Source organism: Colias philodice, chromosome 16 (genome assembly GCF_061535455.1).
Source record: "Colias philodice isolate Cphi_HAF_F1 chromosome 16, ilColPhil1 Martin Lab GWU primary, whole genome shotgun sequence".
Lineage (NCBI taxonomy): Eukaryota > Metazoa > Arthropoda > Insecta > Lepidoptera > Pieridae > Colias > Colias philodice.
In genome coordinates, this window is record NC_143101.1 from 2,064,107 (window position 1) to 2,317,750 (window position 253,644).

Below are 253,644 nucleotides of genomic sequence, written 5' to 3' on the forward strand. Positions count from 1 at the left end.
TGCTGGGAAATGTTACCCAGGCATTTTTTTCTCTTTTTCATATAAATCGCATTTTACTTTTCCAAAAAGCTGGTACATCTCAGTAAAATGAGCATTCTTTCGATTTCTTTTGCTGCAAAGATTTCGTAGTGGGATTATGTTGTAGGCAATAAAAAGACAACAAAAGCAAAACAGAATATTGTTCATTGACAATTAAATAAAAATAATCATATTTTTACATTTAAGTTGTGCTTTAAATTCAGTGATTTAACTTTATTTACCATGGTTATTTCCGAGATACCAAATTAGGCTTATTTTTCCGAAATTAACCGAATAGAAATAATATTTATTAACTATCAAATTATGTGGTAATATAAAATGTGCTAACCCTAAGCTTCTTTTGATGCTGAGCAATGTTGTAAAATATAGATCGCTACATTATTAGGTAATTTTGCCCATCATTGTAACTTTTGTTTAAAACAACCTTCAGTGGTTAGTTATAATATTTCAAACGTTATTTAATGACATATTATGAGTAAAAGAAACCTGTGTTTTCGCCATCATGCACAAACTATCAATTTGAATTTTCACCATTTTTTTTCCCGCGAATTGACACATGATATTCAATGAGTTACAACAAGTTGCTGATTTAAATTAGCGACACACACAATAGGCAGTGTTGACAGACAAATTAACCAACTATTTTACACCAAATACTTTGAATATTGCCAAAGTATGAAGGTATTTTAACAATTTAAAAATTGACTTATGAATTGATCTTCGGGCAAAGATATCCTTGGTAAAAAAATCACAATAAGACACTATGCATTTTCGAAGTAATTATGATATTGATTAATTGTTTTTGATAATGTAGTTTTTTTTTGCGTTGGAAAATATTCAAGAATATGGTTATCATACTAACAAAAGATGTTTTCAACTCTTAGAGTATTTCATACATTTTACATTGTCTTAATAAAATATTGTAAATAACAAAAACTTATAGGTGATACGTAAACATAAATGTTCTACTTATGTATCTAATAAAAACTAAAATTATATTTTATAGATATATTATATGCATGTGAAAAAAGCAATTGATTGTACTTAGTTAGTATAACAATTCTTCAGTTCTTGATAGGTTTGGAGTTTGTACGATAACCGTACTTACTACATAGTCACTTTAATTATTTTAAGCAAGCAAGCAATGAAATGTTTCAAATTACAAAATAAATAACCAGTCGACCAGCTGTATTCCAACATTAGGTACATTAAGATAAAATGTATTTTACATAATGATAGTATGTACTTTATATACAATGCTTTCTTAATATTACAGGTTAACGTTGACTTTTTTTTAAATTACACATAGTATAAACTATAACGTATTAAGAAGAATTTAGAGAAGATATAAAGAAGAGAAAGAAGAATAGGCACAGTGGTGTAATTAAATAACACGAAACGAAAAGGGCGAGTTACATAAGAAGGTATAGCGAAAAAATAGAAGAGTTGCCTGATACTTTAATTCAATAAAGTTTCTCTCGAAGAAGAGAAGGCAGAGTAAAAGTAAGGAAGAAAGTTTTTATTTTTGCAATACGAATTACAATATTATAACTTTAATTTATTTTAAAATAACTGTTGACAACGTAACGTGTATGTTAATATATTTTTTTTTCATAAGTACATAATAATCGACAACCAACATTTGTTTTAAACTTTAGTTCCATTTAAAACGAGATGAAAGAATAAATTTATACGAATACATTTTTTTATACTAAATTATAAAATAAATCTTGATCTTGCTTGATTGAGGTGATTCAAAATACTGGAATTACTAAATAAACGCTATTCACATATATATCGAACTATTCCACCATACTTCAATATTGAATACAGTCAAGTATTTTTATGTAGGTAAATTAAAATTCATTAACTCCACTTGCTTGCAGGATCCGTGCGATCAACCCCACCGGGTGAGACCCTTTTGGGAAGCCCAGCGAGTGCGATCAGCAACCGGATAGAATTCATGTTCTTGTTTGGATGTCGTTTCAGAAAATATTATCATACAAATCAATCATATAAGCATAGCCTTCAGTGTTGTATTTGATGTCGTTAATATTAGGATTTTAGTTTCATGTTCGTTCGGTTATAATTTGCACTTCAGTTTAGTTCCAAAACTTTGTGACCTCACATACGACGGCAACTGGATCATAATGCCATTTTTTTTAATTACATATACCTATTATATTTACCGTGAACTTTCACTGTGATAGTCAATTTTCTTATGTTTTGATTACAATGGCTTTTATCAAGGATTTTGTCCACTTACGACGTTTCCTTTGGTGAACAGAAAATTTCTTTTGTCAGCTTCGAGACATTTTTGGAGTGAGAAAAAGTCATCATGTCACTCATGTTTGTTTGGCTATTGCGTCTGACCAATGTTTTCATTGCTTTCTATAATAGCAAAATGGCTATGACTGTTTATTATAATAGTAAAATGGCTATTTTAATTAGATAACGTATGTAATTCCAGTATTTGTTTCTTGTTTCGTTGATGCGGCAAATATATTCTTGATGTTCTATCATTATTATTTTTTCGTTTTTTTTTGTTATTTTTTTTTGTTCTTTTTAGTGTTTTTTTGTCTTTTTTGTATATTTCTTTTTTTCTGATATTTTTTTTTGTTTTTGTTCTTTTTTGTGTGTTTTTTTTTTGTATATTTCTTTTTTCTGATATTTTTTATGTATTTTTTTTGGTAGCTATTAAACAATTTGCCGTTTTAAATAGAATAATTAAAAATACATTTTAATTTATGCAAATTAAAGGCATACGAAATAATCTAAGAAGTAAAAATTCCACCCTTTATATTATTTACGTTAGTAACAAACGCTTGAATTTATTCGATGTGATGAATAACCATATTCTTGTTACAATATTTTTTACATAAAATACTCGTAAATGCATATGCATGCTTTGCGCAGGTGTGATTATTATAATATATAATCTGTAATCAAAGTTTCAATTTATGAGGATTCGGGTATAATTTACAATTTAAGTACTGAAAATGTTGTATATTATTATACCCAATCATAAGCTTTGCTTTGAATAGAAAAGAGGAGACAAGATGTACCTCTTATGTTTTATGGTGCTGAGTTTATATTTCGATACTTATAATAAAATAATGTTGATGATTGTTCCTTTATCTCCTCAAGAAGCATAGGGCTTCAGTATATAGTTCATTCAGTAGATAAATAATAAATTAATACTAATAAAATATTCATAGATAAATTAATATAGTGGTTGGGTACTGAAAATGTGATGATTGGCGTACAATGGGTCATCAGCTTTGCTTTGAAGAACACTTCAAGCAAAGAGAGACGAGATGTGCTACCAATGCTTTATGGCATCGAGTTTTATTTTGATAAATAATAATACTAATAAAATATTCATAGATAAATTAATAAAGTGATTGGGTACTGAAAATGTGATGATTGGCGTACAATGGGTCATCAGCTTTGCTTTGAAGAACACTTCAAGCAAAGAGAGACAAGATGTGCTACCAATGCTTTATGGTATCGAGTTTGTATTTTGATAAATAATAAATTAATACTAAAAAAATATTCATAGGTATATTAATATAGTGGTTGGGTACTGAAAATGTGATGATTGGCGTACAATGGGTCATCAGCTTTGCTTTGAAGAACACTTCAAGCAAAGAGAGACGAGATGTGCTACCAATGCTTTATGGCATCGAGTGTATTTTGATAAATAATAATACTAATAAAATATTCATAGATAAATTAATAAAGTGATTGGGTACTGAAAATGTGATGATTGGCATACAATGGGTCATCAGCTTTGCTTTGAAGAACACTTCAAGCAAAGAGAGACGAGATGTGCTACCAATGCTTTATGGCATCGAGTTTGTATTTTGAAAATAATAAATTAATACTAAAAAAAAATAAAAATATTCATAGATAAATTAATAAAGTGATTGGGTACTGAAAATGTGATGATTGGCGTACAATGGGTCATCAGCTTTGCTTTGAAGAACACTTCAAGCAAAGAGAGACGAGATGTGCTACCAATGCTTTATGGCATCGAGTTTGTATTTTGATAAATAATATTACGAGTAAAATATTCATAGATAAATTAATAAAGTGATTGGGTACTGAAAATGTGATGATTGGCGTACAATGGGTCATCAGCTTTGCTTTGAAGAACACTTCAAGCAAAGAGAGACGAGATGTGCTACCAATGCTTTATGGCATCGAGTTTGTATTTTGATAAATAATATTACGAGTAAAATATTCATAGATAAATTAATAAAGTGATTGGGTACTGAAAATGTGATGATTGGCGTACAATGGGTCATCAGCTTTGCTTTGAAGAACACTTCAAGCAAAGAGAGACAAGATGTGCTACCAATGCTTTATGGCATCGAGTTTGTATTTTGATAAATAATATTACGAATAAAATATTCATAGATAAATTAATAAAGTGATTGGGTACTGAAAATGTGATGATTGGCGTACAATGGGTCATCAGCTTTGCTTTGAAGAACACTTCAAGCAAAGAGAGACGAGATGTGCTACCAATGCTTTATGGCATCGAGATTGTATTTTGATAAATAATAATACGAATAAAATATTCATAGATAAATTAATAAAGCGATTGGGTACTGAAAATGTGATGATTGGCGTACAATGGGTCATCAGCTTTGCTTTGAAGAACACTTCAAGCAAAGAGAGACAAGATGTGCTACCAATGCTTTATGGTATCGAGTTTGTATTTTGATAAATAATAAATTAATACTAAAAAAAATATTCATAGGTAAATTAATATAGTGGTTGGGTACTGAAAATGTGATGATTGGCGTACAATGGGTCATCAGCTTTGCTTTGAAGAACACTTCAAGCAAAGAGAGACGAGATGTGCTACCAATGCTTTATGGCATCGAGTTTGTATTTTGATAAATAATATTACGAGTAAAATATTCATAGATAAATTAATAAAGTGATTGGGTACTGAAAATGTGAAGATTGGCGTACAATGGGTCATCAGCTTTGCTTTGAAGAACACTTCATGCAAATTTTTAAATTGTTAAAATACCTTCATACTTTGGCAACATTCAAAGTATTTGGTGTAAAATAGTTGGTTAATTTGTCTGTCAACACTGCCTATTGTGTGTGTCGCTAATTTAAATCAGCAACTTGTTGTAACTCATTGAATATCATGTGTCATTTCGCGGGAAAAAAAAAATGGTGAAAATTCAAGTTGATAGTTTGTGCATGATGGCGAAAACACAGGTTTCTTTTACTCATAATATGTCATTAAATAACGTTTGAAATATTATAACTACCACTGAAGGTTATTTTAAACAAAAGTTACAATGATGGGCAAAATTACCTAATAATGTAGCGATCTATATTTTACAACATTGCTCAGCATCAAAAGAAGCTTAGGGTTAGCACATTTTATATTACCACATAATTTGATAGTTAATAAATATTATTTCTATTCGGTTAATTTCGGAAAAATAAGCCTAATTTGGTATCTCGGAAATAACCATAAATAAAGTTAAATCACTGAATTTAAAGCACAACTTAAATGTAAAAGTATGATTATTTTTATTTAATAGTCAATGAACAATATTCTGTTTTGCTTTTTTTGTCTTTTTATTGCCTACAACATAATCCCACTACGAAATCTTTGCAGCAAAAGAAATCGAAAGAATGCTCATTTTACTGAGATGTACCAGCTTTTTGGAGAAGTAAAATGTGATTTATATGAAAAAGAAAAAAAAAATGCCTGGGTAACATTTCCCAGCATCTGAAGGTTCCCGACCTTTCATGATACTGCTTTGACTTTTAAAGTAAACGACATCTTTCGTTTTGTGAATATTTCTCGGTATATTAATAAAATAATATTAATAATCATATCCATTTAAATTTTGTTTACATGATAGTGATAACATTCACTCAACATTTATCAAATTTGATACTTAGAATAAATAACAATTATTTATAGGAACATAAAATTGTTTTTATTTTGTGTATCCGTGATCTGTCCATTTTTTTTCAAATACGCAAATATTTTGGTTAGGTTAGCACAATTATGACATATTATATGAGATGTAATATAAATATTAATACATACAACTTGAGAGAAACGCCCCGCATTATCAATCGTAATATTCTATTGTTTCGACACTGTCTACATCTAGTCACCGCCATCGCTGCAGGCGCGACGCAGCGCCAATGCAAAGCGACTTAGGGCACCGCACTCACCTCTGCGACAGAGTCGCTCCTGCGCCTTCCACGGCCGGCCGCCGGCTCCGGAACTCACGACCTACCGCCTTGCAGAGGACTCTCGACACGCATTTCCACCTGTCACCGAGCCGATAAGGTCCATTCAAATCCATTTAAATTCCTATGAACCAAGCAGCTGCTATGACTTTACATATCCATTATAACATTATTATATATAAGAAAAGTTCAGTCAATTTTATAAATTACTGTCACCGCCACTGACATATAAATACTCGACAATGCGCATACAACCTTAAAACCAATAACAAACTTATACATTCGCTCTCGCATTTTACTTTAATACAAATAATTTGTTACACAGTGTTTCAACTTTAACGTAGAATCAATTCGTTTTTTAATGTTAGCGTCGTGATGATAAGAGTTCATAAAAAAATACGCACAATGTAAACGTTGGCAACATGATTTGATTTTAATAATTGATTTCTGATATAGAACGGAGGTGAACAATTTCATTCCAGGAAGCCGAGTGTGTAATGCTTGCAAGTGTAACTCGTCAATCTACCAAGCAAAGTGAATAGTGTAATGCATGGTGGGAAATCCCTAAAGTAACTGTGGAATTACGACGTTATTTACGTAAGGTTTACCGTTAATTAATTTTTCCCTATGTACAAGAAGCATTAAATCGTTCCTATCCCGTACGCGACCTAATGCCACGTACAACTGTCCGTGACTAAATACGTCCGATCTTAAATCTATGCCGACCCTATTAATAGTTTGACCTTGACTCTTATGAATGGTCATTGCATAACACACCTGAAGGGGAAATTGCAATCGACACATTTCTATTGGACTATTATGATCAATGGGGGCTTTAAACATGATTCGCGGTATAAAAAACAATTCGGCTATTCCCGGTTTGCGAACTGTTATTAATCGAGGTGAAGTCGCTACGATTATAACTTTTGTACCATTAACTAAATGATCTGAAAAACTAAGGTTACGAATTATTATACAAATACATCCTACTTTTAAAGTGAGATCGTGTTCTGGTATACCTTTAGGGTGCATACTATTCAACACGTCTACGCCTAAATACAATTCGTCAGTGTCATCCGTAGCCGTTTTATCTACTGAATAGAAATGTAAAAGGTCGCCTGGCAAACGGTCTAATACAGTCCTATTTATTTCTCTAATATTTGAATTGTGAGTGGAAAGAATGGCCCTACCTATACAAACTTCTGGCTCGTTTTCTAAAAGGAAATCCGAAAAAACAAAATTAATTAACTCATTTAAATCAGTAGTAAATGATAAAAGTGAAAGGTCTATTAAATTTTGACAAGATCTACCGACCTTTACCGAATGTAAAGGCAAATTATTTGAACCTATTTGAAGCAAAAAATCGGAAAAAACACTGTCTTCACTACACCTCTGAGGTGTAGTTAGTGAAAACGTCTTTAAACTCTGCCATAAGGGCGATGATTTTACTGACGCATTAAATATATCTGAATGACACTTGGCGTTGGTAACTACGGGCGGAATCTGACGAAAATCTCCAGCAAAAATGATAACCTTTCCCCCAAAACTTTTATTAGACTTTGTCAAGTCTTGCAAAGACCTATCTAACAAATGAATGAGGTACTTGTGTACCATCGGCGCTTCGTCGTAAATAATTAAATCGGAGTGTAGAATGAGTTCAGCTCTCTGGGTTCCGTTTGTTACATACCAATAGCCTAAATCGTCAATAGCGCTTAACGGATACTTAAACATACTGTGCGCAGTCATACCGCCGTCATAGTTCTGCGCGGCAATACCTGAACTCGCTGTGCATAAAACTACACCGTTGAGTACGCCCCTCACGTACGCTGCTATCGTATTTAATAGCAACGTTTTACCAGTGCCTGCCGGACCGTCTATATAAATAGCACTTTCGTTACTATTGCGAAAACCGTGATCAGTGAGCAAATTTTGCACATATTCGAACACTTGCCGCTGGTCATGAGACAGCTTGGGCGTCCAAACATCCACAAATTCGCGTAACCCGTCTGCATCGTGTAGAGCCTTCTCACGACCTAGTTCGGTGGTGTCATCGTGCGCGTCAGGCAAACCTTGCTCTAACAAACACGAACCATGTTTTCGCAATAGACGGTCAATTTGAACCAAGGCCTGGGTGTACGCTCTATCCGGATCGTTATTTACGCGGTTAAGTATATCTTCAGCTAGCTCATTTTTAAATTTTTCCCACAGTGTCGCTACTGCTACCCCGTTAACAGCCAATAATACGAAAAAGTTACGCAGGCGTGGTCCGGTCAAAAAACATGAAGCTTCCTGCATAGCTATCTCGTATTCGGCTTCATCGTTGGCGATACCAACGGCTTTAGCGGCCTCCTGGAATGTGTTACAATTTGGACCACCCAAGTTATAAAGATCCCTGTAACTACGGCAGGGGTGTAAAGCTAATAGTAATCTTAAATAAAATTGTTCACCTCTGTTGGGCGCGACCCAAAATAAACGCGTCACTATTTCTCCCCTCTGTCTTTTTGTCAAAAATTTTCCGTTATTCATTTCGTAAATAATTGTATTTTTTGTTGAGGGGCGGCTGGAATGAACTATGTACCTCTCGTAAAAATCTAAATATGTTAACCTATCAAATTCTTCACCGAGGGGACGATTAAAATACGTGATGAGATCCGAATTTGAATTTTGAACAGCACGCGATTCATTTCCCGCCTTAAAAAAAATAGACTGATGATTTTCTAAATGAACATCTAACATCTTTACAGTGGGCTCACGTCCCGTAACGTCAAACTCAAAAACTCTCCAAGCAGCCTCACCAGAACCGATGTATCGTTTTGTGACGTACTGTTCTATTTCGTTATTTTTTAGTTCATCTGGAACAATAGCGACTCGAGCCTCGTCTGGACCTTTAGTCATATATTTGAAAAGATATTTAATTACAGTTCGAGTGGACACTGATTCTAAATTTAAATGACAATCGTATCTAAGGAGAAGGGCAGCGTTGTACGGTACTATCCACAAATCACTAATTTCTACATCCCTCCCTCTGTATTTAATGGTGGCTGTATTTTTACTGTTACGCTTTAAATTTATAAACCCTTTATCATTACAATATGTGACTTCTGTCTCTGGTTTTGGGAAATAGCTTGTACATTTTTTTTTTTCACTATCCCAACATTTTAAATCTGTCCTATGCGGCGGACCGCATGGACCATGTACCATGTAATCTAAAACAGCTTTTCTTAATTTTCCATCAACTTCTGAAGCGTCAGGAATATCTGCTCTAATAAATTTATCCACATCAGTACCGTGAACGGGGCCACCACCCTCGACTGCAAAACAGATATGAGCGTGTGGTAATCCCCGTTTTTGGAACTCTATTACATATAAAATATAAACAATTTTACCAAACCAAACCCCTGTGCGAAGATCCCTCAAAAGTTGTTGCAATTTAATATTAAAAACTCTAGCACAAATTGAAGGCGTATTATGATGACCTGTTATTGAATTTTGTATTTCAGGCCATTTAGGATTGCAAGTTAAAGTTAAAAGAAAAGAAGGCAATCCTAATCTGTTAACTACTGCCATAGCATCCATATACTTTTGCTTCATATATCTAGGCCCCCCCGTGTAACTACTTGGCAAATAGACTCTACCAGGCACAACCCCACCCTCTCCTCGAATAGTCTCATCTACACTGATCTGCTGTAAAACTGACTCTACTTCTCTTAATGGAGCGGAACGGAGAGCATTATCCGTGTTACCTTTTTGGATGTTATACAGGTAACGAAGTCTTTCTTCTAAAATCCTACATTGCATATCAACTAACCACTCTTCGGACAAACGATTAAAATCGTTGAAACGGGATTCGCTCAGAAGGAGACATCTAACATATTTGTTTTGGGTTAGTTTTGCTCCATTATTGTCCGTTTTGTTAGGAAACCATCCAGGGTTACCGTGCGGATACAATAATGGATATTGAAAAGTTTCATATAAGGGGTGCATTATATCTACTCTGCCCACCATACACTAAAGTGCAGTAACAGCAAAATCACGATTTCGAGTAAAACGCATTTAAAGTTAAGAATTGATTTTAAAAAATCAACAGAATGATAAGCAAAAAAATTTGAATGCAGAAAGGTTGTAAAGGCATAGGTTCACACGTTAAAGCAATAAAAAAAAATATATCTTAATAACTGAATTTATTATGGCCATTTATTCTTTTTGGTGCCTATTACTGCATAGCCTTTTTTGTAAAAAATACCATTTTAAACTTAGTAAAATGCAGCAAAAAGCCCTATTACTGCGTTTGGATCAGTTATTTTGTCAAGAAACCCAACTAACATGCAGTAAGGTCAAAAAAATACTGCATTTTAGTTAGTTTTTTAAGAAAAAAGTGTTCAATTTACTAGTGCAGTAAGAAAAATAGCTAGTTCACATTTTAAAGACCGTTTATTTCTTATTATTTAATCACAATAATTCAACTCACTTATGTAAAATTTACATATCAAAAATAAAAAAAAACATCTAATTAATAAAGGACTAAACTAACTGCACTTTAGCTAGGAATAATCATATCTGTGTCATTATGCTATCCAAACTAATCTGCAGTAATGCTGTATTTTACTGCGTGTTAGTCAGTTTATAATGATAAAAGAATGTTAAGTATTCACAACTAAAATGCGACAAGCTTTGATTTTACTGCATTTTAGTTGGGAGTTCGTGACAATAAATTGTATTTTCTTAATTTGCAGTAAAAATAGCTTGTATGGCGGTAAATTTTACTGCGTATTAATTTTTTTTTTTAATTTTTTTCCAGAAATATAAAACTATCTAAAGAACTGTAAAATTATATTGCTTACTGCATTTTAGTTATGAAACCTTAAAATTTAATCTGCAGTATAATTTATACTGTATTTTAGTTGGGAAATCACGCCAAATTGTTAATTTTTTTCGTTTGCAGTAAGTGAAAACTGTTAAATAAAAACCATTCTTATAGTCTTAGAAATAAGTAAGTTAATTCAATAGAAAGCTTAAGAAACCCGCTTTCAGAATCACTAATAAAACGAAAAATCACAAAAGGGCTGTTACTGCTCTTTAGTCTCTGGTGGGCAGTACTGTGTGAGGCTTTTTGTCACCAATTTTCCAGATTGCAATGGCGCGCGGTATGTAGCGCTCCTGCTCATTGCTTATAATGGCAGCAATCTCGTTACCCAACGGCATATCACCGAGAATGTTACCATGTGTGCGTCGTGTGGTGTGCTCAAAAATGAGGTGTGCGTGGTCGGATGGTTCTTGGCTCAGCCGCTTGAAGCACTCTATATAAGGGTTGTGATTATGCAAGAAATTTGTAATCGATCGAATGACAGTTAAATCTAAATTTAAATTTGAAGCGAGGCTCTCTCGCTCACTGTTATCATAGATGTAAAGTCCAGCCGGGTTAGTAGTTTCTGAGTACGCAAGATCGAAAACTCTGTGATAAACCCTACCTTGAATTTTTAAAAATGATACCCCCGTTGTCGGATGTTGAAATCCGTGTGTAACGCCTAAAGCACTAAAAGCAAATAAATTATTATAAGCCCTAGGTTTATGCAAGAAAGAAGGAAAGCTATAAAATGGTTCATTCAAAGGCGGGAAATTTTGAACGTTATAAGCGCCAGCCCCACAGCACCACTTGATACGATTCTTTTCCTCAAAGAACAATCTAGCATTACAGTGCCTACATAAAAACGCCTCCCTATCTAATAATGAAATATTCTTAAAAGTATACAATTTGACGACAGTTAAGCCGTCGCCACTCTTTGTACCTATTAAATTGTTTGAATTCCGTAATTCAACGTCTAGATTTCGATTAACTTGATTATACTTATCTACAGCTTGCCTATTAACCTCCGGATTACATTGACTATATTTTTGAACGGCTTGCCTATTAACTTCTGGATTACATTGACTATATTTTTGAACGGCTTGCCTATTAACTTCTGGATTACTTTGACTATACTTTTGAACGGCTTGCCTATTAACTTCTGGATTTCTTTGACTGAACTTTTGACTGGCCTGCCTATGAATCTCGGGATTGCTCTCGTTATATTTTTTAACTGCCTGCCTATGAACTTCGGGATGTTTTTCATTATACTTTGTGACCGCTTTTAAATGAGAATTTGCATCTATAGATCGCCTACCTGGTCGTCCCCTCTTACGTCCTACTTCTACTGAATTTACTGATGAACTATCTGAGTCTACGTTTATATTGTTTTGTTTGTTATTATATTTAGCCGGTCTACCGCGTTTTTTACCTACAATCCTAACGTCGGGTAATTTTGTTATGCAGACAACGGGTGTCAGTGTTGTTAATTTAGGGTCGCGAATATTTTGAATTAAAACTTTTGGTTTTAGGGAATTTAATTTAGGGTCATATTTTGGGGGTATACCTTTCTTAACTAAAACTATCGGTTTTAAATTAGACAATTTAGGGTCGTCTACAATAACTAATTGATCGTCTACATTAACTAATTGGTTGTCTACACTAACTAATTCATTAATAATATTTACACTATGAAAATGATTTAAAATAATTTTATGAATTTGATATTGACTACCAAACGCCGGATTCCAAAACAAAAACTTTGCAAGAGTATCTAAATTGTTGCACTGAAAGAGACGTGCGGCTCCTACCGAATGCGAGTTATGGACGTATTTATTATTCGCGTCTACTTTATGGCTATTAAAAATAAAATATGAATTATTTGACCTCCAAAAAGATATCGTATTATTAGCGCCGGTGAAAAGGTAGCTATGTGTGGAGTCGTTGTGTGCAGTGTGAAATATTTTATTTTTTAGGATTAATTTTAATTGTAAAGTGTAAGTGGCTATGTCGCTGTCACATGTGGGAAACAGTCCGTTGTCGATCCAACTATCGTTGTCTGCCATCGATTTAATTTTAGCCAAATAGGTCCCTACACGTATATCAGAAGGCAATTCTTCAGGATATAAATGAGGATGATTATGCGCAACCCCAAGTGGTCTTACTTGAATGTATAACATGTCACCAAAGTCCAAAATAGTGTCAATATTTTCCTGAGAAAATACGGCTCTATTTAGAATAGAAGAGTAAACAGCCGCGCATGTTGCCATCGCGACACATTGTGCGTTGTTACCCTTAAACCGGGGATCGGCTTGATGCGTTGACCCTTTAATAATAATTTGACCGATTAAAATAATAATAAAAACAGAATGAGATTTTATCAGGTCAGAAGTAACATAATATTTATATGATGCCGCACAATTTATTTATAATTTGTTAAGCAAATTGAAATGTTCCAAACAAAGAATAATGCGTTGTACCTTTGATTATAAAATACAAATCCGTATGAAATATGTTAAAGAAAGTATCCCTAGTGAAATCACTACTTCATTTCTAAAATTTCGTAACACAAAAATATTAAGTCGATTAGATATGGGTTGAGAATGAGATCCAAGATGAAAAAGGAGTCGAAACTACTCTAAAAAAAAATACTAAGTTCGCTACGAAATACGAATAGAAAATGTGGCATCATTCTACTTTACCCCGCAATCTATAAAAAAAATATTCGCGACGATCTACGTTTCAGTATAATATTATACTCGTATAATTAAACATATCTAGAATTATTTATCATGTTAATTTTAATCCTATCAAAACTTACTTACTTACGTAATATGATGGAATGTTATTATTTTATGGAAATAGTTTACATACTGTTATTGGCAATTATTAAATCATGTATAGGTATACATATAACTTATATATTTGTAATATCAAATCAAAATTAATCTCATTACCTATCATGTAAAATTCTAGACTCTAGTAGGTATATGATACAACATAGTCGTCCTTCCGTCTCCTATGTAATTCTAAAACCTAGTTTATAAATCTCGCTTTAATGTTGAAAGTAAGTACCTACCTACATCACTATCACTACATAGTATAAAACAAAGTCGCTTTCTCTGTCCCTATTTCCTTATGTCCCTTTGTATGCTTAAATCTTTGAAACTACGCAACGGATTTTGATGCGGTTTTTTTTAATAGGTAGATAAGAGTGATTCAAGAGAAAGGTTTATATGTATAATAACATCCATTAAATAGTGGAGAAGTACTGTTATTTTTGAGGTTTCTAATGTGATGTCGCAAATAATTTTTTCAAACGCATTTTTTCCGCTTACATTGCAAAACGCAGGCTACGAGTTTTATCAAAATAATATACTAAGTATTGTAAACATTGAAAAGGTCTATAGAAAAGTCCGTGATGGTTATATATAATATGTATATGTCTATCTCTTATGGATAACCCACAATAACTTTTTTTGTCATTTACTTTTTACGACAAATAATGGTTAATTTTCGAAGCGATTTTAACTAATACAGCATTAATCATTAACCAATTAAATACCTTGTTCATTTCATATAGATCTATATGGCCCTTTACACCGTATGATGTAAGTGAATATTTTCGAAAATAATACAGATTTAAAAATTGCGGGACATAGCGTTTGCGGCGGTACCGGCCGGCCGCCATTGCACCCGTGCGAAGCCGGGGTCACTGGTTTTCTAATATAATAGTGTAAATTAACTTCGCTACATAATGTGAAGAATGTGAATAATTAATTGTATGTATAATAATTTAATTAAACCGAAAATATCAATACTTTATCTATACCCACAGATAAGTTAAAAATAAATAAATATAAAATAAAATATATTATAATATACGTTCAATTACATACAAATTTTCATGTATGTATCCTTAAAACATACGTTAAAATACAGAACATTGATATACCTAACATGTGTTTGAATGATCAGAGACAATTTCATGATTTATAATAATTAATATTTTTACTAAGTATTTATGGATATTTACAATTTTGAATGAATTACCTAATATCTAATTTATTTTTATTTTTATAATAAAAATAAATATATCTATCACACAAAATGGCGACCGACGCCGCCCGCGGCGCGCGGCGCGCCCGCTCGTCGCGCGCGTTGCCGGTTTGCGATTCCCGCGCATTCAAATTAGGAAAAAAATATAATACCGACTTATTACCTACTACATTTATACTATTTTATGTTTAAGAAAATGACTTTATTCTGTAACCTATAAGGTACATAGACACACATGACAACAACGGTAATTACGTAGGTATTAAGATGTTAAACATTAGATACCAATTTTATAAATATAATACAATATAAAAAACTTTGAGTTATTATTAAAAGTAGGTATCAACTTATTCAGAACATTTCAATTTGCACAAAAAAAAGATAAAAGTGATTGATTACCTACCTAACAGAGCCTTATGAAAATATACGTAGGTATATTAATTGACTTTAAACCTAATAAATTGAATAAAGCTTACCGGTAGCGATGCACGCCATTGCCGTTGCGTTGCCGCCATTGTTGCTAGATGATGCTTGGAACATGTTGAGGCACGAAGTCACGTAGAATCTCGAAGTTACTGAAAACGATAAATGAATATTTAAAAAAACAAAGCATTAAATATCAGACATCACTTGTTTTTATTAAACCATTGAAAAAAAACAAAAGAATAAATCGTCATGAATTGAAATGAAGTCTTATTTTATATTTTATAATTACCCAAAGTAATAAATTTAATTGTTAGTAAGAAAAATGTATAAATATAACAATAAAACTCAAATCATTAATCACTCCAAGTACATAAGAGACCAATAATTAATAATAAAATGTAAATCGACTTACCCTGCGAACAGACGAAATGTTAATGGAAGAAAATTGGCGCGGGCGCGGGGCGTTTTATTCTTAATTTCCCACCGGAAGTTGCAAACATTACGAAAAAAGTGGGAATAGACAATTTCACAGTTTTTTTTTTTTTTCTTATCCTAATCAAAATATATTTTAATTAATAAGCGATATTTAAAATACGTAATCTAATCTAAAAAATATATTGATATAACGATAAAATAATTTAGAAACATAATATGTATTAAATTAATATCCAACTGTTAGTAAGGGGTTTAATTTATGTTTTATTATTTTCATATTTAATTATTTTTCGAAAATATGATATGTAGAATATAATAAATACAAATATATTTTTTTAATAATAATAACAACTAACTATGTAATGTTTAATTTATTTTTATTATTACACAATAATTATAGAAGACTGTGTCTATGAATACCTTGAATACGTAAAGCGTCTTATTCACGGTCCATCCCCGACGTACGTCGGCTCAAGGCCGCGGTGCTGGATGTATCCTACTGACGATCGTGCGCGCATCAAGCATGGCTAGGGTTGCCAACTTTTATTTGAAGAAATAGAGTATATCTGATTTTAAAGGAGGTAAATAAAGAGTAAATAAATATTTTTAAAAATATATTTTTTTGTACTTTTTGCAGTAACTAAGAAGTTTTCATTATTTTTAAATGTATTATATGAATCCAAACATTCCAAATCTAAATTTATATATTTCAAGAGCTCATTTTTAATTAATTTTTAATGAAGCTCGGTTTCTCTCTTCCTGCCACTTCACATTCATGACCGATAAGACTCTTTCAGTAAATGCTGAAGTGGCGGGCGGGGCGGGCTTGTTTTTTAAACAAACAAATTCGTCAAGATATTTATTTTAAATAAATTGCCATTTTTCTGCAGTGGACTTTTGCATAAAATCTGTGTTATTCAACAATTCGCCTTGGAGTTCTTTTAAAATAATAACTTCTGAATATAAACTGTCCATGTGTAACTTTTTAATATTGATTATCATTACTTTTGGATCAACCTATGTAGGTATGTTTAGTCTTCGTAAATTAAGTTTTCCTTCTATAATTTGTTCTAAATTATTAAATTCAATAATATTTTTTTAAAGATATTTTATTTAGTGAAGATATAGAGTTATCACTACTAAAATCAAACCATTTTTCTAAATAAATCAAACATTTGTCTTGGGGAATTGGGGATACAGACGATACAGTAAATAGTCGATTTTTTTGGTTTTGATAATGGGTTTGCATAATATTACATGACTGGCACTCACTTATAGTAAAAATTGTGTAAAATAGAGTATTTTAGCATTATAGATTATAGAGTATGCCTACATGATAGTACAATACTCTATTTTATCACAAAAAAATCATATCAATAGGCCACGTTTCCAAGTATTTACATTAATTTCTGTTGGCTGAACACTGATCTGCTGTACGTCCGCGCTATTCACTGTCCATCTGCACGACGTTCGCGGTGGTGGGGGTGCTCGCTGGATGAAAAGTTGGTCGTGCACTTCCAGCAAAATAATAATAATAATTATTGACGTACGTCAACACTATTCACTGTCGTTTTGCGTCGTGCATCGTGTATGACCTTGGCGGGACGTACGTCAAGATGGACCGTAAATAAGACGCTTAATATTGTTTTCAAAATTCAAATATAAAAGTCAAATTATGCTTTTTATAAACATAACTAAGAAATCAATATTTTCATAATTATTAAACACAACTAAAATATTTATGAAATTATTTTAAAGTAAACAAAAAACGTATCGTCATAATTAAATTGCAAGTTAATAAATTTTATTCAAGTTTATTCTGATTTGAGAAAAATATAATATCCAATGCTGCCAACATTATAATATATTTTTTAGTCATAATAGCAATGTTTTAATTTAAATGCACTTGGAAAAAAGTTATACGTGCTCGTAATTTTTTATTTCATTAAATCTGTTTTATTTTTACGTCATTATATTTCTTTTAAAGATTTAATGAATTAAAGTCTTTCAGTTGTTAATGCACTTTTTTACTATTGATACTAATGTCAAATTTTAAATGATCATTGAAACGTCAAATGAATAATTTTATGTCAACAAACAACTTTCCGAAAACAAATAAGAAAACGGCTTCTTGTGTATAATGTAATTCAAATTCTTGTGTATTATGTGTTATTTATGCATAGCAAAAATATGTTTTGCAATTTTATCACTCCAAAAGTAAGAAGATAAGAAGCTCATTATATTATTATATTTAATTCTAAAAAGTGTGGATACTATAACGTTTGATTCCAATAAGTAATAAAAATAAAACAACGATTCAATGAATTAAAACATACATTTTTGTGATCAAAGAAGACTACAATACCAAGTGTAAAACAAGTGAAATCTAATAAGATCAGAGGGTATGAAAATGAAGAAAAATAAAAGTTGAATTTACCAAACTTAAACGAACTTTTTATGACTTGCAGATGCTCACATATTTTTACATTTATTGAAGATTCCAGAAAGTTATTTGTATTATCAATATTGAATAAAACAGACTGATTGACCCATTGATGGTATTATGTAGATCATAATTATAGATGAAAAATAATAATAAAGTGTACTTATAAATTTCAATTTGAATAACCATGATATGTCTAAAAACTTTATAACTATTGTTACTGTACTTCTTATTATAATATAAAGGAAAAAAAACCTAATAAGTAGAAGCCGTCTGCATTTTAAACATCATTGTTTGCTTTCAAAAAAAAGAGCCGAGTCCAGCAAGGTGGCCGGTCCTCTTTATCAATTTAAATTCACCAAACATAATAAATTTCATGTATCTATCCAAAAAATGTCTTGCAAGAACAATGTAACTCGGGATCCCAAAAGTCTTGACAAAAATATGTAATAAAAGTTACTATGTTATTTAAATATCAATTAAAATATGATATATATATACCAAGCCATGTTAATAATTATGCCAATATGATATAATATGTACTAACTTTAATAAATATCACTGTTGTATATTATGTTTTCAGTGTAAATATATAATGACAAAACTTTTTCATGTGTTTCATTTTCTTATTAATCTAGTTTTATAAGTTAGTTAAATATTCATAAAGTAAAAACAAATGTTTTTTTTATTATTTATTATTATATATATTGCTATTCATATAATTTATCTTATTGCATTTCATATTAGATACCATTGCTTATAGCACATGTTAAAGTATTAATTGAAGTATGAAATTCTCATTGAATGTTTGATAATTTATAATTTTATATTTATTTAATATTATTCCAATTTGAAATCATATAAATATACCTAGATATATTATTCTTATTTGAAGTGAGTATATTTTATGCACACTTCATTTCATTCATTCATTGTTTATATTGATGAAATAAATTAATGAAATAAAAAACTGTTACTTAAGTATAATAAATAATTATAGGTAAATATTAGACATTAATGATATACCTACTTAGTCTACACTAATATTATAAAGAGGAAAACTTTGTTTGTTTGATTGTAATGGCTGATAAACTACTGGACCGATTTTAATAATTCTTTCACCATTCGAAAGCTACATTATCCACGAGTAATATAGGATAGGTTTTATCCCGGAAATTCCACGGGAACGGGAACTATGCGAGTTTTCCTTTGAAATCGCGGGCGGAAAGCTAGTATGTATATTATATATTTTTAGATCTTTTAATATTAATAGCCAAACAAATGAGTGAGAGAATTAAAAATTAGTTTTTCCTCATTGAGATAATATTACTACGTATGGAGGAGACACCACGAACAAAATCTGTGCGCCATTTTTTTGCTCTAACTAAGTTTTAAAAATTATTATGTAGTTAGGTACTTACCGATAAAAGTTATTCCTTTGCACTTTTCCGTATTATTTGTGCAATATCGTAACACACACGAAGGCATATATTTTGATGCGTTTCACTTTAAAACAAATAAAAAATGAGCGTGCAGTTACGCCATATGGCGTATGTTGAGCGGAACATAAGTGATGTATGCGGTGTCGTCTCCATATGTTTATCTCAATGTTTTTCCTATTATTTATTGTTGTCACGCTATTCCTTAAGCCTCCCCCGTAGAGCGCGACAGGGACAATTGCAGCTCGGGCCGAAAATAGGTACCAAGGAAAATAACGCAAATTCGAGTTCCGTAGTCCCCTGTTTTCTCCTCCAATACTGGACCGATTTAATTACATACTTTTTTCATAATTCATTATTTTTTCTATACATATATTTTTATACACGTATAATGTATATATTTCTTACCCATACTAATATTATAAATGCGAAAGTAACTCTGTCTGTCTGTCTGTTACTCAATCACGCCTGAACTACTGAACCAATTTGCATGAAATTTGGTATAGATATATTTTGATACCCGACAAAGGACATAGGATAGGTTTTATACCAGAAATCCTACGGGAACGGGTTTTTCTCTGAAAACGCGGGCGAAGCCGCGGGCGGAAAGCTACCTACTATTATATAAGTAGTAAGTATAAATATTTTATAAATATATATATATTTCACACTTATCATCACTATTTCATCATATTATCATAGTATTACAGTCATGTTGTCAAGGTTTTATATTGAATGGGTGACCATTTTTTATTTGATTTTTTCAGTTTCATATTTATACGGAAACCTTAGTGTTTTGAGTCCAACTCGCACTTGACGCATTTTTTTAATATACACCTACTTAACATAAAATAAAAAGTAAACAGTCCATTTGAACTGCACATTAAATATTTTTTACAGAGAGCAATTGCTTTATGATTAAATATGACCGAACTTACCGCAGCGGAGTTCTACCTATAATAATTTGATAATATCATTTTATTGAATTTTTATTTTACTTAACTATAATCGTTCAAAAAATGTGATATTCATTTGATAATACATTAATTTATTCTAATTAATGTTTTAGTTTGTTATTGTGAATGTTAATGTTTTAGGTTGTTTAGTAACCTACTTCAAAAAAGATGACAAAGTCAGCATGTTAAGTGCATAATAATTTTTCATTCACTTCATAATGCATTGGCCCTGTTTATTGTAGGTAATTTGCGAAAAACGATATCAAAGCTGCAAGCAGCCCGCGACAGAAAGCGGCAGTCATTTGAAAATTAATTATAATTCCCAGTCCATTTGTTGTTATCTGCCTACAGCGATTCCACAGTCAGTCGGAAATGCTTATAGATTCCCATTAAAGTTTTTTTTTGCTCCAATAGGCCGTCTTCCACCGAAGTTGCGTGGTGCGCGGGCAGCAAGCAGCCCGCGGCGCGTCCCAGGGCAGAAATCTTCAGTCATTTGAAAATGCATTAGAATTCCCTATCCATTTCTTATTATCTGCTAACAGCGATTCCACAGTCAATCGAAACTGCTTATATATTACTTATTCAAATATTTTCTACTTTGGGAGGCTATCGAACTTCGAGATTGCGTGGTGCGCAGGCAGCAAGCAGCCCGCGGCGCCGTCCTTTGCCGTTGCTATTCAATCACCCTTCCTACTATGGAAATTTCCATACAAAATTTTCGAAAAAAAAAATTTCGCTTTTTAACCAAAAAAATTATATGCCTGGAAGCGGACCAGGTTTTGAAGCATTTTTTACTTCGGCGACCCCGACCTACCTGCCACCGGTTCAGAGAGCCGTTGAATTTTGTGATGTAGGGAAAATGGAAACCGAGGGTCGGAGGGAAATTCTGAGTATACAGTTTTGTAAATCTGGCCAATTAGAGCACAGAAATCAATTTTCAGACCGATCGTAAAGTAACCGGCGCCACCATCTTGCTTTGAAAAATTGGCCATTTTTGAAAAAAAAATTGCGTCCAATTTGAAATTTCTCGATTGCCCTGGTAGCGCCCCATGTTTCTGATCATTTTTTAGTTCCACACCCCCCACCTTTCTGGCGCCGTTTCGGAGAGCCGTCGAATTTCGCGTTGTATGAAACTCGGAAACCAGCGGTGAAAACTCGATTATGAGTATGCCAACTTAATGTGCGGCTCGATTAAAGCCCTTGTGCCAAGTTTCAGCGTGATCGGACCAGCGATGGCCATTTTAGCATTTGTATGGCGGCGGCCATTTTTTCCGCCATTTTGAATTTTTTTCACTATCTGTGGTAATTGCTCGAGGTCTACTCCAAGTTTAGTTCGAGCACCCCAGATGCAGCTGCTACCGTTTGCGCGGGCCGTTGACCGTCTTCGCGAGATGAGGGAAAGTTTAAGATTTCGTATTTTTCTGGATATCCTGGGAGCTGGGCGAGTACAAAAATGGTGTGAGTGTGTTTCCGCGTTGCGCCACCTCGTCTAAATTTACGTTTTTATGTTTGCGCCAAAAATGGAAAAATTCCAAAATTGAGCGACCCACTATGGCTCCCTGGTAGCGTCCCAGGGTGGTGATCATTTTTAGTTCCGACACCCCCCACCCAACTCGCACCGTTTCCGCGGGCCGTTGGATTTTATGTTGTATGGAAGTCGGAAACGGGGGCCCGGAGCCACTCGAACGGGGCACCGATCGATTCGCCGGCTCGAACAGAGCACGTGTGCCAAATTTGAGACGTAAGGATTCATAAACGGCGATTTTGGAAAAGTACGGCGGCCATCTTGTTTTCGCGAAAATCCCCATTTTTCCACCACCCCTGGTAATCGCCACCAGTTCCGAGCATTTTTTGTTCAGACACCCCCCCTCCAGGAGGCACCGTTTTCGCGCACCTCCAGGGGTCCACTCGGTATTCGAAGATGATCGAGATCGCTATATTTTTCCTCTGGTCACTCGGCGCACCTCTACACGATCACGTTAAAATCCCCCCCACTTTCCACGTAGTTTCCGAGAAAAGCGATGTCAGTCAGTCAGTGAGTGAGTGAGTGGTAGTGTAGCTTTATATATATGTAATAATCATTTTCCGGATCAAGGACGGTACCACAACGTTTACGGAATTGACCTGTATTCCTCATGTGATAAAGTTCAATATAGTGTGGCAGTAATGGATGCACGTACGGTCAATAGGTATGGGGCTTACGACGCGCGGCGCCCGCGACGCAAATGAATAATATGTTTATGTTTAAATACTAGATGGCGCTGCCCTAACATCTTACGATTATTAGACAAGACTGATCTGTATTTTGAAGGTGATAAGGGTCCATTTTGTGTCACAAAGCAATCGAAACGAACAAGCGCTTCTCAGTTTCTTTGTTTGTTTAAGTAATTAAAAATGTTTTTTATTGCTAAACCTTTCATTGATGAAACTATTGGAAAGAGTTTTAAAAATTTGTATAACTATGTCACAGTACTAGTTTTGACTGGTTATAAGTTTTGCCTGCAACATATATACAAAAAGAAACTGTATAATTTCCTTTTTACAATTTTTCAAGATATTAATTTTATTGGCTGCAAATGACTGTTTTTATTCAGACAAACACACAATGCAATGAAGTAATAGACTTCATTTACGCTTAAAGTTTCATTCATTTATTATTATTTATAAAATATATAATAATGCATTTAATCGAAAGTTTTTGACATGTGAGAAAATACCATAATTATTTCCAATAACATGAAGTCTACAATTAGAAAGTTTAATATTTTTGTCCAAAAACATGTGTCGACGACTGTACCCCATTTTACGTTAGTATGTAGAAGTTTACATTAAAATTTAATGGTTTTCTAAGTCAAAAGTCAAGCAAAAATTGGACTGATATTGGGCACTATTTCAAGCACAATTTTTTGAGACGTAAATTATACCTATAGCTCGTTCGATATTCGCGCACTGAGGTGAGTATGCTGGGCGTAGAACCTACGCCCAGCATACTCACTGAACGAAGCCTGTAACTCCGAAGTTATTCGAGCACTGTTTTTTCTTTTTGGGCACCGTTTGGCACTATTTGGGAACTATTTTTTGAAGTATGAATTATGTTTGAAGCGTATACAGATTCTCCGGACGGAGGTGAGTATGCTGGGCGAAACCTTCGTCCAGCATACTCATCGAACTATGGCTATAACTTCGCAAGTACAAGAGCACTATTTTTTTCCTTTGGGCACTATTTAGCACTATTTCAGAACAGTTTTTTGACATTCATGAAATATCAGGATTCCATGGTGAGTATGCTGGACGAAGGGACACCTGCATATTGGTTAATTAGTACACAGATAATTAATAAATCATCTATCAAATTGCAAGCGACTTTAAATTAATAGAAAAATATATGCAAAACCTTTTAGAACGACACCTAAAAACGTGAGACTACTAAATTCAATCGAATTGATTACCGTCCCCTTCGAAGCTTATGATTCATTGCGTGGTGTTAATTTATTTTACTAATAAACTCGAAAACAACTTGTACCAATTAAGTTGTCAGAAATATGTAGGGTGTATTTGAGCCCGCATCTTTCTGACTAATCAGACAAGTAGAATTGATAGATATTACTTTATTTCGGTTTAATAGTGGTCAGAACTCAGAATTTTGTTGTGATATGTTATTTTACGAGTTCAGTCGTCATCGTTGATCGTGGTACGTAGATTATAAGCCTATGTGGTAATCTAGGCTTTAATACATCATTATTATTTATATTGTGTCATATTTCATCTAGATTAATTGAGCGGTTCTGGTGTGATTACATAACAAATATACAGCATGCATTCGTACAGTTTATCAACGAAAAAACAAGTCTTTTCTTTTTATCATATTTAAAGTACCTATTAGTAGCTGTGGTAGGTAGGTATATAAGGTTTTTGTTAATAAATTTGGATACAAATGCATTTTGGAAAATTATTTATCCAAATCATCATCATCATCATCATTACCAGCCTTTGTTCGTCCACTGCTGGACAAAGGCCTCTTCCAATGCACGCCACTGATCCCGGTCGACGGCCCTCTGCCGCCAATTGTGGCCAGCAACCCTGCGGACGTCGTCACTCCATCGTGTCTTATTCAAATAGAAATGTTGAATTTCCAAACATACTTCCCTCTATCGTAAATTGCAATATCGCTGTGATTAATTAATTTCAATACTTAAAGTATTAAGCAAGATTTGCAATGAAATACTTAAAATCACAATGAACTATATTCAATAGGTAGGTACTTGACGTAAAACATTATCAACAAGTGACATCCCGGTCAAAACAAAATAAATTATTTACAAATTAGTACAAACAATTTCTTTACAAATAACAGAGGCTATTAATAAGAATAACCAGGCATTAATTTAACACAAGAATTATATGCACATTGAACCAAAAACACGTAGTTAAAGGTTTTTATTTTGCATAAATATCATTACATTACCGAAGGAATACATCTTTCTTGTTCCCATTAAATTTATGCACTCTTAGATCCGATTTTATCTGCGAAATAAAAATAAGCAGGTGAGGGGAACGGAGTATAAAGCGTAATAAATTACCCTCCTACGTGTTAAGGAGGTTTCACATTGTATAATTGCAGTTTTTAAACCTAATAAGAAACGTGTCCCTCGATTCTTCACAATTAAAAAAAAACTTTAAAAAACACGTAACGGATGGTCTGAAAACGCTCTACGTGTCTCATCATAGACAATTAATTTAAAAGATGTTGTATTAAATCCATTTCCAATTCTTGCAAAAATTAAGATATACAATCTATAATAAACAACAGAAAAGTAAGTACAAAATACAAATACTTGGAGAGGAAATTTAACCCTTTTTGAAGATGACGCAGTCTGGATAGAAAATCGTGATCATATTGGCCTTCAATTACGTTTATGACTTCTTACAAACTATTAGTATTTATTTTTTCCGATATCTAAAAGTCAGTCAATTTATCATTATTAAACGCTTAACGCGGTTCTATTTTTATTTTGTATAATAAAAAATAGAATGAACCAATGTACAAGATACCTTATCCGCCATTACTGCAGACCCACCCCTGGCCTGTGTTATGTAAAATGCAATAGTATTAATAAAATAAACCTCGTGACTATGAACGCCTACTAAATTGTTTTATTTCACTAGTTCTTGCTCGTGTCTTTACTCGAACAGCTTTGATAAATGACGGTCTTTTGATTGTGTAGATTGTAGAATAAATGATTATTAATTGTTCAAAATTCAAGAGATTATTGTAAGCTCAGAGTACTGTTAGCCCAAAAGAACTAATATATACCAATCATTTATATGGTATGTATCATTTTTTAAGGTTTCTATAGAAAAAGAAATCCCAATTTCCTTTAACATTTACATTTATATAATTACATTTAAGATTTATATTTTTAACTAAATATACCTAGTTACCTGTTTATTTCGTAATAGTGTTTTTAATCCGTTAAAACATCTCCAACTTCGTACTTGATTTAAATCTTTCTAAATGTAGCAAAATTCAATAAAATCAAACACTAGAAAGTCTTATTTAGTATCTGTTATATTAAATCCTATGATATTATCCTATTTGGCGCCGGCGCCAGCTATCGCTGACAACAAAGTTTAATACTAATGTCGTTAAATTATTGTTATTAGAATAATTCAAAGTAAAGCCTGTAGTAAATGTCAAAATAAGTCATAATACCTTTAATCGCATAAAACTTTCTCGATATGCAATATCTGCTTTACATTATGTCTTGTATTCATGTTGTGTTGAGATTTACCCCCCTTTTTTTTGGTAACGGGGAGGAAATCTTCAAAAGATACTCCCTTTTGGGGGAAAAAGAGAGCATGTGGGATTCTTACCCACTAAAACCTCCTCGACGGCCAAACCCAAAGCATGATAGTGGGGACTCCGGGATCTCTCGCAGAACGCACCACAGCGAGATTTACCCCCTAGAGAAGAAACTTACCTACATAAATTATACAGTTTACAAGATACACTCACATAATGCACCTTTTATAAAACATTTCCAAACGATTTTTCCCCATCAAGTTATCAACCCGATCTTCTGGCATGAATACTTATATAGATATTCCACTTTATGTGAAACCATCGTGCATCTAATTTTCCCATCAATGTCTGTCTACAAAAAAAAATTCACATCTTCAACAAAATCCTGCTCCAATCTGTGAAGATAAATATCGTGAGGAAACCGACATATTGTAGAACTAAAGCTCGTCGACATATACGACTAAAAGTAAAAACCTGCACTGCGGATGTGTGGATCATTATGATCTCTTTTTGTAAAGGTATGTTTCCTTGCAGAGTGCAGTGAGAACAAAGAATTAATGATACTTACTTAAAACACGCCTCAAGTGTCTACCTTAAAGTGACTCAATTTTTTTTTTTGAATAATTCACAAGTGCACGACTCATAATGTTCATTCAAAACAATAATACAAATTTAGTTTTTCGTCAATAACTAGCTATTAAACGATGTTGTTGATATCCCTATTTTCAATACCAATCTCCGCATAGTAAAAAGCTAATAAAAAATAACACGATTAATTTTAATTAAATTTTACACAACTCACAACTTCAACCGAAGAAAGGTGTTGATGGTCGCGAATTTTCTATTTTTCTATTTCAACATTACTTTCCGGTTTAATTTTCTAGAATCAATGATAGTATTAATATCCATTTTAATCTCCATTAAATCTATATACCTATATAAAAATGAAACCCGTTTCCCTTGGTCACGGCATCACGCGTGAACGGGTGGACCGATTTCGATAATTCTTTTTTTATTATATCCTTTGAAGTACGAGGATGGTTGATGGTTCTTATGTAGAGAAAACGTAAATATGTACCACGATGATGTGCAGATTTAGTAGGTACCTATATTATGTGGATTACCAATAATGTAATTAATTAAATAAACAAATTTTTCGATCATAGAGCACAATCTAATGCTTCACATTATGAGTCGTGCAATAGATAGAGGTTCTCTTTTTATTTATTTCAATAGACAATGCAGGCTTGAACAGTAGCCATAAAATGCAATTAGCAAATACAATGCAGTAAATTAATGTACACATATCCATTCTTAAGGGCATGGTGAATTTCACACATGCACTTGCTAATGTAATCGAAGCTTCATATAATTAGTATTAATCACTTTAGTTGTTCTTTCTATGCTAATTGTTATTAGCGGTAGGAAGAATCAATGTTTGATTGTCTTTTTATGGTCCTTCTAATTTATGGTTCTGCATTTGGCACGCGTTGATGGTTACGGTATAAAGAGAAGATTTATTAACATTCAAGACACAATATAATGTAGGTATGTGTAACTGTTTATTAGTTAGGTAATTGTTAAAATTATTATCTAAGTAAACCAATAATAAAATAACGTTTTAAGACTCATGAAAATCATGTATCACTTTAGCACTGAATCGTATTTGCCACAAAAACTGCAAAATAAAAGTATAAATAAAAGCACTCCAGCTTTTTTTACTAACGAATTAAGTTACACGCACGTTCATATACAAACGCCGATTTTGCACAAAAACCCGAAAAATGCTTGTCCGATAATAATAATTAAGTTGTGATTATAATAATTATTATAACCACAGCTCCATATTTCCCACTAGGTGCAGTTTAAAACGTACCAATTTATTTAACACAATTGACACAAACTATCCATACAAAATACTTCCTGAAACACCTTTGTTGTTGCCACATAAATAACCGTTACATTTAAATAACAAACGTTTATTATAACAGTTACTTGATTGTAACAAATGTTATCGTTATTTATTTTCACTCCCGTTATTATTATAATGCAAAATAGGTATACGCCAATAAGGTTTATGAAATCATAGTTTCTTGTGAATCTAAGTATCCTTTCCCTAAAAAACGAAGCAAGGATTTTATATTATTTTATACATCATCCATGATCCATGTGAAATACGTTTGTTAGTACTGTTTTATACATTTTTATATTGCAAAATAAAATACACAATAATTCAACATTTTAGACCGTAGAATCTATAAAAATATAAGTGGTACAATAATAAAAGCAATAAGTATACGAGATTAATAGCGTCATTATATGTAAGTATTCGCAAGATATTTGTATTATCTTTTAAAATATTGTTTATTTAGTTATTGTGTGTGTTTAATGAATAAACTTTTGAATACACATTTTTAATACGCAATATTTTCTTCTCCGTATCACAGACTTATAATAATATACTACGTATACAATCCGTATCCAATTTTATGTTGGAACTAAAGCTATACAATAAACCATATAATTTTATTTCATTTCAGAGGTTTTTCTTTGTTTTTTTTTTCATGTAGGTATCATATGTTCATCAGTATTTTCTACATTTATCATTATTTTATTTGTGATTATTTATAATTTAACATCGGTGAATATTTTTAGACGTATCCGTCCTTACTCCTTAGCTTTTTATAAAATGTACAAGTCAATTTTCATTAGCAAGCTTGTTATTCAAAATTGCAAAAGATAAAAATCTTAATGACCAAGTGCTAAGGCATAAAAAGCACACGCAGACCAAGCTACGAGCAGAAAGTCAGAAACATAATAAATTCAATCAATACGTGTCAAAGTTTACCATTAATCACACAAGTGATAACTGCGTTAAAAACAACCGACTTCAAACTTGCACTTGCAACATTTACAAATACAGACAAAAATGCTTATAAAATAAAAACTACTGGGCCTATCCGAATAAAAGTTTTATGGGACCAATTCGATACCATCCCGCATCGAACAAAAAAAGAATCATGTAAATCGGTTCAGAAACCTCGGAGTAATCGGTGTACATACATAAAAAAAAAAAACATACCGGCCGAATTGATAACCTCCTCCTTTTTTTTTAAGTCGGTTAAAAATACGTACGACTTTCTACAAATTAGGACAAATTGTAAGCCATGTGGTACCCCACATAGCTTTGTGGTGGTGACCCCAATATCGCCAAAATGGTTGCTTTAATTACCCATTTTATTTACCCGCCTACCAGCCACTACTTGTAACTTTTTATAGAGATAATCATTATTTTATGATTGTTGTTTCTGTGGGTGGTATTTAGCATTAAATATTACCTTAATGAATGCAAATGTTTTTACTTTTCATTACTTTTGTGTAGTCTTAGTTGTTAGTAATCTTTATTGTTACATGATAAATTATATTCCATAACATTCAGAAATTTGCAAAATTATCATTGATATTGTATTGCCGGTGCTGCTATTCTGAAAACTCTCTTCTCCAAAACTGAGTACCTAATCTTATGTTTAAAATCTTTTACTCATTTAGTTATAGTCTATTTACAACATAAAAACCTGTGTTCAAGAGCAACACAATGTTGTTAAAACTTGGGTATTTTATTTTTAATTTATCTTTATTCCTGTTAAACATTGACTTTTTAACCATCGACAATTCACACATAAGGACAACGACCCAGGATCTCGACTTACCTCTATCTAAAGACGCTTGCAATGTTTGTGATAGCATTTTGAAGTCTAGAATGAAGGCTTTGAGGTAGGCTTCGTTGATGTCGACCTACGTTATAGTTTAGTGTAGGTGTAAGTATATGAACAATGAAAATAAAGTAGAGAAATTATGTATCTTGTTACCCTTTATTCGTGATTCGTCTGAATGTATTGTTTATTTTATATAACAGAAAATTTGCTTCGGAATCTGAAAATACAGTACATAGTATATACGTGTACCAAAAATTGCATTTTTTAACAGCACATGGTAAAAGTCTCGATAGTGCTTTGAAGGCTGCTATCATACTTCTAAGTAAATATAAATGATCAGAAAAACGATCGCGAATAACACTCTAGCTAGAGAACTTGAAAATTCACTCAGTAGGTATCTTATTAAAACGGAACACAATAAGCTTCGCTATATCAGTCACTTTCAATCTTACTTTTAAAACCTTAAACTAAGTCAATAATTAAGAAGGTACCTACTAACGTACAAAATTGCTGTTTCTACAGACAGTGTAAGCAACATTACTATTGCAATTTGCATTTAAAATCAGCATGAATTTAGCGTTACAGTTCAACCCCACTCTATTAGTTTCCTGAAATTTATTAACAACTGTCGCAGATAATATCGAAAATTGTTCCATAACTCATAACGTAGAATTTGCTAACGTTAGTAATATTTGCAACTATTTTGCTTTGAATTTCTGTCACTACTAATAAGATCATTATTTTATTAATGGTCAGTTTTTAATTGAAAAACGTAATAGAATATATGTTTTCAATGACTTTTATGTTTTACTTATTACAATGAATGAAATGACGAGCCTCTGCTATGTTCAGCTGTAGATCAATTTCCATATTATAAATGCATTTTAAATGAGTTATTAACGAAATTTTTTTATTGGAAGCAATTTAAGTTAAAAAGCACATTATAAAAGATATTTGGAAATAGGTGGTCTTAAACTGGACTCTACCAATTATTACCATGTAATCCGTAAGGTCTTCCACGGCGAAATATCTTTATTGTGATTTGTGAAGCTCTTTCTATGTAAGTACAACTTATTATCTTATTTTATTTCCTTTATTGTTATCTTAGCCATTCTATTCAAGAAGCACGGATACCTATCTTTCGTTTTAAAAAGTGCTTAGTAAATATCTCAAAAACTTATCTAAAGAAATGTGTTGCGTTCTAGGCGTGGGCGATATGTCGTGGGATTGCATACAATCGAGTTTTATCAGTTTTAGTGCAGTCAGGTTAAATAGTTTCACACCAACGTCTTTCTATGGCGATCAAAGCGCATTCTTGAAGTTCCTCTTTCCTTTTGGGCATAACAATTCTGTTTTATTAAACGAGTACCTAATAGTACATTTCTAACGTAATTGTAGGTATTAATGTTTTTTTTATAAATTAACAAGACATTGTCTGTTAATTGGTTAACTCCTCTTTGAGAAACAACATGCGGATTTAGAAACAGAGTCTGATTACCTAACTATTCCGGGGACGTTCTGAAACAAGGGTACGAATTACGAGCGAAGTCAGCACAAACAGCTAGTATAGGTAGGAATATTTCGATTGGTTTCATGTCATTTTCACTGTATAGGCATAAGATACTGAGATAATATAATATGATAGGTACGTTTAAAACGCCTCTGACGCCTCCTACAATTGCCAGATAGGTGTTTATTAAACAAACCTTATTTACATATATTTTCAATAAAATATCTTAAGATTATGAATGTATCGGACACTTAGTGTTATGCAATAGATATGTTAATAAGATGCACGCATCTATTTTGGTACTTCGTGTACAGTTTCGAATAAAACTCTTGCATCAATTTAGATTCGTGTTAAATGTATTGTTTTTTATTGTATGTTTAAATGACTTCATTTACTGTTTTCTCTATTTTATTTGTTGAAATTGAAAGTACAAATATCAAATTTAATTCATTCATACTGTGTTATATGTAAAAGTAGCTGCTACCTACGGCTTCACTCGCGGAAAAAATCAAGAGCAAAAATATTTTCATGGATCATAAGTAATAAGCACTTTGTAATGTATAACTACTAGTATAGTATTATATTATCTGTGGTATAACTGTAGGCATAACACACATATTCCTTACATAATTTCAATTAATATGCATACTGTCGTATATTCATAATCTCATTTAAATACAAATTAGAGATGCGACACACCTAATTTTAAAATCTAATCAAACCAATGAATAAATTAGTAATGACATGATTAATTACAAAATTAATTAAAGTAAAGATTTATTACTTTCATAATGAGTTCTGTACACGACTATACTACAAATATATTTCATTATTTTTAACATTAGTAAGTACCTAATTGAATGTTGATATCATGTACTATTGGGAAATTGTGAATGCAGCGTAAGTAAAAGTTATGATCGAATAAATTTTCAATATTACTGCGTGCATAATTTATTTACTGTCTTATTTCTAGTGCTATAAATAAAAATATATAATAATGTGTGATATAAGATTTATTTTATTTGTTTTTGTATAGTTTATATGATTTTTTGTGAATGGAGTATATGAATGAACTATTGAGACATTGTAAAACGTATTTCTATGTAGTTCAAACATGTCAAAGACATCTATTTCAGTTTAAATAGAAGTATTTGACCATTACAGCATTAATATTTATTCGTAATATAGGTATTTTGTAATTGAGTGAAATTATAGCACATATTGAAATAGCGCTGCACTTAAAATAACCTATCTTATAATTTCTACATATTTAACAGCAAACATACTTGCTTATAAGTAACTAATGCGATGTGTAGTACCTAATTAGTATAAAAGGGCAAATAAGACTTCACTACATAGTCACACTAATTATTAATTAATTTTCTATTCCATTTCGTGTATCTCTCTCTAATAAATGATCTACCGATCTAGAAAGCTACAAGGTATCAAAAGTTGTAAAGTGAAGGAACTCTGTAATAAAAAAATCAAACATCGTATAGGCTTTTAGAGGTAAACAAATTTTGTAGTAGTTATACAAAAGTCCAAGCAATTTAATAGGTAGTGAGCGGCGGCGTCAAACGAACAAGTTTTTTCTTTGAGTTTTCACCAATAATATAAAATATTGCCCTTTGTTTGAGTTCTGTGCTACGGTGCAACTATGAAAAATATCAAGAGTATACTATATCAAGAGTAGCGGCCATTTAATGTCTACATAAGTAGGTGTCGCATTGTATTCCTGCATTATTTTCCCTCTGGAAATGCTAAAATTCGAGAAAAAGAAATCGTAACATCACGAATTGAAATATATAAAGAACTTTTTAAAGGATTTTTTACCTGCCGCCTGTGCTGTGCAGCTGTGCATCCCAAGGAAAACTGGTCATACATATTTTGTTTTAACTCTATTTTACCTGTTATTTAACACTAGCTGCTCCGCGCTGTTTCACTCCCGTGACTCCACTTCTGTTGGTCGTAGCGTGATGGTATATATAGCCTATAACCTTCCTCGATAAATGGGCTATCAAACACCGAAAGAATTCTTCAAATCGGACCAGCTGTAGTTCCCGAGATTAAACAAACAAACTCTTCAGCTTTATAATATTAGTATAGATTCATCTACATAATCATACTTTTATTCATTAATTTACGCATTTAGAAAATGTATTAATCTGCATCGAAAGCACTTAAAATAATTATTTCTAAATTCTCAACTTTCCGTCAAAACATACTCTATGGTCAAAACGCACCCATTCAAGAAAACAAGACTCATGCAAAATAGACACCTTTAGCAAGTTGTATTTTACGTTATTTACACGATATTCTATTTCAAATGGGGTGTGTTAAGGTGTCACTCGGTATATAATAGAAACTACTTTCCTTAACTTAACTGTATTTTAACATGTAATGTGTTTACTTTTTATGAGTTGGTTAGTGCAAGTTTGCATTGTCAGGAATATCGTCAGCACCTGCAGTACATTATTTGGTATACATAATATTATGAGAAAAGTAACCCGAATATGTTGCCTGCATATACATATGTAGGTACATTTTATAAGAAACCTTTCATGCAAGAGTTACCTACTTACGTGATAATTAATTTTTTTTTTCATTATCGCAATCTACCAATTTTCAGATATTCAGCGATATTTTAAAAATTTTAACGTGATAATTAATCCATAGTCCATGCTAATATTATAAATGCGAAAGTAACTCTGTCTGTCTGTCTGTTACTCAATCACGACTTAATTACTGAATCAATTTGCATGAAATTTAGTATAGAGATATTTTGATACCCGAGAAATTTCTTTTGAAGAAAGAAAGATCTTTTGATGGCGACTTAAAAGTACTTACAAATTGTAATTTATTACAAAACAGTAATACAGTAAATTAGTTACAGTACTTGATAATTAACACATTAGTAGGTAACCCCAGCCGTGACGTAAAACTACTAAGTACCTAATTCAACACTTTAACTGCAACATCCACATAACAAAATCAGCAAACAAACACACGGAAGCGCAAACAGTTCATTATTCAACATAAGTTTTAAAACTGGTTATAATCTTAAATTGAGACAAACAATGTATGTTTGTCCACTTGAATACCCGATATGCGTTTACCCACCTCTTCATAGATGTGCATAATGGTCTCTAAATGTATTTAATCGTTGTTAAACAATATTATATAAACAAAAAACAAATATATGTCCCACTTATATTTTACATTGCTGTGTTAATGTTTTATTGTATGACAACTTCCGGGATACACCTTTTGAATTTTTGTCAATAATCGTAGGTACCTAATTAATATCTTCCTTCATAAATGATAAATATAGAAAAATGGCAATTATATAGGTTTGGATGCACTTTGGTGCTGGAAAAGTTCTTTTTGTCTAAGGCCTTCCCGATCCATAGAGACGAATTTTGCCACCAAGGGGGGAAAATATAATAATATATCCAAATATTTCACTTAGTTAGTACTTAGTAGTACCATGGACCAATATGGTAGTAGGTACCTACAAAATTAGTGCACTACTAGTTACTTACGATTTAGTAACGACAGCCGCACAAACTAGCATTTATGAATTATTTTTTTTTTGTGTAAAGATATTAAAATCACATTAACCCAAACACCGTGTTTTATTTACAACCAAACGCCACAATGATAAGCAAATCCATTGCTAAACTCCCATAAAACTCTTATCACATAAAATCGCTTAAACTTTCGTTAACCCTTATTACGACAGAGAAGGTGATAGTAAACTTATTAAAATTTTATTGTATAACCTAGTTTCCATGGTTTTTCTAATCCTCCAAAAAAAGAAAAAAAAAATCTACCCCCCACCCTTATGGAGAAAAGCGATGTCCGCCACACCGGACATTATCGAATCTTAGTAAAAATGACTTGTCCGTCCTAGCGGACTTAATCGAATACGTGAAAGAAGTTGCATAGTATAAAGTAAAAGAATATAATAGTAAAAGAGCCTTTATTTTTTATAAAAGTACAAAGAAACTGTGAAAAAAAGTAATCTAAAGATGAACGTACTACGGGAGGATCTTCAACTACTGCAGTATCTTCTATCTGGGCTCTATACAAAAAGGTACTCTGTTTCCATTTGTAAGAGAGGGAAAGCTTTTGAATTTGCTTGGGTCTCTTTTTTGTCACAACTGATGGTTCTCTGAGTCTTCTTTTTCTATGCACATGTGTTGGCAACGAGGGTAAAGACGATATAGAAGGTAAGTTTGCAAAATTGAGTTCCTGCGACTGGTTCGGGAAAACTTGCTCTATATTTGGACTCAAAGGCGTCGGGAAGTCGTATGTAAAGGTTAGGTAGATAAGAAGTATCTGACAAGTTGATAGGTACTGAGAATAGATGTAATGTTTTGGTAATACCGACAACTCAAATCTTTTACCTTTCATACCATATTTCGACAAGGTCCGCCGTGACGGACAAGCTGTAAGACACAATAAATACAGGTGTTTCGACGAAGTCCGGTGTGGCGGACAAGTGAAAAACTCGATAATTATTAAGAATAACGTAAGCAAAAGCTATGAAATCGTATTATTTGAACGTTAGTAGACTAAATTCACAAAAAACAAATAAAAAATCTACGCAACATAGGCAAAAAATAATATTTTTTAATAAATTACCTGAAAGACTTTCTTAGTGCGCAGTTTCGCCGACATTTTTTCGCCAACTGTCAAACTCTGGGTTATTACACGCAAAATTTATTTTTCTACTAAAATTTGATCGACCTCCCAATAGCTTAGTAGTTTTTTTGTTGCAAAAATAGAATTAGACGGGGCGGTGGATTTTTTTAAAGTACTTGTCCGGTGGTACGGACAAATTCGAAATAAGGGTTAATACTAATCTCGGGAGTTTATTATCTATGTATGCTATAAATTAACCAAAGAGGTTGGTTTACATCCAACGAGAGACACTGGCCACACACGGTGTTCGAATTAAAAATTATTTCACGAGAAATTCAGAAAACTTTATTTAAACAACAGTTGTTTTTATGCGCAATTTCAGTCGCGGAAAATCATGTATTTCTAAAGGTATGTAGCTCATTTATTATACGAATGTATATACCATTTTACTGCAAAGTTTCATCCAAATATGTCGTGTATTTTTTCGTGAAAGAGTAACAAACATATTACATACACCTTCATGCATTTATAATACTTATTGGTAGTTACGATAACAGCTAACTAACAATAACATTTGTAAAAGTAGATTAAAGCAACAGTTCACGATACTCTACCAGTACAACATGACTCTACAATCTACATTAATAACTAGGTACGTTTTTTTCATTCAAAGTTCAAGTAAAACTATTCAAGCGAAAAAACAAACCAATATAATAATATATAGCAGGTAATAAAGCAAGTGGGTAGGTACTATTTTAATATATATCTCGAACTACGGCACTAAGGAAACAAAACAATTGCCTTTGTTTCAAATAACTGAGTGTTAGATTGCCTATTATATTATGTAAAGTGCAAAAGATTTACTTTGTGTATTAGGTATGTGTGTTGTAAGGTAGAACGGTGTATTAGATGAACTAAAATCCAAATTCCTATCGCGTTTAAATATTGTGTGCTTCCTATTAAATAAGGGGCAATAATTGTAAAGATTGATCTTGAATTGTTTTTGTTAATTATTTTTGGTACCTACCTAGGAAACAATACGTGTGTGCAAAGTTTTTTTTTTTTAATATGTCTGAGTTTTTCTTTCCAAACAAAATAATCATTCAATTGATCAAGTTTTTAGATAGGTAGTTGATAGAGATTAGAGCTTACCTATATATATTTTGAATATAATAATATATGATATTTTTTTCGTGATAGTTTTTCACAGTTTATATTATAAGTGCAAAAAATAGAAGCAGAATAAAAGCAGAACCTAGTAAGTATGTTCCCAGTTCTCATTTTGCAAATGTTAGACTTAAATCTTGATTAATTCTATTTTTTACCCTTGTTTTTATGAATATATCACATCTCTAGTCACTACAAAATGCTGCTGAATTAATTTCATTCCTATTTCTGAAGTAAGGGTGATTGCGATTTGTGAATCCTTAAATTTGCAATACAATACTTACGGGCTCGACGCCTTTACAAAATAATATATAAGTATAGGTAGGTCTTGGCACAGACTAATAATAATATACTACGTATACAAGTCTTGGTGAGGCATATTATACAAGAAGCTTATATCTAATACACTGGAGATTGAACTATGACCATTAACTTGTAACAAGAAAATATGACCATATTTTCTTGTTACAATTTCTTCTTCTTGGGCATATATCTGAATTTTTAATTTTTTGTACATTTTATATTTTCATATACTAGGATTATTTTTAATCTGTTGGCCTGTATGTGCCTGTCAGTTGAATGTCATTTTGCCGTCAAAGTCAAGTTATCTAAGCTGTCAAGCTTCCAATTTTGTACTTTATTTGAAAACTTTGTTTACTCAATAATTTAAATAAATATTAATGTACGGTTTTACATACACATATTCCAAGTAATAAATTGAAATATTTTACACAATAAGAGCAATAAGCGCAAGATTTAACAATACTCCGTAGCAAAACATACCTAGTTTACAATTTTGTATAATATTACGTATCGGTGAATCATATACGAAAGGTTTCCCCTGTGAGTTAGTGTGGAATACTTCAATTACTCATTTAAATTGCGTCTGTTTTACATAATGAACGTTCATGCTGTGAAAATGTGGAGAAACTTGAAAGTATTGTGGTCGAAAACAAACCGGTGGCACATAGGTTAGATTTTTAATTTAATTAGTAATAATTACGTAATTTCTCTTATAAGATGAATGAATAAAAATCAATTTAAACTTCATAATTACATAAAAAAAAATTCATTCATGATGAAAACTAACAAAGCGTGAATTTTTTTAAATTAAAAAATTATCTATGTTTAAAAATAAAATAGTTATTTAGAAATTAGTGTAACTCTTAATTAAACAACTGCTATACAAAAAATCCAATGCCTACAACTTACAATTAAGTAATCATATGTTTCAGCTCTATTCATATTTGCGGTAGCAGAATTAAATCTGATACCAGGAGGGCAGGTTGGCTTCCAATGCAATGATCCAGCCCTTTCACACCCCTACACAGGGGACACAGTCAATTGGAAGTGGTTGATGGTCACTACAATATTTTTACCTTTGGCTGTGGTATGTATGAAAAAAAAATTATTACCTATGTAGGTGAAACCTATGTAGGTGAACTGTCAACTGTCAACACGCGCAATTGTGCTGTTGGAGATTTACATAATTATATGTGTTTAAACTTTGATATTTTATGTGTGAACATTATTATAAGTGACTCTTACCAGTGATAATCCTGTGACATTATTAGTAGTGCATAGTGTTCAGTGTTTATCCAGAAAAACTGTGATTAAAATCAAAATCGTGACATTCCGTTTTTTCAAAGTTTTTCCACTACCCTCATATTTTTCGATAATTATTTTATCCATAATGTCATAATGTCACTTGACGTTTGGAAAATTAATCATTAGTGTTGCCATATAATAAATTTAAATTTGCCATGAATGGAAAAAATAGTAGTAATTTTACTGGAGCTAAAAATCAAGCTCCTGGCCAACAAGATAAGAATTCAACTCAAAGTACAATATCACCTAAGAAACCAGTGCGTGGTAATATTACCAATAATAAGAAAACCCTAGCTCAACAAGTATTTCACCCATCTCTTTTTAATAGACAGAGATCTATTTCACTTACGGATTCGGTATCAAAAGAATGCGCAGGAACATCGTCTACCTTACTAAGTTCAGAGCTACATTCAAACACCGCAGAAATGCCTGGTCCAGAGTCTGAATCGCTTACCTCTGAAAAGCAGCCACCGGCTTGGCAACGCGTCCCTTGGAGCAAAAAACGAAAAGTTTCTGAGCTATCACCACCCGGACCTTCAACTCAAGTTGGAAATAGGTTTGCTAACCTACCCATCGATCTCACTGAAGATGAGAATAATGCGCCAATTCCAGTGAGCAAGCCTCCCCCCATAATTCTCTATGGCATTGAGGATCTTAATGAGCTCACAAAACTTATAAGTTCAACTGTAAGTCGATCTGAGTTTAACTACAGAATAGTAAACAAAAACATCATTAGAGTAATGATGAATACTATAGAAAGCTACAAGAAAGTTATTTCGGTTATACGAGAAAACGGTTTAATCGGCCATACATTCACACCTAAAGATTCCAAATGTTACCGTTTTATCATCAAAAATCTTCACCACAGCACACCGCACGAAGCTATTCGAGAAGCAGTTGAAGGTTCCAACAACAAAATTGTAGGTGAAATTATTAATGCTCGCTATGGCCCAGAGAAATTACCAACGTCTACTTTCTTTGTGTGTGTTGAACAAAGTATAAATAATCGCGAAATCAAGAATATTCAATATATCTACAACCAAAAAGTTAAGATAGAAGATCCACGTAAATCTAATTCCATTGTGCAATGCCAGAGATGCCAACAATATGGACACTCCAAAAATAATTGTATGCGTCCGTACAGATGCGTAAAATGTGGTGAAGGACACAAAACCTCAGAATGTATGAAGAAAGATAGATCAACACCGGCTAAGTGCGCTTTATGTTCTTGTAATCACCCGGCCAACTACAAAGGATGTGAGTATATAAAGAGATTTTAGCACGCCGTAATAAACCTCGGACTACAAGGACCAACCATAACAATATTACAGCTCCGCCCACTGCTAGCCTCAATAATGTGCCAACCCCAAACGAAATGCATCAGAGAACTTATGCCTCAGTTGTTTCTGGAGAAAGATATAATAGTAATCAAGAGCTAAGGCAGGACACCCAGGAACAAAACAACAAGTTAGAACATATCCTAATAAAACAAAGTGAAAAGCTAGATATTCTCATTCAACAAATAGGCTCCCTGGTGAGTCTTATCTCTACCCTCATTTCAAAAATTACAAAATGACTTCTCTTACTATAGCTGCCTGGAACATCAACGGCATTACTCCCAACACAAATGAACTAGAAATATTTCTTAAAGAAAACAGGATTGACGTCTGTCTTATCTCTGAGTCACATACAACAGAAAGAAGTCAAATATGCATACCTGGTTTTTGTGTTTATTTTACTTCTCATCCCGATGGCGTTGCACATGGTGGTTCTGCAGTTGTCGTAAAAAATAGTGTAAAACATTGTCTATTGGAACCTTTTCCTGCAAAACACCTGCAGGCTACAACTGTAAGAGTAGAAGACCGTCTCGGTGCTATTAATATCTCTGCTGTCTACTGTCCGCCTAAACATAGGATTAGTGATGATATGTTCACCTCGTATTTTCGCACTCTTGGTAAAAGGTTTATATCAGGAGGAGACTGGAACGCGAAACACACACATTGGGGCTCTCGGCTTACGTTAACCAGGGGACGCGAACTTAAAAAATCTGTGGACATTAATCATCTAACAACATTGTCAACAGGAGAACCCACGTACTGGCCCACGGACAATAACAAAATTCCGGATCTTCTCGACTTCTTCATCATAAAAAATATCTGTCCAAAATACACTCAAATCGAATCCAGTCTTGACGGATCTTCAGACCACACTCCAATTATATTAAGACTTAGTATAGGTATTATAAATCGCATTACAAATAACGACACGCTTTTCAATCATAAAACAAATTGTGTGAACTTCAGACAATACCTTGAAGAAAATATCACACTAAAACTTCAAATGAAGTCGGCAGATGAAGTAGATAATGCTTGTCTTTATATTACAAACCTCATTCAAGTGGCTGCATGGATAAGTACTCCTGAACTAAAACACAAAGCATATAATACTCCTACTCCTATTGAAATTCGTGAAAAAATTGCTGAGAAGAGACGACTTCGGAGAGTCTGGCAGACATCCAGAAATAGAACAGATAAAAGTCGCTTAAATCGTAAAAGAACCCCCACGAAAAGCTATCGTCTTCCTCACTATTCTCATAAATAGCTCTCTTAAAATATCGTACGTTCCTGCTCTTTGGAAAATATCGCAAATTGTAATGGTTCCCAAACCTGGCAAACCAGCTAATGAAACACAATCTTATCGTCCTATCAGCCTTACTCCGATCTTATCCAAGCTATGGGAAAGAGTAGTCCTGCATAGATTGAAAACAGAACTACAGCAAGTTCAGTTGATTCCAGATCATCAATATGGATTCCGAGACCAGCACTCCACGGTAGAACAGGTTCATCGCGTTTACCAAATTATTAGGGAATGTCTTGAAAATAAGGAATACTGCTCGGCCGCCTTCCTCGATGTCCAGCAAGCTTTTGATCGAGTGTGGCACAGGGGTCTACTTTGCAAGATCAAACTGTTTTTACCTCACTCCTATTACTTACTTATTGAATCTTACCTCAGCGAAAGGATGTTCCAGGTAAAGTTTCATGATGCCAGATCATCTCTCTTCGCTTGCTTAGCTGGTGTCCCTCAAGGATCTGTACTAGGCCCGGTCTTATACAATATTTTCACTAGCGACCTTCCCCAACACCCAGGGGTATCTATAGCAACATTTGCCGATGACGCCGCATTTCTAGTATGCAATCCAGATCGAGAGAAAGCTAGCTATATTCTTCAAAATCAGCTAAATAAAACCCAAGATTGGCTAGATAAGTGGCGCATAAGAGCAAGTGCGCCTAAATCACATCACATCACATTTGCACTTAGACATGGTCTCTGCCCGCCTGTCCATTTGGGCCAAGAAACTCTACCACAGTCTAATTGCGTGAAGTACCTCGGCTTCTACTTGGATCGTAGGCTCACCTGGAAAGATCATATAAAGAAGAAGAAGACAGAAGTTAACTTCCGCTTCAAAAACTTACTTTGGCTCTTGGGTAGACAATCCACACTTTCTCTAAGCAATAAACTTAGAGTGTACTGCGCAGTAATAAAACCTATTTGGACATATGGTATTCAACTCTGGGCCTCCGCTAGCGAATCCAACCTAATGTGCATGCAAAGGGTGCAAAACAAAATCCTAAGAGTGCTCACAGCAGCTCCATGGTTCACTCGCAACTCTGAAATTCATGAGTACTTAGAAATGCCTACAATTAAGGAGGAAGCTACAAAATACCTCAAGAAGCATAAGCAAAGACTTGTAATGCATCCTAATCCGCTCTCCCAGCAATTGCTGAAACTAAAGCCCAGGAAACGTCTGAAAAGAGCTAATGTTGATGTTGAGCTACGTTAGAAAGGGGAATTAGGGCACTGGTTCTGGTTCTCAAATCGCCAAATCATTCTGTCCAAATATCTGCTCATAGTCCGTTGACTGATCGCAGATGTCAATAATAAAAAAAAAAAAAAAAAAAAAAAAAAATGTAGGTGAAATTTTCTAGTAAGGTTTAAGTTATAAGATTATTTTAATAATTATGCACTAGCACAGAGAAGTCAAATTTCTTTCTTTCTTTCTTTCAAATTATCAATTTGTTTCTTGAATTTGTAATTTCTAAACTTTATTTTGTGAAAATATTGGTATTTTTAGAATATTTTAAAGATTATAGTATGGTAAACACTTTAAAAACATAATTAAAATCAGTTGTTAAGACAAATAACTTTAAATATTTTTATTTCTATGCCTCATGCAAATTTACTTCAATAAATAATAAATATTGTATTCTATCTTTCAGTTACTACTAGTTGAAAGAAAACAGTGTCCTGAAGACACAGCCAAACGCCAGGCTTTATTCTGGTACAGGGAATATTTATTTGGATTCCTGTTGAACCTCACAATAGTACAAACTTTGAAGCTAATAGTTGGATCTCCGAGACCTCACTTCTTTGATACTTGTGGACCTCAAGAAGCTACGACTTGTGTTGAGTAAGTTCTACTACTAATTAGCTGCTCCTCTAAAAATAATACTACATAGTTGTGAATTTCTTTTCAAAATTTAATCAAATATTTAATTTTATAATACAATTAGAAACCAACAAGCTTAAAATAATTAAAATAGGTTCAAATTTTCTTGAATAAATAAGTTATACAAAAAAAAATAAAATCTTAAATAATTAACTTAAAAATGATTACAAACAAAAATCAGACTACTTTGTCGTTTTTGTTATAAGTGGTGTAACAAATACAACTTTAATTTACATCCGGGCTATAATAGTCACGCATATACGTAATTATTGTTTAATGATGATAAAGATCTCGAAATTAATCCCTAGGAAACAAGAAGACAGTGATAAAATAGTTTAAAATAGTGATAGTGACAAAAAACTTGCAAGTCATTCAGTGTATCTGTTTGTAATATCAATGAGTCATCAAAGTTAATCTCATTATATGTAATTGAAAATTATGTTAAAAAATAAATTTGGTTTTTCACACACATTACATTGCACAGAATTATTAGACTATGTGCAAAATTTCAAAAGTATTCTGATTTGATTATACCACATCTAATTAAATTAGAGTGACCTCCAAACAAACTAAAAATTAATGAATTCTAGTCTTGAAAAGCCTTTTATGGACTAGCTGCGTTTCGCGGTTTCACCCGCGTGGTCGCTGGTGGGTCTGTATATAGCCTATAAGCCTTTGTGGATAAATGGGCTATCCAACACTGAAAGAATTTTTCAAGTAGGACCAGTAGTTCTTCAGATTAGCTTATTATTAGTATAGATAAAGCAAAGAATACATTTTATCATTTTTTATATAAAGTGAGGAGTCTAATTTCCACAACCACAAAGACCACAAGAAATACCTTCAATTATATATTTATCAAGTCACAAATCTTAGCTGACTTTGAAGAAAAAGTTATCAAATATGATACTAGCTAGAGCTGTGCCCCGCGATTTTAGCCGCATTGCTCCACTCCTATTGGTCTTAGCGTGAAAATATATCCTATAGCCTTCCTCGATAAATGGGACTAACAAGGAAATAATTTTTCAAATCAGACCAAGTAGTTCCTGAGACTAGCGCGTTCAGACAAACAAACTCTTCAGCTTATAATACAAGTATAGATAATAATAGACCACAACATGAAAAAGTTGCAGCAATTTATCTAGCCATTAATCTTTTAAGCTTAAGTAACATCAAGGAAAGAAAATGTAATCATTATTTATACAAATGTAAAAAAAATCCCTCTTTAATGTCAAAAAACCCAGGTGATTTAAGTAGGTCTTTCTTTAATAAAATGTGAGTCAAACAGGAAAATATATTGACGATTTATGTAGCATTGCTAGTCATTGACATGCAGGTAGAATATATGAGTATTACTTTTATGGCAAAGTAAATATACTCATATATATTCTAGCATGCACTTTATCTCCGTTTTAACATTTAAGATAATATATCTAGAGTCATTGTAGTTAACTGTTAAGTACCATTTAAACAATGGGTATTCCCTGTCATATTTTTTTTACTTCCCAGGTCAGATTACGTACCAAGCTACACATGTACCAAGGCCCATTGGTTGAAGCAGTCAAATAAAAGCTTCCCGTCTGGTCACACTTCGCTCGCGATCCACGCGGGAGTGTTTATCGCGGTTAGTTAGAATTGTGACGTCATTTATTTAATGAATGATTTTTTTTTCTAATATTTTTTTGTATGTAACATAAACTTTTATAGTATTGTAATTAAAATAAATGATAAGTTTTTAATAGAATAGGAAATGGGATACTTTAGGCGATATGGCAAAAACAAGCGAGTTCGAATCCCGCCTATTGATTGCTATTTTTCTGTTTTATATTTTTTATTATTTTTTGCATGGCTTTTTTGTGGTGGTACAATGCATACTGCATATTATAAAATAAAACATATCTAGTGAATGTTTTGCCATGTTCTTATTATGCTTTGACGTAGAAGTTATTTTGCTATAATTTTGTGATAATACATAACTACTAACTATACATAAAGATTGATTTTTTGATGATTTTTTTTTCCATTTTCCAGTATTACCTATACAAAAGGGGCCAATCCCTCCCCGGTCGCATGACACGCACGATACAGTGTGTAGTTATAGCAGCCGCTATAGTGTGCAGTGTGTCCCGAGTGTGGGACCGGCGGCACCACTGGTGGGACGTGCTCGCTGGTGCAGTACTAGCGGCACCAGTTCTGGTGTATACAGTAAGTAATGTTGATACAGGGTTTGTATAGCCGCCGCTATAGTGTGTAGTGTGTCCCGAGTGTAGCGGGTTGTGTCCCGGAATAGCTTTGCCTCCTTTTAAGTTAATAAATGATATGAAAAAATTGAATCTTTCATCAATCAAGTTATTAAAAATACAATTTTTTTGCGTAGTTTTAAAGATGCATGTATGGGGACAGACAGACAGCGAGCTGTGTTTTATACTGTGTTATGGTGTAGTTAATGACCGCCTCCTTGGTACAGTGGTTGACGCGTGAGCGTAGAACCGAGGGGTTCTGGGTTCGATTCCCGGTGGAGACGAAGAAAAAAAAATGTCTCGCTCTGGCAGGACACAGAAGGCTGATCACCTACTTGTCCCTAAAGAAAATCGATCAGTGAAACAGATGTATAATGCATCTGCCCCTTACCCCACTTGGGGACATGGGACTTCACTTTTTTTTATGGTGTAGTTAAAATAATTACTATAGTAAAAACACTCTGAAACTCATGAAATTAATGTCTCGTTGATAAGTGTACAAAGTTTGAATTAAATCTGTCCCTTTTAAGTGGGTTAAAATCGAGTTTAAACCCTCGTCTGTCGGAACACAGATCTGAGCCAAAAATTTTGTACCCGTTGTCTGTCGTGGCACAGATCTGTGCCAAATCATCTCCGGTTGGAAATTAGCTCATTGTAACGCAAATATAGTTCAAATCTGCATAAACGACTATTTAGTTGATAGCTTATGAATTACTGAATATTTAAAGTCCATCACTTAATAATTTGACCGATAAATATTCGAAATATAACAGTAATTATGTCATACTTTAGTCGAGTAACTTTTAAATTTTAAAGTTTTAAAAAATGTAAAATTTTGCGGAAAGTTGATAAACGGTAAGTATTTATTGTTCTTTTTATTATTATTCACTATATATCCTAATGTTTATGTGCCGAAATAATGAAAATTACCAATAATTATACCACAAATAATGGCTCCAAATATGTATCTACCATTTCACTGTACGTTGCTTAATTTTTGACCCCTGGTTAATCGTATTTTATTTTTAATATTTTATTTGTTTTTTACATCATTTTACAAGAAATTTTATGAAGATTTTTATAATATAATTCAAAATTTGATACTGTGTTCCATTTTAAAGATATTTCGTTTTCAATTCAGAACCGACAATAATTTCCCCATAAAATTCGCGTACAGGATGTTCGCATATTGTATGAAATTGAAAAATTTAATTGTTCGTCTTCATACATATGTTTTGTTTATATTGATGGGTATCGTTTTTGTGGTATTTATTGTCCTCAGGTTTAATACGATATAATCAACTATACAAATTATAGTCCGTAACCTCTATGGAATTCCTTTAATTTTAGTATATTATGGTTAAAAGTGTATATTATATGCTGGAAAAATAGTAAAAAAAACCTACATCGGGAACAATGGTTTTCACTATGACCTATATATAGGACAAAGTGACTATGTTACTATGTAATTTGTGTAGGACAAACTGGAAAAGAAATTTAACACATTAATTGTACAACATATTCTTACCTTAATACAAATGCAACATATTATTTTTTATTGGGGAACCATATGTTTCTGAAAAAATAAAAAACCGGCCAAGTGCGAGTCGGACTCGCGCACCGAGGGCTTCGTACAAACTTATTTTTTTAATTATGCTGTAGGTATCTTTTAATTCATATTTTAGAATTCTTTATCTGTGCTATAAGACGTTGCTATTGTTAGTTTTTATAACCTTGCAAATGTCGAAAATTACGAAAATTTGCAGCATAAACGGTTGTATCTTTTGATTGCGTTGGCATATATTATGTTTGATTCTGTTTTTATTTTGTTTTTCTGTCGTCTCACAATTTCAAAATGAACGACAACACGGGAGTTGTCATTTTTGAAACCCAGATAGTCCAAAGATGTTTTTACACATATTTTGGGGTTATTTCTTTAAAACTGGAAGAATGTTTTTTTATAGTTTTGAACCTCAATACGATTCGCGCTTCAAGGACTCCGAACAAACCTACTTTTTATTATGTTTTAACTTCTAGTGTTTTTAGTGAATTTTTCTTTATCTGTGCTGTAAAACCTTGCTTTTAACCAAGTCCACTTAACTTTTGACCCGTAGGTTTTGATTCCCTTGCTAGTAGTTGCGGTTTTCAGAATATGCCGCATATGAATATTATTTCTTCTGATTGCGTCTTAAATCTTATATCTCCATACCAATTTGCATGAAATTTGGTATGACCTAGCGCAGATTGAAGAATAATTTCGAAAAACATAAAATTTCTGAGTTACAACATAATAAAAATGTTGTGTGGTTTTATGAAACCACGGTAAAAGTGAAACTGTTCGAACGGTTCCGAACACTGCCTTATACCTACTCGGCAGCCGACCGTCACGCGACATGCGCTACACAGACCAAAAAGTTTGAGACGATGTAATAAAAGTTTCACTTTAAAAATGGTTTGTTCGGAGCCCACGGTGTGCGAGTCCGACTCTCACTTGGCTGGTTTTTTATTCTTATGTACTATATGTAGTACATTCGTAGGCCGAATGTTAAAGCTGATGTAGATCGCTGTCTGAAGATTATTTTTATTTGCATTCATGACTTTAAATAGCCTTGGAACATTACTTATTTAATAAAACGAATTAAATGCATCATTTGCAGTACGCCTGCAAATATAAATCTACCCTCTCATTTTGTAAATGACTAGCGATAACAATTATTGTATTTTTGCCTTTTGGTGTCAAAACTGCTTCTATTACCCAGAAGAAGAATGCAATTTTTCTATTTGAAGATATCACATTGCTGTTTAAACTACATAATCTATACTTATAATAAATCTGTAGAGAGGCCAATTCTGTACATGAAATATATTTAAAAAAAAACTATGAAGGGGTGATAAGGGATCGCTACTGATGCCAAAAATGCAATCAGTAAAATTTTTGTCTGTCTGTCTGTCTGTCTGTCTGTCTGTATATTCGTTATAGAAACAAAAACTACACGACGGATTTTAACCAAATTTGGCACAATTATTCTTCATACTCCTGGGCAGGTTATAGTAAAAGAATCATGTAAATCGGTGTAGAAACACCAAAGTTATACATGAAATACGCTATAAGTCATCGCGCGTGAATACAGAATCATGCTGCCATAAGGATTATTTTTGTGTATCAGTTGCCGCGTTCGACGCGCTTCGCGGCGGGAGCTATAAAAAGGCGGCGGGTGTGCACCCGTTTCGCGTTGTCATGGCATCACGTGTGAACGGCTGAACCGATTTCGATAATTCTTTTCTATTATATTCCTTGAAGTACGAGGATGGTTTTTATGTAGAGAAAACGTAAATATGTACCACGGGCGAAGCCGGGGCGGACCGCTAGTCAATAATAACTTATTTGTTAGGTAGCCCTAAAATAAACTTCCGTCTTGATATTTTAATTTTCTTTCGAAAATAAAAATTTGTATTTGATAGAATAACCTTTTCTGATTCGTAAGCATTTGAGTATCAATAAAAGAGAATTCAAATGGATCCAAACAACGATTCTTATGCCAATGGAAGACAAGACACTCCAAGGCTTACTTTAACAATAGGACGTAACAGTATTTGAAATCAAGAAATATAACTCTGTATATTTTGTCAAATGAACAGATAATAATACTAACACGATTAGTGTTTGGGAATTTACAGCTTTTAATTCCTGATACCAGGATTCTTCATTCTTACTTTATTCCAATTTCTACACATAACACGTCTTACTTTATTCCAATCAAAATATTTTTTAAGTTTCATGCTGTTTGTGTACTATGGACTCCCTAAACTACTGAACCGATTTTAATACAATTTTACCGATTAGTTTATATCTTAATTACAATATGCTTGGAAATACTGCATGTATTGAAGTACAACTAGATTGGATAGCGTTCATCACTTTCCTGATCACATTCAAGTGGAACCTCGTGGTAATAAATCGTCGTCTCGAGGCGGTCGTTGTGTCCGAACTCCGATGTATAAGAAAAAATGAACAGAAGTTAACGTTATTTATGCTAAGTTGCAAATATTCCTATTTATTGGCCAATGTTGGCGTCAACACCACACATTACAACCACATGAGTATATAAATAGTACAGACACAAAGCTTCATAAGAATTTTTTTTCTGTCAGTTAAGTAAAATTTATTTAAGTAAATAAAACATTTAGATGTATGTCGGCGCAACGACGAAAAACGACTACCCTCAAACTACTAAATAATTATAACTAGCTAAAGTTTACTTTGACCTTTTTAAATAAGTGGTTGATTCATTAATCAACCACTAATGAAATAATTAAATTAACGAAATAATTAATGTTTGTTAAAACTGATGAAAATTCATTGTAAAAATTCGAGTGGCAACACTCAAACTAAAGGCCGCTGCATACGTGACGGGATTTTACCCGGACGGGACGTGACGGGAAGTTTTGGAAACATCGTTGCATACAAAATGTATCCAAATACGTATATGTCACGGGAACATCGACGGGACGGGAACGTGGACGGGAAAAATATCGTCGCCGACGATGTTTAGCACGTCCCCGTCCCGTCCCGTCCCGCACGTGCCCCGTCCCGTCCGTGATTTCGCTACGTATGCACAGTCGCTCCGTTCGTGCCGGAGAGATTAATAGTGACGCCTTCCAAGTATCGAAAATGGACGACGAAAAACTGATCGAATGTGTACGCTCTTATCCAGCGTTGTATAATTTAGCGAACCCACAATATTTAAATACAAAATATGGCAATTTTACGCCATAAATAATTTTTATAAAAATTATTTATGGCGTAAAATTGCTGTGAAATTGTCATACAGTGAAAACGGTAAGTGTTATTTAATGAATATATTGTGGTATTCCTAACTATACTTAGTCCTTTTCACGATGATTCCTGACTCCTGTGACACTTCATCGTGTTCTGAATTACTTATTTTATGTTTAAAATGCCAAAATAATTTTAGTGCATAATATTTTTGCTTTATGGCGGCATTATTACCAAAAATATAAAAATGAAACATCTTAAGCTTATAAATCAAAAACAGTATTGTTTAGTTTAAATTCAAATTCAAATTTCTTTATTTGCAGAATGTAGATTACAAAGATGTTAATGTTTTCTTGACGGTCGTAGCTTCTTCGTCATCTAGAGCAATAGCAATTAAAGCCAATTCTTGAATTGAAAAATCCATCTTTCGTTGTTCACAACACTAGCACGTTAGATCAGAATCACGTCACGGTGCGTATGCGTTTGCTCCACGTTCCCGTTGTGAACGAGGCAATCACGTGCCCGTCCCGCTCACGTCCCGTCCGAGGTATTTTCCCGTCACGTATGCAGCGGCCTTAATTCTTGTGAGTCATGGTTCACTTTAAAATTATAAACAGACGTTCGAACTGGTGCGACCGGACCACCGTACTCGTGCGGTGCGATCGACTCGCCACACGACCGCACCGCACCTAGGGTTGCCAGTATTTGATTTAAGGGTTAACAGCATCAAAAATACGAGTTTTAGTTATTTTTTACGGGAGATAATTAAAACAGCAATGTTAAATAGAGAAAATTTATTTTTGGCATTTATATTTGCTGTTGGAAGAAACAGCTTTTAATAGCTCTTCATTTTCTAAAGCGAATGTATAAAAATCTTTGCACGATAATTTAAAATTACAATTAATTTGCAGCTTCGCCTTTACAGTTTCAATATTCTATCGGTTTCGGCTATCCGTCCAGGCATTGCCGCACAAAGAAAATATTCTTTGTTTAAAAATTACGATTAAATTTACGATTTTTAAAAAAACATTTAAAATATTGGAATTTTCGCGGCAAACTGAGCTAAATAAATTCGTATAAAAAATAGATACACTAGCGACTAGATAATTTATTACGTTGCTAATATATGAAGTGATTAAAGGCGCAAATTATTCCTTTTTGAAATTTTCGATATTGTCGATAGAGGCGAAAGTATTGTAATTTTTACTGATTTTCGTTTTTATTTTTTTATATTATGTATATGCAGGCGTTAGTAGAAGCTCTGTTTAGTACCAAAAGAAATCTTGAACTGAGTTCTACATGTGACAAAAATACCACATTCTAGCCACGAAGTTATTACGAGATATAGATTTTCAAAGAATGTCAGGGTTGTCCCTAGTAAACAAAATTATATATATCATCTATCTATTACCAAGTTTTTGTTTATGTTTTAGTCGTTAGTTATAGTCGATATTTCAATATATTATTATATGTAGGTACATAATCTTTATATGTAATAAATTAACTGAACAAAAAAAATATCTTAGATTTATAAGACAATTCAATAATATCAAATTAATACAAATTAATCTCCTTTTTTTGTGAATATTTCGAGCATTGATCATAGTAATCTCATTAAAAGTCAAACCGAATTCCTTGAAAATCTATTTCTCGTAATAAATTCGTGGTTAGAATGTTGTATTTTTTTAACATGTAGACCTCAGTTCAAGGCTTCTTTTGGTACAAGTACTAGTACAAGTTACAACCATTGAAAAGAAGAAAACGAAGAGAAAAGAATGGGCAAAATTATATTTAAAAGACAGGGATTCATTCAGACATATGCAGTCATATCATAAATCTTTGTAGAGTTCTAAAATTTATATTATTAATCTTTTTTCAGTATTAGCCACGTCATCCGACGCCATCGCCATTGATAACGATCGACCGACGTCCGTTTTGTTTGGCGGTAGAACTATGACTAAAGCTGTAATAAGTATATAGTCTATGACTAATGCGCTGTCCGGTGCGATCGCCCGTCCACACGCGCGAATTTGGTACGGTCCGCACCAAGTTCGGATGAAAAAACCATCGAACCAACCGTACCGTCAATAATAATAATTATGTCCGGCGGACCACTGTACACACGATCGAATATGGTCCGGAGCGCACCAAGGTCACGGTGCGGTCCGTACCAAATTCGAACGTCTGTTTATAACTTAAATGCGATCGCCCGACGGCACAGAGCACATTCACTCGCCGGCCGTTGGAGCGTTCGGAGCTCTCTCTATAATTTCGACGTAGATAAAAAAAGGCAGTAAAATACCTACGGGCGTTCTACTCCGAGTATGAGCGTCTGCTCTGATGATGTTGACGTCAGAATTGCTGACGTCACTCTTTTTAAAAACAGCCTTTGGGCCCCTTCTTCCGTCATCAGAAGTTGGATAGAATTCAAGCTCTCAATTTTTAAATGTTAACGTTTACGTAGTTTTGTAACGGCATACTGGCGTTTGTGTTTTTTCGTGCGTTGTGTAAAGTAAAAGTTTGTTACGTGGATTATTGTAACGGGAGTGTAGTTCATCGAAGGAATTGTGTGTGTTATCTGAGCTGCACCTCTCTTTGTGATAAGCATAAATCTACGAGAACCTCCGAGAAATCTACGAGAACCTCCGAGAAATCTACGAGAACCTTCGAGAATCTGCCTATATCACAAATGAGTACGTGTTGATCACATGATACGCGAACGGACTGTGTCTGTCATGTGGAGTGTTCAGTATTCTGAAAGGTCAGTGTGGCCGAGGCAGTGTGTTTTTGAAATCCCGAGATGAACTACCGTAGTGTTGTAATACGAGAAAAGGCGTACGAGGACGTACGATTGTCAGTATGGCCGTGTTAGACTTAAAATCTACGAGAACCTTCGAGAAACTACGAGACCCTCCGAGAAATCTACGAGAACCTTCGAGACTTCTTCTTTGTCGATTCACTCTTGGCAGAGTGGTCGTGGTCACGTTGAGACATCCACATTGGTAGTGGAGGCGGACACAGCTTTCCGCACGATCTCCCGCCATGTCTTCCTGTTACTAGACTGTCTGGTGCAGTCTGATACACAAATTCCTATAGCAGATTTCACTTGGTCAGTCCAGCGCATTAGTGACCTGCTTTTACAACGAGACATTTACAACGAGGCTGGTGCAGAGCGCGCACCGCCTGTCAGTATGGCCGTGTCGGCGCAACGACGAAAAACGACTACCCTCAAACTACTAAATAATTATAACTAGCTAAAGTTTACTTTGACCTTTTTAAATAAGTGGTTGATTCATTAATCAACCACTAATGAAATAATTAACCCGTGACACGTTCTACGCACAATATTTGTGTCGTAACGCAAATTGTACTGTAGTGTACTGCGCACAAACTCTGTGCCTAACGCGGCCCGTGACATTGAAGGCCATCTGTAGTGAATTACAAGTGAATGTTTCCAGTATAAAAAATATTTCTCTATGCCTTAAACATTTATAATTCGAATCGACACGACTCCGAGACAGGCAATAGAGACCAAAACCACAAAATAAAAAAAAAAAAGTGAATCATTGATTGAGTTGCGTCATCGGCCATAGTTTGTGACATTTGTCTTGTTCAACGAATATTTGGATTGTGAATTATGCCGAGAGGAATAATTAGATGAGTGATAATTGAGACGTATATTACTGGAAATTTTACGTAGAATACGTTTATGATATTGGTTTTAGGGATATTTGAAGAATACTCAGTGAAAAAGTGTCTCAACTTTTCAGTGCGGAAGACGCAAAATGGCGCTTTTTTTCTTGTTTGTGAATAATGGAGATTTGTTATTATTCATAGTGAAATACGTTGTGTTAAATGTGTGAAAATATAAGTGAATGTATTTGGCAATCGTGTAGTGATATGAAAACGTGAATATGATCATTTGATGACTCAGCATTATCATGTAAGTGTTAGTATGTAAGCAATTAAAATTAAAACAAAAGAAAATCATTTTTTTATAATTTTATAGAAAAAATATATCGTCATGATTACATTTTTATGCTATAACTAGTTTCTTCCTCTTTCCAAAAATATATAATACATGGCATATAATTATAGAACAATAGGGTAAATAAAATTTTCAAACTCGGTAGTCATAAAAAAGCTAGATTTCGTGAACTCCCTTGACACTATCGGGATCGGTGCCGGCTGTGCGCCAGACGCGTGATAGGTTAAATTAACGAAATAATTAATGTTTGTTAAAACTGATGAAAATTCATTGTAAAAATTCGAGTGGCAACACTCAAACTAATTCTTGTGAGTCATGGTTCACTTTAAATGCGATCGCCCGACGGCACAGAGCACATTCACTCGCCGGCCGTTGGAGCGTTCGGAGCTCTCTCTATAATTTCGACGTAGATAAAAAAAGGCAGTAAAATACCTACGGGCGTTCTACTCCGAGTATGAGCGTCTGCTCTGATGATGTTGACGTCAGAATTGCTGACGTCACTCTTTTTAAAAACAGCCTTTGGGTCCTTCTTCCGTCATGTATAATAATTGTTTATTTATTTTGAATCTTTAAGTTTATTGATTTTTATCCTTAACATAAGCTGTATTTTATAAAAAATATTTAAAACTCGAATTTCCGAAATTTTTGATTTATAAGTTAAATGTAACGGTTTATAATTAAGTTATGGTACAATTAAATGTAGATTTCACTTTTGTACAGCTTAGACATTTTTCTGTATGGATACAGTGCCTTTCGATTTGTAGTTGGACAACATTTCATTTTATAGGTACTATATTATAATAATTAAGAGCATGAAAGAAAAAAAAGCATTTCTTCATAATGCTATTGTTACCACAAAAAATATTTTCTTAATCGCTAATTTTAAGAAAAAATAAATTAAAATTAAAATTGATGTGGAGACGTTATACATACAGACGTTAGAACAAAGTCCACCATAAGAATGAAGTCATTTAGGAATAAGACGATTTTTAAACATTAATAAAAACCTAAATATTTAAAAAAAGTAAAAATTACTGTTAGTTTTTATCTAGTTTTGATTAAAATAAAAATAAAAAAAAGTAGCAAAAATTTTTGAAATGTTCTAATTTTGGAGCAGACTGTAATGTCTGTATTTGTATGAACATATGTGGGGATCGCGTCCACTTATTTTCATGCGTAAACGATGATATTCATACTCAACTTTCTCGAATTTTTATAAAATAAACCTATGTTTTTGTTATATTCACTCAAAAGATTGTCTATTCTAGTGTGAAAATACAAAAATAAAAATCTAAAATACCTTGATATTATTTTTTTATGAGTATTTTTCTTTACAATGTCATATTTTTTCAAAATGTGTGGGAAAAAATGCTTCTAATAAGTAAAATAAACACGCCAGGGAGTAAGTAAGGTAACTAATATAAAGTTTGGTTATCTAGTTAGCATCAAAATTTACAAGAGTGTCACAGGTTAAAGTTTATATCACAAATTTTAATATCGAAAAAAATCGGCAAATCAGCGCCGACCGCTCGAATTTCTCCGACGGACAGCACCTTTTTGACGCGGCGCGCCGCGACAGCTGAGGGGTTAAAGGAGTCAAGAAAGTTAATTCCTTGTTCGGGTCAAACAGATTATTTTTAAATTTCATTTACGTTAGTGTTCTGAATTTACATTCACTCTAATTTTTTGGTCTTATATGACAGGACTATTGAATGGCATGAGCCGTGTTACAAAGGAATATGAAATAAAACATTTTTATCAATTTATTTAAAACTTTTTATTATACATATTCACGCTTTGGTATTGCCAATAATTGTACGCTTAACTACAGTAGAACTCCAATTATCCGAACTCCGACTATCCGAATCGCCGATTATCCGAATCACAAAAAATTGTCCAAAAAAGTCTAAGTGCGCTATTATTCTTCTCCTAACAAGAATATGGAGAGGATGATGATGATAAAGATGCGTTGTCACTAGAGGAATTAAGAAAAATGATTGCAAAAATATTTAAAACATGTGAAAATTTCATGTTTCTTTCATTTAATTCAATAAAAAAATAGTGAAATATCAAAACGTAGCTTTTATTCTCTCCAATGGCATTTTTTTTTTAACCCTAGATAGCTAACGTTCGTCAAAATGACGAATACTGAATGAATATATCGCCATCTCGTTTTAACCGTCTCGGTTGTGCGCGTGAGGTGTGAAACCAACTCAGTGCGAGCCAAGCTGCGTCGAACTGCGGTCGCGATTTGGTGGTAAGTTGCATAGTTTTTGAGATACCTACTACTCACTCGTCATTTTGACGAATGGTTAGCTTACGTGTAACTTTTTATAAATATTATTAGTGTTGATTTTTACTTGTTTTGTTTTAGTTATTCCGTTCAAAGTACAGAATGTCAGGGAGATCGAATATCACAGATGAGGCGATTGCTCGGGCGTTGGATGGTGACGATTATTTCCCTTCAACGGAAGAATCTAACAGCGAGAGTGAAGACGAGTTGTTGATGGATGATGTGTAAAGTGATTTTCAGGACGAGGCCTCGGACACTGATGAACCAATACTTACTGAAGAACATGATCGCACCTTCGCCTAATCAATCTGGTGAGTCACAAGAAGAGTCTTTATTAGCTTTCGATTCGATTATCCACTTGTCTCAGGCCAATATAAGACAAAGCAACCTTACAAGTTAACTTTAGTTGGAACTTTGAGGGCTAATAAAAGAGAAATTCCAGAAGAAATGCGGAACAACCGAACTAGACCAGTTGGAACATCCATATTCTGCTATGATGGGCCACTTACTCTGTCATATAAACCAAAGCCGAGCAAGATGGTATACTTGCTTTCGTCGTGTGACGAAAACGGAACCATAAACCAATCATCAAAGAAACCTAACATCCATCCTGGTTCAGACTCTCAATCAGACTTCGAAAATGTACCTACAAGGAAAAGAAACATTTGTGGCTTGTGTTCCTATAAAAAAGACGTATGACAAGAAACGTTTGCAACTGTTGCAAAGTGGCCATTTGCGGCGAGCATTCAGTTGGATTTTGTCCTAATTGTGCCAATAAAATATAATTTTTTAATATAATAATACAAACATACATATTTTTACTTATATATACTAAATAAAAATAATATAAGAAAAAAATGTAAAAGTTTATGTTTTAGTTGATTTAAGATTTATCTCATTTTTGATCTCTTGTAACTATGTGCCATTAAGATTTGTTATTTTGTACTTAAAACTCTAAAAAATACTATATTTTGCTAAAAATATCTTTAATTTATATCCTGTAGTTTCTAATATAAAAATAATCTCGGATATAATTTCATTGAATTTCATTAAAAACATATTTTAAATTTGTTCGTCAAAAAGTCGAATGGTTAGCATCTCATGGTATTCTAGTAACGTTAGCTATCTAGGGTTAAATCCGATTATCCGAATATTTGATTATCCGAATGGGTCCCGGTCCCCATTAATTCGGATAATTGGAGTTCTACTGTATCTCATTAGATAAATCTAATAACCGTGTTCCTGGTAACCACCTCTGTGTCCATGACCCTGGTTGCCATGTCCATACCCCTGGTTGCCTTGTCCAAAACCTTGATTTCCTTGTCCAAAACCTTGGTTGCCTGGTCCAAAGCCCTGGTTACCGGGTCCAAAACCCTGACCCTGGTTACCGGGTCTAAAACCTTGATTGCCTTGTCCATACCCTGGGTTACCGCCACCAAAACCCTGGTTACCGCCACCAAAACCCTGGTTGCCGGGTCCAAAGCCTTGGTTGCCTTGTCCGTAACCCTGGCCTTGGTTGAATCCACCGAAACCGCTGTGTTCAGTTCCTGGGACCGAACGACCTTGGTTGTAGTCACCGTATCCTTGAGGTTTTCCTAAAAGTATACATTTAGTTAGTTACTAGCTTCCGCCCGCGACTCCGTCCGCGCGGATGTCGGTGTTCGCGTGGATGGTTTATTTCTCCATTTTGAGTAACTCTGACAATAACATCTTATAAATATCTATTGGACTCAAATACGGCTAGGCCTATAATAATACCCAACGTGTGTTCGCTGTTCTACAGAACAACGTCTATGGATAAAACTGAAAAATTAAGATTATTTTTTTTCTTCGTATTTTTTCAGGATAAAAACTAGAAAGTATCCTATTTTACGCCCAGGATAATAAGGTATAATTATACCAAGTTTCATCGAAATAGAACCATTAGTTTTCACGTGATGTCTTCACATACAGACAGACAGACAGACAGACAGACAGACAAAAATTTTTTTAATCACATATTTGGGCTTGGTATCGATCCAGTAACACCCCCTGCTATTTATTTTTTCAATATTTTCAATGTACAGAATTGACCCTTCTACAGATTTATTATATGTATAGATAGATTTAAAAAGTAGTCATTGTTGCCATTTATTAACATGTTTCATACTAATTAAACACATATGGAATTACAAAAACACTGCACTGTATCTACTACATGTAAACAGAGTTTTACTCAACATCCCTGGTGCTCAACATTATGAGTAAATCAAATCAAATCAATCAAAGAAAAATTTGTAAGTACAAGACCGTCCAATCCATCCATGCTTATAAAAGCTGATGGTACTTTACATGACCAGCCCGATAGATATAGAATTTCGTTCTGTTCATTCTCTCTTTCGTATTTTTATAGGACTAAGTTACATAATATATACGTGAAATATGAAAAAAAAAACTTACCGTTCACCATCGCAACCAATAAGAGAACAGTGCAAACGAACTGAAATAAAAGAAATATAAATTATAAATTAATATCCACTCTTACGTGGAAATATCTTCATTTATTATATCTTCACGAAGCGTCATACATTGAAACAAAATTATACTACCAGTTAAAAATAAGTTAGGTATATTTCTTCAATACTTTGGTACCACCAGAAGAAAACTACCCTTCTACGGCTTATTTTGGAACACTAGAAGCTAACACTCACAGACTGAGAGAAATGCAGACTTTGTTTCATAGGTAGGTAGGTAATTAAAATAGTTTTTTTATTTATTTTACACTTGACAATAACAAGGCGTTATTCCAGCTTTTACACAAACAATTAAAATAATACATTTTTTCCACTAACTCTATGAAATCAGAATATCATTTTTCGCCAAACTTACTTTCAAAGCCATTTTTGGAACACGACCACAATTACACACAGTATTTTAGAAACTATCTACCGTATATATAATCGCTAGTATTTATAAATAATTTTCTGACCCCTGAGCTAATAATCGCGTGACTTATAAAATATATTGAGGATGATTAAATTTGAGAGTTCTTAGAACATAGATAAGAGTGGGCTTGATGTCAACAAGTTTTCAAAACAATAACAACAAATTGGTTCAATGAACTCATTGCAAATTGGTTTTATGACCAAAATTAGCTGTGCCGCGCGGGTTTACCAGCATTGCTCCGCTCCTAGCTCCTAGGTCTTAGCGTGATGATACATAGCCTTGCTCGATAAATGGGCATTGAATGAACTTCAAATCGGACCCATCCAAACTCCATCGGAAATCGAAATCAACCAAAGAAACAAACAAGAAATTATTCAGCTTTGTAATATTAGTAAAGATATTTTCTATCATCTATATTCAAATACAATAGAAATCCAGGATTGCAGGTTTACATCATCTCTGGACTCTGACTGATTTGAGATTAAGGTGATCCCTATCCTAAATATAGCTATTATATGCTGTACAACACCGGAATACAAAGCTTTTCTATTTGGTTGTAATTGTGTTTTTGATTGTGCTGATACATTATTTTGGGCTGGAGCTGGACTTGTGATGTAGTAATATGATAAAATAAAGTAGTTGGTAACATAAAATCGCGCCAAGTAAGCGTGACGATTACAGCTGTTGTCCAAGTATCAAGTCTTACATTCAGGAAACGGTTACGGTGAATAAACTGGTATATATGATAAAACTTACAGATTGTACATAATATGTATATGTTTGCGAAAAAGTATTATTTGTGACTTCGACTAACTGTTTGCAGCTATCGAATCGATGAAGAATTGTTTACGTCTCGTTTATGATATCGTTTTGAACAATCAATTTTGAACCTTGTGCAAATTACTGTTTCATCTTACTTTGGTCTGATTCAACTAGACTAGTGACCTCAGCCACGCTTCACAAAGGGAAATTAAATTAAACAAACATTTATTTAATACATTTATTATATTCACACTTACATATTGGTATCAATTACACTCATCTTATACTTTATCTAATAACCGTGTTCCTGGTAACCACCCCTGTGTCCATGACCCTGGTTGCCTTGTCCATACCCCTGGTTACCTTGTCCATGACCCTGGTTTCCTTGTCCAAAACCCTGGTTACCGTGGCCAGAACCTTGGTTACCGGGTGTAAACCCTTGGTTGCCTTGTCCAAAACCCTGGTTTCCTGGTCCAGAACCTTGATTGCCGGGTCCAAAGCCTTGGTTATGTTGTCCATAACCCTGGCCCGGGTTACCTTGTCCATAACCCTGGCCTTGGTTGTATCCCTGAGGTTTTCCTAAAATATATTAAGTGATTTCATGTAAAAATTATTGTAGAATAAATCACAAAATATAATCATAGGGATACATTTCAAGTATAGATATAGACCATGCTAGCTTATACAATATGAGCTTTTTATAGTGTATAGACCATTCCGAAAATGACAGAATTTCTCCTTTTTTGATTTTGTTGCCACAGTCATTAGGTGTATCTGTATTTTGTCAAATATAATAATTAAGTATGTACATATATAAAACCTGAACGTAGAAAAACTAGGGAAACCACTGTTGTTAATTTAGCAAGGTCAGACTTCTTCCTTCAGACTTTCTCCTTTAGTGAAAATTTTTCTTAGGCCTCCCCCACATTGGGCGTAGGCCGAGCGTACGCGTTTCCTGAGCGTGCTGCCGGCGTCGGCGCGGCGCGGACGTCGCGTCAGCGCGCCGTCTGTGGGGCGCGGGCTACGCGTTGTCCAGCGCCGCGCGGGCGCTGCGTGAACGCCGCGCAGACGCCGCGCTTACGTCGCTTTCCATGGGCGTTCGGCCGCCCGTGCCCCCCGCACACATTCCATGAGTGCGAGGGGCACGGCGCGGGCGGCCGAGCTGCTTTAGACGCGACGTCGCGTCGGCGCGGCGCTTGCGCAGCGCTTGCATAGCGTTCGATGGCGCGACGCCCGCGCCCCACAGACGGCGCGCTGACGCGACGTCCGCGCCGCGCCAACGCCGGCAGCACGCTCAGGAAACGCGTACGCTCGGCCTACGCCCAATGTGGGGGAGGCCTTAGACTAAGGACTACGTTTATAAAAAACATGAAAATCACTCACCGTTCACCATCGCTACCAATAGGACAAGAGCGCAAACGAACTGTAAAAAAAAGAAATTTATTATTTATACAAATTAATTTACACATGTTATTAAAATGTCCTAAATTATTCCATAGCACATACAGGATATTTATCCACATGGATTTTTAATCAATATTGTTCAAGGTACTCTACCCTATCCCTACTCTATATTCACAAATATGTAGGGAGATACTCCACGAAATACATAATAATATTTTGAACATTATCGCGTATTATAAGCTATTAATTATTAAATAAACACTGAACAATTAAATTTAAAAGTTAAAAATTTTAATAAATTGCATAGAGCAAGTAAATTAATGGTTTATGAGAGACCTTATAGGAATAAGGAACGTTTTCTTGACTCGACCCACTTTTACGTTCCAGTACTAAAAGATGTTATTGAAAGGAAGTTTATTTAGGAAATCAAATTAATCGTTATTTGAAATTTACATGGAAAGCCAAGCGTATATCAAAGCGTTGCATTGAAGATTTTTCCTTAAAGATTTGATTAATTTTACACTCAATTCATACAATGAGAATAACGACGGGTTAGGTTATTGGTACATTATGTATTTCAATTTTAAATATAAAATAAAATAATCAATTTTGTCGGTAATGTCCACTGACCCTTTACCCATAAACAAGGAATATGCATATTATAATTTTTAATTAAACTTACTTTCAAAGCCATTTTTCTAACACGACCACAAATGTACACTATATTTTAGCAACTGCCTACCTTATATATAATTTCTAGTATTTATAAATATGTAACTGACCCCTGAGCTTTAAATCGCGTGACTTATTAAATATCACAGGGAAGATAAAATGAAAGAATTATTAGAATAAAGATAAGAGTGGGCTCGAAAGTTTGTCAACAAGTTCTCAAAACAATAACAACAAATTGGTTTCAATGAACTCATTGCATGTATGTGGCAAATTGGTTTAATGACTACAATATTTTCCATTGTCAATTTACATACACATGCAGCATCCATATTATAAATGCGAAAGTTTGTGAGGATGTATGTTTGTTACTCTTTCACGCAAATACTACTGAACCGATTACATTGAAATTTAGAACACATATAGAGGGTAACTTGGATTAACACATAGGATAGGTTTTACCCCGTAAATCTCACGGGATCGGGAACTATGCGGGATTTTCTTAGAAAACGCGGGTGAAGCCGCGGGCGGAAAGCTAGTACTTATGTAATATGACCAAAACCTATATGGGGATGGGAATCATGTAATTTAGTAGGTATAAATATGGGCTGATGATGATCTTTATAAAAATTTAAATAAGAAATAACTATTCTATTCATACCTTATTGATTATAATCTGAAGTATTTCGGATAAAGACAAAATATTTTCTGTTATATTGTACAAGTATTCAACTGATGAATAGATTTAAATGAATAATTTATATTAGAGAGAACCCTTTTAGACAACTGTTCCTTACGAAACACAATGAAGACATGGAAATTTTAAGGATATCTTGTTAGCATTACATATTATTATATGTAATTTGATAATGCAGGCCACTGGTCATTGTACCCATTCATCATACTTATAATTTAACTAGTTTAAACGCGCGGCTTCGCGTGAACAATTCAAAACCTAACAGTATTCTTAAACTATACAAGTTTACCTGTATGTTTGTATGTTTCCGACTCCTTTTGATTTTTTTGATCTACTTTAAACGGATAGATTTCGTTCCAACTTTGTACACTTAGGCTGCGTTTTCACCAGAGATGTGCGAGTATGCGTAGCAACTAGCAATTGATTTGTTTTTAAAGAACCAATCCTGTCGCTTTATTCACCTTTATGCACAGCTTTACAAACACTTCCCTCACAACGCATCCTCGCACATCTCTGGTAGAAAAGCACCCTTATATTCAGGATCAGTGACAAAACAATAATTTCGTGAGTTAATCTTATTAAAGTGAGTTTTTTTTCTATATTTAAGTATTATTAAAATATTTTTAACAATGTGATGTGAGACATTAATTTAAATGTTTAACATAACGTGATAATATGAGACATTAATTAGTATGATTATTAATAATTAAAAAATATTTAATATTCACAGATAAGAACACTCTGCATGAACTTTGCCTGCAAACAGCCCAATGAACAGAAAGACGGAGAAACAACAGATACTCATAATGGAATAGTCAATAAGTCATAAGCAATGTAGCTCGGATATTGCTAGTCCTATCGTGATGTTATTTTAAGTGACGTGTAGCTTTTCCATCATACTATTTTCTTAATGTATGTCGGTCTAATTTATTAAGGAAAGATGGTCTTATTTATCATTCTGTGATTTTAGTTGTGTATTTGTTAATTGCTAATTATTTTGGTGTGATTTGAATCATGTTTGCTTTAAAATGGTAAAATGTTTGTATTTGCTTTAGAATTAATGCAATAGATTGTAAAATGAAAAAATGCTTGTATTTATCGGTTGTGTGGATTTTGTTCCAGTTTAACTAGGGTTATTTGAATTGTAGTTTCGGAATTAAAAAAACGTTCAAGCCATTATTCTTTTCAATGTGTTTTCCATATCATTTAAGATTTAGGTAGGTATTATGATTATTTATTTCAAAATAGAATGCTCTTAATGAGAAATATCGATATTTAAAAGGTCAATCGTGTAAAGAAATGTAAAGAAAGGACAATTTTCAATATTTTTATGAAGAAAATACAAAATTCGTTAGGAAAAGGAAAGGTTTATTAATAAGAAGCAACTGTGAGATTAGATATTACTCATTTATTATGTTGAATAAAACTTATTATAAAATGAAAATAATATTCTGTTAACAAGAATTACTATTTTAACTTAAAAAATAAAAGATAAAATCTAATCACATGCTTGACTTTTATTTTAATCTACAATAATTGTGATTTTTTATTCGAATAAAATGAGAAATAAAAAAAATATAGGTACATATTTTTGAATTTCTATTTGCGGTACATTCGGAGACAACAATACTCATAATAAACCTAATATTTTAATTGCGAAAGTAACTCTGTCTGTCTCTTCTTCACGCCTCAACCACTGAACCGGTTTGGATGAAATTTGGTACAGAGCTAGACCTGAGAAAGGACATAGGATATGTTTAATCTTGGAAATCCCACGGGAACTATGCGGGTTTTTCTTTGACTCCGCGGGCGGAATAATAAAGGAACAAAAAACATTTTGATACAAAATATAAAATATTTTTCTGTTGAGTCACGTCTCTGTTATATCAACGTAATTATGTTTGTATTACAAGTACTGTCGTACTCGCTTATTCAATTCTGTGTTTACATTTAAACTGTGATAACTTTTTTGTAACTATACAAATGTATTAAGGAAAATGAGTGTAAACATTGATGAAATTATGCTCGATTTCACACTATTATAAAGGAAACAAAGATTAAGATAACAATAAAAATATACCATTATGATAGCAAAATTCCGACATATTCATCAAAAAATTAAAAGCTTGTTCCGTTGTGTTTAGAATTTGGCATAAATGTAGTTTAATATTTCATTGATATTCAGTACCAGCACATGAACTAGCTATCAAACAATATATTTTGAATATACTTATTGCAAACAAAATAAAAAAAAATTTAAATGGCTGTGTTTTTTCTTCAGTAACAAGTCTTATATTTTTGCATTCCTTGGAATTTCCTTAAACAGATTTCACCTTTTTGAGGCGATAAATATATTTTGTAACCAGTGATATAGTTAAAATGTTTTAAAATCTTTATGAAAATGTATGTCGAAGGCTATGGTAAATGAAATGCAAATATTTTGAGTCAAATATGTTTCTAGTATGCTGCAAGCATGTTTACTTATTTGTTACTTAATGTTGATAAATTTATTCGTTTATATTTTCGTCAAATTATCAACTTCTGTAACATAAAAATAACATTGTAGAAACATTCTTACCTAATATAGCTTTTGTATTGAATTTGTATGTTGATTTTTTAACGTCCAATGAAATTGAACCTACTTTTAGTTTGAAAAGCATTATTACTAAGCCATGTGAGTAATTACATTTAAAGTATCAAGCTTTTTCACTCCATATTGCTCGTTAATACTCTTATTCATACCACAAACTGCAATAATTATAATAACATTATTGTGTAAATGTATTTTTGTAAACATTGAAATAAAACACATTTTGAAATGGTCAAACTTTTTTATTTCACCTTTACCAAATAAATGATCTTAAATTAAATGAAATATAAATGCAATGGTTGTTTCTAAGTTAAATTACAATCGGAATAAATCCTATTTAGTATCCAACACGTACCTACCAATGAAATTAATTTTCTTCATCACATTGAGGTTATTTTTAAACAAAACTAGAGTATGTGTTTGTCTTTAAATTAAATGCAAATTACGTAGTAGAATGTAGATGATCGACCAATAAGTTTATGAAGTAAAGATGAATACAGAATATACAAAATAAGGTATTTATTAAATTAATATCAACTAATGAAAATTATGAAAATCTCTTGCTTACATTTCGGCATTTTATAGTTTGAAATATCTTTTTGAAAGTTAGAGCCAGATTTTAACAGTAAAAAATAGTGTCTTCAATTTAATAAATATTTTTCAATACTGTATAACACTGAGATTTCATTTAGTGCTATATTTTAAAATGTATCTATACTAAAACTGGAAATATACGCATTTATCGAATTCCCTAATTAAAAAATCGGAATATAATCAACTGTTATAACACAATAAAATAAAACGAGGTATTTTTAAATGGTTTTGGTTGATTAATTGATTTCAATTTTACGTTTTTGATAGTGTATGCTTTATAACCACTGCTTCAAATCTAATTTGTCACCCTTTTTTCTATTGAAATCAATTCTTATTCAAAAAACAGCGTGTGTCGAGCACACGTGTCAGATGTGAAACTACTTTGGCAAGATACAAAGATTACAAAAACGTCGCCATACTCCATGACGTGACGGTATTGCTATTGCCACTCACAACGCGCATAAAGAAGTTTCAATTAATTTTCTTTTGTACCAACAAACTTTTTACAAATATTTAACTAATTAATAGGAAAACTGCAAAACTAATAAATAAAAATATTTGAAATTGAAATGTTTTTATTTATATTTATATGATCTACTACAGATCGAATAGGCCAACGACCAACGAAATATAAAAAAATGCGTATATTCCCAACAATTTCATAAATTCCACATTTATTTCAGTGTATCCGTATCGTCTGAGAGCGTTTTTTCTTGCACGAGTTTATCGAGATGTTCTATGAGTCCGTCTATCGACATCTCTCCATGCACTTTGTTGTCTCGGGTGCGAACGTTCACTGTGCCTGAAGTTTTTTCACGTTCACCGACCACTGAAAGAAAGTTTAAATAAACATTATATTAAAGTTATTGATAATAATTTATTCAAGTAATGAATTTTTTTGTACCTACAGTGTCTTACACAAATTTCAAATTTTCTTATGCAATTTATTTTCTAAAATCTGTCCAGAATGTCCAGATTCTAAAGTATACAATTATCACACAAAGTTTTTTTATTCGAGATTCACTAATAATTATGTAAAATTTTAAATTGTACAATTTATGATTCATAGTTGAAGATTTATTATTATTACTATTCATTAGAAGCATTGCATTAGTCCCCAATGTAGCTAATGTGAAACTATATATTCAAAATACACATTTTATTTGAGCACTAATAAAAATTAACTGACACTACGTAATTTCTACACTAAAAAAAATCCAAGTAACTTCTAAATTTCCACACAAATCACATTATTTGTGTTAGTATTTTTGTTTAATTAATTAAGATAATGATTTCTATGTATTTAATTTTGTATTTATGGTGAATAAATGATTATGATTATGATTATTTAAATTCTTTTCAGCCTTAAACATTTGAATAGAAATATAACTCACCGAGAATATAATTAAACTGCGCTAACTGCGCATTCCTCACTTTCTTGTTAAGCGTGTCGCCCGCGTCCGTGTCCGCTTCCGACATGAACTTAGCCGCGCGGAGACGCTCGTTCACCTGCGAATTAATTTTAGTTTGTTAAGAAAATATATTTATTAAAAATGTTTAAAAAGAAAACTGTAGGTGGTTACTGTTCATTGTTTTATTTAAGTGGCGTGCTCGCGTTCAATGATTTCGGGCTGCAGGATGGTTCTCGAACGTTCTAGAATGTTTTTATTTTCTAAAAGTAGCTCGGCGTTCGATGACTGCACATCGAACTAAACTACAGGTGAGCGTTTGAGATGCATCTAGAATGTTCTAGAATGATTTGAATAATGATGGTACTAGAGTGTGTATGACGACTACTTGCATAGCTTGCGACCTGTAGAAGGACATATGATATGTTTAATCCCGGAAATTCCACGGGAAAGCAAACTATGCAGGTTTTTCTTTAACTACGCAGGCGGAAAGCTAGTATATAATAAATATTATGTTAAAATATATTAATACCTGTAGTGCATAATCATCGAAGGCGGGTCCCACGGGCACGACGCACACTTGCCGCGGGCTGAGCCAGAACGGCCACTTGCCCGCGTACGACTCGCTCAAGATGGCGATCATTCGTTCCACTGAGCCGAGGATGGCGCGGTGGATTATCACGGGACGTTTCTTTTCGCCCGTTTCGCTGTGGATTTTGTTAATAATAAATGTATACTTTGGAAAAAATGGGAAAAAGCATTTCTTTTAATACTTTTTTATTAGGAAATTGTTAACCTATGTAACTAGTAGTTACTAACTACTACGATTAGATTAACATGAATAAGTAAACTGTCGAGCACTGTTTGCTGATTTTTCGACTACTAGTTTTGTATATTACAACAATCAACACTATATTATCAACACTATATTATAAGATTAATTAAATTATTTCTACCTTTCAACACTGCTAAGTATTTAAAAACTGCAAACCTAAATCCATCTATAGATTTAAATTTTTTTTTTATAAACAATTTTTATTTATGCTGCAACCACTTTCTCCGCCTATTTAGACTAAAGGCAGCGAACACATCAATTTAGTACCTCAATTTTCATAAACCTTTAAGAAAAAGACTTAACAAATTACATATTTCATTCATATAAATCATGGACCATTATACTCAAGTTCTTTCTACCCACCTAACATACGACAAATTGAATCTCTCGGGCAGTTGGAAGTCCAGCTGTATGGTGGCACATTGGTGCGATCTTCGCAAGGCATCTTGTATGGTGATATCTATTTTGGGACCATAGAACGCTCCGTCTCCCGGGTTTAACTGCCATGGCTTGCCGAAGCGGTTCAGGGATTCTTCTAGAGCCTGGAAATAATAAAATTTGTAAATATTTTCTACATATTCAAAAAAATTAAAATATCATAAATAGTTGTGGGATAGGTGAATTAATTTTTTGGGTTTAAGTCTCAATCGTAAAAATTGCCAATCTAGGATATCGAAATAGGTAAAAATTATTGAAACTGATCTCAAATAGAATGAATTCACAAGAGTTTGTTCTTTAACATTTATTTTATTCATTAAGAATCCTCCTGTATGTCAAGTAAAGTAATTATTTAAATTATATTACTCTGAAACTTCGCGAGTAAGAATGCAATCTATGCTAATACTAGCGGTCCGCCCCGGCTTCGCCCGTGGTACATATGAAAAATAGATGTTGGCCGATTCTCAGACTTACCCGATATGCAAAGAAAATTTCATGAGAATCGGTCCACCCGTTTCGGAGGAGTATGCAGACTAACATTGTGACACGAGAATTTTATATATAAGATTATAAAGCTGAAGTGTTTGTTTGTCTGAACGCGCTAATCTCGAGAACTACTGGTCCGATTTGAAAAATTCTTTCGGTGTTAGATAGCTCATTTATCGAGGAAGGCTATAGGCTATATACAATCACGCTACGACCAACAGGAGAAGAGCCACGGGGGTGAAACCGCGCGGAGCGTCTAGTTAATTACCTTTTCAGCCTGATTCCAGGTTTCCAAATCGCCCAAATACTTCTCCGGCCTCGTGGACAGTTTCAGTTGGAAACTGAAGCCGAACGTAGTGTACACTGCCTCCAGGAAGTTAAGGCAGCCGAGCTGTAAAAAATATAGTACATAATTTAATAAAATACTTCCTATTTCATATATACATATCAAATGTACAGATTATAAGCTTAAAGCAGATGGAGCGTGTAGAGTGTATTATGTCTATGTGTAGTTTAAGAATCTGTATTCATAAGTTTAAGTCAGTATAAATCACTCGAGGCAGACATACGTGTTTCATTACCCCGTAACCCGCACACTACAAGCGCAGCAGTGGTTCTGCAAATGTTCGGACGTCTGTGAATATTTCTCTTTTGGCGCATCCACACATGCCAGCGGGTGTCGACCGCCCGCGCCTCCTTGCCGCTGAATGCAGGCCACTTCGTACTCCAACCACTCCGTATCGAAGCCGCAAGCAAACTGCCGCTGACAACCAAAAGTCGAGCGTGCCGCAGGTAAAAGATGCAAATGCCACACGGCCACCGGCCATGCCGCCGGGCATGGGGCCGCCGGGGTGTGGATGTTCCATTTGATTGTATTTGTTTTTTTTTATTGTCTCGTGTGTGTGTGTGTGTGTGCGCTGTATGTGTGTCTCACCATCTCCCGCTCGATGTGTGCGGGCCCGCAGAAGATGTGCGCGTCGTCCTGCTGGAAGCGTGTGTGTGTCTCACCATCTCCCGCTCGATGTGTGCGGGCCCGCAGAAGATGTGCGCGTCGTCCTGCTGGAAGCGTGTGTGTGTGTGCGCCGTGTGTGTGTCTCACCATCTCGCGCTCGATGTGTGCGGGCCCGCAGAAGATGTGCGCGTCGTCCTGCTGGAAGCGTGTGTGTGTGTGCGCCGTGTGTGTGTCTCACCATCTCGCGCTCGATGTGTGCGGGCCCGCAGAAGATGTGCGCGTCGTCCTGCTGGAAGCGTGTGTGTGTGTGTGTGTGTGTGTGTCTCACCATCTCCCGCTCGATGTGTGCGGGCCCGCAGAAGATGTGCGCGTCGTCCTGCTGGAAGCGTGTGTGTGTGTGCGCCGTGTGTGTGTCTCACCATCTCGCGCTCGATGTGTGCGGGCCCGCAGAAGATGTGCGCGTCGTCCTGCTGGAAGCGTGTGTGTGTGTGCGCCGTGTGTGTGTCTCACCATCTCGCGCTCGATGTGTGCGGGCCCGCAGAAGATGTGCGCGTCGTCCTGCTGGAAGCGTGTGTGTGTGTGCGCCGTGTGTGTGTCTCACCATCTCGCGCTCGATGTGTGCGGGCCCGCAGAAGATGTGCGCGTCGTCCTGCTGGAAGCGTGTGTGTGTGTGCGCCGTGTGTGTGTCTCACCATCTCGCGCTCGATGTGTGCGGGCCCGCAGAAGATGTGCGCGTCGTCCTGCTGGAAGCGTGTGTGTGTGTGCGCCGTGTGTGTGTCTCACCATCTCGCGCTCGATGTGTGCGGGCCCGCAGAAGATGTGCGCGTCGTCCTGCTGGAAGCGTGTGTGTGTCTCACCATCTCCCGCTCGATGTGTGCGGGCCCGCAGAAGATGTGCGCGTCGTCCTGCTGGAAGCGTGTGTGTGTGTGCGCCGTGTGTGTGTCTCACCATCTCGCGCTCGATGTGTGCGGGCCCGCAGAAGATGTGCGCGTCGTCCTGCTGGAAGCGTGTGTGTGTGTGTGTGTGTGTGTGTCTCACCATCTCCCGCTCGATGTGTGCGGGCCCGCAGAAGATGTGCGCGTCGTCCTGCTGGAAGCGTGTGTGTGTGTGCGCCGTGTGTGTGTCTCACCATCTCGCGCTCGATGTGTGCGGGCCCGCAGAAGATGTGCGCGTCGTCCTGCTGGAAGCGTGTGTGTGTGTGCGCCGTGTGTGTGTCTCACCATCTCGCGCTCGATGTGTGCGGGCCCGCAGAAGATGTGCGCGTCGTCCTGCTGGAAGCGTGTGTGTGTGTGCGCCGTGTGTGTGTCTCACCATCTCGCGCTCGATGTGTGCGGGCCCGCAGAAGATGTGCGCGTCGTCCTGCTGGAAGCGTGTGTGTGTGTGCGCCGTGTGTGTGTCTCACCATCTCGCGCTCGATGTGTGCGGGCCCGCAGAAGATGTGCGCGTCGTCCTGCTGGAAGCGTGTGTGTGTGTGCGCCGTGTGTGTGTCTCACCATCTCGCGCTCGATGTGTGCGGGCCCGCAGAAGATGTGCGCGTCGTCCTGCTGGAAGCGTGTGTGTGTGTGCGCCGTGTGTGTGTCTCACCATCTCGCGCTCGATGTGTGCGGGCCCGCAGAAGATGTGCGCGTCGTCCTGCTGGAAGCGTGTGTGTGTGTGCGCCGTGTGTGTGTCTCACCATCTCGCGCTCGATGTGTGCGGGCCCGCAGAAGATGTGCGCGTCGTCCTGCTGGAAGCGTGTGTGTGTGTGCGCCGTGTGTGTGTCTCACCATCTCGCGCTCGATGTGTGCGGGCCCGCAGAAGATGTGCGCGTCGTCCTGCTGGAAGCGTGTGTGTGTGTGCGCCGTGTGTGTGTCTCACCATCTCGCGCTCGATGTGTGCGGGCCCGCAGAAGATGTGCGCGTCGTCCTGCTGGAAGCGTGTGTGTGTGTGCGCCGTGTGTGTGTCTCACCATCTCGCGCTCGATGTGTGCGGGCCCGCAGAAGATGTGCGCGTCGTCCTGCTGGAAGCGTGTGTGTGTGTGCGCCGTGTGTGTGTCTCACCATCTCGCGCTCGATGTGTGCGGGCCCGCAGAAGATGTGCGCGTCGTCCTGCTGGAAGCGTGTGTGTGTGTGCGCCGTGTGTGTGTCTCACCATCTCGCGCTCGATGTGTGCGGGCCCGCAGAAGATGTGCGCGTCGTCCTGCTGGAAGCGTGTGTGTGTGTGCGCCGTGTGTGTGTCTCACCATCTCCCGCTCGATGTGTGCGGGCCCGCAGAAGATGTGCGCGTCGTCCTGCTGGAAGCGTGTGTGTGTGTGCGCCGTGTGTGTGTCTCACCATCTCCCGCTCGATGTGTGCGGGCCCGCAGAAGATGTGCGCGTCGTCCTGCTGGAAGCGCCGCACACGCGTGAGGCCGCTGAGCGCGCCGCTCAGCTCGTTGCGGTGCAGCACGCCGAAGTCCGCCAGCCGCAGCGGCAGCTCGCGCCACGAACGCACGCGGTTGTCGAATATCAAGCTGGAAAATTTCAATTGATTATTTATTGGAATGAGAGTCGACCGTGCTTCGAAGGAAGTTCCAACCGGGAACCAAAGATCGGAACGAGGAAGGTCTGGCACTTGATGATAAATAAGTAGACTGTACGTTACGAAATAATCGTGACTATACAATCGGAGCGCGGTCAAACAGCAAAGTGATTTTATACAAGGCGCGGGCGACGGGCCCGGGCGGTGCGGGGCGCGGGGGGCAGCCAGATGCGTAGACACATGTAAATGCTACTTTTTTCCTTTACATTTATAACATGCCGTAAAGAATACAGAGGCTTTAACAATCTCGTAAGCTCTAATTATTCTTCTTAATTTCAAAATGTATTACTACCGCAATCTTGTAAGATATAAATTTTTATATTCCAATAAATTAGGGAAGTGAATAAATAATCGATTATTACTTTAATCGATTTTTTTTTCCATTGTCCATTTTTTATAATCGATTTCATTAATGGTAAACATCGATTTTTAATAAATCGATTATAAGAATTACACAATTTAAATCGATTTTTGTAAATAGTAGACGATTATATTTGTATCTGTGCGATGGATGACAAAATATGACACTAAAGTTGACAGACTAAAAATATTCATGAAATTAGATGGCAATTAAATTATTATAAAAAAAATGTGTGCGTGTACTAGTGTACACACGTAAGAAGTGAAACTTCTTTATGACCTTATTTTTCAAAAAATAATTTACTATATGCAACTTTACAGAAATACGTCGAATCACGCGTGGTAGGGATAAGAAAAAGATGGCGCGTAACGGAAAAATGTCACGCGTAACAAAAGAATGTTACACTAAATTTTTTTCCAACTCCGTAAAGAAGTTTCACTTCAAAAAATTAATTCAAAAATTTCACATATGTAAATTAATAAAAATTACAAATGAAAATTTTTAGAAGCATTTGTTTACTGTAATTAATTTGTGATAAAAAATTTTTAAATTTACACCTGACAGCTAACTTCAGTATTATGAAAAAATTGGTAAGTAAGTTTACGGAAGTCGATAAAAAAATCGGCGCCATCTGTACTCCATGTATTTACAAATAATATAGACAAGTATATCTATATTCACAAATATATTATATATACCTACAAATGCATGGAGTGTTCCGATACTGGTACATGGTCCGGTATTGGGGCTTTTACCTTACATCGAATAGGTTTTTTCGCATAAAAGTCGAGGTGAAAACAAAAATCGATTTTTGACAAATCGATTTATTTCTAAACAAAAAAAGTCGATTATTGAGTAATCGATTTTTCTGATTCGAGGTCACATCCCTACAATAAATATGTTGATCACAGAAAATTGTTGTTTTTCTTTAAATCTATTTATAACCCCAATATAAAATAATAATGAGTTAACACTAATTTGACGCAAAATATGTACACGCAGGACAATGGCTATAAGCCATCTTACTTTTTAGTATAGATTTAAAATTTCAAATAATTTATTCAAAATCTGAATTTTTTTTTCACAACCATTTTTTTTTACACTTACCAATGCCCTGGACAATTCATGGGTTTCAAAGCGAATGTTTCCTTCTCAACATCAAACGAGAACATATTCTCCGAGTAATGTGCCCAATGTCCTGACGTCTGCCACAGTTTGGCGTTATACATGTTAGGTGTCACTACTTCTTGGAAACCACGGACCCTGGAAATAAATTTTTATATATACATATTAATATTTTTATATAAATAGGAGAAAATAAAAGATGTTGGTTATTGATAAATAATTTTAGGTACAACAAACTAAAATTTGAGCATTCTACAATCTCAAAATGAATTGAACATAAAAAAATGCAAGAATTAAAAATTCAATATTTTTAATTTTTTCATTCCGTTTGTTTGGATTGAAAATAAACATTATTTCTAGTTCCGTAGTATGAGAAATATACTTTAAACTAAAACCTTGACCTTAACCTTTTTAACTTTCTTAACCTTATGAGAGTGGTAAATTCTCTTTTTTCCGTATTTTGACGATTCAAAAGCGTTTCTAAACGAAGTCTAGATGAATAAATAAACGTTTGAGTTTGAGACAAATCATTGTAAATAAATTATATTATTGTACCTGTATTGTTCACGAATAAATTCAACAAGCGTGTTGTAAATGTGCGCCCCGCGCGGTTGGAAGAAACACGAGCCTGGCGATAGCTCGTGGAAGAAGAATAGCTCTTGTTCCTGTGGAATAGAGTATATTATGGTAATGAAAAATTGAATGCAAAAAATAAATAAATATGTTGGCGATATGCGATTTTTTGTTTATTTTACACAATTTCATAATCCATATAGTTTATTTATTTATTTATTTATTAATTCTTTATTGCTTGCTATTGAAAGTTACAATAAAACTTAACCTAGGAATACATACAAACAATTGGCGGTCTTATCGCTATGCAGCGATTAAGTAGTTTTTGTTTTATACTCAAAAAGGTATAATATAATAAGTGATCCGGCTCGAAGGACCAAATTAAAATGGGTTGAGTAGTAGAGTTATATTTTAATTTATTGTTATTGCGGGATTTTAACAAAGTTGATGTCTGATGACATACTCATTTATTGCGATTCTATAACTAGTCTGTATGTGCCGTTACTAAACTGAATTATTATGCTTATTAAAACACCGAATTCACTTAATCGTATGAATGCTAACTACGCAATTACTCATGCAAAATACAAACACCGCCCAAAAGAGTTATCTTTTTTCCCCAATAGCTATCCTCTATTAAAAAAATCTACAAAATAATAATAATAGTTAAAAAAAAACTAAAAAACACGCTTTTTATAGAAAACCGAACTAAAAAATAGAAAATTTTATCAAATTAGTGTATTGTCATTGGTCCTCAATAAATCTACAAAGTTTGAACGAAATCTGGCCGTTTAAAGTGGGTCAAAATCGCGCCCAAAGAAGTCGGTTACAAACAAACAAACATACAGGTGAAGCTAATATAAAGCGTGTAAAAAAAATACATACTCTGCCAATCTTCCTATGGTCTCGTTTCGCGGCTTCCTCCTGTATAGTTTCCCACTCTTTTAATTGTTTTGTTTCGGGGAAAGAAACTCCATACATGCGCTGTAGAGACTCTGCGTCTGATTTACCCTCCCAGTAGGTTGACGAGTTCTGTAATTTCAAAATAAAATTTTACCTAAGTGTTTAATATTCCAAGATAGGATTTTTTTGTGTAATGCATATGAATTTTTAAATAGTAATTTGGGTTTCAATCTATTGTGAATCCAGTTATTAATAACTGGATCCAGTTAAACAATAGGTCATTTTATTTTAATTTTAACTGGAATAAGTTTTATTTAATAAAAGGAATTAGTTTCTCATACAATAAAAAATTACAAACAATTTCACACAGTCTTTATTCACATTTAATGGGTTAAAAATTATTTGAAATGCACTAAAAATACACCTCTTTACTGAAAAATTATTAACTCGACTTTGAGGTGTGATTCTATGGAATTTTTTTCTCATTAAAATTATTCATTAATTCATTAATAGGCCTTTTAATGCTATAAAACAAAACTTTAGCCTTACCTTAGTAACCTTAAAAGCCTTGACTTTCCCTGTATGTCTGACATGTGGTCCTCTACACAAATCTATTAAGGGCCCACATCTATATACCGTGGTTTTCGGTGTGTCCACCTTCTCCTTAAGGATCCTCACTTTGAAAGGGTTATAGTCGAACATTTCTAAAAGCTGTTCCTTAGTTAGTTCTAAACGCTCGAATGGTTGTTTCTCCTTGGCTATCTTTTTGACTAACGTCTCTACGCCTTGGTAGTCCGTTGAAGAGATCTGTAAAGGATTTTAGTTCATCTATATATGTATATATAACTCAAAGGTGACTGATATAGTGATCTATCAACGCACAGCCCAAACCACTGGACGTATCGGGCTGAAATTTGGCATGCAGGTAGATGTTAGGACGTAGGCATCCGCTAAGAAAGGATTTCACGAAATTCTTGCGGGAACGGGGGAAAAACGGGGATGCACGTACAAAGTCGTGGGCGGAAGCTAGTTGTAGATAAATACATAAACATATACGTGTCGTAACGCAATTAAAATTTAAAAGTATTGTTTTTAAAATATTTATCAATGTAAGGATTGGAAGTCAGGCAATTGTATATTATACAATACCTCATTTATCAGGTGTTTTGCTTAGCTTCTATCTATGTGTGTCTTGAAGACTGAAAATTCTCATTGAGCGAAAAATTTCTCACGACGAAGCGTGGTAACAATCAATGATGCGTGCCGCGAAATTAATGTTTTAGCTTTTATTTTTTAAATCAAATTAACAACGCATAATGACAATCCGAGAAAAACAACATTGCGGAATTTGTGTCGTGGCTGAACTTACCCCTTTCTCAGGATAATACATATCATAGTAGAAGCCTTCTTCAATGGGAGGTCCGTAGCACAGACATCCACCATATATCTAAAATTAATACAAAATGATAAATAAGTTATTAAGTAACCAGGATTAGTCCTACAGTACAAGAAAAATATGAATGTGAAGAATTGAAATTAAATTATTTGCCATAGACAGTCTCAGTTTGCAGTCCTTTGTGGTTTACAAATATGTTTAATAATGTTTATCACTGATCTGGTTTGTAATTCTGATGTATATGGGATAACAAGAAATAATCCTCATTTTGAGTATGTAATAGTTATTTTTAATCTTAAAAAGTGAAATAGTAATTTGTAAATTAACTGAAAAAAATTGGTTGTCTGTAAAGTCGGTTTACTGACGATAGTTGAACGTGACAACGTCTTAAGGCCGATTGTGCTTCTTTGTCGCTCGTTCCGCGCTCTCGCTTGCACTTCAAGCCTTACATGGAACGCCTCAGAACGAGGTAACGCCGCATGAGTCATGTTTTTTCGTGCGTGCAGCCGGCTCTATCGAATTATAAGACGTTGTCACGTCAAAAGCAATCAATATTGGTATATTATTATAATTATACATAAACCCACCCTCTCCATAGCCTCTCCCAGCATATGCGCCGACGAGTGCCAGAAAACAGCTTGCGCATCTGTATTGTCCCACCGCAGCAGTTCCAGTTTGCAGTCACCTTCCAATGGCCTGTCCAGGTCCCAGAGGACGCCATTCACTCTCGCTATTATTGTGTTGTCCGCTAGACCAGTGCTATGAGAAATTAATAATTTATGAATAAGTTTCACTATTTAGACATTAAATTATGATTGAATGAATAATTTTTTCTATTTAGAGTATTTTGTTCATATACATGAAGGGAAAATAAAAATTACACATAATTGGTTTTTCAAACGTCTTAAAAATAAGGAAGTTCTCAATTCAATTGTATTTCTTTTGCACGCCTCATAAGCGAAGCGTTGAGGTGGGTACTACTGTCACTTCGCGCAAAACATCTGATTTTTCAAACTTAAAATGTCTTTATGTATCATACATTGCACTTGTAAGATAATACATACACACACATATTAAGAAAAAACACTATTTTTAACGTTCATGATATTTTTGATGTCATTTTTGTTATTTAAACTAGTTAAAAAACAGTTTAAAAAAGTTCTGTCTTGGACGTCCGTGTGTCTGTATGTGCGGATCCTTTTTCTTGTTAACACGATAGCGACCGAAATACTTTACTAATCGAGTCTTTTTTTTTCTCTTACGCTTGAGTATGCTCAGGAATAGAACCCTTTCATTTTTCAGGGTCTGATTCGATGTGGTTTAATTGTTATTAAATAAACAAAAATAATAATTAATAAATATTTATTAAAAAAAAAAATATGAGGCGTGCACTTTTGGATTTTCCAAATTATATTTTGTTTTATCATTCATGATAATTAAGCAGTAAGTTTTTCTTTGGTCTTACCTTTAAAATTAAAAGAATGTTCATTTTTAAATGTAGAAATATATTGAAAAATAAATTGTAGAAAATCTTTGTATAGTAAAAACTTTTAGATTTCTAAGCATTTTAGCCAATTAAAAAATAGGAATGAAGCCCCTTTAAAAAAAAGGATAAAATGCAACCCATAACAATACACAATACTAATAAAATAAGTACAAATCTGAGGACATGACAAATTTCTCATACGCTTGTGTCAAGTACGATATTATCATTTATAACTTTGACCTATAAATTAATTATATAATTATGACTTACAATATAATATTATTATATGTACATGGTACAATAATAACTTTAGATAGTGAAGTCCCATGTCCCCTAGTGGGGTAAGGGGCAGATGCATTATACATCTGTTTCACTGATTGATTTTCTTTAGGGACAAGTAGGTAATCAGCCTTCTGTGTCCTGCTAGACCGAGACATTTTTTTTTCTTCGTCTCCACCGGGGATCGAACCCTGGACCCCTCAGTGCTACGCTCACGCGTCAATCACTGTACCAAGGAGGCAGTCCTAACTTTACACTTCCGATAACTTTAGATAATTGTTTGCCATATGGCCAATTGTTTGCTTTTTTTGTAAACATACTTATGTATGTGTGTCACTGTTTAAACAGTGCAAAAATAATAATAGCCTGGTGGTTACCAGCATACATCAAAGAAACAAATACACATTATTTTTCTTTTTAAATATTTGTCACAAAACATTTCAATGAGCTTAAACAACAACAAAAAATAGTGTGTGTACCGAGCACATGTGTCAGAAGTGAAACTTCTTTGACAAGATTCAAAGATAACAATATCGTCGCCTTACTCAATGACGTGACGGTATTGCCATGACGCGACCTTGAAATTTTATTCTCAAAGCCTCTGCAGACATTTCAATTCATCAAAATATTTAAAAAATGTTGAAAATTTGCATGATTATACAAATTAATACACAATCACATAAAGCTCAAAATTTGAGATAGAAAATCTCATCTATACTATTAAAAAGTTTTTTGTTTATTGTTTGAACACCCTAATCTCAGGAACTACTGGTCCGATTTGAAAAATTCTTTCAGTGTTAAATAGCCCGTTTATCGAGGAAGGCTATAGGCTATATATCATCACGCTAAGACTAACAGAAGCGGAGCAACGCGGGTAAAACCGCGGGGTGCAGCCAGTTTATGCTAATTGTGAATCCCTACATTTATTTAAATATTTGTTTTTAGCTAAATTTACATGCAATAAAAACTTTAACAATGACGAGTCTCAAATTTTCTTCTTCCCATATTAAATAAAACATGAAATTGACAGATTTATACATATATTTATGCATTTGAACCAAAATACTTACAATTCACTCCAAAACTCGCTTGAGAGCAAATAAGGTGGAAAATAATTTTAAAATGATGCCAATAAAATGAATTTAACAGTGATGTATAGCAAAATAGCTTTTTAAATGATGCCATGATTAAAAATAGCTAATGGATATGTGGACATGCAGGTACATAATGTTTTTATTACACCATTATTTAGCCATAGCATAAATACTTAGGTGATATTTAAATAAAAAAATAAAATTCATTTTAGAATGTGAAGTTTTTTACTTTTAAATTATGTATTTGATTGTAATGTGATTTTCCTAAGTATATTGTTCAACAAAATAATGTATTTGCTGTCGCTAAAGGCATAAAATAGAAAAACAAAAAGAAAACATAAAAAGGGTGAGGTGAACAAATAATGCTAGCATAGCCAACAATATAAAATAGGTAAAATGTTTCAAACAACATGTTGCAAATACAAAAAGAATAAAACATATTTTTTGTGATAAATATAAAAAATAGGAATTAGATTTTGTATTAGAACTATCAACTTGTGATATTTTCAGGCAAACTCAGATACGATGTAATACGATATCTGATACCTATTTAGTATTAGTTTATAGACATTAATTTTCCTTGAATGAATAATTTTCCCATTATATCATGATTCTTTTGTATGACTCTAGATTCTGTTTTATTGCAATAACTTGTAAAGCCTTGAATATTATTTAGTTAACATATTTAATTTCTAAATTAAGAAGTAAGCAACAATATTGTCCAAACATTTTACCCTACTACCAATGTGAACTTACCTAATCCCTTTAGCAACATCATACGGGGTAGTTTTCCATGCTTTTGCCTCCACAGTCTTGCCATCAGGCAAAGTGACAACGACACTGACATCGGGCTTTGAAGCAAGCTCCTCCTCATATTGAGCCTTATATTTATCCCAGAGATCCAAACGCTTCTGAATGTATTCAGGCCATGGATTTAGCTCAGTAACACCCGAGCCTGTGTCTTCTTTCTTTTTCTTTTCCTTCATGGCTTTTGCTTTCGACTGAAAATGATGACGCAAATTACGCTTAAAATGCATAATACTTATATGGCTTTATTCTATGGGAAATCAATTGTATTACCGCATTATATCTATTATGAAAATGAAAACAATAGCGTAACACATAATTGACTGATACAGCGTATGATTTAATTCGTTTTACAATGCAAGAAGGGTTATTTTTTAATGATGACGACAACAAGTGAAAGGATACAAATATGTTTCAAATAAGGTATGCTGTGGTATAACAATCGTTCTAAGAATCAGTTCTACAATTTTGTTAGGGTCATTGTCTAATTCTATGTACATTTTCACTTAATATTTGGGACTAAATCCTACGAACCCATGTGGCGTAGCCTCCTTTGAAGCGGACCACGAAGGCTCTACGAATACTGATTAAGCTTAACATCACTCAATTACGGTAATGAAATAGCACTATATATTAACTAAAAATAAGTTTAAATTCCTGCCTTATCGTTAATATTAATATTTTCTACACCAGCAACAACCGGATCACCCATGTTGTCGTACTGTTGACGTTGACACTGCAAATTATTGAAGCAATCTGACACTCGCACAAATATTTGACGTTTGACATGAATGTTGTGTTGCTATAAAAGAAAATTATTATAGTAAGATAGATAATTAATTTTAACCTTTTTTAATACTATTTCTTTCTTAAATATTTTGCAGGTAAGAAATAAAGCTGTGAAAAAGAATAGATAAGTGTCATTCATGACGTTTTTATAACAAAAAGATGAGATAGACTGGCAATTGATTTTTATAAAAACCGCTAGAAAATTTAAAAATTTCAGTACTTTCATAGTTTTATTATTTTATCCAAGATGTCTCTTCAACGTACTCGTCCAATAGATACATTGCAACGAATAATGTCATCATTTAAGCACTTTGAGAAAAAGTTGGACAAACTACAAGATGATGTTAATTTCCATGGACATACATTGACGGAGCTTCGTGTTATGGTTGCTAATCTTTCTGGCGGTATGTTGAATTCTGATTTAAAACATCAAGATAATATAAAAAGATCACCAGTAAAACAAACGACGGCTATTCAACCCGATGATCAGTTCAACACAGAAAATATGCCATTTAAGACTAAGAGGAAGAGTCTGATACAGCCACTAACGGGCACTAAAATGCAAGCGAAAAGTTTCTCCGGTCAAAAATATGGGGGAAAGACTTCGAAAGAAGTACATCCATTCGTAAATAAGTTGCCATCTAATCCTAAAACCGGCTTAGGATCAAAGCGATCCGGTAGACATAGAAAAGGAGAAGCACCACGAAAAGCTACTACATTGAGATCTCAAAAGGAAATTGTTAAAAAACGAAGCAAAGTAACAAAAAATATATTTTCATAAATTTGTTTATACTTATGTTGTTGCATAAAAAATTTGAAATACTGTTTTATGAAGACTACCAATCTTTTATAATAATTATATTATGTACCTACCTACACCTATATATTTTATTGTTTTCATTTTCTGCCTATGTAATTGAATAGCAAAAGTAGGTAAACAAATACAAAATGGATAAAATAAAACTTAATTTAGTTTGGTATAATTTTAATACTAAATTTAAATAAGGTGAAGCCAATACTATTAATTCGTACATATTAATAATAAAGGGTGCTAAACGGGTGACTATTTTTGTTCGGCTGTTCGTATTCAAATTAACGCTTAATATTATTCTTGTTTTGACGTCTGCTCCATGTGCTGAAAAATTAAATGCATTTTTACAGTAGGAAATGTAAGGAAAAATTAGTATCGTTCTCTAGGAAATATTATTATATTGAATTTGTACATTGTTTAGTTTTGTAAGCATTCATAACAGAATATAATAACTATTGCTGAATGCTTAACATATAAGATTGATGAAATTATTTGAAATGAATAGGTAATATTATAATATCTAGTACTAAAATAGGTAATCTTGTAGCACTAACAATTTATAAACGATATTTTCAAGGACGGCGATAAAGACGGATAACAAAATCCCGTACAGCATAAAATACAACACGGGTCGCAGATTCAAAAGGCCAACGCTACTAAACGACGAAATTTTATCGGAACACTTTGGTTTTGGTACTTGTAAACGGCGATGCAGTGCAGATTGAATACCAGACTCTCGAATGCGCTTTAATCTGAAATAATTTACCAGGATTGAAATTTATTCACGTTTTTATTTATTTAACGTGCCACACTTTACATTGTTAATCTGTGTTGCTAATGAAGTATGTCAGTTCAAAAAGATTTGTATCCAAGCAGGCGAATTGTTTTTAAAAAGCATCTTCTGACTTTTGAAAAGGCGGGAAATTCTTGACTTCTATTTTCTTCACTAAGCTGATAAATATAGAGTTTTTACAGATTAATAACAACATATTATAATGGTAGGAATAATTACTAACGCGACTCTTAGAAGTTCTAAATATGGTGAGTGTTTATAAATTGGTACAAAAGGATGGCGTGCATTCATGTAATCAATCTCCATGAGGTCGCATTTCTCCATTTCCAAGAATGTTTCTTCTACGCGTCTGTACACTGGTTCAAGTATGGAATGGTATGCGAATAGCCCCTAAAATAAGGTAAGAATCATACATTAATTTTCATAAATTAAGTTAGATTTATAACTTTTAGATTCAGTTGGAATAGAGTGATGGTAAGAAAGATTATTATTACACAGGCAGAAGTCACGGCTACAAACTATTATACTATACTATATTTTGTTGAAAAGATAAGCTTTTCCATATGTAAGTATTTCTTACTTGTCTTATTCTTTTTACGCCTTCATTCAGACTATAATAATGCGGTTTTCCTTTAGTTGGTTCAACTTTTCTGAATATCGCTTGTTTTAAAGGATCTTTGAACATCTGCGAAAACAGTTAGGTATATTACTAAACATGTATTAATTTATATATGTACAATAAAACGTGCATCGTTATCAGTAGGTAGTAGGTACCTGGGTAATAAGTATTCGAAATTATTTATTCATTTTTTTCTCTGTCCAAAAATGTGTAGGTATAGGTACCATGTTCAAATACAAAATATGTACCTACGTGTAAGTTTGTTTTTGGCTAAGTTTACGCTATACTTCTGTGATTACGTATTTTATTGACTGTGCTGTGTTAGTCGGAATAACGTAGGTACATCATAAATGTTACATTCCAAAAATCTATAGGTATATAAAAATAAAATAAACCCGGAACACGAAGCGGTTATAATCCGTATCAATAGCGCCAAGCGTCATGCCAGACTGCTCCAACTGTTCCAAGGTTTTGATAGAGGAAGATGGTGCCTGCAGCAGCACCACGATGTGCGCGGCGTATGCTGCATATAGCGCCATGAGCGCAGCGAATATCACCCAGAGCATTATGCGACCTGTTATGAAATTATTCAAACTATTTCTATTTTATTGTAATAAAGGCAGTCTTATTGACTCAGTGTAAAAGAGACTTTGATAGGTAATTTACCTATTTGTTTAGATTATGCTGATTTTATACAGATGAACTAGTGTAAGATTTAGATAAATTCGCTGTGCCCCCCGGTTTTACCTGCATTGCTCCGCTTCCGCGATAAAATATGTGTTAATCTAACTCAGAGCTTTTTAAATCGGATCCGTAGTTCCTTCAGCACGTTAACCCAAATAATCAAACCCTTCAGCATTTGAATATTATGTTTGGGTATAGACTTAAAAACTCCTCGAAAATAACAGATTATGAAATAAATCTTAAATATAAGGATTTATTTCATAATCTGTTATTGAATATTCGCTAATGCATTCTGTTTATGATCAGTCGTATTAACTATCGATTGAAATAGAATGGCATCGAATTAGTTTAAAGCATACTATGACGTGCAGTGTGGTCTTGTCTGGTTTTGATTACAATATATTAAATATAGAGGCATAGAGCATATTATTTAGAGCAAAAAATCCAGATGATTAATTCGGACGTCACCTGACAACCCTTTCGGTTCTTTAGAGCAACCTTGTTGACTAATAGCACTCATTGTTAACAGCAAAGCATCTGCGACACTTCCATCAAGTTGAGTTGGATTCTGAAAGTTTCACTTTTGGTACTTAATGGACAAATTGTACAAAAAAAAAAATTAGCGGCTAAATAGTTTTTAATTTTCTGTTACATTTAACCTTAACTAATTAACGACGCCCATCTTTGTAAAATCGTATAAGTAGGTACTTTATATTACTTATTTTTTTTGTAAATTAAAGTAAGGCATTATTACCACAGTAGACCGTATCTATGTACATATAAACAATGATACATATTATTATAATACTCACAAAGCCCAATCTCTTTATTTCCCATCTACTAGCAACGTAAATAGCAGCAGTTGAAACAATAATAGACAACACTATTGCAATCCAAACTGATTTCGAAAACGGAAGAGCAAATATATTAGCCACATAGGATAAGGGTGGTTGTCGGAAAATGAATTTCACTTCAAACTGTCCTATGGAATCAGTAAAGACCACCACTTCGAGGCGTTTTGAGTTTGGTATGCAGTTTGTACCTGAAACATAGTGAGAAACAATAATTTCTAAAATCGTACTACATAATTATAATGCTATATTCGATTGAACGAGTGAAATTACTAATCCTAAGAATTTGCTGATACAAAAAATTACCAAAATAGAATATTAGATATGTTGAAGTTTGTAATCGTAAACTTGAAAATATATGCAATTATACCTATATTTTTGTTCAAAATGAGATTATCGACATCGGATAACTTGCAAGTATATCCCATATTACGGATGCATATTTCCGAATAATAAGAGCAGTCGATTTGAACTTAGAGCTAGATACATCCTTGATTAGGTCGGTTGAAACTGCGCGCAACCTGTACCTATTTACATAAGCAACTACAGCAAACATTACCTATATCAGCCCTCCCAGTCCTCAGATCATTGATCATTCCCGACCACTGGCCGTCCTTAATATATCCCCATCTATAGCTAAACACGTATCGAGGCGTAGCATTCAACATTCTGAACGCTGTCCTCACGTGTATCCAGCATAACTTTGTTATGGGATCGTGATGCAGTTTTCTGAAAGGGTGATTAGTGTATATTCTATTGGAAATATATTTAGAAGCAGTTCTAGTACAGATTTAGAAAATTTTAGGTAATGACCAAAGTGCAAAGAAAATTGTTAACCTTATCAATGCATGTGTTCTATCCTTTTGCTATAGAATAGAAAACATAGAATGCTTATGATATGCTTTTCTAACCTTGACGGGAAAATATTAAGTTTTGCAAAATTTCGTACATCTGAAGGTTATAAAATTTTTGGGTAGAAAGTGGTTTTATATTGGAAAGAATTCAAGATAGTTATGGAAATAGATAGATTTCCATTGAAAAGGCTTCTTATGCATCTGATATAATGTTATTTTCCATCTTACAAGCGATCCTCCAAGTGATACATCGTAGTGTTACTATCCTGAATCACGTTGGACATAGTGAGTGGATGTCCCATGATATCCCGTCGTCTCCAGAACATTTCTCTCCGAGGTCTGGTGTCGATAAGAGTGCCGTTGTAGAAACCTCTAGGGTTGGAGTATGTAGGCCCGGTTGGGGTTGGTTTGTGTACTGTTGGTTTTCGAGGGAAAAATAATCATTATAAAGTAATAGTGAAGGTTAGATACGTGGAAAAAGTAGTAAATATGAAATTTAAATTAAGTTGGTAATGCATAACATATCTTTTTCTTTTCATCTAATTCTATAGTCTCTTACATTTAATTAGATATCACGCGATTGTACCATTAGTACTTAGGAGACATTATTTTAAGAGAGAAATGTTTCTATCGTTTGATGTTAGTCTATCTATTGCTAAATCTAGGAAGATTTTACCAGCATCAAAAATAAAGTTAATTAAATATATGTAAGTACTGTATAATATTATTTATCGTAGAAAACTTACATTCAACAAGAGACAGCGCATTACCCTTCCGTTCAGCCAAAACAAAATCACTATCAGCCAAAAGTGGCAAGGTCCAGAGTTGGTCAATTTTCCTTTGATCGTTACCGTCATTCTTAGTGTTATCATAAATTACGAGCCAGCGGTATGGAGGTCGGAATCGGCTGGTTATCTATTGATATATTAAAAAGTTAATAATGAAACTAGGACATAATTATTTCGTTTGAATTTAATAAACGATGCTAATAAATTATGAATTTTACATACTTATAAAATGTTTCTGAAAACACAATCGTTTTCTATTTCATCAAATTCTCTTATTACCAATGTATAGAAAAATGTAAAAAAATATTAAAGATAATTTGTTCTTACATTGAATGCAATTTCAGCTTCAGGACAATTTAAATCGACAAGAAATAATAAATTTTGGTCGTTTAGTTTTGCACTGTCATCTAATTTTGATGATACTCTGATTCCATCTTCAGAAAGTAAGCGAATTAAGCTTATTTGTTCCTCTGAAAATAGTGGACTAAGTATACGTATATTATGCATAAAAATAAAATTTTAATCCTATTTTCTTTAGAGAAGAGCAAAATTCTATTCTCTTCGGTAGAGCGTAGAGGGCGTGTTATTTCAACTTAGATTTTTCGGCCAAAATAATACAAACATTCACTTTTATTATATTTGAAGCATTATTATACTTTTCTCAATAACACAAGAATTTAGTATTTCGCATTTTTAGAACTTACCTTTATCCCAACATAAATCATAAGCCAAGGTAGTTGGCGCCCATTCATTTCGTATGTAATCTTTGATAAAACTAAAAATAACCGCATCTCTACCAAAAACAGTCTTTTGCAGTAAAAACCACAATAAGAATAATTTCATATTAAACTTTGTCAACCACTCGATAGTAAATAAAATTTGTTGTTTAGGAAGGGCTTATAAATCCACGTTCCTTTGTTAATATTTGAGCTAAGTAATTACTGCTTATCGCAACGAAAGCTCGTGTTTGCATTAACATATTTAAATAAAGAACTTAGATATCGATTAAAATTAGGTAACCTGTCTGTTTGATAAAAATTGGTTTTAACTTTAAAGATAAGTTTTAGGGATAGATCGGATCTTAGCAGGGACTAGGGTCAGAAGTAGGATAGTTCATTTAACTTACACAATAAAACAAATTATTTTCAATATTTATTGTCAAAAACAACACGAATATAGTGCAGTATTTTACATACCTACTTACCATTTTAACTTTTATAACATTGAATCCTGTTGAATCAAAATACCTTTCAACACTACTATGTATAGGTATTATTCTAGAAAGTGTTTACTGCTAAAATTACAATTCTCACAAACGGTTCCGCCGTATAAAGCTTGTATTTACGAAACAAAGCCTTTCTATCGAAATTATGGGTAATTAATTTGACGAATCCTATAATGTTAGTTTACGGAACAAACACAATTATACGAAGAAACGGTATACCTTTATCATCTTTAATATTGTGTTAAGCTTTTAGCTTTTTAGTATGGTTTTATAAATATCTAACTACCCACATTTTTTTGGCTTATAATATTATTTATTTAACTTTTTTCGTGGTGAAGTGCTTGCTACGTCGTAAAAAATTAGTGCTGATAAATTGCTATGAGATTTCTTATTTATTTGTCACTACAATATAGAGCATAAACTTATAAGTAGGTCATAGAGTTAAGTTGAGAACTCTATTTCTTTTGCCATCTTCTTCTGCCTTACCACCATCCTGAAATATATAGGAGTAATTACGTAAAAAGGATAGTTATTCAAATCAAAGCGTAAGCGTATACCTAAAATAAACTTCTTTATACTACATATTTTGCTCAAAATAATGCATATTTTGAGGATAGGCCGATAGAAGCGTTTGCCCTTTCCATTAGACAAAACAACGATCAATGCTTTTCTTTGACGGATAAAAGCCAACAACGCTTAACAAGAGATATCAAAATAAATGAAAGACTATATAATACAACCGTAAAAGCTCAAGAAGGTATTCAGTTACTCACAATCTCTTATACATGATCTCAAGTACAAGCACAGCCGGGGCCAATAACATCCCATACAGTGTGGCTAATATAGCAGGATACATGTCAGTAATGCCAACACTGCTGAACGTAGAGATGGAGCCGGAGCAGCGAGGCTTGCCAACATGCAGGCGGTGGTGGATGTTCGATTGGATACCCGTTTCACGGATTTTTATGAAGCTGCGTGGAATTTTAAGAGAAAAGTGAGAACTTATCTAGAAGTTAAGTTATAAATATTCAACATTTAACAAAAAGTTATATTTTAGTGTAATTAATTATAAATCTATGATAGAGAATTACACTAGTATAGAAGCGACTATAAAAATTGTCAAGACAAAAAAAAATGAAAACAGTACTTAAATGTGTCATTTTCAGGAGTAGCTACTTTATTTTAATTAAACTTGACAAAAAAATAACTCACTTGATTTTAAACAAGTCCTTATAAGGGGATCTCTTTTGTCCCGGCACCCAAGGGTCAATTTCGTTAATGTAATCTATTTCAACCAGGTCGCATTTTTCCTCCTCTTGATAAGTTTCCTGAATCAGCCTGTAACCTGGGTTCAATTCCATGTGAAAGGCGAAAAGACCCTAAAAACAACCATCTTATTTTGACGCATTATATCGAGAATTAAGATTAATCTATGAAAGGCGATTATTTTGTTACTAGAGCAAACTTTTTCGTGAATAATGATAGGAAATATTATCAATTCAATCGAAATTTTAATAGGTATAGGTACAGTGTGTCGTACTAATGCATAAGTTTTAGTAATTATTGTTCATCTAGTATAATACATACTTGCTTTTTCAACAAACACTTTAATTTATTTTGTATTGTATCAATATAGAATAACTTTTATTCCTATGAATTATAACTTATAACAATGTTCGATTATGTCAAAAATATGTTTGTATTATTGACCCAAACCTTTCTAATTTTCTCCACGCCTTCCTTCATGCTGTAGAAGTTGGGTTTCTTCCCCTTGGGAGCTATTTTCTTGTCATAGATTGCTTTTCTGATTGGATCGTTCAGTTTCTGAGGAAAATAATAAATGTATTTAATTTATTCGTAATAATAATTTATCTAGCAATATATCCTTGTAATGTAAGTAAAACCTCTTTAAGTTTTATTTGTCTTATCAATAGTACGAAATACAAAGTTCATATTTGAATAGTATCTGCGATAATCAAATAAAAGATCGAATTATTTATAAAAAAATATGTTACTAAATTAATGTTGACTCTTCGTAACATTCCCAAATTAAGGAAAAGTAAAATGATAGAAAATATACGGATACGAATAATGATTTTAAACTTAGAAACTTTATATTAACCTTTATTAATTAATTTCAATTAAAAACGTGGTGCAAAACCGATGTCCTTGTAAAAACACTGTTCGTGGCTTACTAGGAATTTAATATAGCATTTATTATTGATTAATATTTTACAAATTCCTACATTTTACGTCATAAATCGTGAAGCATTGTGATTTAATGTATTCGGATAACCTATTGAGGAAAATCAAATATTCACAAATGACGATTATTGCATTATTGTGAATTACTTTGTTTTCAATGGGTTATACGTTTGACTATGTTGTTTACTAACGAAATAGGTATTAATGTAATATAAAATACCGACTAAAATATTGGTTAAATTTTATGCAATTTGTAAATGGGTTTTCAAAAGGACATACTGACGATCAGAGAATTTAAAGAATTAATGTTTAGTTTTTTTCATCTTATAGGAATAGAATAACAAATCAACTTTAAATTTGCGTTTGTTGAACAATGAAATAATTTAGAAACAGTTAGGTACCTTAAAGAAATACCGATTGTACTCAAAATCACTGGCGCCAAGTTTCAATGGTGAATTCAGCAAATCGGGTAGACTTCGAACTGACGAACTAGGTGCTCGAAGTAGTACTACAATGTTAGCGCAGTAGGCTGAATACAGGATTGTTAGAGCTACGAAGAGAAGGAGGGTTACACATCTACCTGTAAAGTGAATTTGAATTTTATTTATTACGTTTATAAGTTGGTGGTACTATAATTATATGTAAGCGTTACAGGGTCCTAGGTTTCGAATCTTGCTGGATGGAAGTCGAATTGTAATTCAAGAATGGCTCTATATGGCGGAAAATATTGTATGAAATGGATATGAAAGGTACCTACTCCGAAATCCGCAAGCAGTTCCAATATTTCACTGAGCTATTAAACTAGGTAAGTACTTATAATAATACTTTATAATGCTTTTAGGGAAAATTCATAACGTAATATGTAATGAATGATCTGCTGTAAATTTTATTTGATTTTTAATGATAATTAATCATTTTACAGTTACAATAGATTGTTTCAGTTCAACCATCGTCTTATATCGTTATTTTCAAAACTTGCTCAAACACCCATAAGTTATTCTACTTAATATGCTAATGGTACTAGCCTGCGGCATATCTTGGCTCTAAAGTGCATCCTTGTTGAAGAACAGCGCCGATAATCAATATCAACACATCTGCCCAGGAACCGTTTAACTGCATCGGATGCTAGAATACAAAACAGTACAAAACAAAAATATATTGTGAAACAGATTCATATTCAATTATTGAGTTGTTTTAGATGTTTACTATTAAGTCTTTACATAGTCTTTAGCCTTATCTTATCACATAGAGATGTGATTATTATCCTCTTCACTCAGTCACTTTATTACAATTATTACAAGTTCATAAAAAAGCTTTTACGTTTAATAAAAGTATGTGAAAATAATTTAAATTGTAAATGTAAATATTGAAGATTCTCCATTAAAAAGGTAAAAAGTACCCACTAAATCCACTTTATTAAAATCCTTGCTCTGTTGTTTATTTACTGCATTGAAGATATTAACATTTCACAACACCAATTTATTATTTCAAAAATGAGGGTAAACGCGAAAAACATCGCAAAACTTACCATACCAACAGTAGCTTCCCACTTCGAAGTGATATACAAGAACAACGCACAGCTCAACACACAGACAAAGATTGCGATCCATACAGCCCCAGTAAAGGGCAGGGTGAATATATTCTGAAGGAGGGCTAAAGGAGGTTCTCTAAACACGAAACGAACAGCTGTAGATCCCACCATGGCTATGTAGTCGATGACCTTCATACGCTCTTGAGTGAAGATTGTGAGGGTACCTGGAGATTACGCTTTTGGTTTTTTAATTCATTATAGTTAAGAATTTATTATCTTAAAGCATGTTTTTATTGCATGATTTATTTTATTCATGAATGGTGTCAAAAAATGTGCTCTATATTTTGCACAAAAGTGCAAATCTGATATATTCTAACATGTTTATGTTTAAGTACATAATATTTCTATAGCAATTCCAAACATCGCTCCTATCTATGTTACATTTAGTTGTTACATAATTCATAATCGTACCCACCTAGATCAGCTTCTTTCTTCAACAGATGATCGACAATGCCTTGCCAATTACCATTCTTGTCCTTATAACCCCAAGTGTGTGTAAATAGAAGCTTTTCCGTAGCGTTTAACATTTCAAAGCATAAATGTACGACCATGTAACTCATCTTGGTTATCGAGTCTTGGTGAAGATATCTTGGAAAATTAAAATATTTATGTCTATTTTAAAACTACGAATACAAGTAAGTTAAAATAAGGTCTTCATAATTAAGTATTGTTCTTTCCACTTATGTTCAATTGGTTGGAAATAAATAAAATTCTAAACTAAAATGTAGACTGTAGTTAATTGAAATCTACAACGAATGGTCAAGACCATGTCAAGACAGAGAACGATTACTAATTTTCTCTTAATGAACCCACACTTTGAAAAAAAATATTACTTATCTGTATATTTTTCGATCAATATTATAGGAATTATACCTACAGCCGATCATCCAAGTGTTTCCTAGTCTCATTGCTATCCGTAATAACATTAGCCATTGTCAGAGGCTCTCTTTGCATATTACGTCTCTTCCTAGACAAAATCCTTTCTTCTGTATAATACTTTATAACTCCCAGTTTAGTTTCTGCGTTATTTTCATCATCATTATATCCATAACTTATTAGGGAATTATTAAAATTATCGGTCAATTTCGTTTTGGAACCGAGCCATGTCCCACGGGTGGAAAATATAACGTTTGATGTTTCTGATATTTTGTATGCTGTGAATTAAAATATGAACATTTAGGACATTACGAAATAAATCACTTTACAGTAATAGCCAAAACATTTATAGAAATGTTCCTGATGTTATTGAACTCATAGAGAAAACTCAAACTTTTTAATTTAGTGGACATTAAAGAATGTCACGTGCAATTTTAAAATTTTGCGCTATCATATGAAAAGAGAAATCTTTTAAAATTTAAAATCCAACTATTAATTATTATAATGTAAGTATAACATAACTTATCCGTTAAGTTTTTCGAACACGCTCTATATAATTTTGTCTACATGAAATCAATATATACCTAACGGCTTCTTTCGCAAAAAAGCGAATTAAGATCAATAACATTATAAATTATTCTAAGTCTACTAACCTTCAATAAATAAAAACTGGTTAAACTCAATCATCTTCGCTACAACTACATCACTATTGATAGGCATGTCTAAATCGTTTAAAATTTGCAAATCAGAATCTCCATTTTGGTCCAGTAATAGCCATCTATATGGTGATTTGAAGTAACCTTGCTTACTGGCCTAGAATATGTGTAATTAAAAGGAAACTGTGTTACTTGATTAATTTTAGTATTAAATAAAATATTATTTACGTATGTATATACCGATCTTTATTAACGTAGTTAAGTATATTATGTATTATGTATACAAAAACTCAATATTACTTACAAAAAAACTAAAGTAAGTAAAAAGTACACATTGAAGTACCTAAGTAGGTATGTCAAATAAGATGGAAATAAAAAAGATGTGTGCTGATCTAAATTAGAACAAAAATATTGAGTATTTAATATTAATTTAAATAATTTAACATTAAGGAACCAAAGGTTACACCATGTACACACCCTGACAAGAAATTCTGCACTCCTAGAACAAGAAAGATCTGCAATGAACAAGATGCCGTGGACAAAGTAATCGCTTCTATTCGGTTGAATACCGTATCCCACATTAGTGTTGATCTCATACAGTTTCTCAGTTAACATTTTAAGTTCAGCTGAAAAAAAATCAATATAAAAAGACCTAAAAATCAACTGATACAGAAAATTGATGAGAATAAAGTTCAATTTTCAGAAAGAACGGTAGAGCTTATGATAAAATAATTTGTCAAACACAACACGCTTGACTATTTTAAAACTCTGGTGATTAATTGAATGGTGATATCTCACAAATGAGCAGGCTACGGAAGAATTCTACCATACCCGTGGCCCCGTCGTTGATGCGGCTTGACGGAACACAGTGGGGTTTTGGTCGGTAGGAATCCGACATAACCCACGGCCCCTTCCCCGGAGGCCGTGGGTATCTATGCAAGATTTCCCCACTTAAAAAAAAAGGCTATCTATTTTTTGTTCAATTTCTGCTTTTCAACAATAAGTAATAGGCGATAGAGCGTATCGAAGTCCCTGCATCAGTGATGGAAATCCGAAATACGTCTCCCATTTCTCCAAAGGAAATTTCCTATCTACTGAAATATACATATACCGTGTACCTAATATTTTTATCCTTCAATATATGCTATTCAATTTCATTATCTATATTTAAGTACCTAGTTACTGGAGACTGTACGGTGTACTACCTATTTCATCATAACAGCTTATTTAAAGTAATAAATAGCACAACTCACAGTTTTTCCAACATAACTTCGGAAGCAAAACAGATGTAGGTTTTCCTTCATTTAAAACAAATAATGGAATCATCTGTACCACATTTAAATTAATGCAATAAAGCAGCTTTAATCCAGATAAGGATAAAATAATAAAAATCATAAAATCCATGTTGACTGTTTCAAGTTTTCCTGTGATTTAGTGTTAGTTAAAAAACAAAAAATGTTGGATGTAATTTTCATTTGTTGCATAAAATATCGCTTGACATAGAAAAAATACGATATATTTTTCATCGGTGTACAATCGAGTCCGAAATGTAATAAAAATAGATTGATTTTATTTATCTAAGTACTTCTATGGCTGTCGTTTAATACTAACATTAAAATCATGTTTTTTTACTTTAATCATATTCATATATTTTCTTTTTTAATAAATGTTTGATTTATGTAATTATTGGCGAGTTAATATTTAAATGATATGCTAATTACTACCTTTATCGTAATCTCTTAGAGACTGTCCTACCTTCTGTTATATAATGAAGTAATCAAAATTACGATTATGCGAGATTAGTATTTCCTCAAGTGTTTACATTGTACAAAGAAAACAGATTTTTTTCAGTAAATACCTACTTTGCCGATATCCTTATTTCGTAACAGTAATTGTGATTTATTTAAGGTTCTATTATGTGTATTTTTCTTAAAATTAAATTAGCGACATAGCGCACCTAAAATATAATGAAATTGAAATTTATCATTATTAAAATTAAATGAAGAAGCACAACCATAATTAATAACCAAATAAAAAATATTAAATTGTAAGATTCACTTATCAACAATAATAATTAATTAAACCTCTACACGTCAAATTTAAAATAATATTTACAATTATTAGAAAATTTCCTGTTCATGTATCATTTAAATACCTAGACATGATACCTATTACCTACACTGTGTTCGTGATTACGACCTATTGTTGTTTTCAATAATTATAAATCCTCTTACATAAAATAATAAAAAATACAATGTATGCAAATAACCTTTAATACGTAATAAAAGAAACAGTAACTCAATTTAATGCATTTGATAGCTATGTACTAAGCAATATTTTTTTATCCATATGAACTTAATATAACAAAATAATATGCATAATAAATCACCATTTTTGGGTAATAAAATATCTAAAAGAAGAAATTGAACGCGTGCCATAAATTTGTGGATCAAATAAATCGCTTCCTATTTTTCAATCGTTTCAGTAGCTCGGAATTCATCACTCCTTTTTTACAGAAAATGTAAACACGTTTTTTACAAGAGTTAAATTGTGTCTATGGTAAAGTTCAAACAAATTCTATCAGGAATAGTTAAGTCATCTGACTTAGGATGTATGTATTTAAGCCTTTGTCTATAGCCAATAATGAAAAAAAAATATAAAAAACGTAACTTTGTGACTGTACCAAAAGTATTGACGCATTCTGTTTGGGCGCAGCGTAATGATAGGGTTGCCCTAAGCAGTTACCCACTTACAAGCACTTAACATGTCATTACGATTTACTGAGACAAATTACGGCTTCATATATCTTTGAGAAATATTTATTATGATTTCATGTCAAAGCTGAAAACGGAATTACCAATGACAACCATTAAATTGTTTAGGCCTCGAAGGATAAACAATTTTCTATTAAATAATTTTTCATTTTAAGTTTATTATAACTGCAGGAACAGACTTAAGTGGTAGATGCAACATAGAAAACTTCATCAGTATCATTAATCATGATACAAGCTTTAATAACCAAAATAATATTCTATAAGTAGGTACCTACCATAGTACCTTCTTACAACTTTAACGCGGAAATCGTCAAATACATTAAAAACTTTCAACATCATTTTAATAAACACTTACTCTTCAAGATTTAAGTTAAGTATTTTCAGATTTCGTTTGTCATACTTTTTACTATAAGTACTGAAATAAATATTCCTACACGTCCACTAGCTATTGTATCCAAACGTCCCAAGCTTCGAATTACAATTTACTGTGAAAAAAATCCCTCAGTGCCTGAAGACGAAAGTCTTCGAGCAGTGTGTGTTACCGGTGTTGACTTACGGATCTGAGACGTGGTCCCTAACCGCGGGCATGGTGCACAAGCTTCGCGTCGCTCAACGAGCTATGGAACGGGCTATGCTTGGGGTATCTTTGCGTGATCGAATCAGAAATGAGGAGATCCGCAAAAGAACTAAAGTCACCGACATAGCCCACCGTATTAGTAAGTTGAAGTGGCGTTGGGCTGGGCATATAGCCCGCAGAACCGATGGCCGTTGGGGCAAAAAGGTTCTCGAATGGCGACCACGTACAGGACGTCGCAGTGTGGGACGGCCTTCAACGAGGTGGACAGACGACCTGATCAAAGTGGCGGGGAGCCGCTGGAGTCAGGCCGCTGGTGATCGGTCGTTATGGAAATCTTTGGGGGAGGCCTATGTCCTGCAGTGGACGTCCTAAAAGGCTGGAACGGACACGGACGAACGGTGAAAAAAACCCTGAAAGAGTCCTTGTCTCTTACATAGTATTTCAAAATTACAGGAAAAAGCACAGCCAATCTTCCAGACTTTACAGTCGATTACCGAAACTCAACGCACATCACTTTATGTTCCTAGAACCATGAGTCCCTTTGTAGGTCACGGTGCTTGCGGTAGACGATAACATTACCCGTATTTGGTACTAGTGATGTAATTATAAATACGATAAAATGATTCATCGACCACACCAGCGTGAAACGTAATTAATTGTGATTTACGAGGGAATTATGACGAAAATGTCGTGTCATAGTCGTTGAGATTTTAAAAAATTTAAAATCTCAACGACTTAAAAAATTAAAGCAAGATTTGTACAATGTCCATACATATAGATATTACCTACAATAACAAAATTTTAATTAAGTATTTGCAAAATGTGGTTTAAGTGGTTTTTGTAGCTGGTAATTTGGATTTACAAAATTTTAAATCCTGTAGGATATGCGGCATAACGTTTTATATAGGTGACTATACCTACCTATTTCATTTACAAATCTCTCAATTTTAGTTTTCTAAGTGATATTGATAGTTGATAAATGTACCTACGTAGGTATTTATACGTGTTATTTAATAAAATGAATGCTCCATTGGAAGTTAAACAACTCAATTAATCACTAAACGATCATTGTCATGCCAACAATTACTCGTGTCAGAGCAAATTAAGCAGACACACATTAAAACATCAATCATATTTATTACTATTATTATGTTTGAATACTATTTTATATTTATTAACTTTACTAAGGAACTTTATCATTCCGATATTGAACAACAGACGTAATTATCATTTCTGATTAATTGATTTTCGAGACCTAAGTTACCTATAAAATCTATCTACTCATTTAGTAAACATTAGGTGTTTGAACATTTCCTTAAAAATTGTTAAGAACGCGAGCCTCTAGTAAGTAAAATTAGTGTGTAGTTAAACTTTAAATTACTGCTTATACATTTACTGATAATATTTGCCCTGTATTGTATGTGACCAGGTTTATATTTACAAGATTTACTGAACTTTGTTGATATTATCTTTAACCAATATAGGATAGTATATTATAAATTCATTTCATTCATGCATTTATGTGTACGGTATACACCTTGTTTATTATAATCAATGAATGAATTTGTGTATCTAATACACAAATTCATTCATTGATTATAATTTATATCGAATCTTGAACTTGGAGACAAATAGCTTATTTATTTGATTTAAAGCTAAATGCTTGCTTGAATGCATCTATTGAGAATATACTTAATTTAATTATGTATTCTGAACGAAACGAATTTTTTCCGCAGAATTCCATCGACATCAAATAAATTAGTAGGTACCTAGTTAGTTAATATTATCTACCTACTGTAAGTACCTAAATAAAAAAGAAAATGGTTTTTGAGCTTTGCGCTACCTACGTGCGTAGTAAATAAGTAAGTATTTACTAATGTTAAGATACTTTATTTAATGAACATCAAATTTAAATACATATTTTATACTAGCGGTCCGCCCCGGCTTCGCCCGTGGATCGTGGTACATATTTCGCAATAAAAGGTAGCCTATGTTATTTCTCAGGGTCTAGGTAAATATTATCTGTGCCAAATTTCATCAAAATCGGTTCAGTAGTTTATGCGTGAAAACCATACATACATACATACATACATGCAAACATTTCCTCTTTATAATATTAGTATTAATATATCTCGTCAATACGAGAAAACGATAACGATAGTAAGTATACTACTTTAAATCCTTACCTTGTATTCCTTAATTTACGTAAACATTGATACGTATGTGTGAAAAAACAGTAATACGATACAATCACGAATGAAGAGTAAGTATGGGTTCTTATTATAAAAATGCTTGCGGTTAAAACAAAACATAAATGCATAAGGAAAGTTTTTATTGAGGTCGAGACCGGAGACAACCTTGTTCAAGCGATGCATTCATGATTTCTCCGAAACAATCTGCACTTTTTCGCGTCATTCTTAAAATATGATGTAAATGATGTAAGACGACAGGAAAACGTTATGGGTATTGGGTAGGTAACCTCTTCTGGTTTGCGGATATTTGGAAGATATTAATTTATAAGGTAGGTAAGTCATAAATCGTAAATATATAGGCACCTAAGTTCTTATCATTATATTTATGAGAAATCACTCAAATAATGTCTTAGTATATTACAAAATTTTATTCCATGACTTGAAGTGGACCCCGTTACTACCTACATAGCTGCTGTTGTTTAAATTTAAAGAAAATCTACATAAAATAATACATACAAGCAAATTTAATCCTAAAATTTTTATCTATATAAATAAAACCTTTTGAATCTGAATCTAGATGATCTAAATTTCGTTAAATTTCAGGTTTAAGCCGTGAAAGTGTAACAGATAACCGTACAACTTTCAAGCAATCAATTATTAATAAAAAAAATTGCATGAAAGTAGTATTACTAGTTCTTTCTATAATAATTAACAACTATTTTAGCCTTCAAATATTAATCACTTTATTTATTACTTACTCTCTCCATTTCATCATAAGAATTAAGACATAACCATAAGTTAGATAAAACTCTATAGTCTATACTCTCCTATGTCCATTTGCAGGTCTAAAGCTATATCTGTAACAAATTTCATCGATATCGGCTCATTAGTTGAGTCGTAAAGAAGAGACAGACAGACTTACGCATTTATAATATAAAAAAAACTAGAATGCGTCATATAATAATTCATCATATCCGTATACTAATTATTAATAAGTAACAATTAATATTCACGCCTATAACTGGGGTTAATTGATGAATGATAATAATATACTAACCTATGTACAGACAGACAGTACAATGACAGATATCAAACATAAACGCAATGCAAAACGTAATAAATAATGGAATATAATAGAAAACATTATAAATTTTTATTTAATTAACTCTTAGATATTGAAAGTATTAAGTAATGATACCCAGAAATAATTTTACTAATTACTTACCTACTTTACATACTGTCTGCTGAGAATTAAACAAAATTTTGCAACATTTAAACACAAACTAACTAGTTACAACATCCCTAAAAAAAATAATAAATACAATACATAATTACCTATTATAATAGACTCGATATACAGATGTTTACTTCACATTCCAATATGGCTACTAAATATTTACTAAATATACAGATGCATTTCTATAAAACATTATGTACTTAACAATGTCTAAGCATTTTCCAAACACGAATAGGTTATTCGCACGTAAACTGAGTCACACTCGTGATATCCGTCTAGATCATCATTGATCGTATTAATCATTGCATCGTCATGTATTTTGTAATTTTTCAAAGTACACAAAAAACATGCAAAAAGCATAGGCAAAAAGTTAGGTGACCCTTTGAAAATAATTGCCTCTGACACAGACTAAAAAAAACCAACCTTAGAAAAAAATCGTTAAACTACATACCTACTTAGGTTATTAAGTACATATAATAGATTTGTTTTTTTTCAATACTTTATTTCTTCTTGAAGCTTTGTATCTTGTACGGTGTACCACAACACCAAAACTTGATAAAAATATTATGTTGATTATTTAAATGTATATCTTGACTATACTTACAATAGAAAATAATATCTATATATAAATTAATTCTGACCTTTACAATACATAGTAATCCTTATTTTAAATATAATTTATTCTCAGATTACACATAAAATATATTCCTTAATTGACAATCACAGTTGATTAACTCCAAATCGATTAAAACAACACTGCAGTTGTAAAAACCGGTATTCTTGCATAATATGACCATAAGAATCGGAAACCGGACTTTTATGGGCATGTTAAAAATATCGATAATTTTGCATTTACAATAATATGGAGACTTGTCAATTCACAACTCTTATTTAATTTTTTGTTTGATTTGCATAAAAATTATAAATAGTAGTTATTTAATGTAAAGTTGAGGGCGAAATTAAAAGTTTTTCTTATTTAAATGTAAATAGTAATTTCAGAAAGTCTAAAATATACATATATTTCCATATTTAAAGGACCGGAAATAATTATTTTTCAACAAATAACTGAACCAGCTTCAAATTCTCACAACTAAACATTTAAATGGTCCAAACCAGTCAGAATGCAACAGCTCTCAAATAATTCATTAAAATCGGTTTACAGTTGAAAGCTCAATACAATCAACTTGAGAACCAAATTCGAATAAAAATTACTTTAATTAAGAAATCCAATATTCAAAATGGTTACACTGTAAGAGGGTTTATTGCATATTCTTGATAGCCATGGACGGAATAATACAACCATCTTGGACATCGCCTCGTTATCCAAACTAGTCGAACAGGATTTGTCCAATGAGTATTTTACAAGTATTTTAGGGTATGTTATTCGTGTTAACATAATATTTAAATCTTACACAGATAACGCATAAATTCTATAAAAGTAATAAAACCACTTTCGTGGTTCTATTTTTGAACGTAAAAACTGGAGATTTGAAAATAGAACTGCAGATTTCGCGGCTTTTCACGATCATTGTTTTCGATGATTATGTGTCGATCTTTAACGCCATTAGGTGTCGATAAATTTAAACCGCGCTGTTATTTACAATTAGAAATGGAAATTCCAATTAAACTATAGATACAGGAGACAATAAGTTTATTTTATCAAAAAAATTAACACGGAACAATGTCAGTAGGTAACTAGGTAGGTACCTACTACCTACTACGCTTTTAAAATGTACTTAATTGAATTAAAATAAATGATGGAATAAATCAATTATCTTCGATAGGAATATTCAACAATGTGGAGAAAGCAGGTGAGCGAAAGTCGAATTATTAGTATAATATAAAATTTAATTTAAAATATCTTCAAGTATTACCTACCTATTGAATCTTGTTTGATGAGGAATATTCATCGCCAACTTGCGAGTCGATCTGTTTTTTTTTTTATTTCTTTCAATATCTCTCGACGGATATTTTAATTATTATTAAAGTAGGGTATTACAATGCATTGCTACTTTTTATTGTACTAAGTACCCACTATTAGATTTGCGAGCAGGATGTAGCTAACTAATATTTTACGGCTGTTTGCCGTATGTGTGATCGGAACATCGTATAAGAATTTATTTAGAAGCCATCAAAATAGTTTCACAGTCGAAAGTTGAACTGAAGCCAAGTAATCTAGACGGCCTGATGTATTTCATTGTATGTTTTCGAGAAACTAGTGTTAATGACCAGGTGAACTAAGCTATAAGTATTCTAGACGAGATATCTATACTAATCTATACTAATATTATAAAGCTGAAGTCGAGTTTGTTTGTTTGATCGCGCTAATCTCAGGAACTACTGATCCGATTTGAAAAATGAAATAAAAGTGGACATAGGTACACTATTATGGTTTACACAAATAGTGTAAATTGTATGTATATACATATACCTACATACATACAATTTACATTATTTTAATTTACTTACTGTGTCCGTAGTAAATGTTTGTCTGTCTTTCATTCTGTTCGCAACTGAGCAATTAGAAGTAGGTAATATGTATTAGAATTTATTTTTAATTCCAGAAATTGTACACGTTTTTTCATTCATCATATGTCACAGATTTGCCAATGTTTTTCTCTTACGTCATCCCGAACAACAGGAATGAAAAATCTGTCACATGGTGAACATTTTCTGGAATTAAAAAAAATCCATAACTTCAAAAATACATTAACTACCTACTTAATTTTTTTTTAATTTTTCTCATAACTGGTGTGGCATTACCTGACAGAAAATTTCGGCTTGCCGTCGACTTCTGGTTCTGGGACACCCTGTATATTAAAATTAAAACCGTTTCGCGTTGTCACGGCATCAAGTGTGAACGGCTGAACCGATTTCGATAATTGTTTCTTTATTATATTCCTTGAAGTTCGTGGATGGTTCTTATGTAGAGAAAACGTAAATATGTACTACGGGCGAAGCCGGGGCGGACCGCTAGTTTAAAATAAAACTGAACGCCAAAGCTAGACCAAGCATGAATTCTATCATAAAGTCAATACCCTCATAATACATATTCCTCATCTATTTTATGGTGGCTAATAAGGAAAAAACCTTTAAATACTATTACATCAAATAGTTAATAGACGACTTATAGTTAATCCACTAAGGTCAATAACCGTTTGACATTGGTATATTGCTCCAAACAATAATTTAAATTGGAGTGATTAGAAAACCACAAAATTGTTATTATAACGCAAAGGTTAAGCAATAATATGAATAATTTATACACAGATTTTCCCATGTATTAAACCAATATTTTGGGATGTAACTTTAAGGACTAAATCATAGAGTCAATAAGTTTAAAATATAGAGAACATTATAATGCTCTCCTAGGTTTTGCATACATTTTTCATTGCTGCTCCACTCCTTTTGGTAACTATAAAGCTCAATTAATGAACTATGCGACACAAAAATATTTTTCCATTTGAACTAGCAATTCCCGAGATAAGCGCAACAACCAAACAAACTTTTAAGCTCTATTATAGATTGACTCCTTAGTGCAGTCATATTATATTTAATATGACTCACAGCCCTTTTGTTACGTGTGGCAAAACTATGATGAACTTCTCATTCAAAAGCAATGTATAAAGCCTAACTATTTATAGAATTATTATAATTCAATAACTAGAAATAGCTAACGTAGGAAGGATGAATAATTTTAGAAATTCCACGTCACGTACCTCATAGAATATTGTAGAACTGAAACATTGCTTGCTATATGGTATGGCCGTATGGGTATGAGAAATTACGACTTATATTATTATGATATATGATTATAGTATAGGTACATATACATTGTAATGTTTTGGGTATACGTACCTGTAAATTACTTGTGTTGGAAAAAATAAATTAAGAATAAAGAATATACGTGGCTCTATCGAATATACACAAAAAACGTAGAGTGGGTCAAAATCAACGCCTATAATAGTTGAATCTCTTTGGTCAAAATGCTTCGGAGGAGTTTAGTTACAAACATTGTTTAAATACGATAATTTTGTATATTACTAGCGGTCCGCCCCGGCTTCGCCCGTGGTACATATGAAAAATAGATGTTGGCCGATTCTCAGACTTACCCGATAGGTATGCACAGAAAATTTCATGAGAATCGGTCCACCCGTTTCGGAGGAGTATGCAGACTAACATTGTGACACGAGAATTTTATATTATATAAGAAGAAAGATATTATTAATAATATAGATTGATTTAAATGTTACCTATAAGCTTCATCCACACAAAAGGAGATAAACATATAAATTCACTAGCGTTTCGCCCCGGCTTCGCCCGTGGTACCTACATGTTTACGTTTTTTTTTCATAAAAACTATCCTATCTCTCAAGTTGGATCGAACTGCACACGGTGTGCGAATTTTATTATAATCGGTTAAGTGGTTTAGGAGTCCATTGAGGACAAACATTGTGACACGAGATTTATATATATTACTAGCGACCCGCCCCGGCTTCGCACGGGTGCAATGCTGATACTAAATACACTACAGAAAAACTGTAAACGTTGTATATACTTAAAAACATAGCGACCTGCACCGGACGGCCGCGGTACCGCCGCAAACGCTACGTCCCGCAATTTTTAAATCTGTAATATCTTCGAAAATATTCACTTAAATCATACGGTGTAAAGTGCCATATAGATCTATATTAAATGAACAATGTATTCAAGGTATTTAATTGGTTAAGGATTAATGCTGTATTGGTTAAAATCGCTTCGAAAATTAGCCATTATTTGTCGTAAAAAGTAAATGACAAAAAAAAGTTATTGTGGGTTATCCATAAGAGATAGACATATACCACCGCGGACTTTTCTGTAGACCTTTTCAATGTGTATAATACTTAGTACATTATTTTGATAAAACTCGTAGGGTTCAGCCTGCGTTTGCAATGTACGCGGAAAAAATGTAATTTTTTACGACATCACATTGGAAACCTCGAAAAAAACAGTACTTCTCCACTATTTAATGGATGTTATTATACATATAAACCTTCCTCTTGAATCACTCTATCTATTAAAAAAAACCGCATCAAAATCCGTTGCGTAGTTTCAAAGATTTAAGCGTACAAAGGGACATAGGGACATAGGGACATAGGGACAGAGAAAGCGACTTTGTTTTATACTATGTAGTGATGCTCTCATCTCACAAATATAAGAATATAGTCTTTAAGATGATAAAGATATATTTTACTTTCGCGTATCTTTCAACCGTTCCAATAATAATTAAGATAACAATTTTTTATACTAATCATTAGAGATATCTAAATATTTGCGTCTATTTCTTCTATATTTTTCATATAAATTATATCGTACCTATTTTCAATCTTGATATATCTAATGATTTTCTTCTACTTTATTAATTTTAATTTGTTATATTTATTTTATTATATCAGCAGCAAGTTTATGTTTATCACTTTCTAAATTCTACGACAAATGAATAATTTTTCGTATTCTTTAAAATTTTTAATTGTAATTAGCTAACTCTACTTTATCAATTAATATTTTTGAGAGATTTTAGTAGAGAATTATTTATTCCTACACTTTAAAAATCTTATACATAGTCATTAGTCAGTCTACCAATCTACAAATGAGCGATTAATCCATATGGATGTTTATGGATGTGTGACCATAACCATGACTCACTGTCTCGTCTGCCATAGACATTAGACAATGATTGGGAAACCCTATGCGCAAGGTGCAAGTAATGTATCAAAAATAGTCGTTAAATTTTAAAAATAAATAGACTACCGGATGTCCCAAATGTTTGCCATAAATATAATTATGTAAACTTTTTTTGGCAATTCATTGGTTATATTTATAATTTTTTATTGTAGTAAAACGAATTCATCACTAGAACATTACAAGAACTTACTTATTTAAATAGTTGAAATCTCCAGTAATTTCACACAACGCCATAGCTCAGACAAATGTACAAAAAAAATCTTTTATTCTGTTGGATTTTGAGGTTGACCTCTTATTTTGTATAATTGATGACTAATAAGATAAAAGTTGGCCTTAATAAATAAACAAATAAGTAATTTAGTACGGGAATCGTCAATAACTTGCTAGATCTTACAAATAAGAGAAAGCTGTTTCCTGGTGCCAGTGTTTAACTTATAGTAAACTTAAATGCAAATGTATAATGTACCTAGAATACATTACATACAATATTGTATGTATGCACCTACATAATATTAAAGTTCATTACGGTCCGTAAAAAATATTTGAAAAATTGAAAAAATAAAAATAATTCACAAAAAATGGCCTTGACCTTATCTCATTTTGAAAGGCTTATATTTTTTTAAGTTCACGAAAAATGACCTTGACCCTCAAATTTCAAAAAAGGACATTTACTACGTCACAATCATTACGATTCTAATGTCACGTACAAACGAATTACGAGGAAAGCCGCAGTCATCAGCCGTCATCTGCGCCGCTGTGACGTGTCGGTGGCGGCCTTTGGGAATTACTATTTATTTGTATTTTGTATATCGATGTTTATTAATAGGATGACACTGAATTAGGCGCCTCTGCGTAATCGTAGGGTGACCACGATTAAGTTGGGACATAAAATATCATGTTATTATTCCAAGAAACAATGATTACATGTTTAATTTTTAACATGTAGTTAGTTACATTTAATCACAATTTATGAAATTCTCTTATTAAATTAAAAATAGGGTAAAAATTAAATTCATTCAATAATCACTACGCCCACACCAAATAAAGTAATTTTCTTCCCCATATTAATTTAACTACCTAACACAAATCTAAGGAAAACAATTTATTTACAAACGATTGGAGCTCTACGTGTTAATGCTTATAATTTGATCTCAGTTTTGTCTTCACTAACAAACTTGAAGTTCATATAGAGGATGTAAAATTATATTATGTTCTACGCAGCCTATAAATACTACAAAGTCTGAAAACAACTACAAATTAGGTAGGTATAATTAAAATCAAATAGTATTCAACGTTCTCATTTAACAGATATCATGTCTTTGTAATCATACTTTTAAATTAATTAATACCTAGTTATGTTATTGTTTAATTTCTTTTCCATAATATTTTTTGTTACAGTAATAAGAAATCCTCTCAGTGATAAAATTGCTTTTCATTGAGACTAAGTTATATTCAATGTGTATTCATGTAGTCTACAATAGGACTATATTCAGTAATAACTCAGGCCCCGGAATCACAGACACAATAGAAAATCTATTGTGTCGTGGACCGATTGGGCCGTTCGGGGCTCAATGGGATAATTGGAATTTTGAACCATTTAGTTCAGTGTGAACTTTGGTACCTTTATATAAAAAAAAGTTAAATTATACAAATAAATTTATCTGAATGTTTCATTAACAATATAAGCGCGAAAGTTTCTAAGAACTTAGGTACGGATGTATGTTTGTTACTTTTGTGAGCAAAAACAGCCGATTAGGTCTAAAATTTGGTGCAGAGATAGATTATAATATTATAGTCTGTTCAAAGGTCATTTTCAAGCAGGTACCACGCGAATGACGCTCTGGTTTCCATCTAGTTTGTATATAAATTGAATTACAATAATCGATAAATAATTCTAATAATTATTAATCTACTCCTTCAGCAAATGTACATTTCTTCAACATACTTGAATCCTAAGAATAATTTAAACCTTCAGCAAATATAGTTAATATTGTTAAAATGATTTTATCCGCTTAACCCAAAAATCATATACACCACACATCTGAATACAACGTATCAAGATATATGCGGCGCGTTTTGACTGAGGCGTTAGTTGCGTGCGCGCACTTGTGTCGGCGGTTTTTGCTTGTGTTCTGTGCTGTGTTTGTGAAATATATTATTTTTGAGATTTTATTGAGAGGTGAATAAAATTACTTTTTTTTTTGTTATTAAAAAGTGTGTAATTTTTTTGAAAATCGTGTGTATAATTTTTTTGGAATACAAATTCGGTTTACTTAAAGATAACGTATGATCAAATTTGTTTATATTATGTATTTTAAACATGTTACAACAAATTATTAAAAAACTCTCTAAATACAAGTAGTCAAGAATAATTATACGTATCTCAAAATATGATAAATACATAACATCATTGTTTGATTTTAAATTATAATAAGACTTAAAAAAATTTCTTTTGATGGTTTTTGTATTAAACGTTTAACAGGTTTGATAATGAGGACGGGATTGACCTCTACTTTTTGTAGCATATTTCGGTTCAAGTAATTCGTTTTTATTTCACGTAAATCAATAGCTTCTTGAGACGGCTTTCAAAGAGACGGCTCTTTGAAAACTACTTTTTTAAGCAGCAGTATCCCTAAGTTTATTCATTACTCAATGTGATTGTATAGTAGTAGAATAAGTAGGTAAATAAATAATTATGTTCAAGATATCTAATACTTATCATACGCCCTCAAAATCAATTTCAGCAAAAAAAAGAATCAAGCATAAGCAAGCATAATATCTTGTACTATAATAATTATAATAATCTAGAGATCTTCGGAATATTTGAAAATAATGGTATGTCAGAATTATTTACAGAGTTGCATTGTTCAGGAACTTTTTATGACTTCCGATTTTAAAATAGTCGTGTTGTTTCGAAAAGTCGATCGAAATACTAAAATAGACGTGTTATTTGCAACTGTGAATCAGTTTAAATATATTGTACTATTCATTTTCAAAACTAAGTAGAGAGATTTTTTTATGAACTACATTGGTAGCTTATGAATTACAAAGCATATTATATTAAAACAATTGTTATTTTCTTTTTTATGATTAGATTTTAAACTCAAAATGGCGCTATCTTAATCAATACGTTCATTTATGAACACATAACATACAAATATCAAATATATCCTAATGATTATACAACGCAAACAATTATAGATTATAATGGGCACAATTCCTATGTTTTTCTGCGAACACATATTATGCAATAAAATGCTAAAAATCGTTTAACAATAATAACTTCTAAATTATACCTTTATAATTCTGTATATTTTCCAATCATAGTGATGATTTTGTGTGGGTTTGAACATATTTACTTTAAACCAGTTTTCTTGTTGACTGTGTAATGTGTATAAAACAATTAATAGGCTCCAAGAGTTAAATTTGTCTTTAGAATTTTTAGAATAATTGTATTAGATATATTTTTACTATAAATACTCTATTGGATGAATGAGATATCTATGGAACAAAAATTCAAATATATGATTATTATATAAAAATATGAAACGAAAATCTATAGGTAAGCTCTATTATGGACCATTAGATTTCACGCATAGAGCCTCTATATATATGTACAATTCAAGTTTTAATTAGAGTAAAATTCCAGAGCTCTACCTAATCTTACGGCTCTTGGGATTTTCTTTAAACAACTAATTTTCTAACGGTGCATTTAGATCAAACGAACATAGAGCTAAAGCTAGAGCACTAGCATTAGTCTAAACGAAAACTCGTATTCAGAGTTGTTCAGTATTAGAACATTGCATAGAATCTTTTCAAACGCACTAAGAACAACGAAAGATTGCTCAACACGTTTTTACACTAAATTATAGATGTTCGTTTCATTTAATTAAGTACTTAGGTACAAAGTAATTTTAAAATAGAATATTATGTGAAAACATAGAACTTTGGAATTAAATAGCAACTATATGTTTAAAAAACCGACTAATTTATAGTAAACTAGCTTACCGCCCGCGGCTTCGCCCGCGTTTTTAAAGAAAAACCCGTTCCCATAGGATTTCCGGGATAAAACCTATCCTATGTCCTTTCTCGGGTATCAAAATATCTCTATACCAAATTTCATGCAAATTGGTTCAGTAGTTAATGCGTGATTGAGTAACAGACAGACAGACAGAGTTACTTTCGCATTTATAATATTAAGTATGGATAACTTTTCCCATAAACTGAACAGTTACATAAAACATTTATTTGTATAGTTACTATACTTTTGAATTGTAAATATTAAACAAAATGTATTAATTTTTATCCAGGAATATAGATCATGGAGCCTTTACTAGTAGACGTAGTACATTTTTATCCGAGAGAAAACGCACAGCCTCATAATACTGTTAAGTAAGTATGATTACTTTTAAATACTCCTATTTTTTCGGTTTATATAATAGTGTAAGGTTTTTAATGAACTATTCTATGAATTAACTAAGAAATAAATTTATTTATTGTTAAATAAAACCATACGCTAAATAGTAGGTACACGGTATACTATTCGCGTGCTATATTTTAGAAGATTTAAAATAATTAAATATATTTAGTAGTTCTTATTTTATGTTTAACGCTTTTATTTCATTAGTAATTTAATTTCTAATTCTATACTATAAGCATTAAAAACCAATTAGAATGCTCTACATAAAAATACTTTACGAAAATAGAGTCTTGATAGTTTTTAGGGACAGCTGATAAATATTAGCAACATTCTGTTTTTTCTGAACGGTTGGCTGAATTCCCACCTAGGGCAAATATTTGTGTGTTTGCCCTGTGTCTGGGTGTTAACTGTTAATTATCTATAAAGGTACATAATTAAAATTGTATATGTATGTTTATGAACCTTTTGGTTTCCACAACACAAGCTAAAGCTTAGTTTAGTATCCGATCGTGCCCTGTGTGAAAAATGTCCTGAAATATCTATTCTTTCTCTTTTTTCAATATCATTAAATTTGATTAAAACAGATTCGAAGTAGTGAACGAAGAAACCCCAGTGTGCACGATAGTGCGGCGAGGTCAACCCTTCAATGGTGTGGTGAGGTTCAACAGATCGTATGATGAAAATGATGATCTGGTGCAATTTGTTTTTACTTTGGGTAAGTTTTGCACGCCTCATAAGCGAAGCGTTGAGGTGGGTACTACTGCCACTTCGCGCAAAACATCTGATTTTTCAAACTTAAAATGTCTTTATGTATCATACATTGCACTTGTAAGATAATACATACACACACATATTAAGAAAAAACACTATTTTTAACGTTCATGATATTTTTGATGTCATTTTTGTTATTTAAACTAGTTAAAAAACAGTTTAAAAAATTTCTGTCTTGGACGTCCGTGTGTCTGTATGTGCGGATCCTTTTTCTTGTTAACACGATAGCGACCGAAATACTTTACTAATCGAGTCTTTTTTTTTCTCTTACGCTTGAGTATGCTCAGGAATAGAACCCTTTCATTTTTCAGGGTCTGATTCGATGTGGTTTAATTGTTATTAAATAAACAAAAATAATTATTAATAAATAATTATTAAAAAAAATTATGAGGCGTGCACTTTTGGATTTTCCAAATTATTTCCTATTATTATCAATAATTAAACGCGAATTGTAAAATCGATTTTGATTAATGTTATTTATTATTAACACTTTATTGTAATTTTGGTGAATAGATTGATTGGATTTGGGAGACAGTTTAATGATATTTTACAATTTTAAGCAGTTGATAAACCTTGTTATTTTATTGAATATGTGTATGTGTGCGCATGAAATATGATATTATTCAAATATAAATAAAAAATATTTGAATTTTTTTTTGTTTAATTATATTGCTGTATAATATAGATAGATACATTTAGACTGATACGAATTTCACACTCAATAAGTACCTACTCGATCCATCATGTGCAAATAATTAGGGTCATTAACCCATTGAGCCCCGAACGGCCCGATCGGTCCACGACACAATAGATTTTCTATTGTGTCTGTGATTCCGGGGCCTGAGTTATTAACATGTCTAGTCTTGTCTACCTAGATCTAGACTAGAATTATATTTCTATTTCTAGCGCATATCTAAGTCTATAATGAGTATATTTGTAGTAATTATTAATACATTTTTTTAATAATAGAGTCTACCTATAACGTAGTACTTTGAGTATTTAAATATTATATTTCTTAACTTTTTAACACGTCTTTATTACCTTCACCCGTATGTTAGTATGTAACCGTCTCCTTTAGACTCGATTTTGGGACACTTTAAACGGACACATTTAATGCAAACTTAGTACCAAGGATCGGTGAAAATACAATATTAACTATATTATTTATTTATTTTTAGGAGATAAACCTGCGCTAGATACGCAGGGTTCCATCTACTTGAAGCGTGATGCTGTTACCGACAAATATACATGGACTGCAAAGCTGCTTAGCGTACAAGAAGATAACACTTTATCTTTTGAGGTAAGTTACAATTTCCTTTTATATCTCTATTCTCTACTAGTTTTTCTTATTTTTGTAATATTTTTCCTTGACATTTTCCTATTTAATACAAAAATATCTTTATATTAGAAGTTTCGAACGTAGTTCCTGAGAAATATGCGTTCAAACAAAACAACTTTGAAATATTAGTAGATGTAGATTGAAATAGACACCCTTAATATTAAAATTCTTATCACATAAATGTTGCAGGAAAATTGTACAATTTCCTCATACAATTTGATTAGTTTCTAAACTTTATTTCAAAGAGCACGTAAACCAAATTGAACACAATTGTGTAAAATAATTAATGTACACTGTATTCATACTAAAGCTACTACGTTTCATGTCGTAAATTAATTTAGATCAAACAGCATTGGAATTTCTTAGAAGAGTTGCATGTGCATCTCACAGTGGATATGATTTAATCGCTTACTCAACCGATACGATTGCCAATTGGTTGGAAATAAATATTTATATAGTCTAATTGAATAACTGTGACAAATAATACTAAGTATTATGTGGGTTTAACCCATTGACCACCGAGCGGCCCGATCGGGCCGCGACACAATAGATTTTCTATTGTGTCTGTGATTCCGGGACTGAGGGATTAAATAAGTGTGGGAAGAAGAATTACCTATATATTAATGTTTGTTAAATTTGGATATAGTGCAAAAGCTTTGAGCTTTAGTTCATCATTCAGTTTTAATATTATGTGGTCGTAGAGCTATGTAAGCCAATTTAATAACATACGGCGTAGGTATGCATTTTGAAATGAAAAAAATGCGATATTTATTGTTATATTATGGCTTTTACATGCGCTAATAACCTTGACCATACTTGACGGATCTCAAACCTCTCCCGCTGCACCTTCTTTTTTCCTCGCATTTTGTATTTAAAAAGATACTAATCAGTGAAACAAAATATCCTCGTCAGGGACTGTTGTATAACTGATAATTTATTAAACATAAAATTTTCAGAGCTCTAAGTCAGCAGGTTACGAATTTTATAGAGTATTTGCGGAAAAATCGATGACCACGGCACATTTTTTTTCTAGAAATCTATTAACTTTGGAAAAAAGTCCTCGCGAGCAATTAAAGATCAAAGACCATCCTATTTTATATATATTTTTTCGGTATTGTGCTTTATGTTGTACTTACCAGACTTTATAGAGGTTGAACATAGTCGAATTTGCCGGGTAACGCCTTATTTGTTTTTTTTTTGTTTAAGGACACCTAAATACCTAATGTTTCGCTGTATAATAATAATAGAGATAATTCCCAACTATTTATGCAGATATTTAATTAACATAAAACGTAAATTTACAATTTTATAATGAAACATTTATATTCTAATCTTTGAATAGTTTAGCCAAAAATATATTCACGTTATCATTGTATACTACGTATTATAAGCGGGCCCATAACATAATTATGAATAGTATTGCTTTACTCTATGATTTATGATGAGTTGTCAAAAGTATGGCGCCTATTTTAAACATTATTTAGGCACCGTAAATAATTATTTAAATATTGAATACCATAGTTATAATTAAAACAATGTGATTAGTAGAGAGTCATTATAGTTATGGTTAGGTTTGTGTTCGATTATCTTAGTTAGTATTCATAAATTATGTATATAATATTCATAGACATGGCCTAATACTTAATGAGCTTTTGTTTAATTTAATCTGTTTTCAATTCACAGTTTCATTGACATCTTTTTACGATCCAGTAATACGACTTCATATTAATGTAGGTATAAGTACCTAATTATTTATCTTCGAATAAACTATTAATTCTCAGGAATTTAGGTCCTTAAACATAAAATAAATCCTAGGACAACCTAGTCGCATAAAAATTCTTGATTTTAATTAAAAAAAAACAAATATCATAAATCCTAGACAGTAATGTACAGTAAAACCTAATTTAAGTTTGTTTTAAATTTACTTTAGAACTTGTTTGAAAATTGCATACTTAGTGCATTTAAATCTATCAAGCGGTCAAATCAAGGTAATGTATATTCTCTGTGGTTGGAATAATAATTCGACGGCAACAAAATGTTAGGAACAAGCACGTATAGACGAGACATCTGCGTGTGCGCATGAAAATTGGAAAATGACGATGTGGGTATATCCGTTTTAATACAAATATTTGGTTTCAAACGCATGCCTAATAGATTTGGGAAGTTTTATTTGTATTGTTTATGTTATTTATTTGTATGTAGGAGTGGCTTTTTATTCTGCGTTACTTCCTAAACGACTAGACAGAATTTTAATGAACTTTTGGTCGTAATAATTGATTTTTAATTAGTTAAGTACTTATTGTAAAAAAAAATATTTACATTTTTCTTTTAAATTTTATCTGATTCGGTCGAAGTCGCGGGTATCACAGTTATGAGCATATGGGCAAAAACTAATGACCGACAAGTTTCACACAATTATCAACAAGACATCGTGAAACTGGTTTATTTTCGTCTGGATATCTTATATTAAATTTAAGTTGTGTATTACTTATGAAATATTAATTGACAAGTCGATTTATCAAGTTATTTAAAATTCTAAGATAAAATTGCTTTTAATAACCGGTACCTGTGACTTGTGACACTATTGGTGATATGATTAAATTCATTTTTAATTTAAGTTAAATTTATTTAAAGTCCCGTTAATAATTATTTTGCTATACAGAAAAATCTTGATTTAATGTGACATTACAAGCAAAATCATTTACATTTATTTATTTGTATTTACCTACTTAGTAGGTACAGGTAAAGATTTGTTAAGGTAAACCTACATTTCGCACCTAAAGGAAATAATCAATAAGGAAAAATGTATGTAAAATTACATACATAGTCATGATAAGGTGAAATAAAACCAACAATATTACAGTAGAACCTCGATAAGTTAAAGTCCAAGGGAAACACAAAATATTTTAAGTTATAGAGGTTTTAAGTTATCAAGGGTCTATCCTATTTTTCACTGCTTCTATAGCTTTTAATATATCAGCGTAGGTGAGTGTTGTTAGTTTTCTTTTTGGACTCATTTTAAGCCAGTTTTATCACACAGTAAGTAAAGTGATGTTTCCAGGACAACAATCAAAAACTTATGATGCAAGTAAGTTGTTGTCATAAAGCTAACCGCCGCAAAGCTTTGAAGAATTTCGATAAAGCAAACAATAGATAATGTATTGTTTACGTTAACAATACATAGTAAACACGTGCAAGCAATAAATACCGAAACCTTTTGTTTTGACACTCTTTCAAAATGACTCATTGACAAACATTTTTATGTTATAGAGGTTGTGGACACATTTCTTTAAGTTACTGAGGGCCAATACAGAGATTATTTATTTAAGTTATAGAGGTTGCGTATTTTAAGTTAAAGAGGTTTTGGGCTCTGATGGGAAGGGAACATATTATTTTTTGAAGTTACAGAGGTTTTTATGTTACCGAGGTTTAAGTTATCGAGGTTCAACTGTATTTAATTTCTTTATTTCGTAAATATTACAAAAACTAAAGGTCTTACATAATAACCAACCAGTATATTTGTTCTATGCGAACATTAAAAGTGAAAATATCTATCATAATATTATTATTTATTTCATAGATATCCACACCAGTAACATTGCCTGTAGGCTGCTGGTCATTACGCGTAGTCACCAGAACGAAGAGTTCACAATCCCGGGAAGTGTACGACTTTGACCAGGACATCTACTTTTTGTTTAACCCATGGAACCCAGGTAAATTTAAATTTATGTATTCTTTATTTAGAATACACCTTTCCATGTAATACCGAAACATTTTGTTAGTTTCTATCGATACGATCCGAAAATTAAAGTTGTGACCAAACAATCTTTCAGCTATAGTCATAACCAAACGACCCATTAGCATAAAATTCAAACATCCTATCTATAACCATATCCAATATCAGTTTGAAATACCTAATAATAGCAAAGCAAAAACTCGAACAGATATAGCAATAGCAATAATCAATCGAAAGTTAAAAGGTTATAACTTACGCCTATAGATAATATCTATTATATTATAATCAATCGATTTTTCGACTACATTTACAACCGTTATATTATAAGACTAGCCGGTTGGCTTTGTTGGTAGTGACCCTGTCTTCCAGGCCAGAGGTCGTGGGTTCGATTCCCACCCGGAGCAAATATTTGTGTGATGAACATATTAATTATTTTCTCTGTGTCTGGGTGTTAATTATCTATATAAGTATTTATTTAAAATTATATATGTATGTTTATCAGCCATCTGGTTTCCATAACACAAGCGAAAGCTTAGTATGGGATCGTGCGGTGTGCGAAAAATTGTCCTGAAATATTTATTTATTTATAAAAATAATCTACATCAGCTACAACAAATGTTTAACCAGCTATAGCTATAACCAATCGAACTTTAAATAATATAACCTCTACATTCCAGACGACCAAACATTCATGGAAGACACGTCCCTCCTCCAAGAGTATGTGTTGAGCGATGTAGGCAAAGTATGGGTCGGGCCCATTAAGAGTACGCGAGGCAAACCCTGGCTGTATGGACAGTTTGATGCGGCTGTGTTACCGGCTTGTATGTTGATGCTGGATAGAGCTGAAGTGCCGTTCCAACAGTGAGTGTTCTGTTTGTGTGTCTATTGTATATGTGGTCCATATTTATATGCCTACGTTTTTGATTTCGATTGGGAGCCACCTTCAAAAAGGTATCCAGTAATTTAAGAAGGATACATGGTGATAAAGTTCTAATACAGACATTCATGGTTTAAATGGATTATCAAATACAATTTCTGATTTATTTTCTTAGGCAGTTTACAGTGGATGTCTCACAAATTGTGAAATACAGAAAAATTTCCACGCTATTGAGTTGGCTACATATTAAGAACTATCGGCATCTCTGTCTACCAAATAACTATAAGAAAATCCATCTGCTTATTTACTTGTGAACTTTGCACCTTCAATAATGTTTCTCCTTACAGCCGCGGTGACCCAGTAAAACTAACTCGCGCGATATCCCGCGTAGTAAACTCGAACGATGAGGGTGGAGTACTTGTAGGGCGTTGGGACGGACAGTACGAAGATGGAACTGCACCAGCTGACTGGGCGGGATCTGTGGAAATATTGGCACAGTTCCTGGAAACACAGGAGCCTGTGCAGTATGGACAGTGCTGGGTGTTCGCTGGTGTTGTTACTACTGGTGAGTGTGGGATAGTGGGCATGGGATGGGCAATGTGGGTAGTGTAGTATTTCCAGGTACAAACCACTGTAAGTAAGCTGACCCGTATAGTTATCGCTGGTAGTATGGTCAGTGCTGGGTGTTCGACCGTTTTTACTTCTAGTTAGTGCAGTAGCGGGTACATGGTATATGGTAATAAGGTGTTAGACTTCTGCCAATACCCATTTTTTAATCGGGTAACCTTTTAAGCTGGTGGGTCACCTGACAGAGAGCAATCGCGAGAGCTCAAATACGACATAAAACAGTTTAATACGAATTAAAATTAGCATAATGGATATTCCCTCAGGATATCATCAAGTAGCCATCTGTAGTGAGTTAAGATTTATCATTGAGATTAAACTAATATTTATTCAAAGTTTACATAAATAGTTAAAATGAAGCTTAAATGTGCTGCGCAGTTAAATAAATAATAACTCAATTTGTCCATTAACAATATCAACGACGCAATCTATTTGAACTCAAAACAAGTCACGTATTAGATAATATCCTAAAAGTCGTGGATTCTGTCCAAGTCTTATTAATATTAATAAAGGAGGTTTATGCAAAACTAATCTGAGATACAAAGGTTATCTTTAATTCTGTAGTTAGGATACATGAATTTCAATGTTCATTGAAATTTTAATTGCTGATCTTTGAATTTTATATTTTATTCCTCGTGTATTAAGACGAGTTTGTTTTGATTTGAAAAAATTCAATCAGCTTTGTTAGATCTGCACGTTTAGAGTACATACGTGACTAAGATCAATCTAAGTCTAAATCTTGTTTAGAATCATATATAAACAAATAATTTAGATAATAGTAACCTATATGAAAAGGAAAACGAACAGCCGATACCTGTGCATTTTCATTTGTTTTTCATCAAGCAGATGAAAGGGATAATTTTGTGATTGCCAATGTATTCAGAGTATTGAAATCCATTCGAAAAAAAAACACAATATTTTTTTTGTTGCTGTTTATTTATTATACCTATTCTGACGACGCGGTTGGCGCAGTGGTAAAGTAACTGCCTACTGAGCCGACGGTCCCGGGTTCGATCCCCAGTCAGGGCAAATATTTGTGTGATGAACTCAATTATTTGTTCTTGGGTCTGGGTGTTATTATCTATATATGTATTTATTAAATATATTAAATATTATATTTATCGTCGCCTAGTACCCACAACACAAGCCTTAATTGAGCTTACTGTGGGACTAGGTCGATTTGTGTAATAATGTCCTATAATATTTATTTATTTATTATTTATTTATCTTTATAGTATGCCGTGCACTCGGCATTCCTTCCCGAGTGGTATCCAATTTGGTATCAGCCCACGATGCAAACAGTTCACTTACAGTGGACAAATACTACACTGAAACTATGGAAGAAATGGACTATGATCCAAATAACCCAGAAGGTGCTGATTCCATCTGGAATTACCATGTTTGGAATGATGTGTGGATGGCCAGACCTGATTTGCCACCAGGTGAGTGAGATTTTTGTTCTGGACTGTTATTTATATAAATGTTTTGGAATTTGATTTTGTTATCCAATTTTGCTTGGAATTAAGATTATCCAAAGTTTTAAAAATTTTTAGATATTTATCTAATATTATAATATATTTAACATTTAAAATGCCTAATAATAATATCTATCCCATCTTTTTTTGTGGTTTTCTTTATCGATATAAAAAAAAAAATGTTCTCATAATTATTCTGTTCATAATTTTGAAATCAAATTAATTAGGCTACGGCGGCTGGCAAGCAATTGATGCTACGCCACAGGAAACATCATCAGGCCAGTTCCAATGCGGACCGGCTCCGCTAGAAGCGATCAAACAAGGAGTGATAGGTTTAGGATATGATGTAGAGTTCATGCTGGCTTCAGTCAACGCTGACCTGATGAGGTGGAGGAGAGACCCTGAAGAGGAAACTGGGTTCTCTATGGTGGATACTAATAACTATCAGTAAGTATTTGCCGTCTTACAATTTGGTATAAACTTGCCAAGTCTTTCAACTGGTGCGTCTTTTTACGTGCACCCCTTACGTGTTATGTACTGATTGTTTAAAAAATGTATGCTCTATCAACTTCCTTTAAGTTTAAGTATTTTATCGTGCGTTTCCTATATCCATATCGTTGTTTATGAATTAAATTAAAAAAAGGCACTTAAATCGTCCTTGTCGATATTATGATGGACTGTCTTGTGACATTTTTAAGCTATTGCATAGCTTCTATCGCGGGCCTTGAGCGCGGGGACCGAATCCAGAAATTTAGTATCTAACGAAAAACCTCACGCTCCCCACTCCGACGGGCGCGGAGGTGTGGCTTGAAGGCATAGCATGCAATAGCTTTACCGCGGCAGTCCCCGAGTGCCACACGTCTTTTTTGAAGTGAAAACTTCTTTAGCGGCGTTGAGTACTTTTTCTGTAATGGGTATAAAATCTTAAACTCGCGTCAGGACACGTGACCTGATCGAAAAAGCGTAAGACGGATACCATTCCAAAATATCAAACATGCTCAACGTTAATAATCAAGTTTTCACTTTGCCGGCACTCCCGGAGTGCAACCCGTCTTTTTTTGGTTTAACTCTCATCTCTATTAATTAAAAGAAACATTTCCCCTACAGCATCGGTCGCATGGTGCTCACAAAGAAACCATTCGTGTTCGACCCGCTGGGTGACGCCGACCGCGCTGACGTCACGGCGCTGTACAAGCACCGCGAGGGCACCGCGTCCGAGCGCCTCGCGCTGTGGAACGGCGTGCGGTACTCCGAGCGGGCCAAGAGGTGCTCTACATGTCGCTCTATATGCTACTCTACATTCTACATGCAACACGTCGCTCTACATATCGCTATACATACTGACTGCGCCTCTACATGTCGCTCTACATACCACTGTAAGGTGGTGCCTCGGGACTCTCGGAAACTCTAGGACTGCTGAATAAATACTGTGTATATTTGAAATAAAACATGCCTTATTAAATAGCTACAAAACTAGGTTACACGTGTATTATAGTTAATATTATTATAGTTAGTACTTATAGCTAAATTTATTCACTAGGTACATCTCACCACATGCAACACGTAGCTCTACACATCGCTATGCATATTGACTGACCCTCTACATGTCGCTCTACATACTAATCGCAACACGTCGCTCTACATTCTGTCCGTCGCTCTATATAATAACTATGTGCTCTACATGTCACTCTAAATTCTACACTCTCCCCGCTGCTTAAATACCATCTGTGTCTCGACATGTCACTCTATCTACTGCACTCTACTCACCGCACTTAATACAACATGCAAAATGAACGCTCTACACACTGCTCTCGACCCCCCGCTCTCTATATACCGCCCCACTACATTCACATGACGTTTTACATATAGCTCCGCTACACACTAAATACTACATACTACATTCTACACGATGCTCTACACACCACACTCTACATGACGTTAAACACGCTATCCGCACAAAACCACATTCCCTAAATCAACTAATCAAAAATTTCCCCATTCCAGGTACTACGCAGTAGCGTCCTCACTGACCAACGACGTAACGTTCAAGCTGCGAGACATCGACACAGTGCCCATCGGCAAGGACTTCAGGGTCACTGTCGATATTGAGAACACGTCTGATCAGGTAATTATATCATATTATGAAAGATTTAAAGACAATTTAAAATTTACTTAGATTGTATGGTCCTTCGAGCCGGATCTAATTCAAATAATCTCGCGCACTGTTATAAAACTTTATATTTATTTTCATTTCTCGTTGATTCAAAATTGAACTTATTGACACTAGATATTTATGTGTTTCTAAAATTTTTGATCGTTTGTTATAAGTAGCAACTTTGAATATTTTTAGAAATTAAGATTTTTTTTGTAGAGTATTCATTGGAAATAATTAAAAAAATAATCTTATTTGTTTTATCGCAGGGTCGTAACATAAAAGCAGCGTTATCAGCCACAAGTGTCTTCTACAATGGTGTCAAAGCTGATCTGCTAAAGAAAGTCGAAGGCAAAATCTTCGTGGGACCTCAGAAAAGTATGTATTTTTTCTTTCAGGTAGTTACTTATTTTGAGATGTCAAAAATTATATGGCTCGAGTAGTCCATTATTATAAATATCAAAAGCATTTCAAATAGAAAGCGATATACATATAAGCGATATAAGCGATAATAGATTGTATTTTTATGTTGGAACACAAACATTTGATCATGAAGCGGGATTCGAACCCGCGTCTTCCGCCAAGATCAGATTTTATTTCGCATGAATCTAATTATCTACAAATAATTTAATGCTTAATCATTTTGAGTGCTATAATTTCTAGCATTGAAAGTTCTTTTTAGTAGTACTTCACTACATAGTATAAAACAAAGTCGCTTTTTCTGGTCCTATGTCCCTATGTATGCTTAAATCTTTAAAACTACGCAACGGATTTTGATGCGGTTTTTTGTAATAGATAGTGATTCAAGAGGAAGGTTTTAGTATATAATTTATTAGGTATTAGACAAAGCGGGCGCGGGCGGAAAGCTAGTAAATAATAATAAAAATTTATTTTCCAGAGGAACAAGTGAGCATTTTAGTAACAGCTGAGGAGTATCTCCCGAAATTGGTAGAATATTGCAATGTGAAGATATCAGCAATGGCCATAGTGGACGATACCAAGCAGTCCTGGGCTGATGATGATGACTTCCAAGTGTTGAAACCTAATATTAATATTAAGGTAAGTAATTTTGATGGATAAAATGAATATTTTATTATTAGGTATCTATTAACCAAATGGATATAGCAGTTTTTTTTATTTGGTTAGGTTAGGTTAGGTTAGGTTAGTACTGTACTTTGGGTAGTTTTCATTTGCGTTCAAATTCAGAAGTTTTAAGTTCTTACTGTTCTTGCTATGTTAGAGGTTTTCATCAAATTAAATTTGAGAAACTTTCAAAGATTAGAAAAAATATCGATTTCGAGACGGGATTCGAAGCCGCGTCTTTTTTCCATACCGGGGTAACACCTAGAATCACGGCCACCAGCCTGGTGAACGAAATTTTCTATTCTTTAAAAATGTATTCATATTTTACATCCTATCTAGGTGAGATCGTGGTCTTCCCTAGCGATATGAATAAAAAACAGTGTCATATTACTCAAAAATTTTAATACTGACAATACAAAGCTATAAAGACTACTAATTATGGATGTATTAAAAAAATCTGAATACAAAAAAAATAACGAAAAAATAATGTTGAATGTTATAAAATTAAACACATTTTCTCCATCCCCCAGTTCAACGAGGACCTCATCCTCGGTTCCCCCTGTACCCTGGAGCTGTCCTTCCCCAACCCCCTGGAGCACCCCCTCACGGGGGGGGAGTTCCGCCTCTCCAGTAGTGGGGTCACTCCGCGCACTGTGAGGCTGCCTGTAGGGGATGTTGACGGGAAGGGGTTGGTTACTGCCACACTGCAGGTTCAACCTACTGTAAGTATTTTCATACTAGAATTATCATTTTCAGGATCACCAGCAATAACTTGATTGGCAAGATCCTGGGTTGTATTCTGTTTGTTTATTCGGTTTTGAGTTTGAGTTTGAGTTTGAGTCAGTGTCATTGTTATCAGCACGGTCATAATTATTAGATAGCATCATTACCCACTTTAGCAGTGTCATTACTAGCATCATCATTTTTGACATTATCTAGCATGGTCTCCCTGACCATCATCAAATTTAAAATGGAAATCTGTGTCATTATAAAGCATATTATAATTATACAAAGTCGCACCTAATTCAAATTGTAATATCTGATATACTTATGTTTAATTCCAGAAACTGGGCAAGATCAACTTCGTAGCGACGTTCAAATCCAACGAACTGAAGGACATCAACGGAGCGGCTTCTGTTGAAGTTTTCGACGCGTAAAGAATATAGAATTTCTGTTTATATGTAATCTGTATTACTATTGATAATATTGTCGTATAATATAATGTATTCTCAAACTATCTGACCAGGTGAACAAAATTATAAAGTCCAAAAGCAAGCTAAAGCATTAAAAATTGTACTTTGAATAAAAAATATGCTACAAACATTGTATAAAATATATTATTGTTTCATGTAATTAGGTTTAAACATTATATTATGAAATATAATTTAATTATTTTTGTAAGTTATCAGAATAGACTAAGACATCATACTCATAGTGTAAGTTTAGTGCCATAAAATGGTGTGTATGGTAGCTTTATCTTATATTTTGTATCTGTATTTTTACAAGGAGAAAAAATAAAAAACAATTATAAAAACAAAGAGTTTTATTTATAACTAATAACTACCACTTATCGCTTACACCAAACCACAAGACAATATTTTGTTCGAATTCATACACCTTAAAATATAAAGCACATTCTTGAAACATTTTTCTTCAATTTTTACATAATTTACGCATAATATTTGGAAAAGAAATCATTCAAAAATACAAACCCATGCAAATACATTTTAGATACCTTTAAATAAATAACGATACATATTCACGCATATTGACATCACCAAAGTCTATGGAAAATTAAATGCATTTTGCTAGAACATTCCTTGAAGTTAAATTATATAGGTATATTTATAAATTATTTTCTATTTTTTTTGAAAAGCCATATATCAAGATTTTAAAACAAATTCATAGACTTTGTTGATGTGTTTTAAAGCACTTATAATTAAAAAATATGATAGTACAACGGACGAAATTATATTTTTGTCTTTGATAATAATTTAGCTTACTGATATATAAAGTGAATAAATTAATCTTGCTTTGAAAGGATTTTTATTTATTTGACAACACAAAATAAATCAAATATGTCTTATTATGAGCAAATATGAAAATCATCTAAAAATAACACAATTAATATGTACGAATTATAGGTACATATTATATTATAAACATTGAACGAACAAAAAAACTATTGAATAGCTTTGTATTTCATTTTAAATAAATAACTATTTTAACCTTATATGTATGGTTTCGTCACACAAAACCTTATTTGACACTGAAAAACTGAGCAATAAAATATGAATATATTAGGAAAATAATAACTATTTCATATATGTGGATCACAATTAACGCAACTGTAGTTGAGGTAACATTATTAATATTATACAGTTCAATAATAAATGAAAAAGCTAATTCATTTTGTCTTAAAAAGAAAAACAATTCTTGCAATAGCGACTCTACGGTTTTCGGTTTTCTTTTAATTCATACTTTAACAAAAATAAATATGTACTTCTTTAGATTACCGACTGTAGTCAGACTAGCCTTCCACTAAATACAACATGATCTTAAAAAGAGCGTGTGTGCCGAGCACACGTGTCTGAAGTGAAACTTTTTTGGCAAGATTCAAAAGTACCACAATGGTGGCCTTATTCCATGACGTGACGGTATTGCCATGACGCGATCTAGAAATGTTACCCTCACTGCGCCTTAAACAGTTTCACTTCAAAAGATAAAACATGCAGATAAAAAATTTATTGCTAATTATGAAAATTGAATAGTTTTAAGACTTCGATATCAAACAATCTGTGTAACAAGTCTCTTTATTTTGGAATCGAGATTAATTCAATATATAAATGTACTTCCATAATTTTTAGAAATCTAATTATGTAGCTTTATTTATCAAATTTTCTTAATCCAAAGTATTGCTTCATTTGGATGAATTAAATATCTCTCACCAATATTCTCTCTTATATCTGGTATTAACTTATATTTTTTCGTAAAAACATACATATCTTTGATGCAATAAATTATACAAATTTAAATCCAGTAATATGTTTTCTTTGCAGGAACTTTAGGACGGTAAACAAAACATAACATTTAAGATACGACCTGCAAATTTTTATCAATAACTGTTAAGCGGTTTTCAATCCATTTAAAAACTTTTACAGCCACCCTCAAAATCCTTATTTGGTATTCACTTCTTACAATAAAACGATTTTTTTAACAATATACCAAAACGTTCAAGTATAATTTTGTACTCAATAAATAATAAAAAATAAAAATAAAAACTTGGCGCCCAACGTGTCAATAAAAAAAAAACTTGGCGCCCAAAGTGACATCTTTTTTTTTAATAAACTTTTTCTTTTCCCGTGATAATTTTCGCATACTCTGTGTAAAAGCGCGGGAACAGTTGTATCGCGAAGTAGACTAGAGACAGATACGCGACTATTGCTAGTGTTAGAATGAGATCGAATACTGCTGGTTTAACGCTGTAACAAAATAAACACAAATTAGTATAACTTCTATAAAGTTTTGGTCGAATTTATTCTATTTTTCAATAAAATGACAGCCATCAAAATTAAAAAAGAGCGTGTGTATTGAGCACAAATATCAGAAGTGAAACTTCTTTGGCAAGATTCAAAGATAGCAAAATATGCCACGTATTGCAACGTGACGGTATTGCCATGATGCGGCCTTGAAATTTTACTCTCAACGTGCCTAAAGAAGTTTCACTTCAAAAAAATAATGAATAGAAAAAATCGATCATAATATCCCCCCTTACATCGAATCAAAATGTGGTAAACATTTTTTTTTCAAGTTTTAAACATACATTCAACACTTTAAGATAGTGACACTTTAAATTTCAGAGATTTTAATTTACTATCACACTTTTTTCAAAATATTATAACCATTTTTATGCTACAAAACTGAAAATGAAACAACTTGCACTTAAGAGTAATTCTATCTATTATTAGTCTATTATTAGATAAATCTAATGAAATACTTAAATAGTAATAAAACCCACCTATATACATATAAAACGGCCTTGGTCGGTCCGTATAACGCGAACTCCGGCTCACGCTTGTCCACCGCGTGGCTCGAACTCACTACCTCCATGTAACGGGATAATGCTCGCTCTAGGGCACCTGTTATACCTGGATATAGATTATATTAATTAAATTATAATTAAGGATGAAATAACACGTTTTTTATGATTTTCATGGAAATTTCATAACGTTTTGTGCATAAATATATATTTTTCGTGTTAAAAAATCGTTTGTACATAAATTTGAATTAAAGATTATAATATTATAAGATCAAATAATAATATCAAAAAGGAAAAGCTATTCGAATTGAGTCTATATAGAGACGAACATTATTGTACTATATAAAAATGAATCCCAAAATGTGTTGGTAAGCGCATAACTTGAGAACGGCTGAACTGATTTAATTATTTTTTTATTATATTCCTTGAAGTGCGAGGATGGTTTTTACGTAGAGAAAACGTCAATATGTACCACGGGCGAAGCCGGGGCGGACTGCTAGTTGTACTATAAAATTATTTGTGTCCGCTACAGTCAATGTTCAAACAAAAATTAAGGGTTTACTCTAGCAAGTCAAATTACATTTTGCAAAAAAAAGCAATTGCAACGCGAAAAAATTCATGAATATGCATTATATACTAGCCTTCCGCGCTTATAGAGTTGGAAAATCATATAATCGGCGCCCATCTTGTGATCGTTTGTCAATCGAGTCAATCGTCTGTACGAGTGCGTCAGCCTCGTATACAAGTTGCATTTTTATATTGATACTTTAGGTGGTATTCTGTTATTGTTACTATTTGTTATTGTTGACTTTTTGTTGCTGTTGTTTGCTAAGTTTCCTTAGTTAATTGTTGGCGAAATGCCGAAAAACTAATTTTGGTACTTTATCCAATTCGATTTCATTTCCATATAAAATATTATCGATTATCGGAAACAATTGATATAATTTCAGTAAAGACATCTCTACACGTGTCAAAAATCGATGTGTCACAGAAATCATCATATGTGGAAAGGACTATAAAACCTTCCTCTTCAATCAATCTATTAAAATACCGCATCAAAATCCGTTGCGTAGTTTTAAAGATTTTGGCATACATTGGGACATAGGGACAGAGAAAGCGACTTTGTTTTATACTATGTAGTGATTATTATAGATGTATTTACCTCCAGTTTGTGTAGTAAGAATATGCGGTGAGCGAGATTGCGACGACAAGTATTTATACCACTGCGCCACTGACGATTCGTCTACGTTCTGTAAACGTAATAAATTATTATTAAACAATTATTGCTATTTATACAAATGCTATTGAAAAATAAAGAGGAAAGGTTTGTATGTATGTATGTATGGTTTTCACGCATAAACTACTGGACCGACTGATGAAATTTGGCACAGATAATCTTTAGACCCTGAGAAAGAACATAGGCTACCTTTTATTGCGAAATAATATGTACCACGGGCGAAGCCGGGGCGGACCGCTAGTAAAAAATAACTTACCAACGCGTCATCATACAAAACGGCATCTTCTTCATTGGTTTCATCAGTAATATTATACACGTGAGATGCGAGCGCTCGCGCAGTGAGCTTAATGTTTTCCACCAAATTGTGCACAGCCGTTTCCGAGGGCGTGTCTAGGAGGGAACTGCGCGATGGCGATTTGTGACTCTGAAATTATTAAAGTACATTATGATATGATGCTTGAATTATTTTTAATATTTTTGTATGTTTGTTTTAGACATTAACGATGTAAATGGATTTTATGCAGTGTACGAAACGTCGGGATAATAATACAGTAAATCGCGTTAAAAATCTTTTTGATTTGTAAAGGTATTAACGATATTATGTAAGGGATTAGCTTTTGCACTAAATTTCTTCCTTTTAGTAGATAATAATATATCTACATTTTAAGTCAAGGATGGATGAAAATTTCATTAAATTTCACTATGTAGTTTTTGTGAACTTATAGTCGAGCCAAATAGGCAACATTTGACGTCTATCAATTTTATCTTCGAAGAGAGGTAACCTGCTTAAAAACATCGATTAAAGTGAATTAATCGATACGGACTGGAAACAATTTATTTTGTCAAACGAACTTGAAACACATGTCAATTTTAAATTTCATCAGTCCAGAATCCCTGTCCCAGTAATATATTTTCTTTCGTTAATTTAAGGAGCAAAATAAGACAAGTATAATACTTACATACTTAAAAAAAAAACAACGCATTTATTAATTTATGATGATTTTTATTCACAAGTAATCAATGCATTCGATTCTAGATGTCAGATTTCGATTTTTAGAGTAACATATCTCAGGTATTTAAAAAGAAAAAGGCTTATTGACACAAAATTGTAGCGACAATTAAATCAGAAATTGTTTATTATGTTTAGAATGGTTTATCAGTAAAATCAAATCTTAAAATTACTTGTATCGGTCATTATTATTATAAATATGTAATCGTAATTGAAAAAAGTTAAGCAAATAATTTGGAAAATCCAAAAGTGCACGCCTCATAATTTTTTTTTAATAAATATTTATTAATTATTATTTTTGTTTATTTAATAACAATTAAACCACATCGAATCAGACCCTGAAAAATGAAAGGGTTCTATTCCTGAGCATACTCAAGCGTAAGAGAAAAAAAAAGACTCGATTAGTAAAGTATTTCGGTCGCTATCGTGTTAACAAGAAAAAGGATCCGCACATACAGACACACGGACGTCCAAGACAGAACTTTTTTAAACTGTTTTTTAACTAGTTTAAATAACAAAAATGACATCAAAAATATCATGAACGTTAAAAATAGTGTTTTTTCTTAATATGTGTGTGTATGTATTATCTTACAAGTGCAATGTATGATACATAAAGACATTTTAAGTTTGAAAAATCAGATGTTTTGCGCGAAGTGACAGTAGTACCCACCTCAACGCTTCGCTTATGAGGCGTGCAATATGCAGTTCTAACAAAACGAAATATCATGTTATTTTATGTTGTCGTTACTAGGTTATGTTGTTGAACTTTGTTGAACTGTCACATGTTGCCTATTAAAATGGCTCTACTATAGTAACATGAACGTGATTTTTTTTCATTGTTAAATTGACATTATAGCACCTTATAATCAGTGCGACGTAAGTGACGGGCCACTTTACCTGCAGCGAACTGACGGGCCACTTTACCTGCAGCGAACTGACGGGCCACTTTACCAGCAGCGAACTGACGAGCCACTTTACCTGCAGCGAACTGACGGGCCACTTTACCTGCAGCTAACTGACGGGCCACTTTACCTGCAGCGAATTGACGGGCCACTTTACCTGCAGCGAACTGACGGGCCACTTTACCAGCAGCGAACTGACAGGCCACATTACCTGCAGCGAACTGACGGGCCACTTTAGCTGCAGCGAACTGACGGGCCACTTTAGCTGCAGCGAACTGACGGGCCACTTTAGCTGCAGCGAACTGACGGGCCACATTACCTGCAGCGAACTGACGGGCCACTTTAGCTGCAGCGAACTGACGGGCCACTTTAGCTGCAGCGACTGACGGGCCACTTTAGCTGCAGCGAACTGACGGGCCACATTACCTGCAGCGAACTGACGGGCCACTTTAGCTGCAGCGAACTGACGGGCCACATTACCTGCAGCGAACTGACGGGCCACTTTAGCCGCAGCGAACGTTGTTTTGCCACTTTAACTGCAACGACTTGGCGTTTCACCTAAAAAAACTCATAAATAAATGTACCTGCAGTGCGCTGAGTGTCAATGCGGTCAGTCGTCGTATACTGAACCGCTCGTGAGGCCAAGCCAGTAGCTCGTCCGCGAGGTTGATCTTCTTGTGCAGAGCGCGCACTTGCAAACGGGACAGTATAGAGTGCGCAGGGCTCCCGGGACGAGGGGGCTTCGACACGTGCAAGGATGGAGCGCCTGATGTGAGGGAGTCGAGACATAGCACGAATGATACGTCCTGGAATGGTAAGGGATTCATGACAAAATTTGTTTAAAAAAAAAGACGGGTTGCACTCCGGGAGTGCCGGTAGAAGTGAAAACTTGATTATTAACGTTGAGCATGTTTGATATTTTGGAATGGTATCCGTCTTACGCTTTTTCGATCAGGTCACGTGTCCTGACGTGAGTTTAAGATTTTATACCCATTACAGAAAAAGTGCTCAACGCCGCTAAAGAAGTTTTCACTTCAAAAGAATAACGATATATGGAAATTGTGTTATCGTAGATTGTGCTATAATGAGTGTAATTAGTAATTACACTTTTATAATTTGTATTACGTGATTGTAATTACAGTACTGTAATTTGTATAACATTGTTGTAATTACAATAAAACTAAAACTCAATCATTTAATTATTCAAGTGGGCTTCGTTTAGAAGCGCTTAACCTTACTATAAGAAATATTTTAATATTCGTAAAAAAATATTGCCACATTTTCAATTCAAATAACAACTAAACAATGTTTTTTTTTAACCTAAATTAACCTATTAAATTTCAACACTAACCTGCAGCAACGAAGAATCAGCCGTATCCAAATGTTCCTCCAACCATTTCTTAGTTGCGAAGTAATTCAACGAGTGTCCCGTGGACATTAAGGCAAATATCAAAGTTGGTGCGCCTCTCATAGCGGGACTGGAGTAGAGGCGAGAAAAGACACGGGCTAACTCTAGTAGTGCTACAGCACCGGAGCCGTTTGAGTCCGCGCCGAATGATAGATCCTGGAATGAATGAACGAATGAATGAATAGTAAGAAGAAAATCACTTGTTACCAAGTAAAAAAAGACAAAAAAAAATGTACTAGATTACACACGTAAGAAGTGAAACTTCTTTATGACCTTAAAAATGTCACGAGTATGGCGTAACGCAAAAATGTTACACTAAATTTTTGTCCAACCCCGATACTTGACGTGTGTCACTCGGAGACTGCCGCGGTAAAGCTATTGCACGCTATGCCTTCAAGCCACACCTCCGCGCCCGTCGGAGTGGGGAGCGTGAGGTTTTTTCGTTACGGAATTTCTCGATTCGGTCCCCGCGCTCAAGGCCCGCGATAGAAGCTATGCAATAGCTTAATAGTAAGAAGAAAATATCTTGTTACCAAGTAAAAAAGACAAAAAAATATTATTTTATAACAAATTTTGTTTGACAAAAAATAGGAGGTCCTGAACTCTCAGTAGAGTTGAGGACCTCCTATTTTTTTGAAGTCGTTCAATAAATTTATATATTTGCTGAACAGGATTTAATGTTTTGATCAGTTAAAGCCAGGCAGCCTGTCATATTTTCGACTATATTTCAATAATCTGTCGAGTGAGTAGAATATTGCCACTCATTGCTAATATCAAACTACAATATAACATGAATTATCCACAAAAATTGTTAAAAAATAAAAAGCCCATACATAGCAGGAACGTCGTAACTAAGTAAAGATAATTAATATCAAAGTCATTAGGTGTCCCTGTTCAGCACACTGAATCACACCTAATTAATATTAATGTTTTATATCGCAATTTCATTGTTTTTCTATTTAATTTCTGTTTTATTTTTATTTTTAAGTCTTTATGTGTGTGCTGAATTAAATGTATTTTCTTTCTTTCTTTCATTCAAATCTAAAAGCTACTCACGGGTACAATGCTAGAAGCGTCATAATGTGCAGCAATCACTATGGTCTGTGTGGCTGACCGGCCGACCAACTTGCCGTGTAGTGACACGGGTTTTGCTTCCAATTTGTGTGGCGCTGCTGTTGAAACCACTAAAATAAGATAACAGATTATTCAATTGAGAAACTATCTACTATATAAAAATAAGTCGGGTTTTCCTTCCTGACGTTATAACTTCAGAACGCACGAACCGATTACCACGGTTTTGCATTCGTTGGAAAGGTCTCGGGCTCCGTGAGGTTTATAGCAAAGAAAATTCGGGAAAAATTTCAACAGAAAAGCGGGAAAAAAATGAGATGTTACATAAAACGAAGCCATCTGGTGGCGAAACGGAGTTCGCCGGGTTTGCTAGTAACTTATAAGATGTAACCTATAATACTTACACTAAATATTTTTACAGAGATACTTCATCACAGGATATATTATATCATTTCGTAAAATTTTTTTGAATAGATCTAGGTAATTCAAAATCAAATGGCAAAATTAATTCACTTTGGGCTTATAAAAATTCACATGATAAATTTTTACTACTTATGTTAAATAATTTTTCTTAAAATTTTTGCTTAAAGTTGTGAACAAAAGTGAATAGGCTTTGTCCCTTTTTTATTTTATTATCTATACTAATATTATAAAGCTGAAGAGTTAATTTGTTTATTTGTTTGAACGCGTTAATCTCAGGAACTACTGGTCCTACTTGAAAAATTCTTTTGATGTATGATAAACCATTTATTGAGGAAGGCTATAGGCTATATATATCATCACGCTTAGACCAACAGAAGCGAAGCCAAGCAGGTGAAACCGTGGAGCGCAGCTATAGTCCTTTCCACCTATGATGATTCCTGTGACACTTCATCGTGTTCCGAATTACGTATTTTATGTTTAAAACGCCAAAATAATTTTAGTGCATAATATTTTCATTTTATGGCGGCATTATTACCAAAAATATAAAAATGAAACATCTTAAGCTTATAAATCAAAAACAGTATTGTTTTGTTTAATATAATGAAAAATAAAATAAAATAACACTAAAATATAATATCTACGCAATTTGTGTACATGAAATGGATCGTTGAAAAATCATAGAGTTGGAAATCATATAATCGGCGCCCATCTTGTGATCGTTTGTCAATCGAGTCAATCGTCTGTACGAGTGCGTCAGCCTTGTACACGAGTTGCATTTTTATATTGATACTTTTCGTGGTATTCTGTTATTGTTACTAATTGTTATTGTTGACTTTTTGTTGCTGTTGCTTGCTAAGTTTCCTTAGTTAATTGTTGGCGGAATGCCGAAAAAACTAATTTTGGTACTTTATTCAAATCGATTTCATTTCCATCAATACATATAATAAAATTCTAGAAAAGTGGTGTCTGTACAATGAAAATATGTAAAAAAAAATTAGCAGGGGTTATTACTAAATCGATCCCAAACCCAAAACTGTCGTTAAAATTTTTTTTGTCTGTTTGTCTGTTTGTCCGTTTGTCCGTTTGTCTGTTTGTCTGTATGTTTGAACACGCTAATCTCAGAAACGGCTTATCCGATTTAAATGCGGTTTTCACTAATATATTGTGGTAATCTTCATTTAACTTTTAGTGTTTATTTCATGTCAATCGGTTTATAAATAAAAAAGTTATGACCATTTAAGTATTCACGGCGAACATTTGCTAAGGCATTCTATGGTACACTATTACACAATGTACGATAAAACGTAAGTTATCTGTTATACGCTACAGTTTTTTATTTCTATAAAATGTCCAGGTGATCATATCGAAAGTCCCCAAGGGTGGGGGTGGGGGGGTAAGCTGAGGTAGTAGGGGGGGAGGGGTCAAATTAAAATTATGCTTATTTTTAGGTAAATTTTATACATAAAATGTCCTTTAAATTATGTCGTATTATAATATTTTTAACCCCCGACGCAAAAAGATGGGTGATAAGTGTTTGACCGCTATGTGTGTCTGTGTGTGTATCTGTTTGTGCCACCGTAGCTCGCTAGCAGGTAATTAGATGCGGTTTTTTTGTTAGGCAGCATATTTTCCGACGCTGGTTCTTAGATAAACTGTATCAAAATAGGTTAATCAATTTATTATACCTAGGTATACATATAGAGGTAAAAGTAGGAATGAAAATAACTAAAGTTATCGAATATACTTTAGTGATTAGGCAGCATATTTTCCGACGCTGGTTCTTAGATAAACTGTATCAAAATAGGTTAATCCATTTATTATACCTAGGTATACATATAGAGGTAAAAGTAGGAATGAAAATAACTAAAGTTATCGAATATACTTTAGTGATATATTAAATGAAAGTGAACGACCTATCAGTAACAATAAGTCAAATTTTATCAAAATCGGTTCATCCATTTATTTGATAAACGGTATAAAAGTTGTAGGTAACAAAAAAATTAATTTTGACTCAAGTGACATATGAAATGAAAGGGCATGACGTGTAAAGTATAATTGGACATATTTAATCAAAATCGGTTCATCCATTTACTATACCTATACATATATGGGTAAAAGTTGGAATGAAAGAAACGATTGTTGTCAAGTATACCTAAGTGACATATCAAATGAAAGTGCATAACGGGTGAAGTACAGTTATAGTTCTATTTTTATCCAAATCGGTTTTTCCATTTATTAGATTACAGCATAGATTACAGCGGTGATCAGATTACAAAAGTGGGAATGAACAATAATCGAATGTGGTCAAATAATATCTCAAGCGGCATATCAAAATATGAAAGATCAACGTGTAAATTACAATTAGTAATGTTTTATCGAAATCGGTTCATCCGTTTATTACACTTTAGGGGTGACAGTGGTTAGATTAATAAACCAAATGGAGCATCAAACGACAGGATATGTCGTATACATATAGGTACAATTAGATAATATGGTTTACATCAAAATCGGTTCTGCCATTTACTAGGGATGGAAGGAGTTTGAAAGTCTGTGAAAGAAGAGGGGGATATGGGAGCGAGAGGATAGCCACACCCTGGAAATTTTGAATTCTACTCAAAGCCACATAGGCCTGGCGCGGGCGCGGCGCTTGGCAATTACCACTTCTTTTGCCACTGTGGTCCATTACAATTTGTGCACGGTTACGGCCCAACTTAAAAGATGTCAAGGAGCAACAAACTTATATTATATAGATATCAATATTATGTAGGAATGTATTATGGAGGTAAAGGTAGGTCTCGCTCACTTGAAAATATTATATGAAAATAAGAAACCGAAGTTTAAATATTAAAAAAAAACCCAACGCAATGAAGGAAAAGGAATAAATAATTTTACAAACTTCCCGACGATCTTTAAAATTATGATAATATGATAATGATAGTACCTATGGCAGCCCCGACGACTTTGTTTTTTTTTATTTTTATAAATATTTAAAATGGTATTTATTTTCTATGGTATTTATATGTTCTTCGTTGCGTTGGGTTTTTGAAGTGAAAACTTCTTTATCGGCGTTGGGTATAAAATCTTAAACTCGCGTCAGGACACGTGGCCTGATCGAAAAAGCGTAAAGTGCGTCACACACGGTGAAGATACTATAATATTTTATCAGTATCTTAAGGTATCCGGTATCAGCGTTCTGACCATCATTTTTCTTTTTGTCATTGCGTACCTACTAAGACCCCTGTAGAACCGCCATCCTGTTACAAATGACCCACAAAATTTCGGGTCATTTGTATCAGGATGGCGGTTCTACAAAATATCAAACATGCTGAACGTTAATAATCAAGTTTTCACTTCTGCCGGCACTCCCGGAATGCAACCCGTCTTTTTTTTTTAATTTAATTTTTATTGCACAGTCTAAACGGTTTAGTTACTACAGGCGCGAGACAGGAAAGATGAGCGCTGAGACAAACGTCAAAACGCAAAGGAATCCGCTACGATACTAATTGTCATAAGCGTATGATGTGTTTTGCACAATTTTATTAAATTGCGACTGGATGAAAATTTTGTTCGTGATCGTCGTCGTCGTTGGTAGGGTGAACAAATCTTTAGCAAAACATCATCAGTACGCTTATGTCAATTAGTAGATATCGATAGCGGATTCTATTCCTTTGCGTTTTGACGTTTGTCTCGGCACTCATTTGCTGCACAATATATGTATTGTCAAAAACATCCATACAAGGAAGGAAGGAAAATAAATTTGCTCCTTTCCCTCCTGGTGCCTATAAATAATATGACATAATTTAAAATAAATTTTACGTAGAAAATTAATTAGGCATTTATTTTTTTAGCTCAGTTTAGTAATAAATTTTACTAAAAGTTTTTTTAATTATTTATGGTAGTACGTGTTTATTCAATAAAAGTTAAGTAGTAACTACTATGCAGTCACTATTCCACGCGGACGAAGTCGCGGGCACAGCTAGTATAAAATATTATCGATTATCGGAAACAATTGATATGATTTCAGTAAAGTCATCTCTACATGTGTCAAAAATCAATGTGTCACAGAAATCATCTTAGGTGGAAAGGACTATAGTTAATTATAAATCCGTTTATACTAGTGTCCGACCGAACTTTCGGTTTCGGTTTCGGTTTCGGCCGAGTTTCGGCCAAAAATCAAGTTTCGGCCGCAGTTTCGGTTTCGGCCAAAATCGGCCGAAACTTTTGCCGAAACCGAAACTTATTTCGCAAGTTCAGTGAACTTAGTTCACACACTTTCACGCTCGCCTAACTTCGTTTTCCTCGGCAACGCTTTGACGGACGCTGTCAAAGCGTTGGTTGACCCACGCTGGTGGAAACAATTTTTGATTATCTACGTTGAGATTGGAACTGGGTGTAATAGTAATTAATAATTATTATTTTTATATAAGAGGTACCTAAAAGAGACTGATTATTCTTCTAAGTACAAATACCAATCCAAAGCTAAAGACTCTAATAAAGAGAAAGATTTCAAAAAACCAAAACTTATTATTAAAAGTAACAGTAATAATTACTGATTTGATTTAGATGACTGATTTTACTGAGAACTTAATTTGAAAAAATAATAAAAATTAAAATTGTTATTACAAGGTTATTACTTATTAATATTTTAAAAATATATTTTTTTTTTATTTTATATTAAATAAATGATTAGGTACAACAAATTTAATATACTGTGTTTTCATTTCATAACCTAATTAAGGCAAAATAATAGGTAAAATGCACCAAAGTTCAGTATTTTTAGAAATTTCATAGTTGACCACGTGAGTTTCGGTTTCGGTTTCGGTTTCGGCCGAAACTGAAGCCACGGCCGAACATTCGGTTTCGGTTTCGGTTTCGGCCTGGAAACCAGTTTCGGTCGGACACTAGTTTATACTCTGTCCATTATATTATTTGCTTTTTGACAGATGCACGCCTATGTAGGATTGTATTGTCTATGTTAAAATGTCATACAAATAATTATCGTACTTCATGGACAGGTCCCGCCCACTTAGTGATGCCTACACAGAATTATTCAATAATGGGTCGATAGATTAAAATAATCGATAGAAATACTCTGTAAAATATATATGATACAGAAAAACTCTTCTATTATGTTATATAATTTAAATGTAAAGACAACCAAATTGTAAGATAACCAATAAATAAAAAAATATTAGTTTAGTTTAGTTTTAACATACAATGCATAGATATGTGGTCTTATTATTATATATCTTATTAGTACGTTTACGTTGTAATTATTATTTACGTACCTGATTCGATTTATGATAATATTTTGAATTTATAATTGAAATGGTAACACAATTGATAATCTTTTGAACATCACTTCTGGTATCACCCGTCGAGCTGTCAAAAAGCAATTCTTATAGTGGACAGACTATACAATTTCAATATATTACTCACCAATTTGATACCCATTAGACGAGACAGTATTAAACATAGCTTCTAGCGCAGTGCCCGACTTCTCATCTGTGATGAAGCTGTGCTGCAGATCCTTAATGATGTACTCAAACTCCGGAGACCATCGCGCAAAGTATACTGGTATGTTGATCTCTTGTTGTGACATCACCGCTTCGAGGAGGTGGATATGCTGTAAAAACCAATAATTTATAAATAAAAATAGTTTTTTGTTGTTGATCTAATGATAGTAAAAGTATATTTAAAGAAAAAAAGGCGTGTGGCACTCGGTGACTGCCTCGGTAAAGCTATTGCATAGCATGCCTTCAAGCCACACCTCCGTATCCGTCGGAGTGGGGAGCGTGAGGGTTTTTCGTTACGGAATTTCTCGATTCGGTCCCCGCGATCAAGGCCCGCGATAGAAGCTATGCAATAGTTTAAAAATAAAGTATGTTTTATAGTTTATATTGTTACTATTTGTACTGTATCTTAATCACTTTTAGCAAAGTTAAGAGACCAATGAAGATGATTTCTTTAAATTAAATACTGTAACATATAAGTTACTATATTTTCAACAGAGAATCTGTCACATAAGTTAATATGTAATACAAAATTTGCTGCACCTTCCTTGACATTTATAATAAGTTATGCTTACAACAAGGTTCTTACTTACATTGGATTAAAACATACCTAGCCAATGAAATAATTTTAAGAATTGAAAAAATTTGGTGATTAGGTGAATTCAATTTCACGGTTGGCCAAAATGCTAGGGTGTTGCCCTAGAATCCCACCTTGTGATCGAAATTTTCCTATTCTATAAAAATTTCTAATTTATAAAGCATTTGAATGCTATAAAACTAAATATAAAACAATACAATGCTTATTGTGCATACCTCCTTTTCATCGTCAGTCAAAACTGTGTCATTCTTAGGCAATAACAGCACCAATGCGCCAGCCTTGCCCCTAATCTCAATGAACTGTTCAATAGTGACGTCCTGAAGCCGGGCGACGACGCAGTGGCGCGCCGTGCTCCACGAGGTGAGGGAACGACCTTCGAGGTTGAAGCTTGAGCTGCGGCAGCCTTGAATTGGGAAAAATATACTTTATTGTTTTAACAGTAACTAGATGTCTCCTGTTGCCAAAAATTAAAATAAATTGAGAGATATATTTTAGTGTAGGAGAAAGTTCATATACAGTGGTGGACGTTTAATTAGAAACACGTAACACAATGAAGTAGTCTACAAATTTTTTACATTTGTGTATTAACGTATTAGAGATTAAGCATTATTTCATCTGTAATAGAACACCCGTTTATCTAGTTTTATGAGAAACTGCTTCATTTTAATCAAACGTTAGCTTAAATTAATAAAATTAAAAAACTTTAAGTGAAGTCTGATTTTCGAGTATTTTCAGTCTGGACAACAAATTAGAAACGGCATGGTTCGAGTGTTCCAAAGTCAAAACCTGTTGAAATGCCGCCAATATTTTTTTCTTCTACAAATATTTGCACCATTTTTTAAACATTCCATCTAAAAGTTTCTGAAAATTAATTTGCTTTGCAGTATAAATGGGTAAAAGTAAGATTTCTTACCCATCAACAAGAAAAATAATTTTAAGTTTACATTTTGACAAAAACTGGAGTTACATGAAAATTGCAAATCATTTAGAGTGTTCGATAAAAATATATTCAATGCTTTAGTTTATTTAAAAGAGCATGGTACTTCCGATCAAGTGCCTAGAAAAGCTCGACCGTGGAAAAACCACTGCTCGCGAGCATAGGCAAATAATTCTTTTCGCAAAGATGGATCCATTTATAGGTTCCAATTCTATTAGGAAATTTTGCAAACATGTTAAAATCTCATACAATCTAAGCCACGACGTTGTAAAGCCGTTGTTGTCTATAAAGATTATAACAATCTAAAAACAACCCCATACGTGCCCATACTATAATGTTTCCTCCGCCATGCTGAACTGTTTATTTATTATCTAAGGCCTGGTTAACTGAACGACGCGCGTATCCTTTGCCATTAGAATTGATTAAATTAATTTTAGTTTCGTCCCAAAATAAAACTTTTTGACTGTCCACGAGCAATATTTCTTAGTAAATGAAAATCGTTGTTGTCGCTGTACTACCTAGTAAGAAGCTGTACTTTCCTGGCGTCTCTCCCAAAAAAAATTGCCTCGACTTACCGCCTGCGAACCAATCTCATCGACTCATTGCGAGATTCATCTTCGGAAAAAAACTAATTTTATAATAGAATTGGAACCTATAAATGGATCCATCTTTGCGAAAAGAATTATTTGCCTATGCTCGCGAGCAGTGGTTTTTCCACGGTCGAGCTTTTCTAGGCACTTGATCGGAAGTACCATGCTCTTTTAAATAAACTAAAGCATTGAATATATTTTTATCGAACACTCTAAATGATTTGCAATTTTCATGTAACTCCAGTTTTTGTCAAAATGTAAACTTAAAATTATTTTTCTTGTTGATGGGTAAGAAATCTTACTTTTACCCATTTATACTGCAAAGCAAATTAATTTTCAGAAACTTTTAGATGGAATGTTTAAAAAATGGTGCAAATATTTGTAGAAGAAAAAAATATTGGCGGCATTTCAACAGGTTTTGACTTTGGAACACTCGAACCATGCCGTTTCTAATTTGTTGTCCATACTGAAAATACTCGGAAATCTGACTTCACTTAAAGTTGTTTAATTTTATTAATTTAAGCTAACGTTTGATTAAAATTAAGCAATTTCTCATAAAACTAGATAAACGGGTGTTTTATTACATATGAAATAATACTTAATCTCTAATACGTTAATTCATAAATGTTAAATTAATTTGATGACTACTTCATCGAGTTACATGTTTCTAATTAAACGTCCACCACTGTATGAATAAATTATAATATATTCACATTTTACATTATGTATTATTCAAAATTTCAATTCAATTCTTTGTCCAAACATTTATTTGGTGTTACAGGAAGACAAGACATAATGAATTTAACTATATGATTTGTTTTATTTTGAAGAAATCAGTTTTGAAAATAAATTTAAGTTTTTAAATTATGTCAAACACATAATTTGCAAACATTTCCAATCTGAATTTGTCAAATAAATACCGAATTGATGAGAAATACATAAAAAGTTAAGTAAGTAAAGTAAGTAAGTTTTTTTGGACATAAACCAAATAAAGGTACATACAAAAGATTCTCAAAGTTTGATATCTACATTCTAGATTGTTGATAGCAATATATCACTATGTAAATATGTCCCAAATATAGAGATAAGAAGATTTGCTTATTTGTCTGTGTAAATTCAATGCAAGTCATACTCTGAATTAGCTATAGAGATAACTATTATTATTTTATTGTGATTTTCTTATTAAAGACTGTAAAAAGACTGGTGAGTTAGCTGTCAGTAAGCAATTGTAACCACCCATGAACATATGCATGGCCGCTACAAATGGGTAGATGAAATTTTATGGGACAGAATGAATGCTTACAAGATTTAAAAATGTCAATCTTTCCTATCAAGGATGGATAAACTAACAAGATATATTTACATACTTATATATAGGTACATATAGTCTACATACTAGGTAGAGATATTTAAAACAAATTTTTAAATTGTACCTTGACAATTTACAAGATTATGTGATTAAATATGTTATAATTTACAAATAACTTTTTTTTTGAGTTGTAATATTATTGAAAGTGGGTGAGAGATTTGTTATTGAAACTTTTTTACTCTATTTTCTGAGAATTTAAGCGACATAAATATCTGGAATTCATAGTAAAGTAGAAATCTTTATCTTAACAACAGTTTATATCTTGTACTAAACTGTTAAATAACATAAGTAAATGGACCAAGAGATCCCAATTAATCCAAGTTGATTTAATAGCTGTGTATTAGAAGATAAATTTATCTATTCAGCTAATTGGCTGAAAAAGTAAGAAAATAACCTAAAAATAATTGAATGCATTTATTGCGCTAACAGAAAAACTAAATAACTTACCGTGTGGAACAGTGTGGAGGTCATATTGTTGCATTCTATACACCGAAAATTCGTGAGAAGCAGCTACAGGATTCACAGGGGACATTATGATAAAAATTGGGAATACGACTAGTAAATAATAGGGTAAATAGCCCTTGAATATTTCGGCAAAGCCGTCTGCTTGATCGAGCCACATTTTGGCGACTGTGCTGAGTATGTTTGTAATGAAATTAATACATAAAATCAATTATTAATATAACAATCCTATTATACGAAACCCTACGTGTGATAACTCGGTCAATGACACTCGGTTTTGCGGAGGTTTTGCGTGACTTAACGACGCAATGTTGCCATTGTCGTATTGCAATAATCAATTTTAATTGCCACTGCCATAGACAATATAACTAAACCTACATATTTGGAAAAAGGAGAAGGGAACATAATTTCGTTATATTTATTTATTGCATAAATATTGTATAATTTTTTACAATACGTAAAACATCTGGTAAGAGTTTAGGAATGTCTTTTTCGGTTTATAAGTAAGTACAAGCTTTGATAATTACTGACTAGATGGCGTTGTGTGTTGATGGTGATAGAGAATATAAAAAAAATTATTGCGTTCGATCATGAGAAAAATGCATATTGGTAGTTTTACAATTTTTTATTATGCTCATTACTTTCTTATTCGTAGTCTTCTATTTTATAGAATTCAATTGAATGTCAAAATAAAAGCGGCAAGCGGTAATTTCTAGGATTCAGAAAAAATGTCCAAATTCGTCAAGCGAATTTAATCATGACGAAGCATAATGATTTGCTGAATTAGACATTATGAGTGAAGTTGGTAAAGGAATGGAAATCCAATCCTGCATAATATCCCAGCGGTTACCACAGAGCTCTTATTACTCACGTTAGAACTTTAAGCTCCCCTTGCGGATATTATAGCTAAGTAGTTACCAAATGGCTTCATTAGGTACCGCAAAAGTAATTTTATAAAAAAAATGCCTTTCCTCTAGTATTATACCTATTTAAATAATTTATTTTATTATAAGTAAGTATTTTTTTATATAACTACTTAGGTTTAATTTGAAAAAACTGTAAGTACCTCTGCCCAATTTTTTTTTCTTAAAATTCGAAACCCGCGGTTCGTTTATATAACCATAAATATTATAATAAAAAAAAGAAGTGAAAAAGAAATTAGAAATAATTTTTTTTTAAGTAAAAAAAGTGTGTAACTATAGGTTGTATGTAACTAAGTAGTTACATTTTTTTTAAGTATTATTAATTGTATTACGTTTTTAAAATAAAGTACTTATATATTTTATTGTTGGACGCGCATTCCATTGGCTGAAAAGAAAAGTTATGTAAGTTAATTACTATGATACTTCTTGACATGAAAATAAATCTTGAAGGGGTTTAATCAAGGGATGGGAATTAATATATCGGTTTACTCGCGCGAAAACGTGAAGGTCTACGAATGCGAGCGTAATGCTCTTAAAATCTATCTATAAATGTATTTAGCTTTGTACATATACATATTTTATAGTGTCTATAAATATTCTATTAAATAATCTATTAAGTATTAATTCTATTTATGTTGGTGCAACGTTTGTTACCAAGCTGATTTGATATGGTTAAAACGATTTTTTAAATTTGTTTCTTTGGTGGGTTTGAAAATTCGAAATTCGAAATTATGTTCGTTTTTTTCGGAGCAATTTTATTACATATGTGATTTTATTGTATAGAACTAGCTTTCCGCCCGCGGCTTCGCCCGCGTTTTCGGAGAAAAACCCGTTCCCGTAGGATTTCCGGGATAAAACCTATCCTATATCCTATATCCTATATCCTTTCTCGGGTATCAAAATATCTCTATACCAAATTTCCTGCAAATTGGTTCAGTAGTTCAGGCGTGATTGAGTAACAGACAGACAGACAGAGTTACTTTCGCATTTATAATATTAGTTGTATACGTAGTATATTATTATTAGTCTGTGATATTAGTATGGATTAAAATAAAATTTATAACATTTTTAATCTGAAAATGAAAATAGAAGATTGGAAAGTTAATTACGTAGGCTACTTTTGGTTTCTATCGTCATGATTGATGAAACATCTCGTTCCCATGAAAATTTCTTGGAGTATCTATGCGGGTGAAGCCGCAGGCAGTAAGCTATATTATCATAAAGTTGCACAGTTTAGCCGAATAAAGTTTTACAAGGCAACTAGTTTATAAATATACCACGAAAATAAACTTGCTGGTTAACTTTTTAATGTAATGCATATTTTTCAGATTGATTGATGAGTGAAATTTTGAATGAAGACCAGATGAAAATTAGAATACTAAACTAGTGAGATATATGACAAAAGGAACATGATAGACTTTTAAAAATAGTAAGTAGGTACCTATCTTTTAATATTTTAACTTACAATTTAAAAAAAAGCTATCTCGCTACATTAATCTCATATTGTTTATAAATCCAAGCAATTCCGCAGTATAAGCGTATAATTACAACGATTATGAACACAAAGGCAAACCACGCATCTCATTAAAGCACGTAAAACAATGCTGTTTCTGCCATTAATAATTGTTCCTACAGTTTAATTGTGGCGGTGTAAAATTGCATCTCAACTTCTGTATTAAGTTCCAAACGGAAAGATTTTTCGGATTATTTTTTTTTCATTACTACGAATATATTTTAGAATCGACATAAAAAAATGACATAAAAAAAAAACAACACTAATTTTATTATCTATCTCTGACTTCAAAAAATTAGGAGGTTCTCAATTCGGCCGGTATATTTATATTTTTTTTATTAAAAAACTAGTAGTATAAGTAGTGTATTTGAAAACTAACACAAGTTGTAATATTAACTAAGAATCTTAGAGATATACATTTTTTTGATATACATCATATTTTATAGTTGATAAAATAAACTCCATCATATTGGTAATGTGCGTAATATTTCAAAGCTGCAATAGACGAGCTACAACCCAAAAAGTTAGTTGCTGCAATGCTAAATAATAAATTGGGACTCTAAATTATTTAAAGTAAGAAATCTAGGTTTGGTTTAAAATAAATTCGAATAAAACAGAAAACACATATAATATTTTAGAAGAAAATAACCGTAAACTATAGATCAGAAGGCATAGAAAAGAGAAAGAATGAGATAACATTTATTTTAAACATAAATATTTTTTTCTGCTGTATTATATTATTTCGATATAATAAAGCTTTACTTTACAAATTAAACATTCATTTATAAATAGAATAACCATTGCATCAAATAAACCTACTTTTAAAATTCGAACGCTATTACGGCCTTCTTTTTTTAATCGATTCTATGCTGCCAGTCGGTTTGGCTAAGATAAAATGCGTCTTCCCCTTAAGAAAGCTTGTATAATACGCATGCAGTTTGTAAGAGCGGTCGACCGGCGGCGGCGCGGCGCACTGCGGGTCTATTGAGCGGGGCTGGGTTGGTAGGGGTGGGTTCGAGCGATGTATCGATGTTTCGTACGATGCTCTATGGTTGATGTTGTTTATGGGTTGTGGATAATTTTGTTTTAGGGGGTTGAATAGAGCGGATAGAGGAAGAAAGGGAATGATTTATTTGGTGTATAAATGTAGCTTGTCTTGATAAGAAATGGTATGAATTAATATTAAATATGAAGTAGGTAGGTACATATTTATATTGTGAGTTGTCTCTCTGAATGAGAAATAGTAGAGACTCTTTATATTAAACTATAAAATGAAATAAAGTATTTTCTTTATTTATAACTAGAAGAAAGCAGCCTAGGTCAATTGCAAATCAATGTAAACATTTGTTTTAAATAACATGTTCTCGATGAATAGTATCGATACAAGCCCAGCACGCAACTCGATTATCTGCACGCTCGGGCCTGTGTTCCGATCGTTCAAAGTGGGGAGCGCGTCGTACACAGTGTGCTCGCAGCCCCCGGCAGCGCGGCATGGGTGGCGCGCTGCTGCTAGCGCTGCTGGCGGCGGCGCGGGCCGGCGAGCCTAACGCGACCAACGTCACCGCCGACCCCGAGCTCGAGGAGAAGGCGCCGCTCTTCCCCACCGACCTCTTCACCGAGGAGCAGCGCCGCTCGGGCGCCGTCATCTTCCACGTGATAGGCATGGGCTACATGTTCGTAGCCCTCGCGATCGTCTGCGACGAGTTCTTCGTGCCGGCGCTCGACGTGATCATCGAGCGGCTCGCGATCCGCGACGACGTCGCCGGCGCGACGTTCATGGCCGCCGGCGGCTCCGCGCCCGAACTGTTCACCTCCATCATCGGTGTGTTCGTCTCGTTCGACGACGTCGGCATCGGGACGATCGTCGGCTCGGCCGTGTTCAACATCCTGTTCGTGATCGGTGCTTGCGCGCTCTTCTCGCGCACGACGCTCAGCCTGACGTGGTGGCCGCTGTTCCGCGACTGCACCTTCTACTCGATCAGTCTACTCGTGTTGATATACTGTTTCCATGATAGCGAAATATACTGGCAGGAAGCCCTGGCGCTGTTCTCCCTGTACGGGGCGTACGTGTTGTTCATGCGGTGGAACCAGCCCGTCGAGAGGGCGCTCAAGAAGCTGATATACAAGAACAAGGTGACGAGAGTGAGGAGTACAGATCAGCTGATGCCCACGGTGAGCTCGCCCGCACAGACCTTGCATGCACTGAATTAGATTAATCCGAGTCGATTAGGGATTGATTAGAGCCTGATTTTTGGGGAAACCCTTTCATGTTTTTTGGTTATTTAGATAGCATCGATGTCGTGAAATTATCATTGTTGTTGTGTTGGCTATTAGCATTTATAATTCAACGATTATGTATGATCTGCCTTAATTCAATTTTGGTGTATCGCTTCCTTATCTCTTGCAGCGTAATATTATGGAAGGTAATTCGAAGAAGCTGTTTATCTTATCTTCATACATATTATCATATTATTTACTTGAATATTAAAATTCTGCTTATACCTACTACGCAAAAAATAAATTTAACACCAATAAAATTTTTTACAACAATATATTGTCGACTATCAAATTATGTACGCTAACTATAATTTTCTAATGATCCCACTTAAGCTTGTTTATAAAAGGGTGTAAGGTTGTTTGATATTCGTTGTTATGACTACTACGTTACGCCCTGACTCGGCTCTTACATAAGCTTCGTGAAAACGTGCGTATTTGATTCAAACGATTGAACGTGTATTTTTATTAAAGCGAAGTTCGGAAGAGAATTTGGGTTAAGCTTTATGTGGGATTGCGTGAGTCCCACCCTGCAATATTTTGTTGATATGCTTGATTGATGGAAAATGAATGACATGAAATGGATGTAGTTTGCCAGCTCGGTAATTGGCGGAATTGTTTGCAATATTAAAAACTGATAATTACTTACTTGCCTGCTTGAATAATGTAAATTAAGTTTTCATTATTCAATAAAAAGCACATTAAAAAGTAATTATTTTTTTACACCAGAAACATAACAAAATTATAATATTAATCACGGTTTAAGTTGTAATTCAAGATCCTTACTTATAATATTGGGCGTATGTCGATTAATTAGTACCTAATTATATTTATACTTAACTCTTATCGTTCTTATGGAAATGTAATCACATTACGCAACGAATGTGATCCATTAAAATTTAAAATACTTAAAAATTACGGCAAGCGAAATTTTAAATTAAAATGTTTTACGCATTAAGGCCGCTACGAAAAATCTCTACGGTGATAGCTACGAGCTACGAGCTACGAGCTTTCGCTACGTAATAGGTTAATGGCTTAAACCTGGCTGTAATAGCTGGGCCATTAAAATGATGCATCGTGTTCCGGCTTAACTCAGGTGACGCGATTTTTATGAAACCTTAGCCCTTGATAAGCCTATAAACATGAGTTTGCTTTAATCGTATTTAACAAAGCTAGCAACCAACATAACCATATATCAATTTTGTAGCACCTTTTAATATGTCATGTCGTTATAAAAACGTTAAATTTCATTTAATATAAAAGAATATAAATTGTAAGATTATATTATTCTGCTCATTATAACACTAGTATTTGTTACAAGAAAGAAAAATTAACACAAGAAGCAACCTCCTCGCATAAAATGTACCTAGGACCTAAACGCCTCCCTTTACTGTAATATGTTTTCAATTTTAGTTTAAAATCCTATTTTGAGAACATTTTAGAAATATTGTTGCATTATAAAACCATGGTTCTACCTTGCTTAAATAAAACAAAAATAAAAATACTTACATCTTTTACTGTTACATATTTTCAAGAACTTTGCATATTACGGTGATATAAATCATAATATGTTTTGGTTACGTACGATTTTAGATTAAAGAAATTATACATTAGGTACTATGTACTACCTTAGCGAATAACACTCACCTGTATTTAACTTCCAAAATTTTTCATATTAACACAACCATCTACCATTTTTACCTCGCTTACAAAAAAAAACTGGATCTTTGTTTCTCTAACAGCTGGAACATCATTAAACATACAGTAAAATGTTAAATTAAAATGACATTCAGTTGAAATGCTTCAAGTGCGCGACTTTGCAATTAGCGACGGTAGTTGCATATTCACTCGAATAAAAACACACTTGTAAATGTCATGAAATGTTCCATCTTTAGTTGCGTATACTATAGTAGTATGTGACATTTGCACTAGGTCATTTTTTCTGTAATTTTTTGTATGCAACTGAAAATGTCAGGTGATGGATTTTAAGAGATTAAAAAACTAGATGATGGTAAATGATAGGTAGACTTTATTGCTTAATACTTTGCTCTGCATTCTAATTGCCATTCTTACATCAATAAAAGTCTACAACAAAATTCTTTCTAAATGAAGCCGAATCCATAATTTTCAAAGTAAAATTAATACAAAATGATACAAAAGTATCCTTAAAATAAAAGAAGTGCCTCTTATAAGAGGTGTTTAGCTGTCAAAATCTCATTAGTTATACTTATCAAGTGAGTATCTATATGATCTTCATTCACAATTAAACCGTAATAATTGTGTACGTGAGCTCCGCACATACAATCATAAGAATCTCACCCAATAATGATGGAATTAATCGATTCTGCTGGTTAAACTTTGGCGATAAATTTGTTATAGTTTCTGGCATGTTCAGCCTATTAAGATTGGCCGAGCTTACGAACGGGCATAAATTCAATGTTTGTCCCATGTTATTGAAAGCGCCAAGCAGTCTGGAACTACGCCAATATCTACAGGATAATGTCCGTCAATGCTTTTTAGTTCTATCAAATATGTGGGATAAGGGTTCGAAGTTTTAAATGTGGTATCGTTTTGGCGAGATCAAATGTGTAGCTTTACCAAGACTATTCAAAAAGGTATTCATGTTAGTTTATTTAGTAATTAAACTATTAGCTTTAAAAGGATCTTTTGATTTGAGTTTTTAGAGTATTTTATATCTTAACTAAATAAACTTAAATACGACATTCCACCAAGCGTTACGCTTCATCCTTTCTCGTGCGGACCAGCAAGGAATGGAACAAACTTCCGGACTCCGTATTTCCTGATAATTATAATCTGTACTTGTTTAAAAGAAAAGTGAATAGGCATATAATAAGTCAGCATGCTCCATATTTGGTTGTATAGGGTAACGATAAAATCCGTGTATCATCGGTTAAATTAATCTGGCCTTTTTGGGTATTTTGTTAAATTCACTTATTTTGTTTTGGAATGTTTTATTAAACTGCTTTAGGTTTTTACTACCTTTAAGTATAAATATGTGCAAGCATATGGCAATAATTCGGTCCAATTCGAACGTCTGGGTTGCTGTAAATACCGGTATTGCTTGGAAATACCTAATAACGATACCCGTTTCGGTGTTGAATATAACGAAAGTGCTCCAGGCGAGAGATAACTGTAAAAGCTTGTAATATTTGTCATTTATACGTATTTCCTATTCGACTAGACTCTTACGTATTACACATAACCATGGCAATACTGAGGTTTAAATAAGTGTATGAATTACCGAAATTCAAACGTTTCATCATAAAAATATGAATATTGAATACCTATATGCATTATGTACATATCTTCAAGTGATATAAGATGAACGAATATTTGAGACTATTTCTTAACTTCGTTTTGACATCGGCTAAGGTTTATGGACTCTATGAGGCATTTTATAGGAAACAAAGAGCATAAAACGTTATTTAATAAAAATTTAACAGTAGTTTTATTCCCTTAAAGTGCACTTTTACTACATGCTCATAATAATATTAATAACAAGTTTTATGTTGGTCCCATCATTTTTATTTGAAGTTTTTGTGGTTTTATTTTCTTAATGTCAAAATTATTAATATTAAAAAATATAACTAATTAAGTACATACAGTATCTGATCCATATACAGAATAACATATAAATACATAATATGAGCACTTTGCAACAAAAAAATAAAACACAACGCTTCCGTATTTATAGCATTGAAGAAAAAGGCCCACAGATGGGATAAGATGGGATTACAAGAGACATATAGGTAGGTACGAGTACGTGGTCCTATTATAAGCGTAATACATATGGGGTAACCTTTAAAAATCGTATAGATAAATGAGGATGTGTCACAACCTAAACAATTCTAAATTGCATTAACATTAAACCCTTATAATATAAACCTCTCCTAAAATTGTTTCGAAATATTTTTAGGGCAAGGCTAGTCACCAACTGATCAAGATATAGAAACATAGAAGCTGTGATAGATGTAAATATACATATTATCTTAGTTATAATACAAACAAAACTGCTTTAACTCAACTCCAAAATATCATCGTCATTGATCTACAATGGTAATTAAACCTTAGAATAGATTGAAATATTTAAATGATCAAATATTTAAAGATAAAATAAATCTGAGAACATTAACGAGTATAATTTTCACATTTAAACTGTGTGCTTTAAACTCGGAAATAACATAAAATTAAATCTAAAAATACGCACCAGCAAGTAAAATATTACAAGCACAGATATTCCGACTTACCTTGACGGAAATATGCTGTCGCAAGATTAGCTCGAATACCTTGTTAAATAAAGTTTAAAACACGTAGCGGTAGAACTTCAAATACGTATATCACAAAAGAAAAATCTATCGGACGTCCGCAGTAATTTGTAAAGATTTCGATAGCTCTCAGCATCGGCTTCCTTTGTTCTTCCACTATGCTCTGATTCTTAACTGGGAATCTCACTTTATATAAATAGCAGAGTCGGTATATCGTTATTGAAACCGTTTTTATTTCGTTACCGGTGAGTGCAGATATCGGTATCGGTATGAATTGGAACTTTTTAAAAGTGAAGCTATATTGAAATACGCAAATAAATTACATATAAGTATAAGAATTAAAACATTACAGACAGACTTGCTTGACAAATTCATTTTCACTGATAACAGAATTCTTAGTTTTGCATATCTGCATTTTTTACATCGTTAGAAATACGTATTCAATTGCGATAACTAGTTTATTCTGTTTAGGAACGAAACAGCACAACTTCAATCTAAACTGCCTTATTCTTCTGTAATTAGGGTCTATATTTTCTTGTATCTTGAAGACAATTTTCTGCCTCTATTTTCTCTATACTTCCAATAAATGTCGTGACTGACCGCGGCCTATTTTTCCAGCACCAGACTGCCGCTCAGACATTGGTGAGTGATTGCCTCCTTCTAAGCATCTTTTCTTTCTTTTCTTATGCTTATTCTTGCTTCGGTTAGACTCCCCAAATTTGTCGACGCGAAATTATGAATCGATTAGAAACTGTGACATTTACTATGATGTGAAGTGATTAATTCGGACTATAGACTAGTAATGGCAAGGAATGCTATTGGCATAAGTGGGCATAATCGTTTATCATGCGTTTATCCTATTGTCAGAATAATTCCAATCTACCTTCAAGTATATTTCATACATTTAATTAAAGATTAAGTAAACATTTTAACTGGAACGATGACCCATATCATATTGGATTGTACGTTTGGTAATTGATTTTGTATTTGCGAATTTAATTGCAGTTTCCAATCCTTTTGAACGATTTTACGTTGACAAATTTGCAGAGACTCCATGCAAGTAATAGGGTATGTCACTGAATTATTAAGCACGGTTCGGATGAAATGAGCATGATATATGTAAAATATTTGAACTATACAAACAATTCCGTAGTGCACGCTTTATGAATCTCTGCGTATTTTTCATGCAATATTTTTTCGTATTCAGCTGTTTTTGCACGTGGCGAACCGCCATTATGAGATGCATACGGTACGGTCAAGATATGATCGTCTATTATAATTTGTTAAGCTTTTGCTTGTATATTATTATATTTTATATTCCAAGTCATTTTAGGTAGGTTTTAAGGTAAGAATACTTCGCTCCGTTTTGATCTAGAAGCACTTGGCACAAAATCAAATTGGTGCCAAATTATCATCGTTAGTTGAGTCTGCAGGTAGGTAGGTGATATTATTAATGTATTTTTAAACGACATTATTATTTTTTATATTACCAATATCATTTTCATAACATTATCATGAATTATTTATTTCAATAGTAATTAATTACTTTAAACGAAAAATTTTATGTTAATAAATGTTTATCATGTTTACAATAATTGTTCTTCGCAGTTTAAGAGGACATAAAAATTTATTTAAACCTATTACCAAAATATAACTTAATTTAAATAAGAAGAATAATAACATCTATAAAATGAATAAAAAATATAATACACTTCATGTAATTTATAGCATACTAGCGACCCGCCCCGGCTTCGCACGGGTGCAATGCTGATACTAAATACACTACAGAAAAATTGTGAACGTTGTATAGGTATAAAAATATAGCGGCCCGCTCCGGCCTCCGGCATCACACGGCACAGTATTTTTTTTACCCTTCTTTTGCGACAGCCTAATTTTATTGAATGATCGTATGGATATATACATGACAAACTCAAAAGTAAAACTCCCATGAAGCTCACTATCATAGTTTTCGAAAAAATGCAATCTGAATAAAAAGTACCGGTTTTTTATATAATTCAATTTTTATTTTTTATTAATTTTTCTATCATTATAACACATTTTTTTGCATTGCGAGCGTCAAGGCTAGCCATAGGGCCAATTTTCGAACCATTCGGGGAAGAGCTGTGACTTCGCAATTTCGAGATAATCGCATAAATAACAAAATTTCATTTCTTTTTTTGTGACTGAACTCTTAAGAGTAAGCGGATTATTTTTACTTTAAAACATAGTTATATGTATGGACTACTTCCACAAAAAAAACCAATCGCGAAAAGAGCGGGACTCCGGAGATATTAATTTCTGAAAAAATACCGGTACTTTAACGATTTTTTTTTATAAAATCCACAACATAAATTGAACTTACATAAAGAGTTGCGTTTCTCAGATGACGGAATACTATAGAAAATTTGATGAGACATTATTGTTAGTAAATTGAATTGTATAACTTTACCTATATTACTTTTTACCGTAAAATAAAAAATAAAAAGTTATAAACAAAAAGAATAAATAAATAAATAAAAAATAGTAATTGGGGTACCTACTTACCTTTATATGAAAGTATGAAATAAAGATATTGATAAAGTGTGATTTAGGATTTTATACAAAAAAATCGTTAAGGAATCGGTATTTCTTCAGAAATTAATATCTCCGGAGTCCCGCTCTTTTCGCGATCGGTATATTTTGTGGAAGTAGTCCATACATATAACTATGTTTTAAAGTAAAAATAATCCGCTTACTCTTAAGAGTTCAGTCACAAAAAAAGAAATGAAATTTTGTTATTTATGCGATTATCTCGAAATTGCGAAGTTACAGCTCTTCCCCGAATGGTTCGAAAATTGGCCCTATGGCTAGCCTTGACGCTCGCAATGCAAAAAAATGTGTTATAATGATAGAAAAATTAATAAAAAATAAAAATTGAATTATATAAAAAACCGGTACTTTTTATTCAGATTGCATTTTTTCGAAAACTATGATAGTGAGCTTCATGGGAGTTTTACTCTTGAGTTTGTCATGTATATATCCATACGATCATTCAATAAAATTAGGCTGTCGCAAAAGAAGGGTAAAAAAAATACTGTGCACGGGTATAAAATACATAGCCGGGCGGCCGCAAACGCTACGTCCTGCAATTTTTAAATCTGTAATATCTTCGAAAATATTCACTTAAATCATACGGTGTAAAGGGCCATATAGATCTATATTAAATGAACAATGTATCCATGGTATTTAATTGGTTAAGGATTAATGCTGTATTGGTTAAAATCGCTTCGAAAATTAGCCATTATTTGTCGTAAAAAGTAAATGACAAAAAAATGTTATTGTGGGTTATCCATAAGAGATAGACATATACCATCGCGGACTTTTCTGTAGACCTTTTCAATGTGTATAATACTTAGTACATTATTTTGATAAAACTCGTAGGGTTCAGCCTGCGTTTGCAATGTAAGCGGAATAAATGTAATTTTTTACGACATCACATTAGAAACCTCAAAAATAACAGTACTTCTCCACTACTTAATGGATCTTATTATACATATAAACCTTCCTCTTGAGTCACTCTATCTATTAAAAAAAACCGCATCAAAATCCGTTGCGTAGTTTCAAAGATTTAAGCGTACAAAGGGACATAGGGACATAGGGACATAGGGACAGGGAAAGCGACTTTGTTTTATACTATGTAGTGATGAGTGTATTGTTGAAATGTTTCCAAATTGCTAGAAAATGGTAATTTTTCAAAAATGAAACCACCGATTTCGTAACGAAAAGCAAAACATTTTAGAGAATTGCACACAAGTCGACAGTATATTTATTTTATAGTCAATGTTTTAGGCACACAACACATATTTTACATGTGTTTACTGTAGTTCATGTTGCATTTGTCGAATAAAGGGGCAGATTGACCTCCGTGACCTAGTAAAAGTTTTTTCATATCTACAGAGATAAGAAACTCCAGTAAGACAAGCGTGCAAACGACATAACTACGAAGTTTCGTGAACAATATTAAGATTTAAATTACGCTCATGTCTATTTGTGAAACAATACAACATCTAGCGTGTCTAACAATTTTTTTTTTCTAGAATTTTGGATTCGATTTTTGAAACAAAATAGACTATGTTCTAGCGTATCTAACAATAAATTAAAACAATATTTTCACATCGATTCTATTACAATTTTGTCATTAATTTACGGATATTATTATTGGCTTACCAGAGCAGTCATTTTAATCAAATCGAATCACGATAACAGGGTAATTTGGGTTTCCATAGGCCATAATCTTATGAACCAGTTGATAACGATCTATCGCGGTATATTTGGGTATTTTATGTTTGAGATTTGGTTAAGCTATTAGCTTCAGTTTTATGTCGTTACAAATTCAAAACAAGGGAAAAATTGAAGCTAGCTTGCACAGATCAGAAATAGCAATGTTTTTAATAATATCAAGTACAAGCTGTCTCAGCAGACTTTGTTCAGCCTTATTGCCCCTTTTTCGTGTTTTCTCTCCATAAGAGCCTTCCTTGTTCCTAAACAAAAACGTTAAAAAAATTAGCCGAATTGACTGAGCCATTCTCGAGTTTTACGCTTATCAACACTTTTGTAAATTCATTTATATTATGACTATATGGTATCTTTAATAGTGGTCCGTTTTAATTCCTCTATTTAATCTTTATAAATATTTTCATTTTGCTGTTTAATATTTACTTTCTGTCAAATAAATATAGAATACATTAGAAGATTCCTAATCTTTCTCGTATAGGAGCTACCGACGTTGACAAGTGAGAATTTTAGTATAGTTGGTTCTTTGATATACTGTTCCTCTTGCTATTTCGGTTAGAGTCCGGGCTGTCTGGCTGGTCGCAGTGGTTGCGTTTAGTAGTGCGCATCTTATCTGTGCAGGATAATTTCCTTAATTTTAAGTCATTTTTTAACGCGTAATTTTTAATATTTTGCCTTTAGATAGATCCATCAGACATAGTTTTTTTATTGCAAGACGTTTTTTTCGTTGCTAAATAGGTGCCAGACGCAATTTTTTATTTCGTTTTTATAAAAAATTTAAATTATTTTAGAATGTCTGTAAATTTCATATTATGTTCTTCAAACATAATATAATCTAAAATTAATTAGCCAGACGCTAATTCGATTGTTAAGTATTAAATAATGTGTATAAATAAAAAAAAGTAATGAAGCATGCAGCTCATCAGCTAGTGTATTTTAATTATGCGACAGGAAATAATTGCAAGAATACAATATTATTTACACTTGTTCTTATAAATAAAAGCTAAAATGAAAAAAAAAAAACATAAAAGTGAAAAATAAAATATTAAAGTAACCATACATTGAAAATAGAATAAAATCTATATCAATGAAGGTTAAACAATTACATTGTTAAATTTAAAAAGCCATCTTCATAATCATCATCATCATCATCTTCCCTCACACTGTCAGAATTATTATGTTATCGTCTAAGGAATTGTTATTGTTTTCCAATATTCCATCATCTGTAAACAACTAGAAAATTAGTTTCAATAATGATGTACACACATACACACACACAACACACACACACCACACCACACAAGACACACACACGTGAACACACACACACTCGCATGTTTAAGTTTGTATTGAATTTAGCTAAAGTAGTTAGTTAATAAAAAATTCGAGTTATATAGAGTTTTCAACTTATAAAGGATTTCGACTTAGGCGGATTTTGATTGGACATAAAGAGTTTGAGGTTTATTCTTATAAATATTGAATTCACAAAATCATAATTGAACACCAATCAAGCAAACACGTGTTAACGTGAGTCATAGATTTATTATCGTATACTCCTAAAATGTTTTCTAAGAAACAATACTGTACTTACATTGTCGGCAAGTTCTTAAAGGCGGTAACTTATTTTTGTTCGAACAATAGAGGTAATAAATATAAATTCCTAATGTCGAAATCTCGAAACAGTCAGAAATTAATGACGCACATAGTATATACATATTATGACAGAGGTTAAGCTTAAATAACTTGAAAAATAAATAACATGATCACGCCCACGTGTTGGTGTTTTAAAAAATTCAATCAAAAACTGAGGTTAACTTTAAATACAATTTTAGAAAAATAAATACCACAATCAACATTCAAGTATTAGAAAAAATTGATACCATAATTCCACCCACGTGTTAGTGTATTGAAAAATACAATCAAAAAGTGAGGTTAATCATAAATAACTTAGAAAAATAAATACCACTAGCGGTCCGCCCCGGCTTCGCCCGTGGTACATATTTATGTTTTCTCTACATAAGAACCAACCTGGTACTTCAAGGAATATAATAAAAAAAGAATTATTGAAATCGGTCCACCCGTTCTCGAGTTATGCGCTTACCAACACATTTTGCGATTCATTTTTATATATAAGATTATTACACCTAAGTATTAGAAAAATAGATGTAATTACTTATTTACTTTTTTTAGAAATTCACTGGAATTAGAATTAAAACAAACCCTTTGATTTTGCTGATCACTTTAATATAACATGTATAATGTATATAGTCACGAGTACGGCGTAACGCAAAAATGTCACGAGTACGGCGTAACGCAAAAATGTCACGCGCGCGGCGTAACGCAAAAATGTTACACAAAATTTTTGTCCACCCCCGATAAAGAAGTTTCACTTCAATTATGTCTGATGGATCTATCTTAAGGCAAAATATTAAAAATTACGCGTTAAAAAATGACTTCAAATTAAGGAAATTATCCTGTGCAGATAAGATGCGCACTAAAAAACGCAACCACTGCGACCAGCCAGACAGCCCGGACTCTAACCGAAATAGCAAGAGGAACAGTATATCAAAAAACCAACTATACTAAAATGACTTTTTTTTTAACGTTAATAGCTCCCGTACCATTCTACGAAAGTCCAGCAAGCGTTGTGTAAACATTGATATATGTAATTACTTTTCAGTTGCAGACATTCAACAAATCCAACTGAACATGTATTTAATCGAATAAGAAAACATTTCATCCTTTGCATTCTCGTTTTAAAAAAAGACAATATAGCGCGTCTTTTAATATTCAAATATACATAGTTACTATGAATAGTTTTATATGATACTAGCTTTCCGCCCGCGGCTTCGCCCGCTTTGTCTAAAACATAATAAATTATATACTAAAACCTTCCTCTTGAATCACTCTATCTATTACAAAAAACCGCATCAAAATCCGTTGCGTAGTTTGAAAGATTTAAGCATATATGTATATAGGGACAGAAAAAGCGACTTTGTTTTATACTATGTAGTGATAGTAAACCAGTGCATTAGTTCAATTAGAATTTAGATGAATAAAGAACTACGAATAATATACCAATAACAGACTCTTAAAATTAAGAATAATATAGCAGTAATAATAGAACACTAAATAAAAATGCGATCACAACCATTTTTAGATTCTCCGAACGAAAATGTAGTTAGAAATTGAGCAGAATCAATCATTGTTCTCTCCCACGGGCGTCCCAAATTACTTACTGGATTTCCTGACGTAAAATTAATCATGTTATGAAAGCGAAAGGATGACTTGTAACTTCGTGTATTGTGCGTACTGCGTAGTCCATTTACGAAGCATGCTAGAGCGTCCCTTTCATTCAGGGGGTGCGAGAAAGGGAGGCATGGTGAGGGTAAAACAAAGGATAGGTCTATACAAGTAATGGCTAACGAAGACTTGAAAATTCTAGAAGAAAGAATATCTTTATAATAACGACTAGCTTTATGCCAGCGGCTTCTTCACCCACGTTGAATACGGGGGTTCGCGAGAATGGCTCGACCAATTCGGCTAATTTTTGGCTGAAAAAACACGAAAAAGGGGCAATAAGGCAGAACATCTGCCGGGATAGCTATTATCTAATATATTCTTAATCTTGAATAATATCTACAAATAATTAGTAATAGTTTAATGAATTGACCCAATTTGCAGTAACAGTTGCTACCATTCATTCTAATAAAATATTAAATATTGTTTGTTTAAATATTGTATTGAATATTGTACCAGAAATTATGCGCATGTGTACTACATGTATTTCTTAGAAAATGTATTGTAATAAGTGTGTCAATAGTTTACTATCTTTGCTAATTCGGGACTAGACTGCGTAACATGTTATAATATTATTTCCACATCTATATTTTTGTTTAGGATTAGTGTATTTATATATTGTTGGCAAATGACCCAGTTTTCTTTTATCATGAAACAACAATACTCGAACGAAATTGTTCAAAATAGTTTGCTAGATTTAAAATAGAATTGAAAATGGTCCGTATCTGGCATGGAGTCGAATCTAGAATATCTTTGGCCTCTGAATTCAATGCTATCTTTATGATAAATGGCATGCTATGCCAAACATCTACAAAACTTTATCGTGATATCTTCGCATTCATAACTCACGTATGTATGAAGGCCTTCATTTATCTGGAACATAAAAAAATTTATAAGATTATGTAACAGGACAATTTTGAGGAACAACAGAAAATATAAAGTATTTTTATATTTAAAATGTAACATTTATTTGAAACAATAGTTCTTGTAGAAGATTTAATGGTTCTTTGTTATTTTAAATTAAATTTGATCAAAATATAATTAGAGTCAAGTTTGATTACAATAAAATTATATCTATCAATTATACTAAAATTATCTAAAATAAATAAATATATATTCAGTTTAGATATTTCACTCTTTGCGTTGCAAGTTTTGCTTATTAGCGTCAGTCCAACAAAACCTAGCAGGGATTCTACCAGGCCTGTGAGTTCTCACACCAACATTGGCAGTCTGTTGAAACTGCCCTAAACCTTCACCACGATCCATAATCTCAATGCTTTTATCATCTTCAGTTTCATCTTCCTCCTGCTTAGGACTCAATGCAACTACTACGCTCTTACTCTTTCTTCTCTTTCCAAAATGTATTTGAGCCACTTCTTCTTCAGAACTATTCTCTCTTGTTATAACGTCTTGTTCTAGTTCCTCTAGTTTTGATATTTTTACCTTTTCTTTATCCTTATTTTTAATATGATCATTGACCAATTCTACCTTTCTCTCAATAGATGCGAGTTTCTCTAAAATATATTCTAGTTTCTGTGTGTTATTTTGTACGTTTCTTTGTATGTATTGTAGATCAACGTTCACATCGTTTGTTTTATGTAAATCTAAAATACATTCTTGAATGGCTTTAATTACTGGCGTTCTTATACTTTCGCATAACAGACCTTTGTCTTTTTCATTCATAAGATGTATTTTTATTTTAGCATCATCAGACGTATTCAGTTGTTCAGCTAATGCTTCGAATGATTCAGAAGCAATCAAATGTACATCATTGTGCTTACTTTTGTGACAGCATCTTTCTCGTTTCAAATTTTTCTTTTCTGAAAATTCCGATAGAGAACAACAGAGCGACCTATTTTCGTTTATATCGTCCAAAGTATTATTTTGCGATGAACGACTAATAGATTCCCGCGTACTAAAACTGTGAAGGCTTCTTACTTTTTCATCTTTGAAATTATTCGCATTTTTGGGTTTTTCCTTTTCATATGTTACGTCCTTATCGTGTTCTAAATTACCTTCATGTTTCTTACGTTTCGGTACTTTCTTTGTTTTGATGTTGTAATAAACGGGATTTGTAGAATCATTAGTGCTCGGAGGTATCGTTAGCGGAATTATATCTTTCGCGAATTTAATCGTTTGTTCAACAACTGGATCATTAATATGGTTAATTACTTTTGTTTTGTAATGGCCGTGATTTTTTTCTTGGTTGTACTGTAAACACTTGTCTGATGTTTTTCTTTCGGGGGATTTAACTTGAAAATATGATGTTGATGGAAGATATTTTTTATGAATGTACACTACTGGGTTATAGGATTTCTGGTCCCGAACGTAGTTAGATAAGTTAATCCCTTGAATCTCATGTATGGAATCGTTGGCTGCAAATTATAATAAACCATTAGTGAAATGATTAATTGCAAAAATTGATAACATAGTAAACACAAATGTAATGAATGGAAACCAATATATTGAATGGGACAATCCTTATTAATAATACAGTATCAGCTTACACTTAACTTTGTAAATTAATGAAATTGTAAGTACAATGCTTAAAATGGCTGGACCGATTAGAAATGTATTTAATTCGTTCCAATAAAATTATTTGTGGCAAGAAATATAATATTAAAACCTTAAAAACTTAGATTTTATTTTGATTAGCTGATCTTAAATAGTAATTAGAAATTAAACACTCTTTACCCGAAGCCATTAAAAGGTTTTATCCAACGTTTCACTTTCTTTTGAACTCAAAGATATAACAGATTAAATTTTGCACGTATTCAAGATATCTCCTAAATACTTCTGAATGTTTTGAAATATTGCGAATATTTAAATCTATGCCGCTAATCTCAGTGACATTTCGTAGATTTATTAGACGTTTTGTGGATACAGTTTTTAATGTTTTTGGTTTGAGGTTTTATGTATTTGTGTTTTGTATAAAGTACATATCCACAAAAATCTTCTAAAAAATACCATTGTATTTTTAAATTACAAGTAGATATTGTATATTGTATTACAAGTAGGTATATTTGTTTGCGTACAACATTTATCTAGTAATTTATTTATTACACAAAGTTATCTCATGTTTACAAAGTAATATTTAAATGTTATTACAACTGAAAATCATTTACCAAATCTATTTATAAACATATTCACAACAGTTAACTTCACACATTTATGACAATGCAAACAATTATGAAACATGAGCAATTAGTCCAAAATATCAGTGATACAGAACAATGAAATGTGGATGAAATTAATTGCACACACATTTCTATTCATTACCTAATTAAATTATGCCATTACTATCGCTTCAAGCTTGCTTCCAGCTAATTTTATAAGTTTCCATACTATTACGTAATGAGATGAAACGTGCTGGATAATTTAGTATTCTACAGCTTTAACTTAGAGTGTATATTAGCGTGATAAATCAGAGATAGGCCGTTCTTTGACAAACGACAAGAAATCTTGCTCAATCGCTTTTACGCTTTTTAGAAGCGAAATTCGCTAATACGTTTTTCTGTAACATGTTTCTGGGTCATTTGTGTGTCGTGACATGACGAGAAGTCATTTGTTCTGCTTCTATGTATATTCAGTGGCTACATGATTCTTAATGTATGTCGAACGGTTGTTACGGCGTAAATATTTGAGTGGAACGAATTTGGTTACTATTAGGGATGTTTAGAGATTATATACGACTATAATCGAATAATTATTTTTAGATTTACGTCGAAATCTATCCAAAAGTCATACCTACATAATATATACGTACTTAGTTAATAAAGTCAAACGTTATAAAAATAATACACATAATCTTATGACCATAAGAGTCAGTGCTTTTGAGCTTTCCCCTAAACACAAATAGAAGCTTTTACTCCTCGTATTTAAGTATACAATTGAAAAGATTAAAACGATCTAGTTACTCCGTTAAAATAATGCTCTTTAAATTATTTAGATATTCCTAGAAAATGTAAACGAGCTGACAGTATGAGCGGCAATTAATCAAGAGCTTTACAACGCATGACACGAGAAAGTTTCCAATCCCCGGGATAATTTTTCAAACAGACAACTGTTTCAATAAAAATATATATATGCTTTTTCAATTATGAGTGTTAAGTTGAACGTTTTAATATTCGTAATGGTAATTATTGTACAACTTGTGTAGAGTTTGTGTTGACATTATAGACAAATGAAAAATATCAGATCAACATACAATTCGTAGTAATTATCCTGAGTTATTTACAAACATAGTCCACCGTTAAATTGCATAAATAGGTAATGATTTTTAAATGTTTCAATACTACAACTTTACATAAAATCATTATGTTCAAAAAAGAAAAACCAAACATACATTAATCGTAAAACAAAATTTAAAAGCCAAGTAAGCAAAATAAATTGATAATTTATTACGTGAAAACAGAAAACCACACAAAAACAGTGTCATAATACGTCGGAAAATGTGCTTACATTCTTGTTAAATTAAGAATGTATGAAATCACACCTTACCCCTGCTCGCTCAACAATTATTAAAGCAAACGTCGACAGGTTTATGTAAACAGACGTATGTTACAACTGATAGGGTTGGCAACTTTTATAAATTTATAACTACTTATATGGGATAGGGCTACCTGCTTTTTGTTTAGTGATTCGAGTTTTAACGCACTGATAAAAATGTTAAAAAATATGTAATAAGCTGGCATAAATTAAGTTGAGAAGGTTAAATATATACAATTGTTTTAAAACAGATATAATATGAATAAAAAAATACTTGTAAATGAAATGCTACATGGAATATTACTTTAATTTGTACAATAGAAGAAATATCTTTGAAATTGCAATCTGCAATATTGTAAAACAGTCTTGTAACACGGCATTGGAATTGTAATCTAGAAAAATACTGCAGTATCTAAACAAAAGCAACCCGAGCGTTTATAAATGAAATTCTAGAAAGTTCTCAAGCGAATATATTTGAAGAAGCCGTAAGTACTCGAGAGAACGTTACATGAAACAATGAAAGCAATCCGAATCAGCATAAATAGATTCTGTATCTATAACATTGTTAGAGACCGGAGGAGATGACAATATTCTCGCTGCAGAATTGAATTAGAAATGTGAGGGTTCGCAATACATGGCCTACGAGTATACTCAGAATCGGAAAGTAGGAAAATGTATTATATGCCGTAGATACTAAAGAACATTTGAGGTAAATACAATAGCTTACAATTGAAATGAGATGCTCCGAGCCAAAAGTTCTGTGAAATAGGTCACCGTGTTATCACATCGTGTTCTAGGTATATATTTTTAGATGTTGAGGTTGAATTTAAATGGCTACGAACCTCGGATAAATGCTTTTGTAGTATAGTCGGAATTTAAGGTGACCTTCTCGTTTTTTTTCTCGTGACATTTATGCAGTTTGAAAAGATTTTTTTAGTGATTTTAAACTAGTTTGCGTTGCGTCGATAGTTATTTTTATGTGAAATAAATTAAAATAGAAAGATAGTAATCGTTAAACGGTTAATTTATTGAGAAAGAAAATAACAATAGCGAAATAAAAGCTTTGTAACAATGCACTGAGTCTTTTCTAATTAAAATGGCGGTTTTGTTCGTTAATACATATCTTAAGAAAGTTCCATTGTTTTGTATGGAATGAATATCGTTTACTCTTACATTAACGTAATAATATACTTTGGTATACAATGGGTCAAAGAATTAAATCACGAGACTTAGACAGACTAAATCAAGAACTACCTAATAAAACTTTTTCATATTTTTTAAGTTACGGTGTAAGTTTTAAGTTCACACATCTATAAAAGTATCTATGTACCTATTTTTATTTCTTTATTGCCATTAATAACTACTGAAAATACTAAGAACGAGTTTTATATCATCACTACATAGTATAAAACAAAGTCGCTTTCCCTGTCCCTATGTCCCTATGTCCCTATGTCCCTTTGTACGCTTAAATCTTTGAAACTACGCAACGGATTTTGATGCGGTTTTTTTTAATAGATAGAGTGATTCAAGAGGAAGGTTTATATGTATAATAAGATCCATTAAGTAGTGGAGAAGTACTGTTATTTTTGAGGTTTCTAATGTGATGTCGTAAAAAATTACATTTATTCCGCTTACATTGCAAACGCAGGCTGAACCCTACGAGTTTTATCAAAATAATGTACTAAGTATTATACACATTGAAAAGGTCTACAGAAAAGTCCGCGATGGTATATGTCTATCTCTTATGGATAACCCACAATAACTTTTTTTTGTCATTTACTTTTTACGACAAATAATGGCTAATTTTCGAAGCGATTTTAACCAATACAGCATTAATCCTTAACCAATTAAATACCATGGATACAATGTTCATTTAATATAGATCTATATGGCCCTTTACACCGTATGATTTAAGTGAATATTTTTGAAGATATTACAGATTTAAAAATTGCGGGACGTAGCGTTTGCGGCCGCCCGGCTATTTTATACCCGTGCGATGCCGGAGGCCGGAGCGGGCCGCTATATTTTTATACCTATACAACGTTCACAATTTTTCTGTAGTGTATTTAGTATCAGCATTGCACCCGTGCGAAGCCGGGGCGGGTCGCTAGTAATATACAAAACTCAAAGGTGACTGATATAGTGATAGATCACTATATCAGTCACCTTTGAGTTTTAACGCACAGCCCAAACCACTGGACGTATCGGGCTGAAATTTGGCATGCAGGTAGATGTTAAGACGTAGGCATCCGCTAAGAAAGGATTTCCCGAAATTCTTGCGGGAACGGGGAAAAACGGGGATGCACGTACAAAGTCGTGGGCGGAAGCTAGTTTAAATATATACTAGCATTACAATTTACAATAGATTGCGACACGTGAAGAAAACGAAATACTAACGAAAATATGTTTGAACAAATAATAATTATGTAGTTATTATTCTTATTTTCGTTTCCGCAAATTATCCAACCATTTCACTAAGTAAACACGGTCTTTACGGAGTCGTGAAGTGTTTACCGTTTACATTACAACAGGGAATACTAGGCGATATTATAATAATATTCATAAAATTGAGATGAAATATAATAAGATGGTTTTTTACTGTTTTTTAATAGTTTAGTATTTTGTTGTGTTTGTACGCTTGTTAAATTTGAGTTATTGTGTACATATATTGAAATTTGGCTTTTAATATTTCTTCGTTGTTGTTGTAATTTGGTGTGTTAATTGTCATTTTAAGGTTAAGTACATCCAAATTATGTTATTTAAAAGGATTACGTGGATAGTTATTTTATTTCTGAGGTATTTAATTTTCTGTTTTAACCTAACAATATTAAACTTGCAAAGAGACGATTTTATTCTAACAAAACATTACAAGAATACAAAGTAAGCAACAAAGATTTGCAATTGACGGGCGTAAAAAGCCCTTAATGAAGGTCAAAATATCCGCAAAGAGCTTCCTTGAGATTTCTGACGCAAGACAAATCCATTGGATCTAGGGATTCCGGAAGAAGCCATAGAAAAGGTTATCTATCCCTTAACCGAACCCTGAACCCTTACTGATATTCCAACGTATAATAGATAAGTTTTCTTACCCGCATGGAATGTCAAATGATTACTTATCTACAGTTTTTTATTAAGCTGAAGGGATTGTTAGTTTGATTTAACGCGCTAATCTCAAGAACCGCAGATCCAATTAGAAAAATTATTACTCTGTTTAATAGTCACTTCATCGAGGAAGGCTATAGGCGGATAAAAACACAGGACACAGCAGTTGTTAGATATTTTTGCAATGAAGCCTCTCGTAAATGAAATTGTTATGTTAAAAATGTATTTAAATAATAAACCTAATGACGTCATAGTTTATAAACAAAGTTCTGACCTCATCTGTTTTTTTAAACAAAATAAATTTAACAAAAACAAATATCCTATTTATAGACTAAACATGTCTTATTTATCTAAACTAAAGCAATAGTTAGTGCATTACAAATTATTAAGCATTTTATTATAGTATTCTTGATCTCCATCTATGCTACATTACGTCAACTGCAAAATTAATTCCTAATGACAACTTACTACGTTACACGTACTACTTACACGAAATATTTAATAATCTGTGGTATTACTAAATAAACTATCACAAATCCTTTTATAATACAAGACATATCCAACTTCCCTCACATTGAACATTTGCAGAACTTCTAAAGAAAAATACTTTTACAAACAGATCTTACGCACGCGAGATATCTTGTGACAGCGTTTCTCAGACCTATTTTTATAGCCCTCGAGGCGGGGCAGGTCAAGTGTAACACGTTATAGATGCATATTAGAATAACCCACTTTTTACTTTCTTATGGAAATCTTGTGTTCACGAAATTTACAAGTCCTAATAATATTATAAACGCGAAAGTTTGTCAGGATGGATGTATGTGTTATGTTTGCTACTCTGTCACGCAAATACTACTGAACCGATTACAATAAAATTTAGCACGCATATAGAGGATAACTTGTTAATCCAAGTTACTCTTTACTTTACTCTACCTAAATAGTAGATATTATAAATTACTAGCTTGTCACCCGCGGCTGCGCCCGCGTTTTCCCGTGGGATTTCCGGGATAAAAACTATCCTATGTGTTAATCCAAGTTACCCTCTATATGTGTGCTAAATTTCATTGTAATCGGTTCTGTAGTTTTTACGTGAAAGAGTAACAAACATCCATACATCCATACATCGATACATCCTTACAAACTTTCGCCTTTATAATAGATATTAGATTGTTTCCCTTTATTCTGTCACTCTTTCTTCACTTGTCGAATCTTTTATTACAAGTTACATTCCTCTCTCAAATAGATACTATATTCGCATTCGAAAAAACGAAGGCTTTTCGACTTTCTTTTACGAGTAAAGTATATTACTTTGTCGTGTGATTTTTGGAATGACGATTTTGGAGAACCTAAACTGTATTGGCTAGAACGATTCTATTCAACTCGATGTACTCTACATGTCTATCTATATGACTCTATATCTTTATCTCTATGTCTTTTGTTTAATAACATAACAAGAAAAACATTGCATTCTTTTTTTCGTATAAATAATATAATCAAGACTTGTAAAGCAAGCAAAGAAGATCTTAAAATTATACAAACCCCGTTTAAACTGTTCTAATCAGTATTTCATAATGAGCGCAAAATTTAATTTAGAAAGCAAATGTATCTTGTTATATTATGTTCTGAAAGAGCAGTCAGATTACTCTTTCGTTGTCCACATAATACCACCGCATAATACTTAAAACATTATGAAGATACTATAATTACAACCATCTCTTACGCATGAAACATATATTTTTTCAACTAAACTTCTATAAAAGAGACTTCTAATCAAAATACATAACAAATTAGTTGACCACCGGTTTCTACGTAGAAGTGAGTTTTTATAACAACAGTACCTTAAAGAGAAGACATTTTTTAGAAACCTATAGCATATATTATAGACCGCCTCCTTGGTACAGTGGTTGACGCGAGAGCGTAGAACCGAGACGAAGAAAAAAAAATGTCTCGGTCTGGTAGGATACAGGAGGCTGAACACCTACTTGTCCCTAAAGAAAATCGATCAATGAAACAGATGTATGCATAATGCCCTTACCCCACTACGGGGACACGGGACTTCACTTTTTATAGCATATATATTATATTAATCATCTTTACATTGTGGTAACATAAAATATCTTCCTGGATATAATAATAAGATCCGTATAACATTCATCTATATTCTATAACATTACTCTTCATACAAACATCATGCTATCAACACTCATTTATGCTTTAAAGCTTGGAATATAACTCTAGACAGACATTACATATAGTTTCATTGTATCTTAAAGTTTAGCCATTATCAAAGATTATTGATTTGATTGATTTTAGATATTATTTTAGTAGCATGACAATATAGTGAGAAATTTTAGAAATTAGAAAACCTTAGTATGCGGGCGAGCTCCTGGTATTTAAGTTTTATAATATAAGTTAGATTCTTGTATGGTTACTCTTGTAAGCAGATTTTTTATCTTTGTCTGTTTAACAAAATATGTATACCTACCTATTATAAGTTTCATATATACATTGAAATTAAGAGTATCATTTAAAGTTATGAATAGATTGATTTTTACACTATGTCTAAAATGTTTGAAAACAAAAAAAACAAAGGATATACTCAAAAACACATTTCACGAGTTCATTTAAAATAAGGTTTGTTTCATATGAACGTTACTATACATATTATTACAAGTTTTCTTGCAGCACACAGAAAAATGGAAACAACATGAAGATTACTTTACACATTGGTATAATTTGGTGGACAACGGCTTTAACACACAATATAATATTATTAACTATGTAATGTTCTTATAGTATACAAAAATAGGAAAATGAAGTAATTTTATCTTCTTATGTAGGTCACATAAAAATTTATGTTTTAGAAGCTATTCCTGCATAAGCGGAAATGTACAAAAATTTAAAATTATTCTAAAATCAACCGATAGTTAGAGAAAGAAATCTTTATGGAATACTTTTACTAAACATCGTGTAGCGATATTCTTCTTAACTTTACAATCAATTATTCCTATATGTAAAATATTATTTGTTTTTATAAGACATATTATATTGAGAAACATAAGTACTTTAACTGCTTATGAAAGCACTCCTGCATCTGACAGCAAAATTAACTACAAGTCGCAACAAAGAAATATTGTAATAATTTTAATAACCTTTCAAAAAAATATAGTTTGAACAAAATAACACTTAAATTCAAGGTGAAGGTTTTAATTATGAAATTTAACAGAGATATTCTTGCAATTCAGAACCATTGAGTTTATTAAATTAACATTCTGATTCGACTGTTATAAAATTTCAATAATAATTATTGAGCTTTCGTTATCAGAAAGGGGTTTGAGTAAAGTTGACGTCGTGCTGAACTTTCGCGGCCAGTGATGAAACTTGGATATTTTAAAATAGCAATATATTGTGAGCAAAAGCTATTATGGACATAAATCTCGAAACGTATTAGGAACAGAGATAGGTATTTGGTTTTGTATTTTCAGGGTTTGGTGTGACTGATTTTTTTAAAGGTTTGGAGGTTTTTTTTTATAATATTCTTATTTATAGATGCAGAAGTGATGTCATACGTTTAGGGTGTAATATCTTCTTGATTTCCTATATATCTGTAAATAATATGTAATGCAGCTTAAAAACACTGCTTAATTTTATTCAATACTTACTGATTCCATACTTCACCAAAACGTCTTCCTCTACAACTTAACGTATCAATTAATTGATATATATCAATTATTAATATTGATAAAAATAAATAACGTAGCCTAGGATCGTAGCATATTAAATAAATTCCAATACCTATACCATAGATAATACAATACAAACTAATTTCAAGTTATATTTTTTGATGTCCAACAAACATCTACTCAATCTTCAATAATTACAACTAGAACCAACAAAATTGACACATGTATACGTATTTGTAGTAAACAATATACATTTTAATTGTTCCATAAAATAATGTGGAACAAAGCAGGGGAAACAATTTGCCAGCAGAAATATATTACAGCGAACAGTGAGCATGAAGTGAGTGTGCAGTTACGTCATAGTGCTGGTAAAAATGAATTGTAGTGTGCTTATTATTTAAACGGTTTACGGTAGTTATGACGTGATGCTGTTTTTGAAAGAAATAAGGAAAGAAAGAAAGCATTTATTTCAACACACACAAACAAACAACAATAAACATTACAAATTAGTACGAGGTATATAAAACAAATAAAATAAAAATGATATAATCAACTTAATGTGTGGTCGCGTGCGTCAAAAAATTAAATATATGCTTTGTTTACAAGAGAAATTAAAAATCTATTTAAATTAAATAGATAGAGTATCAGTTGTTACTTATTTAATTTATTTATTATTTGTAAAATCTAAATAAACTATTTAGATACCTACTGTTCAATTATTAGGTATCTAAACGCAGTGGTCCTGAAACGTTGGTAAAAGTATGATAAATATATGAATATAATTACATAGTTAGTAGATCTAAAAAACCAGTTCCAAAATCAAAAGTTTTAACAATATGAAAATAGTTTGGGGTTGCAACGTATACATTACTGGTTTATCTTATAAATGTAATCAATTATTAAACTGATAGTTTTATATTAATGAATTTTTGGTCTTAAGTATTGCTTTAAATTGGTGAAAAACTATACCTAACTCATAAGATCCGATAAAGTTGTAATTACTTATACGGTACTGTACTCTGTATAAGATACTTTTAATCAATTTTTCGAATAGGGATATCCCACAATTTCAATATCTTAGTAAAAATAAATAATATTATCTACTCTACAGTCTACATTACCAAGAAAAAATAAAATAATATAAATGAAGTTAGTATTTTCTCGAGGACTCAGGTAATTTCCAAGGTACAGTTTAAGCCAATTAAAACTTGTTTCTTTTATTAAAATAAAAAAATAACAAAAGATGGTAACGAACAATTTTCTTTTGCTATAATAAGATTAACTCTAAAGAATGAACATAAAATTGAAATGCCGAAAAAATCAGTTTCTATTTTAAATTAATTTTTATCCGTAGATTAATTTTCATGAAGCTATCTATACTAATATTATAAAGCTGAAGAGTCTCTTTCTTTGTTTGCTTGATCGCGCTCATCTCAGGTCCGATTTGAAAAACCAGTCAAAAAGCATTAAATTCGTTATCTGACAGTCAAAAACTTATTCTTCATCATGCTAATACCTTTAATTAAACCAGCTACCACGTATTTGCAGCAGGGGCAGTTTTAGAATTGGACCCTTAATTGGCTCCTTAATTGTGATGTGTATACTGTATAGGCAAGCAGGGGCAATTTAGAGAACAACTGAAATTGCTCCGACCGCCGAACAACCGAGATTGTTCCAATATTGCCCCTACGGCAGGTAGGTACGTGAGTAGCCCCGTGAGTAGACCTAAGAAATTTTACAATACTACATTGTAGAATATAGGTATAGCAAGACTATGGCATTCCACGACCTATATTTGCCTCGTATACGCGGACCGCTAAAAGGCCCAAACATGCCTTTGTCTAGTTTCTAGTCCACATTATAATTAATCTTTATTTTATATTATGTTGTCTTTTGCAGGCGCTTGTATTGTATTATGAGCCAAATTGTACTATGTATTCATAATTTTTGTATTAACTTGTGTTTTACAAAATCTATATATATATATAAAACTCAAAGGTGACTGATATAGTGATCTATCAACGCACAACCCAAACCACTGGACGTATCGTATGTTAGGACGTAGGCATCCGCTAAGAAAGGATTTCCCGAAATTCTTGCGGGAACGGGGAAAAACGGGGATGCACGTACAAAGTCGTGGGCGGAAGCTAGTTAAAACATAAAGATATCGTTATGAATAATTATTCACATAATATTCTTCAAATATAAATAAATACAGCTCTTTCAATGCATAAAATATTAAATAACATAAAAAACATGAAATTTCAGAATGAATTATCAGCATTTCCTGACAAACGTGAAAACATTCTTTAAATTTAAAAAATATTGAATTTGTGAACAATACTGAAACCATTAAGACATTTTAAAATATTCAATTCCATGAGCAAAAATTATAAATTACACATTACACATTATAAATTGAAGACAAAATAGTCCCGTAAATTCTACATTGAGTAGAAAAACTAGTTGTAAAAGCGACGTAGGTTTTCGTCAGAATAATTGCTTGCTGACTGAGGCCGCCAATTGCAACGTTTTCGGGACTCCTCGTACGTGAAATTAAAAAACTTTTTAGTTGAATGAATGTATGAATATTATTCATTTGGTTTTGGAAGTTTTTTTTACTGCTCCATGTATTTAAGGAATAAAGGGTAAATAAAGGCCATACTGGTAACTATTTTTTTAAAACTATGATCTGATTTATATGTCTAATACAGACCCTAAAAATAAAGAGGAATTCCATAATTATTGTCCTTTATATTGTGCGAAAGCATAGCACATCTAGTACAGCTGAACTGAAAACAAGAAGCAAAATTTCCATCAAAAACATCAACCCTAGATAAATTTAAATAAAAAGTGTAGTTAAAAAAAATAAAAAAAAAACTCGTAGAAAGATAAGATAGAAATGAACCTAATAAAACCGTGATAAAAAGGCGTCTATGTCGTTTTTGATCAATTTTCATAACCAAAGGATATCAGTGCTGCTATGGATGGATACATGCATTTAAAAAGGAACATGACAGACAGAGCGCGATAATATTTATAAGTATTATGTATTGATAGAGTTTATTATAGACCTGTGTAAACTCATCCATGTAGGGTTTTGCGTGCAGCTATTTACTAGAATTAGCTTTAAAAATAGTATTGAACTTGAATGTAAATTCATTAACCGCTTCACGCACACACGACATGGTTCTGACGAACTAGTAATTGGAAACCGTCAGTTAAACGCACCTATTGGAATCCAATAGTTTTTGAGCCATGAATTATTATTGGAGTGCGGTTTTGTGCGAGATTTACTCGTGAAAAGGCTTTACGTATGGATAAAAATATGGTTTTTGAAGTGTATTATTAACAATTAATTAAGAGGTAAAATAAGTAAAGACAAATCATATTATTTTGATTTTATTGACGTGATCTTTTAAATTTTAATCGTTCAAATGTAAAAAAAAGACGTGTTGCACTCGGGGACTGCCGCGGTAAAGCTATTGCATGCTATGCCTTCAAGCCACACCTCCGCGCCCGTCGGAGTGGGGAGCGTGAGGTTTTTCGTTACAAAATTTCTGGATTCGGTCCCCGCGCTCAAGGCCCGCTATGCAATAGCTTAAAAAATCTGTGGAAAAATTAAATGTAACGGTATGTAGTAGGTCTAATATTGTTTAAACTGGCTATTATAATATAGCTATCTGTAGTAAAATCATTTTTATTAACCATTTTCAATAGGGTAAAATGTGATCATCACAAAATTATGCAAATACTAAATCAAAAGAACTATTCTCTATTACTGAATAAGACAAAGTTTTCGCAGCCTCAACCTACATTCTCAAGCGGAGACGGCTTTATTTCAAAATTTTTATAACGTTTGGCAGTCGATGGTTCTAGATATGACTAACCTAAAATGATTAAACCGTTTTTGTAAGATGAAATTTAGATATTTAATCTTTTTTATATCAGTTAACTTTATGAAGCTTGTTACATTGGCTGCAATAAAAATGCAATTAAAATTTTAATAAGTCGTGTATTAAAATTTTAATAATTTAATAATTTATTATAGAATTGAATAATAATTTAATAATTTATTTATTTTAATTATTTTATTATTAAACTCTCGCTCTGTTATAATTAAATATCATATTTCTTAAGGTTCCGTATGTATCCAAGAACTGTCTTGGTATAAAACTTAGTATCTGCACTTGCATAGCTGGAGAGCCTCTGACATTTCGTTTGTTCTACTTCTTGCTCCAGTTTTGAATAAAGCAAATATCTAGACAGTTTTATTCGTGAGCATAATGTGTTAGCGTTTTCAGAGCTTTAAGAGGTTATATTCAAAGAGGTTGGTTCTTTATAATTTATTAATTTAATCTTCTTTTTAAATTCCTGTTCTAGAATCATTTTTGAAAATGTAAATTTTTATTTGAAAATTTAAAGACATCGATCGAATATCTGGTTTATCGTTGTTAAAATTCTTGAAGTTTTATAGGTAGGTATTTTTTTTAATTAATTATGTAACGAGTATAAGTTTCACAAATGTTATCGTAATGAAAGGAAACAGATATTAACTAGCTTGATACCGTGCGTTTGCTTGTATAGAATCTAGAATGATAAGAAGCTTGTTATTTCAGACTATATTCTAAGTAAGTTATCTTAGAAAGAGGTAGAAAATGTTGAAATGCAGAATGAAATTCGACCTTCTCAACCTAACGACTTTGAATTCACGTATCGCGATGAAACATATACTTAACAAAACTGCATTGTAATGCAGAAGAATGACAATCGTGCTACTTTGAAGAGACACTCAAATACATATGACAAGACGACCCACTGCCTACTTATATATGTATACAAGTAGATGAATAATATACTAAAGCTTTGAATAGCAAACTATTAAGAACATATTTTTATTCGCTGCTTCTTTTGCAGTGAACATGACTGGAATATTATGTTTAATTTGAATGAAATTTAACCGTCAGTAAAAGCAATAAAACGATACATCCTTATATTTAAAATGATTCCATCAGCTTACGTAAACTAAAAGCTTACGTAAGCTAAACGTAGTCTTCTATTTTCCTCGATAAATCTTACATAACATAAACATTTTTGAACAATAAATATGATTTTTAGTAACGTTACAATAAAAAAGTGGCGTATACTCGTAGGAAGTTATCTATATGGAAATTGTAATTAAATTCTATGGGTTAATTTATAGTAGAGATTAATTATTTAAATGTGATTGATAACATATTTAAAAGCGAAATGAGATGATACATTTCAATAAGACGTGTATATTCAATATTGCATCTAATCCGCAAGTAAACAAATAAACTTTTCTTAGAACATGCGAATGAGTGCAAACTTTTCCAGTACATTCTATCATCTTAACCCAGAAGTGTTTAACTTTGTTTACAAAATAAAACGCTTCTATCTTTACCTTTTAGATCATGTACCATTAACATACCTTGTCAGACCAATAAATTTCTAAATACAAACCAAATTAAGTATACCTTGTCAGACCAAAAATTCAAAATTCCATTCTACCCGCACTAACCAATCTCCCCTCCACAGCACGGCAACGCGACAACATCGAGTGAGACGTCAGTCGGCACGAACACGGCGACGGTGGCGGCCGGGCCGGGAAGCAGTAAAGCGCCCACTGCTAAGTTCAGACATGGATTGCTGCAGCTCATGATCCACACGATCGATCCGATGCACGACGGTGAGTTAGGTATGCACCGCTTCGCTTTCTTTTTTCGCTTAGTTAAGGTGATTGGGTAATCATAGGACATGTTAAAGAAAGAAACGTTATGTAGAAGGAATACAATCAACTAAAAACAACTTGTATAGTGTAGGTATGTAGAGATATTCCAAAATTCCCTGATCTTATATTTCACTTACCATGCGTCAAATTTTATGTATGAAGAACACATAAAATTCACAGATTCCAGAATATACAGGAAAATAAGCATAAAAGCTTTTGAGCAAGTTTAAGTACATAAGTGCTCAATTAAGAGCTTTTTAATTATTGTTATGCTAGACACTTTTGAAATTAAAATTATAGCATTAAAGAAATAAATTTGTGGTTCTTCCAATCTTCCAACTAAAACATTTAACACTTCAAAAAGTTCCTAGAAAAATGGCAAAAGAAAAATCGTCATCTAAAATTCGCACAATAGTGGAGAAGCTATTATAGCAATTCTCAAAGCATTCATTGAGATAGCAAAGACACACAGAATTGCTTTTGAATGCCTCACTCAAAGATGGTAACTTCTCTTTACTATTCAATAAGAAGTCTTTGATTGCCATTCAAAAATATTGCATGGAAACTCAACCTCTGTTTGTTTATAAGACGAAGAAAGAAAGGAACGTCGTATATGAGATTTTACTAACGACTAGATGAAACTAGGCAGTATTACTTGTATCATTATAATAGTTTCAATACGTTTTCTTTTATAGAGCATTCGGTAAGAGCGGTAAATAAATACAAGTGTGTTTTTATGTAGGTAGGTTTAAAATTTAAATAAAAAATGTTTTGCTAAGTTCTTATGATTGCCCAATCAATTTTAATTATAAATATCTGACAGTACATAAGCATAATCTATGTAAGCGAAATAAAAAACAGGTTAACTATACAGGGTGTCCCAAAAACTAGTGATGAACGGAAGCTGGGAGGTAGAGGACCTAGAGGGCTATCCGAATCACCCCCATGTATGTTATGCGATTTTTCGTATTTTCGGAGTTATGACGTTTTTTTTCAATTTTTCACCTATCGCCGAGTACGATGATATTTTCACTCATGGTGACGTCAATTATTGCGCTAGATGCTTGATTTTTTGTTTGTTTGCTAAGCTGAAAGATAGGCCAATTCAGTATGGTAACATTTACTATCGTTAGATCTTCGAATGGAATAAAAAAAAGAATTAAATGCCAAGAAAGATAAAACTACCCAGTATGTTCACCACTTCAAGGGCCCGTAAAAAAATAAAATCACATAAAAAAAGTTTTCCGTTTGGCTTTTAAAAACTTGCTCTATCTATCAGGTAGCTACCCTGAAAATTTCATTTTATTATTCAGAAGGCTTCAATCGAAAAATTTAAATCTAAATGTGGTAAGTGCAAAAATTGCATTAACATGATGATCAATAAAAACAAATTAAAACCAATAACAAGGTGTTTAATTATTACCAGAAATTTTTAAAATGACCCCGCTGTTGCTCAGTGCAAGTGCGACATCACCGTAAAAAGTTGTCTTTTAAATGTCTGAATGCCCTTTTATCATTTTTAATGGTTTCTTCTGCTACTATGAATTTTCGGGTTATTTCGTTCAAATTGTGGTATTCTCTCAAGTAGCCGAGATCTTTTAGTATCCTCATTGAAACAAATCAATGGGGTTTAGGTCGAGGGACCGTGGAGGCCAGGCTTTAAGGCAGGCGTCACCAGCGCATGCGCAGGCGTGAAAATCTCTGAGTGAAAATCTCTGTGTGAAAATCTCTGTGAAAATCTGTGTGAAAATCTCTGTGTGAAAATCTCTGTGTGAAAATCTCTGTGTGAAAATCTCTGTGTGAAAATCTCTGTGTGAAAATCTCTGTGTGAAAATCTCTGTGTGAAAATCTCTGTGTGAAAATCTCTGTGTGAAAATCTCTGTGTGAAAATCTCTGTGTGAAAATCTCTGTGTGAAAATCTGTGCCTGTCGCTCGCGACTGCACTCGCGACTGGCACAGATTTTCAATAAGTGTCATTTGGCTTACAGTTGTGCGTAGCAGAGACATGATGGTCATATTTTACTAAACTATATGCTTATTTATAATGTTCAAACTCAAGTAGGTATTATGAATTCATTCAGAAGTATCGTGAAAGGCTGCTTATGGCCTTTCACGATGGCCAGATGTAACGCTATGAAATATCATGTAGCTGTAGGAACGCTTGCAATGATTTTTTTAAAGTATAGATACGTCACCCGGGCACGTTTTTTTTATGTGATTTTATTTTTTTACGGGCCCTTGAAGTGGTGAACATACTGGGTAATTTTATCTTTCTTGGCATTTAATTCTTTTTTTTATTCCATTCGAAGATCTAACGATAGTAAATGTTACCATACTGAATTGGCCTATCTTTCAGCTTAGCAAACAAACAAAAAATCAAGCATCTAGCGCAATAATTGACGTCACCATGAGTGAAAATATCATCGTACTCGGCGATAGGTGAAAAATTGAAAAAAAACGTCATAACTCCGAAAATACAAAAAATCGCATAACATACATGGGGGTGACGCCCTGGGGGGGCGCTGGTGACGCCTGCCTTAAAGCCTGGCCTCCACGGTCCCTCGACCTAAACCCCATTGATTTGTTTCAATGGGGATACTAAAAGACCTCGGCTACTTGAGAGAATACCACAATTTGAACGAAATAACCCGAAAATTCATAGTAGCAGAAGAAACCATTAAAAATGATAAAAGGGCATTCAGACATTTAAAAGACAACTTCTTACGTGATGTCGCACTTGCACTGAGCAACAGCGGGGTCATTTTAAAAATTTCTGGTAATAATTAAACACCTTGTTATTGGTTTTAATTTGTTTTTATTGATCATCATGTTAATTCAATTTTTGCACTTACCACATTTAGATTTAAATTTTTCGATTGAAGCCTTCTGAATAATTAAATGAAATTTTCAGGGTAGCTACCTGATAGATAGAGCAAGTTTTTAAAAGCCATCGGAAAACTTTTTTATGTGATTTTATTTTTTTACGGGCCCTTGAAGTGGTGAACACACTGGGTAGTTTTATCTTTCTTGGCATTTAATTCTTTTTTTTATTCCATTCGAAGATCTAACGATAGTAAATGTTACCATACTGAATTGGCCTATCTTTCAGCATAGCAAACAAACAAAAAATCAAGCATCTAGCGCAACAATTGACGTCACCATAAGTGAAAATATCATCGTACTCGGCGATAGGTGAAAAATTGAAAAAAACGTCATAACTCCGAAAATACGAAAAATCGCATAACATATATGGGGTTGATTCGGATAGCCCTCTAGGTCTTCTACCTCCCAGCTTCCGTTCATCACTACTTTTTGGGACACCCTGTATATAATTGGCCATTTACAAACTGTAGTAGTATTTTACAAAATAAAGTGCTCAAATTGTAAATTACGCTAATGTACTGTAATTTTATACTTAATATAATATGATACAGTTCAGATTTAAAGCAAAATGGATAAAGCCTTTAACTTTTTAAGCTTTAATAAACACTGCTATTTTAATATATTATGGAGCAACACGGAAAGGATATTTCTTATTTGACAAAGAATTTGTTTAAGATTTTCTAGTATTCTAAGTAGTTAGGAGAAAAGAAAATACAAGGTTCTATGGAACAAAACCAGGTACTCTCTCGACTGGCTATTAGATACTGTTTTAAATAATAAATAGATATTTACCTATTATTTATTACATTATTTTTAATCTACATAATAATATGTCAAAATAGGTTACATATTTATAAATCCCCACAAATAGAATAGATAAAGGATTAAAAATATAGTTACTTAATGATTACATTTTTATGGTAGAGCCGTGTTGCTCTTTTCACAAGCAATTTTTATTTAAATTTGCCTAGTCACAACACGGCACACTTTAAAGTTCTTTTTTAACGATGGTAACCCTTAAGTGCTTGTCACTTGTCAATTCGCTTATCCGCTTTTCTGTACATAATTTCTTACCAAAATATTATTTAATCTAGCAACACACACACCTCTTAAATATTCTCGCAACATATGTATTATGTATAGTTATTGCAACATAGTTATAAAATGTTTAGCTCAAGATTTATTTAGTGTTTTTTTTAACATTATAAAGCTCTATTAAATTATGATAATGCGTTCATGTTAAAAAAAAACTCAAAATATCCGTTTGTATCTATGTATATCACTAGGGTACTATGATTTGACAAATTATCAATTTCAACAGAAGTTCAACAGAAACAATGCAATTATCCCAAAATCCGATTAGTAGATTTTAATTAACGAATTTACATGCGCAACTGAATTGTTTTAAGTTCACGAACATGTTTTATATGTGTCGTTCCTATTTACATTTTAAAATCGAAGAAAACTCTACTATCATCAACACTGATATCCATAAGTGTTTATAAATATAAAAGCTTGTTTAAAGAGTTTTTAGTATTTTTGTTGTTTGTACTTTGTATAAATGTATTTATGTGTAATATTAACCAATATAAAAACATGTACTTAATCATCGTGGAGCTTGAGCGTAGAACCGAGGGGTCCTGGGTTCGATTCCCGGTGGAGACGAAGAAAAAAAAATGTCTCGGTCTGGCAGGACACAGAAGGCTGATCACCTACTTGTCCCTAAAGAAAATCGATCAGTGAAACAGATGTATGAATAATGCATCTGCCCCTTACCCCACTACGGGGACACGGGACTTTACTTTAATCATCGTGGAAGAAAAGAAAAGAAAGGCGAAGAAGAGTCATCAAAAGTAGCACATGCAGGTTTTAGTAATTCAAAGTACTAAAGTTTTTGTTACTTGAGTGCTTTTTGTTACTATTGCCTGCGTATGCTTACATCGACGAGAGAAGACTCGTCCAGTTTTTTATCCAGTTTTTTTAAAGAAGAATGAAAAAACAGAAGAAAATATAACTTATATGTAGTACCTATATTGATTATACTCTATTATAATGTAAATAATTTGATAATTAAGTACGAATGTATCGAATTTTCTATGATATGAGATACCTACCCGACTAGGAAAGAAGGACGGTAATGTTTTTCGAGTGTATGTATGGCACGCCCTAAGGCCCAAACCGCTGGACGGATTTTGACTTTCGAGGAATCGTTGTAATCGTCAGAAAGATGGTTGTAAAATAGGCTATATAAATTAACAGTCGGGTTTTATTTTCATTATAATTCTTATTTCTCTATAATTTTGTATACAAACATTTTGATTCATTCAAATATTAAAGCTATAAATTCTGAAAGCTTACTCCGAAACAATTACGTTGCTAGTTCGTGGAATCCGTACCAACTCTGAGGTTTTCTTATATGTATCTATATATCGATATACCTACGGTCCATGTTATATTTAGAGACGTTGCATTAAGTATAAACTTTTGTATTAATTGGAATTGGCTCAATTGTGGCTATAACTGAACAATAATTATGAGTTTGTTTTAAATTACAAAGAAATAACAAAATATTATACTATCCGATGTAGGTAGTCCACAAATAAGCAGTTTTTAATATAAAATTAATACAACATACTATACCCCTACTTATAGTAGGTAGTTGACTAAGTTGTTACCTACTTAAGTAATTCTGTTCTAAGAAATATACATAAAAATAAGGGGATTTTCTGTGGTTTTTTCACAAGAAAGAAAAAAATACGTCACCTGATATTATTTTCATAAGTGACCATAAGTCCATTAGTAAGAGAATCTAATATAGGATTATAGATATGGGATTGTGGTGTATAAAGTAGAAGGATAGTATGACAATATGCATAAATGCGATATGAATTGTGATATACTACACCCGGCTACGCCCGTGATTTTTTGTAAACGGTCCAGTAAGTCCCTGATATTAGCGCGTTGAAACAAATAAAAAAAAATCTATTTTATATTTATTCCATTGACTTCCTTGACTCTTAAACACAAGTTTAATCTATACATAATAGGCCTTACAACATCATGTACCACTTAAATAAAACCGTGGAACACAGTATCAAATTATATCAGAAATAAGAAAATTCAAACACCTTTGAACATTCTCACCGAAAATGCGTCACAACGAATACTAAATTCTGTACACGGAAGCCTACGAGATAAAAATAATCAACATTACAAGTAAGTTAGTTAACCCAGCGCCGCTTGGTGCAAATCGTATCGATTCTGTGAACTTGGCAGCTTTTCAAATACAATCAAAACGTGAGTTACGGCCAATTGGCAGACGTTTTAAAAAACGCAGTTGGTCTGTGTGGATGTTAGGAGATTGGTTTTACATTGGATTTTTTAGGTCTATGCGTTATACTGGGCTGTTATGTATACTGAAGCCATATCGATGACATGTGAAATTAACTAAAATAAAAAAGGAAATCTGTAGAATTAGATAGCTTTTGCATATTGGTGCGTAGACAATAATATAATATCCTTAAGTTTACGATTAACTATAAATCATTCCTATATTTTCACATAATGCTTTCTTTCTCCCGAAAACAAGACTTTTTGATACAAGATTTGATAGTTTACTAAAAGCAGTCAAACTTTTACGTTAAATTGTACCTATTCAATTTTGTATCTATTCTTCGCCAGATTCTAAACCGAATAGGTTTTTTTTTTCTACAATACATCTTCTTATATATAAAATTCTCGTGTCACAATGTTAGTCTGCATACTCCTCCGAAACGGGTGGACCGATTCTCATGAAATTTTCTGTGCATATCGGGTAAGTCTGAGAATCGGCCAACATCTATTTTTCATATGTACCACGGGCGAAGCCGGGGCGGACCGCTAGTAATATATATAGTATTTCCACTGCTTAAAATATGTCCTCTCTATTTATCTCTTCTTCCACTACAGCCAAATTAACCTTATTAATCCCAAAAAAAACACTAGTTCTCGCGTAATCAGTAACAAACACGCAAACTTTAGCATTATTACTTGCAAATGCTAAAAGATGAAACAGAGACCATTCCGACCGCACAAAGTTTTCTGATGAAATAGGCCTATTGTTAACCGCGATAATCCGAACCGTACATTTGCTGTTATTTACATAAAGTCCCAGGCTTTGTTGTGGTTATCGTATTTTTGCATATTTTCGAGATCCTGTATTATAAAGCTTAAATTTTAAGAATGTATATTTGTTACTCTTTCACGCGAAAACAACTGGCAGTGATGTAGTTCTAGCTTGTCTACCACAAAAACACATACCTTAGTTTTATAAATACTTGCTTTTACACTTCATAGCTAAAATTTTCTAATTTAGAAACATTTAAACCCATTGCAATGTGATCTACTGAACTTTTCAGTCGCTACGCAAGTTGTTACAAAGATTTAAAATGTCTGATTAAATAAATAAATTCTTTCGTCATAATATCCTGCCTATTATTTTCTTTTTGTACTCGTAATGTTATTGTTTTTAATAAAAACCATTCATGTTCTATTAATATACTTTTATTTCGATATGAACACATTTAAATGAAGCACTTAATATACAAAAAATAAGGAAAGCTATTATCTGGCTATAACACGTATGCAATAGCCCTTTTTCTTTTAATATTTACAATTTCTATGCTTATTACTATTAAAGAAGCAGTTTATTTAACAAACACTAAAACAATTAGACTACATTTAAAAATTACTTAAAGACTTTTTAACGGATTTTAAACGCGATTTATTCATTATATTATTTTCGCGACGTTTCCCAGTGACCACGCTCGCTGTAAAGTGTTCTAAACGTCGGGAAAATAAATAATTTCTAAATGTATAATACTCGCGTAAAATCAAACACTAGAAAATACTAAATTAGACTACGTTTTTATAATAAACTCGCAAGAAACAACTTATTATTCATTATTTTATTTTACAACTAACAACACACCACAACAAAAGCAATTCATAAAATTAAATCAGAATATTCTTCTTTCTATAGATATTAGAGACTACGTTTTTATAATAAACTCGCAAGAAACAATTATTATTTATTATTTTATTTTACAACTAACAACACACCACAACAAAAGTAATTCATTCAATAACTCAGAATCTTTCTTCTTTCTATTCTACATAATATATTCTACATCATCCATTCAATACAACATTACTGGCATTTCCCCAAACGAAAAACTATTATGCACATTTAGATATGAACCTTGACATTTATGTTTAATTCTAAATATTATTCTCTAATAATATCACGACATTCTTAGCAGTTTAAAAGCGTTGACCTCAATATTCATCCCCTTACGAACTCAACAAATACTAAACAATACAACTGACTACAATTCTAAAGCCTAATGGCAGCTGGCCAGAAATGGTTGAGATTCTTAGTTTGCTTTATTTCATAACAAAATGCAGTTAAATGGACAGGTGGATAAAATATTAAGCTGACGCATTTTTATCGGTTCACGCGTGATTTTCCGCTCCGTTGGTATTTAAAAGTGGTTAAAAGAAGACCCATTTGGTGGAGAATGCAGATAAGAAAGACCAAGGTTGTGTATACGCGTTTTAAAGAAGAAAGAAATCAAACTATAGTTGTAACTTTTAGCAGACAAAATCAGAAATACTTGGAATGCAACTCTTCTTCTTATCCTTCTATGTGAATGAATTCAAATTGTTTTTTACTTTTGCACAATACTAGCATTATTGTTTTATTTCTTTCAAACTTAAAGCTTATTATATAAAATTATGTTTTAGAACAAGCTATGATAATCCTCTACAACATATTTTGCTGTTCAATAATTATATTAACAACTAGCGGACCGCCCCGGCTTCGCCCGTGGTACATATTTACGTTTTCTCTACAAAAAAACCATCCTCGTACTTCAAGGAATATAATAAAAAAAGAATTATCGAAATCGGTCCAGCCGTTCTCGAGTTATGCGCTTACCAACACATTTTGCGATTCATTTTTATATATAAGATTATATTATACTAGAACTGAACCAAACTAAATGTAACAGTCAGTTAAACATATTTCCTAGACTTCAATAATTCTGCACTAACTTAAACATATTGGAATATTTGTGTATCGACAAATGATACTTGTCATGCTTAATTGTATGTAGATTTTTATATAATTACCGTAATCACATGTCTTGATTTTTTTTTAAATAATACTTATTAATAAAAATTTTAAAAGAATCTTTACATGTTTCGTCGTAGTCTTTGATCTAAAATTATCTTGGACATAAAAATTTCTTATCTCTACAGGGGAAATGTTTAAGAGATATGGTTTAGCAATACATACTAGCGTACATACTACGTACTTGCATAGGTTTAGCAATACATACTATCACATAGAGTATCCATATACTCTGATTCAAAGACGATCACCACATTATTGATTAAACATCGTAAATTTCTTTGAACATGCTTGAAGCTGCTAACGTCGATGGCTACTGTAGACACCTATTGCCATTAACATTGGATGTTGAACCTCGTAAAATATTGTTTAACACTCGTCACTCTGAATAAGCTAGGCCACTCTTTAGTGCACCATCTGAAGGTAAACAATGTATCTCTACTTTATCATAAATTAATATGTTATAACAACTGAGCTCCACTGTACTTGCTTTTCACGCTTAAAAGTCGCAACAGTAATAATCAAAAAATGATAAACTAATAATCATTTAGACAAGACTTACTTATATAAACCCAGCATATTAACAGACAGATTATCTATTTTCTTGATTAGAATAATTCTTAATGGAATTTTAAACGTTGATCACGCTAAAAATAAGGTTTTAACACGTTTTCTTATCTTCATGTATGTTTGTAATTTGTATGTAACCGACTCTTTGACTCGATTATCACTTTAAACGGACAGATTTAATTCTAGTTTTTTACACTTATCAAGGAGACCATAAAATAGTTTCATGAGTGCGCGCGTGTTTTTTAACATGTATTATTGACATTATTATTTAGACATGTATTATTTATAACCATAAAGACGTGTAACCGCACGCATACATTACCATGACCTCTAAAATAATTACGCTAAAGTAAGGTAACAATGCAGTTCTGCATCCAACACTTCGCCGAGATGCCATGGCCGGCGAGCTCGAGCACCCTACAGCTTGTAACGCGTCCGCTCTAGTTAATGCAAATATTATATTTTGGATAGCAAATGTTTTATTACGATGCCTTGGCTGTTTGGTTATCGTTAATGCAACTTATTTTATAAATGTCCTTTACGTAAGACAAAGAGAGGAGGATGAATCATGGCGCAGCGTTGTAGATATTTCATAGATAATTTAAACAAATATCGAGCAGTTATTACTTCTGAGATATAAGCTTATTAAATTCGATTGGATTTTTATTGATAATACAGATAATCTTAGTAACCACTTATGCAATGGTTAAGTGTGAATAAAACCTTAATTTGTTAGTTTATCCAGTGATCTATATCACTGGATAAACTAATAAAGTGTAGTTAAGTACGATGGTTTATATGTAAATAAAAAAAACAACAGTTCTAATAAGAATGTTTGATACAAGCTATAACATCTATCCAACAAAGCCTCTTGTAACTGCACCATAAATACGATACGTATACATTAATACATTTTATTAGAAAAAGAAAGAAAGATCATTTATTTGACTCCACAAAATTACAATAAACACAGCACACAATACAATTAGAATAAGACACTTCAAATCAAACTAAATAAATGTACAGTAAATTCAGTATTAAATAATTAAACTAAATTATATAGTGCAAAAACCCACAAACTCTTATAAATGATATTTCAAACTATCATTATATATAAAAGTGCCAAACAAGTAAGTCAACGAGGCTACTCTAAAGAAACTCAACCTTCATTGAAGCAACCAACGATATTAAAATAATGACTGTCTTTACTGCCGCGGATGTTTATTCATTATGCTATTTGACCGCTTTTAAATAGGTCACAAGTCATGGCTATATGTTTTAAAACCTCACATATATTTATGCGCAAATATGGTAAAAACTGATGCAAAACGTGAGTTGACAAAACCTACAGTGAACTTAGATATAAAACTTTCTATGATAACAAAAATAATAAATAAAAATAATTGATTTATTTGTTTATCCTTTTAACATATTTAAATAATGATAATTCCAGTTTGAAATCACTCGTTAATTATTAATGTTACGAAATTGCTAATTATCATAATAAAGCCTTGAAATATCGTCCTTCCGATACAAATAAATAACAAGAAATAAACTGACTATTTAATCACCTTGTTTTGACATTTGAGAATGGAATTCCTTTATCGAAAAAGGGAGGATCATCGACCAGTATACTCGACTGTAAGGTCCCAATGGATGATGTTGGAAAGTTACATCCTCTGTAGCGAAAACATTTCGCTTACACGATTCAGAGTAAGGTGTCGCTATTCAGGTATTACAGACTCGGAGTTGTATCACAATAATATGGTTAGTTCACGCGATAGAAACCTTAAAAGAGTTAAGTTGTTTACATGTAAATCACATTAATAGTAATCTGTATCCGATATTTTGTCAAGCTGAATTAATCCTTTGATTTGTTTAGATTATGTTAAGTGATGCGAGGAAATAGAATGGGAATACTGAGGTTATGAAACTCTTGTTAGATAACTAGATAAAATCCGTAAATGTGTGTTTAGGTCTGTAGTTTTTGCGTGAAGGGACAAATATTTGAATTATCTATAAAGCTGAAGAGTTTGTTTGTTTGAATCTATTATCTCAGGAAGTCCGATTTGAAAAATTCTTTCGGTGTTTAATATCGAGGTAGGCTATTATAGGCTGTATTATATCATCACGCTAAGGCCAACAGGAGCAGAGCTATGCGGGTAAAACCGCGAGGCACAGCTGGTATATAAACAGAACATATAAATGTGCTCCCTTTCTTATTAGCTGTTCTTATAAATTAGAAATTAACTTCATAGACACATAATAGAAAATGACACAAAAAAAGTAGAAACTTCGTTAAATTAATTAAAGTTTAATTTGAAGAGAAAGTACTCTTTCTTTTTCCATTCTTTCTTAGTTTTAAACAGTTCCCTTTGCTTAATCATTTCCAACTATATTCAAATAAAGAATATTATCGATCACTAACTTTGCCCCGCGGTATTACCCATAGTGCTCCGCTGCTATTGGTCTTAACATAATGATATCTAGCCTACAGCCTTTCTCGATTACGGACTTTCTAACACTGAAAAAATTATTCAAATCAGAACATTACTTCCTGAGATAAGCGCGTTCAAACAAACTCGTCAGCTTCATAATCCATACTAATATTATAAATGCGAAAGTAACTCTGTCTGTCTGTCTGTTACTCAATCACGCCTAAACTACTGAACCAATTTTCATGAAATTTGGTATGGAGATATTTTGATACCCGAGAAAGGACATAGACTACTTTTTATCCCGGGAAAATGACGCAATCCCGGAAATCCCACGGGAACGGGAACTATGCGGGTTTTTCTTTGACTGCGCGGGCGAAGCCGCGGGCGGAAACCTAGTCTTAATATATATATATCTCGTGTCACAATGTTTGTCCTCAATGGACTCCTAAACCACTTAACCGATTATAATAAAATTCGCACACCATGCGCAGTTCGATCCAACTTGAGAGATAGGATAGTTTAAACATGTAGGTACCACGGGCGAAGCCGGGGCGGACCACTAGTAATATTATAGTATAGATTACTAGTTGTCCCCGCAAAGGTCGCTCTGCCATACTCTTATCACTTAAGGGTATAAAAATAGATATTGGTCGGTTATCATATCGGGTATATGAAGAATGAGCACACAAAATTTCATGAGAATCGGACCAACCGTTTCGGAGGAGTATGGTAATTATTGTGCCACGAGAATTTTATATGTATAATATAGAGAAGAATATTTACGGTCTTACTAATAAAATGTTACCCATTCGCTTTGCAATGGATTAGTTATTGTAATAACCTGTCTTGTTTCATGTGAGCAAGAGCAGCTATGGTAGAAAATGGTAGAAATTTATCCATTGTTTAACTTTTTATTAGTAAGGACTTTAAGGGCCGATTTTTCAATCCTTGGTTAAAATTTATCCGTCCAATAAAGTATTACACGAACATTTTAAAATGTCACCTGTAAACTGTCAAATACGCACAATTAGAATACATTTTTGAAATGGTAGTTTAATACGTTATTCGATGAATAAGTTTTAACCAAGGATTGAAAAATTAGCCCTAAAACTCTTATATAACATTCTAGTTATGATAGTATTGAGTGCACGTCAACAGTTATCTAAAGTGTAACAATGGAGAGTTAGGTCACAAAGGCTAACTTTGTATTTATTACCAATAGCGATGTCCACAAACTTGGCGCTATTATCCTAGTTGTTAAGACGGACTATTTTGTATAAAATAACTTCAATAGTTAATATGAAAACATAATACACATAATTGAAAAATTTTAGAAATAAAAGAAATTTATAAATTTACTTTGTCATTATTATAGTTATGAAAAAGGGTTAAAAATTGAATATAATAATTATCTTATTGTTTACTTCATACAATTTCCCTAGTAAAGAAGTTCATTTGACTAAAACTTAAAAAAAAATTCTTACGTACTGTATTCTCACGAGTCATGTGATATTTGATTGTTTCACATACACTTTAATACAATTTTTAAGATTTTTGTCATTTTAACATGCATATAAGTTAAAGCATTTGTGAAACTAGCATTAATAATAATTATTAAATAAAAGTTTAATTCACATAAAATACAAATGTAATTTACGAAACGATAAAATAACCAAAATTAGCGCCCATGAAATGTGGAAGGTTTTCGCTCTGAATAACTCACTCGTAGCACGCCGCTACGAGGCTCTACGTTACGTAGAGCCGTAGAAGGCTACACGTACTCTACAGCGTACTGGACAATTGCCAAACAAACTACCGTAATAATAAAAGTTTTTTTTATGTCCCCAAAACTGTGCGACTGTTTACTTTGAAATTTAAATAAAATTGTGGCAGGCAAAGGATTTTACGAACTGTAATTTGGTTAGTTTTTTTCTTTGCTAAAGAAAGATTAAAGTATTTTTTTTATTACTAATGCTACACCTTTTTTTACTAGTAATAGGGAATATCCCAATAGCTAAATCAATTTCAATCCCAGTAAAATGTTGATAAATTATTCAAGGAACCCGCGATACACTATTTTAATTATTAAATTAATGTTATGTCTATTATTTTCTGTATATGTATTTACTATGTAGTTCTAGTATATAAATATATTATTCTGATTCATGCACTTTTATTTATTATGCACCACCATGATTAATTTAACTATTTTCCTCGTCTTTTTTGGGTTGCCTGGTAGAGATCGCTGCCAGCGATAAGGCCGCCTACTGTACATTGATTAATTTATTGTTAAGTTTATAAAATGTATCATATCTGGTGTATAATAAAGAATTTTTTCATTCATTAATTCATTCATTCATTTTCTAATCTTTATTCCAATTACATTAGCATTATTAATAACCATTTGAAAAAAAGCAGTAAGCATTTCCGTATTCAGTAAATAATGAACCATACCAGCTGACATGCATTTATCCTACATTTTCCCGGGATAAAGTACCCAAGTCTCTGAACCATAAAATCGCGGCAATATATACAAAAAATGACGTCTATCCGTCCCACCGTTGCGGAAACTGGGACAAACATACTTCCGCATTAATATCTATACATACTAATAAGTAATATTATAAAGCTGAAGAGTTTTTTTGTTTGTTTGTTTGAACGCGTTTATCTCAGAGACTACGGGTCCGATTTGAAAAATTATTTCGGTGTTATAGATAGCCCATTTATTGAGGAAGGTTAAAGGCTATATATCATCACGCTAAGGCCAACTGAAGCGGACGCGAGTGAAACCGCGGAGCGCAGCTAGTTATTAATAGCAGGCTACTTGTATGAGAAAACCTATTAAAAGTTTTGGTAAATGGCTTACGTAATAAAAAAGCAGTTTAAGTGTTTTATGAAAATATAATGCTTGTGTGACTTGATACTTTTATTGTGCTATGGAAAATAACGAAAAATACTCCAGTAAAAAGACGAAAAGATAATTTGTGAAACAGATATGAGATGCATCTGTTTCATCCCGCAAGAGGAACGGGACTTTATTAACGGTAGTGCTGTATATCATCTTAAATTAAGATTTGAAATGGAAGTCAATAATTAAGCTTATATTATGTTAATAATATAGCTGACATCATGTTCACTGCACGTGGAATCATATGTATAAAATTCAAAATGCATGTTGAATTTTCACGTCACAGTTTTTTTACCATCACAAACGAACGAAAAACTGTTTATAATATTAGTTTCAATATTCATCCTAAATTTAATCATACTCGGATTAAAAAGCTGTTCTATATTCTATATTACATCCCACTTAATATTAAGCCTTAAAAGTTCTACTAAATTATATTGACATGTTTTTGTCATACTACACCAAGGGTCCTTTTCCCTTTGAAACTCCCTTAAGGACCTTTAATAGGGTATAAACCGTTTATACTCATATATTAATCGGGACATGAGGAATTAAACACTTTTTGATAGTCAGTCTATGACCACACTCGCCGTCGGCCATTAGCGAGTTTATAACATCAGGCAATCAATATTCAACTTAAAGATCTTTAAACACAATTTTAATTAAAACAAAACACCTTTTGTCTAAAACTATATATTTAGTCATAACTAGCTTTCCGCCCGCGACTTCGCCCGCTTTGTCTAAAACCTAATAAATTATATACTAAAACCTTCCTCTTGAATCACTCTATCTATTAAAAAAAACCGCATCAAAACCCGTTGCGTAGTTTTAAAGATTTAAGCATACATAGGGACAGAGAAAGCTACTTTGTTTTATACTATGTAGTGAAGATGGTACAGTTCGTACACGTTATTAAAATTTTTCGTTCAACTAATTTTTCATAATATGTTCTAGTTACGTATCTTTCTTTCTTTCAAGCCTTAATTCACCCATAGTCGGGTATAGGCCTCCTCATGTTTTTTCCATTCTTTTCGGTCTTTGGCCAGACGCATCCAAGATTTACCCGCTGTTTTAGAAATATCGTCTGACCACCGTGCTTTCGGTTTGCCTGGCTTACGTCTACCACTCCATGGTCTCCATTCCGCCACTTTCAACGCCCATCGTCCGTCGCTCCTTCGGCACATGTGGCCTGCCCATCTCCACTTGAGTTGGCATACTTTGAGAACAATATCAGTAACCTTTGTACGTTTTCTGATAGTTCTATTTGGCATGTGGTCTAAAAGGTTAGTTCTAGTTACGTATAATGTTAGATAAACAAAAGTTCTTAAAAATAATGTGTAATCTTTATTAATAAAAACACAAGAAAAAACTAACCGATTAATCAACAAGCAAAACAACTATGATTAAGAAATTTAACAACAGCAAAGGAACAAAACCTACTTTAAACCCTAACTAAAGATCTAAGAAATTTTAGAAGGATAACAATAGCAGTATAAAACACCTATTCCCACATTGGAACGCCTTTTCTTCAAAGGCTTATATTATTTAAGTCCTAAATTCATTGTCAATGAGTAAAGTTTGGTTCCGGAACAGGCCATATCGCGCGGTATCTGCGCGGCTTGACCTACTTCTAAGGGACCAATTTTACTTTGTATACTTGTATGAGACTTGTACACAGAACCGTAGCAAGGTTCTGAGGGGCCCCAAGCCTGGTCTGTATATGAAATATAATACAATAAATATACAGGGTGTCCCGCTATTGGTATACTAAGCGCGAAGGAACTTGTAGTTTTGCATACACTGATCACGTAAAAAATACATAAACAACAAAATTACGTTAAAATTTTTTTGATAATTTTTTCCTGAAAATCCATGTTTTCTTCTCTAGCTTCGCGCAGCCGTCATATACCGTTTCTCTAATGTGAGCATTTTGTCTATGAAAACATAATCTTAAACGATAGCTCACGTGCTAGTGGCAAAAATGGGCGGGTTGCTTGTTATGGGTGTACACATAGAGTTTTAAGAATTCATCTATTTGAAAAAAAAATGCGTCTGGATTTTTTTAAGTATTTTTTACGTACTCAGCGTATGCAAAACTATAACCTCCTTTGAGCTTAGTATACCAACAGTGGGACACCCTGTATACGGAAAATGGTAAAATATAGATATTAGAAACATTGAGTATTAATTTTTACAGTTGTTCTTCTTGGGCAATGCTATGATGTACAAATTAAAGTATAAGTATTTTATCATTTTATGAAGTTTATACATAATAGCATATACTATCCGCTATTCAAAAAGAAAACAAGGGGCTGCGTATTTCTAGTGGCCCCAGGCGGCTCGTTTCGGCGGAGGCCCGCGCTACGCCAACGCTTATAAATCTTTCTTCTCTCGAATAACATCTTTTACTAGAGTGTAATGTTAACTGATATACGTTCTGCTGACAATTGAGGACTGTTTAAGGCGTGAGGGCCGATGGGATTTGCATTTTTTCTGTTTTCGTGAACATTCAATTATTCTGTCCGAGAATTGGATAATATTCCTGTAAAGCATGCTAGTTTGACAATAATTATAATTCATCGTAATGAGAAGGAAAACGTTCTTTTTCTTTTTAAAGTGAAACTTTTATTACATCGTCTCAAACTTTTTGGTCTGTGTAGCGCATGTCGCGTGTATCGCGGCTGCCGATCGTCACGCGACATGCGCTACACAAAGCAGTGTTCGGAACCGTTCGAACATTTTCACTTTTACCGTGGTTTCATAAAACAACACAACATTTTTTTTTTTCTTTTATGTATGTCATACGAAATAAGACAAACGTATAGTATAATTAAAAAATACATATTTAAAAACGGCTCATTGGTATAACCAATAACCATACCTATACCTACTATAATTATATAATTATCCAGTGGAAATTACGTTAAACACCGTAATTTCAAATTAATTAATTAAGTACTTAATTTCTAGAAAAGGCCTATAAACTTAACAGCATAATCATTATTATACTACCAACCAACCGATATTACCCTCATAAACAATATAGTCTTAATAAATCCTTAAAATATTGCACACATTATAACTAAAGAGCAGTTTTCTACTAAGAAAAGTATTACCAACCCTTTAATACTCATAATATCCAACCATACTAATCCCACTTGGCTCGATCTAGGTAAAGTAGACGAGAAAGCGACCCAACTTAAAATATTACACATATTACAACTAAACAGTTTTCTACTTAGCAAATCTTTCCTACCAAAACAAAATTTCAATAAATTCTTATACTAATCCCACTTGGCTCGATCTAGGTAAAGTAGACGAGAAAGCGACGCAGCTGCACGCTATAGCGTCTCTCAAAGTGCTGCTCGAAGCAACCAAGCCGACGACTGGCGGCGCGGGCGCAGCGGCCGCGAAGAATGCAGCTGCGACCGCCAAGGAGACCCCGCTCGATCTGCCGAACGGGGGCTTGGCTGATGTTCAGCTGGATGTTATAGAAGAGGTGAGTTTTGTTGTGCATTATGTGTTATACAATTTGATATTTCGGTTCTGTGGTTCTATAGAGTATGACAATTCGAGCTAAGTGCATGTGAATATGGATGCGTACAGAATTATATAAAAATGTAATAAAACATTAGCTGTTGCAGATTTTCGCGGGAAAAAATATATAAGTAGGTACTGCCGATGACTCTAAAAATTGTTGTTTCCGTATATTATAATAGATAAGCTTTTTTAATGTATTAAGCGAGAAATAGACATTTATAAATATTCATAAAATATTAAATCCTATTCAGTAATACGAAACAGTAAGAGACACATCAAGCTACACTATTCTACTAAGAAAAATATAATTGCGAATTGCGACAAAGCCCCGTATGTATTCAAGCAATAAGCCAAGCGCCTATCTTTTCATCACTGACCTTACACAATTATGAACACACACAGACTTATATATAAATGCGAAAGATGCTTTACGTAACCCACATGTAACTTAGCCCTCGATACTCCAAGGGCCCTCCGCTTTTTGAATACTGTGTCAGTCGTGCTGTATCAACTCCACTCCGCATTGCTGAATTGATGTTGAATATAGTCAAATTGTATACAAAACTGACCTTTTAGCTATTTCTGATAGTCTTTGCTAAATAACAGACTCAGCCATTTCTGAAGATTTGCATAAATGTAGTTTAGAAAGTTTGGCATTGAAAGTTGTAAACTTATAAACAAAAAATATTTTTTTAATCTATATGAGTAATTACCAAACTCACTCACCAACCAAGGCTCACGTTCCAATGTTAATAACGTAATTTTAATACATGGTAACTGATAATACTCTTTGTCATGACATCAGAAATTATTACGAAGTCTTGGGTACCAAGAGAAACTAATTTGTTTTTTCTCTTGTAACATATTTCTTTATTTTTACAAATAGAATAGCTTTCTCGCTATACTATTTGTAGATCCGTAATTATATCCTTGCCAAAAGTTTTCATAAACGTTTCCATATTTTAACCGTAAAACTGTAACACATAAACACATTCATAACATAAAATTATGGTTCCACAAATAACTCTAACAAATAATTGAAATCGTTTAGCCAAGAAAATTTCAGATAAAACGGGATGGAAAACAGCCAAGACGGTATTATAAAGTAGATAAATCACCACGATACAAGCATTAAATGTTTCTCTTACGCTCAAGTTTAAGTTCAAGCTATCTCGTAGTTAGCAGTTAGCACTTGGCAAGTCCTACGACTTAATACTCTGCGCGGTATTTACCATACACACATGCATCTATAGTAAATGAGAACTGCATTTAATGAGGTATGACTCAAGATGAAGATCTTTGTTTATTGAGGCTCGAACATTTTAGTTCTTCAAATGCTTAAACTTTAGAACTGGTGTATCTTTAACAAAAATAGTAACCTCCGGATTAAAAAAAACATGTTTGACCATATTTGATGGTGTTTAGAAATTATTCTTTGCACACTAAACTAAACATATTCCTCACATTTCCTTAAATGGCGATGATGTATGTACTTCTTAAAAAAGGCTGCTTGAATAAATGATTGAGTTTGATATTTTGATTATGGTATCAAAAACACGATGTTCTTCCAAGTTCCATCATTTAATACTTTCCCAATCCCCTTTTGTTGCTTTTAGAAATATTGAAGTACTTGATATTGTTACAGATAGGAGACCTAGAGGACGACACGACGCCGTTGGACATGTCATGGCCCTCTGGTTTCCGCAAGCGAATAACGTATCTGTTAGTCGCGCCCATTGTCTTCCCGTTATGGATGACCCTCCCGGACACGAGGACTCCGAGAGGTAAGGCTCAATGAATAAATAATAATAGAATTATCATAAGAATTAATGAGGTAATAATATTATGAAAGGAAATTATTAAATGGGGAAAAAATAAAGGATGATTGGGCAGAACTTATAATTTTCTGATCACCATATTATGGGTAGTGAAATTATGTACATCCATACTAATATTATAGATGCGAAAGTAACTCTGTCTGTCTGTCTGTTACTCAATCACGCCTTAACTACTGAACCAATTTGCATGAAATTTGGTATAAAGATATTTTGATACCCGAGAAAGGACATAGGATAGGTTTTATCCCGGAAATCCTGCGGGAACGGGTTTTTCTTTGAAAACGCGGGCGAAGCCGCGGGCGGAAAGCTAGAAAACCATGTGTCAGCATATGAGCGTTTTATTAAAAAAGTGCCATGTGCGACAACTTTTATTTTTCTCTGGCCATGCGAGCGAAGCCGTGGACAATATCCAGTCAATAATTGACGATACTAATGTTTTCCACAATAAGCTAATCTTGTCAGAATGCTAGGAGATTACGCCAAGGAGATGTATCTATAATGACAGTGTTAAAAGATTAGGCCAAGGCAATTTTGGCAGCAGTACGACGTTGACATGTTTCCTAACACGTACCATCTAACAAGGGATCAAACCAAGGATCAAACCCACACCTTTAAGACTATGTGGGAGTACAGTAGTGACAGAGAATATGTCAACGCAGATTTATGGCTTATCTTTTAAGAGTACTTCTCTAAATTCAGCCGAAATAGCAATGGCTGTATTTATTTTATGTATTGGCTATAAGTTCATAAAACATTTCAAAACCTTTCAATAAGATTTGTCATATCTAAAGTACCGTATACTATTACATCAAGATGTATTGTAATACTTCTATCATATACCAGACTAGCTGTGCTCCGCGGTTTCACCCGCATTTATCCGCTCCTGTTGGTCTTAGCGTAATGAAGAAGCCTATAGCCTTCTTCGATAAATGGGCTATCTAACACAGAAAGAATTTTTCAAATCGGACCAGTAGTTCCAGAGATTAACGCGTTCTAACAAACAAACAACTAGTATAGATTTGCAATACAAGCAGAATCCCAAATCGATGCAAATGCGTTTCTTAATCCCTAGCATTATGATCAAGGCCATTGCAAGCACATAACATAGTTTCTAAGACAGATAGCGTATATAACGTGTGAGATGCGATCAGTCAGGGGTTTAATGCAATTAGCAGCTGAGCATTCAGAGCCGATTTGATATTGACAAGCCTCCACGCGGGAACAATTGAATTTGCTGCATTATTACTGCCTTAGTATTGTAAAATAATTGCCTATATAGTTCTATATCTCCTTGATGTGTAGGGCCAAAGTCTCCTAGTTTAAGAGTCCGGTGTTCCATTCCTGGTTATTAGAAAATCTTTTCTTTTTTTAAATTACCTGTTACATGTTTATAGATGTCGATTTTCTTCTAAGTACATAATTGCATTGATTGAAATATAAAATATATATTTGAGTAAGCTTTAAGCACGTCTAATTCCGATTTATTTTTAGTCATCCATTATAAAATGTCGGCTTTAAATAACAGTGAATTATCATATTTTATTACGATAGAAAACTAGACCTTCTTCATATAATTTATGAAATTAAATCTAGTTCATTAATTCCAACCATTCCTCAAGCTAAAATGTCATAACTTTAAAGATACTTAAATAAACCAACAATAAAGCATTGTGGTACACCAAATAATATCCATTTTTTCTGCTACATGGATTCGTCAGAGTGTAGCTCATTTGACTCACAAAGTACATAATATTATATTTCAGTCACATTATTCAGTAATCTTATAAAAGAACAACATAAAATCATCCAAAAATGTCCAAGAAACAGAAATGTTTCTTCTCATAACAATATTACTTCTTTCTTTCCAGGGAAGAAGTTTTTCCCCGTAACATTTATAGGTTCGATAGTATGGATAGCGTTTTTCTCCTACCTCATGGTGTGGTGGGCAAATGTGGCGGGGGCAACCGCGTACGTGCCCCCAGAGGTCATGGGGCTAACGTTGCTCGCTGCGGGCACTTCTGTGCCTGACCTTATCACTTCTGTGATCGTGGCCAGAAAGGGCTTCGGAGATATGGCTGTGTCCAGCTCTGTAGGGAGCAATATATTCGACGTAACTGTAGGGTAAGTAGTTGTTTATATATTTGTGTGTAAGTATGGGGCAACTTCGTATTTGCCCCTAAGTGATGGGGCAACTACGTATTTGCCCCTAAGTGATGGGGCTAACGTTGCTCGCTGCGGGCACTTCTGTGCCTGACCTTATCACTTCTGTGATCGTGGCCAGAAAGGGCTTCGGAGACATGGCTGTGTCCAGCTCTGTAGGGAGTAATATATTCGACGTAACTGTAGGGTAAGTAATTTTTATTTGTACATCTTATGATAAGTATGTTTATATTGTTTCTTAACTTAGTAGGCATTCGTGTATGAGCAAAAAATGACTTCATTATTTTGTATGCCTGTTACATGCTGGTGCGAAACCTTTTTGTTTGGGTAAACGGTTAACAGTTTTTATAATAAATGTAACTAAAGTCAATCCTTACGATGGAGGATCGTCTTATGATAGCTTCAACGTCGGTCCACACGTTTTGAATATTTGCTGACACATAAACAGACAATAAATTGGTTTTAGGCATAATTAATTATCGCGTACTTGTTTACATGAGAATCGGACACTTCAGTCTTCAACTTTATTATCCCAGATTGTTCAACTATAGTATTACAACAAATACTACTATACAAGTAGTTGCTAGTATTACTAAGAATTAATTTACATAACTATTCGCTCTTATAGCTCAATCTACATAAAGGGCCTTACTATAAAGTTATTGCAGATAGAAGCAGGAACGTTCGTATTAATGGCTTTCCGATACAGATTTCCTAGGATTAAATTCAGCTAGATACAATTGCAGTGCTGATATAGCGACCTAATTAGCTTGAGACGTTTTGATGTATGTACCTGTGTACAACGTGAATGGTTAATGCGATGTTGATGAAATTGATGATAATTATAATGTGTTAGGTTTGATATGAAGTCAGTTTGTGTTTTATATAACTTCTTAAATGGTGAAAATTGACAATGTTTAAACTTTCAAAGAAAGGAAGTATCAAACAATTTTTGAAGTGAATCTTCTTTAGGCGCGTTGAGAGTAAAATTTCAACGTCGCGTCATGGCAATACGGTCACGTCATGGAGTAAGGCGACGATTTAGGTACCTTTGAATCTTACCAAAGAAGTTTCACTTCTGACACGTGTGCTCGGCATACACGCTCTTTTTTATTTGAAGTTTCCCAAGTGATACTAAAATCAAAATCGTAAAATTTAACTAAAACATTGTTTATCTTTGATGGCAAATTAAAATCAATTGTAATGGTACAATGAACAAACAATTAAAGTAGACAGAAATCACAACAATATAAAACAAATACAATACAATACAATTGTTATTTATTCATTTCGTAATTAATATAGCAGTCGCTACTTTTTTATCTTTGAAATAATTTATAATAATAAAACTTGGTTGAGCTGTTAATTGCTATCTTCATTGCAGATGGAAATGTTCTTTTTTTTTCTATAATTCTAAAGCTCTGATGCATTCCATTTGAAGTAGAAACCAATATTTTTATTGCAGATCATTCTAAATCGAATATATTATGTATTTTATAGAAATGTTAATCTATCGAAATCATTAAAATTGTTAGGATTTAGTTAGAAACTATTCGACCTATTTCATAAGTTATTTAATACAGACATAGGCTGTATTGTATTTCTTAATTAGGTCAGATGATCTTTTTTCCAAAGAATTGATTCTCGATTGAAAAGCTCACGTGTTTTAATTATTGAGAAGATTCTAAAGATATTTTTCATTTCGTTCGAACAATATGAGGATTAGAGACCCCTTCTTCTGACTATAATTACAGGCCTTGCTGGACGAACTTTATACTGCGGCATTTATCTATTTGTTAAGTAATAAAAACAGATGAATTTTCAAGTTTAATTTTCAAAACGTAATTTAAACAGACAGGCTTAAATTCTTCAACAAATAAATGTGGAAAACGCAAGTAAAATTCTTAACAATTTCATGCAATTATAAAATATATAAACAACTATGATATTATGTTATTGTTTTAAATTAAAATTTCAGTCCTATCTTAGCGGGACTTCTCACAAAAAATAGCGCGCATAACCACAGAGTATTCTAAAAATGCAGAGTAAAAATATACTCGAGCACAATGGTTACAACGAGTTAACTTTCTCAAATAAATATTAGCAACTAGCGGTCCGCCCCGGCTTCGCCCGTGGTACATACCTATTTACGTTTTCTCTACATAAAAACCATCCTCGTACTTCAAGGAATATAATAAAAAAAGAATTATCGAAATCGGTTCAGCCGTTCTCGAGTTATGCGCTTACCAACACATTTTGCGATTCATTTTTATATATTAGCAATGGTCACTGCGACGTTAAATGAAGACATAACTTCAAAACAACGGGACGCCGACCTTAAAACCTTAAATGCAATGTCTCTGGAACCGAGCCAAAGGTTATATAAAATATGCTGAGTGTAATTGTCTTTTCCTTTTAAATTTGCAGCGTTGATATATATTTGTTGGAAGCTATTAAAAGCGTAATAAAAGACCCCATGTTGTATCTGTTTTTAAAGTTTGGAAACTATTGTTAGCAAGTATAATTTAAAAACAAGACAATGTCAGCAGGGAATTCTATTTTTTTAACGGGAAGAATTGTCGTAGGATATGCTCCAGTATAATTAATTATAATTAGATACTCAACTATTCAATAGATTTTAAATCGACCGCCACGTACGACTTTTGTAGACTGCGAGTTATCTATTTTCAATAGGATATAGGGGGAAGGGAACTTTATTGACATAAATTGGTTTTATTTCTCAAAGACATCATGCCATTTCATCGAAGTAATCATAAAAAGACATCATCATTTTATGATTACTTCGACATTGCGCAAAAGCTCCAACAACAAAAGTACCTATTAAACCGTTATTCCACATTCTATAAGTGCTACTTATAAATCTATATACAATACAAAACTACGTCAATCAGAAAGAAGAGTCTTTAAAAGGCTAGAAAATGTTCTAATCTCCACGTGAACATCATCTGACTGCAAAATGTCAAGGACTGTGGAGTGTAGAGATGCGGTTCAAGGCTGGGCTTTGTTTTAAAAACATTGTGATGGACTAAACTTCAAAAGTGGGCTAATTTAAGTATCATTTTGAATTTATTATGAGGTGTTAGGATGTTTTGTATTGATCCGGTTCAATTAGGGTAAGGTGCGGGCTTCTTGTTTTATAAGATGGTATAAGAATTAATTGCTAATATTACGATGTATTCTTGTTTTATTTGACTACAGTCTTGTGGAAATGTATGTTAGGCATCTACTCAATTACGATTAAACTACTAAATATACGTGGTTAAAATTTTATGGGTATCTGAGATGAAAGTGTACATGCGAAGTTGAGGAAATCAGTAGAATTTACAATTTTATGCAGAAAAAAAGCAGTCAAGGCACTAAATAAATAATGATATTCGGTAGGTATAGTATTCTTCTTCAACTTCTATTTATTCTCTCTAGTGCAGAACGTAGAAGCTGTCACGATCTATAAAATAAAACGGAAAAATAGAATTGCAAAGGAAATACTAAAATATACATAAGCGACGCTACGGGCGCAGCCTAGTATTGTTCATAGATTCTCTTTCCTTCCTTTGATTAAAATTGCAACGAGCTTAACTTCAGCTCTTTAAATATTTCCTTTGAAGAATATGGATTAAAAGTTCCGTATAAAATCGGAGGGTAGGATATTCGCAATTTTCAAACGAATTTGCCGGTTGTTTTAACATTTTAAACAAGAATAAAATAATGTATGTTCTAATTATAAAAACTAAAGTTTAAAGATTCGGTTTAAGAGGTGTATCGAAAAGAAAAGCTAAAAGACCTAGAAGAGCGTCATAATAATAACCCTTACATTAAATCATATAAATAAATAAATAAAAAAATTAAACAGTTTTTAAATTAAGCTGCGTAAACTAGCGCCATCTAGTTATGTAATTACAAATATTGTATGAAATCTGTGTATTGTGTAACTTGCTGTGTGCCTAATTACGTTCGTAAAACGACCTCCACTTAATGGTTTATGGGCCCAATATAATTTAGTCATAAATATTGAAATTTTATATGATTCTTACTATGTTTAATCAACTACGAGTAGGAAAATTTAAATGTGAATTTCTCTACAGAAACTTTTTTACTCATAATCACTAGATAAGCCCCGCGGTTTTGCCCGCATTGCTCCGGTCCTATTGCTATTAGCGCGATGATGTAAACTATAATATAGCCTATAGCCTTTCTCGATAAATGGGCTATCTAACACCGAAAGAATTTTTCATATCGGACCAGTAATTCCTGAGATTAGCGCGTTCAAACAAGCAAACAAACTTTATAATATTAGTATAGATTATAGATAGCTATTAATTTTATCTAATTCAATAGTCCATTATTCTCTATTTGCCACAGTATTTACGAAACCACACCAATACATTAAAACCATTACTACTGACCTGCTGTTCCCAGATAAACTACCACATAAATCCTGGCACACATGTTTCGTTTTACCGCATTCACTCATAACTAAAATAGGGCTTATCGCAATCAGAATACAGAACAAAATCCCGTGACGCAATATCACAATATATTAGGGAAAATAAAATACACGAATCGAATGCAATTGTACTGTTTCGTGCAATGTAATAAAGTTTAATGTCGCTTGTATGTGATATAGTTCAATTGGTATATTGTGCTAAGCGATTTTATAACTAATTATTATTCCTCCAAAATATATTTTATTATAATGAAGTCGTTATTTACAATAATTGCATCCGGGCTTGTTAATTATTTGTTTACTACAAAAATATTATTGTTGCGTGGTTTGTTGTTCATGGATTTGTTATATTATACTTACTAGCTTTCCGCCCACGGCTTCGCCAGCGTTTTCAAAGAAAAACCTGCGTATCTACCGTTCCCGTAGGATTTCCGGGATAAAACCTAGCCTATGTGTTAATCCAAGTTACCCTCAATATGTGTGCTAAATTTCATTGAAATCGGTCCAGTAGTTTATGCGTGAAAACCATACATACATACATACATAATTACAAACCTTTCTTCTTTATAATATTAGTATAGATTTGCTTTTCTGTTACTAAATAAATCATAGACTCTACCTACTACTTCGGGACGTTTCTACATCTTTGAATAATAATTGAAATTTTTATATGCAAAACACAGAGAACTGTGAATAATTTCATCGAAGAGTTAAAAATAAAGCTTGCTGCTTGCTTTCCAAATGATAACTATTTACGTATAATATGAGCAATATCTTATTTAGTGTAACATACATTTACATACACATTTAATTAATATAAGACAAACTAGCACCCTAACTGATCTCCACGACAAGACATTGGCTGTGTTCCGCCGATATTCTGTAATCCCCTTTACATAAAGCTTATGCTATATATGACATAGAGCATTAAACCATTTAATGCTCTAAGTATATATGATGACTAGCTGCTCCGCGCGGTTTCACCCCCGTGGCTCCTCTCCTGTTGGTCGTAGCGTGATGGTAGGTATATAGCCTATAGCCTTCCTCGATAAATGAAAGAATTTTTCAAATCAGACCAGTAGTTCCCGAGATTAGCGCGTTCAAACAAACAAACAAACTCTTCAGCTTTATAATATTAGTATAGATGTAACGTAAATACTGCTAAATCAACATAATATTATACATGTGAACAACATTATACATGTAAATAACGCTTATAATACACAATTTTGAGGCAATTTTATGATTCTAATATTCGTTTTGTCGGGTAAGTCTGCAAATAGGGCTGTAATAAATTTTTCATACCCCTAAGTGAAAAGGAATTCAACTTATAAGATACTAGCTTTCCTCCCGCGGCTTCGCCCGCGTTTTCAAAGAAAAACCCGTATAGATCCCGTTCCCGTGGGTTTTCACCAATCCTATGTGTTAATCCAAGTTACCCTCTATATGTGTGCTCAATTTCATTGTAATCGGTTCAGTAGTATTTGCGTGAAAGAGTAACAAACACACACACATCCTCACAAACTTTCACATTTATAATATTAGTAGGATGGATTAATTCATACAATTTCTCCTACCTTTTACCTAAAAACAGCGAATCTTTAGTAAAGTCAGCCGTTATGTGCAAGAAATTCCATGTAACTTAACAAACTCACGTTAATATAAAAAGCAGTCAGATAAGTCTATAATAAATATCTTCAAAAATAACACTAAAACGATAACTTTACTAAAATATTAAAAAAATATCGATCGTGTAACCGTTTAATCACCTTCGTCCCTTTTCCCATTAATGGCCGTACATTTCCGGGCAGTAAGCAATTTCCCTTTTATTATTCAACTAGCGACCGTCCTGGCTTTACGTGTGTAGTTACACCCACTTAGGTTATGTACTTATCAACACATTTAGAAATAAAATATTATTGAAGTACTCTTATCTTTTTATCTTGACTTAACTTTTCTATGAAATCGCGTTCAATTCATGACTAGCTATCTGTTCCGGCTTTTCCGTCATACCTACTTATAATACTACCTTAAAGACGTACTTTATTATAATACGGCATTTCAGCACTCAGGGGCCACGTACATATCAAACGGTGAAAGTATTATTGAAATTGATCCAGTACCTAGTTCCTGAAATTAGCGTGTGCTAACGAACAAATTCTTTACCTTCATTTAAAAAATGTGTGCGTGGACTAGTGTACACACATAAGAAGTGAAACTTCTTTATGACCTTATTTTTCAAAAAATAATTTACTATATGCAACTTTACAGAAATACGTCGAATCGCGCGTGGTAGGGATAAGAAAAAGATGGCGCGTAATTGAAAAATGTCACGCGTAACGAAAAAACGTTACACTAAATTTTTTTCCAACCCCGATAAAGAAGTTTCACTTCAATAAAGTATAGATTCATATTACTATGAAATGAAATCATCTGCATCAAAAAATCAGACGCTAAACGAAATTTTAATTTCGCTATACAGTCATTAACATCAAAGGCTGCATGTTTGTCAATCACGACGTACGCAATTACTGAGCTGATGTTTTTATCATTTGAAAGGGAAATTCGCCCGGAAAGGGACGTAGGTCTATAAAGGGAGACTAAATTGAAACAAAACCTAAACGAAGCAGGGAAAGTAATTAAAAACTTGATAACCTGCCTCTGAAAGCCTACACATAACATAGCCAAAGCAACAAAAGGAGAGGAAAGAAAAATGTTCATTTAAAAATTGTTTCAATAATAAAAAAATCTCATAACTTCTGCGTTCCTTTGAAGCCAGTATGAATAGTTTAACCGTTGTGATACGATTTTTATATCAAACGCTTCCTTCGCTTTTATAAAAATACCGGAAAATATGCTCAATGTAGATAAAATACATTAAATAGGTAATAATTTAAAAGGTATTTTCTCAAGCTTTCAAAATTACTAAAAACTCTATCGTATTGAAAAATAGAGCATTAAATTGCTGGTAAGTAAGAATTAATCTTTTAAAAAATACGTATTATTAATTAAATTCTTTCAAAAAACGAATGAAGCTGTAAACAAACCATTCCAAAATAAAAAACACGCACAATGCCATATTCGAAATTTAAAATCAACCGGCCATTTTGAAATGATTAAAAAAACGAACAATTTTCCACAAACTCTTCCAGACAATCTCTCCCCACGAATGCACTTTTATTTTTGTCTGCGCTTCGTCTGTGTGCGTCTGATGCATCTCGATCGATAATGCACTTTATTATTGCATCCCTTATTACCAGAGTATAAGGTTTAAATTCGCACATACTTTGCACAAATAAGATATGAGGGGTTGAACGAAATTCAACTCAAGCGAGTGGCGATAAAATTGATTTTTCGTTGCATGCAGTCTATATCAATTGCTTTACCTATCTACTATTTAAATATATTGTACTGAGTTTTACAAAGTTCGAATTAATCCGCCGTAAACCGGATTTCGTTAAAATTACGTCTGAAGGCTTTTTAGTGTACAAAAGTTAGTTTTTTGCTTACAGTGAAACGGAGAACGCTAATTCAGTCTACTTTTAATTACCGACATTTTTAATTAATTAAGGCCAAGCTTTAAATTTATAATGTTCCAGAATATAACGTGGTGACGATTTATTATTATAATATTAGAAAATTAGGTACCTAGGTAATTAATTAAGTATTATTTGTTATTACTTTGACTAAACTTTTACATTGCTACTCTTGATGTACTCAGATAAACATAACCCGCTTAAAATGTGACTAATAAGCAAAAGATTTAATCAACAATCGAAAGAGTTTTCACAAATCCATAAGTTAATCACAACCAATCAGTTTAAAAATACTTGCAAATATCTACAATATTTAATAGAACAAAAGTTTATGTACTAACATAACCTACGTGTGTCTGTGAGTATAAACATTTTCCGTCTCTTTCAAGTTAATACATTTAAGATTGGTATACGACTCGCATAAGTCAAATAAAGCATTGATGACAGGCATTCAGTGTAACCGAAGCGATCGTAAAAGCCGTATTTTTGATATAAATCAAGAAAAGTGGAGCAGAAAAAATGCCTATTCACGATTGCCAATAGAACTGTGTCCTATTTTCGTTATATACAAGCTGAGGTTTTGTGAATAGTTCACAAGTTCAGAAATGTTTTCATTTATTGATAGATGTTACAATACGTTTTTATTTTTTCACGGGACTCGGGGTTCTGGCCCGAATTGGGTTATATAGAAGAAAGGACGTTCTTTTAGAAAGAAGTTGTATATTTTATTTAACCGTAGCACATAAAGGGTTAGGTACAAGGAACATATATACGTATATTGGTTTTTAATTAATCACCTATATATATTTCATTATACTTTGTTTTTCTTTAAAATCAGAAACGAAAACGGATACTGTAATTTAAAGACCAAATACTTATAATATCAGAAACGTTAGAAATCAAATTTAACATTATTTACTAAAGCCTTGACCAAAACAAACTACGTTATGAACATGCTACGAATTACGATACTCCGTTCTACGAAAGTCGTGCTAAATCGTCTAAGACCACCAATATTATTCTGTACTAGCTGTGCTCCGCGGTTTCACCCGCATTTCTCCGCTCCTGTTGGTCTTATCGAGATAATACATAGCTTATAGCCTCCCTTGATAAATGAGCTATCTAACACCGAAAGAATGTTTCAAATCCGACCAGTAGTTCTTAAGATTAGCGCGTTCAAACAAACAAACTCTTCAGCTTTATAATATTAGTATAGACTATAGATAATTATAACGCTATACATAAAGTCTTAAATCTTTCTCCATAGTCGAACTTTGAGAAACCAAAATGCCAATAGCATGGCCTAATGTACCAAACGATCCCTTCAGGCGCCTTCTGATATTCATCCACGCACAAGCCACAAACCTTGGCCCAAATGTGGGGTCAACAAAATGCCACGGAACCGACCTCGCGTGTTAAAGCGCTAGTTTTCCCTAATTTTAAACAAATATAACTATTAATCTTTGTTGTGAGCTAATTAACGATTCGTTTAAGCTATTAGAGCTCGATTGTATGGCGAATAGAAATATTTTAAAAGGTGTTTTAAAAGAGTATGCCATTGTTACTTCCTATAAATACAGGAAGTCTTTTTACTGAAATCATTCATTATGTACTAGTCACTTGTATTTTGAAAATAAAAATAAATTAATTTTTATTCAAAACGCACGTGTCAGAAGTTAAATTTCTTTGGCCAGATTCAAAGCTCGTCGATTCGTCGATTTACTCCATGACGTAACGGACAACGGTATTGCTTTTTAATTTTTAATTTTAGTCTTACGCGCCTAAAGATATTTCACTTCAAAATTATACTTATTTTATTGCTTCCGCCCACGACTTTGTACGTGCATCCCCGTTTTTCCCCGTTCCCGCAAGAATTTCGGGAAATCCTTTCTTAGCGGATGCCTACGTCCTAACATCTATCTACCTGCATGCCAAATTTCAGCCCGATACGTCCAGTGGTTTTGGCTGTGCGTTGATAGATCACTATATTAGTCACCTTTGAGTTTTATATATATGTATATAAGAAGATTTCTGGTTTCTCTTGCAAAATTTAATAATAAAACTCTAATTCCAGGTTGCCGCTACCATGGCTCCTATACGGTCTGATCAACGGGGAGCCAGTCAAGGTGAACTCCAAAGGTATGGTCTGTAGCATCGTGCTGCTGTTCGCGATGTTACTCTTCGTGATCCTCAGCATCGCCTGCTTCAGGTGGAAGATGAACAAGGGACTCGGCTTCACGATGTTCCTATTGTACTTCGTCTTCGTCGCGGTCAGTTTGGGCCTCGAATACGGCTACCTACATTGTCCAAGCGAATAGGACCGTTCCAAACAAGCGTACTTATGACGTGTAGTGGATAGAATAATACTTGTTTTGTATTTTAAACGTTTTACTGTCTTACCACAAATTTAGATACGGTTTAACTTTAAGCGCGGGTTCTTTTTAATCTGGTTTTGTCGTATTTCTCATAGACAACTATTAAAGTGACAGATCCCTGGTTTAAAGTTAGACTGTGTTTATGTTGTTTTGTGGTAAGACCAATAGTGTTTTGTCCATGTTTTGCGGATTAATAGATCGGACTCCATCATTGTAACGATCGTAAGTATGTATTTTGCGATCGAATTTGCGATTTTTTGCCAGATATGTTTGCGCATTCATTGTTATTTTAGATTGACAATATCGAGTTATGAAGCGATATTGTTTTCTTCCAATATACAAATTGAAGCCAATGTTTAAATAAAAGAAATACTTAAGGCGTTACGGTATGGTTTACGATTAAAATGGTATATAGTGAGATCGTTGATTTTATTATAGTTAAACCATGAAACAAAAGTAGGTTTTACACCATACATATGTTATTGAACGATTATTGTATTTATTTAGGCTTAATATGGTACAAGAAGCGCCTTTATACATAGATATTAAAGACAAATTTTCGTCAAATTGTTATGTACATATTATTTTTAGTGTAAAATAATTTAAAATTTGAATTAAAATGCTCAACGAGATTCATGAACTAAATAGATTTTATAGAACGTTGATTATTTGCTGAATCATTTGAAAGTGAACGTTTTTAATGTAAATTTTAATAATAGTGGATATCCGGATAATTTAGTGTAGAATATAAAATAGTTTGTGCTTTACGATGTGTTAGCTTTAAAATTACGTTCAAATGAGAATAATATTTACAAAATTAATCGTTGGTTTGAGTTTATTTTTGTAAAATTTTGTACTGATACGTAAAGAAAATTTGTTAAATTTAATGAAAATGTATTTTATTAGAGATATGCACTGAATTTTAATTACTAAGCACGTGGGTTGTTTTCTTGTAGCTATATATAGTTTTTCTTCTCTTTCACATTTAATTGGATTTTTTATTGCGTATGCACAAAATTTGTGTAAATAAAGTATACAGGCGGGGAAATAGAAAGCATTGGAATTATCATGCATATATCGAAACATATTAAACTAATAAAAAAAAATGTGCCTCGTATAATATATTCAACACAACACATGTAGTGTTCATACGCCCTGGTTTTATACACGGTTTATTCTAAAGGTTGTCTTCTTGCACTAAGAGACTATGTTTATTTGCGTTAAAATGGGATCATTTCTCAGCGGAAAGCAAAGAAAGAAATTTTTGAACGAATTTTTGAAAAAGCAAACAATATGAAAATACCTATATATAGTGGGAAATTAAATGTATTTCTTGCTTTTTTAAACATTCGTTAGAAAGCTTTCGTAGCTGTGAAAAAGTGATCCCTAATCGCTAGTCAGTGGTTAAACGTCTGAACTGTTAAACATGGTTTAAACCGTCCGTAGGTTTCACTAACCCATTCCTAAATCACTGTCTGTTTGTAGAGAAACTGATTGCATTTGAATACCTCAATTCGGTCGAGGGAATTCACTATTATCACTTATTAGAAATATGTGTTTTTTTTAAGTTGACCAATTATACGCAAATTTAATTTTAATATTAGGTCGTTATAGATTTTATGTATTATCTAAATATATCATTATATGTAGTAAGTTTTTTAGTTAGAACATTTTAGGTTTCAAAGCTTAATTATTTTAAACAGTCGTTTATGTTTAGCAGATTGTTGAATTGACCCATAAAAGTTTGTACCTATGTAAATATTGAACTATTCGTAAAAAGTAACATATTTTTCTCATAAAATGTGTGCTTTTTAAAGATTAAAGGTAGTAACTTATTGCCTAGTTTCATATGTCTAAGGACCGATTTTTCAATCCCTGGTTAAAACTTATCCGTCCAATAAAATATTACACGATAATATTAAAATGTCACCTGTAAACTGTCAATTGCGGGCAATAAGAATACATTTTAAAATGGTAGTTTTATACGTTATTCGACGAATAAGTTTTAACCAAGGATTGAAAAATTAGACCTAATAAGGATAAAAGTTTTAACTTTTTGATCCCAGTTCCCGACTTGAGGCGTTTAACTGAAATCCAATTGTTGAATCCCATAATATTACCCGCCTATTTGACATAGCAATAAATAGTATAGATTAGTCAGTAATCGTATTGTTTAGCTTTAACAAAAAGTTTATATAACATGCCACGCCATTGTAATAATTTCAAAAGTATGAATGCGCACAATTGTTCAAAATCTACTCGCAAAACATTCATATTTTTCTTTGTTATATAGTATTGGCAAATTTAATTCTAATAAAGTATATTATGGTCCATAAAGGTTTATATTTAAATATGGTCCCGACAAATTGGTAAAAAAGAAATGCAGTAAGTAAGTCGATGGAAGATTGAAAAATAAAATAAATTGTGAAATATATGTGAAGCAATGTTTAATTATTTATATAAAGTTTATATATTACAAACTTCTTGTTCTTATTGAAAATTAAAGTTTTAATTAGATTGGATTGTATTAAAACCAAATCTCTGTGGCTCGATAAATTGTTGGAAGCCCTCTTTGAATTCTAATATGAATTATTTTGCCAACACTAACATTTTATCAAATTATAATTTTTGGAATAGGGAGTAACATAACATATCTGTAGGTACCAGACAATGAAATTCAATGATATTCTGTGATAAGAATATGTGCTTAAGAAATACTTCAAGTAAGAATTGGAGGCTCGTTTTTCACGATAGGTAAGGTTGGATTAATATAGCCTTCTGTAGTTCGCCTAGCAGTGCCACGAGGTCGATCGGGTATCAGACGATGTAATGTACAAACATACGAAAAAACACGTAACTGTGCGACCTACACGTGGCCATTCTATTTCTATTTATTATTCTAAGATTTGAATAACTTTTTCTCTCCAATAAAGATTTCTTAAGACGTTGATATTAACAACTTAGAGTGACGTAGAGTGCTATATATTCTTAACTAATATTATGTATTACTATACTGGAAAGCACCAATTACAACGTGTGTAACTATTTATATCGACACGGCTCCGTAAGCTACAATCTTAATATATTAGCGGATTCTATCTATCTCTTATATCTATAACTATCGATTAGAAACTGTAAAATAAATATCCTTCCATTACGTTATTTCTAGTTAACTTTATAAGATCGAGTATCGGTTTATATATCATATCACAGCGTCACTTGTACTGTGCGCTGTCCTTAGCTACGTCATGGAACCCCCCTAGCCAAGTGGCTTTCTGTACGAATGTATGAGATTGACGTAACCTGTAGATACGTTTATCTACAGCCTACGTCAATCTCATACATTCGTAGTCTATTCTATTGAACGCTACGCTAACAGAAAGCCTCTTGGCTAGGGGCGCAGAACTCATTCGACTCATAGCACGGGCAGAGCTAGTTGCCTTCGTATCTCAGGTTTGTTACGACTAGAATCTTTACAATTTAAAGTACAGTATATATTAGCCATTTGATACCTTTAACGAATACAAATTAACCCTTATGACTTCTCCGTAGTGTAAGATTAGGCTTAAAGCTAAATTTAAACTTAAAATGTTACCTACCTTACAGAAATTGAGGTACAATATTGATATTCGAGTAGAATTGTTACTAGAGTGATGATTTTTATATAAAATTATGAACGAGACGCGGTTAATGAATTGTGACGAGTCGTTCCATTTTCTACGACACAAATGACAAACACCAATAACTTAGTTAACCTTTGTATCGCTTTGTTCATATCATAGTCCCCTTTTTAACTCGAAAGCTTTAAGGTGTCGAAGAAAATGAAAGGAGTAGATTTTTCTCTGAGCTGATGCATCTCGATTCGAGTTTTTAATGTTAATTTTATGAAAATCTACAGGATAGGTACATTTTTCGTAGCGTATAGCGTAGAGGTTGCATCTAATCTAATATTTTAATATTTCATTCTATTATGGCTGTACTCGATTCATTTTATCATCACAACTTGCAAAATATGTCATAATTTAACTTGATCGTTGCTAGATATAATAGGAAATATATTTTTTCAGTAGATACATTTAATTTGTAATTTTTCATATGTATCTTTGTTTAGAATTTATTGAATAGAGTAGATGGTTACTATATCATCGATTATACAAATCATAATATTTATTAATAAGAAGAATTGACCAATTTTATTATAATAGCGTTTATAATACAACTTCACAAGGATTCACTGTAGTTTGTATAAGTTTAGGTGAAAAGTTTTATAAACAGTATAGGTTTATTAATAGTTGATTTCTGAGGTTTTGATATCAATGGTTTATCAATTATATTATTATGCAATTCCGAAAGTGCACTTTAAATACCACTAGATCAAGCGGTCCTATTTTAAGGTTAGATTCGATTCCATTTAATCCAACAATATTTTGTTTAGAATTACAAGGTTTCATGTTGGATGTATTCATTTTGATCGTTCGAATAGTATAGTCAATGTTGATGTTTCTGTTAACATTACAACTATAGTCATAATTTAACTGTATACAGGATATCCCGCAATCGGTATACTAAGCGCGAAGGGGCTTGTAGTTTTGCATACACTGATCGCGTAAAAAATACTTAAACAACAAAATTACGTCAAAATTTTTTTGCTATTTTTTTCTTAAAATCCATGATTTCTTCTCTAGCATCGCGCAGCCGGCATATACCGCTTCGCTTATGTGAGCATTTTGTGTATAAAAACATAATCTTAAAAGATAGCTCACGACTCACGTTTGGGTGGAAAAGTTAGGCGGGTTGCTTGTTAGGGGTGTACACATAGAGTTTTAAGAATTCAACTATTTGAAAAAAAATCGCCTGGAACTTTATAAGTATTTTTTACGTACTCAGCGTGTGCAAAACTATAACCTCCTTTGAGCTTAGTATACCGATGGTGGGACACCCTGTATATACCTCAGAAATCTCTCATTAATACAGTATTATATAATATACATGTTATATCTTCATTCTACTTCGAACATTTCTTGTCTTACAAAAATATCTTCGATATGAAGTTTCGAATGCAATTTTAATGATAAAATGATCGTAGCCATTAGTATTTTTGCTAGACTTTCTGCAGTTTGGTTACATGTTTACATCTAACCGCAGATCTCGGTATCGAGATGACAGCGTAGATCGTATAGTGATATTAATTAAGTAAAAAAAAACTAAAAATGTTATTGATTTTAAACGTAGTTAAGATAGAATTTTGACATGTTGTAACAGAATATTTCGGGTGGCTCTCGATGGTTTAATATTTTCGGTTCGACGCGGTATTGTTACAGTATTATTTTAGCTAATTAAACAATATTATTACGAATATAGTGAGCTCTTTGTTTCGGTAAAATAGATGTGATTGCAATAAGTGCGTTAATTGTCTGATAGTACAAATTATGCCAAGATGACAAGGTTATGAATGTAAAGCCAAGTCAATCGCAAACGAATAATTTAGACATAAGATTATTTGGCTTTTCATCCATAAAAATGCGGTTGTTACCCTGATTAAATATTTTATTGATTGTTGAATATTGTAATCGTTTGTCATCCAATTTAAACCCGTTGTTTTGAAATTATTTAATGTACGTAAAGAGCATTGGGTCGAGCGTCGGGCGTCGACGGTATTATGAAAAATTACAATAAAAATAATAAAATAGTAAATTGTATTTTTATTTATTCCCTCAATAAGAAGTGCTTTATGTTAATATTTGAAATTAGAAAAGGTGTTTTCTAAAGATTTGTTGACGTAGAGCAAGAATACGCATAGAATAAAATTATCAGTGCTTAACTGAAGCAATTTAGTTACTGTTGGTGCATCTGTAGGTAATTTTACAGGAATAATTTAAGTTAAATTAAGAAATGTAAAAACCTGCTTTTTATCTGTAAACACAAATAAATAATCTATTTTCTAGTTATAGATATACGCTAATCTATATAGATAGATGTATTGAACTGCTGTAATTAATATCTACTAATATTTAAATTTTTATTAAAAACTTCCACTTTGCCTTATTCCATTAAATTCAGTTGGCTCAATTTATTGCGAATCTTATGAACCACAGCAAGTCTGTTATACCACAGATAAATAGGTTATACTTTTAATTGTTAGAGCTTTTGGATCTTACAGGAACTGCGTTTAAGACTGATATTGAAATCTAATAAGTAAGACACAGATTATATCGACAATCAATCTTCTTTTCGGAGACTTCAACTCCGCAATCAAGGCTATATCTGAATTATATTAAGAATTAAAATAAAACCCACATATCTAAATAAAATATTTTAATATATCATAGGTATACATATAATGTGTGAAATAAACATTTAAGTTACAGGTTTAATTATATCGCTACTTAAAATGGAGCGGACTGCGGAATATATTATAATAAATAAGGGCCGATTTTTCAATGCTTGGATAAAACTTATTCGTCGAATAATGTATAAAACTAACATTTTTAAAACGTATTCTAATTACCCGTATTCGACAGTTTATGTGACATTTTAATATTATCGCGTAATACTTTATTGGACGGATAAGTTTTATCCAAGCATTGAAAAATCGGCCCTAAGAGATATAAAGTTATAAACCTCTATAAGCAATACAATTCTTTACACAAACATTTAGGTTTAAAATGTGACAAAGATACTATAACCACTTTATAAGGAAAATTACAAATACGCTACACATATATGTGTGTATAAATTATATATTATTTCTTAAATAAAAAAAATATATATCATCCCAATACATTATTTTTTATATTTTATATCTATACAATATCGCTGTTATACTTTTTATTACTTAAAATGCATCCCCTGAATATTTCAATGACTAGGGTAAATTAATTTTTATAATTACTTATTATTTCTTATTATATTATTTTACAGTCCAATTTTTATCAAAATGTTTTGTAAACGTTTAGACGTCTCGGCCTACTTATTAACCATGTTCCCTTTTCTTCCACCACGAATTTTTAATTGAGTACAAAAAAAATAATATATACCTAAAATAGGAAACATATTTTTAATGCGTCCAATATAAATAGAATTTAAATTATCTAATACTCTTTACTATATTTACATTTATCATATTCACGTATAAAATACTTCCACACCCTAAAGCTATTTTTAATTACTGAAAACTTGCAATACATAACTACATAGATATTATGGCACTACAAAACTACTAGGCAATACAAAATATCGATAATATGTAATGGTGCATTTACACATTCGTGTTCGTAATTCGCCTCGACACTATGCACACACAATGTATTCGTATACATTCGTAGACAAAACATTCGTATACGAGTGTCGAAGGAATTACTCTTCAAACATTCGTGTTCCCTTTTATTACTTCCGAAAAACCGTGAATATGCGAATGACAGAACGATGTTATTTATTTATAGCGATTGCACTGTAATTCGTCGCTATTCGCACGAATGTGTTAATGCACCAGTACATAAAAAGCAGTATACAATAATAGCTATAACATTGAATATAAACCCTATTTGAAGTCTTTCAAACACACCTTTCAAATCCCGCATAACAATTATTCATTTACTTACTCAGTTTTCAATATTCTGCTTTTCGCTATACGCTCTGCAATTATCTTAATATATAATCTGTGGCTTATTCAGCTATTTAATAAAGATCCTAGCCTCATTAACATTTCATTCTCAAGAATATCATTCAGGTCATTACTCAAAAGTTAAACAAGACCATTTCTTAAAGCTTCAATTAAACGGTTGGTGAAGGTACAGATATATTAAGATAACTTAGCAGCGTCACATCCAAAACATTCTAAACCATTTACTACCAATACCACAGATAAAAAACCAACTCGAATACAGTCTGTTATCACTTATCAATACAAAGTGACGCGGAGTCTCGTTCTGCAAAAGAGTAGGAATGCAAGCAGGGCAGCTATCGCAGCACCGGCGAGGAGGGTGTCATCTCTTCGAGTACCACTAGCTTTTTCGACTACGTTACTCTGTAATAAGATATGACGTTGTTAGGAGATATAAGAATACACATTCGTTTACCCTGGATTCAAAAAAAATTGTCTGTTTGTTACGATTCACAAAAACTACTTGATCATTTTTTGACATACACAACATCTTTACCGAGTATCACATGCTATAATATTTTTACACATTTTATATTAGCTTCACCTGTATGTTTGTTTGTTTGTAACCGACTTCTTTGGGCGTGATTTTGACCCACTTTAAACGGCCAGATTTCGTTCAAACTTTGTAGATTTATTGAGGACCGATGACAATAAACTAATTTGATAAAATTTTCTATTTTTTAGTTCGGTTTTCTATAAATAGCGTGTTTTTTAGTTTTTTTAAACTATTATTATTATATTTTATCTTGAAAGTTGTTAATCTTTAGTGGTTGCGGATGAATTCTAAACAATACCCGAAACCCCACCACTGCGAGTAGTGATTTGACGGCACTACTAATAGTGGAATCTACTTGGCGATTGCTTTCAATGTAAGCGTCGGTGTCGAAGTGAACTTAACCCTGGGATTTTTCCCAGCTGTTGCCTTGTGTACCTACATACAACTCGCGAGTAGCTACTAGCTAGTGACATATACACCACACACAGTGACACACACCCAGCCGCCGTGCCGTATCGCCCACGGCGTCGCGCACTGCGCCACGTGCCGCGCCGCCCAGTCCGCCGCGCGACACCAGCCGCCCACGCGCACCGCTCGTGCACACACTTCACAGAGGAACGCGAGGATCACTAGCGCCCTCTGCTCGAGGTGCACACACGCCTGGAATGTTAGGAATATTTTATATTAGTTGATTTCTAGGGTTTTGTGGAAGGGTAAAACACAAAACTACTGTGACTTACAGCGAAGTAATAGTCGCGAACCACGAATAATTTTTATTTTGATATATTATATACTATAAACCTTTTTTGATCAGACTGCATTATTTTTATCACAATAAAATGAATATACATGTACTTACATGGCACAATTCCTGCATAATATCTTCAAAGGCCACCTCATCCAAACTCAGCAAGGGTATATGTTCAGCTCTGGCCGCCAGCCTAGCCCACGCTTTAGTTTCTCTAAACCGTTTTGCGGCTTTTTCTAACGCGCGCCAATCTCGCCAGTACATCCACCAGCCTCTGTTAAATAATTATTATTATTAGAATAAATGAGGCAATCATTAAAGTCACGCTGAAGATGTTTGTAGTGCTGTTTGAATTGGTATTGTACAAAAAAATACTTCTGTATTCTTTTATCACGAGCGTTACATACTTTAAACTGTTGAATATTATTAAATAAATGAATTAATCCAGATTTCCGCCTTTCATTTTAACAATATTAAGTCCTTCCTGTAACACTAGCAACAATAGCATAGTCCTATAATATGCTATAAAGGTTCGAGTCCAGTCTGTACCAGTCATATTTTTGTCGGGAACGACATAGGTTTAAGCATAGCAGGCTTCAATGATAGTGAGAATTTAAAGCATCTGTACAATCTTTTTTTCTGATTAAATCCAAACAAATTCACACACAAAACTAGACGACGCTACAAGCCTACAAGACACAAACGGTTAAAAGACATCACAATTAGCAAGATCCACACTTCACATCACCTGATAAAACAAGGAAGATCATCGCAAGAATACCATGGCCTAAAAACAAAAATACACTTTTTAATGAACCGAATTACACTAACCCCATAAACAAACACCAACCACAGCCAGCAATCATTTGAGGTAAAATAAGTGTAAAAATTAAAACAAAATACTAGCGAAGAGTAAACTATTAAATGCGTACATACTAAGGGCTTAATATGAACCAATTTTATAGAGTATAAACAAAGCAAAACTAGACACGGATTCTTATCGAATAGAGTACCTAATTATGGATATTAGGCTTAGCAAGTAATAAACACGTTCACGACGCTATTACACATATCCTAGTACCTTATAAAACAGTCGTATAAAGAACCCAGTAAAAAATGTACCTCTGATCAGGATTCGCAGGGACCAGCAAACACGGTGGAGGTCGTATGTCCTCTAGCCTCAAATGCTGTAACAGCATCGCTCTGAACAGCCTCACTCCCTTCTCCTCCTCTTCCCCTTCGAGGTAGGGCCCTCTCCAGTGACCCTGGCAGTCATCCTGACGTTCCTCATCAAGGGATACTTGGCGGAGCAGCGGCGCTCTGGGTGCCTCGTAGTCATCTAACGGTTCTATACTGCATGCTGGAAAGTTAAAAGAAAATTTTTGTAAAGCATTTGAATGCTGTATAACTAAAAAATTAAATAAATAGTTTTATGTCAAAGTTTCTGGCCTCAAGTATGGCCAAGTTTTTCTTATATTTTTTTCTATTAATTTTATCTATACTAATATTATCTATACTTATATTATAAAGCTGAAAAGTTTGTTTGTTTGTTTGAACGCGCTAATCTCGGGAACTACTGGTCCGATTTGAAAAATTCTTACGGTGTTAGATAGCTCATTTATCGAGGAAGGCTATATAGTATATATATATATATATAGGCTATATATCATCACGCTACGACCAACAGGAAAGCAGCCACGAGGGTGACACCGCGCGGAGCAGCTAGCTAGCTAGTAATAAAAGTATATTTAGTTTCGATGTTTTACGTAAAACTCAAATAAGTATATTAAATAATTGTTGTTATATTTCATCTCACTTTATTTCCTTTTTCTTTCACCTTTGTTTCTATTGTAATAATAATTGATATGTAAAATGTGTAGAATATTAATACATGCGTGCGTGTTAATATTCTTACAAATACGTTTTAACTTTTAATAGATCCAAGCGAAGCCACAAACTTTTTAATTAACTTATCGCGTGAAAGAACCACTATAACCAGGGTTTTATTCATTCTATATATAGCATGTTTAGATTTTGAAGCCATACTATGACAAACGCCTAAAATATATCTACGTAGAAAATATTAAAAATACTGATACATATTTTTTCAGCAAATTTAACAAAATACAGATTAGAATTTTGTTAAACACATAAATTATCGTCAGCATTTTCAAATTATTATAGCACGAAGTTTCAATAATACAAAATATAAGAAATAAATCTTGTAAGCAAATTTGAAATTACATTTAAAAACTCTTCTTTCAGATCAGTTGTCACATACCAACTAATAGACAGATCTTAAAATATGTGCTCTAATATATTTTTAGAGCTGAACAATCGAGTCAAACACATAATATTATTATCGTGAAATATGAAATGTTGCGAGCTACACTTTTCGAATATTTTGGCAATGAAAATGGAAGAAAACAATGAAAATTCAATAATAAATGTTATTATTACCTCTAAGTTATTACCTAATAGACATTTAGGGTGCACTCACACACATCAGTCACCGTCACGGCACGTCACCGGACAGGATTAAAAAAAAATATGTATCAATAGTTCTAGTATGACTCTGTTCCCACACGACAGTCGCCGGCACGAAATCTATCAGTGACGTCACCGGTCAGGCACGTCAAATAATCTTTCCATACATGTACCATACTTTTATCCCCACTCACCCGGTGCCGTCACGTCTCAGTTCAGTCAGCGTCGTGCTACCGTCAATTGCTACATGTCCTCTAGCGTGACACACGTCTAATCACTGACTAACCTGATGTATGTGTTCAATGATTCAGTCAAACCGGCGACGTGACTGACGGACAACATGACGGTGACTGGTGTTTGTGGATACGTACACGAACCGTTACCGATCAGTCATCGGTGACTTGACGGTGACTGATGTGTGTGAGTGCACCCTTATACTGGGTATCTTACGTGCAATGCCAAATTGTTTTGCAAAAAAAGGTTTGCATAAAAACTTTATTTGCATTCCTTATATTAACAATTTTAAATGTTTCAGTAAGTTCTGAAGACATTCAAACGAATGATACTTATTTTTTTTTGATTAGGAAACAAAATGGTCCTTCACGATATGATTTCACAATTAAATTACCAATTAATCTCTTATTCAACTACTGAACTATTCACCAACATAACATAGCCTGATGCGTACACATAACACTAACCACAAAGAAAGCACTAGACCGAACACTTCATAAAATTGATTTATATATGTAACACTTACAACACTATTCACGTAAAAACTGGATAAAAAACATACCTGGAGACCTCGCGAACGGTGGAGTAAAATTCATAGTAGAAACCTAGAGATACCTTCCACTCTTCTGTGACAACTAAACACGAGTGACCTTGGCTGATGTGCCATGTTACGTCCCTGACATAGTTCCTGGCGCATGCGCAGTAGAGCCAGTTCAAGCTGTGTAAAAATTAGTACATTATTGATATGATGTTGCTTGTAACATGGATATATGGAATAGGACGTGTACTTGTAATTTTTATATGTTTAAGCTTGTGTAAGTTCCTTCCATAAAACTTTAGGGGAATAAAACAAATTAAGCTTCAAAAAGCTCCTGTGCTATAAGAGATATTATATATGTATTACTAGCGGTGATCCGCGGTTTTAGCCGCAGTGCTCCGTTCCTGTTATTCTTAGCGAGATGATATATATATATTCGCCCATTTATCGAGGAATGCTATAGGAATGCCTATAGCATTCCTCGATAAATGGGCTATCTAACACCGAAAGAATTTTTCAAATCGGACCAGTAGTTCCCGAGATTAGCGCGTTCAAACAAACAAACAAACTTTTCAGCTTTATAATATTAGCATATAGATATAATAATGAAAGGATAGTGTATTATCGAAACATGACTATTCTATAGTTGTAGGTGTTACAATAATAATTGAACCAGCACAAATAAGGGCTAAAATGCTAAGGGTCACGTATCTTTATAGACGTATGAATTACATGAACTCAGAATGTGGTGGAAGATAATTTTACAACTTTAATATTTTCCGTTTCTGTAAACATTTAAATACCTATTTAATCATTATTCAGAGGATAGTTTACATTGGTTATTATTTTTCATGTAGGTAGATAAATTTTTAATGAAATAAGGATTCTGTAGTGACTGAACTTGTTTATTAGGACTTTTATAAATTATATTATTAATTAGGTTGAAAGAAGGATTAGAAAGTCATAGATCATAATACAATGTAAATATCTGTTTATCTTTGATTTGAACAATTCGAGATTTTCGCGGGAAAACCTAATCAAAATTCTTGTTTGATTACAACATTTTTGCAACATGCAAATTAAAATATTAATTTTACACTCTACTTAAAATTAATTACAAAATCATCATATTATTTATTAGAAAATCATTACAAACTCACACTTGCAAGTCACAGACGTTTCACAAATCGCAATTTTCGCGGGAAAACATCGTCTAATAAACTCGACTCACTTGAAAAAAATATTATAAAAAATAAAATGTATTCGCCAATTATTATTCTCAAATCTCAATCATAAATCAAATTAATACCTACTTACAATTTCCAAAACATTGTCAAAAACACTTTCGGAACAACGGAGAATTTAAATCGAACACGATTTCAATTATACTAAGTATTTTTCATCTAAACTACAAATTGGTCCCTTACGCACGTCTGTCGAATGTCCGATTGGATCTCTCCATCAGTTAAATGGCTATAGTCCATTGAATAAAAAGTTCTAGAGTGCGTGAGTTTAGTAACGTAAGATGTTTCTTCGGAAACATGTCAAGAGTCCCTAGGTAATAAACATACTAAAACCCCGGGACACTAGGAGGAGCCCCGGAGTGGGGGGAGGGGGGAAATGGGTCCATTTTTTCATTTTTCGCTTAAATCTCAAAAACGGTACATGTTAGAGAAAAACTTTCAAGGAAAAGTTGAAAGGCCATAAAATTATCTACAAATTGTACCTAAATCATTTTTTCCTATATCCTACCGTTTCTGAGTTATACGCAGTAAAAAATGATTTTGGCTCAAACAATTTCCCCATACTACACATCAATCGATCAAAAAATATTTATTTCTTCCAAAAAACTCAAATGTGCAACTTGTGACCGGTACTGATAGATTGCTCTTAATTAGGTTTATGATTGGTAAAATAAACACATTCCTCCATGGAAGCCTTTAGGAGGAATCGATTGTCAAAATGTTATATTAGGGCAGTTTGAGTTACTGAACTTGATCTTTTTATTTTTTTCTTCCAAAAAAACTCAAAAGTGCAACTTGTGACCGGTACAGATAGATTGCTCATAATTAGGTCTATCATTGATAAAAATACCAGATTCCACCGCGGAGGCGTTTACGGGTAATTGAATTTTATTAGGGTAGTTACGATACTTGAACTTTTTATTTTTTTTCTTCCAAAAAACTCAAAAGTGCAACTTGTGACCGGTACTATTAGATTGCTCTTAATTAGGTCTATAATTGGTAAAATAAACACATTCCTCCATGGAAGTCTTTAGGAGGAATCGATTGTCAAAATATTATATTAAGGTAGTTTGAGTTACTGAACTTGATCTTTTTATTTTTTTCTTCCAAAAAACTCAAAAGTGCAACTTGTGACCGGTACTGATAGATTGCTCTTAATTAGGTCTATAATTGGTAAAATAAACACATTGCTCCATGGAAGCCTTTAGGAGGAATCGATTGTCAAATATTATATTAGGGTAGTTTGAGTTACTGAACTTGAACTTTTTATTTTTTTTCTTCCAAAAAACTCAAAAGTGCAACTTGTGACCGGTACAGATAGATTGCTCATAATTAGGTCTATCATTGATAAAAATACTAGATTCCACCATGGAGGCGTTTACGGGGAATTGAATTTTATTAGGGTAGTTATGATACTTGAACTTTTTATTTTTTTTCTTCCAAAAAACTCAAAAGTGCAACTTGTGACCGGTACCGATAGATTGCTCATAATTAGGTCTATCATTGATAAAAAAAACCAGATTCCATCATGGAGGCGTTTAGGAGGTATTGAATTTTATTAGGGTAGTTACGATACTTGAACTTTTTAACTAACTGTCCTAATAAAATTCAATTCCCTGTAAACGCCTCCATGGTGGAATCTGGTATTTTTATCAATGATAGACCTAATTATGAGCAATCTATCAGTACCGGTCACAAGTTGCACTTTTGAGTTTTTTGGAAGAAAAAAAATAAAAAGTTCAAGTATCATGACTACCCTAATAAAATTCAATTCCCCGTAAACGCCTCCGTGGTGGAATCTAGTATTTTTATCAATGATAGACCTAATTATGAGCAATCTATCTGTACCGGTCACAAGTTGCACTTTTGAGTTTTTTGGAAGAAAAAAATAAAAAGATCAAGTTCAGTAACTCAAACTGCCCTAATATAATATTTTGACAATCGATTCCTTCTAAAGGCTTCCATGGAGGAATGTGTTTATTTTACCAATCATAAACCTAATTAAGAGCAATCTATCAGTACCGGTCACAAGTTGCACATTTGAGTTTTTTGGAAGAAATAAATATTTTTTGATCGATTGATGTGTAGTATGGGGAAATTGTTTGAGCCAAAATCATTTTTTACTGCGTATAACTCAGAAACGGTAGGATATAGGAAAAAATGATTTAGGTACAACTTGTAGATAACTTTATGGCCTTTCAACTTTTCCTTGAAAGTTTTTCTCTAACATGTACCGTTTTTGAGATTTAAGCGAAAAATGAAAAAAATGGACTCATTTCCCCCCTCCCCCCACTCCGGGGCTCCTCTTAGTGTCCCGGGGTTTTAGTATGTTTATTACCTAGGGACTCTTGACATGTTTCCGAAGAAACATCTTACGTTACTAACTCACGCACTCTAGACCCCCCTTGGAGGGACTCATTCAATGGACTACTAGGACACAATTGGTTATCTGCTTATTGTGCAACGCGTATCATACCGGAAGACCTATATATAATATATTGGTCCGGATTACAGATAACTCAGTTCCAAATCATTCCTACTGGAAGACAGTATAACTTTAATACAATTAATGATATCTCGAATACACAAAAAGATTATCATCGGGATATTAACTCTGATTCAAATTTTAAAGACAGTGAAAGTGAAAGTGAGAAAATGAAAAATGAAGCTAATAAAGTGTAAAGAGAAGTTAACAGCCGTCGAGGTTTCACCGTGTTGCAGAAAGCTCTCAATTTTCGCTTGTGCTTGTGGCGTTTTATCATTACTTATACACACGTACAGTTATATAGAACATAATGATAGGAAATATAGTATAGATGTAGAGTTAGAAGCTAGGAATTTAATGAAATTAGCGATAGATAATGAATTGGAGGAGAGAATTAGGACGTACTGTAGTGAAATTAGTTGTACTACGCATAGGTTAAAACGAGATGCTATGCTGGTAAGTTGTGTATTAGATTATTATTAAACATGTTTCTATTGGATCGTTATTGCAGTAGTAATAATATAAATCAAACTGGAACATTTTTTGATTCAACTAATCACGATACACGCTTTAAGATCGTCAAAATAAATTTAAAAAATACATCTTTAATCGATAACGGTATGGTAACGGAAAAAAATTAAAACATTTTTAAACTATTCTATTTTAATTTGACTTCGTTCTTATCGTTCCTGTTAGGTATTTTCCAATTATTCTAGCTTTTTAAATGCTCTGTCTGAAATAAATCTTTAACATTCTAGAAGCCATCCCCAATCCAAGATGATAACACGGTAGCACCACATGTAGAATTCTTCAATCCAAAAATGCGAGCGGAATTAGAAGAGAAAGATGCAGCAGAGATGAAGAAGACTGGTGCAAAGGGACCAGCTCCTGGTGGTGACACCTGGGTGTGGCTCACTAGCTATTCTAGAGTTCCTGTAAGTATTTTAGTGTACAACATCACATATATACCAATATTAGATAGAGGACAGATTTTGAAATGAATAGACTCCGAAAGTATCGAACTGATTAAAAAAAATATTTCACTAAGCTTAAAATATTAAACTGAATGACATAGAGTATGTTTTGTTTTATTTTTATCGTGGATCAGTCTGGACGAAGCAATTATGAGCAAAGCATGATGTGGGTTTTATTATTGGATCTTTGTGTTTTCTAGAGCTTTTGTAAGTGCTTTTTAAGTTAACTTTCCAAAATTGTAGTAATAAAAACCCACTTCCGACACGATTCATGTTAAAGGTACGAACTTTTTCATTTTACACTGAATAATTAATTTATTTAAAAAGGCTTTTTCTTTTGACACTCGTAAAGATGAATTTCGAAGTAGTAGGTAAGGTTGTGTTTTGTGACATAATATATGTATTAAGCTGAAAAACAACATGTTTCAGTACAACGTCGTACAGGGCTTCTGTAAAGCAACACAGGACTACTGTCCCCCGGGTGTGCAAGGCCCAAAGGGACCGACTGGTGACCCTGGGCCGAAAGGAGAGAGAGGGGACTCGGGCTTGCCTGGACTACCGGGACAAAATGGTGCCAGAGGCCCAGTGGGACCACCCGGACCAAAAGGTTTCATAATTATGTAAAAATAAGTTTTGTATCGAGTATGATTCTGAAAAATTAGAAGTTTTGTAAAAAGTAATTTCAAACATTTAAAATATAAACAAATACGATAAACGATATACCTATTGGTAACGTATGCATTCCAAATACACTTGAATTAAGTTGCAGGAGAATTTCCGCTCCTCCTTCCCTCTATTTCTGTGGTTATTTCCTTTTCTATTTTAAGGCTTCCAGTTTCCACAGTAATTTATACACGTGTACAGAAATACGAACTTCTTGCTATATTGTATTCTCATCCAAGAAAGAGAATCTAAAATATCCACTTTTAGACAAACACATTTATATACTAACTTATAAAGCTGCAGAGTTTGTTTGTTTGTTTGTTTGAACGTGCTAATCTCAGGTCCGATTTGAAAAATTATTTCGGTGTTAGATAGCCCATTTATCGAGGAAGCTGCTATAGGCTATATTATATTATCATTACGCTAAGACCAACAGGAGAGGAGCCACACGGGTGAAACCGCGAAGCGCAGCTAGTATAATATAACCACAATATATTATATAACTTTACTGTTATAGGAGAGCGAGGATTCCCAGGAAATCCAGGGCTAGATGGTAGAGATGGTGTGCCTGGAGAACCGGGATTAGATGGTCTATCTGGAAGAAACGGTGCGGACGGAGCTCCCGGTAAAGATGGTCTTAATGGTATACCTGGTCACGATGGAAGCCCCGGGAAAAACGGAAGGGATGGCAAAGATGGTAATTATGAAATTCGAAAAAAATATTTGATATATTTTTCAACAATTTAAACTTTACTTATTGGTTAAAGGTAAATTAATGTGGTAAATGAATAATCTGAATAGGCATTAATGTAACGAGTGTTATGTTCACGTTATGTTATAATATTTTTAAAATAAAAATAAGTTGTAATCCTCTTTTGAATTAACTTGTCCATTTGAAATTATAATATCCAACAACACCTTTAAATTTAAAATCTTTTCTATTGTCTCTTAAGGTAAGCCAGGAGCAACAGGCCCTCCCGGTTTACGAGGGCCCAAAGGCGATAGAGGCCCTCAAGGCCCAAAAGGAATGCGTGGTAACGATGGCAAAGATGGCCTCCCGGGTATGCCTGGCTTATCCATATACAACTATACTAAGGAAAATCAACTGTTCATTCCACCATCTTTTGCACGTAAGTTACGAGAATATTATATGTAGCCTTACCTTCTACCTCATTTTTTAAGCTGTAATTTAAATAAATCGCAAAAACGAGAGAATAGAAATATGCCAAACTGCCAAAACTGTGTGAAAAAGAAACTCTATCAAAATCATATTTGAGCGCAGATCTTGCAACAAGAATTGACAATGTTCAATCCAAATCTTCAGCAATAAAAAACGAAAAAAAAAATGTAAATAAGAAGTACTAGGAAGGACTATATACATTTTATATACTAACGACTTCTAAAAAGTGACTCTACATTACAGTTGACAACCCACGCTTGATCGTCAGAGAGGGCGATACGATGCGTATGGACTGTAACCCCAAAGGGTTCCCAGAGCCCACTATAGAGTGGCGCAGAGCTGATGGAACACCAATTATACAGGTTCTTTTAATAATTACTTGAGCTAGGAAATGTATTTACGCCCTTAATATATAACTATTTTCGTTGACGTTAGTTTACAAAAAGAGCATGAAGATCTCTTTTTCGGTTACATAAGAAAATAATCTGGGGTAGCACTGCCACTGCAAGTAACTACAAGCGTGGTTAAAGTACATTCCTTACTATCATTATCATAAAACAGCCTCTCAATTATTATCTCTAGACACAAAAATCATGTCACAAAATCGTCCATTACGACGTGAAAGAAAGACAAACAAACACACTTTATCATTTATAATATTAGTAAGCAATAATACAAGAGTCATTTAATTTTCTCATTCCAGGGTTCATGGCGTGATGCTTCAGTAAGTGGTCACGTCCTAAACATACCTCATGTATCGAGATGGCACACTGGGAAGTATGTTTGTTTAGCCAACAACGGGATGCAGCCACCAGCCAACCAGACAACTGACGTTGAAGTGCATTGTGAGTATTTATCTGAGCTTTTGTTTTTTCCTTACAGAGGTAGACCGCTTTTATATCATGACAATATGCTATGTTGATAAGAGAAACTAAAGAGAAATAATTATGAAAAGAACTTCCGTTAAACCTTCTTCATAACCTTAATTAATTAAAAAATCTTATAAGTATAAATTAAAAATACAGTTGTATTTGCCTTTTACGAATATTAATACTTAGTTACTTTTGTTATTTTTACAGTTAGTCCATATATACGAGTACCAAATAACATCGTCTACGTTTTTAATAAGAGCATCAAAATAGAATGTGAGGTAAGAATATATTGGAATATTTTAGTGGAAACAATTATTCATATAAATGAATAAGTAAGTTTAGCCAAACTTCTTTTATCTTACTAAACTTTAACATAATTGTGTGTAATAAAAATTTCGTCAATAAGCTTAATCTATCATTTTGAAAACTGAATCATTGTATTTATATTTCGTAAGTACTAAAATTTGTGAATCTAAAGTCGATTTTCACTAGGTGCAAGCATGGCCAGAACCAGTCTTCGCCTGGGAGGTAGACGGAGTGACCATAGAAGGTTCGAGACTAAAAACCGAAGTGTCCACCACTGGAGATACTTGGAGGTGGATTATGAGGCTTGAGATACCTAATGTTAGAGAACATGACCTTAGACAGTACAGCTGTGTAGCCAAGAATGAGCTTAATAACCAGACTGTGAAGGGACATATTCGTTTGATGTGTGAGTAAAGTTCTGTTACCTTATAAGATGACAATAGCAAATTGTAGAGACATGTTAAAAAATTTTTACTTAAATCTAGAAATATGGTGGATCATAGCGAATATGTGTATTGTGTAGGTTTAATAATTATTATTAATTATAAACAGAAGTTTTTCAAGTACTAAGATACTTTAATCCACACTATTAACAATTTGGAAGAATTAGTCTTAATGCATTTGAGATATTAATCCTTTTGCCATCGCTTAAAATATAAATGTTCACTTTCAACGTACATTACCTTCATCACCTTATAAATAAATCGTTTTCCTTATTTCACCTAAAACATACGACATAACTTCTGTACATTCCTGCCCCCCTAGTCAAGTGGCTTTCTGTTAGCGTAGCGTTCAATAGAATAGACTACGAATGTATGAGATTGACGTAGGCTGTAGATAAACGTATGACTGATTATTGTTACCTTACACATTCGTCAAAACTTCTAGACCCCGGTCCAAACCAGCACATGCCAGTACAGCAGCAGCCCATGGAGTATGGCTCCAGACCACCAACACTCACGTCATACGAGGAACTCTGCCAGGTTCAGAAGTGTCCTAGCTGTCCAAGGTGTGATAGAGCCTTGCTTCTCATATCAACTATGAATGGTACCACGGGGTATAAGCCGAGGAGGAACACTAGTAAGTGAAACGCTAAATCCTATCCTATCCTATCATACTAATATTATAAATGCGAAAGTTTGTGAGAATGGATGTGTATGTGTTTGTTTGTTACTCTTTCACGCAAATACTACTGAACCGATTACAATGAAATTATTATTATTAATTAGCACACATATAGAGGGTAACATGGATTAACACATAAGATAGGTTTTATCCCGGAAATCCCACGGGAACGGGAACTATGCGGGTTTTTCTGAAAACTCGGGCGAAGCCGCGGGCGGAAAGCTAGTTACGCATAATATTAAGCGAAGAAGCTTTGTTACTGGTCTTCTTGGTGTTCTAATGTATAAGAATCTATAATATTGGCTACATTTGTCTGCCAATGAGTTGGATAATTATTATAATTGTAAAATAATTATATTCATAGTTACGAATAACTTAAAAAGAAAATTGAGTAAAAATTCAAATTAAAGACGTATTTCAATTGCTATCTACATTAACTATTATGATACCTCTACTATATTATGTTATTCCGAATACTCGAAATTCTCTGATGTTATTTATCATTGTTTGTAATCAATTCCAAGTTAATTAAATTGTTATTTTTATTTTTAACAGATTGTCAACTTTATGCGATTGGAAAACCGGTGTATCATCGTTACAAAGATGAGCTATTCGGTGCCTGGTTGAGAGATTCTAACGCTACTGAAACTCAAGTAAACCATATCTTTTCCATAAAATATAATAAGTACATATTTTGCTTTTCCTTTTGTTATTGTCAATTTAAATTTTAGTTGATCATTAATTTTATCTGTACCTAGTGTTGAGCGTGTTGGAAATTTTAATATAACTTAGGAACAGTTTTAATCTCGCCTGTATTCAGATTTTGTATCATCATAAGAAAAAGTGTTTCTTGTAGTGTCTTGTCTAACATCAAACGAACATAGAGCTAGAACAAGAGCATTCTATCGTGATCTTTTCGTGTAAATGAAATTTTCTATTCAGTGTTGTTCAGTATAAGAACATTGTATAGAATCTTTTTCGTGTCTTCAATTATCTTCAAATTTAATCTATATAGGTATATTCAAGAACTGTGAATGAATGTTGCAGAAAGAAAAGCTATGGACAACCCAAGAGAATGACGTAGAGCGACTTCGGGAGTATCGAACAAAAGCCAGCTTTAAGAAGGACCATGTGGACGAGTTTCATAAGCTGCAGAAGCCTTTCTTTGTAAGTAATTGAAGTTTAATTGATAAATGGTATTTCGAAAATATACTTCTTTTGAGGATTCAATATAGAGTAGAATCGTGTCAATAAAGTTATTTGTAGTTTAATTATTCTACTGGTTTTCCATTTTCGTTATATTGATAGATAAAGAACATAGGTTTTAAAATGGTTTTGAGGCTGGTTTTAGTTGAAAATTCTGTTAAAAATGTATTTCTAAAAATTTTTCTACAAATGCTTCAGTTTTTTCTGTCACGATCATATTTAGGATTTAGGTTCAACTCTAGTTATATATTTCAGGGTAACGGCCACATAGTATACAGCGGGTCATTCTTCTACCAAGCCAACGAATCAGGTCAACCTGGAGATATCATCAGATACGATTTGACGCAGAGCAGGATAAAATCTGTAGAATTACCCCATGCGGGAGGGAAGCTCTATACGGCACAGCATAATCAGGTAAGTAATTAGAATAATTTTTAAAATACATAAATTATTGTAGATTAAGTAACAATAATGATTATATTCTTGCAACTCTCTTTCTTATTCGCTTCTTGTAAAAAACAAAAGGTACTTAAGTACCTTTTGTACCCAGATTACAATTTTAGCCCAAATCAAAAAAAAATCAAATTCAAATAATATTTCGAAAATTGGAAGTAAGTAGGTAGGTAATTATAATATTATGTAAGGTAATATGGTACAAAAAAACATGCATAGGGAAAAATGAATTGGAAATAATGAATAATTAATGAAAAATATCTTTCAGGTTGATTTTAGCGCCGATGACAACGGGCTTTGGGCAATTTACTCTATCGATGGTTCCAATAACACAGCCGTTGCTAAGGTTAGCATTTACTAACAGACTGAAAGAAGTCGATGAAAGTCTCTTTTAATTTATTTTTGACTGCTTTAGTAAATTTTTAAAACTAGCTTTTGCCTTCGCTTGCGTTTGATTTTAAAATCTGAACAATTCTGGAACTCACTTTAAGATTCCATCCTCACCTTAATTTAATGCAATCATGCATAACAAGAACTTTCGTAATATTTGAAGTAGATAGTAATCAAGCATTCTTCAATAAGAATTGGGTCACATTGAAACCTGGGATAATCGAAAGTTTTCATTAGCTAAAATCTAGTTTTTAAAATATATCAGTAAACGAACATGTAACGAATTCGAATATTCAATTTGTGCATAGTTAGCATCTGTGGTTAGCATGATATTATAATATATTATGTTTTTGTATAAACAGTAGCAAATGGGGCCAATCGATCGGTAAATACCTATAATTTATTTCCATTATTGTATTTATCATTTATATCAACATTTGTACATTTTCAGCTCAACTTCGATCCTAACAAAGACGATTTAAATATAGATTATCTCTGGAACATTTCGTTGAACCATAAACAAGTAAGTTCTATGATGTTTTTGGCTTTACACCAAATTCTATTCTGAATTAAAATATTGCACAAATTTATTTCTACTACCCAGTATTTTATTTACACGAATTTTCATGGAATAGTTTGTTGTCTAACAAAAATATGTATAGAAATACCGAAGCTGTGGTAAAATAATTACAAAAATGTTATTTACTTTTTAGGTAGGCGAAATGTTTATAGTTTGCGGTGTGCTTTATGCTCTCGATTCAGCTACAGATAGAGACAGTAAAGTAACAGTTGCAATAGATTTGTATCAAAATAAACCGGTTGAAGTTTCACTGCAATTCACAAACCCTTTCAGAAAAACAACACAGCTGGGATACGATCATACGCATAAGGTAATAATCATAATACCAAGAGTAACTGATAGATGGGATTGTAATTTAATTTAGCGCCATCTAGTGTTTTTTCGTTGTACTACATAGCTGTCTCTGAATTTTATTTCTTTAATAATTTAAATTGTGAAAATAGATGGCGCTTTTTAAAATTAGTAAATGTCATTTTTTTCTTTTTTCAGGAATTATACTCTTGGGACCGGGGCAATCAATTGACATATCCTGTACGGTATAATGAGTTGCCAGGACCTTAAAAGTTTATTTTTAAAATGTATAATGTATTTTTTACTGTATAATTGAATTTTGAACTACGGCTACCTACTGGATTTTTGTACATTTAAATAAATAATCATAACTGAATAGTTGTTTTATTTTTCATCTAACCTATTTGTTTATATACTTATACAGTATTATACATAGACAGTTACATACAACATAGCTAGGTACCTATTTAGTAAATCATTTAAAATTGATTGATAAAATACAACATAAATAAGATCAATAGATACTCATATATTATTTTACTACATATAAGCTATAATTAACGTACTAAAGTCATTTAGGTTCGTTGAATTAAGTATAATTAATATTACACACGTTACATATACATTTCTATGTATTGGTACACACAACAAATTAAATTAGGTATACAATTTAATATTAGAATAAACAAATTACACAATAATTAATCACATAAAGAAATGATCAATTTGTGACAAAATCGATTGTCACAACCACTCTACAAAAAAAGCAAAACTTCCAAATTAGGAATGAGTTGACGCTCGCAAAACATTTGCCAACACGCTATGCTTGGGAGTTGAGACTTGAGCGTTGCAGTTGGCTCGGGTTCCTCTCGAAGTTCCACAATCGCCAGCGATGCCAATCCGTGACTTGGCAGAAAATGGTAGCCCCAATCCCGATCAATACTTGCGCGGACCCATCGCGCAGCCAAATTACAGTTTAATAGTTCATTAGATCCGACAAAAATGGCGGGGACATACAGTTTAAATTTGGAACGCGTTATCGATTCGCGGCGGGAAGTTTGTAGTTTGTGGTCGACGCAAAAAATTGGCGCCAACGAACATCTAATAGTTTTCAGTTTTTACCTAACCGGTTCGCTTAATGAAAATTCTCTTTTAATCTCATTCGATCCACAAATAATTAATTTCCTTGGGATATGTTTGTTCATGAAATTGTTTCTATACAATGTGATTTTTCTGAAGGCATTAATGTGTTTCGATGTCGGATATCGAAACACATTAATGCGTTCAGAAAAATCGCTTTATTTGTCTCTGTAATAACATTGGATTTTTATTACTACGTATTCCACAGATTTTTTCAACATATATATATATAAATACCAACCTGGGCACTAAGTTGATCCAGCCCGACTGCCGTGCATTCCTGACTCCACCTTTTCCCCCATATTACTCGACTCCGGTTGCATAGATCTTGCCCGGAGTGGCAACGGCGCAAATATTTGAGCGATGTTGCCAAACGTATTCATGGAGAAATTGATGTACTCAACATTTTTATTGCTAAGATCTCGAACTAAATCGACTCCGTAACGGCCGAAATTCAGAAACCCATAAACACTTGTTGGCTCCGTTTTATATACCAAATCCAAAGACGTATGTTGATCAGATCCATTTATATTATCAAAATTACAGCTTTATTTGATCCGACAAAACGAAACTGTATATTAAGTAACGTAGATTAATTTTTCGTAAACACTACAGTATTTGTTGGCTCCGTACACAAACATATTATAGTTAGGTAATGTTCCATACATTGCTAAATCCGCCTAGACTAGACGAATTACTCGACTCCGTAACGGTTCAAATTTTGAAGTGCTCGAACACTTCTTGACTCCGTTTTATATACCAAATCATAAGTCGTATGTTGATCTGTTCCATTTATATGCACTTGCATGACATTGACATGGGGACTTCTCGAACTCTATATCTTCTCTTGTATCGGCTTTTCGGTAATATTTCAAAAGAAATAAAAATAATTTGGAAAATCCAAAAGTGCACGCCTCAAAATTTTTTTTTAATAAATATTTATTAATTATTATTTTTGTTTATTTAATAACAATTAAACCACATCGAATCAGACCCTGAAAAATGAAAGGGTTCTATTCCTGAGCATACTCAAGCGTAAGAGAAAAAAAAAGACTCGATTAGTAAAGTATTTCGGTCGCTATCGTGTTAACAAGAAAAAGGATCCGCACATACAGACACACGGACGTCCAAGACAGAACTTTTTTAAACTGTTTTTTAACTAGTTAAAATAACAAAAATGACATCAAAAATATCATGAACGTTAAAAATAGTGTTTTTTCTTAATATGTGTGTGTATGTATTATCTTACAAGTGCAATGTATGATACATAAAGACATTTTAAGTTTGAAAAATCAGATGTTTTGCGCGAAGTGACAGTAGTACCCACCTCAACGCTTCGCTTATGAGGCGTGCAATAATAATTTCAAAAGAAAAAAAATAATCTGTTCTAAGTATAATATTTTACAGCATATTCAAAAGCAAAATGATGTCGATAAAAACATTTCAGGTAGTTCGAGAAGTGTGCCTGATTTAGTAAAAGCTCATTATCACACTGTTTGTATGCATTTCCTGAGAAAATTTACTATGGTAATGTTTATATTTTTTTACAAAATATGAAAGTAGAGATTTCAATGAACAAAAGACTCCCCAAGTTTTTGAAAAAAGCTGATATTTTGACGGGTGACTTTTCGATTGAAAATTAGGTTGTATTTTTGGTATTAATTTAAAATAAGGCGCAATTTGAATATTTTCAATCAAAAAAATTACAGTGTATTTGAGACATAATAAAGTAAGTTTCCACCAAATTTTGTAGAAAATAAATAAATTTTTAAGTTGATAAAAATAAAAAACAAAAAACATGGTTTTTTGAATTTTTCACCAAAATTTTGAGGTTATGTGAAAAAATTGTTTATACAAAAGTTGTAGATCTTTTTATTACCTACAACTTTGCCATTGAACGTTTTTCCGTAGGACTTGTAGTTTTGTCGGATATCGAGAGAAACCATTTTTTTCTCTTTAAAGCTCCCCCTCTCCCACTTCCCGAACTCAGATTGACCGTAATTTATTTTTCTTTTTATTTTCATCATATTCCCCTCCTTTTCTAATGGGTTTCATCCGACTGCGATTTTTTTTTGTTTCAAAAATTATCTACTCTAGTCTAACAAATAACAACCTACCTCTTGAATCATCAGTAAATATCAAGATAATTATCATAATATTTATTGACGTGTAGCGTTCGCCTTTGCCCTGATTCTGATATCAATCTGATAAAATAATTAAAATGTTAGATTTAGGTCAAACAAATGACGACTCATATTCCTGCACAAATTATCCATTGCGGAGTAAATATGAGTGTACCTACGCAGATCGCCAACACGTTTAACCAGCAGTGGTGCAGCGGGTACTGCCGGTGGATCGCATCGCTATCTATCGAAGCTAAGTTCGTTTTCTACGAGTTCTACGCCAACTGATACTCAAATTACTTACAGAAAACGGAAACAACCGCTAGAACAAGATTGCAGATGTAGTGATAATATGAAGGATATTCGGTCAGAGTTGAGCCGTATTAGTACATTACTTGAAAAATATGTATGCTCAAATGAACAAATAGTAAACAAAGTTCATGAAAACATTCCTGAGGTAAAAACACAAATTACCGAAATTAAATCGTCCAACGAACAATCCTTGAATTTAATTCGCCAAAATACGAATCAAATCAATGAAATTAAGTCATCAGCATGTATGATAATTACTGAACAAAACATATTGAAGAGTACTATTTCTCAATTAGAATCCCAGATCAACCAGGGTGAGAGTAAAATAAAATCACTGGAATTAAATCTTCAATCAATAAATCAGTCAGCCAATCCATCGGGTTTTACGTCTAAAAATCAACTTCATATAAATGAACACTTAATCAAGGAACTACGGGACAGAAAGAGCCGCGAAAAAAATGTAATTTTTGCTGGTTTCCCAGAATCGACATCTTATAACTCAGAGGAGAGGATATCTAAATACAACTCAAACTCAAAAATTCAAAGCTTATACTTACTTACTTACTTCAGCGGCGCAACGACCCAAAGAGGATCTTGGCCTCCGACACCAAAAGTTTCCAGGTTTCGCGCCTTAGCGCCCTGGTGTTGAGGTCTTCTACTTGAAGGATGTCCAGATCTTTTTGGACTTCGTCTCTCCAACGGTGACGAGGTCGGCCGACGGGGCGTCTACCGATCGGCTTGCTCATGTACACCCTCTTCGCAGCGCGATCGTTTGGCATCCTTTCTAGGTGACCGATCCATCGAAGGCGGGCAGCTTTTGTCTCACCAATAATGTTGGGTTCACGGATGAGATCTTCGATGTCTTGATTTTTCCTCATTCTCCAAGTTCCCTCATCAGTTTTTGTAGGTCCTAAGATTTTCCGATGTATTTTCCTTTCCGCAACTAAGAGCTTCTGTTCTTCTTTCTGGCTTAGTGTCCACGATTCGCACCCATACATTAGGATTGGTCTAATAATGGTTTTATAGATTTTGACCTTTGTTTTCCTGCTTATAATCTTGGACACAAGGATTTTATGGAGCGCTGCTGAGCATCTTAGTGCGTTTTGGATGCGGATATCTATTTCGGCTTCTCGGCGGTTAGTATCCGTAACGGTGCAACCTAGATATTTAAAGGAGTCTGTTCCTAGGTATGTAGTATCTCCGGTTACCAGATTTTTCCTACACACTCTAGTATCTTTGTACCTTTTCATATGCAGGTATTCCGTTTTTTCCCCGCTTATCTTAAGGCCAATCTTAAGACCTTCCGATTCTAGTGTCTTAGCCATTAACGTAAGATCTTGTTCACGTTGTCCTAGAAGCGCTAGATCGTCAGCGTATCCAATAACTTTGTGATTGCCGTTGAGCTCAATCCCACCCTCAAGTATCAGGATTTTTCTAATGAGGTATTCTAGAGCAAGATTGAACAGAATTGGTGAAAGTGCATCTCCTTGTTTTAGCCCAGTGGTGACTTCAAATACATCAGTAAAGCCTCGACAAACCTTGACTTTCATTTTACTGGTTTCGGTAGCTACTTTTACCATTCTTACCAGTTTTTCAGGGATTTGGAAAAGTCTCAAGATGTTATAGAGTGAATCCCTGTCGACGCTGTCATATGCTTTGATAAAGTCCACAAATAGGATGTGAAGGCTCTGTGCATACTCCCACCTTTTCTCCATAATCTGTCTCAAGAGAAAGATTTGGTCTGTTGTGCTGCGGTTTTTTCGAAAGCCGCATTGATAATCTCCCAAGATTTTCTCTGTGTAAGGTTCTAGGCGACCCAGTATTATATACGAGAGTACTTTATACGCCGTGGGCAATATCGCTATTCCTCTGTAGTTGGAGCATTTTCTTCGGGAGCCTTTTTTGTGAACTGGGCATATCACACCTAGGTTCCATTCATCCGGTTGTTTTTCTTCCTTCAATATCTTAGTAATGAGCTCGTACATTTTGGAGGTTGTTATATCTTCACCGTACTTCCACAGTTCACCTGGTATACCGTCAGCTCCAGGGGCTTTGTTGTTTTTAAGTTTTGATATTGCCTTTCGTACTTCTATTGGGCTTATCTCGTTTATAAAAGTATCATTATTTTCTATCACTTCAGTGATGGGGCTCCCTGCTACTGGACAATTCAGTAGGGTCTTAAAGTATTGTTTCCACTCTTCTTTGATATCATCTGGGTTCGATAGGAGCATCCCATTCTCATTTTCCAGAAGCTGAGACGAGGGCTTGCAGGCTTTCCTGAATAGCTTTATCTCTTTATAAAACTTTCGGCTTTGGCCAGCTTTACTAAGAGTTTCGACTTCATGCAATATATTATCAAGATGTTCCCTTTTAGCATGCTTCATGAGATTTCTGAGTCGATTCCGAGCTATCCGGTGTTTCTCTTTCCATCCTTCGTCCTGTTCCATGAGAATTTTATACTTTCGCCTCTCTTCATAGGCCTGTTCGCATGCAGTATTCCACCATTTTCTGTTCCCCGTTCTCTTTTTCCGTCCCAAGACTTTCAATCCCACCTCTTCCATAATACCCTTGGTTTCAACCCACATTTTATTTATATCTTCTGTGTTATCTAATTCCTGAAATCTATTTTTTAATTCTAATTGGAATGACTTTCTTATGTCTATATCTTTCAGTCTTTCGGTATCTAGATTTACTATTCCTTCACTGCCACCAATGCGCTGTATTCGGATTTTTGCTTTTATTTTTATGAGTAGTAGGAAATGATCAGAGTCGCAATCTGCTCCGCGATAGGTTCTCACGTCCTCTATGTTACTTCCATGTCTGCTGTCAACAAGCACGTGATCAATTTGGTTCACAGTGGTACCATCAGGTGATTTCCAGGTGCCTTTGTGAATATCTTTATGATCGAACATTGTGCTTTTTACTAGCATGGATTTAGAAGCCGCAAAACTTATCAGTCGTAGACCATTGTCATTTGTGTGTTGGTGCTTGCTGTATTTTCCAATAGTAGGAATGAACGTGTCTTCGCGTCCTACTTGCGCGTTTAAGTCACCCACAACAATTTTTACATCATAGTCTGCTATTTGATCATACACAAGCTCTAGGTCTTCATAGAATAAATCCTTTTTACTATCGTCTGTAATCTCAGTTGGTGCATAGACATTAACAATAGTAATGTGGGAGAATCTACTTTTTATCCGAAGCATACATATTCTGTCTGATACTGCAACAAATTTTATTACGTTCCCTAACACTTTATTATCTATCAAGAATCCTACTCCGTTAACATGTTTCCCGTTAGAATCACCGCTATAGAATAGAGTCGCCTTCCCGTCAATGTTGCACTCTCCGTTTCCTGGCCATCTCACTTCTTGAAGTGCTGCTATGCCGATTCTGTATCTTTGCAATTCCCTGTGCACCTGATATATTGCGCCTGGGCGATATAAGCTACGAACATTCCAAGAGGCTAATCTTAAGTCCTTAAATCCACGCCGAGGGTCGTCGTTATGAGAAGATCGTATATAACTTTTTTGTGTCGGTTTCGTAACATAGGTTTTTTTACGTGGATGGGGTGTTAACCCATCGCACAACCCCCATATTGCTGGAGGACCACACCCTTCGTTGGTCAGCGAGGCCATCGGCCTTAGCTGATAGTGCAGCTGGGCTGAACTACCAGCCTTCCCCCCATCCGCCACCCGGGGGACGCTCCCCTACGCCGTGAGGGCCGGCGCGAGGTTTTTATATACCAAATCCAAAGACGTATGTTGATCAGATCCATTTATATTATCAAAATTACAGCTTTATTTGATCCGACAAAACGAAACTGTATATTAAGTAACGTAGATTAATTTTTCGTAAACACTACAGTATTTGTTGGCTCCGTACACAAACATATTATAGTTAGGTAATGTTCCATACATTGCTAAATCCGCCTAGACTAGACGAATTACTCGACTCCGTAACGGTTCAAATTTTGAAGTGCTCGAACACTTCTTGACTCCGTTTTATATACCAAATCATAAGTCGTATGTTGATCTGTTCCATTTATATGCACTTGCATGACATTGACATGGGGACTTCTCGAACTCTATATCTTCTCTTGTATCGGCTTTTCGGTAATATTTCAAAAGAAATAAAAATAATTTGGAAAATCCAAAAGTGCACGCCTCAAAATTTTTTTTTAATAAATATTTATTAATTATTATTTTTGTTTATTTAATAACAATTAAACCACATCGAATCAGACCCTGAAAAATGAAAGGGTTCTATTCCTGAGCATACTCAAGCGTAAGAGAAAAAAAAAGACTCGATTAGTAAAGTATTTCGGTCGCTATCGTGTTAACAAGAAAAAGGATCCGCACATACAGACACACGGACGTCCAAGACAGAACTTTTTTAAACTGTTTTTTAACTAGTTAAAATAACAAAAATGACATCAAAAATATCATGAACGTTAAAAATAGTGTTTTTTCTTAATATGTGTGTGTATGTATTATCTTACAAGTGCAATGTATGATACATAAAGACATTTTAAGTTTGAAAAATCAGATGTTTTGCGCGAAGTGACAGTAGTACCCACCTCAACGCTTCGCTTATGAGGCGTGCAATAATAATTTCAAAAGAAAAAAAATAATCTGTTCTAAGTATAATATTTTACAGCATATTCAAAAGCAAAATGATGTCGATAAAAACATTTCAGGTAGTTCGAGAAGTGTGCCTGATTTAGTAAAAGCTCATTATCACACTGTTTGTATGCATTTCCTGAGAAAATTTACTATGGTAATGTTTATATTTTTTTACAAAATATGAAAGTAGAGATTTCAATGAACAAAAGACTCCCCAAGTTTTTGAAAAAAGCTGATATTTTGACGGGTGACTTTTCGATTGAAAATTAGGTTGTATTTTTGGTATTAATTTAAAATAAGGCGCAATTTGAATATTTTCAATCAAAAAAATTACAGTGTATTTGAGACATAATAAAGTAAGTTTCCACCAAATTTTGTAGAAAATAAATAAATTTTTAAGTTGATAAAAATAAAAAACAAAAAACATGGTTTTTTTAATTTTTCACCAAAATTTTGAGGTTATGTGAAAAAATTGTTTATACAAAAGTTGTAGATCTTTTTATTACCTACAACTTTGCCATTGAACGTTTTTCCGTAGGACTTGTAGTTTTGTCGGATATCGAGAGAAACCATTTTTTTCTCTTTAAAGCTCCCCCTCTCCCACTTCCCGAACTCAGATTGACCGTAATTTATTTTTCTTTTTATTTTCATCATATTCCCCTCCTTTTCTAATGGGTTTCATCCGACTGCGATTTTTTTTTGTTTCAAAAATTATCTACTCTAGTCTAACAAATAACAACCTACCTCTTGAATCATCAGTAAATATCAAGATAATTATCATAATATTTATTGACGTGTAGCGTTCGCCTTTGCCCTGATTCTGATATCAATCTGATAAAATAATTAAAATGTTAGATTTAGGTCAAACAAATGACGACTCATATTCCTGCACAAATTATCCATTGCGGAGTAAATATGAGTGTACCTACGCAGATCGCCAACACGTTTAACCAGCAGTGGTGCAGCGGGTACTGCCGGTGGATCGCATCGCTATCTATCGAAGCTAAGTTCGTTTTCTACGAGTTCTACGCCAACTGATACTCAAATTACTTACAGAAAACGGAAACAACCGCTAGAACAAGATTGCAGATGTAGTGATAATATGAAGGATATTCGGTCAGAGTTGAGCCGTATTAGTACATTACTTGAAAAATATGTATGCTCAAATGAACAAATAGTAAACAAAGTTGATGAAAACATTCCTGAGGTAAAAACACAAATTACCGAAATTAAATCGTCCAACGAACAATCCTTGAATTTAATTCGCCAAAATACGAATCAAATCAATGAAATTAAGTCATCAGCATGTATGATAATTACTGAACAAAACATATTGAAGAGTACTATTTCTCAATTAGAATCCCAGATCAACCAGGGTGAGAGTAAAATAAAATCACTGGAATTAAATCTTCAATCAATAAATCAGTCAGCCAATCCATCGGGTTTTACGTCTAAAAATCAACTTCATATAAATGAACACTTAATCAAGGAACTACGGGACAGAAAGAGCCGCGAAAAAAATGTAATTTTTGCTGGTTTCCCAGAATCGACATCTTATAACTCAGAGGAGAGGATATCTAAATACAACTCAAACTCAAAAATTCAAAGCTTATAACAAAATTATTCCACCACACGCTCCACTTAAAATTAACGGTGTTGTATTAGAACAGAAAACCCACGAGAAATACCTAGGTTTGCGAATCGACAGCTCTCTAAAATGGAATTATCACATCGACCACCTAAAAAATAAATTATCAGCACTTCTTAGATTTCTGCGTAATATCACTTCTTGCATTCCTCATAAATTACGACACACCATCTACAACACGTTAGTAAAGCCGCACCTAATGTATTTAATAGAAGTATGGGGGAGTGCTTACAAAAATAAATTAGCGCCACTCCAAATTTTACAAAATAAAATCATTAAAACTATCTTTAACTATCCTTTTTTAACTTCTACAAATAAAATCTACGGCGACACTAAAATAATGAATTTAAAACAATTATACTTTTATAAAACGTGTATGTTAATCCGCAAAGCGCTACATAAAAACATAAATACAATTAATATTATATTCTCAACATCAAATCGCCACTATCCTAATAGACGAGCTAGCTATCTTGCCCTCCCGAAGATCCGAACAAATTATGGAAGGCGAACGGCAACAAACGAGGGAGCACGTTTCTTTAACGGATTGCCAAGCAAATTGAAAATTGTAAACTCATTCATTGTATTCAAAAAACAATTAGACCAATGGCTGAGCTCGGTGGGCTCTGATTGGCTCATTTGAATCGGATCAACAAGAGCTAAAACGCAAAAAAGGTGGATTTGTATAAAAAGCACGTAATTATTATTATTACTGATGGTGACACTTGTGGCTCCGTTCGGATCCACATAAGGACGGTGGTGTGGCAATGGATCCACAAATACCAACCGGATCAACAAGTGAAAACGGATCAAATAATTACTAACTATATGGCACGTTTGATCAACATAGTGCCCATGGAGATATCTATATATATATATATATATATATATATATATATATATATATATATATATAAGTTTTTTCTATAATTAAAACAACCAAGAAATTAGTTATTAATAATCCAATCTAAAATATCCCTGTTTTACTTTGTGAATATAAACCCGACGAAATAATGACGAATCAATTTTAGTTTAGAAATTAGAACAGTTGATTAATCTTTCAGAAAGTATCTATTGTTAAACCTGCTTTTACACAAAACCTTGAAATATTAACGGGATAGTAAAATCGGAAAAAGAGTTGGAACTTGTGGTCAAACTAATTCATAGGACAGACAGCCGCACATTGAAGAATTTTTTTTGTCCGAAAATTTCGGACGCCCATCGAAAGATATTTCCTATTGGCTATTTCCTACTAATATCATATACACTTGGCTTTAGTGAGACGCCTTTCTCAAATAATTTAATTGTAAACTTAATGCCTATTTCGAGTGATTCTCTAAAGTCCAGTTAAATATTTAATTACCACTTAGATAGGGCTAAAATCTAGATGCACTAAGATACTAGTTTATTCCTAATGGATCTGGAAATATCCGCCTGGGTCACAAGCTAACCCTAATTGGCAATAATACAACTTTAATCCGAAGATATAAGAGCTTCCATTTTGAAGTAAATTATTTATTTATTTTGAACGTTGATAAGTAAGTAATATATATGTCTTGACTTATAGTCAGGACCCTTGAGGGTAGTAGTAATACATCCTTCCTACTAAATGCGAAAGTTTGTGAGGATGGATGTATGTGTATGTGTATGTATGTTTGTTACCCTTTCACGCAAATACTACTGAAGTACTGAACCGATCACAATGAAATTTAGCACATATATATAGAGGGTAACTTGGATAAACTCATAGGATAGGTTTTATCCCAGAATCCCAGGGGAACGGGAACTATGCGGTTTTTTCTATGTAAGAAACAATAATAAGCTATCTAAACATATAGCCACATAGGCTTTCGTATTTAAGTAGCTTAAAATTGAAGCGACTTTTATTTATTTTTTGTCCTTCGCTTTTTCCGGGTTATTTGGAACAGCGCAACAGATTTAAATTGGACTTTCACTTGGTGAACTTTAACAAAATTAAAAGTCCTACTGTAAACAAAATTATAGATTTTATCGCAATGAACGTTCACATAAAATATTATCTAGTATGTAATTTTGTCACGTGAAAATAATATGATGTACCTACCTATGAAAATAATACAATGTACATGAGAGCGAAGATTTTATTTCTGTATCAAAAGAAAGTAATCAAAAACTACTTGACCGTTCAAAAAATATTTTTCCATACTCATCCAGCAAGTCTAAATTTTTATTAATTAGAAACTACAGTCAACCCGGGAGAACCGGTAAAACCTACCTTAAGCGTCGTATTTACGGTCCATCTTGACGTACGTCCCGCCAAGGTCATACACGATGCACGATGCAAAACGACAGTGAATAGCGTTGACGTACGTCAATAATTATTATTATTATCTTGCTGGATGTGCACGACCAACTTTTCATCCAGCAAGCACCCCCACCACCGCGAACGTCGTGCAGATGGACAGTGAATAGCGCGGACGTACAGCAGATTAGTGTTGCCAACAGAAATTAATGTAAATACTTGGAAACGTGGCCTATTGATATGATTTTTTTTGTGATAACTTAGTGAGTACATGAGCAAGCAAGAAACGGTTATTTTTGATTTTTATGTACACAGGAAATCCCAATTATCATTACTTTTGGATCAACCTAGTACACATGGACAGTTTATATTCAGAAGTTATTATTTTAAAAGAACTCCAAGGCGAATTGTTGAATAACACAGATTTTATGCAAAAGTCCACTGCAGAAAAATGGCAATTTATTTAAAAAAAATATCTAGACGAATTTGTTTGTTTAAAAAAAAATGATAAGCTATATACTCTCTGTTCCCGCCACTTTAGCATTTACTGAAAGAGTCTTTTCGGTCATGAATGTGAAGTGGCGGGAAGAGAGAAACCGAGCTTCATTAAAAATTAATTAAAAATGAGCTCTTGAAATATATAAATTTAGATTTGGAATGTTTGGATTCATATAATTCATTTAAAAATAATGAAAAATTCTTAGTTACTGCAAAAAGTACAAAAAAATACATTTTTAAAAATATTTATTTACTCTTTATATACCTCCTTTAAAATCAGATATACTCTATTTCTTCAAATAAAAGTTGGCAACCCTAACCATGCTTGATGCGCGCACGATCGTCAGTAGGATACATCCAGCACCGCGGCCTTGAGCCGACGTACGTCGGGGATGGACCGTGAATAAGACGCTTTAATCATTAATGAAATGTTCTATAATCTATGATGATAAAACAACATAGCCCATGTAAAGTAACATGTGTATTGAAAAGCCTTGGACAGTATTAAAAATGTATGAAAACCATAGTGCATAGTTTCAATGACGGAGCTGATTGCTCCATGATTCATTCAGAAGGGTGGTGGTGCCTACTGCCTCCCTCGCGTTTTTTCAGCGCGGATTCAAGTCTAGACAAGAACTTTGTGTTTTTGGTTTAATTACAACCTTTTTTTTACATTTGGTCAAAAGGATGTACTTTTTTGTGTGTTTGAAAGGTTTGTATAGCTGTATATAGCTACATTATTTATTTAGTTTTACATATTGAACTAGAAAATTGGTCTTATCTGGTGTACGTATAGGTACGTATTAGGTACATAGTGATGGTAGGTATGTCATCTACGTCATTAAAAATACTTAAAAAAGGAGAGAAAATGCAAATTTTTGATAATGTCCAAATGTTACAATCAGTTTTTTACATTTTATAGAATTTTCGAAATTATTTAATAGGTTTCTAAGCCTGTGGAGTACCTACGTTTCATTTCTACTTACCTCTTCTTACAATACTTAACAATAAAATTGTACATACTTAAGAAATAACTTGAGAACTTCCCCTTAAACAATGTGATAAATCCATTTTTGTTCCAATACAGTTGGCAGATGAAGGTTTTATATTTAAATAAACAATAAAGAATCGAGAAACTTGGAAGGCGGCCCAATTTATCCGATCAATACGGAAAATTGAATTTATTGAAGTGGCCAGCATTCACATCAATCTGGGGGCACGGTAGTGGCCCCGCCAAGACGAGCCAAGCGAGACGCACGGGCACTACCTACCTTTTCTCGAAGCGCTTCGACGTTTTTTTGAACCCGCATAACTTGGGTTTGGATTATGCTAGATCAACAAAATTTTCGGGATATATTGTCAATAGCGGACTTATTGAACATATTAAGTTTTAATTACATTAGCTTTTATACTTCAGATTTTATTTATATCTAAAAAACGCTAATTTCGTCACTGACTCACTGATGATCATCAAAATTCTTAATGTATTTCCTAATGTCCTAGAAAGCTGAAATTTTGTATGTAAGCTAGTATTAGCACACAAACAACAAAAAAATTATAAAACTTGTAACTTTCATCCCCCAACCCCTTAAACTAGGGGATGGGAGTTTGTATGAGACCTGTAATTTTAAATTAAATTTTGAGGACGCTAGAGGTCTAATCTAATAATCTAAAACTTGGTTCCCCTAGATATATATATATATAATTTTTAATTTATTTTATTGTAATCTTTTTATATTATTATTATTTATTTTTTTTTAATTTTAATATTGTAATTAATTGAATGACGATTTTGTTTTAATATGAATGTTTACATTGTTTATAAATAGATATTTTCTAATGTTTGTCAAACTACATACATATATTTTTGTGTAGAGATTATTATAGTTATATAAAAAAAATTCAATTTTTGTGTTGGTTTTTATGTATTTTAATTTTATACTTTAAAATTGTAATCTGAATGCCGATTTTATTTTTAATATGAATGTTTACATTGCTAATTAATATATATTATGTCTGTCGAACTTTATTTTTATGTAACTAGATATTATTTATATAAAAAAAATGAATTTTTAAGTTGGTTTTTATGTAATTTAATTTAATATTTTAAAATTGTAATTTTGTATTCCGATTTTATTTTAATATGACTGACATTATTTTTTTAAATAGATATTTTATTGATAATTGTTAAACGTTATTTTGTGTAGCTATCAGTTTTTTTTTTGTTCTTAAATCATAACCGTTTTCTAAGGCATGTGGTGTTAGCCTATAATTAATTGTTGCACTTGATTTGTTAAATTGCATTCTCCTTGTATGTCTAAAATTAGTGTTAACAATTGTTGGCTATCCTTTGTAAAATAAATAAATAAATAAAATATATATATATATATATATATATATATATATATATATATATATGTATAGGTACTCCTTGTTAAAAAAAAATTTGTTACAAACAACCTACAAAAAGAAATGAAATCCCACCAAAAACATTTTCATGTAAAATGTTGCCAAGACGAGCCCATATGACTCGCACTGTCAAAAAGTTATCAGATCTCATGTAGAGCCAAGCTTCTAACACTACACGCCCTAACTCTACAAGGCCTAACTTCACAAACTCTACACCTTAGTCAAAATATGTGGCTTGGCCGTTCGTTACTACAAGAACACAAAAGTAATGAACAGTGAATTAATTTTTCACCTTACGCCGATGTGAATGTAGCGAAATGGCCAAGCCACATATTTTGACTAAGGTGTAGAGTTTGTGAAGTTAGGCCTTGTAGAGTTAGGGCGTGTAGTGTTAGAAGCTTGGCTCTACATGAGATCTGATAACTTTTTGACAGTGCGAGTCATATGGGCTCGTCTTGGCAACATTTTACATGAAAATGTTTTTGGTGGGATTATTATTTAGCAGAAATTGCTATTTTCCGCGATATTAATCGAATTTAAACATTAAAATCGTAATTGATTTAAGGGTGTTTTAATTTGTTTTTTATTTGAACTGATATTTGGTTTTTGATGACTGGTGAAATGATTAGTCTGATTTGATCCTCCTATATGTAGATACTAACTGTCCCCGCGGTTTTACCCGCATTACTCCGCTGTCCGCTATTATGGTCTAAGCGTAATAGTGATAATATAGCCTTCCTCGATAAATAGAGTTTTCAACAGTGAAATAATTTTTCAAATCGGATCCTTGGTGCCTCAGGTTAGCGCGTTAGGTAACAAACAAACTCTCCATCAATATGGATTCATTATTACTAGTTGAAACCCGCAGCTGTGTCCGTGTTGAACAACTTTTTGATTTTCCCAAATTTATGGTATTGGTTGCTCTTTAAAATCACAGATAAAATATACCGGTGGAAACCTGTCAAAAATGGGAACGTGTTTACTTTCGCATTTATTAAAAAGCTGTTATTTTGACATTTAAAAACAGACTTTTCAATTTTGAGTAGGCTATTTGCGTTTGTAAAAAGGCTGGCTTGTATATCTTGTATGATGTAAAGCTTCAATATGAAGCAAATACATACTTACTTACTGACTTTATTTGAGTCATCTCGCGAAAAACCTACGGTAGGTACCTTTATTTTTAAAAGTTCGAAATTTTTAATAGCCTTTTCTTAGAAATAAATACTTCAGTGGGTTAAAAATATACAAATACTCGTCCATGGATTAATCGTTCGATGGAAAACTGACAAGAAATAGCATTTTTAAAGTGAAACTTTTATTACATCGTCTCAAACTTTTTGGTCTGTGTAGTGCATGTCGCGTGTATCGCGGCTGCCGAGTAGGTATACCTACTTAGGCCAGTAGAAATCGATACTAAAAAACCCTAAATTCGCAAAGCACGATGTAGATTTGAATTTTTGGTATGTTGTTTGGATCAGTTAGGGTGATGTAAATCCCAATTTGCAACTTCGAAAAAGTTGTGCTCGCTGCGCACCACGTGATAAACTGCGAAAATTTTGGACTTTTTTCACTTTTTGCTCTAAAAGTCATAAACTATGCGTTTCCGACAAGTATGATTCAGTACATAAATTAAGGTTATTAAATTTGCAACAATTTAAGCCTAACCGCAGCTCTCTAAACCTTATAACGATTAAACTGTGGCCATTCGAAGATGGTTCATTTTTCCGGAAATAATGAAATTTTTAGTTTTGCTCCCGTTTGAACCAAAATATTGGCAAAAACCGCTCGTTCTATGAGAAAGTCGTATAATAAAGTTGTAGTGCATTTAATTTTCTTTCATTAGAGCATAGAACAAAGTCTGTGAGACAAATAGTTCACTCACAATATCTGAAAAACAAAAAGAAGGTAGAAATAGATTTTTAAAGAATTGAAACTGAGGGCATATAAAATCATAAAAAGGATAATACTTTTTCATTTGCAGGATAGGTAATTAACAAAATTACAAAGATAATTAAATTTGCAACAATTTAAGCCTAACCGCAGCTCTCTAAACCTTATAACAACTAAGCTGTGGCCTTTCAAAGATAGTCAGTTTTTCCCGAAATTTTCAAATTTTTAGTTTTGCTCCCGTTTGAACCAAAATATTGGCAAAACCGCTCGTTCTATGAGAAGGTCATAAAATAAAGTTGTAGAAAATTTAATTTTGTTAATTACCTATCCTGCAAATGAAAAAGTAACTATTATCCTTTTTATGATTTTATATGCCCTCAGTTTCAATTCTTTAAAAATCTATTTCTACCTTCTTTTTGTTTTTCAGATATTGTGAGTGAACTATTTGTCTCACAGACTTTGTTCTATGCTCTAATGAAAGAAAATTAAATGCACTACAACTTTATTATACGACTTTCTCATAGAACGAGCGGTTTTTGCCAATATTTTGCTTCAAACGGGAGCAAAACTAAAAATTTCAATATTTCGGGAAAAATGAACCATCTTCGAATGGCCACAGTTTAGTCGCTATAAGATTTAGAGAGTTTTAATTAGACTTAAATTGTTGCAAATTTAATAACCTTAATTTATGTACTGAATGATACTTGTCGGAAACGCATAGTTTATGACTTTTAGAGCAAAAAGTGAAAAAAGTCCAAAATTTTCGCAGTTTATTATTTGCGTATGATCTTTTTTCCTACTTTCCCAAATTTTGTAATTTTGTTAATTACCTATCCTGCACATGAAAAAGTATTATTATTTTTATGATTTTATATGCTCTCAGTTTCAATTCTTTAAAAATCTATTTCTACCTTCTTTTTGTTTTTCAGATATTGTGTGTGAAATATTTGTCTCACAGACTTTGTTCTATGCTCTTATGAAAGAAAATTAAATTCACTACAACTTTATTATACGAACTTCTCATAGAACGAGCGGTTTTTGCCAATATTTTGCTTCAAACGGGAGCAAAACTAAAAATTTCAATATTTCGGGAAAAATGAACCATCTTCGAATGGCCACAGTTTAGTCGTTATAAGGTTTAGAGAGCTGCGGTTAGGCTTAAATTGTTGCAAATTTAATAACCTTAATTTATGTACTGAATCATACTTGTCGGAAACGCATAGTTTATGACTTTTAGAGCAAAAAGTGAAAAAAGTCCAAAATTTTCGCAGTTTATCACGTGGTGCGCAGCGAGCACAACTTTTTCGAAGTTGCAAATTGGGATTTACATCACCCTAACTGATCCAAACAACATACCAAAAATTCAAATCTACATCGTGCTTTGCGAATTTAATGTTAATTTCCACTGGCCTAACTCGGCAGCCGACCGTCACGCGACATGCGCTACACAAAGTGTTCGGAACCGTTCGAACAGTTTCACTTTTATCGTGGTTACTCGACACGTTAATTGTAGTATTCTCTTGTGTCCTTCATAATAACGATTTTTTTCAAAACTGTAAAGCGCTTTAAGTAAAAAAATACCTAACAGTACCTACACAAATAAATAACTTAAAAATCTATATTCATGTTGTCGTTCTTTGTTATTATTCGCCTTCTAAGCCAAGACCTATCTTTCTACAAAATCCCATCAAAAACGATCCATCCGTTTTCGCACAAAACTTTCACATAACATAATTGTCCTTAACCTTGTTATATAGTCATACCGATCAGCTGACTGACGTAATTCAGTATATAACTATAGGTACATATAGAATCTACTAGCCTCCGCTCGAGACAGATAAACAGACCTTACAGCCGCTGCAGCGCTTCATACGCTTGTATACTAGTATTATATTAACTGTGGTATTATACATATTATAATTACTTTATCTGTGGCTTGAAGTTTATTTGTACTGATTTTGTTTTAAATATTATACAATTATACAGGATATAGAACCTTCTTTAGAAGTTGGTAAATTGGTAATGCATTTTATATATACCTATGATATTACTATTTATTTTGTATAATTAATTATCTACTACTTACCTATTTTATGAACAAGAACATTTTATGACATTAACTTATAAAAACAATCACAACTCAAAAATTACAGAAACGATTTTCTTTATTTTCTTAATTCCCTGTACCTATGTACCTTATTCGCATAAAGGGCCGATTTTTCAATGCTTGGATAAAACTTATCCGTCCAATAAAGTATGACACGATAATATTAAAAACGTCACGTAAACTGTCAAATACGGGCAATTAGAATACGTTTTTAAAATGGTAGTTTTATACATTATTCGATGAATAACTTTTAACCAAGGATTGAAAAATCAGCCCTAAAAATAATAAAAATGTAAAGTTGTTTTCACATGTGTATTGAGATGAATTGAAATTGTTTGGTAGGTACCTAATATATGTTTAAATAGAAACTTGTAAAATCAAAGCATAGGTACCTATAAGGGTACCTACTACCTAGTGGCTTTCCAAATTGTATGAGAATATAGCTGAAGTAATAATAAATGTTATTTTGATTTGTGTTTGTTCCAAAATCTAAAGGAAGTGAATCGAAATATATTCACATTAGTAAATTTAATTTAAAATTTCATAAATCTCAAAATTTTGAAATAGGTACCGACTACCGAGGTATACAATTTCTAAAAGTTTTGATCGAACTAACTATTAAAACATAATATATAAATATATGAACAGAATTTTTCATATATCAAACCTTAAGTCAACAAAAACGCAATTAAACTTACAAGTTGGGATCGAATCCAGGCCCTCTAGCGCAAAAGTCAGGGTCACAAACCCCTGAGCCAAGTCTACTAAACGGAATGACCTTTTCAGTTTTAAATATTATCAAATTAATAGATGTAAGTAACTAGTTAGATATAACTACATATTTTATTCGTGATGTACAAAAAATAAATTCACTTTTATTATTCTTACTAGAAAACGGACTATCACCTTGTTGTTTAAAATCGATCTACCTACTTATTTATAGTTAAGGAAAATTAATTATTTAACAACAGATTAATTCTGAACACCACAGATTAAAAACAAAAAAAAACAATCTTGTCCGGAAAGGAGAGTGATGTGTTTATTCATTCAGTTAAAAGCTACATTTATATGTCAAAAACACATTCTAAATTCAAAAATTTAGAATATCAAATTCGAATATTTTATATCTCGCCATTGAGATAATATTACTATTATCTCAATTACTACTACTACTATATTACTACTAGTATCTCGCCCACTTTTTACATTAATAAGTAGTAGTTAGCTAACGCTATAATAGAAAATACATTGTGACGAAATTGAAATTTAAATAAAAAATCGAAACTAGGTAGGTAGACCGTATATTTTCTTCTTTGTTTATAATTACGATGAATTTCAATTCATTTCAATTACACAGGTAATTGTATTGTGAAATTGTATTTCAATTGATATATTATACATTATCCACGTTTGATGTTTAAGTTTTAACCTGTGG

At 33.2% G+C, this 253,644-nt stretch overlaps 13 protein-coding genes and 1 long non-coding RNA gene across 20 annotated transcripts in view; 5 read left to right on the forward strand and 9 right to left on the reverse strand.

Moving 5' to 3' along the window:
* The window catches only part of LOC149481451 (uncharacterized), a 20,132-nt gene extending 4,090 nt beyond the window's left edge, over positions 1–16,042 (reverse strand). The window contains exons 1-2 of one of the 2 annotated variants that reach the window (XR_016316796.1): positions 16,023–16,042; positions 15,661–15,759 (exon numbers count right to left, since the gene is read on the reverse strand). This is a non-coding gene — a long non-coding RNA (uncharacterized LOC149481451). The remainder of the gene's footprint in view (positions 1–15,660; positions 15,760–16,022) is intronic. The other variant, XR_016316798.1, reaches the window with a different exon arrangement.
* Positions 16,043–38,356: 22,314 nt separating this feature from the next.
* Positions 38,357–66,414, forward strand: LOC149481452 (phospholipid phosphatase homolog 1.2 homolog). Of its 2 annotated transcripts, none has more exons than XM_089704898.1 (6): positions 38,357–38,697; positions 38,962–39,086; positions 43,612–43,802; positions 45,351–45,465; positions 45,873–46,046; positions 64,327–66,414. In XM_089704898.1, the coding sequence occupies exons 1-6, from the start codon at positions 38,625–38,627 to the stop codon at positions 64,423–64,425; spliced, it is 777 nt and encodes a 258-aa protein (XP_089561024.1). In that variant the 5' UTR covers positions 38,357–38,624; the 3' UTR covers positions 64,426–66,414. The 2 variants fall into 2 exon arrangements, with proteins under 2 accessions (XP_089561024.1, XP_089561023.1); XM_089704897.1 differs by having other exon boundaries at positions 38,358–38,697; positions 38,962–39,116.
* Positions 56,633–63,704, reverse strand: LOC149481453 (uncharacterized). 3 transcript variants are annotated; one of them, XM_089704903.1, is made up of 4 exons: positions 63,561–63,704; positions 62,210–62,249; positions 61,103–61,405; positions 56,633–56,671 (listed from the first exon to the last, which is right to left on the reverse strand). In XM_089704903.1, the coding sequence occupies exons 2-3, from the start codon at positions 62,217–62,219 to the stop codon at positions 61,119–61,121; spliced, it is 297 nt and encodes a 98-aa protein (XP_089561029.1). In that variant the 5' UTR covers positions 62,220–62,249; positions 63,561–63,704; the 3' UTR covers positions 56,633–56,671; positions 61,103–61,118. The 3 variants fall into 3 exon arrangements, with proteins under 3 accessions (XP_089561029.1, XP_089561027.1, XP_089561028.1); XM_089704901.1 differs by lacking the exon at positions 63,561–63,704 and adding an exon at positions 62,913–63,018; XM_089704902.1 differs by lacking the exons at positions 56,633–56,671; positions 63,561–63,704 and adding an exon at positions 62,913–63,018 and having other exon boundaries at positions 61,051–61,405.
* Positions 58,350–60,083, reverse strand: LOC149481454 (uncharacterized). The gene is made up of 3 exons (XM_089704900.1): positions 60,008–60,083; positions 59,579–59,618; positions 58,350–58,734 (listed from the first exon to the last, which is right to left on the reverse strand). Exons 1-3 carry the CDS (start codon positions 60,017–60,019, stop codon positions 58,367–58,369), a joined length of 420 nt encoding a protein of 139 aa, XP_089561026.1. The 5' UTR covers positions 60,020–60,083; the 3' UTR covers positions 58,350–58,366.
* On the reverse strand, positions 66,408–82,245 carry ThrRS (threonine--tRNA ligase). Of its 2 annotated transcripts, none has more exons than XM_089704896.1 (14): positions 82,144–82,245; positions 81,432–81,676; positions 78,404–78,575; positions 77,790–77,867; positions 76,970–77,227; positions 76,403–76,549; positions 75,500–75,609; positions 74,927–75,082; positions 73,213–73,390; positions 70,217–70,339; positions 69,388–69,566; positions 68,722–68,896; positions 68,175–68,289; positions 66,408–67,609 (listed from the first exon to the last, which is right to left on the reverse strand). In XM_089704896.1, exons 1-14 carry the CDS (start codon positions 82,192–82,194, stop codon positions 67,455–67,457), a joined length of 2,142 nt encoding a protein of 713 aa, XP_089561022.1. In that variant the 5' UTR covers positions 82,195–82,245; the 3' UTR covers positions 66,408–67,454. The 2 variants fall into 2 exon arrangements, with proteins under 2 accessions (XP_089561022.1, XP_089561021.1); XM_089704895.1 differs by having other exon boundaries at positions 82,017–82,154.
* A 146-nt stretch (positions 82,246–82,391) lies between these two features.
* Positions 82,392–83,104, forward strand: LOC149481456 (uncharacterized). Its single transcript, XM_089705334.1, has one exon. The coding sequence runs from the start codon at positions 82,519–82,521 to the stop codon at positions 83,050–83,052; it is 534 nt and encodes a 177-aa protein (XP_089561460.1). The 5' UTR covers positions 82,392–82,518; the 3' UTR covers positions 83,053–83,104.
* Positions 83,105–83,318: 214 nt separating this feature from the next.
* On the reverse strand, positions 83,319–88,514 carry LOC149481457 (ionotropic receptor 84a-like). The gene is made up of 12 exons (XM_089705274.1): positions 88,376–88,514; positions 87,999–88,141; positions 87,630–87,798; positions 87,112–87,298; positions 86,589–86,758; positions 85,991–86,220; positions 85,647–85,746; positions 84,890–85,068; positions 84,456–84,560; positions 84,099–84,265; positions 83,637–83,834; positions 83,319–83,406 (listed from the first exon to the last, which is right to left on the reverse strand). The coding sequence occupies exons 1-12, from the start codon at positions 88,512–88,514 to the stop codon at positions 83,364–83,366; spliced, it is 1,830 nt and encodes a 609-aa protein (XP_089561400.1). The 3' UTR covers positions 83,319–83,363.
* Positions 88,515–89,665: 1,151 nt separating this feature from the next.
* On the reverse strand, positions 89,666–94,825 carry LOC149481458 (ionotropic receptor 84a-like). Its single transcript, XM_089704666.1, has 10 exons — positions 94,702–94,825; positions 94,222–94,381; positions 93,570–93,846; positions 93,108–93,280; positions 92,630–92,856; positions 92,127–92,226; positions 91,503–91,681; positions 90,613–90,720; positions 90,109–90,275; positions 89,666–89,867 (listed from the first exon to the last, which is right to left on the reverse strand). The coding sequence occupies exons 2-10, from the start codon at positions 94,286–94,288 to the stop codon at positions 89,666–89,668; spliced, it is 1,500 nt and encodes a 499-aa protein (XP_089560792.1). The 5' UTR covers positions 94,289–94,381; positions 94,702–94,825.
* A 13,957-nt stretch (positions 94,826–108,782) lies between these two features.
* Positions 108,783–124,737, forward strand: LOC149481459 (hemocyte protein-glutamine gamma-glutamyltransferase-like). The gene is made up of 15 exons (XM_089705008.1): positions 108,783–108,907; positions 111,039–111,120; positions 111,733–111,863; positions 113,098–113,219; positions 116,839–116,971; positions 117,672–117,855; positions 118,219–118,436; positions 119,731–119,937; positions 120,198–120,417; positions 121,078–121,236; positions 121,975–122,095; positions 122,392–122,500; positions 123,021–123,181; positions 123,736–123,927; positions 124,270–124,737. Exons 2-15 carry the CDS (start codon positions 111,050–111,052, stop codon positions 124,360–124,362), a joined length of 2,121 nt encoding a protein of 706 aa, XP_089561134.1. The 5' UTR covers positions 108,783–108,907; positions 111,039–111,049; the 3' UTR covers positions 124,363–124,737.
* On the reverse strand, positions 124,731–143,039 carry LOC149481460 (BOS complex subunit NCLN). The gene is made up of 10 exons (XM_089705013.1): positions 142,749–143,039; positions 139,621–139,808; positions 138,734–138,920; positions 132,857–132,984; positions 131,744–131,956; positions 130,977–131,198; positions 128,738–128,905; positions 128,407–128,494; positions 127,224–127,353; positions 124,731–126,687 (listed from the first exon to the last, which is right to left on the reverse strand). The coding sequence occupies exons 1-10, from the start codon at positions 142,921–142,923 to the stop codon at positions 126,546–126,548; spliced, it is 1,641 nt and encodes a 546-aa protein (XP_089561139.1). The 5' UTR covers positions 142,924–143,039; the 3' UTR covers positions 124,731–126,545.
* A 3,644-nt stretch (positions 143,040–146,683) lies between these two features.
* On the forward strand, positions 146,684–209,745 carry Nckx30C (solute carrier family 24 member Nckx30C). Its single transcript, XM_089705014.1, has 7 exons — positions 146,684–147,371; positions 152,378–152,401; positions 176,164–176,323; positions 194,636–194,826; positions 196,513–196,651; positions 198,574–198,826; positions 208,941–209,745. Exons 1-7 carry the CDS (start codon positions 146,691–146,693, stop codon positions 209,182–209,184), a joined length of 1,692 nt encoding a protein of 563 aa, XP_089561140.1. The 5' UTR covers positions 146,684–146,690; the 3' UTR covers positions 209,185–209,745.
* LOC149481462 (uncharacterized) lies at positions 160,463–162,035 on the reverse strand. Its single transcript, XM_089705275.1, has 2 exons — positions 162,026–162,035; positions 160,463–161,706 (listed from the first exon to the last, which is right to left on the reverse strand). The coding sequence occupies exons 1-2, from the start codon at positions 162,033–162,035 to the stop codon at positions 160,463–160,465; spliced, it is 1,254 nt and encodes a 417-aa protein (XP_089561401.1).
* Positions 209,746–215,577: 5,832 nt separating the features above from the next.
* Positions 215,578–222,631, reverse strand: LOC149481463 (uncharacterized). Of its 2 annotated transcripts, XM_089705035.1 has the most exons (7): positions 222,568–222,631; positions 221,432–221,587; positions 219,271–219,508; positions 218,897–218,935; positions 218,260–218,422; positions 217,899–218,060; positions 215,578–217,267 (listed from the first exon to the last, which is right to left on the reverse strand). In XM_089705035.1, the coding sequence occupies exons 2-7, from the start codon at positions 221,463–221,465 to the stop codon at positions 217,142–217,144; spliced, it is 762 nt and encodes a 253-aa protein (XP_089561161.1). In that variant the 5' UTR covers positions 221,466–221,587; positions 222,568–222,631; the 3' UTR covers positions 215,578–217,141. The 2 variants fall into 2 exon arrangements, with proteins under 2 accessions (XP_089561161.1, XP_089561162.1); XM_089705036.1 differs by lacking the exon at positions 218,897–218,935.
* Positions 222,632–225,196: 2,565 nt separating this feature from the next.
* On the forward strand, positions 225,197–233,552 carry LOC149481464 (uncharacterized). The gene is made up of 17 exons (XM_089705007.1): positions 225,197–225,592; positions 225,895–226,071; positions 226,540–226,717; positions 227,291–227,470; positions 227,727–227,903; positions 228,197–228,315; positions 228,657–228,798; positions 229,033–229,103; positions 229,318–229,537; positions 230,020–230,211; positions 230,812–230,909; positions 231,304–231,423; positions 231,718–231,876; positions 232,184–232,261; positions 232,757–232,828; positions 233,019–233,195; positions 233,375–233,552. The coding sequence occupies exons 1-17, from the start codon at positions 225,314–225,316 to the stop codon at positions 233,444–233,446; spliced, it is 2,511 nt and encodes an 836-aa protein (XP_089561133.1). The 5' UTR covers positions 225,197–225,313; the 3' UTR covers positions 233,447–233,552.
* Positions 233,553–253,644: the final 20,092 nt, after the last annotated feature.

Coding starts and splice junctions, on each gene's coding strand:
- Nckx30C (XM_089705014.1), top strand. CDS start 146,691: ATGGGTGGCGCGCTGCTGCTAGCGCTGCTGGCGGCGGCGCGGGCCGGC. Junction 147,372..152,377: donor CAGATCAGCTGATGCCCACG/GTGAGCTCGCCC, acceptor CTATTTTTCCAG/CACCAGACTGCCGCTCAGAC. Junction 196,652..198,573: donor GGACACGAGGACTCCGAGAG/GTAAGGCTCAAT, acceptor CTTTCTTTCCAG/GGAAGAAGTTTTTCCCCGTA.
- LOC149481463 (XM_089705035.1), bottom strand. CDS start 221,465: ATGAATTTTACTCCACCGTTCGCGAGGTCTCCAG. Junction 219,509..221,431: donor ACCGTTCGCGAGGTCTCCAG/GTATGTTTTTTA, acceptor TTAACTTTCCAG/CATGCAGTATAGAACCGTTA. Junction 218,423..218,896: donor GATCTTCCTTGTTTTATCAG/GTGATGTGAAGT, acceptor ATTATTTAACAG/AGGCTGGTGGATGTACTGGC.
- ThrRS (XM_089704895.1), bottom strand. CDS start 82,082: ATGTTAAGCTTAATCAGTATTCGTAGAGCCTTCGTGGTCCGCTTCAAA. Junction 78,576..81,431: donor GATGTTGCTAAAGGGATTAG/GTAAGTTCACAT, acceptor AATTTCTCATAG/CACTGGTCTAGCGGACAACA. Junction 77,868..78,403: donor TGGGAGAGGCTATGGAGAGG/GTGGGTTTATGT, acceptor TATTAATTTTAG/ATATATGGTGGATGTCTGTG.
- LOC149481464 (XM_089705007.1), top strand. CDS start 225,314: ATGAAGCTAATAAAGTGTAAAGAGAAGTTAACAGCCGTCGAGGTTTCA. Junction 229,538..230,019: donor GGGACATATTCGTTTGATGT/GTGAGTAAAGTT, acceptor CAAAACTTCTAG/ACCCCGGTCCAAACCAGCAC. Junction 232,829..233,018: donor TTTCGTTGAACCATAAACAA/GTAAGTTCTATG, acceptor TTTACTTTTTAG/GTAGGCGAAATGTTTATAGT.
- LOC149481459 (XM_089705008.1), top strand. CDS start 111,050: ATGGAGCCTTTACTAGTAGACGTAGTACATTTTTATCCGAGAGAAAAC. Junction 119,938..120,197: donor CAGACCTGATTTGCCACCAG/GTGAGTGAGATT, acceptor CAAATTAATTAG/GCTACGGCGGCTGGCAAGCA. Junction 121,237..121,974: donor TACTCCGAGCGGGCCAAGAG/GTGCTCTACATG, acceptor TCCCCATTCCAG/GTACTACGCAGTAGCGTCCT.
- LOC149481457 (XM_089705274.1), bottom strand. CDS start 88,514: ATGAAATTATTCTTATTGTGGTTTTTACTGCAAAAGACTGTTTTTGGT. Junction 84,561..84,889: donor ATAACCGCTTCGTGTTCCGG/GTTTATTTTATT, acceptor CTGTTTTCGCAG/ATGTTCAAAGATCCTTTAAA. Junction 83,407..83,636: donor GAAAATATCGTTTATAAATT/GTTAGTGCTACA, acceptor TTAATTTTTCAG/CACATGGAGCAGACGTCAAA.
- LOC149481454 (XM_089704900.1), bottom strand. Junction 58,735..59,578: donor ATTGGTTGCGATGGTGAACG/GTAAGTTTTTTT, acceptor GTATACTTTTAG/GAAAACCTCAAGGATACGGT.
- LOC149481456 (XM_089705334.1), top strand. CDS start 82,519: ATGTCTCTTCAACGTACTCGTCCAATAGATACATTGCAACGAATAATG.
- LOC149481460 (XM_089705013.1), bottom strand. CDS start 142,923: ATGTGGCTCGATCAAGCAGACGGCTTTGCCGAAATATTCAAGGGCTAT. Junction 131,199..131,743: donor CTGATTCTTCGTTGCTGCAG/GTTAGTGTTGAA, acceptor TTACCATTCCAG/GACGTATCATTCGTGCTATG. Junction 127,354..128,406: donor TCTTACTACACAAACTGGAG/GTAAATACATCT, acceptor ATCTATATCCAG/GTATAACAGGTGCCCTAGAG.
- LOC149481452 (XM_089704897.1), top strand. CDS start 38,625: ATGAACGTTCATGCTGTGAAAATGTGGAGAAACTTGAAAGTATTGTGG. Junction 38,698..38,961: donor AACAAACCGGTGGCACATAG/GTTAGATTTTTA, acceptor CATATGTTTCAG/CTCTATTCATATTTGCGGTA. Junction 43,803..45,350: donor GAAGCTACGACTTGTGTTGA/GTAAGTTCTACT, acceptor TTTACTTCCCAG/GTCAGATTACGTACCAAGCT.
- LOC149481458 (XM_089704666.1), bottom strand. CDS start 94,288: ATGCCTATCAATAGTGATGTAGTTGTAGCGAAGATGATTGAGTTTAAC. Junction 92,857..93,107: donor GAAGAAAGAAGCTGATCTAG/GTGGGTACGATT, acceptor CGTAATCTCCAG/GTACCCTCACAATCTTCACT. Junction 90,276..90,612: donor GCGTGGAGAAAATTAGAAAG/GTTTGGGTCAAT, acceptor GGTTGTTTTTAG/GGTCTTTTCGCCTTTCACAT.
- LOC149481453 (XM_089704901.1), bottom strand. Junction 61,406..62,209: donor ATTGGTAGCGATGGTGAACG/GTGAGTGATTTT, acceptor AATATATTTTAG/GAAAACCTCAGGGATACAAC.